General features: G+C 38.0%; 9 protein-coding genes, 2 long non-coding RNA genes and 5 other non-coding genes across 25 annotated transcripts; 8 read left to right on the top strand and 8 right to left on the bottom strand.

Moving 5' to 3' along the window:
• Window positions 1-746: 746 nt before the first annotated feature.
• On the top strand, window positions 747-26,166 carry LOC107224461 (multiple epidermal growth factor-like domains protein 8). 4 transcript variants are annotated; one of them, XM_046732956.1, is made up of 26 exons: window positions 747-1,320; window positions 1,583-1,866; window positions 2,630-2,793; window positions 4,769-5,043; window positions 5,362-5,546; window positions 5,967-6,306; window positions 6,419-6,669; window positions 6,782-7,015; window positions 7,150-7,434; window positions 7,811-7,948; window positions 8,048-8,307; window positions 8,692-9,309; window positions 9,583-11,139; window positions 11,528-12,868; window positions 13,527-13,951; window positions 14,064-14,398; window positions 14,484-14,698; window positions 14,863-15,142; window positions 15,680-15,914; window positions 16,491-16,517; window positions 16,639-16,954; window positions 17,053-17,228; window positions 17,474-17,727; window positions 18,030-18,065; window positions 18,229-18,416; window positions 19,874-26,166. In XM_046732956.1, the coding sequence occupies exons 2-26, from the start codon at window positions 1,662-1,664 to the stop codon at window positions 20,732-20,734; spliced, it is 9,201 nt and encodes a 3,066-aa protein (XP_046588912.1). In that variant the 5' UTR covers window positions 747-1,320; window positions 1,583-1,661; the 3' UTR covers window positions 20,735-26,166. The 4 variants fall into 4 exon arrangements, with proteins under 4 accessions (XP_046588912.1, XP_046588913.1, XP_015520009.2 ...); XM_046732957.1 differs by lacking the exon at window positions 16,491-16,517; XM_015664523.2 differs by lacking the exon at window positions 18,030-18,065 and having other exon boundaries at window positions 748-1,320.
• A 1,109-nt stretch (window positions 26,167-27,275) lies between these two features.
• On the bottom strand, window positions 27,276-29,064 carry LOC107224456. The gene is made up of 2 exons (XR_006903092.1): window positions 28,932-29,064; window positions 27,276-27,557 (listed from the first exon to the last, which is right to left on the bottom strand). It is a non-coding gene; the product is annotated as an uncharacterized LOC107224456 (long non-coding RNA).
• Window positions 29,065-43,771: 14,707 nt separating this feature from the next.
• On the top strand, window positions 43,772-54,673 carry LOC107224458 (aromatic-L-amino-acid decarboxylase). Of its 2 annotated transcripts, none has more exons than XM_046732966.1 (11): window positions 43,772-43,910; window positions 48,378-48,473; window positions 49,430-49,550; window positions 49,646-49,759; window positions 49,856-49,975; window positions 50,053-50,182; window positions 50,897-51,045; window positions 51,213-51,324; window positions 51,413-51,621; window positions 51,683-51,883; window positions 52,567-54,673. In XM_046732966.1, the coding sequence occupies exons 2-11, from the start codon at window positions 48,394-48,396 to the stop codon at window positions 52,771-52,773; spliced, it is 1,443 nt and encodes a 480-aa protein (XP_046588922.1). In that variant the 5' UTR covers window positions 43,772-43,910; window positions 48,378-48,393; the 3' UTR covers window positions 52,774-54,673. The 2 variants fall into 2 exon arrangements, with proteins under 2 accessions (XP_046588922.1, XP_015520006.2); XM_015664520.2 differs by having other exon boundaries at window positions 43,786-43,906; window positions 48,379-48,473.
• Window positions 54,674-54,882: 209 nt separating this feature from the next.
• On the bottom strand, window positions 54,883-57,145 carry LOC107224457 (spermine oxidase). Its single transcript, XM_015664519.2, has 7 exons — window positions 57,101-57,145; window positions 56,636-56,860; window positions 56,209-56,559; window positions 55,619-56,136; window positions 55,282-55,560; window positions 55,060-55,192; window positions 54,883-54,966 (listed from the first exon to the last, which is right to left on the bottom strand). Exons 2-7 carry the CDS (start codon window positions 56,761-56,763, stop codon window positions 54,909-54,911), a joined length of 1,467 nt encoding a protein of 488 aa, XP_015520005.1. The 5' UTR covers window positions 56,764-56,860; window positions 57,101-57,145; the 3' UTR covers window positions 54,883-54,908.
• Window positions 57,146-61,726: 4,581 nt separating this feature from the next.
• LOC124293156 lies at window positions 61,727-63,627 on the top strand. Its single transcript, XR_006903090.1, has 3 exons — window positions 61,727-62,176; window positions 62,828-62,927; window positions 63,577-63,627. It is a non-coding gene; the product is annotated as an uncharacterized LOC124293156 (long non-coding RNA).
• Window positions 63,628-78,629: 15,002 nt separating this feature from the next.
• LOC107228230 (LIM/homeobox protein Lhx4) lies at window positions 78,630-211,360 on the bottom strand. Of its 5 annotated transcripts, none has more exons than XM_046731027.1 (10): window positions 211,259-211,360; window positions 189,914-190,015; window positions 159,087-159,525; window positions 149,245-149,298; window positions 89,805-89,979; window positions 88,542-88,744; window positions 87,735-87,927; window positions 85,978-86,144; window positions 82,423-82,638; window positions 78,630-81,403 (listed from the first exon to the last, which is right to left on the bottom strand). In XM_046731027.1, exons 3-10 carry the CDS (start codon window positions 159,340-159,342, stop codon window positions 81,234-81,236), a joined length of 1,434 nt encoding a protein of 477 aa, XP_046586983.1. In that variant the 5' UTR covers window positions 159,343-159,525; window positions 189,914-190,015; window positions 211,259-211,360; the 3' UTR covers window positions 78,630-81,233. The 5 variants fall into 5 exon arrangements, with proteins under 5 accessions (XP_046586983.1, XP_046586981.1, XP_046586982.1 ...); XM_046731025.1 differs by lacking the exon at window positions 211,259-211,360 and adding an exon at window positions 190,844-190,953 and having other exon boundaries at window positions 88,542-88,753; XM_046731026.1 differs by lacking the exons at window positions 189,914-190,015; window positions 211,259-211,360 and having other exon boundaries at window positions 88,542-88,753; window positions 159,087-160,681.
• On the top strand, window positions 99,789-103,400 carry LOC107225919 (uncharacterized MFS-type transporter C09D4.1-like). 2 transcript variants are annotated; one of them, XM_046731030.1, is made up of 7 exons: window positions 99,789-99,955; window positions 100,092-100,275; window positions 100,384-100,703; window positions 101,327-101,538; window positions 101,615-101,718; window positions 102,374-102,484; window positions 102,582-103,400. In XM_046731030.1, the coding sequence occupies exons 2-7, from the start codon at window positions 100,103-100,105 to the stop codon at window positions 102,874-102,876; spliced, it is 1,215 nt and encodes a 404-aa protein (XP_046586986.1). In that variant the 5' UTR covers window positions 99,789-99,955; window positions 100,092-100,102; the 3' UTR covers window positions 102,877-103,400. The 2 variants fall into 2 exon arrangements, with proteins under 2 accessions (XP_046586986.1, XP_046586985.1); XM_046731029.1 differs by having other exon boundaries at window positions 100,384-100,853.
• Window positions 105,318-109,446, top strand: LOC107225921 (uncharacterized MFS-type transporter C09D4.1). The gene is made up of 6 exons (XM_015666547.2): window positions 105,318-106,712; window positions 106,822-107,291; window positions 107,465-107,679; window positions 107,759-107,862; window positions 108,680-108,790; window positions 108,886-109,446. Exons 1-6 carry the CDS (start codon window positions 106,444-106,446, stop codon window positions 109,232-109,234), a joined length of 1,518 nt encoding a protein of 505 aa, XP_015522033.2. The 5' UTR covers window positions 105,318-106,443; the 3' UTR covers window positions 109,235-109,446.
• On the top strand, window positions 186,510-186,581 carry Trnac-gca. The gene has a single exon. It is a non-coding gene; the product is annotated as a tRNA-Cys (tRNA).
• Window positions 200,106-200,179, bottom strand: Trnat-agu. The gene has a single exon. It is a non-coding gene; the product is annotated as a tRNA-Thr (tRNA).
• Trnaa-agc lies at window positions 201,493-201,565 on the bottom strand. The gene has a single exon. It is a non-coding gene; the product is annotated as a tRNA-Ala (tRNA).
• On the top strand, window positions 210,531-220,159 carry LOC107222836 (aromatic-L-amino-acid decarboxylase). The gene is made up of 9 exons (XM_015662354.2): window positions 210,531-210,677; window positions 211,453-211,671; window positions 213,651-213,884; window positions 215,987-216,116; window positions 217,326-217,586; window positions 218,317-218,434; window positions 218,984-219,074; window positions 219,181-219,381; window positions 219,634-220,159. The coding sequence occupies exons 2-9, from the start codon at window positions 211,471-211,473 to the stop codon at window positions 219,964-219,966; spliced, it is 1,569 nt and encodes a 522-aa protein (XP_015517840.2). The 5' UTR covers window positions 210,531-210,677; window positions 211,453-211,470; the 3' UTR covers window positions 219,967-220,159.
• On the bottom strand, window positions 214,168-214,239 carry Trnap-cgg. The gene has a single exon. It is a non-coding gene; the product is annotated as a tRNA-Pro (tRNA).
• Window positions 214,609-214,680, bottom strand: Trnap-agg. Its single transcript has one exon. It is a non-coding gene; the product is annotated as a tRNA-Pro (tRNA).
• A 2,288-nt stretch (window positions 220,160-222,447) lies between the features above and the next one.
• On the top strand, window positions 222,448-227,312 carry LOC107222839 (aromatic-L-amino-acid decarboxylase). The gene is made up of 8 exons (XM_015662357.2): window positions 222,448-223,012; window positions 223,783-224,016; window positions 224,274-224,403; window positions 224,656-224,916; window positions 225,292-225,409; window positions 225,492-225,582; window positions 225,843-226,043; window positions 226,147-227,312. Exons 1-8 carry the CDS (start codon window positions 222,812-222,814, stop codon window positions 226,465-226,467), a joined length of 1,557 nt encoding a protein of 518 aa, XP_015517843.1. The 5' UTR covers window positions 222,448-222,811; the 3' UTR covers window positions 226,468-227,312.
• On the bottom strand, window positions 227,039-235,223 carry LOC107222846 (peptide methionine sulfoxide reductase). The gene is made up of 5 exons (XM_015662366.2): window positions 235,055-235,223; window positions 233,462-233,622; window positions 231,902-232,022; window positions 229,492-229,628; window positions 227,039-228,091 (listed from the first exon to the last, which is right to left on the bottom strand). The coding sequence occupies exons 2-5, from the start codon at window positions 233,617-233,619 to the stop codon at window positions 227,854-227,856; spliced, it is 654 nt and encodes a 217-aa protein (XP_015517852.2). The 5' UTR covers window positions 233,620-233,622; window positions 235,055-235,223; the 3' UTR covers window positions 227,039-227,853.
• Between the last annotated feature and the right edge of the window lie 3,445 nt (window positions 235,224-238,668).

Raw genomic sequence — 238,668 nt, 5'->3', positions numbered from 1 at the left:
CTTGCGTTAGCGTTTGCGTTGACTATATATCCTCAGTCAACGTATTTGTGGCATCATCGACCGATAAAATCCAGCGTAAAAGATAAGCTATCTAATTCTATTTCATAATACTATAATGTATATAACGAATAACTATTTCACAAATAATATTTATACTAATTTAATAAACGAATAATAAATATGATACTGCAATGAATAAATAGAAATAAATATTTAACAAATAACGTGTAACGAAGAATAACATACTTTTTACGCTGGATTTCGAATATTAAATACTAGTATTCTGATTAGGGAGCTTAAGGGCGCAGGAGAAATTGCAGTATTCTGTTACGCCGTATCAATTTTAATTGGAATCCAATAAGACGAGTCGGTAAGTGCAGGGTAATAGAATTACCCCCGGACCATAGACTACAGAGATAGACTGCGCGGTCTGTACATCGAGCTGAAACCACAATTAGAAAGAGGAGCGACAGCTGAAGCCGGACCTTTCTGCTGCACCATCGAAAGAGTGGGGAGCAGCCACTTGGCGAAGAATACACTTATATAAGTCATGTGTTTCCCCCTCCAAGTCATGATTATAGTGAGAAGTCCAGCTCCAGCCGTTGCTCACTCTTTCTAATTACGGCTTCAGCTTGGTGCACAGCATGGACAAAAGAATACTATCTATTTCTATAAGTCTATGACTGTGAATTAGCAGCAGCGCCCCAACAAGCTGCGGCCACAGTCTGAAATTGCAAGACCGTGGGTCAGTATAAGTATACACCTAATACACCACGGGGCAGCAGATCAGCAACAGAAGTAGTGGGATGCTCCCACTCCGAGAATTGACTGAGTGAGAATCGAGAGAGAGCCCGTAAAAACATTCAAGGTGTCAGTGGATGTCAGTTGTGTAAAGAGGAGTGAGCCATCGCTTGAGGCTATACAGCGTGTATTTACAAGTTACAAATTGTAGCCAAACGACGAATTAAGTGATCGTGACTTTCGCCGATTCAGTTTCATAACCACTAGTGGTTTGAGCAATTTTTCGAAATAAACACAAGGCGGAGCGGGAAAAATACCAAGGCAAAACTGCTCTTGTTCGATCCCCCCAAAAACAACCGAGTAAGCTGTTTGCCACGAGCCTTGATAATGATTCCATTTCACGGTACTGGTATTAATTAACCAAGAACCAACTCGACCGCTCGCTCGCTTGCTTGGCTGGCTCGAGATGGGAAGAAATACCTGTTAACCTTGGCGCCAGTAACTGGACGAGGAATCGCTATCCCTCTTCTACGCCCGATCGCCTATGTATACGTTCTGCGTATCAACAAAATTACACAGGTACGTAAGTATTCCACGCTCCTAACTCGTTCGCAATAACTTGCCGCAACAATCGGAATAAAACTAGCCTAACTTGCGGTATATTCACGGTCAGACGAAGTGATCTACACTTTACTTCAAGTGAAAATCACCTTTCATACATACGTTACACTTTTACCTCTCACCTTCTGCTTCTTCTGCTTTCCTTCCTCCCATGCTTTACTTCTCGACATTACTATTATTCTCATTCTCTATTTTTTATCTCTTGCATCCTCTCCGACAGGAAGAAAGCGACGATTGAGATCTGGTCAGTTTACAATGCCCATTATCTTTACTATCGACATCTGCACCTATGAGCCGTGATGTGGTGGACTAAGGTTATCGGAATATGGCTGGCGACATGGGGTTGCCTCTTTCGAGGCATCAATTTAGCACCCCAGGCGAGTAAGAAGCAAGTTCCGTGCGACAAAACTCGTAAAGTCTTCACAGACTCGTGGGGCATCATTACCGATGGTCCTACAGGCTCCAACTACACACAGGATTCGCACTGCGAGTGGTTGATCAAGGGTAATAAAGATGCTGAAAAATAGTGTGTAATCGCTACTTAAGAAGTTGAAGAACACAGGTCAATTGCTGAAATTTTGGGAATTTTGACGGATCTCTGATCAAAAAAACATCCAGAATTTGTAACATTCTCAAAGAATCAATGTCCTCTTGCTAAGAGTCATTCTTTGTTCTCTACTAATGCTGCTTCATTATTGACCGCCCACTAAGCTCACTAGACCTAATTTGGGTCACTTTTTTTTGTAAGAGGTCGCTGTAAGTCACGTGTCATCTATAGCTCAATTTCTTGTGTTTCTCTCATCATGAAATTATTAAATCATATTTCTCTCGGCAGATGTCTAAAAATATTTGTAGGGATAAAAATATTGTTAATATTTAAAGAAAAGTTTCATGCTTCAATGTTTAGCCACACCGGTCCTCTAGTTTCTACTGATGTAGCAATAAATAATTCTTATTGCAGAATCTTTGGAAGACTTCAGAGTTGAAGTTCTTGAATATTTTCCATAAGTTGTATAGTATGTTCATTATGTACTGAGAAGAATGAAATTTAATGTGGTTTCAAGAAAAAGTGAAAAAATCAGAGATTCAATTTTCATTCAGTATAGTGGATTTTGTCATACACATCTATACTCAAATCCTTGTACAATTAGATATGCTAAATTGGTAGTGATTTTTTAAACCCAAGCAAGTATTCTGTGAACCATGATAAAAATGATGTGTAACAGATAAGCATTTCATATTTAATTTAATTCTGTTTATTATGCAGCTGACAACAGTCGCCAGTTTATTACGCTCATCTTCAGAACAATGGAAACAGAATGCAGTTACGATTACGTCTTCGTTTATGACGGGGATTCATTTAGGTCTCCCTTACTAGGCAGCTTCAGTGGCAAAACTGGGCCTCAAAACGTCACTTCATCCTCTGGCTACGTAAGTTAATCACCATTCGTTTAGTACTACTATAATTTTCTTCGCACGTCAATGAGTCAGTTTTTTAAAAACTGATCATTTCAAAACTGACAATCACAAGACAAATAAACACGTCAACTTGTTTTTGTAAAATTGTCTGTCGTCTTGAGTGAAGAAACAAAGAAACAAAAATACATACTTTGTTATATACATTCTTTTGTATCCGCTCAATTCGAAAACATCATCACTTTGCTACATCTTTCTATATTCATTTGTACATTGAAATATTTCACCTCCCTATTCCGCATTGACAATGAGGTGGTTTTGATGTGAAGATTCAGCGTCATTGCTTCTGTTCTGCTGTATTTTTGCATTTTTTTAATCCTTGCTTATCTACTTGCGTTCAGCTTAATTATCTTGCTTCTCACTCTGTTCCCAATTATGTACTGTTGTAGTTTTGCTCGCTATTAGTTTTTGTTTCATCGTATTGTACTATTGTCTATACTGTTATCAGAATGAATTTGTTCTAAATTACCTATTGAAATAGTTTTAAATAACAAATGCAGAAAAAACTATTTTTCACTAAAAAACCCGACTCGTTGAAGTTTAATGGGCAAAACCAAACATTTCACAAAGTTACTAGCATGATTTGATCGCAATGTAGAAAATTCTGTTACTTCACTAAATGTATCTGATTATAACTGTGCGAAACTCGTCTAGATTAATTATGCAAATTTACCGTTATTCAAACTTGATGTGATCCTTGGTTCTGATTAAGTTTACGATGAAAGATATACGATAGTAATAAATACTGTGATTACGTATCATCCGATCGGATATCTGAAGTTATCTACAGGTGGGAAAATGAAATTGATGATGAAATCTTGAGATTGTTTGAATGAAAAACAGTACGAAGTTACAGAACTAACACCTTTCCCAATATTTCGACTACTTTGTAACTATTGAAAATGTGCATCTGAAAATAATGGCAGACGATGATCATGCGCCACTATTTTATCTCAAAAATGAATGCTATAGAATAGAAACTGCATTTTTTTTAAATCCTACAAGTAGACATATAGGTAGAAAATCCAATTTTTTTAAAAACATATTGCCACACTTTAGGAAAGCATTCGCCTGGTGTTGTTACATTTAAACATTTGGTAATTTGGTCCTAACACTTTTCATTGTTTTTACAAATTAAATTCAATAGTGATAATACTAATGCTACCAATGACTGCAATCATTGCTAATAATTGTGACTCAAAAAGCGTCAGCTACTCTACTACTATTGTTATAGACTACTTTACTAGATACTACCTTATCAGCTCAAGTTGACAGATGAAAATTTTGTGTAATCTTTGATATCGTAATGTTATTTTTCAATCGGTTTTTATTATAGTCTCATCGAACAGGAATGAAATTTTAATGAACTTACAGCGTTAACAGATCCTCCTTTAGTCGCTTCAGACAATGATGTGCTAATGTATTGAGAAACTTATCAAATATAATACAATTAGATACTGAGCTTATGGAAAATGGATGGAAAAATTTTGCTCTGTTGCCTGAGGCCTATTCTTAATAATAAATGTTTTCTCTCTGTTATTATTTTGTTTTTCATGGGCAAACCATTGCAAGTAATCATTTTATACCAAACCAATTTAGTAAAAATTCGCTCTGCTATTAATACGATTATCTTCGAAATAAAATGAGATTTTTTTTTTAGTCTTAGAACTGGTTTTTATATCGCACTATACATACATACATGTTTAACATCCGATTAGTATTCTAATGGTAAACCGAACAGACTAAGTTCTGAAACATTCATTCAAAAATGAATTCTGCTGTGAGTTTTTCACATTGAAAGTAATTAATCCTGCACAAGTTTTACATACCTTTTTAGAACAAACCAATCAATTGTAAGCAACTAAAATCTCAGATTGATAATGAAGTAAATGAATTTAACTAAATTTTAGGAAAAACCTTTCGATTGCAGATGCTGATATTATTGTACAGCGACACTAACTATGTGCTCAATGGATTTCAAGCAGAATTCTCAGTCACAAATTGCCCAAACAATTGCACAGGCCATGGAGTGTGCCTACAGAACACATGCGTTTGTGAAAGCGAATGGGGAGGTAAGGACTGTTCGAGAGCTCTCTGCCCAGACAAATGTGGAGGTGGTGTATGCAAAAGAGGAAGATGCCTCTGTCACAGTGGATACTCAGGACAATCCTGCTCACTGGACAGAAGAGATGCAGTCGGCAATAGGTACGTTTTATTATCTTCATGTCGTAATGTCTCTGTTTTATTTCCCCAACTCCATGTTCATCTCGTGATGCATAACTAATTTCATTTCGTTCATAAAAATTACTACAATAATTTAGAAATGACATATTTGCACAGGAAAACTTCTTCAGATCTGGGAATTTTCAATATTGAATCTTCCAACAATGCGGTCACAAGATATATTTTCAAGGAGGTCTAAATAAGAATGGTTTTTATTGAGTTTAGTAAGATTTTGAATCGATGAAAGAAACTCATATTTCTTTGCCCCTGGTTACCGTTGTTTTGCTATCTGTATTTCAGATGGCATTGGCTGTCACATTCTGAAGGCGGTATGACTCCTCGTGCAGCTCATACTGCTGTTTATGTCAATGAGACGGATGCTCTTTACGTCTTTGGGGGGTATGATCTGAATCACATACTTGGAAATTTGGAAGTATATCGGTTTTCTAACAGCCAATGGGAGGACGAATATGGAGTGGTCCTTGGTGAGTCGGAACTCCTCTTGAAACTTGCCGCTAAAAAACTTATATAAGTGATGACGATAGCATAACAGTGCTTCTTATGTCTTACTTTACATTTTTTCCAATCATTCTTTGTAATTCATGTTGTTTCAATTCTAAAATCCATTATTGAATTTAGTAAGTGTGCTGTAAACTCAATCATACACAATTCAATTCAAACATAGAATAAAAGAGAGATTATATATTTTTTTTGACCAGCATCTTTTTACCAAACATCATAGAGGGTGTGTGTGTGGAATAAATTTTCTCCAGCCCCCTTTTGGTGCCCTGTCCCGCTAAAGTCGTTTATGCAGTCTTAAAATTTTACACTTTAACTTAGTGTGAGATCCGAAAAATGTAATAATCATTTTTAGTAAACGAGAACACACCTTGCTTGCTCAACAGAAGGAGCATCGTCGCCTGATTATCTTGATCCAATGCTGATAACAAGCGAGCTAGAGAAAGCCGGCCCTGGTGGTGAAGAGCGATTCGGCCTACGTCCGACATCGTTTTTTAGAAATCTTCTCTATAGTATCAAAGATAACAGCACATTTAGTTTGAGGCACAGAGCAACTGTTGAGGCTGGCCAACATGGATGGAGAGAGCTAAGAAATACCCCTGAACATCGAGAACGAGAGAGGAAAGAGCAGGAGGCAAGGGAAAAGGAACTCAGGGAGAGACGAGAGAGAAATGAAAGGAACGAAAAACTGAGGCGAAAGCATCTCACCCGGCGCCCGAGACCACGGTATTTGATTTTAAAACAATATGACTGATTTTCATCTGAATTTGGTTGCATGTTCATTTTTTGTTTTTTTATGATTTGTTGATCTTATTTCAAAATTTGTGCATTTGACAAGATATACCAGATTTGCTGAACTCGACGAAGACTCAGATGAGCCTGCCCCAAAGACTGATGATGATATGTCAAATTGGGAAGATAAAATATCCGCAAGTAATCCATTGGACGAAAATCCTTACATTCAGGAAATTATTGAGCCCAAGTTCACGACTGAATCTACAATAGTTAAAGAAGATTGTACGACGCAGAATCTTGACGAGCTACCAAAACCCACTTCGAGATATGGTCATGCTGCTTGCAGATACGAAGGTTGGTAATTTATTGAATATTTTTTAACTGTAATCACTCTTTAATTCAAGCAGCAAAGAATTAAGGTTTGCAATACGAATTGAACTGATGAAGTTTTCTTGTTTATTCTCAGGTGGCTTTGTCATATATGGCGGTAAAGTTGAAGATGGTTCACTTTCTAATGAACTTTGGCATTACGATGTTGTAAAACGAACTTGGACTCTGCGTGCCAAAAACTCACCATTTTATCCTCCTCGATTGACAAGACATTCCTTAACTCTAGTCAACGATGAGATATATTTATTCGGGGGAAGTACAATTGATGGAGAATTCTCATCGAATCTTTATAAAATTAGCCTAAATTTGTGTAAGTAATTGGAATGAAATCAATTCAACAATAGTTTATTTATAACTTGCAATCAAAGTAACAACGATTTTACAAGATTCAATATCTTAAATTTACAATATAAATATTCTACTTGTCTATTCCTACATTTTTAGCTGACGAGACCGCATCGGAAAGGTGGAGAGAAGTGCGTCCCAGGGGTGGCAAGGAGTTGGATGTTCGTGTTGTAGCACATAGTACAGTTTACCATCAACCCACAAATTCTCTTCTGATCTACGGTGGTGTTGTCGCGAGTGTGGCTCGTTTCAGCAAACTTTCCGACAGGATGTTCGTTTTTCAACTTGACAGAAAGGTCTGGTCGGAGATCCATTATCCAAGAGCTCCTCTGAGGGATACATATGTGCCACGGGAACGTGCTTTCCACACAAGCACTATCATAGGTAATCGTTTATCAATTTAGTCATGTTCAACAATTTGATTGAGGTAACAGGACTGGAATCATCTTTTTTTTTTTTTAGGGAATATTACACTGATAATAGAGTATCAAAAAATTCGTTATTCTTCTAAATTCTTATTCGATTCGAACGTTAATTTTTTATTTTATTTTTCTCATCTGAAGGAAAATGGCTTCTAGTAATTCATAACGTGAATCTTGTAGCATACGAAATAGCGTAAATAAAACACTAGCAATAGAGTTTATACTGATCATAATTTGGATCTGGCTTATTGGATCCTGGTTCTCGTGACTAAAAATTGACGAAGCCATTCAAAGAAGAAAACATTTCAAAAACAGTAATTGTTGATTTAAACCTTCAGGAAATTACCTGGTCGTATTTGGTGGATACTCTCATAGGCATAACAAGGAGGAAATTTGCTACGGCAATCAGATGTACCTTTACCATCTTGGCTGTCACGCTTGGGTTAGTCACGACATATTAGGACAGAGCGATAAATGTAAGTGGAAATTGATGTGCAAATCAATTAATTTCTTCAACTGTATTTATACAAACTGAACTATTTAACCTTTCCTATTTTTTTTCTATTCCATTGCAGCAGATTCATCTCCCCACTCTCAATATCCCAAACAACAGGGAGTCTTCGCTCATGCCGCGGATGTGAGGAATGGAAATACGTTGCTCCTTGTCGGCGGTTATCATGGCAATGTAAACGCAGACCTCCTTGCTTATACTTTGCCACCGATGCTGGCTCCCAGAGATGGCGATTATATTGAACCAGAACAAATTTGCTCAAGGCATAAACGCCTTGCAGATTGCGCGGCTAATCCTGAATGTGGTTGGTGCTCCGCTGACGAGGTTGGTTATCATAATGTTTTATGTTTAAGTATACAGTTGTGTGGGAGCTGTGTGTTTAGATTGACCGAAAAAGTTTGCTTTTACTCCACAAATCTTTGATTGAGGTTTCAAAATTTGATCGTTTCAAGATCGTATTTTCCACTATGCAAGAAATTTTTCATAAATGCTTTAATCTAGCTGCTGATGTTCAAGTTCGAATGATTTTGTGGCGTCTAGCTATCAGGGAAATTGTGCAATTGAGAAAAATCACAAAATCTTATTAATTGAGAAAAAAAAACAGAAATAGCTAGAGTACCTTGAATATCAAGCTCACTGAACTATATAAGGACTATATGAAGCTTTTCTAATTGTGAATTAACAATAAAATTAACGAAATATTTTCAGACTTGCTACGGTCGAACTGTTGGTAGTAACTGCACCACAAATTTACAAACGACGAGATGTCCCGGCATTTGTCCAGCGTTGGGAGATTGTCATTCGTGTCTAATTCATGGACAGCCAGGTGGTCGTTGGGGAACAAGCGCAAGGGGTGGAACTTCAGTTTCTAACAAATTGAATCTCGGTACGTGTACATGGTGCGTTCAGAACGCAAGATGCCACCACAAGGATGACAATTATGGTGTGTGCGGTCTGCGGGAAGACACAGCATCTCAGATACCCGGATGGTGGGGTTCAAAGGGGACGGAAATTGCGAAGGTCGAGGAGTGCAGAGAACTGGATCGACGTCCTGGACTAACATTTCTCAAGTATAAACCACCGGTTAATTTTAGCCAGCCTGATTCTGTAGCTATCGTCAATGCGACTACCGTCGACTTTAACGTACCGTCAATGCAAGGGGCCAAAACAGAGTCTGGTCTTGGTGGAGAAATGATCGCTAGACTGCTTGGCTTCCTCAGACCACCTCAATCTGTCTGGGAAAGCACCGCCGAACATCTAAAGATTTGCGTAAGCTATAATAGTGCAACTCTTCACGTATCGCACAGCGACGACGCTCGAGAGTTGGTGAGTTTGTTATGAAGATTATCAAATTTTTGCTCTGCAAATGTCAATATCTTAAGAATTTACAAAAATTAAAGTGAGGTAGTTTGAGATTTTTCATTGAAGCTACTAAAATTAGTCATTTTTTTTGGAAGTTATCATCAAAAGCCACTTCTTAAGAAATATCACAACTTAATAGTTTTTTACATTACTGATCATTTAAAAAAATTTCACCAACTTCTTTATTCGTACCTTAACTTGTGAGTAAAACACTTTGTTTTTTCCCTATTCCTCAAGGCTTTAGTTGCTAATCTGACTGCCGAGGCATCTCAGTGCATACCCACAAACTGGCCAGACGGAAACCCAACGATGTTGCTACCAGGTCGTTATCTCCTAGACTTTGAGTCAAGACGTATGGTAACGACGAACTATGCTTATGCCAGTAAAATGGAAATAACGCACAACAAACGCAACGAGAATCCAAAAGTGTTCACCTTTGAATACCTCGAACCGTTCCAAAACGGCTCCTGTCATCAGTACCATAACTGTCTTCACTGTCTAACAGATTCGTCTTGTGGGTGGTGCGAAATAACGAACAAGTGCATGTCTAGATCATCGAACGAGACTGAAAACTGCGCAGCTAACGTTGAGTGGGACGACGATGGACAGCCAATAAGCGAATGGCACTACCTCACTATAACACCTTCAACCTGTGCCAATTGCTCTAATTACATTTCATGTGAATCGTGTGTTGGAAGCAATCTGTGCGAGTGGTGGACCGAGGAAGCTAAATGCGCAAGAATTGGCCGTCTACCTAATGCTGTCGCTAGCGTTGATCGCTGCCCTGTACCGTGTAGGCAGAGGTCCAGTTGTACCCAATGCCTCGACGAAAGAGGACGATGCGTTTGGTGCGAGGCCACACAAGAGTGTTTTTCATTCTCAGTTTACACATCTGAGTATCAGTTTGGTCTCTGCAGAGAGTGGATGGACCAGGCCGGCTTGATGGGAATAACTTCAAGGTCGAGTTCAACACTGACTGGTATTGATCAGTGCAAGAGCTGCGGGCGACACGCAAACTGCTCGAGTTGTCTTCATTCCCTGAGCTGTGGCTGGTGCTACAGCTTGGAAAATCCTATCACAGGAGTCTGTGTTCAAGGTGATTTCAATCAACCCCATGTAAATTGCAGCGCAGCCATTAATGCCAGACAAAACTCTACTCTAAATCCCGAGAACGCTGGATGGGCCTACGCCCAATGCCCGGATGTCGATGAGTGCGATCTCGGCCTTCACGATTGTCACCCTAACGCCGCCTGTACAAACACCCATGGGAGTTTCAGTTGCCAGTGTAAGAGAGGCTTCAATGGAGACGGACGGGAAAACTGCACCAAAACTTGTTACGAAAAATGTGTTAACGGATACTGCAGTGAAGCACCCGATTATAAGTGCGAGTGTAATTTGGGATGGACTGGACCAGACTGTAGGACCAACTGTGGATGCTATAATCATTCCACTTGCGTTCAGGGTCCTGGTGTTTGCGACGAGTGCCAAAATTGGACGACTGGAAAATACTGCGAAGAGTGCAAGGCTGGGAGCTTTGGAAATGCTACCACAAGCTTGGGGTGTAGCAAGTGCAATTGCAACGAACATGGCGATAAGGATAGTGGCGTTTGCGACCGACAGACTGGGATTTGCTTCTGCAGGGATAACACCAAAGGAAATAATTGTGAATTATGTGAAATGGGGTACTATGGGGATCCGAGGAACGGAGGAATGTGCTATTACGGCTGCATGGCCAGGGGTATGCTAGGTGGTGAAACTGCCGGAAGACAGGGACTGGGAAGCAGACACTCGCAGGTATGAGAATTAACTTTATAATAAACTGAAAAAAGCTGGGAAATTTTATAGATTTTAATTGAGGGTGTCTAGCATCAGAGAATTTTTGGAGAACCGGTAAATGTCAGGGAACTTGATATGCCATTGATTCTTAGACACCCAGCTGTCTATTGTCTTTAATAATGACGTTATACTTTACTGTATACTTAGAACGTTATATGAAAAATCACTACCTGGCAACCGTACGATTATTTATTAATATAACGTTCTAGATTTGATTTTGTAAGGTAGTTGATAATTCTTGGGGAAAAACAATTATTTTCATACAATATAAAACCTAGTAACAAAATTTTGTTGACTGAGATTGTTACTGTATATTCTGTATTGCAATGTGCAATCCTATTCTCAGGTAGCTCTTTTGGAAACGCAACAAGGAGGACCACCGACCAGAGAATGTCTCTGGATAGTGAGCCCAGCATCCGGACTTTCTCCTGACACGATGACGCCAAGTATACAAAGTGTTATACAATTTACGCTTCATGACGATATCGATATAAGCTGCCAGGAAAACAGTGTATACGTTTATGATGGTCTTCCTGATTTTGTGTCCACCACAACTAGCCACCAGAGTCAACTCCTTGGCGTTTATTGCACAGAGAGTACCAACTACCCTGTGACTGTTGAAGCGAAATCAGGATTTCTAACTGTGCACTATAAGCAGCTCGACGACGTTGAAGGTTTCAACGCAAGCTACGTCGTTATGACTTGTAACAATTGCCCTGACAATCGAGAGTGCAGAAATGGTAACTGCTTGTGCAAAACTGGATTCGTTGGTATAAATTGCGACATTGAACTCTGTCCAAACAATTGTACTGCGTTGAAGAAACAAGGCATATGCGATAAGAGCTATGGTCATTGTGCATGTACCTCTGGATATGGGGGTCGCGATTGTTCGGTCAAAATAAAGGAAAACCAATTGGTTTTTACGGAGTTATTTAACTCGGAATACCTTGCTGACAATCTTGATCATCTTCGAAAAACTTTGCCCAGATTTGGCCATAGTCTCGTCGCCGATCGCAGAGGAAGCCTTTGGATGTTTGGTGGTTATTCTCTCAGTAACGGACCCCTCAATGATATCAGACTGTTTGATACGAAAAACAATACTTGGATGCCGGTTACCGTTGAGTCAACATCCGAGGCGTCGATGCCTCAAGGACGATACTTCCATGCCGCGGAAATAGTTCACAGTAGACAGCAGATTTACGTCTATGGTGGTCTTTCGGTGAAGGAGGAGGGTGTGCAAGGATTGTCTAACAACACGCTAGATGACTTTTGGAAATTTAGTCTGCAAAATCAGAGATGGAGTCATATTTCTCAGGATGCTTCTAAAAAAGAACCACCTCCATTGGCTGGACACACTTTGACCCTTAGGAGAGATGGAGAATCGGAAAGTCTGATACTTGTTGGTGGATTTAGCCCGAAATATGGATATCTTGAGACCGTTTGGGAGTTTAATTTGGAGTCTGAGACATGGGACACTATTAATACTACTGGAAATGGTCCGTTGGGTGTTTACGGGCATTCGACTGTTTATCATGCAAGATCCGAGAGTTTTTACGTGTTCGGAGGATATACCTATTCCATAAACAGAACCTTCATCTCCAACAAACTTTACGCGTTAAATTACAAAACACGGGTTTGGTCTGTGCTTCCTCCATTCATTGATGAACTAACTGATGGGAGTAGCTTGGTAAGCCACCCATAATTTGTTTAATACTTTATTTACGGTGAGAAACTTCACCGTTTACTGTAAATAGTGGTGTTCAATGGTCATAGAAAATTTGAAGATAGCGAAGTTACAGGGAATTTCATATGATTTTTAGAATTTTTCCATTTTTATCCATTACACAGTTATAAATTTCCAAGTAATGTGCACCGCCAAATTCAAATTATGAAACGTTTCATTCCACTATTATATATTTGCAACTAATTCATACCAATTTTAAGTTTCATAAAATATGTCAAAATTAACTCAAAAAATGTTGCATTACCATAAGCAAGGAATATCCATGCTAACTTGACAATGTTTTGGAATAAGATATACTCAAAAATTCTACTGGGATTTTGCAATTAGTAAATAACAGTTTATTTTGCGGGCAACATTTTCCGTAATTGTTTCAGTATATTAAAATTCTTATTTTCGCTTGCAGAATAATGTCTTTCGAACAGTAGAATATGCAATTATTATTCACAGACAGTTCATTAATTGCATTGCAGAGAATTGGTGAATCGTGAGAAATTGAGCCACTGAATTTTACAGCTAATTCTAATGAAGAACTATAAAATCTTGACTAAATTGGGGATATCTGAAAACGAAGTATGTGATGTCTGTATTTCTAACTTTTCAGCCACAAGCTCGTTTTCTTCACTCTGCGGTTACAACGGATGAGTATATGGTAATTTTTGGAGGTCGTCAGTATCCACGTAATACGACAGATTCGTTAATAGCCTACAAATATTCGTGCAATCTATGGATACGCTTGATAACTACAGACATGGAGATCATAGGAACACCACCACCTCCTGCTTATGCTCACGCAATGACGCATGCAGACCCAGAAACTAACGCTATCTACGTCGTAGGAGGATTTGACGGTGGAATTAAAAGTCACGTAACGCTGATAAACATACCTGAAGATCTTTGCAGTCTTTGGACAGATAAACCAACCTGTCGAAAATATTTTGGATGCTCATTCTGCGCCGTCACCACTCTATCAGGGACAAATGCGACTTACTGTTTCTCTAATGAAAATCTTGACAATAAAGAAGACAAGTTAGTATAATTAAATGGAATGTGATTTAAGGGCTTTCTTATGCCTTTTCATATGGTTAAATGTGATAAATACATTAGAAATAGAGTAACGATCTCTATTATTTCTTCTTAGGTGCGACGTTAACGTCACACAGGCACAGCGGTCTAATGGATTATTCTGTAACGCGGACTGGATGGCGTCAAGGACGTGTGCGAATTTTAAAACTTGTACCGAGTGTTTGGCGCAGTGGCCTTATTTCAAAGGAGATGAGCCTGTCTGTAAATGGTGTAAAAATTGTCCACATGGAAAGTGCATACCAGCAGAAAAGGAATGCAATGATCAGAAAAAGTGTAATCTCTCCGTAAGCGATGTCAATCAATGCGGAGAGAGGCAATGTCCGGCTAGTGATTGTGAGAAGTGTAAAAGCCTTGGGAACTGTGTCTGGACCAGACAAGTATTAAAAACTTGTAAGCAGTTTCAAAAATCTCGAGTTCTTCGATTTACAAACTTCTTCAACGTTCTTCTATTGACATATTTTATTTGCTTTCACAGTTGAGCTCGGCATCAAAGTGTCCGCAGAACCTGTGTATGACTGGAATTGCGTCGCTGAAGATATATTCAACAGATCCAGCATAAAAATGAAAAATACTCCGCAGGATCAGTGTGACAGCCGATGCAGTGATCATAAGGATTGTAAGAACTGTCTTAAGGGCACAGGAGCTGAAGGTGGATGGAGCGAATGTCGATGGTCAACACAGCTAAACGAGGTAAAGATATAGTGATTATGATTCGAGTTTTGTATCCACGTATAATTAATCGAGTATATGATAATGGATATTGCATTGTGATGCAGACTCTGAAAAAAGATATAGGTACCTATTTATTATTTTATACACCTAATTTGCGAGAACAATTCTTTCCCTTTTCCTAGTGCATCTCGCCTTCGTATCAACCTCTTTATTGTGCTGGAGGTGTGTGCGGTTTGGTGCTTCGAGGGGCAGATTCTGATCACTGTCCCGAGCCGTGTGAAACTTTTAAGCAATGCAGTACCTGTTTGAAACATGCGCACTGCGGATGGTGCTCACTTGATTCCCAAAACATAACAGGGCAAGGAATATGTACCGAGGGATCCCTTGAAGCCCCTGCGGAACATCCAGCTGGTGGAACCTGTGAGATGTTATACGACCAGTTATATGCAACGCCGGAGACACGTGCGTAAACATTATTTTCTTGTACATCTTGAAATTTTTCAATGCACTCACGCGTGTGATGAATATACCACGATTTATAAGTGTTTGCAAATTGGATCTGGTTAAGAGGGGTGTAAAACAAGTAGACGTTGAAAAAGTGGATGAATTTTGGGAGTTTATATCCTCAAAATCAATTATTCAATTCCACAGGGGTTTGGTCTGTTCAAAAGTATGGCGATCACCGTCCAAAATTATTGACATTATTCTCAATAACAATGTTTCCTATGAATTGATTCTAATTCGAAAAATATGTGAATGAAATTTGATCTACATACTTTTGAATAGAATAATTGCTTGTCGAGGTATGAATTCTCAATATTCACCCACTTTGTCACTCGTTTACTTGTATATACCCCTTTGAGAAAAATTGGACTTACTTATCTTTGACTTGAGGGTCAAGAAATTTTTTTAAAACATCTGGCAGGCATGATATAGCATTTGAAATTAAGAGATTTGGTTTATTTTTCTTCTTGTTTTGATTTTGTGATTCATTTGTAGCTACTACACCAGCTTCTGTACCGCAACTATCTGATTCTACTGAAGAAAAAGACAATGCAACAATGCCTATACCAGCCATAGTTATTCCTCCGAAATTTTCATGGCACTATGTGAGCTGCCCTCCAGAAAACGAGTGCAACAATGGTCATCACACCTGCTCACCACAAAGCGAACAGTGCGTCGATATGGAAGAGGGATTCAAATGCATCTGTGGTTCTGGATACAAGTCTGAAAAGTACGAGTTCACTTGTTTGAATTAAAGTATATTTATACAATCGGGAATATCATTATCTGGTACTAGTCCTGTTAGGATCAACACCTTTCAATCGCTGAATTTTACTCTCTCCGTACACTTGCTGGTGCCCAGTTGACTTTTTCATCAACTATGCAAATGTGGTTCAAGATAAACTTGACTGAAAATTGAAAAACTTTTCTTTTGAAACTCTAGGAAATTTTCACTTGCTTACTTATTGTACATCCTGCAAAACTCAGTCATGTTTTTAAAGTGATTCTTATTTGGGAGTCGGAAAATTTTTCTTTATGATGTCCCCCAAATCTGTTCTATATTATTGAAAAAAAATCTGCGTAAAGTTTTATATGTTTTCCCATAGGTGTAGCGGCTTGAAATTTTACACAGATTTTTTTTTAATGATTTCAAACAGTTTTGAGGGACTTCGTAAAAAAAAAAAAAAAAAAAATTCCAAGCTCCACATAAGGACCACCCTAATGTTTTCTCAATTTTATCCCTGAGTTTATAATCATGTGAATTTGAGAACATCATAACATTTATTATTATTTGTCTTCTTTGCAGCACCACAGCTGTCAATGAGTTTGGAAGGTTTGTGAACTACTTGATAATTTAAAAAACACACTATTTTTCGTCGATCAAATTACCTACAAGTAAATTTCTTAATTTGCCAAAAAGTCTCACACATTTCATTCTTGTAACTTTCTTTTAGGAGTATCTGCGTTCCTGTTTGTTCGCAAGGTTGTGTCCGAGGCACGTGCATTGAGCCCGATGTCTGTCGTTGCGATTTTGGCTATGTGGGTGCAAACTGTTCTATTCAGTGTCAGTGCAACGGTCACAGCAACTGTGCTGGACCCGATAAACTGGATGTGTGTCTGGAGTGCCACAACAACACAATGGGTCCCCAGTGCGAGAAATGCTTACCACTGTTTGTCGGCAATCCGGCGGACAACGGGCAGTGTGTACCCTGCTTGGATTACTGCAGTGGGCATACTCACGTCTGTATCAACGAAAGCATGATTGTAACCGTAAGTAATGTTTGTCCACAGCCGTGCATTTACTCATTCGAAAATTTCTGTTCTCTGATGAAACTAGTAGAGTTACATAGCGTTTTCCTTTCATTCAGGATCCGAGTGAGGTAGGAAAAATGTCTCCGGAAATGTTGATGGAGAAATTAGTTGAGGGACCGATAGCTAATGCGAGATGTGTCGAGTGCAAGAATAACACAAAAGGAGATAAGTGTGCGGAATGCATCAGTGGGAATTTTAGGGGTACCGAAGACCTTAGAGACGTTTGCAGACCGTAAGTTGAAGCAAATATGGTTTCATTTATACAAATATTATGTTTGTTAGACTCTCAATTGTATAATACCATACTAATTGTATAGCTCTTGTTTAATCTATGACTCTTTCAAATTCACTTTTTAAGTATATTCTAGCCAAATCTTTGTATTTTTGTGGCGTTCTTTTCTAGACTTGAATTAACTAGACGGAATTATTTGATTCATTCATACAAGATTCCTAAAATTTTGCTTTTTTTTCCCATAGCTGTGAGTGTCACGGTCATGGAGATACGTGCGATGCAGTGACAGGTGAGAAATGTAATTGTGGCAACAATACAGAGAGTGAGCAGAACTGCGCGAGTGGTCCGATAAAAGCAGCTAATACTGGAGCCACCCCCTGCTGGATGGTTCAGTGCAGTAAGTGTCGGGAAAATTATGCTGGAACACCGACGATGGGTCACCAATGTTACAAGACCGTTACTGTCGACAACAAGATGTGCTTCGATTCGAAATTAATAGGTGAGTTGCATAGCGTGAATTTTGCATCAAAGAAATATTTTGGACTGCGTTGTGTTTTTGTGATGATATCAGGTTGTTACAACTTTTAAAAAATATGTAACGATTGATTTCTACCACGAATTAATGCAGTATTGTTTTCACTGAATATCAACGATCATGGAAATATTAATAAATATCTCTGACTTTTCGAAATTTTGCGGACTACATTTCTGAATTCAAGTTTTGAAAGATAAGCGTGATCGTTGGATCAGTGAATTACATTTAGCGGTGGTATATATTTTCATAAATGATTATTCTTGTTGACTTGCACCATGCTTTTATGTCCGGAGGATCACATGGTTTGTACGACTGTTTGTACTCCTCTTATTACGTTATGTCTCCGTTAATTCAAATATTCCTCCACATAGTGACATTGAAGTACATAATAATATATGAATATGACTGAAAATCGATTAAAAAAGCGGCAAGCATTTCTGCTAAAACTTTTTGCCATTATTTCAGATGAGTGCAAAGTCAAACCCAAACCGCTGAACCCAGGACAAACTGTATTCTACATGGTTCAGCCAAGGTTCATGAATGTTGATATCCGAGTTATGGTTGATGTCACTCAAGGTGCACTAGACCTCTTTCTTAGTCCCAGAGACGACTCTTTTGTTGTCAGTTTGAACAGCTCTACGGGATATCAGGACGTAAGTTTTATTCAGACATAACATATCTAGAAATATGAAAAATGAGCGCAGAAAAATGAGCATAGACTTAGGAGGTTTTCAAGATTACAGTATAACTTAAAATATCGACTCATGAAGTTTGATCAACACTTCGAAATATGAAATTGGTATAATGTCGATATTTTTCAAAATACTATTTCTAACAAATAATTATGTACGAAAATTTACAACATCTGTACAGTCATCTGCAGTAGTTATTTAAGATAAAACTTGAAACTATACGTTGTTTAAACGCTTGCAAAATAATATTGACAGAAGATTTATTTCTAAGATCAAGTTCAACTTTGAGACAATGAATGCTTTTTACAACTCTGATCAAATTTGAGTCAAGTGTAAGATAATTCATTCAGTATATCTACCTGTCAATAACACAAAACTTCGACATTTATTACTTCATCTTGTTAATGAAGCAGTTTTCTGAGTTCATATATTCATATACTGATTTTTACAAACATATCCAAGTATCGCGAAAGTATTCATACAGGCAAATCACGAGGATTCTATAAAACTATTACACAGCCTCACAGGGGCTTTGAATCATTTTATTGAATCACTTTGGTTATCTGAGGTTTCAATAGGCGATGTAGTTTAACCAGTTTAACCAGCCAAGGCAGTTAACCTGTTTAATTAGTCAATGCCTAGATCAGTTAACCGGTTAATTGATTTCCATATAGATCAATTTTCAGGCAATTAAATCTTTAGACCACCATAGATGGTTAACTGATTTTGACCAGTGAATTGGTTAAGCCATTGACTAATTAACCAGATTAACTATAACGACCGGTCAAGTCCATTAAATTGTACGGCCCTATCTTCACACAAGTGCGTATAAATAGTATATTATGTAACAATGGAACAAAGTCAAAGATTATTCCCGCAGGTGGGTTGGGAAGGCAGTAATCACCTAAGGGAACAATCGACATTTATTCCTGTTTTACGTGTAGGACTCTATTTCCGACTCAACTTTGGCCAACATTACTGACTTGAAAAAAAGTAAAGAGAAAATCTAAAAAACGCATACAAGTTTATGGATGTAGGTCGGCGGGAGTCAGAGCGTGGGCGCGGGTTTAGGGCTGTGGGGGAGAAGCTGTCCGTTCGCCAATAATATACTTTTTAAAAATAAAAGAAAATTTCTAAATTCAAGGAAGTACAATAAAAATAATTGTTTCACATTCATTCTATATTAGCAACATCAACAATTCATATAATAATTAATCAATTGATATTTACTTTTTTTACTGTAACGAAAAAAATTAGAAACTTGTTTAAATTTTTTGTGAAAGCTTCAAAATGACAAGCGCTACAAAGGAAATAATATGCCACTTGTGGCCCACTTTTCATGTGAAATAAATGAACATTATGGTTGAAACAGGAATAAACCAATCAAATAACAGGCTTGATAATTTTTTTTTGCTCAGGTCGAGCTGGATAGTCGGTTCAAAGTACGCAATGACTATCACGACGACTGGTTAGATAATCACCCTTACAACAGGATGCGGAGGGTTGAATTCCACCCTCAAGAATCCTCGTCTTCTCAGTCGAACGGTACAACAACAACGGAAAGTAACTGGAACTCAGCGGCTCAGTACATTGTAATGGAACGTTACGCAGAGGGTCTGGCAACCTTTGTGACGGTAGAACAGCGTAACACTTTCCTAGTGATAAGAAACCTGACGAACAGACTGGTTCTCACATTGCCACAGGACAGGCACGAGCTTGGCCAGACAAAATTCCATATAGCACTTCGTGCCATAGACGCTCCGAGCCCAGAAATAAACGGCAGAGCCGCTTACGGCATGATTTTCTTCAGGCAGGACCAGCTTCATATCGACCTTTTTGTATTTTTCTCGGTATTTTTCTCCTGTTTCTTCCTTTTCCTAGCAGCGTGTGTAGTTGCTTGGAAGACAAAGCAGGCAGCAGATATCAGGCGCGCTCGGAGACGACACGTGGTCGAGATGCTGCACATGGCTAAACGCCCGTTTGCTTCCGCCACTATTTTATATGACAGGGACGGCTGCAGCGGTCTTAGTCCCAGCTCTCCTCTTAGGAAAGGACGGCGTAGTAAACAGATGAACTTTCACAGTGACGTCAGACCTGTCGCTGTTGAACCTACAGACGACGGGGTTGCCGCTGTCGCGACTGTTTTTATTCGCCTACCTGGAGGACGACAGGCACCCGTTAAACTTGCTCTGGGTAGTTCTCTCATTTTATTGGCACGTGTTCATCCTGTTAATGGGAGAGCGTTTTTGAGACGCAGGAATAGCCATGCGCCAAATTAATTATAAATTTTACACAAAGTCCATATGACTATTATTATTGTCATTATTATTACTATCGTCGCTACAATTTTTCTTGTCTCTCTTTATCAGTTATCATTGCGTCCGTATGTTTTTATCATTATTAATATTATTATCGGTATTAGTATTATTTATACAATTTCAATGATATGCAGCTAAACTTTTATTTTGAAATTGCTACTACATATTCATTTACAATCGACAAATATAATTTGGGTTGTTGAAATAAGTTTTTTTCGGTATATATGGTGCGACTAAATTTTGCTAAAGAAGAAAGTTTGAAAAAAAAATAATCTTTCTTTTTTCTGATATAATTCTGATTGTTACAAAGAATACTCATGTCGCGCCATCACCTGTTAAATGTTATTTAATTTTTGTCATTGTTATTATTATTATTATTTTGTTTCGTTTCTGTGTTGAAAAATTGTCTTTCAAATGCATGGAAGCCTAGTTTTCACAATAGGCTCTGCTATACTTTTTTACAGTTCGATGAAAGTTCTCTGTTTGAATTCACTTGTTCAAATTTTTGTCCCTAAATTTGCTTTGATTCGAATGTAAATACTTTCTTGAAACATTTTAATTGTAGATATGAAATTTTTTAAACATAAAATGAAACAGTCGTTGGTATGTGGATTATGCGCGGGTTACAGCTCACTTTAAAAAAAATTTGACCCGTGTATAATATTATGTAGTATTTTAATATATTCGATTTTATTTTTCAATAATAGGTAATATGTGTTGCTATATTTAAAGTCACACGACACTTTGTGATTTGTAGCAATAAGTTAGGCCACAATTATTTTTTTTTTTTCTTTTGTTCTTATTTTCCGTCTTTTTAACGGCTATTGCCAATTATTATAATATACAAATATACATAAATAATTATACAATATTTTTACAATCGAATTTAGACATTCCTAGGCAATATTCCGACCGTAATATAGGTACACAAATCCTATATAGAATAACAACTATTTTACAACACTCTATTTTGGGTAATTATGGTTTCTTCGATACGATTAATATTATATTATTTTATATTATGATTAATATCATGATATTCCTTGTTATTTTTGATTTTCGTTTCTCTAATAATGACAATGCCGTCTCGTGGAGGGGACTGTACGTTTGTACATATATACAACAATCTGTAATTATGTATTAATCGCTAAAAAATTATACTAAAAATTAGTATTAAGTCTATCTATACATGTAAGTATGTGTATAGGTATATTATAATAGAGTAAGAGGTGTAAATGGTGAGGTAAAATCTATATGAGAATAAGTCTTGATATGCTAATTCACATACAAATACAGGCGTGCGCACACACAAATATACAGGGTGTGCCATTTTAATCAAACATGTCGAGTATCACAAAAAATAAGCTGGTTACAAAAACAAGACAGATCAAAGTTCTATGGTTTTAAAAAGGGCAAAAGATTATTGTTCCATGTTTACCTTGAATCAGAAAACTTAAAAAGCGTCATCCCGTCACTCCAGTCTTTGATTGAGACATTGTTAAAAAAATTAAAGTTTGATCTTCTCCCGATGTGTGTTACAGTTTTTACAAAAAGGAAACGCCAATTACTTCTTTCTCAGAAAAAAAATAAAAAAAAATTTGTTGGCTGGCCAACGATGCCATAATATATCCCCTTAAAATCATGAAACTTTTTTATGAAACGTAGTTTTCAAGGCGACGAAGTTTTTTTTTTTTTTTCTTTTTAATTGGATGATTTATATATGAAGCATTTTATGCCAAATCGCCGTGTTTCGAACGTCACCTTCAATTTGGATACAACTTCATCAGGTGATAATAGCACTGTCAAAAGACTACTGGTTTTTTATTTTCACGTACGATTGTCTTAGAGTTCCGAATATTCACACCTGTTGATGATTTGGATTTTATTTTTTCAAACCATTGAACGATTCTAAAAAAAAAACAACGTCTTCTGTAGTTTTCCTTGCATCCTGTGCAAATGTGGGTCTTTTTCTGTCGCGGCATCTTTGGCACGTTGAGAAAACGGCTGTTTAAAAAAAAAATACATCGATTTGAATTTTTGAAAAGTCTAGAAAAATTTGACAGGCTTTCGAGCATCGCGAAGAAAGTTTTAATACCAAAAATAAATTAAGAAGTTCATTTATTTAGAAATTGAAAAACCCGAAGTTTTTAAAACTCCCACTTTTCACGTACTTCAAGTAGGAGACATGTTTTGCAATTGAAAAAAAAAAACCGGGGGCGTTTTGAAAGGACAACAAAACTCTGCGATTTAGCATGGAATGACCTATATACGTATACGTTTATATTTCCCCGAGATTTTTGTGCTTAGTGGAAAAGACATTGATCGGAATTTTTTTTTTTATAACGATCTTTATTGACTGCGTACATTATCATTGTTTATTACCCCGTTCAAGGGGAAAAATTGTTTCGTGTTCCAATGACATCAAATAGTTCTATATATAGCAGATTCTGTATAATGGAAACGAGTAGATTCGAGCTCAGACGGCTAGGCGATGAAGAGATAAGAGAGTAAATACAAAGCAAAAAATTTTTGAAATTTTATTGAAATGTGACAAATAGAGGTAATATTGCTGTTATAGTAAAAAAACAAAAAAAAAAAAACAAAAACAGAACTCAGCGTAGATAATCGTGACTCGTGTTTTATGGAGAGAAAAAGAGAAAAATATCTTCACTGTACTATAGTGGAATACCTGTATACATATATGTCGTATACAATATTATATTATTTACATGTAACATAATATAAGATAAATGTAATATATATGAGCCGAAACTTGGAATGGTGACACGAGATTGTAACTCATGGTTAACGTTTGATTTATAACTCCAGGGATATGTCGTGCCCGATGAGAGTATATCAGGCATAAATAATGTTCTTTTTAAAAAGCTGAAATTTTTTTTGGACAAAAATTGATACACACGAAATTTTGCAAATAACTCGAAGGGGTCCAAAGAATTCCATTAAAACACGAAATTTAGAAAAGAATGTCGTTAATTGTACCGGAAAACGGGTGGATTTAAAAATTCACAGTGAGTATACTTTCGTCGGGTACTATTTGTCCCTGAAATTACAAATCAATGCTTGACAGTTCGAAATTTTGAATACTAGATGACATTGTTCAAATATTTATCAGATCTGATGACTGAGGAAATCGAAAGATAGCAAAATCGTCTTTCTATATCTCTCTTCTCTTTAGCTCTCTTTGTCTCTAGATCATGAGAAAACTTCAAAATGTAGATATATAGTTTGGTAAATCGTACAGCGTTTAAAATGATATATTGCTGTAAGAAAACGAGTACACAAAACATGAAAAAGAAGATGCAAAGTACAGAAAATTAATATACGAAAGATACGTTGTTACGGTCGGTTAAGTTACTTTCTTACAAATTAAGGCTGCTATACTGAAAACAGGGAAATGCGTGTTCGTCGATACTACAGCATATAAAATGCGTAAATATACGCACCTATATACATGCGTTGGGCACTCTAGTGGAATTCATTTGACCACTTATATCTATTTATGCTAATTTTCTATATTTTCCTTACAACTAATTTTTAATAGTAAAGAAATGACCGAAATCAGCATCAAAGAATGAAAAAATTAGGATATTTTTCTGTCATTCAAGTTGTGCAAAACTTACGTGAGATTTAAATTTCTTTTCACCTCAAATACCTCGGAAAGTGGCGACAAGTAAAAGTAGGAAAAGTCGAAAGATATACTCATTCATATGGCGTTCGTACCTTTTTCGGTCAAAGTCAAACTTCAATAATTTGATAGATTGATGATGAATTCGAAATAACGATGCATCATTGTTGTCAAAATAATTATGAAAGATCACATCAAGAATCATAATAGAAAATAAAAAAGAAGCTCAAATTTTGGATTTGCTCATGCCAAGCTAACGTATTTTCATGTCTTCCAAAAAAAGATCGGTGACAATCGTCGTACAAAGTCGTACAAAAGCCATTCGGTTGGAAAAAGTTGGTGAAGACGTTGACAAATTTCGTATCTAAAATCTCTCGTTTGCACAAGTGCCGTTTCATCTATTGTAAAGCAGAGAAAATTAATGAAATCAATGCCACGGGTTAATCAGAGTACATAGAATAGAGTGTTCCATCCGCATGTATGTATTTCGTACAAAGATTTATGCGTATAATGTTCATTCTGCAAAAGTACGAACGAGGACCTGGTAATTGTTATACTATGTTCAATATATTATTATACTTTGGACGAAAGTAAGAAAAAAACAAAACAAGAAGCGAAAAAACGAGGAATCCGTCTATTTTAATTTATCTTATATTTTATCTCATTCTGCTTACGGTATTATACAAATAGTATAAGGTATTTAGGTATTTCATTTTGTATTATAACACTTACCTTTTGGATCCTGCACCTTCGGAGACTCAAACCGTGACTCTTTGTTACCTAAAATACTCAATTGGGTTAGTAATAATGATAACAATAATAATAATAACAATAATATTAACAGTAACAGTAACAATAATGATACAATAATCATAATATTAATAAAAAATACGTGCTACAATGTAGATATGCATATAATGACACAATCAATTTTTCCATTGTACAAATATATGGATGTTATGTTATTGTTATTATTTTTTTCTTTTTTTTTTTGTATTTTGTAAATATTGTAATATTGTGTAGTACAATGTGCACAGCAACAATAATTCTAAACGCATCTATCCCGTAGCGAAGTTTGCAGAAGGTTCGCGATGGTAATTGATGTGTTGTTGCAAAGTTGGAGTTAAGGGATCGTATAGCTGAGTAATGTTTATTGGGAATATCATGTTACTTTGCGATATTTTAATGATAAATAATAATCGCCAATCCGAAGCATAAAAATTTGAAATGTTTGGAGGCGTTGAGTTTTTTTTTCTCGGAAAAAAACAAAAAAAAAAAAAAAAAAAAAACTTCGTTCTCAAACTGTTTACTAAATTTTTAAAAATCTTGCGAGACTTTGAGAAAGAGTAAAAATCGTAATTTTGAATTACACAAATTCGTGTAAAATTCTGATTGCGAAGGAGTGAAGGAAAAAAATTGAACGTTGGTTTAAGAGAACTTGCAAATCACATAGAATTGGATTCTTTTTTACTGGCCGTTTTGAAAATTATGGTAATTACCAGCATAGGACCCTTTAACGCAACAAGTAACAAAAGTAGCTCAGATGCAGATAATATAATATGTAATGTACATGTACGTATTCGTATATGTCGCTGTAACTAAGGTTGTGAAATGTTAAATCTCATTTAAAAAAAAAAAAAAAAGAGTCATACGAGCTAAGGTGACGAGGGTCATGCGTGCGTAATTACTAAAGTGTATCGTGTCTGAATTCCGAGATCTGTTAATAAACGAGTATGAGATTGCCGAATTTCCGGTTGGTCAATATTGTTTCCCTGTAAAGTAATTGCGGAGTTGCATGAAAACGGCATATCAAGTGTACAAATACACTTTTCACGTAATACGGGAATATCCGTCAAAGTGCCTTTAAACTTTTTTATATCTATGAAACATCTGACAGCAGGTTTCTAAGTAAGACGTGTCATGAAATAAATATGTTTACTATAGTAACTCGAAAAAAACGTTTTTTCTCCAACTAGCTCAAACTCAATTTTGCGACCTCTTAGCATTTTCTTTCCGGGTCAGAAACGATGCATGGTGTTGTTTGGGGTCGTAAACTTGAGTTTGAGCTGGTGGTAAACGATAAAAAAAAAACCGTTTTTTTCGAGTCACCCTAATATTTACACTTCTTGTCCTGACAATTTGATGAGGTATAAATAAGTACAGCTTATTCGATTAATATCCTGGAATTTCTCGCTCCATGACATTTATCGAAAATATTGCAAACCTGCGATGCAGTCGTATTTCAATGAATTTTTAAACTGGCAATGAGATAAAAGTTGGTCTACTCCAACCGATTGAAATTCCCCTTTTATCAAGTTTTCACATTGTTGCGTAGTTATAATTATTCAAGTTTTTATTACACTCTATACGCTCTAAGAATGTGTCCAATGACAATATAATGTAGATATAGACAAACATATATTTACAATATAAACTGTACAGTTGTGATGATATGGTTTAAAGAATGTATGCACGAGTATTTTACAATTTACAAATTATACACTTTTTGTTATCTGAATGTGGTACAATAGTATGTGCGAAAAAATGCTTGACAAATAAACTATAAAGATTTGTTCCGGTTTCGCATTTCTGGTCGATTTCCGGCAGAGATACAGGCGCGAAAAATTCATTCCAATTCAGAGATACGGATGTGTTGTTTAAAAATTAGCAAAATACGTAGTTCTTATCGGATTAATTAAAATTTCGACGAACCATGTCTCGCAAACGACGTTAAATTTTCAAATTCGGTGAAACGAGCAGCAATTTGAATTCAGTATCGCGTTAGTCTTTTGAAAACCCAATGAAAAACATAATTATAAAAATAAAGAATCGAAATAGGCAAGAAAACTTATTTAAAAAAATCGCCAAGTATTATACTTCCGCGCCTTTGCTCTCGACACTGACTGGGACATGATTGAATCGCGTTGAAATCGACTTAATGGTATTTGAAAATGCATTGTTTTTCGCTGGAACATCATTCGGCTTCAACGGCTGTTTCGACTTTTACACCTAACACAATTCGACCTACATCGACACCCTTTTCTGTTGCAGCGTAGTCTCTTTCTTGGCAATTCGCTTTGTATCCTCGAGAGAAGCTGATTTTTGACATGCTTGAAGAATTCCGAGTAACCGCATTCTCTGTTAATAATATAATAAATGATCTGATAAATTCATGTTGGAGATCTTCTACATATACGTTCGAGTAAGCGTCTGAAAAACTGGATGAAATTTGAGAATTTATAACTAGTGAAACAATTATTTAATTCCATCGGAATTTGTTTTATTCAAAAATATGTAAATTTATAGTTTTTACACATTAGAGATAATTGCCAGAAAGCATTGTTTGCGTCAATAACGTTAACCATTTCACTAGGTAATGTATTTGTTGTAATCCAAGAGTTGTAAGTCTTGGTTGAAAAATTTAATTTCAGTTTCAAACGGTCACCATTTTGCTAAATACAAAACAGACAAAATTACGATTCTTGATGATGAGTGTAAACTTTTCAAAAATACTGTCTCCAAATTTTAAATAAATCAGTTTAGCCGTTTTTGAGAGTTTGCGGACTCTGGAAATTCTGTCAACGAGTGAAATGATTGACTAATTTTAATAATGAAAAATATTTAAACGAAGCTCGATCTTATACATATTTTTGAATGAAAGAAAGACCTCATTTGAATTGAATAATTGATTATTGAGGTACGAATTCTTGAAATTATCTCACTTTTTCGGCTGCCTGCACGGGGCATTGACATGCGATTGACTATTTTTCATTTCGATCATTTATTTTTATATTTCAATAGCAATTAAAAATAATACCTGTGATTTTTTTCAGATTTTTATCTCAATCTAATCTCGAGGCATGAATTTTTCAACAACTTCAACCTTGAAAACTTTAAATGCTTACAACTTACCGATGAAAAGAGATATTGGTAAAAATAAGTAGAAGTAGAAAATATGTTGTTTTTTTTTCTAAAAAAGCGAGATCCTCGATTTTCTTGCAAAAAATTAATGTTATTCCAGAGCCAAAGCTCGAATTTACAAGACTAGGATTATCAATATTTCAATGTTAAAAACTGAGACTTAAGGCCCATAGGTAATCGCATGTAATTAAAATTTTACACTACCAAAAATTCTTCATTCATGCCAAAAGTGCTCGAGTAACCTACAATCTACAAGATCTCATTCATCTATACAAACTATTAAAATCCAAATAATTGTCAACACGTAACATTATGTGCCTTAAACCCCAGTTATCAACCTTTAAATACTGCAGGTAAAAGTGAAAAAAATTGGAGTCACGTGTCGATTTTCGTCTTGAAAATTCGGGGTTCGTTTCTAGAATAAGATAAATTTTTTAAAAGAAAATCGAAGATGTCGCTCTTCAAAAATGAACTTATCTTCTACTTATACTCACTTTTATTAACACCTCTTTTTATCACTGAGTTGACAAGCATTTTACGAAGAAGCAGAAGAAAGATAGGAGGGGGAGGAGGACATGGAGGAAAACTCACGAGTATATGGCAAAGTCTACAGATCTTGTGACGTGAAGAGCGAGGAAGAAGAAGCCGAGTGCAAAACTGTAGCTGAGCAATGCCACAAGACATTTGTTGTTCACGATGATATCTCCCCATTCATTGAATCCGGTGAGATGAAGCGTCTGCAGGACAGAGGTAAAAAGCTTCCTTCATTACCGTCGGAATAACGGAGAAAATTGTGATCTCTTAGCGCGTACCTGACACAAGACTTTCGGTATGGTCGTGACGATCAATATGTCCAGCGGTGTCCATATACAGGCTATCGAAAATTCCAGGAGAAAAGATGTGACCAAAAACTGAAGCGTATTTCAAAATTACAATCCGGAATACAAGAGGTCTAATTCTTATAACACCGATTAACGCGATTTTTGTGCCTGAGTAACGCATAGTTTGATCTCGTTTTCTTTACATCAGAATTAAAAAAGATCGTTGTTGTTTGTGTGACGAGAGTAGTAATATTTTGAAGTTTAATGAGAGATAGCCGTGTATAGCCACGAATTTAACCAATTTCCGGCAACCGTTTTCTTAAAGTAGTCCAAAACTTTTCAACCGTCGGACAAGTTTATTCTTGACAAATTTATACAAAATCCACGACCTCGAGTTAACGGTTAAAAGTTTGCAGTCTGTGTCACATTTACATATTAAATTTATCCTTTTTCACTATTAACTGTATTAGCATAATATTTATACCTTCTGATCGCAACAACAAATGTAAACATCAAGAAAATACCAATTGTAACACAGGCACAAGAAAGGAAATTTGAATTTATCGACCGGTGCGTCGATGGAAGAATTTAAAAACGGTTACATCTGGGCAAATTTTGGCAACCGGTACTCTGCCTATACTAGGCCCATAAAAAGTCATGTTAGCGATCCGGTAACTACTTTATCGGTTGAGATAGTGTAACACGCAATACTATAAGACACACAAAACCCCATTAGAGTAACCGTCTTTAATGGTCTTCGGTTAACGACCGGTGTAGGATGTAACGAATACGAAGAACCCTTAGGATTCAAAAAGGGAAGGGAAATTGGTCGTTGCTCACTTCGTAAAAGAACAACACCACGGGTTTTGGCTGTTTGAATGACTGTGGAAACAGATTGAACCTCAGTATTGTTGTGTAGACTCCGGCAGCAAATATGAACGAAGTGACCGGTGGACCGGACATGAGAGGCTCTCCGTCCTCGTCCTCCATGGAATTTGCAAAGCAGGTTTGAAATATGGACACTCCAACGGTGTTCAGGAGCAGCGACCAGACGGTCCAGATAAGTTTCGCCATTTCAAACGGGCTCCGGGTGATGAAGACTAAGTGATTTCAAAATCGCCGTATTCCGATCATAATAGCAACTTTTTGACGGTCCAAACACCCCGCCGAAAATTTTAAACACGAGGCAACCTCCTATTGAATAATAAAGAAATCGTTGCGTTCAGCTTATGTTTCAATGTGAATCGATCGCACAGCAATCGATTTGCATCATCACGCGAACTGAACTTTGAGGCCAATTGATGTTTTTCGATATAAAATTTTTATTTTTTCATCGACTACTCCGTTGACAGATCGAAACATGATGAAACCGAGGTTTTGTAATACAGCCGAAAAGTTCGCGGAGTTAAATTTCATGAAAGGAATTTCACTCGAACATGGATAAAACGAATGATTCAACCACGGATTATAATAAAATTCAGAATGTTCGATAAAATTGTGGAAAATTGTAGATTTTTGGTACATTTTTGAAAGGACATAGGTAATTGAAATACGAAGATAACTGTGGCTAAAACGCATCGTTGTTTAATTTTTTTAAGGTGAAATTCGTATTGTCTTTCATTCTATTTAGTGAATGGATTTTTCACGAAGTGCCTCAAAACTGTTTTCAATAATGATAATATATTTTCTAATATATTATTTCGCTAATTATAACCCATCACCTATTTGTGATGAACTCAGGAGCTGCAGAGAAAAAAAACATGTCTTGCGTGATGTACCGAGAATTAATTTTAAGGGAACGTTGCATTGCAGGGTTCGCATAGATCAACTGTTGCGAAAATTTAATGCTTGTTCAACAATAAATTGACGTTAAAGCCTTATCTAACTAAAAAAGTAGAGTAAACCTCAGAAACTAATATGATAGGATTTGGCAGCCAAATGAGCAAGTTTTGAAAGAAAAATTAGAATAAAAAAAGTTTCTGGAAAACAAAAAATTTGAGATGTTTTTTTTTTTTTAAACAGACATACGAACTGAGCAAAACATAATCGTTCATTTAGAAAAAGTAATAAGGAGGAAAAAGTATTGTATGTTTGTCGGTTAGACATGAATTTTGATTCGCATAAAAAACGATCCATTTAAGACCCGTGGTCGGTTTAAATTCGTTTCTTAATCTTGCCGTTACATTTGAAATACCAAATCCGTTACGATTATGAATTTAATTATTAAAAGCAGACAGACTTTGAATGATTCTCAGAGTTCCATATGCTCTGAACATATTAGGTTTAATCTAGCAGCGATTATACAGAAAACGGAAAGTAAAACTTGTCACCATTGAAGAAAATCATCAATTTCCTTATTTGTTTGCATCTTTCGTCAAACTGAGAGAAATTTTTAGTTCCGGTTACCGCTCACTGCTTAATTTTTTACCACAATCGAAAAATATAGTTCTAGATACAAAATGAAAAATAGTTTTGTAGCTGTTGTCTAGTATCTTTTACCATTCTTTCTAATTATAATCACTGTTACTATATTTTGATGTAACTGTAGCGGAAGTTTAATGCTTGTGCAACAATAAATTGACGTTAAAGCCTTGTTTAACTAAAAAAGTAGAGTAAACCTCAGAAACTGATTTTGCGTTGCAATTACCAAAAAATGATCGACCATAGCGCAAAATGGTTAGGCGTACCTCGTTTTTCCTAATTCCAACAATATTGAAACAGTTTTTTTAACGATACCTGTTTTACTGAATTTTTCTAGCTACTGTAACAAATGAAATTTTCTTTAGTGTAGTGATTACCCCCTAATCGTGAACAAAACAAAAGAAACGATAGTTTCTCATCGTAAGATGATTACTAACTGCACTCGATTGACACCAGTAACATCGTGTATTCTTATTTCAAACGCAGCAAAAGAAATGATCACTCGAAATCATAGACGTACACTCATATACATCTCCAATACATATACGTTTTATTCGTAGACAATATCACGAGTAATTATCATTATCATAATTATATACATACACAATGTGATACGGCCAATTTGAGAAACAAAAATCATTCGCGCAATACGTATAACGGACGACGAATGATTCGACAAATACAAGATCGTTTCTTTTTTTCAATAACAATCAACGGTGGATTTGAACGACGTGAGGATCGATGGCCGGATCTTCGATAAAAATTAAAAGCACTAAGCCAACTATTTCCCAACGCTTTCTCTCCTCGCTTCGTAATAGTGCCGCTCAGTGACGACGGGACTTTCGAAGCAGATTCTTTTGGTCCCCGACGCAGGCGGGAAACTGCACAGATAATGGTTCAGGGAAGAGCGACGGTGTTGGTGATCAGGGCGGTCCGTGTCGGAGCGCCGGGATCGTGGCTTAGAAGCTGTTCACTACTTGGCCCAGGCCTCAAGGATCCCGTCCAGGGACTCGGTGGCGTCGAGCATCCAGACGAAGGACAGAACAGCCATGCAGAATGTCATGTGGATCACCGCCGAATCCTTGGCCATGTAGTAGGCCCAATTTGCGACGAAAGAGTAACGGCCAAGACCCACGTAAGAGTTCATCCACAGCAGCTGAGGGGCAACACGGTTTTTTTTTTTACGATATAATCGAGGACTAAAACTCGAGGAAGATGGTTGGCTAAGAATCGATATCTCTTGTTACATAATTTTGCTACGAGATAATCGTACGTCGAGTTTTTATTCAATTATTGTACTTGTGAACTTGGAAGATCTTTTTGAAAAAGTAAAACTATAACGTATTGGAATCATGTATATATATATATATATTTAAAAAAAAAAAAAAAACAACAACTGACGAGTTGACGCCCCATTTCAAATCGCTGCAAAATTGTCAAAAATATATCTAGATTCGTTCGATTTCACTTTACGTTTTCCTCATCTCAAAATTAATAAAACAGATTTGCTTTATATTCAGTACCTAATTTAATATCGCCATTTATTTATCATAATCAGTATCGCTGCAATGTTGTAAAATTAGATATTTAACGATGTCAACATCATAAAAAAAATGTGTTTCGGATGAGTTTTGTTCCGATTTGAATCGGAAATAGTCTTCTGAAGATAAAATGAGCGGTTGTAGAGTGAAATCGAACGAATCGATTTGATTTTCAACCATTTCTAAGCAATAAATACTCTATACCCGAATTTTTTGTGATAAAATTAATACAGTTTTCATTTTTGTCCATCCAGCCAGCGCTCAATTAAGATCGCGTTGCTCACCCATTTACTCGACTCCTGGGTAAGACAGCAGATCACGTGGATCAGCGGGATCCAAATAGCCCGAGTAGCCAGATTTGTTATCAGCGCGGAGACCAGCATCTAGGGGAATACAAGTAAACATTATCATGGTTCTGATCCGATGGATTTGATTATCACACGGCAAGTAAAAGCACACTGGCACGCAAACAAAATTTTCCACACAGTAATTCATTCAAGTGTGTAACGCGTTCATACGTAATGCGTCACAAATTGTGTGTTTGAGTACTTGAAAAATCATGAATTTTGCCACGCTTAAGTTTTTACTGTTTTACTTGTCCTGACCATATCTACATTAAATTATTTCAACCGTTCGGACTACATGCTAATTTTAAGGCTCAAATTTCCATTAAAACCTATAATAGTAGATAATCGAATATCTTTCTCAAATTTATCCAACTCTGATTACATTTGCCGAATGAACAAAACAAATTTCTCAAATAAAAATTTGCGTATTGGACTCTAAGATTGATTGAAATTTGTTGAATCCAATTTTTCCGAGCAACGATTCCCATTACAAGAGTTCATTCGTTTCAAATCATAGGTTGCGAGAAGAACGTTTCGTCAGCGTCAAATAACCTTTACGGATGGTTTTTCAGTATACATATTTTTTTCAATTCTCCTGAAAATCATTTTAATTCAAGCTTTGGAGAATAATTATTGCACGTTTAACGCAATAAAAATAAGTTAATCTATCATCACGTTCAAGTTAGAAAACGTGTGAATTTGAGACGAATGATTGTAAGGCTAAGGTTTGACTACGAAACATTCGTATCGGCGGCATAAAAATGCTGCAACGTTTACTTGTCGCAGGGTTACGCAGATATATTCTCTCTCACCATATAGGTGAAGAAACCAAAATTTGTCAGCTAGGTACCGTAACAAAATTCAATGTCTTTTCTCGAATCCTGAGCAAGGTCCATGATGTGAAAGCAGACAGACATGTCTCTACATACGAATCTTATAAAACGTGGCTCACTTCGTAGACGAACATCAGCTGACAGGGCGGCTCCTTGAGCGACCTGGGCCAAAGTTTGTATTCCGCAACGAGGCACAAAACGGAGAAGATGAACAAAATCGAAGCGTAGGAGGGATCGAACGGGGCGTTCTCTTCGTCCGTGCACAAACCGATGACACATATCTGTCTGATGTGAGTGTACATCCCCGTAGCCACGACGGCAATCCAATGAGGATTCAGATGCTCCAACGCGTCTTTAACCGTGTCCATGATCATTTATCGGTTACTAAAAATCGGAAGATCGGCACAGCTTAGAGCACCAAACGTAAGACCGCGTCTTGCGGTGACAACCGGACGATTTTTCCGGAAGCTTGAATATCAAGAAACCGTCTCGAAAGCCGCTTGGCTCACGATTATTTCCACTGACCTGAAAAATTTCTGGTGGGGGGTGTACCGATGCATTAATTATCCAAATAACCCCACGAATATGGAAACGATTACGTAAATTTGAAGGGAGGACATGCCGTGAAACAATCTACGAAAACACTGAACGTCGATATATGGATCTTCACTTATTATCACCACGGATCCAGGTTCCGTCGTCTCATCCGATATCGAATCTCAGGGCAAGCATATTTCTTCGGAAGATTGACAACTTCTTCGAGGACAAGGTCTGCGTGCTTTATTGGGAGACATTGGTAAGGAAAAAGGGTTCGTGCAGAAGAGTCGGATATACACAGCAACTCACACACTCCACCCTTAATGCCTGTATCGCGCTAATTGTCAGTCACCGGCTAATGGAAATTTCTTGTTCGTTTCCCGTTAAGTACCATGCTCTCGCTCCCTGCCAAATTATTTGCCGATAAAACATGTCATGGTGGTTTCAGGAAGGCGACTGGTCGACTTGGCTCCGACTTGGAAGGAGAATAAAATCCTGTAAATATTCCGTCAGCTCTTCAACGTGGTTTAAGACGAATATAAAAGTCCTGTCTGAAATCCCTTAACATCACGCCGTCAGAGTACCACCATCGTTCATTCCCACCCTTCCGAGCGATAAAAAGAGCGGTTGCTGGGTGCGAAGAGACGGGCGATAGATCGGACCGTTGTCTGGTCGTGATACATAATGCATTACATTTGCCGATGAGTTGTTATAGCTTTGGTCTCTCGACCTTCCAGGCGGTAGAAAGAAAACGGGGTTACTTTGGAAACTCTGGAAACTCAAATGTAATTTCGTGGTATTTTCTTCATTCTCGATTGTTGTTGGAAGTCGAAGTCACCAATTGTCAATTTGGCAGACAGTCACCCCCTCCAACCGTAACCGGTAAAATTGAAACAGAGACAAGTCTCGCACTGTCCTCATCCGGCAAACAAATCTGTAACCATGACTTGGTGAAATACTTGACAACTTCCATAGGGATCGCCTATCCAACGGGATGGGACGTAATTCAAAGTCCTGGGGGTTTATCCACTGTAGACAAAGGAGTCAGTGGTCCGCGAATGTACAGGAAATTAACCAGCAAATCTCTTTCTCGTCCCACTGGAGTAAGTCTGATCTGCAAAATGAGGTCGGAGATCAGACACGGATCGACACACCCTTATATATATATTAGGGTGAGCCAATAAAATTAACCTAACGAATCTATGGTCTCAAAAGGACCTATTGACTGAGAAAATAATTCTTCCGTCTCGAAAAATTTTTACCTCAATTTCAAAAGGTGTCGCTGGTCATTTGAAATTTCCCACTTAAACGACACGCAAAAAAATTTACCAAGCATATTCTTACAGGGCATTAAATTTTGTAGAAAAAGACTTTGGAGTTGATTCTTTAGACTCCAAATTCGTATACTTACGAGCCGTGAAAGTCGAAGAAAAGCGGACAGTTTTTTTTTTCTTTCGGTTGGCTATTTATCGAACCAAGTGCGGATTTGCTTTTGAGAACGATTTGAAAAATCGTTTTCCAGCATCACTTGCAATGCTCAAAAAAAAAAAAAAACAACCGACGAGAGATTTGATTGCAGCACTGACGTCGTGCACTTTCTACCTCGAGATGGGGCAAGCGAATTTCTCGATGCTGAGACCGCGTGACACGCATTCGGAAAAGATTGAACACCGAGGTCCAAGAAATACTGTATAAAGTTGAAATAAAGTGCCAGAAGCTAAAGTAGCCGATTATCCGAAGGCGCGCGTACCGGTAGCCATGGAGACGGCACAGAGAGCGAAGCAGAGACTTTTCCATCCCCCATGACGCCCACCCCCATGGAGGTGCCCCTGGCAATTCCGCCGGCTCTCGAGCGTCTCCTTGGACAAAGTCACGGAAATAGAATGGGAAAAATCTTTTCTCTCCGCATCAGCGAGCCAGGAAAGTGCCGACGGGATTTCTCGACTTCTTTAGAGGCCGCGAGCCTTGCCAGGGTGGAATAATTTTCCATTCATTAGATTCTCCGAGGGCGAAACATTCGTGAGCGACGAACGACCAACGTGGAACACAAGGATGGTGTTTAGATTTGGTAATGTTACGTCGTGCAACCGATTAATTGGTAACAGCTAACTTCGGTTCTCCGTTGACGTCAGAGAATGCTGATCAAAGAACAGCTGGCATCGTTGCATACGAGATAAAAAACCCCGAAAAATCTGCGGGAATTCCCTCGTGGCTCAGACAATTATTACTCATCGTAAGCTGCATTGCAACTACTCAGTCACTCGTCAAAAAACAATTATCTAATGTGTTTTGTGAATCGCTGATGATAACTGTGCACAGAAAATAACGATACACGGAGGGAAATGAATTCTTGAACCAACGAAATAGATTTTGTGGAGAATATAGATATTCGTCGTAAATATCAGCAAACTAGTACTATAATCACCCTAATAATCGATACTAATATTACTAAAATACTATTATTGCTATGGAAGTAGCTTCAGAGATGAGAAATCAGATACGGATAATGCTGGAGAAATTTGTCATCAGACCTGTTGCAAAGGAAGAAAGTCCAATACCAAGGTTTGAGGCATCGAAATTGATATTGACGATGAATAAACAAAAACTAGTGATACATTTTCAGTTTGTACTTCTACATGTACAACAATAAGCTTTCGGGTGTAGCCCATTAAATATCGGATAAATCACACAAAATTTTGAGTCAACAGAATTATAAATGTTATCATTCGAAGAATACGGTTTGCGCGCTTGAATAACTCTAATGTTCAGTCAATGGAAAAGATTTTTGTTACAACAAATTTCATTGCCCGTTAAAACCATTCAACTATCGACTCAACAACACACGAATTGAACCAAGCTCCAAAAAGGGTGACTATGGGTACTTAGAGCCATTTGGGCGGCATATATTTATCTTTATCTACGACTGACTAAAAATTTGAAAATCATTGGGAATTCAAAATGGTGGTAAAAATTCAAGAAATGATTTGATTCGTGCGAAACTTGGCACCTGGGGGTTCTTGAGAACGAACATTACGCAGCGAAGGTAGAAAATAAAATTTTCCAAACAGCGGACTAATTAACAGGTGACTATTTCACATTTCTGAATTTTCATATCATATTCTTAATTACCGATCTCAGAAACCTCCAAGTATGTTTTATTCAAATCAAATAACTTCTCACATTTTCTTTCGTATGGGTATACTATTTTTGTACTATTTTCATACGGGTTTACTAACTGCAAAAATAAAATACAGACCGTTCATAACTTGTTGGGCTTACTGTTAGACGTTGCGGTGTACGAGAAAACGAAATTTTCACAAAAAATACTCAAGCGTTAATATATGTGTCCATGCAGTGCAGTCATTGAACAATTAGCTGGGTGCTGATTTATATTTGAACGTACCTGTGATGGACAGAATAATCCTACCGGTACAGAATTGTCATTGCGATTGATAATAGAAACTGAAAGTTTTTTTACGCCTGTGATATAATTGTCTTTCGCTGGCCTGATTATTGGTCAAGGTTATCTCTTCTAGTCCTTTCCGATATAAATATAATCCTATAATATCAGGCGACGGACTTTTATATTGACGATTGAATGTCGTCGATTTAATGCGGTTCTAATTTATTAGGTCTTGGTTAAACGATCTAACTGCAATTAGTATGTGTATATTATTATTGTAGAATAAGGTGGAATAAGGTTGTGAAACCGATTGCTTAGGCAGTTTTTTATCGTTAGAAAAATATCTCTTCCAATGTAAAAATTTAAGAGATTATTATTTTTATTTTATTTATTAGACGGCATTGCTGGTCTTACGGGCTTCTCATCGGAAGCAAGGATTCAAAAAGGGTAAACACAACATCTACACATTAGAGTCTCCTTATACATCGTGCATGCAGAGAAGAAACTTCTTACTCGTAAAAATTTAAGCTTTTTGAAATTCTGTAACTGCAGATGATGGATGCAGAGTAAATGGAAGAATTAATGTTTTTCAGCACTCTGTGTCAGTTTCGGTGTAATATTTCGGCCTGTCGGATGAAATTTCTTTTGTTTTGGACTCAGTTCATTATCGTTGATTTTTTTTCACTAAAATTAGATTTTCTTCTTTAGGCCGATATTAAATTCTACCGTTTCAGAAAAAATTTTATCTTGATCAATTTTACCAGTCTCTTCAATCCGACTCATAGAGCTTGGATTCTCTATCAATCAGATGCTGTTCAATCAATTCTAAACATTCTCGCCAATCATGGATAGAATTTAGAACATTACGATAAGATCAATTTTTCGTTCCGGTTACCGCTCGGTCCTTAACCATGTTCATTTTTTACCACAATCGAAAAATATTATTCTAGGTACAAAATGAAAATCAGTTTTCTAGCTGTTACCGGAAAGTCTATTACCCGTTACTATTCTTTCTCATTAATGCTTGTGCAACAATAAATTGACGTTAAAGCCTTGTTTAGCTAAAAACGTAGAGTAAACCTCAGAAACTGATTTTGCGTTGCAATAACCAAAAATGATCGACGATAGCGCAAAATGTTTACGCGTACCTCGTTTTTCGTAATTCAAACAATATTCAAACAGCTTTTTTAATGATACTTGTTTTACTGAATTTTTCTAGTTACTGTATAATAACGTGGAACGAGTGATAATCGCAATTGCAATATTTTCAAAACAAAAGTTAAATTGACGGGATGGATTTAGATAACGAACCCCAGTATCGTCTCTTAAACTCAATTTTCATTACATCGATCACAAATCGCGCCCTCTTCTCTCGAACAATGAGGGACACGATACGGCAATCCGAGTTCTACTTGACTCCCTAATTGCGCTTGACTTGGCGTTCAATGGGCTTCTTGATTTCCTTGATTCCTCTCAGACTCGAGAATCTGTGGACTCGAAACACTCGGAGATCAAAATCTCCGTTTCATAAAAATGAAGTAATCGATGAGCTACAGAAAATACATAATTTAATCGCGGTATTGAATTTTGATCAGAATCTAGTCTTGAGTACGAGTGTAATTTGCAAATTCGTAACTAGTTGATTTTTAATCTCAATTCAATATCTCTTCTGCTTGTACGTCAATTATTCGCAAATTGAGAAGATTTACGCACTGCATGAATAATTCTTACGTATATCGCGTAGCGATTTCGGAGATCACACGATCGTATCAATTTTAATACCCAGAAAAACGTGCGTCTCAGGCCCGAAATTAAATCGCTTACGCAACACACCCGTAGATCCATTATAATGGCTTATTAACGAAGCCGCGTAATGAAAGTTTGGAATGCCCCATTTTTCCAAGGACCCTATATAGCTACGGGTAAACCGATTGAGCCGAACAGATCTCATCTACTATTAACACCTTGACCACGTATAATGCGTAAAATGTATCGTAGTTGCAGAAACAAGGTGACGTGTTTCACACACCTTCGCCACCGATGTCCGTAAAACGATCTTATCGATTCGGTGCTCGCGTTGCACACTGAAAATAAATTCTAGTCGCGATCACTGCGCAGTCCTTGACTATTTTAGTTTTTCACTATGAACGGAAAATATAATTCTTGCTAGAAAATGAAAATTAGTTTTCTTACTATGTGCAGAAAGTTTATTCTAGTAAGTGTGATGGTTTTTTTGATTATGGTCGGTTGAACGGTATTTCTTGGTAACTGTTGCTACAGTCATAAATTGGTGATGAACTTATCAAGTTAATAATATATCGTGCATTAAAAATGAGATTTAATTCATATTCCTCTCAGATCGTTATTTATTTATTTGGAGGCAAGTTTATTCGGTGATGATTCACGTCAAAACTCATCTTGATAATTACCTTTGTTCATTCGTTCGCACAACACATACGTAAACAAATACTTATCAACTATTAACGAAACTTCTAACTGTTAAATACATATCTCGATGTATAGAGAATTCTTTTACATCGAAATTAATACAATTAAATCGAGGACTTATCTCTGATCAAGATGATTCGTCGTCGAGTCGGCTACGTTCTATTTACATCTAATTGTAAGACTCCCAACGGAGCTCGTCGTTAATTGAATTCAATATAAAACTGACGAATACAAGAAAAATGGTATTGCAGAAATTTTTTACATTGCTTGGCCAAGCGTGACAGCCACAGACTTTACCTTAGAAACGTTTGATGATCGACTCACTAGCTGACCGTAATTCTTGCTCAATTAAGCTTCTTCTTCTCTCTTACATGTGTGTGAACACATTCGTATTTACCCTTGAAAATTGATGTGGTCGAAAAAAAAAGATGTATTAAACAAAGAGATTCAACGTTGTAATAATCAGAAAATTTACTACTGACAGCTATAGTCGTATTAAATAGTCATAATTTGCATCACATTTCCTCAGAATTACAACAACATTTAAAAATTTTATTGTAACGATACCCGTGTTACTAGAATTTTCTAACAACTACAACAAGTCAAATCGTTGCATCTCGATTTCGGTTTGAGGATCCCCCATCGTGCCAACCGGCTTGCGAACGTTCCAGATCCTCCTTATCCCACGGGAGGGAAGACTTGCCATGGTCGTTTAACTCGATTAACTCAATCCCGGATCTTCCTTGGAAGTCGTAACGAGGTTTACCCGAGTAGCGAGGCCCTTCCAACAACCTCCAACGTCGTGCAATCTCAACTTTCTGTTCACTTGCCTATGGAAGATAACACGGTGTTCGTAATCAACGTAGATCGACAATGCACTGAGAAAAATGTCATTTGTTACAGTAACTAGAAAAATTGAGTAAAACAGGTATCGTTAAAAAAACTGTTTGAATATTGTTGGAATTACGAAAAACGAGGTACGCCTAACCATTTTGCGCTATCGTCGATCCATTTTTGATAATTGCAACGCAAAATCAGTTTGTTCGGTCTACTATACTTTTTTAGTTAAACAAGGCTTTAACGTCAATTTATTGTTGCACAAGCATTAAACTTTCCCAACAGTTACAAGAAAATATAGTAACAGTGATTATAATTAGAAAGAATGATAATAGTTACTAGACAACAGCTACAAAACTATTTTTCATTTTGTATCTAGAACTATATTTTTCTATGGTGGTAAAAAATTAAGCAGTGAGCGGTAACCGGAACTAAAAATTTCTCTCAGTGTGACGAAAGATGCAAACAAATAAGGAAATTGATAATTTTCTTCAATCGTGATAAGTTTTACTTTCTGTTTTCTGTATAATCGCTGCTAGATTAAACCTAACATGTTCGGAGCATATGGAACTCTTAGAATCATTCAAAGTCTGTCTGCTTTTAATAATTAAATTCATAATCGAAACGGATTTGGTATTTCAAATGTAACGGAAAGATTAAGAAACGAATTTAAACCGACCATGGGTCTTAAATGGATCGTTTTTTATGCGAATCAAAATTTATGTCTAACCGAAAAACATACAATACTTTTTCCTCCTTATTACTTTTTCTAAATGAACGATTATGTTTTGCTCAGTTCGTATGTTTGTTTAAAAAAAAAAAAAACATCGCAAATTTTTTGTTTTCCAGAAACTTTTTTTATTCTAATTTTTCTTTCAAAACTAGCTCATTCGGCTGCCAAATCCTATCATATTAGTTTCAGATTTTTCACTCAGTCGGTTTCAAGATCATCGTGGAAATTTGTCGGACAGACTGACAGATTCTTTCCTTTTCATGGCGATGGAATAAAAAGCGGGAACGTTTTTTCATCATTTCTTATCACCAAAATGCTCAACTGTAAGAATTATTAATTATATGCATTTTTCGCGACCAAACCTAACAAAAATTTCAATACCTTGTTGTATCAAAAAACTTTTAGGATGCATATTAGAAGAATATTCCCAAAAGTCAAATACATAACGATAACAATTCTTATACGTCTAAGCAATAATATTTTTCAACATAATCTTGGTCTATAGTTACTGTAAATTTAACCGTCTTTGAAATCCAAATTTTATGAAAATATCATTATTCTTGAATTTGATTCAGGTTCCCTTTCATTCCGGCTCACGAGTGTCGAAACGAAATTAATTTAACGGGCGATGCGAAAGTAAAGCAGCAGAAAAGGAGGAAAAGGTTGGTAAAAGGGGCAGAAGAAATCTTGTTAAGACTATAACATCGCTCTTGACGAAGGTAATCATCGTCGATGGTCACGGCTGTACATGAGAGAGGAGCTTGAACTGAGCTTCAACTTTTAACGAGATCCACCATCCAAGGGTTGAATTTATGAAGATGGTGAAAAATAGAAAAATACAGTGCCAATGATATTTTCTCTGCAACTGAGAGCAGATCGAAAAATTAAAACTACCCAGCAGTTTTTAATTAAAAAAAAAATAATAACGTAACAATATCTCTGAAATATTTATGATCCAGTATTGAAATGCAGCATGTAGACACCGGACAATACACGCACTTTATATGGCAGTGTCAGCGTTCCTAACATCTTGTTAGTGCTATCGTAAATGTCAGGCATGACATAAATTTTTACGAAACATTGTAGCAAATATGACAGGGTCGGTAACTGTACGTTTTATGCGATGGGATTCTAGAAAATGTTTGCGGGACTGTTTAAGAATATATTATTTCATAATTGGTGTAAAAATACATATACTCGGAATGCGCATGTGTATAAATTACAAACGTTGAATTATAGCTACGTACAAACTACATCGGGACGTCGGAAAATATGTTACAACGGATAATAATTACGTACCTGAAACATCGGTGAAATAATTCTGTGACATAAAAATTATACATCGCGTAATTTGGTTTTAGGAGAAAGAACCTTCTGCAATAGGTAACGATATTCGTAATTTTCAACTGTCTTCGCTTATCGCAACTAAATGCGAAAAATCCGCTATGTAACTGCTGTTGGACACGCGCAAGGGCGGGGGCGTAGTAGAGGGGATACATAAAGGTGGCGGACCGATAGATTCGCGATAGTAGCTCGCTGGCTGTCGTCCGAATAACACGTTCCAACGACGATCTCTGACAGTTGCGGAAAACGTGCTTGAAGAACGGCACCGTAATTCGCAGATAGCTACGCGTATTAGCCAGAGGTAAGTTCAGACCTTTAATTACGGACATGCGACTGCTGCACATGTCGAATTAATTATACGCATGAATACATTGCACGGCTTGCTTACGTTCACTCGCAAGTTTCGTTACGTACCTGTATATACAGTCCTAATTATTATTATTATTATTATTATTTTTTTTTTTTTACATCTTCCTTATCGCAAACTGAGAGAAATTTTTAATTCCGGTTACCGGTCGGTCCTTAAACTATTTTCATTTTTTTACCGGAATCGAAAAATCTAATTCTAGGTACGAAATGAAAATTAGATTTATTAGTCTGTGCAGTTCGATGAGATATCACGGATGTTTTGTTCTTCCATTGTCTTATTCTCCTTTAAGTTTTCTTTTTTTTTTTTTCCCCCACGTGCGAGGCAGGTCAGGTTGTGGATTCCACTACTAGCTCATCCCGAACTTGTTTATATTTATTTAACTGAATCAGTTTCACTTTCAATTCAGCATTTCTCGTCGTCTGTAAGGAACCGTATATGTCGAGTACTTGTCATTGAAAGTACAATGCCTCGCTCATAGTGCGTATAGATACACAGTTGACGAGCGGGTTTACTCTGAACATGAGCCAGCCTTTGAACTGACCATTTACAAAATCGTTTTGAACCGAAATAATAACGAATAATGATGATAATAATAATAATATCGAAATGGTGACGTTAAATTCGCGATCAGCGATCCAAAAAGCGTTACATGTACCATTTTTTTATAAAAATACAAATGTTTTTGTTTTTTCTCAGTACATTGAACACGCCAAATTTAAATAAAAATTTTTCGAATCTGACTTTGGAATCGTGATCAGAGATCTTAAAACCTTGTGGTTCCAATTTTCATTCAAATCCGTTTATCCATTTTCTAGGTATCGTCATTTTTATTTTATTTCTCAGAACTTTGTTATCTAAATAATTTACAAAGTACTGAACCGATCAAAGCCAAAAAACCGATCAGTTCGTTACATCTGAAAATGGTCGGGAGGTGATTCTCTAAACATTGAAACGTCGAGATCTAGTGGAAACTCATCTTTTCAGTTTCGAGGCGTTGACAATAACTTCTGCCTTTCTCTGAAAGCAGAAAAACGGGAAGTTGAAAACAGACGTGTAAACAACAATCCGTATAAAAGTTTACAATGCGTTTACGGTATGCGGGATTAGGCAACGCGTGTTCAAGAACAATCGTTTTGCAATTGTGAAAAAAGGGAAAAAGCTGCGGCATTCCTAACGCTTATTGCACACAGTGCCTTGATTCTGACAAGATACGTATCGTAGAAAGCTGATCGTACATATGCAATGTACAACTCAATTATAACAAAAGTGAGAATTTTTTTTATAGATGCTACGTATCGTACTCAATAGCGAAAAAAAAAATATAATTTTTTTTGAATCATTGTCTTCGTAATTTCGTATATGACTAATTGCCCAGATGCAATGTTAAAACGTATAACATACTTAAGCGAGATAAAATATCGATGCAATTCTTTTTTCGTATGTCTTACTACTACACGAACTCTACGTTTTTTAAGCCTGAATACGGCGAAGGACAAAAGTGTTCGTACAGTGGATGAATTTAAATAAAATAAGGAACAATTTTTTTAAAGTAAATTATTTATTCAAACTTGTGCTGTTTTATTTCATTTGTTATCTTATGTTGCGTATCTGACATTAAAACAAATCGCCGTTGTGGCAAGGACAAAAGCATTTATGCGCTATGCGTACTTTTGCATACTGTATGTACTTTACTATACTATAATGTACGAATAGTTTGTCCCACACTGTAGGTAGAGAATGAGAATAAGAATTTGAAATTTTACGTTGTATTTAATTTGAAATATTTTACGATTTAATACAAAACGTCACGAAATTTTCTACGCTATTCCTGGAAAAATATTTTATTCGTCGAAACTCTTGACGTCAAATGCCAGTTAATTCACAGCTGCAGGAAAACAGTAAACGATGAAATCAAGAATCTCAACGTCAGCGACTCAATGAATCGCAGTAATTATTCCAAGAAGGATAAACGAGTTTCGAGCCGAAGTACATTTACGTTCATTGTTTCTGAAAAAGTGTTAATGAAATTCACTAGATATTAACCAGGTGAAAGTCAAAACGATTGTAAATGATAAAGTTAGGATCAAGGTACAATTATTTACACTGTAATTTGCGAAGAAATTGAGGTTTCGTGACTGTTGCGAGTCATTGTTGCTAAAATACGCAAATCTTTCTGTGCTTTATGAAAGTTAAGAAAACATTTCGAGCGAATTTTCTAAGATTAAACTAAAAAATGTTCAGCCGTAATCATATAGAGATGTCAACTTATCCGCATGCAGAGCCTGCTCAATGCTTTGTTTATAATCATGATGTATTCCCGACGTCTCGGACCCATTTACTGACGTCATACCTCTGTCTGGATTTCCCGGTTTCGATGAACCGGTGCTACAGCAACGTGCATTCGAGCTCTCGACTATCGAGTCGATGCGGTTTTACCCGGTCTCGCGGATCTCTGGGTTTACCTGAAAATCCCCTGGCGTCAAAAGTCAGGGCCGACGAACTTTTACTCCTTCCAGCGAATTTTGGGACGGAGCCCGTTTCATTCTTCGAATAACTCGTGCGGGATATAGGATAATATTTTTGGTTTTTGTCGCCGCGTCGGGCACGCATTGTTAAATTTTTATCCAGTAATGTGTAAGGCTGTGAAAATTAGAATTCCGGAAGACCTGAACATCGGAAAGGCTTTGGAAAATAGTACGCAACAGTGATAGCAATTGTTTTTTTCTAAATGTTTCTAGTTTTTACGCCTGGGGTTGACCTTACGAATTTGAAAAGTTCCGAGAGCGCCTAATTCCGGATTTTTTGCTGGTGAAACTTGAAGCAGAGAAATCAAACTTTTACGAAACACCAAAGTTTCTAATGCTCGGAAACCCGACGGCTTAAAATTTCGATAGAGCCATAATTCGTAAAATTAAACTTTCGATAGATTAGATTTCGGAATATTAAAACATACTCACACAGCGTAGTTTACGCATCGAGCGGGTGTAGAAAGTTTGAAAAATTGAAAATCAGAATTACCAGGATTCCGAACGTAAAGATATCAAAAATCCAAAACAAAGAAGGATCGAAGTGGTGGAAATTTCACCAAGCCAGAAATTCACAGAACAGAAAATCTTTGATTATTCGGAATTTCGATGTTCAGATTTTTTAAATTTCTCATTTTGGCATTCTTCAGAACTTTGAGCATCGGGTTTCGGACTGTTTGAAACATTGATGTTTTTTTAAAGTTTGATTTCTTTACCGTAAGTTTCGCCACCAAAAAATTTGGAATACGGTGTTTTTGGGACTTTTCAAATTCGGGATTTCAATCTCTCCCCCAGTTTTTATACTCAAGTTTGAGTGATGTGCAAGGTAAAAGCATATCGTAGTTTTTAAAATCGTAGAGTCTAAAGTGTACAAATTACTTCATACGTTTTGAGACTTGTGTTAAATTCTTGTTTCAAAACATCAGTGAAAAAATTTTATTCCTACTCCAGACGACATGAGAAAATTTTTGATTTCGAATCAAATTGAACGAATTCTATTTATAATCTTGACTGAAGTTTCGAGTGAATCAATTCACTTTCATTTATACCGACACCCATGGACGCAATTTTATTGATAAAAATGGTTCCGGTGGAGATACCGAGTTGCCTTTATACAAACGAGTTACAATAAGGTCAAGTACGAGAATTTTTGATTGCAACATAGCCTGGACTCCGACCTCCAAAACCAAACCTCAGGTTTAGAACGTTGGCTGAAGGCGAGAAGTGCATCTCGCAATGATTTAATAGAGCAGGCAATTTATCGTCATTGAGACTCGAGAGGCAAATGTTACGACACTGTCACACGACCAGTGACTTGGCGGCTTTGCTAATTCGTCGTTCTGTGGATTCTATGATACACCGATTTGATTTGGCGCGAGCGATAGTTAATTTGAATCATTGAAAACCTTGATTTCACCAGAATTACGATAATTTTTCATTTCATTTTTATTCTTATTAATGTTTTTTGCATTATAACGGGTGTGATCACGGAGAAAAAAAATAGGGAACAGCCCAATGCAGAAAAATAACACAGACGCTCTTGTGAGAAAAAAGTGAAATTCTGATTTTGAGCATTTTCTCCTTTGTAGAAAAAATCGATTTTATTAACGTACATTTTACAGCAATCGAATCGTATTTTTTAATGAGGAATCTGTCCTTCACAAAAGTTGGGTCAAGGTATTTTTTTTTAATCGGAATATTATCTTACAATAAAATTTACACCAGTCTACTTTTAAATGCTTGAAATTTGTTTCAATCGAAATTTATCTTCTCTCTGCTTAAAATACACCTGAGGCCTCAACTATCCAGTCAAGGAATTGAAATTGAAACATCTCCTTTTCAAGTCTGTAAAAAAAAACTTATTGTTTCTCTTACAGAAAAAAAAACAGCACAATGGATCCGAACGGGTTTAAAGATTTTGCCGGTGAAATGGCAAATTTTATTACCAACTACCTGGAGAACATCAGAGAAAGGTAAATTGAGGTGACTGAAGAACGAAATGATTGGGACGAATGAAAAAAAAATTAGCATAAATTGCGGCTTGTGAGACAAGTGATTTCAAAATGAAATATCGACAGACTGAAGGAAATAGGGAAAAACTGGGAAAAACTTGGAGTAAATTACCTCTATCTTTGGGTGACACATGTGCCTTGATGTAATCCAAAATAAAAACTAGTTTCATAAAACGTTACTTGTTACGTGTCAGTCACGGCAGAAATCCTGCCGCAATATAACGTAAGCATAGCAGCCTGTACACTCGGTCTTGAGGAGTGGAGAAAGGAGATTTCCGATTAACTCAACCTTGGCAACCTGCTATCGGTACTTGGGCTGCTTTCGCGAGGTATTGCCCACCGTCATTTTGCACGCTCCAATTACCATTGGGCGTTGCTTCATTGTTAATCATCTCAAAATCGCTTTTATCATTCCCCATTATTAAGAGTTACGATAATTGAGCGTGAGAGCTGAATAGCGTAAAACGGAACCCACTGTCAAATCCTCGGTCAAATCACTGTTTTGAGAAAATTTGATGACAAGAAATCAGAAACGTTGCTAAATCAATCACGAACATACGTCGTACCAAAGTTTGAAGCTAAATTGTCAAACCGAAGCATCGAAGAAGCTCCTAACTTTCGATAATTTCACACAATGCTTCGATATTGTGCTAACGATATCGCCTTTTGATTGCAACCTTGGTTTTAGTCTTGATGAAATACGTTTGATACTAGTTTCGTAACCAAGTGATATAGTAATGATTCATAGAAACGTTTACACTCGTGGAAATTGTTATTTTATGATACTTAGGATTGCAGGGATTGAGTCTATTTTTTTAATAACAATGATTACATCCAGCTGCATAAGCATTTACTAGAACGATAACACTAAATTAATAACAACAGTGCTCATCTGATTGATAACCATTCTCTTTTAGGCGAGTCTTGCCGATTGTTGAACCTGGGTACATGAAGCCACTCCTACCCACCGAAGCTCCTCAATCACCAGAAAATTGGGAAGACGTGATGACCGATATCGAGAGAGTCATCATGCCCGGAGTACGTTTGACGTCTTAAGAACAACGAAGGTTTTCCGTTATCCTCAATCATTTCTGAGGAGAGTATACTTATTTCTCTTTTTTCCTTTCGACCAGATAACGCACTGGCAGAGTCCGAAATTCCACGCGTACTTTCCAACGGCTCAATCGTACCCAGCGATAGTTGCCGACATGTTGAGCGGTGCGATTGCTTGCATCGGTTTCACATGGGTAATCAGAAAACCAGTGTTTTTCTTTTTTTTTTTTATCTTTCCCGTCCAAAGACGTTCGACCAGTTCGTAATTCCAAATTTGAATTCGTTCACAGATCGCGAGTCCAGCGTGCACCGAGTTGGAAGTGATCATGCTCGACTGGCTGGGTAAGATGCTGGATCTTCCATCTGCGTTCTTGTCCTCCAGCGGAGGAAAAGGTGGTGGCGTTATTCAGGTGAGTACTCTACGGTCCGAAATCACCTTGTGTTAAGTTGTTATAAACATCGTGACGAATTTCATGGTCGCTAACAGGGAACTGCTAGTGAAGCCACGCTGGTGGCCCTCCTCGGGGCAAAAGCCAAAATGATCAACCGAGTGAAGGAAGAGCACCCGGAGTGGACTGCGAACGAGATAGTGGGAAAACTGGTCGCCTATGCATCGTGTAAGTCGTACAATTAGATAAAATAAGACACAAGCACTCGTGGAAACGAACTGAAAAATGTTTGCCAAAAACATAGTCCATAATTTGAAGATCGTGCTATTTAAACGTCCAATTTCCCTTTACACGCACAAGTATTGGAGTGGACTTTTCTACACGAAATACGTGAGGAGTACATTTGAGAGTAAAATTTCTCTCGATGTCCGTCAAACTCATGGCTCCTGGGCGTAACGACTTTATCTTCGGCCGTCAGTGGCATAATTTAGCATTGAATCAGTGCGCCGGAGTGGGTTCATTGTTCCGGCCTTTGACGACGCTAAGTAAGCGCCGTCCTTCCTCTGAAACGAGGGAATCGAGGAGGTTGAGAGATACGGGGGTGGGTAGTTTTCGCGAGCACTCCATCGCCAGCACTTTGTCACCATGGTAACGCGTAATAACCACTCAATTCCACCCAGCACACTTGCGACCGACCCTCGATGAGGACAATTGACATTGGTGTACAGGTCCTTCACACAAGCGTCCTGAATGTATATGTTGTATGTAAAGTACCTCGTCTATAAGGACGTGAAATGTGCTTGAATGAGAAAGCTTTCAGTAAACGGTGACGTTTATCGAGGACGTTTCTTTTCCCATTGTTGTAATAATCCCTTGAGAATCCTCTTAATTTGTGAAAAATTACAGAGACTGGTGATTGATTTTTCATTCCGGTTTGCGCAGGTCAGGCTCACAGCTCTGTTGAACGCGCTGGTATACTAGGAGGAGTTCAATTCAGGCTTCTCGATGTTGACCAGAAGTACAAACTGAGGGGCGATACTCTGGCTGATGCCATTCGTGAGGACAGAGAAAAAGGACTGATTCCATTTTACGTAAGTGTTCTGCGATTACTCCGCAATTAGGGTCGTGCGATGAGTTTTTCAGAACTTAGTGTATACGATTACCATGGAGTAACTCAGGGTTCTTTGGAGAAGTATGACTACCAATACTCGCTTGATTTCAACCTCATTGCCACTACCTAACATGTGAATACGTGCAGGTCGTAGCTACTCTGGGAACCACTTGCTCCTGCGCCTTTGACAACCTTGAGGAAATAGGAGCAGTTTCGAACCGTGAGCAGGTCTGGCTGCACGTTGATGCCGCCTACGCAGGTGAGCGTCCGATCTTCTCCTATCTTTGCTCTACGCCTCTGAAACAGGTGTTTCTGATCTGAACGTACGGGATTGCCGATTGTTTCAGGGTCTGCTTTCATCTGCCCCGAGTTCCGGTACCTGATGAAAGGCGTCGAGAGGGCGGATTCGTTCAACTTCAATCCCCACAAGTGGATGTTGATAAACTTCGACTGCTCAGCTATGTGGCTCAAGGACCCGAGCCACGTCGTTAACGCTTTCAACGTAGACCCACTTTACCTGAAGCACGATGCTCATGGCTCACTCCCAGATTACCGAGTAAGCAGTAAAATTCCTGAGTCCGTGTCTCGATTGTTAATTTCCTTTTCATTCTCATTAGCACTGGCAAATTCCCCTCGGGCGCAGATTCCGCGCTCTCAAGCTGTGGTTTGTTCTTCGATTGTACGGCGTGCAGAATCTGCAGAAGTACATTCGTTCCCACGTTGCTCAAGCCCATGAATTCGAGGCTCTGGTTTTAGAGGATCCTCGCTTCGAAGTTGTCGCAGAAGTCGTAGTCGGTCTCGTTTGCTTCAGACTCAAGGTAAGCTGGCCGGTTACAAACCGAGAAAGACAATCTGTATGTTTAATCTCTGGTTAGATCTGCCGCGCTGTTTCGACAATCTCATTATACTATCAATAGCGTGAAATATATTTTATGGAATCTCGGAGCAGGAGCCAAGAACGCTCGTGAAAGTCAGATTCAAACGGCCTTGTGCTAGTTGTCTCTAGACTCTTACGATTAGCCGACTCTCGGACATTGATAGTCTCCTGCTGATTAGTCATTCCAACTATAAATCAATAATAATGCTTCGGATAACAGATATCTGTTACAGCGATATTTACATCATACACAGCTTCGCATCTCTCGGGGTTAGAATGTAGTCTTGACCTTTGCTATCTTTTAATTCGGAAAGTGCACTAGAATAGCAGGCTGGCAATGCCAAATCAACTACCGATTAGACTTAATGCAATGTTATTATTTTTCCGTCACACCCACAATCGGGTGCAATCACGACCTGACACCAGAAAATTATCAATTTTAGCATTATTTACTAGTTCTTGTATTAGGAACGATTTTTCGAATTCTCAGTTGTCAAGGTGAAAAATTTCGTGACACACACCGATACGCTGGCAAGTAATTCTAATCAGAAACCTGCTCCATGATTTCAACGTCTCTTGATCAAGGACCCTATCTATTTCATTTCTCCATTGTCTAATCGGCAGGGTTCAAATGACGTTAACGAGGCTTTACTGAAGCGGATCAACGGTGCTGGTAACATCCATCTGGTACCATCGAAGATAAGCGACGTTTACTTCCTACGATTCGCAGTCTGCTCCCGCTTCAGCGAAAGCTCCGACATCCAGAGTTCGTGGAAGGAAATAAAGTTACGCGCTGAAGAAGTTCTCGCCGAGCAACCAAATTCCAAGTGATGGCGGGCTCAAATCGTGCGCAGTTGCAGGGCGCTCATCCCACCCACGAGCTGCAATCAATCCTAGTTTATTTGTTAAAACGAAATATGAAAATGTTTAAATATTTATCAAGGTGCATTTGAACGCTGACCTCAACCGTCAGTGATTGTTAATTACGGTCAGGATTGCCAATCAATGGGGGTATTCTTCCTTGGCGTTCAGCTGCACTACTATTCCTCATTCTTCATGTTATTAGGGTACGTACTTGTGAATCTGCGATATTAGTTCCATTGCAGTGCGCGTCTCGCTTATACCGTTAATTTTTATCCGTTGCAGTAGAGTTTGATGAGTAGCTCGTATGTGTATAATGATTTTCAAGTGTTTGTGGAATCGTTCAACTCCCTGATCCCACTAGAATATGTGTGTGTCGAAACGTATTAGAAGCAGTTGCACAGTTTGTCACTAGAATACCACGCCCACCACTATATATAAATATATAATTGTTAATAGGTGTATGATAAATGTTTTAAAAATGATAAAGTGGTGTGTGCGTGCGCGTGGCTCAGGTATAATCCAACTGTGTATTTCTCACAAGGTTATTCCTCTCTCAAAGCCCAGATACATACCAAGTATTACCACTCGAACGAGCGACTTTTGAACTGGAAGAAATGTTAGTGTTATTGAGACGCGGAAATTAGAGGGAAAGTGACCGTGTGAAATCGGACTTTGGGATTCTGGCAGTCACTTGATCTTATCGTCGTGATTGGCGAGGTAAGATTCGACAATCCCAAAGCTCCATGATTATATACACTCCCAAATTACTTGTATTATTGATGTTGACTGTTATACTGTGCGATCACATAGATTGGATTGTCTAGTGCAGAGATTATTTAAATTTAAGATGTGAGAACCACCCTAGAATTTCAGTGTTCGGTCTATGTTTTTGGTGTATTCTTATGATATGATACGAGAATATTGAATGACCGTTATAGTATTGGTAGATCATGGCAACTTAGGTGTAGTCTTCTGATATAATTGTTATGACTGATCACATTGAGCTGAAAGACTTTACTTAATTTTCAAACGACTCGTGTACTGTTGAGAACTATTGTAAAACTGTCCAAAACTATAATAATTTTGGTCATGAAACAATGATTTTCTTCCCCATTGGGGAAATGGAGTCTTCAAGTTACTTTGATCGGTCATGACGGAATCTGGAGAACGCGGCTCTAAATAGGTGACTCGTCGATCGGAACTGCAGCCTGGACAATAAATAGAGAGCTTTAGAGATCTCTGAATGAAGATATTATGGAGATTCCGAGTTTTGAGTAGCCTGATCACTTTATGAAAAATACGGGTCCAATAATACAATTTCAGAAAAAGACGGGACAACGGGACCAAGGGAATTAAAAGAGGGGAGGCGTGACCGTCACTTACCAGCTATTGTATTTCACGCCATCATTAAATTTTAATATGTAGTGGCGATTGGCTGTGCGTATTAAATCGCTTGGAAAATGCAGATGTGATTTAACCGTTAAAATATACAAGAGTTTACGAAATTGAACCAAGGATCAGAGCTTTGCTTTGTCATTGGTCGTTAACACAGTTTACGCGTACAGTTTTCTGTTGGTATGTACATCGACATTGTTTTATCTATAATGTTACATGCTTATGATACCTTGTTCCGTCACATGGCGTGTACAGTATTTTACCAGCCGTGATTCAATTGAATTATTTAATGATAATATAATATTCGTTATTATTGTGTTAGTCTATGATTTAAATTCAAGCCTGATCACCCTCGTCCTTTCGCTCCATAAATACAAGTCTAATAAGAATTTTGATGGACTGTGAAAGTGGTTAGGGTTGGCTATCGAATGAAGATCACAGTAAGAAATAAAACTAACCCACAAGTTTCTTATTTTTGTTTCTTATCATTTAATTTCGATTCACACTATTTATAACGCGGACAAAAATGACACGTTCATTTTACATATGGTGAGGACTTTATCGTATTCTCTTTGAGGGTCCTCACTGTCGACTTTCGAGCGATTCGGAACAATACAATGACTCGTACTATTGATACAACTTTTTGCCCTTCCTGTTGCAAGGTTTATTACTTGACATTATCTTCCAGCTATAGAGTGTGTCAAAGGTCACGGACAGGTCTGTTTGCAAGATGTGTCTTTCACTGTTCCCGGTGGGCCACCGTACCTGTAACAAGGCAAGGAGTTGTAAAATCCATTGACGTTGATCTCCCGATACCCCAATCCCGAATACTACTTATCGCCGATATCGTAATCGCACTTCTTTGTCAGCTGGATAACGCGCTCTGCTTCCCTGATTCCACTGAGTCGAGCACCGTGTACCGTGCTGTAGTGTCCAGGTATCGTTGCCTCCCCGGCGAAGAGCAGAATGGGTGGAACCGGTTCGCAAGGACCTGTACAGTATTCAGTCAGCGTAAATTGGCAAGGGTGGTTGGACCTGGTCGATGACTTTGCATCGTTTTCTCTCGCAGCTTTTGCGCACCTGGCAATGGACTGGCCAAGTCACATTGGTGACCCACGGTGCTTTCGACCGCCATGTAACTGTATGAACCAGCGAAGTACTGGTCCATGCACCACTTGCTGCGGAGTAAGTTTGCCGGGTATGGCAAGGTGGGGTCGCCCGTAAATTGTCGCAAAACTCGAGTGATGGACTCGACGACCTCTTCGTCGGAACAGAGCTCCATGTCGGAAGCTTCCCTACCGCAAACCCAGGCGCACAGCACGTGCTGCGAACTGGCGAGTTCCTCAACGTTACAGACACCTGTACATGATGAAATTTTGTGAAAGAGTCCGGTCAAAAGAAAAAAGGAAGGAACTACCTTTAACCCAGTCACAACGTTCGGAAAGCTCGTCTGCAGACCAAGCTAACCTGATTCCACCTTCATGCCAGGCCCAGAAAGGACGGGCGTACTCAAGAAATATTTTGTTAACGTGCCCATAGCCAAGTTTAGAAATGGCTTCAACTTTCTCGGCGGGTAGTGCAGGGCAGAACAGTTTGTCATGCTGGTTTTTCAAGACGCCGAGAGAAACGGTCACGATTACGTAATCCGCCGGGAACTCGTCGCCGTCGCAACACTTAACGACTGCTCTTGGCGAAGAGTTGCCAACGGTACCCCATCGGACGCAGCTGACGGGCTTACAGTACCTCAACGAGCAACTGGGTAGATCCCTGAGGAGCGGCGCTAAGACACCGACGTAGCCAAGAGGTACCCTGACGTTTCCACCGGGTATTTCGATGTAGCTACCAAACTGGTCAGCCGAAATGAGGGAGAGATCGTCGCCGCATCGACAACGAACACAGTTGGTCATGCCGTACATTACTCGCGCGGCATCGTACCTGAAGAATAACGACAAGAAAAAATACGAAGGAGATGGTACGGAACCGAGTAAGACATTTTAGTTTAATCACCGTTGTTCTTCCGGGAAATTGTGGAGCTCTTGTTGGATCCTCACGCCCATGAAGTTCAAGAGATTTCCATGAGTGCGTCCGCAACCCAGGGAGAAGAGGGTCGCCGCCTGTTGTTCGATGTGTCTGAAGGTGTGATATGCCGTGATACTGACCGGCAAGTCTATCGCGCGACCGTCGCTCGTGCAGAAGAGTCCTCTACTTGGATCTGGTCTGGAGAGCGGCGGCTTCAACAGCCCTTCTTGTGCCGCCAAAGTGAATACCGGATTTGCAACGCATCCACCCTCGATCCAGGTAGCCCCCATTTCTGCCACGACGTCACCGAGCCAACAGGAATGAATTCGGCCACCTGGTCTAGAACCAACATATTACTCCGGCCCCGAGGGAAATGAGACTCGAGAAATCAACGATCAGTTATCGCTTGACTCACCGATCCGTGGCTTCAAGTATCGTGAAATTCTGCATCCCGCACTGGACTAGCCGATGTGCTGCGGAAAGGCCGGCCATACCTCCGCCGATTATCACTACCGTTGGTTCCGGTTTGCTCGGATCCAACATGCACGGATCTAGCTGGCAGGATTCGAACTTTGACGCTTTGACACATGGCGGTACGTCCTTGTCCGACCGCCCCTTTTGTTTGTCAAGTGAAAATAGTCTGCAAATGAAAAGTGACATGGTTTGGTTAGGTACATGATCATTTGCAATCAAGCGAACAATTGTACATGGTTTCTAGTTTATATGTGTAGGTCTGCGAGAACGAAGAGGATACACGTCTAGACATCGGCAGATCACTACTATTAATCGTCTAGTAGTCAAATTGAGTTGTTGCGGTGACATATGAGCAGTGCAGTGTGAGAGTCTTCTTGGTTGGATTAGTGTTTCGATTGTATCTTACCTTGCGAGAATCCTTCGAAATCTACAGCGTGGGATCCGTGCCTTTGTCAGGAGCATCTCATTGGATGAGGTTCGACTGAACTGGTGAATTTTTCATTTGTACAATTTTTTGGTTGAGACCGATCACGGTGTGTGAAACGTAAGGTTCTTGTTGTAGAAACGTTGCCAAGAGAACATGTCGAACTAGTGAAACAACCTCAATCTCTCTGACATCTTCTGTTCATTCAACATCAACGCCTACTTTTGAGAGTTGAACTTAATAGAGCCTGCTGCACATCATCTGAACTCTGGACATTCATGTCATGAAGAAAAAGAATTCGTTCCGCAGTTATCGAAATATCAGTCAGTTTCAAAACGCTGTAAGAGTTGAAAGAAAACTTTGCGTTGAAGCAAAAATTGAGTCATTCTGCGATAGAAACTTACATAGTGGATAGGTATTTATAGAACCTGGCTGTAAAATTCGAACGAAGTCACATGGCAAAGTCCGAAGGATCAATCATAAGTTTCAAGTTTGTTATGTTGCATTAGGTTCATCCTATTTCATGCCAACCCAACATACACAGGTTTGAAAATTAATTATTACGATTTGAAAAACCTAACTGTAGGCGATTGGAGAGTCGAATATTCGTGAGTGGTTGCGGGTAAAAAATATTTCCACATCGTACGGTTAGCATATTGGGCGCCTGGTCATAGGCAACTTAGCTCACAGGCTGGTAATGCAGGTCTGCATCAGCCCGCGAGCAGGAATTCCATAGGCAGGATACCATAGTGTTTCCGCATAAATCCATGGTATGTTCGGTTGCCTGCCGTGGAGGAGCACAAATGCCGCTAATACAGACACACCGAGTTATCGGTAGGTAAAGCGTTTACAGGTTTCGCAAGTGAGAAGGAACTGCCCGAAATGCCAAATTGTCTGTAGTTCACTCGTAAGAACCTTAAACGTGTTACCTACCGACTTGTCTACCGATAACTCGGTGAGTCTCTATTAACGGTATTTGCTCCTCAGTTTTGACATAGATGCTGTTTGAATTTGTACGTCAAAGTATACATGAATTTGCTATAGATATATGTATTCCTGTGCTTCCCTCGTTGTTTCCTCTTCATCGTCTTCGGTGTTGTCCAGTATTTCATTCGCTATTTCCACTCCGACAGATAGGTAGTATTCGTTGAAGGCGTTTGATGTACGTTCTTAATTTGTTTCAATTTCTTGTTGGCCTACGAATTTTATCCTAATTTTATTTGTCTCCGCTTTTTTTATTTCGTCAATTTTGTTCTCTCTAATGACTTTCCATATTCGCTTTTGATCGTTTCCTGCTGCCTTTCATTTTTGGTTTTGTCTCTTAACTTTATAAGAGCTTTGCGGTACCTTCTGTATTCTATTTTCGCATCTCCATTGAACGGCTCACTTTTTGTGGTCATCATTTTCATATCTTACAAAGGCCATATCTGTGTTTCTGTTTAATCAGAACCCCGACATGGTATCTCAGAATATTTAAACTTCAATGCAAAAAACATAACGTAAGCTCTGCCTCTACCGAAGTAACGTATTCACTCAATTTTCTGTAACATGCCTGTAGTTTGACGGTTTACGATATAGTAAATTCAAACAAGGAAACGACTAGCACATTAGCATCGGCGATAGATTACAGGGGGTAGGTAGATTACACATTATACCAAATTTTGTAAATACAACATACGTTCCAAATCCTGGCATTCGGTCACTGTGTCAGTCTACCAACTAACGTTGTAATCTATCTAACAAGAGCGAAACCTCTCGTACGTCGTCTCTTTGAGAGCTGCATGTTACGCGAGGAAAACTTCGGTGAGTAGATTTGATTACGTGCTTATCGTGAATGTTAATTTTGCTTGTACAATGGAATCTGTTATATTGATCAAAATAGATTTAACGTCATGTTTTTCGAATTTACGTTACGTAAATTTTGGAGCTCTACGTAGTTTCGTCATTCAACACTCGAGCTGCAGGCAATCACTCAGCCGTCGTACCACACAAAATGGCCTGGGAGACACGCACTTGAAACCGAGATTAGGTGAACATAAATTACTAAGCAACGACACAATTAATATCGTACGTATCCATTCAAATTGATGAAGTTACAGTACCTTTAAATCCATTTGAAAAATCGGTACTGTGGCAATTTATTTTGTACACAAGGTTAATTAGCATTGATAGGCATGGATTCATCACACTGCAGACAATTGAGATGATTCGTAATTTTATTCAAATAGAATATGACCAATACTGGATTACCACGTGCGACATGAGCAGTATGTCGTCAATGAGAATTATCGATTGGCGGTACTCATATTTGTACAAAAAATTATCCTGAGCCGCCATTTTGAAAGGAAAATAAAAAAATTACTTTTGTACTCTGGGAAGCTTCAATAAAGTCGTGTTAAAGTTTGAGAACAATAAAATTATTTTATCACCTTTGAAAATATTTTTAAAAAATGACGGATTTTGAGGCTTTCACATGGACTTCCCCCCTTAATCGATTTGTCTCGCAAAATTACGTCGGAATAGTGCCAGAAAGAATTTATTATAGGACTTTTCAAAACCGCGAAAATTTTTGCCAAAAATGCAAAGGGGTTAGCCTTACTTTTTTTTCATTCTCGGAGCCGAAAATTTTTTGTTTCAGATTCGATTTGAATGACCCTCTTCTTACTAATCGGACCCCCAGGAACTCAGAAAATGCACCAAAAAAAGCGTCGGACCAACAGCAGAAAACTTACGAAGGAAATCTTTCGTTTTTCAGCTGTAACTCTTAATCCGTTGATCGCCGCGTAATAGGACTGCGCCCAATCGATTCCTTTCGCAAAATTACGTCGATATACCGCGCCAAAGAATTTATTTCAGCACTTCTCTCAGATCAGATTCACATTTAGATTTAGATTCATTCGGAACATCATTCTTGCATTGTACATGTACGTTGTATTCCACTATTTCGATATTATTGACAGTTCTCTATACCTGAGCATCTACCTGCTTGTGTGAATGAAATTTTTTTTTTTTCTTTTACAAAAATTTCATTTCAATGGCAATTAATAGGTCAAGTTCTTACGTCTGCGGCGCTGACGAGCCGGCGCTTTTTAGACCGGTGGTGCGCAGATCGGCAGATCGACGCGGACTAGCGAGCAGACAAATCGCCTTTTCAATCCGACAGCTATCTGAGCTATCTACGAATAGTCATGTATACACAAAACGTAAAAGAAAATTATTCACGCTCACCTCAACCTTAACAATAGTATTCTCTGAAGGCGTTTGCTAAACCTTCTTCATTTGTTTCGATTTCTTGTTAGCCTGCATGTCTAATCTTAATTTTGTTTGTTTCCTCTTTTTTTCTTTGTTCAATCTTATTCTCTCTAATGACTTTCCATATCCGCTTTTTATAATTTCCTGCCGCTTCTATTTGTTTCTTGTAATATTCATTTTTTCTTTTGTCTATTACCTTCATAAGAGCTTTGCGGTATTCTCTGTATTCCGTTTGCGCGGCTTCATTAAACGGCTCACTAATCACTTTTTTGGCGAGCTTATTTCTGTGTCGAATTGATCCGCCGAGGCTTTTTGTCACCCACGGTTTCAGTTTAATAATTTTATTTTCATTCCTTGTTATTATTTCTTTGGCGTTGCTTTTTCGACCGCTTTCTGCAGAGTGCTAACCAAGTTTTTGGTAGCTTTCTCTACATCCTTTCCGTTCAGCACCTACCCTCCCATCTTTCATTTTGTGTTGTTTCTGTTACTTTGTTGTAATTGATTTGATACACGTGTATTGTCCTTTTCCGGCCCATTTTTGTTTTTCCGATATGTAGTATAATTGTATAGTGATCTGTAATTTTCGTTTTTAGAACAGATGCGGATACGTTGTTTAGAGTTCTTTTTTTAACGAAAATGTGATCAATGCACGAACTTGTATTTTCTGTTTCCCTTGTCGTTGTTGTGATAGCTGCTACGTATGTAGGTATTCAATAACATTAGTATTCATAATTATTCCAAGAACTTTTCATTTGCTCTCTCGATCTTGATTTTCGTGGTCATAGAATCGAAACGCTGTATTGGCTAGTCGCAAGTGAAGTATCTACGTTGGGTAGAGAAGCAGAAATGTTTTTTGAAAAGTGTTCGTATGGAAAAATATTCAGAGTAACTGTAATACATCACGGATGCGTTAATTTTGATCGAGATGAAACAGATGCTCCGTATATAAGACAATATTTAATGCAGTGTCCTGATTTAAACACCTGAAAAGGTGTGTGTCGGCGATTTTTTTTTCTTTGATAGAGAGAGATAGAACGAAGCTTCTTAATACTTCGAGTGTATTTTAACACACATTTGAAAGGTACGAGCAAAAGTTTTTATCATCCAACTGTCGCAGAACGGCAGCGTTATTAGCCGACCCGTTCACTGAAGAATATATCTTCAGTCAACGGCTGACCATCGATGGGCCTAGCCGATTGAGTCTGGAATCGGCAAGGAAGATAAGGTGCGTATTTCTTGTCCGAAATGTAAGAACTAAAATCATTATACATCATATCTTATCATCATACGTCATACATCATACATCATATATAGTATTGAAGTTCGAAACCAAAGTTTGGATATTCGGATGTTCAGAAAGTGACGTCACCCAAAATTTTTTTTCTCTTGACGTCTTCAATCTATAGTGATCAGCTAGCCGAATTCCTCAGTCTGGAGACAACCGCGCGGTAGAGAGGACGTACGAGAATCGCGCTCCGCAGATTTCGAGTACCGGGTTCTCTATCTCCTGGATTCTGCGCTCCGGGTCCGTTTCGTGGTGCAACTCGAGTTCCAGGAGAAGCGCGCGGTAGTTTCCATGCTCCAGGTCGGCTACCTGGTGAAACTCGACTTTTAGGACAAGCGCTACGTAGTTCTGGCTGTTCAGGTTCTTGACCTGGTGACTTTTGACCTTCCGGACTAATTTTCAAGTTTACAAGTTTGATTATTGAAAACGTCATGTTTTGTACAATCAAACCAAAATGCGTGTTTCAGATAACACTTTGAATCGGAAAAAACCGAACGACCAGGATCAACAAATTGCAATTGGTGAGTGGTTGGCATAGTATAAATAGAAATACATGACAATAACGTCGTTCGATTAGAGCTAAGATTGCTGTACGTAGTGTTTCAAATTTGTCAGCACTTAGCTGATTGTTCTGTGGTATTTTTTAACGAAATTTCTTGTCATAAAATCACAATACGTTATACTTACATGCATCTGTAAACGTCATTTGTAGTATTATATAGAAAAAATCTTACGAGCAGATTCGGTTTACGTCACATGCACAAAGACGGTGTTCATTCTGTATACTGTGAAGCCAATACCAGAATTTTTTGGGGAGTCATCGTATCCCAGTCTCCCCTACAACTGTGTTATGTGTTAAAACACTGACAACGAGTAAGCGAGCGCACGAGCAGAAAAATCAGTTACACTAGGCATCCGACCACGAGCGAGCTTTAGCGAGCGAGTGTTTTAAAACTTGTTATTTTTAATTCGCGCAACATTCTATTATCGATGTACCAAAATAACGCAAAAGGCAGTGATCTCGTGTTAATTGTCGAGCTCAAAGGTGAAACTTCACGATTTTTTTCTTCTGAACGAATATGAATGTGATTTAACGTATTTTATGAGTTTCTTAGTTCATCGATGATGAAAATATATGTCAATTTGAAGTAATTTTAGTTTTTACGTTTCAGACAAAAATTACGCACTCCATCTTTCCGGCCAATTCGAGATTCCAGCGACGAGGTGCTTCAATGACCAACTAATGACTTCCCCATTTTGCGACAATTGATGGTAAATAAATTTTTCTTGTACTGTCCAAATGTAAATTGAACTACACACGAAATTTTAAAGAGCTTCGTTAGTTATCTCCCTATGAAAAAAATAGCCGACAATCAACGTCTCGCTTGGAACTTATCGTATACGATTGATTAGAAAAAAAAAATATATGTACTTTGACCGATTTTTCATACGGCGGCATTTGAAGAATCCGGTTTCTTCTTTGAACCGACATGAAAGATAGTTTTTCTCCATTATCTGATTTCATTATTGACCTTTTTTCGGTGTTACTTGAAATTTAGCTATATAATTATTGATTGCTTTCAGCTTTTAACCATTTGTATGCTATAATAGTACAAAATAAATAATTGTAATCAACTATTTTCGTGTCAACCAATAACAAAAAGCTATGTTACTATTTGTGCACGGTGAGCATAACATTTTTATAATATTTGATTTCAATTGTAATTATGTTGTATCTGAAATTTTTCAAACTTGTCTCACTTACATTAAATTATTTCAATTCATTTTTCGCGCAAGCACATGTTCAGTAGCTTCAAATGCGCTAATAAAATTGATTATATTATTAATTAATTAATTATATTGATCCTTGAACAATGTTTTTGATGTGTTCTTATACTAAAAACATTCGTTACTATTCAAGGTATAACCCGAGGTAGTTCGCGGTGGTTGCGGGTGATCGAGGTGGGCGAGGAGGAGGACGAGGATGACGAGGACTTGTACACTGTGAGTATAACATTTTTATTATATTCATTAGAGTAGGAGTAGGATCAGGAGTAGGAGTAGTGGGAGTTGAAGTAGAAGTGGTAGAAGTCGGAGTAGGAATAGGAGTAGTCGTAGTAGTAGGAGTTGGAGTAGAGTAGGAGTAGAAGTAGATGTATGCGGGGAGGGGCGGGGAGGGGATATTATCATATCAAGTTATCAGTAATAAGCAATTGCGGGTAAAATATTAGCTTACTTTTGTAAGTATTTATGAATATAGCCTCTACGAATATTCATTGTTGGTATATAAGGTCTGGCAACGTACCTACTGTCTGTAAGAGATGTTGAAGATTTTCAACACAATTATGTTTCAGTTCTGTGCCCCACCTAGTGATCCACTAGTACATATCCTCCGACGTGACATCGCTCCGCTACGTATGAAGAAGAAAAGATTTATTAGGATGCAAATTGCTCCTCTCTTCTTGCCATTGTGCTTTCAGCCATTGTTGTGCTGTGTGTTTAAAATTTAGGACAGTATATAATATAGAATAACAGGTACAGCTACGAATACAGCACTACAATAAATCTTATAGAAATGAGCTCTCATTGAGATTTATCTGTATTTATAACTCGACGCGAGAAGGCAAAAATCAATGTAATGCCGTCTGTAAGGTAATTGGACTCGTATTTGCACTACGAGAACTCGTTGGGCATTTTGCGGTGATATTTGAAAAATTGTCGAACAAGAAATTAAATAACTATAAAAATGGATAAAAAATATTATTTCTAATAGTGAATGTAGCTAATACAGCTTTAACCGTATATTGATTATGTTAATGATCTATTGTGACAAGATCGGAATTAGATAAGCTCTCTAAATACTCTTTTCTAGTTTATTAATTTATATCATGTATATGTAAATGTATATTTCTTCAGTTTGTACAATCACTGCACTAGGATTACCCTTGCCATGTTTTATGGTGCGCTTGTGTAATTTGTATATTATTAACCTTACGTTTTGCTCCATTTGCGACAAGTTGTGAGTGTTTATAATTTCTTGGCAATTATTTATGTACATGTATGTGTATATATGTATACGTATACTTATGCATGTGTATATATTTATATACATTATTATTACTATACACTATTAAAACTAGACTTTTACAATAAACACAGAGGTCTTAGTATATTCACATACGGATTTCTGTGTATAGGTATACTTGAACTAAAATATCCTTATCTCTAACACGGAGTTCTTCGTAATTCGCATTTGTTCTTGTAACCCAATGTCCTACATACAATGGCAAAAATCGAAATCCAACTTAACTGAGTCTCAAAGCCCAGTTGACACAAAAGCAGCTATTTGATAGAAATTATAGTTTATAGTTTACACAGCCCATTGCATGATATTTCATTATAAATACATATGTTTCAATGTATTTAGGAATAATTTATCAAATATACAGAGGTCATGTGCAAATAATAAATGAATTCGACCGCAGTTTGATGTATTCATTAGAGCTTTAACAATAAATTCAAGCTTTGTTACTTCTTTTATTTTATTATGGATAATCAAAAACATTTCCGACTATTCGTGCTGTGGAAGCATGGGGATTGAACCAAATGTAGCAAAAGATTAGAAACAGTGTATGTAGAATACGGGTATTTTTCTAATAATGCAAACACGTGCCGCTAGCTTAGTTTTGACATATCTAGAATACCACGCCTTGCGAATTAGCTTTCCAGACAGAGATGAATGATGAATTTTAAGGACTGCATTATCGTTGTTGAATACTCTATGCTTCATGGGAAAAGAAAATCTGTAACGATAAAATTGATGCACCGAATCATCGTCGACTTTAACTTTTGAAATGTCCTACCATTTTCGAACACCTCCAACCATCCTATTTACCTATATTACTAGATTAGCTATGATATGAAAAGAGAAGTATTATTCATTTCGAAATGGGATTTTATTCGACGCGCGCTCGATGTATTCCATAACATTAGTATTCATAATTATTCCAACAACTTTTCATTTGCTCTCTCGATCTTGAATTTTCATAGGCATAGAATCGAAACGCTGTTTTAGCTGGTCGCAAGTGAAGCATCTGCGTTGGGTGGAGGAGCAGAATTGTTTTTCGAAAAGTATTCGGATGGAAAAAAATTCAGAGTAACTGTAATACATCACGGATGCGCTAATTTTGAACGAGATGAAATGGATGCTTCGTATATGAGACAGTATTTAACGCTGCGTAGTGGTTTAAAGACCTAGAAAGGTGATAGGGAGAGAAAGAACGACGCTTCTTAACACTTCGAGTGTATTTTAACACACATTTGAAAGATACGAGCGAAATTTTTCATCATCCAACTGTCGCAGAACGGCAGCGTTATTAGCCGACCCGTTCACTGAAGAATATATCTGCAGTCAACGGCTGACCATCGAAGGGACTGGTCGCTTGAGTCTGGAATCGGCAGGAGAGATAGAGTGTGTATTTCTTGTATGAAACGTGAAGACTAAAATCATTATACATCATATCATAACATCATACATCATACATCATACATCATACATCATACATCGTACATCGTACATCATACATCATACATCATCATACGTAGTACTACAGTTCGAAACCAAAGTTTGAATTTTCGGATGTTCGGTAAGTGACGTCACCAATCTAAAATCGGCTAGCCGAGTTCCTCAGTCGGGTAACAACCGCGCAGTAGAGCGGACGGATGAGAGTCGCGCTCCGCAAATTTCGAGTACCGGGTTCTCAACCTCACGGATCCCGCGCTTCGGGCCGCTACGTATTTCGAGTACCGGGTTCTCAACCTCCCGGATCCCGCGCTTCGGGTCCGCTACGCGGTGAAGCTCGACTGCCAGTAGAAGCGCTCCGTGGTTCCTGGTTCATGTTTACAATAAATTATTTCAATTCGTTTTTCGCGCAAGCCGAAATTCAGTAGCTGTCAGTCCGCTGATAAAATTTCTCGACTTCCAGGATAAGCGCTCCGTGGTTCCTGGTTCATGTTTACAATAAATTATTTCAATTCGTTTTTCGCGCAAGCCGAAATTCAGTAGCTGTCAGTCGGCTAATAAAATTTCTCGACTTCCAGGATAAGCGCTCCGTGGTTCCTGGTTCATGTTTACAATAAATTATTTCAATTCGTTTTTCGCGCAAGCCGAAATTCAGTAGCTGTCAGTCGGCTAATAAAATTTCTCGACTTCCAGGATAAGCGCTCCGTGGTTCCTGGTTCATGTTTACAATAAATTATTTCAATTCGTTTTTCGCGCAAGCCGAAATTCAGTAGCTGTCAGTCGGCTAATAAAATTTCTCGACTTCCAGGATAAGCGCTCCGTGGTTCCTGGTTCATGTTTACAATAAATTATTTCAATTCGTTTTTCGCGCAAGCCGAAATTCAGTAGCTGTCAGTCCGCTGATAAAATTTCTCGACTTCCAGGATAAGCGCTCCGTGGTTCCTGGTTCATGTTTACAATAAATTATTTCAATTCGTTTTTCGCGCAAGCCGAAATTCAGTAGCTGTCAGTCGGCTAATAAAATTTCTCGACTTCCAGGATAAGCGCTCCGTGGTTCCTGGTTCATGTTTACAATAAATTATTTCAATTCGTTTTTCGCGCAAGCCGAAATTCAGTAGCTGTCAGTCGGCTAATAAAATTTCTCGACTTCCAGGATAAGCGCTCCGTGGTTCCTGGTTCATGTTTACAATAAATTATTTCAATTCGTTTTTCGCGCAAGCCGAAATTCAGTAGCTGTCAGTCCGCTAATAAAATTTCTATAACTTTATAATTTTCTCATAATCTTTTTGGTAGAATATGTAGATGAAAAAATTATATTAAACCTCACACATTATTTTTGATTTGTTCTCATGCTGAAAATATTTATTAGTATTCGAGGTATAACTCGAGGTGGTTGGCGGTGGTCGTTGGAGGTCGTCGCGGGTGGTTGCGGGTAACCTCGGTGATTCAGGAGGAGGAGGACGAGGATGTGTGCTGGGTGAGTAAAACACTTTTATAACATTTGATGGCAATTGTAATTATATTTCATCTGAAATATTACAAACTCGTCGCGTTTACAATAAATTATTTCAATTCATTTTTCGTGCAAGCACATATTCAGTGGCTATGAATAATCTTGTACAATTTATTATATTATTAATTAATTAATTAGTATTCTCATAATATTTAATGGCAATTGTAATTATATTTCATCTGGAATATTACAAACTTGTCACGTTTACAATAAATTATTTCAATTCATCTTTCGTGCAAGCACATATTCAGTGTCTATGAATAATCTTGTACAATTTATTATATTATTAATTAATTAATTGGTATTCTCATAATATTTAATGGCAATTGTAATTATATTTCATCTGGAATATTACAAACTTGTCACGTTTACAATAAATTATTTCAATTCGTTTTTCGTGCAAGCACATATTCAGTAGCTATAAATAATCTTGTACAATTTATTATGTTTTCAATTAATTAATTAGTATTCTCATAATATTTAATGGCAATTGTAATTATATTTCATCTGGAATATTACAAACTTGTCACGTTTACAATAAATTATTTCAATTCATTTTTCGTGCAAGCACATATTCAGTAGCTATGAATAATCTTGTACAATTTATTATATTATTAATTAATTAATTAGTATTCTTATAATATTTAATGGCAATTGTAATTATATTTCATCTGAAATATTACGAACTAGTCACGTTTACAATAAATTATTTCAATTCATTTTTCGAGCAAGCACATATTCAGTAGCTATGAATAATCTTATACAATTCATTATATTATTAATTAATTAACTAATTACATTAATCCTTACACAATATTTTTGATGTGTTCCTATACTAAAAATATTCATCACTATTCCAGGTATAACCCGAGGTGGTCGGAGGTGGACGAGCAGGAGGACGAGCTGGACGAGGTGGACGAAGAGGAGGACGAGCTGGACCAGGAGGAGGCGGGGTGGGTCGGGGGAGAGGGAAGGAGTGGCGGGGAAGGGGGGAGAGGTGGGCGGGGAAGGGGGAAGGGAAGGGCAGGGAAGGGAAGGGAAGGGGTCGGGTGGGGTGGGGAGGGGAAGGGGGCGGGGAGGGGGAGGCGGGTGGGCGGGAGGGCGGGAGGGCGGGAGGGCGGGAGGGCGGGAGGGCGGGAGGGAGGGAGGGAGGGAGGGAGGGAGGGAGGGAGGGAGGGAGGGAGGGCTGGGAGAGTGTAGAGGACGGATGCCGGTCAGAGCCCATTTAAGTTAATAAAACAGAACACACCCCCCCCCCGGCCTCCCTCCCTCCCTCCCTCCCTCCCGCCCTCCCGCCCTCCCGCCCTCCCTCCCGCCCTCCCGCCCTCCCGCCCTCCCGCCCTCCCGCCCTCCCGCCCACCCGCCTCCCCCTCCCCGCCCCCTTCCCCTCCCCACCCCACCCGACCCCTTCCCTTCCCTTCCCTGCCCTTCCCTTCCCCCTTCCCCGCCCACCTCTCCCCCCTTCCCCGCCACTCCTTCCCTCTCCCGCGACCCACCCCGCCTCCTCCTGGTCCAGCTCGTCCTCCTCTTCGTCCACCTCGTCCAGCTCGTCCTCCTGCTCGTCCACCTCCGACCACCTCGGGTTATACCTGGAATAGTGATGAATATTTTTAGTATGGGAACACGTCAAAAATATTGTGTAAGGATTAATGTAATTAGTTAATTAATTAATAATATAATGAATTGTATAAGATTATTCATAGCTACTGAATATGTGCTTGCTCGAAAAATGAATTGAAATAATTTATTGTAAACGTGACAAGTTTGTAATATTCCAGATGAAATATAATTACAATTGCCATTAAATATTATAAGAATACTAATTAATTAATTAATAATATAATAAATTGTACAAGATTATTCATAGCTACTGAATATGTGCTTGCACGAAAAATGAATTGAAATAATTTATTGTAAACGTGACAAGTTTGTAATATTCCAGATGAAATATAATTACAATTGCCATTAAATATTATGAGAATACTAATTAATTAATTGAAAACATAATAAATTGTACAAGATTATTTATAGCTACTGAATATGTGCTTGCACGAAAAACGAATTGAAATAATTTATTGTAAACGTGACAAGTTTGTAATATTCCAGATGAAATATAATTACAATTGCCATTAAATATTATGAGAATACCAATTAATTAATTAATAATATAATAAATTGTACAAGATTATTCATAGACACTGAATATGTGCTTGCACGAAAGATGAATTGAAATAATTTATTGTAAACGTGACAAGTTTGTAATATTCCAGATGAAATATAATTACAATTGCCATTAAATATTATGAGAATACTAATTAATTAATTAATAATATAATAAATTGTACAAGATTATTCATAGCCACTGAATATGTGCTTGCACGAAAAATGAATTGAAATAATTTATTGTAAACGCGACGAGTTTGTAATATTTCAGATGAAATATAATTACAATTGCCATCAAATGTTATAAAAGTGTTTTACTCACCCAGCACACATCCTCGTCCTCCTCCTCCTGAATCACCGAGGTTACCCGCAACCACCCGCGACGACCTCCAACGACCACCGCCAACCACCTCGAGTTATACCTCGAATACTAATAAATATTTTCAGCATGAGAACAAATCAAAAATAATGTGTGAGGTTTAATATAATTTTTTCATCTACATATTCTACCAAAAAGATTATGAGAAAATTATAAAGTTATAGAAATTTTATTAGCGGACTGACAGCTACTGAATTTCGGCTTGCGCGAAAAACGAATTGAAATAATTTATTGTAAACATGAACCAGGAACCACGGAGCGCTTATCCTGGAAGTCGAGAAATTTTATTAGCCGACTGACAGCTACTGAATTTCGGCTTGCGCGAAAAACGAATTGAAATAATTTATTGTAAACATGAACCAGGAACCACGGAGCGCTTATCCTGGAAGTCGAGAAATTTTATTAGCGGACTGACAGCTACTGAATTTCGGCTTGCGCGAAAAACGAATTGAAATAATTTATTGTAAACATGAACCAGGAACCACGGAGCGCTTATCCTGGAAGTCGAGAAATTTTATTAGCCGACTGACAGCTACTGAATTTCGGCTTGCGCGAAAAACGAATTGAAATAATTTATTGTAAACATGAACCAGGAACCACGGAGCGCTTATCCTGGAAGTCGAGAAATTTTATTAGCCGACTGACAGCTACTGAATTTCGGCTTGCGCGAAAAACGAATTGAAATAATTTATTGTAAACATGAACCAGGAACCACGGAGCGCTTATCCTGGAAGTCGAGAAATTTTATTAGCCGACTGACAGCTACTGAATTTCGGCTTGCGCGAAAAACGAATTGAAATAATTTATTGTAAACATGAACCAGGAACCACGGAGCGCTTATCCTGGAAGTCGAGAAATTTTATTAGCGGACTGACAGCTACTGAATTTCGGCTTGCGCGAAAAACGAATTGAAATAATTTATTGTAAACATGAACCAGGAACCACGGAGCGCTTATCCTGGAAGTCGAGAAATTTTATCAGCGGACTGACAGCTACTGAATTTCGGCTTGCGCGAAAAACGAATTGAAATAATTTATTGTAAACATGAACCAGGAACCACGGAGCGCTTATCCTGGAAGTCGAGAAATTTTATTAGCCGACTGACAGCTACTGAATTTCGGCTTGCGCGAAAAACGAATTGAAATAATTTATTGTAAACATGAACCAGGAACCACGGAGCGCTTATCCTGGAAGTCGAGAAATTTTATTAGCCGACTGACAGCTACTGAATTTCGGCTTGCGCGAAAGACGAATTGAAATAATTTATTGTAAACATGAACCAGGAACCACGGAGCGCTTATCCTGGAAGTCGAGAAATTTTATTAGCGGACTGACAGCTACTGAATTTCGGCTTGCGCGAAAAACGAATTGAAATAATTTATTGTAAACATGAACCAGGAACCACGGAGCGCTTATCCTGGAAGTCGAGAAATTTTATCAGCGGACTGACAGCTACTGAATTTCGGCTTGCGCGAAAAACGAATTGAAATAATTTATTGTAAACATGAACCAGGAACCACGGAGCGCTTCTACTGGCAGTCGAGCTTCACCGCGTAGCGGACCCGAAGCGCGGGATCCGGGAGGTTGAGAACCCGGTACTCGAAATACGTAGCGGCCCGAAGCGCGGGATCCGTGAGGTTGAGAACCCGGTACTCGAAATTTGCGGAGCGCGACTCTCATCCGTCCGCTCTACTGCGCGGTTGTTACCCGACTGAGGAACTCGGCTAGCCGATTTTAGATTGGTGACGTCACTTACCGAACATCCGAAAATTCAAACTTTGGTTTCGAACTGTAATACTACGTATGATGATGTATGATGTATGATGTACGATGTACGATGTATGATGTATGATGTATGATGTATGATGTATGATGTTATGATATGATGTATAATGATTTTAGTCTTCACGTTTCATACAAGAAATACACACTCTATCTCTCCTGCCGATTCCAGACTCAAGCGACCAGTCCCTTCGATGGTCAGCCGTTGACTGCAGATATATTCTTCAGTGAACGGGTCGGCTAATAACGCTGCCGTTCTGCGACAGTTGGATGATGAAAAATTTCGCTCGTATCTTTCAAATGTGTGTTAAAATACACTCGAAGTGTTAAGAAGCGTCGTTCTTTCTCTCCCTATCACCTTTCTAGGTCTTTAAACCACTACGCAGCGTTAAATACTGTCTCATATACGAAGCATCCATTTCATCTCGTTCAAAATTAGCGCATCCGTGATGTATTACAGTTACTCTGAATTTTTTTCCATCCGAATACTTTTCGAAAAACAATTCTGCTCCTCCACCCAACGCAGATGCTTCACTTGCGACCAGCTAAAACAGCGTTTCGATTCTATGCCTATGAAAATTCAAGATCGAGAGAGCAAATGAAAAGTTGTTGGAATAATTATGAATACTAATGTTATGGAATACATCGAGCGCGCGTCGAATAAAATCCCATTTCGAAATGAATAATACTTCTCTTTTCATATCATAGCTAATCTAGTAATATAGGTAAATAGGATGGTTGGAGGTGTTCGAAAATGGTAGGACATTTCAAAAGTTAAAGTCGACGATGATTCGGTGCATCAATTTTATCGTTACAGATTTTCTTTTCCCATGAAGCATAGAGTATTCAACAACGATAATGCAGTCCTTAAAATTCATCATTCATCTCTGTCTGGAAAGCTAATTCGCAAGGCGTGGTATTCTAGATATGTCAAAACTAAGCTAGCGGCACGTGTTTGCATTATTAGAAAAATACCCGTATTCTACATACACTGTTTCTAATCTTTTGCTACATTTGGTTCAATCCCCATGCTTCCACAGCACGAATAGTCGGAAATGTTTTTGATTATCCATAATAAAATAAAAGAAGTAACAAAGCTTGAATTTATTGTTAAAGCTCTAATGAATACATCAAACTGCGGTCGAATTCATTTATTATTTGCACATGACCTCTGTATATTTGATAAATTATTCCTAAATACATTGAAACATATGTATTTATAATGAAATATCATGCAATGGGCTGTGTAAACTATAAACTATAATTTCTATCAAATAGCTGCTTTTGTGTCAACTGGGCTTTGAGACTCAGTTAAGTTGGATTTCGATTTTTGCCATTGTATGTAGGACATTGGGTTACAAGAACAAATGCGAATTACGAAGAACTCCGTGTTAGAGATAAGGATATTTTAGTTCAAGTATACCTATACACAGAAATCCGTATGTGAATATACTAAGACCTCTGTGTTTATTGTAAAAGTCTAGTTTTAATAGTGTATAGTAATAATAATGTATATAAATATATACACATGCATAAGTATACGTATACATATATACACATACATGTACATAAATAATTGCCAAGAAATTATAAACACTCACAACTTGTCGCAAATGGAGCAAAACGTAAGGTTAATAATATACAAATTACACAAGCGCACCATAAAACATGGCAAGGGTAATCCTAGTGCAGTGATTGTACAAACTGAAGAAATATACATTTACATATACATGATATAAATTAATAAACTAGAAAAGAGTATTTAGAGAGCTTATCTAATTCCGATCTTGTCACAATAGATCATTAACATAATCAATATACGGTTAAAGCTGTATTAGCTACATTCACTATTAGAAATAATATTTTTTATCCATTTTTATAGTTATTTAATTTCTTGTTCGACAATTTTTCAAATATCACCGCAAAATGCCCAACGAGTTCTCGTAGTGCAAATACGAGTCCAATTACCTTACAGACGGCATTACATTGATTTTTGCCTTCTCGCGTCGAGTTATAAATACAGATAAATCTCAATGAGAGCTCATTTCTATAAGATTTATTGTAGTGCTGTATTCGTAGCTGTACCTGTTATTCTATATTATATACTGTCCTAAATTTTAAACACACAGCACAACAATGGCTGAAAGCACAATGGCAAGAAGAGAGGAGCAATTTGCATCCTAATAAATCTTTTCTTCTTCATACGTAGCGGAGCGATGTCACGTCGGAGGATATGTACTAGTGGATCACTAGGTGGGGCACAGAACTGAAACATAATTGTGTTGAAAATCTTCAACATCTCTTACAGACAGTAGGTACGTTGCCAGACCTTATATACCAACAATGAATATTCGTAGAGGCTATATTCATAAATACTTACAAAAGTAAGCTAATATTTTACCCGCAATTGCTTATTACTGATAACTTGATATGATAATATCCCCTCCCCGCCCCTCCCCGCATACATCTACTTCTACTCCTACTCTACTCCAACTCCTACTACTACGACTACTCCTATTCCTACTCCGACTTCTACCACTTCTACTTCAACTCCCACTACTCCTACTCCTGATCCTACTCCTACTCTAATGAATATAATAAAAATGTTATACTCACAGTGTACAAGTCCTCGTCATCCTCGTCCTCCTCCTCGCCCACCTCGATCACCCGCAACCACCGCGAACTACCTCGGGTTATACCTTGAATAGTAACGAATGTTTTTAGTATAAGAACACATCAAAAACATTGTTCAAGGATCAATATAATTAATTAATTAATTAATAATATAATCAATTTTATTAGCGCATTTGAAGCTACTGAACATGTGCTTGCGCGAAAAATGAATTGAAATAATTTAATGTAAGCGTGACTAGTTTGAAATATTTTAGATAAAATATAATTACAATTGCCATCATATATTATAAAAGTGTTTTACTCACCGAGCACAAATCCTCGTCCCCCTCCTCCTGAATCGCCTTGATTACCCGCAACCACCTCCAACGACCACCGCCAACCACCTCGAGTTATACCTCGAATACTAATAAATGTTTTCAGCATGAGAACAAATCAAAAATAATGTGTAAGGTTCAATATAATTTTTTTATTGACACATTCTACCAAAAAAATTATGAGAAGATTATAAAGTTATAGAAATTTTATTAGCGCACTCACAGCTACTGAATTTGGGCTTGCGCGAAAAACGAATTGAAATAATTTATTGTAAACATGAACCAGGAACCACGGAGCGCTTGTCCTGGAAGTCGAGTTTCACCGCGTAGCGGACCCGAAGCGCGGGATCCGGGAGGTTGAGAACCCGCTACTCGAAATCTGCGGAGCGCGACTCTCATCCGTCCGCTCTACTGCGCGGTTGTTTCCAGACTGAGGAATTCGGCTAGCTGATTTGAGATTGGTGACGTCACTTTCTGAACATCCGACATCCAAACTTTGGTTTCGACCTTTCATAATACGTATGATGATGTATGATGTATAATGATTTTAGTTTTCACGTTTCATGCAAGAAATACACACTTCATCTCTCCTGCCGATTCCAAACTCAAGCGACCAGTCCCTTCGATGGTCAGCCGTTGACTGCAGATATATTCTTCAGTGAACGGGTCGGCGAATAACGCTGCCGTTCTGCGACAGTTGGATGATGAAAAATTTCGCTCGTATCTTTCAAATGTGTGTTAAAATACACTCGAAGTGTTAAGAAGCGTCGTTCTTTCTCTTCCTATCACCTTTCTACGTCTTTGAATCACTACGCAGCGTTAAATACTGTCTCATATACGAAGCATCCATTCCATCTCGTTCAAAATCAGCGCATCCGTGATGTATTACAGTTACTCTGATTCTTCTTCCATCCGAATACTTTTCGAAAAACAATTCTGCTCCTCCACCCAACGCAGATACTTCACTTGCGACCAGCTGAAACAGCGTTTCGATTCGATGCCTATGAAAATTCAAGATCGAGAGAGCAAATGAAAAGTTGTTGGAATAATTATGAATATTCATGTTGCAGAATACATGGAGGAGCAGGGTGGCGAAGAGGACGAAGCTAGTCCGAGGTCGTCGGAGGTGGTTGAAGGTGTTCGGAAATGGTAGGTGGCGATAGGCGCAGGTAGTAGGTGGCAGGGGGTGGTTGTAGCTGTTCGTAAATGGTAAAAGGTGTTACGGGTGGTAGGTGATTTTCAGAAATTGTCGGAAGTGGTAGGAGGTGGTTGGAGGGGGTAGGAAGTGTTTGGCGCTGGTTGGAAGTGCTCGGCGGTGGTCGAGGAGGACGATGACGACGATGATGACAAGGTCGGGGCGGAGGAGGAGGAGAACGGCGCCGAGGTTGACGAGGAGGCCAACGGCGCGAGGAGGTGGGAGGAGGTGGTTGACGGTGGACGCTTTTACGCGTCTTCTCACGGGGATGATCGAGCTGATCGACATTTCTAAGTCGCAGTCGACTAGTCTCACGTACTCACTTTGTACTGACTCAATCTCAAGCTTTCATACCGACACTACTTTGGCTGCTACGAATGTCGGTGCGAGCTCGTTAGGTAGAGTCGATAGAGCTGAACCCTACTACGCTCCCAGGCCCACCTGGGTCCTTTTGCCCGCCGAAAACTGGTTACTAAAATTTACCTAGGGGCATCCGTCTTCATATTCTTCAGTCAACGGTAAGCATAAGGAATTACCATTATATCTTTCTTGACTACCTTTGACCTGTTAGTTTAATACACAACGTAAAGCTTCTAATATAAAAGAATCATATAAACATAAACCTAATGCAATATGTGACAGCAATTTGCTAAACCTTGACCTGCTGAGTGCGCAGCCACCACGCGCAGCTCGCCTTTACCGACCGAGACCCTCAACCAGAAAGCGGACGCTTTAATTCCCAGTTTTCAACGAGTTCCATGAAATTTCTGTTAAATCGAGTAGCAGCAGGTAAGGCTTTACTGTTTACTGTTTACAGTGAACTCGATGCACATATGTATAGTGGCAAAAGCAAGGTGGGGATTTTTTGACTCTTCGGTTTTTTCGCAATTCAATATTTTGTCCTTCGTAATATTAGCCATTCTCACAAAAAATGTCGATATAAATTTATTTATACATTTTCGCTTTCTCAATTTTTATTCCTCTAAAAGTCATCTTTTCGTATTTATGATCTATCTACGTTTTTAACTGTCGGTAGTTTGACTTTCGGGATTTCGTCCCGTCGACTTTTAGTCTTTCGCATTTTTGTACCCCACTCTGCTATTCCATATCTCGAGTACCAGTAGTAAGCACATCACGACTGGCCAAGACCCGGTATTGAACTTCTGTTTGCCGACGCTAAGCCCGCGTTGTTCCATGTTTCCAGCATCAGTACTAGTAAAACCACCATCGCCTGCCTTAGTATCGAGAGCCAGATGCCGTAATTCAAAGCTGCGCTAATAGAAATGCGAATGATAGAATTACATTGTGTTTTACATTAGTAAAAATAAAAATAAATTAAAAACAGTATAATTATTTGATTAAATTTCAAGTCAAAATGCATTTGAAATTATCATCTCCAGCTGGGTAAACTACTACTGTAGTGAAATACAGAATGACGCAAAATGACCTTCGCTTCAGTAATTATGGGACCGGTATTTATTTTTAGAATTAGTTGCTTTGTGAAAGTACACCGAGCGATTTTTTTGCTCACATGCATTTGACCAAAAACGATCCCCAGTGTGATACAAATACGAAAACTTTAAACAACAGAAACTTTTTGCTTCCAAAACATGATAAGTATATTTGAGTACATATTATACTGGTTATAACAAAATGATATTCTCTGTTTGTAACTGATTTTTGATAAAATTTCTATTTACAAAGCATTACAATATCCGTAAGAGGTCAGCGGTGTTCCGCTTCGTCGGTCAAGGGTCAGATTAGTACCGGTAGCGAAAGCATAAACTATATTTTGATTTTCACGAACCATGAAATAGACTATTGGTCTGAAAAACAATACTAGTTTCGCGATGGCCAGCAATATTGGCTGGTTAACGTTAGGTAGGACATATCGGCCCAGTGTCGATCAACGATACTGGGACAGAAATATGGGCCGCAGTTCGTAACATCGACAGCAATAGAAGCCCTGTACCGACAATAAGTCAATCTTAAAACTTTTCATGGGTCGTAGTACGGCATAAGCTTATTTACGAAAATTGTTTGTATAGTTATGAAGCTCGAATTATTCTGGTTTGCGTGACGTGTACACTAGATGCAACCTGACGTAAAATGTCAATTACCAAGTAGAATAAGGAAGTTTTCAAGTTTGGTTCCGAGAAACATCACGGTATTTCAATTTCTTGTTAAATTACACTTCATTGTTTTTTATTTGTTTCTTTATTTTGTGATTCAGTTTAATCAAATTAAAATGAATCTATTTTAATACGGTTCAATCTTTTTTCGTCTCTTGCGTGTTTCTCAAGATTTTGTTCAATTTCAAAACGCTATCATTTCGACTCAATATTGTAGAAAAAATGAAGCCGCAAACTATCGTATGGGATATTGAAAGTCCTGACTCCTGTATGCTGCAGACATATACATATTAATAAGACGAAAAGGAGGGTCAATAATAATGCTAACCTATCGGAGGAATTGATTATGATCAATTTTATTATCACGTGATGACTAGATAATAATATAAATATCCGCAATAACTGGTTATGAATGAATTTTTGGAAAACCACGCAAAATGCCGCATGGATCTGTCCTTGAATAATTATAGTGAACGCCACAAGTCATCCGACATTCTAATATTATACACTGCGCGATTGGGACGAGTCAATGGCTTTGATTCGAGTATAATATGTATATAATATATTATATAATTGAATGTACAAGATTATCGCTATCGCTATATCGCATACATACTCGGCCAATATATAATTATCACTAGATCCTCGCGACTTAGGGACACATAATCTGACGTGTTCGTCTATGATCAATTTTGAGTATCAACAAAAGGACGAAAATTTTCCCTTACACTTATTAGGATCCAAGATATCGGGTGATATTACCATATATAATTATAAAATACTTTTCCATTGAATTCTTCGCCCCGCATAAACTGAATGTAACAAAACAGAGGCTTAGCAACTTGCACGAGATTTCCTATGCTTTCACATTTGTGTGATTTTCGTCTGATACGATCAGCTGATCGCTAGCATGGGCGCCATATTGCGTACGGCCGCGCCCGTATTTTGGATCCCAATATTGATCGGGTCAATTTTTTGAGAAAAATACCGCTGCAGCTCGGAATTAACCGTATTTCTCTGCTCATTACTGTGAAGTTGTTTTTCAACGTGTAATATGGACAATTAAGACACCCAGATTAGTGGTTACGCGACTCGATGCGTTTTGTACGCGATCGCAACGGTCCTGATTCCACCGCAATTCTTTGACCAAAACATTTTTCCGGGCACATATATATATAAAGCTCTTCGGCAACGGACAATGAGTCGACAAATTTCTTTTCTTTCGTTTGGTTTTTCTTTTTTTAATATAAATTTGATAAAATTTTACACAAAAACTGTGTTGCACGTATACGCAAATTGTAATACATATGTCATGGCGATGGTAGTAATGTATCATAAAGTAATGGTTGTATGTGATTATTGAATATTATTATTAGTTATATTATGAATGTATATGAATCAGCTGAGCAAACGCAGCGGAGTTACAAGGGACAGACGCAATAATTTTTGTACGTTGCGGAAGGCTTGTAATTATTATACTATACATATATGTTATATGTACACAACTTATAGACGAGGAGACTTCCAGTGCGGGTATAATATGTTATAGGTACATGATGATTTTTTTAAACTCTGATAGCTAAAAGCATACATGTACAATAAAATCTAATCTGACGTATTTACAATACTTTATGTTTTATTCCCATATAGCGTTACAGAAGCGTGGTAGAAGACAAAAGTACCGCATCGATTGACGAGGAGCATCGTGCTCAGATATACTTCCAGTGTCAGGTATAACAAAACAATTTTCTGGTCAAACTTTAAGAGCGGTATAAAACTTCAAGTATAATTCAACGCTGATTAGCGAGCTGTGTCTGTACAAGTGTTACACAAAAGTAAAAAAAAAGAAATTTATCCGAACAATATTTACCGGTCGCTTACTTATCCGAAAATCGATTTCTCCTAATTTCCGGGTAAACTCGATATTTGATCAACTGAATTTTGTGCCAATTGCATGTGTTTTCAATAATTCTATTTCCCTACTGCGGAAATATCGAGAGAAACATGAAATGAAAATCTCAACGTAATTATTATTGAAAGAGTAAAATCATCTCCGACCTTAAACTTCGACACTTACAAGCTATTGGCTATTCGATTCAGCGTTCTCTGATTTTTCGATTCTCGTTATTATTCACAGAGGCTTGTTGACGTAACTTTATTTCATATTGGTTGCAGTAGGATCGATAAATTATCCATCGTGATTAAGATGGGAGCACGCTGTTCCTGTATACAGACTACATACCTAAAATTGTTTTTAACGGTACGACACAATAATTAATCTATACCTACCCTAGCTACCAAATATTAAATCTATAAGATATTATTATATCGTAACGTGAAACAAAGAACTTGTATATATATATATGTGTGTGTGTGTGTGCGTGTGTGTGTGTGTGTGTGTGTTTGTTTAATATAAATCTATGTTAATAGCAATGTTATATTTATAGTAGTGTCACGTGTAATTATACATGTATAGCATGTACGCAATATATGTAACGACTATAATAAGAATAAATAATAGTTTAATGGTAGTCAACATGAAGTGTGATGATGAGTTTGTTCTTTTATTGTTGTCCTTTCTTTTCTCTTATCATTCTTTTCTGTCAACGCCGGTCTTACCTTTGACCATGCACGATCGAACGTTGGGAAACAACACGTGGTCACACAGTTTTTTTGGAAGTTGATCGAGGGTAGGAAGAGGGTGGGGGTGGATTGAATTCGTACAAGATATAAAATCAAAACAGAATAAGTGAACATGTTAAAAATAGAGGATAAGAAAATTGGAAAATAAAATTCCGTGTATTGTTTGACAAATCTTTGACGGTTTTTGTTTTTTTTTTTGCCAAAGTTGTTCCCAAGTATCGCGTGATTGCTGTAGCTGATATCAATCGATCTTCGCGGTTCATCAGGCAATTTTTACGGGGGTCGCGACGAATTTGGGGGGTTATGTGGCGTAGTGAGGATGATGGTGAGGGTGCGCCGGTGTCTCTCCAAGCCATGAGTCTGGCGATGGGGGGAAGTCGGGGTATCCTACGCCTCCTCCACCCCCGCCACCCCCACTCGACTCGTTGCTCAAGTCCGACGCTGGTCCTGGTACCATACCGCCGGGTCCTCCTGAGGGATCAGTTTTCTCATTACAACCATGTTCAACGATGCAGTGATATTATATCGCCGACTTCTCACAATCAGTCAAATTCCAAGCGATAAGGCATAAGAATCGTCATTTTTTTCGGCTCATTTTCACGATTGGCGTGGAAAACTTTTTAAAAAACCTACAGCTATCTTATTTCCCCCAATGAGAGAGAATATTAATGAAATAACATTCTTGTTATGTAATAAAAACGAATCCGAGCAAATTCGATGACGAAAAAGAGACAAATAATTTGAAAGAAAGATTTGTAATTAGAACGTTCGAACTGTGGATTGAATTCTAGTGGTTATATAAGTTGACAAAAATATTAGAAATAGAGCAAAAACCATAGAGGTTTATCACTTGGAACGTTCCAATTGTAAAGCTTAATTAAATTCTTAAATTTGCATTGATTGTTGTGGAACTAAAATATCATGGAAAATCTTTGTCAGATATGCTCCAATTTTTCGGATATTGAATTGATCGTTTTATTTATAAATATTCCTTAGTTTGAAAAAATTGACTGTTTTCGCATCAGCTGTTGTGAGAAATTTCGAACAAAATTATACGAAAATGAATTGAGATAAATCGGGTATATTCAAGAAGTTCAAAAATTCTGAATTTAGTTGCATGTGATATTAAACTGATTCAGTCAAGGAAAATATATTGATATATTTTTTTGTTTTATATACATATATATATATATATATATATTTATTATGTTAATATCGTTCTATATTATGTACTCGTGATTATTTTGAAAAATTCTCCGATGAAACTAGAATATACATGTATCAATTTTTTTGTTTAGATAATTATTTGAATAGTCAAAAGTTGCACGTTGTGAGAAACCGTTCAGACTTAAACTAAAAATCTCGCTTTGGGAAAATCTCCGGACGGTATAAACTAGTTTTCAACCATGGTTTCAAAAAAGAAAAAAACGATAAATTTTCTGCTGATTTGAAAGAGTCCAATGAGTGTAATATAGTATAACGATAATTACCGAGGGTGGTGTAGACGGACAACCCCGAGTCGGGTGGATAAGGAAACTGTGGTGGCAACGAGGGTGATCTCGATGCCGAGAGGTACGGCGGTGTCGTGCCGCCAAGATATCCTCGAGGTGGTCCACCGCCTCCTCCACCCCCACCACCCCCTGGACTCGCACCCTCGCCGTCCATACCCATGTTGACGACTGTTCCGTAGCTGTCGTTGCTCAAATCTGTCGAAAAAATTGAGAAGGAAAAGTGTAAGCATCGATTTAGAGTGAAACAGATTCATCTACTAATTATCCAACAGTTGTAAGCGTTTTGTTTCAAGGAACTACGAACTTCGAAAACACTAAGAGAAGAATGTAAAAAAATAAAAAACAAAAACTCCATAGCCGACTAAATCGAATTTTTGTTCGAAAACCACGGTTATCTGCAGATAAAATCATTTAATTGGTATTTCCAATTTTGATAAAAGTATAACGAGTATCAATTACATCTGCAATATTACACATCGATGAGCGGTGCTTGAGGTCTATGTGCTTGATTATAAGTTTATTTATATACTATCTGTAAACGCGTGTTCCGCAATTAATTCATCGATCGTAACTGTATAAAAATGTGAATTGACACGTATGATAAACGGAGCCTGCGATGCGTTCAATTACTACTGTTGACAATAATAATTGATAAGGTATGTCGGTCGACGTGCTCAGGCGGGAGCCTGTAATAATTCATAATTAATCATCTGTTTTTTCTACGGTTTTTTTGTTCCATACTTTTATTTCCAGCCCTACCCCCCATAGATGTATCTGTTATAGGCATATGGGGGTAGTCGCCACACGTTACGCTGCAGATATAAAACACGAGTTAGCTCACGTCACAATCATCTGTCCCGATCGTGGGGTAGATATACCGACTGTACCGACTCCGATCGAGGGTAGATCAAAGCCCCGAGCCTCCCCGAATAATTACCATTTAGTCCACATCCCATCTCCGATCCTCGCTCTCACTATCTATCTGTCTTTTCATCTTATCAGTCAAGTTTTCTAATACGCTGGAACGCTTCAGAGTTTTGGTGAAAAATAGTTGAAAAAGACGCAATCATCGAAATATTCTATGTCGAACTGAAATGCGATGTTGAAGAACACGCTTAATTTCAGGAAAAAAAAATTAGTAATGGAACAACCGATCCGATATTCACAATATATTGCACTTGTCACTTTTTACGTGAAAAATAAAACATTTTCGAGTATATTCCGTAATTTTCCGAGTGCCATTATGAAAATGGGTTTATAATTAAATCGGTACTGATATTCCAGGGATACAACATATACACGGAAAATTCGAGATCCTTGGAAATTTTTCACACGGTAAACCAAAAACCATTAATTAAAAATATACAAGACTGAAAAAGTCTAAAATGTTGATTTTCACAGTTTCTTAACATCGGCTTCAAAACGAATTTCATATTCGGAGAGATCAGCCGTTTTTTTAAATAAAAGACACCGTACGTCATATTTTTTCTGACAAAAGGAAGTGAGAAGACAAATGTTCAATTTGAAAACATGATGAAATCGATCAATGCGTTTGTCGAAAACGGTAAGTCCACAAGACCTAAAAATGTGAAAATTTTTATGTCGCATTGTATTCTATACCGTGACCAGATTTAAGTCAGATCAAAGTTGCGACCGTGAAAAACTGGCCGAAAATTAGTTTTTTTATTTTTTTTTTTTTTCACAAGGGGCGTGACAGCGATACGTTGACGCCCTTTGCAACAGCTTGTTATCGATCATCATCGCGTGCGTAAAATTTTCCACGAGGATGAGTAGTCAGCGTAGGCTTGCGCGGCAGGATTTTAGGCGGAAAAAAGGTCTATGAACAAGTGCAGTTATAGGCACAGTTATTAGCTATAAGAAAAAATACGAGATAACAAAGAATCGTACAGTTTCTGCCTGTCAGTAGTAATAAATCACAGTTTTCGTGTAACGCTCGGCACGTATAACAGGACAGGAGACTCCAACCCCCTGCCGATAATGACCTGGTTCACCTCTTCGTCCGGTTATGCTATATAATGCCCTCCATATGTCGAGAGGAGTCACACTAGAACGACTTTGCACGGCCGACCCGCAACGTGCTTCTATCTTGATGGCAGGGTGACGATGATAGGGGGAAAAAGTTGTGGCGATATAAATAGATCACGGACAAAAGTTCGTAAAAAAAATTAAACTCCAAGTATGATCAAATCGTTTTGTTCAGACAGCTTATTATGAACTTGAATTATAATAATTCTTACTATTAATAACTAATTGTGAGATAAAAATTTTATAACAGCTTTCTGTGGAGAAATATTTTTTGTGCTCGTTTTTCTGTCGAAAATTCATTCGGAACGAAATGCGCTGGTATATTTAGTTAAACCGAACGAACGGATGAATTTTTTGCACTGTTCAAGTTGGCGGTTTTCAGTCAGATTTTTTCAACATTTTTTTCTATTCTGCGATTTGAAATCCTTATTTAGTTTCTTTTTCTTCGGTGACGCTGAATTTTTGTCAAAATTCTACGCAGGCATATCTAATTATGCTTATTTCTAATACATGTATATTACTCGACTCTAGAAAAAGCTTGACATTGTTGTTCACGAGACAAGATTTTTCACTCGTTTCGAAAAGCCTAAACTTTACTAAAAATCAGATTCTTATTTTGCGCTGAAATATTTCACCGAATAACAAAACCAAGTATGCCTATTTTTATAACCGTGACACATAATCTCACATTTTCATAACTTATACTTGACCATTTAAAGTGAAAAAAACAGTTGGCAAAATATATCACAAAATTCTAAAAATATCTCAATCAATTGACATGGATTATAGTCTGCTTCGAGATTTCTCTTACACTGAGAAAAATTTCAGTAAACAATTCAGTAAAACAGGTATCGTTAAAAAAACTGTTTGAATATAGTTGGGATTATATTATAGACAGTTACAAGAAAATAGAGAAACAGTGATGATAATGAGAAAGAATAGTAATAACGGATACTAGACTTTCCGGTAACAGCTAGAAAACTAATTTTCATTTTGTACCTACAACTATATTTTTCGATTGTGGTAAAAAATGGAAATAGTTAAGTACCGAGCTGTAACCGAAACTAAAAATTTCTCTCAGTGTAGGATGTTGATATCAGATGGAATCCCGAACGATCGTAGCGGCGAGTGCAAGAATAATCCAGGAATAATTAATAGGGAAGAATACGGCACGTGCTGCGAAATGGCACTTCCGCCCGGCGTAACGGCGCAGGTAAAATATCAGCAGAATCGCGTGTTTCCTAATCTGCGGCCTGAAATCTGGGGCTCGCATTGCCGACAGTTAGCGGTAGTCGTTTCTTAAATATTTTATCAGCTTGTGTAACCGCGAAAGATATCAGCTGCTGTGCAAGGATTGGTTCCTTAATTCCGTGACGTGTGACGAACTTCCCGATTTTTAAAGCCAATGACCTTGAACTTTGAAACCTGTCCATTCTTCACCCTCGCCATTATTCTTCTCATTAACTGAAACGGACATGCGCAACTCACCGTGGTGACTGAAACTCGAGTCCAGATCCACTTTCAGCTCGTCTTTGTCCAAGAGCTTTTCGTGCCGAGGCGAATGTCCGCCTCCGCTGCCGCCCTTCATGCTCCGGAAATACTGCGACCAACGAGTCCTTCCCGCGTCCTTTTTCAATCTCTTCTCCTTCGCTCTTCTGCGACAGCGGAAAGAAAATTTCAGTTTAGATTTTGAGGAAATGTAAACATTTTTTAACGCGCATGTTCATTACGATCTTTGAGATGCAGACAAGTTATGCAGACAAGTTGGATAACCTGACAAATTCAGGCACTGGAACTTTGGATGGAAATTTTACATGGAATGTCAAATTATTGTTGATGTTCACGTAAACGAATAACTTCTGCCACGTGGAGCAACAAAGAAGAATATCTCAAGTTTCATTTTGAAATTTTCGTGAAAGCTTCAAAACTTTTTTTCTTACGTTCAATACTGTACCGTAGGTAATATAATATTGCTTTCGATCGTTTGATATCTGAGAAATCTATATTTTTTTAAGTATCCGACTTTAAAATTCCAAGAAATTAGAGTAATCGGAATTAGAGTAATATCGCACAGTTTAAAAATAACGTCGTGTTGAACAGATTTTCAAATCAACCATTTCAACTAACTAAATAAAAAATTTTTTCTAAAATTTGGGATATCGATTCGAAGTTTACTCTAAAATTTGCTTCCTAATTCTTCAGAAAGTTCGATGAATTCGGAATTCCTTGAGTCCAAGAAAAAATTAGGAAGTCCCAGAATAGTGAAATAGAATATCAATAAATATTGATACGACAGTAAAAAAAAAAAATGATATTTTTCGAGGGAACTTGTAAATGGTGAAGCAGACATAAAAGACACTATGTGTTGAGCATTTTAAAAATGCTCTCTGATAGTAAATATTCTTAGAACCTGTGCAAACTTGGATAATTCAGAATTTTCAGTCAAATTGTCGAAGAAAAATTTCGTCCGAGGTTCAACGCCCGAAAAAGCTTCGAGAAACTCCAATGTCTAAACAAAATCGCACGTACTGAGGTGTGGCCACATTTTGCGAGTTTTAAAGCCGCTTCAGACCAGAAATCTGGCTTATGATTACTCGGGGTATAAATTGCGGTGAAAATAGATTTTGATCGTTCATCTGTGGCGCGTCGGAGCCTGGAGCTGGAGTATCTGGACCCTCATCCGAGCCGCGGGGCTTCGGAAGCCTTTGGCAGTTGGTGGTGAACCCCTTTGGACCGACCGAATACCATCAAGTTCAGAAGCGATATTAACGAGTGAGGCTACGAGTCCAAAGCACTTTTTACACAGCGAAATTTTTCACTCGTGTCGATTGAAGTGGTCTATCAATTCATGGCTGGATGATATTTAAAATGGTTTTGTTTTAATTTACGTATTTAAAGTACAAAATTGAATCCAAAGGCATTTTATGACGTTTTGAAATTTTAGATTCGACTTCCCGGGACTTTACTTCATTTTCAGCTTAAAGAGGGTAATTATTTAGCAATGGATCAATTCTAGCATCTTCGGATGAAGCGGTGACTTGATATTCATATTGACTGAATTGTGCGTAAAGACTGTAAAAATTTTCTTTCGAAGCGATCCAAGGAAGACTGGATATTCAAAACTCCAATTTACGGTTATTGAAAAACTGTTCTTAGAACACGACACTTGTTTCCATGTAGACATTTTTTAAGGTATTTCCCATTTCACACATCAAATGCAATTCAAAGCAGTCTCTGAAACCAACCTGTTCTGGAACCAGACTTGAACGACGCGCATGTCCAGCCCTGTGTCTTGCGAAAGCTGTTCTCTCACGTGCCGCGCAGGTTTTGGACTGTTGTTGTACGCCAATTTCAGCGTTTCCAATTGCTTCGCTGTTATCGTCGTCCTAGGCCGCTTGTTTGGCTGATCGCCGTCTATGCTACCGCCGTCAGCCAACTCTGAAATTCCATTTCAGTTGATGTAAATTTCTGATGATGTGTATACTGCTACAGTAACACGTGACCTTAATATCAGATAAATGATTTCACCGGTTTTCATCTTCATGACGGTTTTTCATGATAAACTCCAGAAGAAATTCACCATGATAAAGTTATACCGTGTCCATTTTTGCACTTTCGCAAAATATTTACACGTTCCCCCTTTTTTTGCATAATTTTATTCAGAAAACTTTCACGTTATTTTAGTTTTTGTCTGTAATTTCCTAAAATGTGTGAATATCACGAGTGGAAGATTTTAAAAATTACAGACTTTGGGAGAACTGCAGAAAAATCGTGAGGTTCTTCGGAACATACAAAAATTGATTCTGAAACTCGAAATAATTGACAATATTATACTCATGCGACTTTTCTTTGCTAATTCGGCTTAATACGCAGATCTTCAATGTCTGTGTAAAATTTATACTGAAATTTTCAGTAAACTTTACATCAATATTCAACATTCAATGAGTACTTGAAATCAAATGATTGGAAATTTTTTTTTTCAGCTTTGCATGCAAAATTCTTGCAGGGATAGAAGGTTCATTCTTGAAGGATAAAAGTTGGGTATTACTGACCTTTGGCCTTGGCCTGTTCGTAGTCGGGTTTGCAGACCAATTTCCTATCCTCCATGAGATAGAACTCGTCACCGGTGTCCAGTTGCCGCGAGCAAAGGGCGCATGAGAAGCAGGTGAGGTGGTACACAAGCTCTTGTGCCCTGCGTACAACCTGGGATGGTGCCAAGCCCTGCCCGCAGCCAGCACACTTCGTTCCGAAGCGCCTGCCACACCAACAACACACAACACCTTCACATTACATTCGTACATGTCATTTGCTTGGATCGGTATGACCGAATTTGTTAATTAATAAAAAATTTTCGGCATTTTCTCACCACTTTCAAAACCATACATGCATTATCCGTAGGTGTATTCGTTCGATTATTCCTCAAATTTCTGCTCTTCGGTTAATCTCGTGAGTTTGAAGTTAGTAAATGTGGAAAGAAAAATAACCAAGAGTGATGTAATGTTGAAGGGTGGAACGGAGTCACCCTGACACTTGTGCGTGCGCAGTGTACAAGGTATCACGTTGTAGATAAAAAAAAACAAAAAAAAAAAAAAAAAATGCTGAGGTGACGGAGGTTGGGGTTGGGGAGGGATGGAGGGATCCTTAGCTCGAGGTATCGCAGAAGAAATATGGCGTCTAGCTTCCCCGGGAAGAAGGAATGGCGGGTGGGGATGTATGGGTGCAATCATGCCACAATCGATACCGCGTAGCCGCTGAGGGATTTTCCATGGAAGAGTGAAAGAGAGTCAATTTTTTTTCCCGCAATGTCTGTGTGTAAAACAGACTTGATGCGTTCCGATGTACTTAAGGCTTCGTTAAGAAAGACAAGGACATCTTATCTATTATATATGACATACTTGTGTAGGAAACTCTCGTATTTCATAACGTTTACACCAACTATTATCTTTTTGTTAATGCTTTTGGTGCTACTCTTCTCCTATACCATACTTCCGTAACATTTTCAACATCTTATCATGTAGGTACTCGTTTCTTCTTCGTCTTGCGTGTTGCGACGGTAATTTTCTGCCATGTATGGTCAGAGGAGTAGAAACGAACACATGGCAAAGTGCCTGGAACCGGCTGTTCAAGGAATCGACCAACCTCGGCATTTAATCTCATGCGACTTGATTTTTTATTCTTCCGCCCGTTGGAGAGGAAACAAAAAAGTTTCTGGTAGCGATGGAAAAAGCGACAGAGCGGTATTTAAGGTGTAGGAAATGTTGGTGGGTACTTTGGAGCTTGCGACTTATTTAAGGCGAGTATGAGTTGATGCTTACTTGAAGAAGTCATCTTTGCAGAATACGTGACCATTCCTAGCGAAGCATTTGTCGGTCAGACGTGCCCCGCAGTCGCGACAGGTGAGACAACGAGCGTGCCAACACCTCTCGAGCACCCTCAGGATGTACCTGTCCAAAATGGCTTCCTGACAACCACCGCACTTCGGTATGGATGCTGAAACAGAAACCAGAAAAACTGTGTTTACTGGAAAGGTTGCGGCTTTGGTGACTCGACAAACACCTTCCGATGCTTCATGTATCCGGACCACCAAATTTTCAATTCTGATCAACAAAGGTCTTGGTTCAAACGCGTATTATTAACGCACAAGTTTCCTGACAAAGAAAAAGTCGATGTATTGTAACAACATGACTGTTTTTTTCTTTCAGTTTCGATTTCGGTAACCTTGAATTTTCATCAATTATACCGTGAGTATGAGGGTGTAGAAAAATTACTTAATTATAAATTCGATATCGATCGCAAATTACTTTAACGCGGGGGGTGATGAGTAAAATTGTGTTGTAGAGCAGAAAGAGTGTGAATTGAAAAATGGGCACAATACAGATTCGGTAGAGTTGGAATCATTTTTTGTGATAACATTTTTCGTACCATTCAAAAACAAAACCGAGACTGTGATCACGTTTTTCGAATCTTACGGTTTATTTATTGGAAAAACAACGATTATTTAAAAAAATACATCATAACCAAGGTAGTAAGTATAAGAAATCATCACGGAATTTGGTAATGCCTTTGAGGCTACTAGAAATAAATACAAATTTGAATCGAATGCTGAAAGTTGTCGGAACTTACTTTTGTTAATATTCCTTTTCACTAATACAGAGGATTTCAATCTTGTGAGGGTACTCGATAATTATGTAAAACAGACAGTACGAAGATTCTTATCAAGATTAAACAGATTTGCAGAGTTTTTATTTTTATTCCATCCGTTGTTTCCAATTAGCGTTCTCATTTGACAGCTCCAATTGTTCAAGCATTGAAAATTGTTAGTCAGAAAATAAAAATTTCTTTTATCAAGATTTCACTGGATTGTCAAACTAAACGTGACGCTGTTCGAAAAGAGAGATTTTCGTTAATTAAAAATTGGTCATCAGTTTCGCAATGAAATCTACGGAGAACTATTCCAAAAATTTCACATGCAAATCACTGTGCCATCTCGCTTTGCACAGCGTTATACATCCCGTTGTACACTTTCGACTTACAGAGAAAAACGTCGGGCAGATTCGGCAGTTTTAATTCGGCTCCGGGTAGTTCAAGGGGGTGAACGTTCCTCGCGTTGTTGGCATTATGATGATGTGATTCAGGGCTGCTCTGAGGCGGCGTCAAAACCTCCCCTCGACCCGGATACATTCCCTCAAGGGTGACAATTTCACATCCCAACATACTGATGCATCCCGTTTTGGGTTGCATTAAATAAATCGAAACCACACAATTTAACCCCACAAAAATATCGGGCAGATTACAAATTTTAAAAGCTCAACGACTCAACCACTCATTAACGCCGTACCACTTCAGTGTTCGCACAGCGTCATCGATAACGTTCCATTATTTTTACTTTTTTTTCTTTCTCCCCCACGCAGATAATACGTTACAAAAATCGTACGAACCACTTCTCAGAAGGTGAATTTCGCTTTAATGAAAATAATCAGCGATATTTCATCTACGGACGAGGGGGTGACTATTTCTAAGTATTCTTTTCAATTACTCCACTTTTTCACCAAACACACCGAAATCGGATTCTCCTCCCGTCACTTCGGGCTTACCGTCGCTGCGGAAGGAGGAGGACCGAACTTCATTGTTGCTCAACGACGGTCCCACAAGAAGTTGATGGAGCGACGTTCACCGTTCGACTGAAGAGGCGAGGGTGGATTGTGCGCACGTGTTGTCGGAGGGTTGGTGGGGGGTTGGCTACGCCCATCCACCCACAGCCCACGTTTCATTGGTCGAAGGGACCGCCGCCCTTAGCATGGCGCGGCTAAAACACCCCCATCCCCATCAACCCCCCGTATTTACACACTCGGACAAAAAGTCCTCCTTGCAGAGTACGAGGGGGGGAGGGGGGGGGTGAAGATGCGTGGGTGGATGGCGAGGGGGAAAGGGCGAACGATGATGCCTCGTTGAATACGGTTTCGTGACAACGCCAAGGGTCGTTCAGGCGCTGCCAATGGGGTTCGTGTATTCCTTCGCGTTCAAGGTGGGCTTGTTCTATTAGAGATGAACCGAGGCCTGGCTCTCGGCCTTTGGATTCCTGCAGCGCGGCGTCTAATCAGAAGTTCAAACCCTCCGTTATCACTTAGGGAAAGATTGACCCTCAGTCTAATTTCAGGGTTAAATTTCAGCAAGGAATTATCAATGTTCAAAACGAAACTTTTAGTTCTGTGATCCTTCTTTCTCCATTTGTTTATTTATTTGTTTGTTTTTTTTTGTTCGCTCTGTAAAGTCATCAACTTGAAAAACTTCGAATTTATCGAACATCTCGCACTTTTGTCATCGATTTTCGGTGATGCCGATTGGCCTCCTGGCCTGTTGAACGTGACGTCACGTTCACCGGGTGAACTGCTTTGTTTGTCATGATTTCTCGATCAACGATTTAACAGGTTAACAGGTCGAGAAATTTTTTTTAATGTCAACAACAAAGATCGTACGTTGGTTGGGATATAAATTTGTATCGCTTGTTTGAACATCGTGTTAATTTGCATGAGAAGATATATGTACATAACGGGTAAATATAACAGACTCGACAACGAAGTGTCCGTTTCACTGTATGATTTGCATTTTGAACAGTAACAGATAGAAAAATTAGCAGTATACTTTCAACATATTTTTTGAATTTGAGCTGAAGTTAAACAGCATACGACATTTGTGTACATTGCCTCGTTACTGAGTTACAAAATTTATAATGAAAGTAATATTATTTTCGCGTGTCAATTAATTGGAAAATGACGTTTAGGAACCACTAAATATTGACATTAGGGGCTCAAATTTTCACAGGCATCTTATTTACTCTTCATACAACTCTTAAAGGTGTGACTTTGAAACAAAAAATAGTCGATTTTCTTAATTACCTGAATGAAGAGCCGACCGAATCAGGCTTGCGAAAAATCAATCTGAGCGAGTGAATTCTTACAGAATAGAATTGGTTCGGAATTATTCTTTAATTCAATATACAGGTAATCTATAATTCATGATTTATTTAAATCAATCTCACAGTGGTTTATGAAACAACTCGATTAATCTAGATGTTTACGTTTTAATCGAATTTTTAATACTTGGATAGGTTTTTAATAATTATAGAGAGAGTTATCTGTGTTCTGCTCTCGATTTCAACCGAAGTTGAATATCAAGGAGAAGCGTCCTAATCAAGTTTAATATAAATCATTGGAAGCAAACAAATTGAATCGTCATACGAGACTTTCATTATAATTCGCGAACCATTTCCATATTATGTGTATAAAATCGTATATTTTTTTTCAGATACTCCGGAGAATATATTTTAAAGGTTGATCTGCTGCCTACATTCATACGAATACTGAGTACGAGTTGAATAATTATAATTTCACAGATCTAGTTTGAAAAATTCCGTTACGTAGATATTTCACAGTTGCATTCTTGCACACGTACATAAAACACTGAAATATATTACAGATAATTCTTATGATGACAAATTTACGTGTGACGATCACAAAGTGAGGAAATATACCGGAAGATAATAGAAATGCGTTACTTCACTTACACTTTTCTGTTCCTGATGAGGAAAAAAAAATTTCTTTTTGACTCGAAGTCTCAGAAATTGAACATTTCCGTTGTTTGTAAATAATCTGGAATCGAAAACTTCAATTCGAACAAGAAACTTTAATTCGAAGGAACAAAACCTAAAATTTGCGGAAAACTCGTACATTAGATCACAATAACCGAAAAAATTTTCTTCTTTTTCAAGAATCGTTTAGTCTATTTATGTATCTTTATTTCTTCTCGGTTCACCATAAGCATCTCATAAACTGCGTCCACGATCATGCGTAACGAGTCTAAAGGTTGTTGGCTTTTATTCGTGTGAACTTATCTATGTATCCCCGAAAATAAACACATAGGCGAGAATGAAATTCTAGCTTCTTGGCGGATCGGGTTCGGATTTCTCGGTGAGTTCCCAACGTGTGGCGTTGGTCTGAAGTGGAAAGGCAAGTGGCGAGGGTTTCCTGGAGGAGAGTAACAGTTACCTATGCCTGAGTACTTTTACAACGATTAGGAGAAATTCGTACACCTTGTAGCGTGGTGTCGCAAAGCGTTAAGCGTTGATTTAATGCAGTGCAGATGGTGGGATTTGCACTCTCATGTGGTTACATTCTTCGACATAAGGAAAGAATCTTTTGGACTGAGTATAAAAAGTCCCGCGTAGAATATTTATCAAATTATTATAGTTACAAGCTACGAGTATCTCTTGAAAAGTAAAAAAAATAAAAAGGACTTGAATTACGAACCAAAGCTTGGATACCGATGAAAATCTATCAGGTTCGTCTGATTTCACTGTACGTTGAGTAGGTATACATACTAAAACTTTAAAGTGAAGAAAGTCGATAAAAAATGGTTTGATAATTGATTTCATTGCCTTTTTTTCAGCACAGACATCATTTTAACAACTTCTCACAATCAGCAGCTGTACTCAATAAAAACGCATCTTAGATCGAACAGAAGAATTGCCGCGTAATTGACCAATCGATTTTTTTCGTACATGTAATTTCTGGTAGTTTCAGCAGCATGTTTAGTAAATTCCAAATACTGTAGAGTAAAAGTATAGTAAATTTATTAATGTAACAAATTTACCACAACATTTTAATAAATTCAAAATACACTTTTGTGTTTTTCTAAGCAAGAAGCAAAATTACGAAAATTTATTGCAAATTTAATGAGAATGCTGAGTAATTCGCTTTCAAACACCAAATTTTTACTTCTGCTAGAATTTCGTACAGTAAATGTGAAACAAATTTACGAACATTTTTAACAGTGTACACATGCGCGGAGTACGGAAAGTACCACTTCTTAGTCTTAGGAGTTAAAAGTGGTCTTTTCTGCACCGCGCGCATGCGCAGTCGCGAACAAATCTGACATTACGCGATCCTAACCTCAATTTCGTGAAAAAACGCGTAACATACTCTTGTCACACAAAGAATCTCGTGCAACAAGGAGGCAACGGGTTTTTCACCTCGCGTATTTGCAATATTAGTTTTCGGCTCACCTACGTCTCGTATTGCAAATTTGCGCTCGCCCCGAAAAGACAAAGTTTACTCCATTTTCACACAATATACGATACTATTGGACGCATATAATACAGAGGGATCAGAGAACGACTGTTCCAACATAAATGGGGAAAAGTCCACCTCGGCGCAAATTGGGTTCAGGTAATCATCACGGCATTAAATCTTTCTGGTATTTTCAGTCTCATACGGCGCGTTTATGGAGGTATAAGGGTGCGGCATTGGAGGTATTATACCCAAGCGCAGGTACTCCGAGTTGCACAGAAGAAAGGGACAATTGTGCCGCACCTACCTCGGGAAGGAAAGCTCATTATTCACTAGCGCTCACCTGCAGGACCTCCAATTCGACCTGCCTTGTCCCTTCTTATCGTTCCTTCCAAATATCGATCGCAGTGGGAGGTAAATTTGACTCAGGCTTAGGGTAAGACTGCTCGTATTCTCACATTTTGGGCTTAGATACTAGATACTTTTACTACTAGTGGTAAAATGTTAGACAGACGAAGTATGAACACTTTATTGCCCGCGAATTTCTAAAGAGACCCGTTAGTGGAACTCTAAACTCTTCTGATAAACACGAAATTTCAACTATCTCCAATAAGGTTTGACCGACCAAGTTTTTTTTCATAACTGTTTAAATTTGATGTATTCGATAAGCTTCAAGATGTTAGTTCGAATCATGTCAGAAATTAGTAATAGTGTTCACCGATAAGATCCTTGCGTAACGCGTCATTTCCTCTCATCAAAGCTTCAAGCAATTCTACGACCTTCAACCGGTAGAGTATGAAGAACAAAAGTTGACACCTCATTTGAAATCTAATGGTTTCAACTAGCAAACTATGTTACTTTTCTGCAAAAAGGTCAAATAATGACGAAAAACACTAGAAATAATTTAGAAATTTGATTTTTTTGTATCATACGACTCTTTTCAATTAAGCATTCGCATGAATATTGTCAATTGTAACTAATTGGCTTGATTAGACGATTAATCTTCAGATTTCAAATGGGATGTCAACTATTTTTCCCTACACAATAGTTTGAAAATCACTCACGTATCACCAAACTTTAATTTCATACGTCCATTTGGTTTTTCATTATTTTACCAGTTTCTTTCTCGCCTCATAGAATCGTCATGCTCCAAGATTCGCGTTTCGAGACTTCAGCGCCAAACAATACGATGCGAGAAGTGCAAGTAAAATGAATCCATGCTTGAAAAGAATTAATGTGATTATCGGCTTTTATATGTATATAGTCACTTTCTCCTATTCTATCTAAATCGATCAAAAAAGTACAAGAATTCCCAAATCAAAGTCATATAAAAGATTATGTTTATCGAATGAATTAGCTCGAGTATCAGAACATAAACCTTTTGAGTAATTTAGTGAAGAGTATAATAGATTTCATTTATCATTGCTAAAACATATGATTCGGTCAGTAAAAATGTAGAAAATATGTTATTCAAATAACGAAACTTCATTCACATCAGATATACCGATTATTAAATCCCTGTCTTATTTAATTAGTTATTCTCATCGTTAAAAATATATTTGTACATTATTTTTAACGAATGAAAAATTACCTGTCTCAAATGAATAGTCAAATACGGATTCATATCCGCGTAACATCGTTCTTCTGGATACATTATATCCCCGGTTTGAAGTATGTACTTTAGATATCCTCTTCGTTTCTTTGGAAGCAATAATTTTTTTAATCAATTTTGCTCAATTGTCTCAAAACGTGAGCCGCGAGTGACAGTTTTTTTTAATATTTTGAAAAGAGGTGCGCTGGGTTGAAAAAAATCGTGAGATGAAAGCGGTGGGGATATTTGAGTTCGTTTCGCGGGGATTTCCCTTTGCCGTCATACCCTTCCCGAGTTTTGCGCGTCGTCGGCAAGTCGCGCACACACACACACAAGAGTGTGTGAGGGATGTAAATGAATTTCTAAGCTCCCCCGCGGGAGACCCAGGGTTTCTTCGCGGCTTCTATGCCGTGTAGGAAGGAAAGCTGCAGGGAGCGGGAATGGAGGAGGAAGAGTAGCTTTGGAGAAAATTAAGGGTGGAGCGTCGAAGGGAGCGGAAGAATTGGCGCTGAGATAAGGGTGCACCATTTTATAATCCCGCCCTTGCCCTCTTTTCTCGCTGGCCAAGGTGTATTGGTTGTGTGGATGCGTGTAACGGAGCATTCGGCAACATCGGGAATGAATTTTCATCCCTTTGAAGAAAGTGCGGAATAATATTGATACGACTATTGAGAATATGAGTTTTCGGTAATTTGTTATTCTTGATTTTGACCTCGCTAAAGAATGGATCAAAAACATTTTCGAAAAATACTAATTTAAACTAATAAAATGAAATTTTCTACAAATAAGATACTCTGTTTCAATTCATTGTATTTGATATAATTGTAAGTATTCGTAAGCTTTCTTCGACCTGTTTTTATATTATTTGGAGTGAAACGAGCAATCCGAAAAATGCTCCGACTTTCGTTTTATTTATTTTCAGCAGTGTGAATTTTTCAATACGAGGGTTTCAACGGACAGACTTGTTTTGAAATGGCTAAACTCAATACTTCCGATTCTCGAAAAATCAATTTGTAGGATTTACCGATAAAGACAAAAATTTTTTTGATCAAACAAATTGAACATTTGTATTCACCATCGGTAGAATATATTAAAAAAAAAAAACACGGTATATGTTAAACTGTATAATACGACGAAGGAGCGATAACTCCTAGAAAAAGACTGCGATCCCAGATGAATGGATTACACTCATCAAACTAGACCAAGCTAACTAAGAGCAAACTCTTTTAAATTTTACAACTGTTATTTCGTTCTAATTATCATTATCACTATTAATATGTTAGTCAGCACAGTTGGTGAAAAAAAGAGGGCAAAAACTGACTTGAATCTTGGTCTCTGAAAAAGACGCCACCTGCCAATATTGACATGACCAAGTTAATAAAAAGCATGTTTCACAGTGAAGACTATATTTAAGGGGGGCATGTTAGTATAGTTGCACTGAATTAGGGTAAAAATTTATGAATTTTTTTTTTTCAACCACGCTATTTTTTTTCACAAATAGTTCTCATTATTGTTTAGTACAATACTTAATATACAATGTATACTTTTTTAAGGTGAAATTATTGAAAACTCGAAGCTGTAGTCATGTTTTTCTGTGGCCAAGAAATGTCGGAGGTTGTAAGTTATCTAAAACGTGAAATTCATTTTTTCCAAAAAGACAATAGTCAATGTTGTACCTGACGATCTCACTCTCTATCGAATAACTATTGTTTACCAAATTAATGTTACTTGAAATCGCAAGTATTTGAAATATTGTAATAGGTTATGTTACGATCGAAGCTCATACTTGCTATTAAATATAATAAAATTAATCCGCGCGTATTCGCCACTATTTAAAGTGCAGGTAAGCTGAAATATTTTCATCAGGATCCAAAGGTAAGCAAGGTTACTCGGATCGAAATTATCCGGAAAATCAATCCAAGGGCATAAAGCGGGTATTGTTCATGGGCGTACGTGTATAATACGGACGATTTATCGGCTCGCCGATATATCCTGCGTACCATGTGCGTTAAGAAGGTTTTTGTACACATGCAAAGCGCGTTGATGGTCACATCTGTTACTCACCGAGGGTACAGCGACGTCAGGTGGAAAATTTTACATTCTCCATGGTGAGTTAGCCCCACGGTATAATAACATGGCAAAGCCGAACTCAGGCGTTCAATGAAATCAATAGGTCGTTTCATTGCTGATTTGGAACATCGATCAAATCGTATTCAACTGAACGGTAAAGGCGACAACTGCTCCTCTGATATTTTGCGGAAAAATAAAATAAACGTGGAAGAAATTAATATTCGTACAAGATATGAGGAGTCCAGTCGACTCGAAAGTACTTTTTCCTTCATTTGTAACTCATAAACTTCGAGAAGTTCGATGGTAAATAAATTTGAAGCAGTTATTACATGCATTTTTATTTACACAGTCTGCAAAATCATTGCTGATCTCGTTTATAATCGCCCGAGGTGAAAATTTTTAGTAGCCTCAGCGTTGGTCAAAATAAATATCGTCATTTTCAAAAGTAATTGAACATTATGGAGTAGACACATTTTAACACAATTCAGAATTCGTTTCAGAGCGTTTGTGTACAGTTTCCTCGTAACCGAAATAAGACTTGGTCCATAAAAATTGGACGAATCATACAATTATGGCAATAAAATAATACAGCAATAAGACACACGTGATCTTTCTGAAGTTGCGAACAACTTTTCTCGTTTGACTTCACAGATTTTCGATTCTTTCTATGTTAGGAGCAAACACTGTTAGATTAAAATCAAACTCTATCAGCTCAAGTTTCTGCTTTCCAAAGCTTGATTTAGATTTTTGACACTTCTTTCGTTTGATCCATTTCATTATCCATATGCTGTACGTCTCCTAAAATTATTATTAATTTGAGCTTGAACGTAGAAAATTTTACAAAATGGTTTTGGGCATATATATTCTGCACATACAACTACGAGCACGTCGGATGGTGTAACAGTCCATATTTTGTCAACGTTGTGTTAAAATAATTTGTAATGTGTCCGAATATCCGCTTGATATATGATTTATTGAAGTGTGTTACACGCAGCAATATGTTTGTACAGTTTGTAAAGTTTCTCTACGCAGCTTTCCACCTTGCCCCATCATGTGTGTACCCAGCATGTGCGAATTCTGCTTTAACAGTCAGCGAAACTATGAAACTGGATTGTCAAGTGCCTGGGTGGAAACAATTTCATTCCAGTTTAAGTGTCGGTTCAAACGTGTCGATCATTTTTTATCAAATAATACAATTTGATCATTCGGACTTTTCTATTTTTTTTTAAATTGCCATCAGGTGGGCATTTTGCACTTTGTGAGATTTGTTGTTTGGTCCTCTGGACATTCAAATCCCTGTTCATTTTGGTTCAAAGATTGACTTTTCTCAACATTATTTTTCTGGTAATCGGTTACCTGTAATTTATTACTCATAGACAATTCCAAAATGGAATTTGGAGATGTTGAAGAAGCCAAAGACACTCCGGAACCTGTCCAGAATACTTTGGAGGTGAAAGTGTTCAAGAGGCGTTGGCTCCAACTTGCGCTATTTATCCTGTACAGTGTGAACACCTATATTCATATGTATCAGTACACAATCATCAGCAATATAATATGCAGGTAAGACCTAAGTGCTTGTATCCTTGCTGACAGTTACAGAAATTCGAATACATCCAACCAGTTGAGTTTTTCATGATTCATTATTTACAAAACTACGTTATTCTACAGGTATTACAACGTTTCCTCTCTGGCCGTTGCCTGGACCACAATAATTTCTCAGGTGGTCTATTTGGTTCTGGTAATTCCATGCTCGTATCTGATCAATGTCATTGGTCTGAGATGGTCGATTCTAGCGGGAGCGACGGTAACGTGTCTCGGAACATGGATAAAAGTTTTTTCAGTATCTCCGGATCGTTTCGCCGTGACTTTAATCGGCCAAACTATAATTTTTGTCTCAAAACCGTTTATCCAACCTCTGCCGGGATTGTTGGCTGCCCATTGGTTCGGCCCAAAACAAACCGCCTTTGCGTCTACCATGGCTACTTGTGGTACGATAATTGGGATATCCCTTGGCTACACAGTAATACCGATGATTGTCAAAAACCATGAAAAAATTGAGAAAATCGGCCAAGATTTGTCGGTGTTGTTCTGGTCGGTCGCCGTATCTTCTACTGTCGTTTGCGTGGCCTTGATGTTTCGTGAGTCGATTGAGTATCATTTGAAGAGGTGCCCTGGTCGATTTCGACGTTGACGTACATGTTTCCAAATATCAAAGGCCACGTATCTTAAACACGAAAGATATTGACGTCAGCATTCCAAGACATTTTCATTTGACGCAAGAACAAAGGAATTGCATGGATTCTCCGAAATAGGAATAGTACATTCGTGGAATTTGTGCCATTTCTTTATTTCTGCGTCAATTGAAAATAGGTTGGAATGTTTTTGTTCGGAATGACCCATAGAATCGGTCTGTCCAACTCTTTTCCATGTTTGGAGATATATGCGACAACATCGACTAGGGCATTCCCTTAAGTATTATCTTACACCTTATACTGACCTTAGTTGTAATACTTATTTCCAAGTGTACCCGTCAACTGTTACTAGATTTATGCGTTGACACTTCCATTTTTAACACAAGGGGAAACTAGTTCTTTTTTTTTTTCTCCTGCAGTTATTAAGGACAAACCACGTGTACCACCGAGCGCTGCTAAGTCGCTTCAGATAGCAGGTGGCAAAGGTAAAACTAAAGATTATTTACCAATAATCAGAAGAATATTGAGCAACAGGGATTACTTGTTACTGTTCAACTCGGTCGGTACAGTGTTCGGTGTCCAGAGCGCGATATTAACTATGCTGAATCCGCTTTACCTACAACACTTCAAGGTAATAGGTTTAATGCTACATGTAATTTCAATGGTAGGGACTTGTTCGATTCTGTCTTTTTGGTATTTCGTTTCAGAATAGCGAAAAAGACGCTGGAATGCTGGGTTCGTTACTCGTCATCGCAGGAGCCATTAGTTCGATAACTGCTGCTCTTATTGTCGACAAGAGTAAGAAATTCAGGTAATATATTGAAAGAATGTCGGACCTCCGTCATTTTACAATTCTTAATTTATCTGAGTAACGAAATCTCGTCAAACTTTGGCAAATAAGAGGGCTCATGATTTATGCGTGTCGGCCGAAAGAGTTTGCAAACGTCGTGATAAAATACAACAAATATCTGATCCAGTTGTGGCTGCGTAGCAAAGCGTCAAATTAAGTGATAACTAGCTTGAAATATTTTAGCGTTGATGTAAATTTTTCGAACTTTCTTTCGTTAACCCAAAACTATAATCGTAAGCCCACACATTTCCCTAAGGTTTAAACAGTTTCCGTTACTGGGAAAGGAAAGAATTGTGAAATATGTAGGGCTTTTTTTAATCAAACTTGGAACCAAACTGACTATTTTAATTCAACAAAAGTTCCATGTCAGAACTCACGTTTTTGCGCTGCGTCCTCATGCAAGATGTCATTTGTTAAACAGAACGATTCCAAAAGAAAATCCTAACCTGAAACTGTTCGATTCCAAAAATCCGAATATAATTCAGTCTCTTGTGGGCTGGTGCAAATTTCGCAAAAATTTGAGAACTGACCATTGTAAATATTATCAGTATATTTACTAAATACGACCATTCTACTCGGAGTCATGACCGAAAATCAGGTGATAAAATGATTACAGAGAGATTGCAATTTCCTTCTGCGTCCTTTCCGTCCTTGCGGAAATTCTATTCGCTGTGAGTTTCTTCGCTGAAATCAAATGGATGGTATTCGTCACCGGTATTTTGCTCTGGTAATTGAAGAAATGCAAGGCAATTAATTACAAAATCTGTGTAATGCGTTTGAAGAGCGAGTTAGAGTATAACGTGATCAATCGATTTACATTTCAGGAGTTTTTTGAGCGGCTACATAACAGTGAACTACGAATTGAACATGGAACTAACTTATCCAGAACCCGAAAATATTTGCTCAGGTTTACTGTTCGTGTCGATAAGCATTTACACTTCCCTGTTGATTTTGATTTTAGATAGGTTGATGAAAGCCTACGGAGACAAAGCGGTGCACGCGTTATGCACACTACTGTTCATCCTCGCCACGTTTTTGACTTGCGTTAATAAAAGCGAACTTCGTCGCCAGAAGGCTGCTGAACGTGCCCTGAAATACAAGGCTGTCCCTCAAAAGTAAATGTGAAAATTTCATCCCTAGGAGGGCAGCCTATTTCACGGACTGACTCAGGAAATCGGACAAGTCATTTGTCAGAACTGGAGAGTATCTATAATCATGAAATATCAGGATGAGATTGATGTTTCGCAAAGTATTTTTGAGGATAAAGAATAACATCGGGCATTGAATACTTTGTAATATTCTTTTCTCGAGAAAATAATATATACGCTTTACACACGTTAAATTGAAACCAAAAAATCGATCACATCTTGGGGATAAAAGTAAAAATTTATGGCTGCTACATTTATTATACGTATAGCGTATTAAGTGTACACCTTGATGATAAACTAATTATGACACAGTGCAAGAGAATCATCTGGAGATTGTTCTGCGGTGATAAATTAGATTTATAGAACACTTTTATATGGTTCAAGCATTTTTTTTTGTCTGCCTTTTGTACGTAATGTAACCGCCTCTGCGACAGAACAAAGAAAAAAAAAATGTGCATCGTAGTAGTAAAAAATGCTGTATTTTGTACTCCACCGTATAATAAAACTTGTAAGCCATACTTTTGTCATATAAATTATCGCGCACCATGCAGGAAAAGTCTTTTTCGTCACGTGTATTCGCTGTATTCGTTTTTGGCCTGCACACACGATCTCCTACAGTTCATATTGCAAACTTACGATCGAGTCGAAAGACCCACTTTGCCTCCTTGATGTAAAATGTACGATTTCCGACACCTGTTAGGAAAGTTTAATTTACAAAAGCTGTAGAGCGTGCTTAAGGCACTCTATTTTTGTACAGCTCGATGAGACAACGTTGGCGCATGCGCACAATTCAGATGCCACATTTTACACCCGCTAGGGATTTCTTCAGCGCATGCGCACTTCCGAACAACTCGATCTTACGCACTGTATCACCGAGAGTGAGTCACGCAACCCCAATTTTACTCGCTGTCGGTGGAGCCTTCGGTGTTTTTTAAAATACACGTTCCTGTACAGGCATTGAAAAAATAACGTGTGTTATAAGACAAATAGTCGTGTGACGATAATACGCAATTTTAAAAGTGTGCGCTAAACTTAATTGACCCATGATGATAGCTGATGTTGAATATTTGCGTCACACAGTCAGCTTGATTTAGGCGTCATAAATCAGGCGGGAGAAAAGGCCGAGAATACGAAACACTCGTCGAGAAGTTGCCTGATTATGCAGACAAATTTCATTCCTCGTGTCAATGCAAAATTTGATACGTTATTTCTATAATTTCAAACTAATTTCCACGCTAATCTACGAAAACAAACATTCCACGTGAGGAACGGTCTGATGAGACGCACATCGAAAAGAAAATTATTAGTGGATCTTACATGGATAACGGAACCTGTTGGGTCAAACTACAAGTAGGTACATGGATAAGTTATAAAATTGTTAATTTAATAACGAAAAACTGATGAGAATGACTAGAAATTGACATAAAAAAAAAAAAATAAAAAAAAAAAGCAATTGATACAAAGAAATTAATTAACTAATAGGACGTATTTTACTTTGTGTATGATTGTGCGAATGAATGTATGAGTGTGTAATTTTAAATATTATGAAATAAACGATGGATGTCCATATATTTAAATATGATCAAACAGGTAAAAAAGTAAAATTTAATTGAATGAATAATTAAAAGATTTCTATCGTTATTTATATTTTATTTATTTAATTCAATGTCGGAGTTAATTCTCGTATCCATCAATGTTCTTGTTTTTGTATACCTGTCCATTTTATTATGTTTACTGACTCAAATTCTTAACCTTCCCCGTGCACACATCTGTCTCTATCTCATTCGTCCGTATATTTATATGTAAAATAAGAAGAAAAAAAAAAAAACCACAAATATTTACAGTCAATGTCTAAGCTGGCTGATTAAAGAATTCACCTTGGCTCCTGTTGTATTTATGTTAGCCAGTTAAACAGCTCAGCGATACTGAATCAAATACGTCAATGTTGGTGAAAAAATTATAAATATTTGCTGTGCAATCGATCATATAAATGAAGATATTAAGTGTCTCGAAAGATTTTTGTCTCAAGATTTTAAATCAACCCGGCCATTTCTTGCTTGTCCGTTTGAGAAATTAAGTGTTATTCAGAGTATCTGGCCCAATCGGACAAATTGCCATCACTTATTCAGTGTTTTGCTAATTCTATCCCCGATTGAATTCGATTTCGGGCCGCTTTCGTGGTTAAACTATTAAAGACAGATAGGTGACGTTATCGACTTCCACGTTGGAAGATCTTGTGCTCTGTGAGATTTGTTCGGTGCATTTTTTTTTCCATGCGTGGCCGTTTTCACAACGTTCGCCCGCCAAGTAACCGCGTTACGAACAAATGCCCATTTTGCGGTGTATTTTTCTTTTCAAAAATATACCATGCTATTATTTCAACGACTGTGATCCTTATTGTGTATATCTCGAGAGTGAACTGCGAAAAATTTGTGTTACCAACAAACGTGGTATAATAAACTCGAAAGGTCCACTAACCTTTGGCTGCTTCATCACCCAGCTCGATTCAGATCGTTATGTTTTTCAATATGTAATTTCGAATGTCGGTCCTATACCAAAGCATTGAGTGTCACCCCGCTGCTTGAGCATATATCCATCCGCATCACGCCAAGCTCGGACATGAGCATGTACCTGCCTTCCACTACGACAACAGTAAAAAGCGATGACCCGGTTGCATACCACCACCGACTTACCCGTCTTAATTTGCTTTGTTGGACATTTAAGAACCATATTTCAGCTATTGTATTTTCTTTATATTTTATTTCGGTATATTTCTGAATTAAGGTATCGATTAAATGAATCGGGATTGTGATACTGTGAGTGAATTGAAGTCCTGGCTACGAACCTTGCCCTTGCTAGTGCACAAGGGTTAATAAGGCACTTCAACAGAGCGAGGAACCCAAAATAGGTACTTTTGCAAGCCGCTTGGAAGATGCTCGTCAGCATCGTGACTCAGCGATGCTAGAATGCAACCATCTGCATGTAAACACACAGGTCGGAAATTCCGAGCATATTTATCTCATTGTTGGAGAATCTTGTTATTACACCCATGTGTAGGTGTGGGGATTTTGCATTTCAGCCCAGTCCACCTTCGCACTGAGTGAGAAAAATATGCAACGTCCGTAATTAAGTTTGCACAATTTTTTATCTATCCTGAACTAGGGAATTCCGTTTGACCTTTGAAGAACCGGTTATAGCCTTAGTGGTTGCCTATTTAATTATCTCTCGTCATGAATCTAAACTGTTTGGTGTAGAAAGTCCAGTAGATGGTAATCTCGTGATCGAGTGATTTCTGTGCCCACCTTATCTCAAGAGTTCATCAGTGATCGATTAAAATACGCTGAGTAAGAAGAAGTGAACAGGAAAAACTGTAAACCGAGGGAGTGAAAATTTAAATACTCGACTAGTCGCTGAAATGAAACGTGATCTGATGCACTGATGCAATCAAACCTGAACTTTAGATCACTCAGTTCACTTGGTGGATTGAACAGTTCTTTTTACATCGAAGACTCGAAAGCAACCGTATTTAACCGTCAAAATGGTGATTTCAAAGAGTGTAAACGATACAGACACAGAAGAATTGAATTCGAAGGGATTAAATTTCGTGCTTAAAACGTCTTTTCCGAAGTTTGAAACGGAATTTCAACACATGGCAGGAGCCGAACAGATTTCAAAACATATTCAGAACGTTTTGGAGGTGAAAGTGTTCAAGAAGCGTTGGCTCCAGCTTGCGCTATTCTTTCTTTACAGTGCGAGCATTCATATTCATGTGTATCAATACACGATCATCAGCAATATAATATGCAAGTAAGATTAAACCGCTACGACGGTTTTCACCTACAGATTATACCCACGCGTGTACAACATCAAGAGTTCCTCGTCATTTATCGTTAAAAAAAACTTTTTACGATTCCAGATACTACAACGTCTCTACACTGGCCGTTGAATGGACTTCGATTATTTTCATGGTGATGTACTTAATTCTGATAATTCCATGCTCGTATTTGATCAATCGCATTGGTCTGAGATGGTCGATTCTAACGGGAGCGACGGTAACGTGTCTCGGAGCATGGATAAAAGTTTTTTCAGTATCTCCGGATCGTTTCGTCGTGACTTTAATCGGCCAAGCGATAATCGCTGTGTCGCAACCGTTCACCCAGCCTCTTCCGGGATTATTGACAGCCCGTTGGTTCGGCCCGGAACAAACCGCCCTTGCGACTACCATCGCTTGCTGCGGTATCACTGTTGGACTTTCCGTTAGCCACTCGATGACTCCGATGATAGTTCAAAATCGTGACGGAATCGACGAAATCGGGCAAGATTTGTCGATCCTTTTCTGGTCTTCCGCTGCATCCTCTACCGTCATTGGCGTGGCTTTGTTGTTTCGTGAGTTGATTAAGTATAACCCGAATATTGTTTTACATTCCACTCACGACAATTACGGCACTTCAAGTTGCTATATTTCATTCCAGGTGTAAAAACTGCGACTAGGCTTATCCGTTGACGTTGACACTTTTCGGCCCATCGTTATGGATCTAATGGTTACTTTTTAATTACAGTTTTTCGAGACGGGCCACGTTTACCGCCGAGCGCTTCCAGGGCGCTTCAAATAGTAAATGGTGATGCTGCTAAAACGGAAGATTACTTACCGTCGATTAAAAGAATATTGAGTAACAAGAATTACTTAGTACTGTGGAACTCTGACGGCATAATTATGAGTGTTCTGAATGCAATAACTGCAATGCTGAATCCGCTTTATCTAGCTCACTTCAGTGTAAGTAAAGCTCGGTGCGATGTATGATATCAATTTTATGGACTTGTTTCATCCTGACATTCGGTCAATTTCATTTCAGAATTGTGAAAAGGAAGTTGGAAAGCTAGGGTTTTCGATTGTCATCACGGGAACCGTTGGTTCGCTAACCGTTGCCCTTGTTCTTGACAGGATTAAGAAATTCAGGTAATGTCAACCAGTTGAAACCTTAGCGACTTGAGTTGTTCGTTTAAATTGTGTTTGAAATCACAAGAGAACGCCCACTTGGCAGTTTCAATTCAACGTATTATAACACGAGCACAAAATGTGTGATATATAATTGGAAAGAAGCTCATTGCTAATTGTATTCATCTATACATAAAATTCGAGTTTTGGTTCATAGTAACATGTTTCTCACGACAAATATTATTCAATCATAATGAAACATTGATCGTTGCAATCAAATTTTTCTCCTAACTACAACATCAAAATACATACCACGTATTTGGAATTTCATATTTTTGTAATTGAGTTTCGCGTTACTTTTGCACAGACGATCATATGTTAAAAGTAGAACGAGCTGAATATTTCTATCAATATTGTGAAAAAGTAAAAATCTTGCATCAAATAACACATTTCGTAAGTGAATTATATGGTCCGTTACAAAACATGAATTCGTTCTGCCTGTTTGTGAAATTGAGTGTTGTTTTGAATAATTCGCGATAAAATAATTTATGCATGGTAGAGGTCAGCGCTTCATAACTTTCAAGTGTTTACCATCAATTACTGTCATCTTTTCGAATGCAATTGTGAATATAAATACGCTTTAATTTATGCTTTGAAGACTTGTTCTGTATGACTTGTAGCCCCGGTCTCGCCTGTTGAAGTACCCAACAGCCTATATCAAGCCATTCAATAATCGATTGCCAGAAACGCCATTATGCGGTCATGGCTAGTACAAGGATGCCAACCTGTTTTTTCTGTTTATCCACTAGTCAATTATACTGTTATAAACTGTTTACAGAGAGATCGCGTTTTCCTTGTGCAGTCTCTCTATCTTGGGGGAAATTCTGTTCGCTGTGAGCTTGTTCGTTGAAATCAAATGGATGGTATTCGTCTCCGGTATAATGCTTGGGTAATTAAAAATGTGCAATGCAGTTGATTACGAAATTAGTGTCATGTATTTGAAGAGCATTGTGTTATAATCTGACGAATTGTTCAAACTTACAGGGGTATATTGGTCAGCTATACAACGATGGACTACGAATTGAGCGCTGAAGCAACGTATCCGGAACCAGAACATATCGCCACGGGGCTGCTGTTCGTATCAGTAAACGTTTACAGTCCCCTGGTAATTCTGATAGCCGGAAGTTTGATGGAAGTATACGGAGACAAAGCGGCACACGCGTGTTTCATATCGCTGCTCATTCTCGGTACGATTTTAACTGGTGTTAATAAGAGCGAACTTCGTCGCCAGAAGGCTGCTGAATGTGTTGTGAACTACAAGACTGTCCCTCAAAAAGTATTTACCCAGCCTTCTCAGACTTTCGACGAAACAGTGTGGAATTTTGATCCCTGAAAGAGAAGCTCGTTTCACGGATTGGGAATTGAATCAGTTATTTGTAACAGCTGGAGAGAACTCGGAATTATGATTATCGGGATTCGGTTGTATGTTTTTCATAGTTAACGGAAGTGCAATGATAAGAACGCATCCAAGACTACTGTGGCACGCAACGCCATATCATCAACTCGTATACCTTTGGGAAAAAATAACCAATTATATACCAATGATATATGCATTTCTTCATTTTTCGGTAACCAACAATAAGATAACCATGGTTTCTCCTGGTTTTTCAATATGCATAAGATATTCATCACGTTTTCACACTTGATTATTCATCCGGATTCAGTTTGTTTAGATTAATTTCCTTTAGTGAGAAAAATTGTACAAATTCCTTAACCTCAGGTAGGATATATTGGATCCACCTACCTCATTGTCTATCATCTTTGGCCCAGTTCTACCAACAACTATTACGAGATTGAAATTTGTGATGTTAATGTATTGTTGACTTTATTTCTGCATGGTGTGTGCATTAAAGGGACGAGGCGAAACATTCTGTTTCTGATACATGAAGATGGGGTTCCATTTCGACATTTCAAACGTTTACAGACCAACGATCAGTCAGAGACTGAGCAGATGACCAGCTCAAAATATAATATATATGTACATGGCGGTAGAAAAGATCGGCGAACACAGTGAATATACATAAAGAATGAGTGGATGCATACAGGGGATCTTTGTTGAAAGGGTCTCCAACTCTCTTCCTGCGCCAATACACGCGCAACTTTCACCCGAGCTCAGCAGGCCGAGCCAAATACTGCCAACTTGACAAAAATGTCGGCCCGCTCGTAATTTTATCTAAGTAATAGAATCTCTTCAAACTCCGCCAAATAAAAGGGCTTAGCATTGTGCACATTAGTCGACTAGGAAAAATTCAGAAAAGTGGTTATAAAATACGAAAGATATCTGAATCGGTTGCGATAGTGTGGCATAACCCTAAATCCATGGGAAACTAGCCGGGAATACTTGAGTGTTAACACCAACTCTCCGAAGTTTGACTTGGTTAGTCCACAACAAGATGCCACCCACTCTTGTGTCAGTCTCCTCCAAAAAATAATGCCTTCTGTTTTAATGTATCGACTAGTATACATATACAAATTTCCACAAGTCAGTCACGGCGGCAATACGAATAATATTCCGAATTTTACCCGGCAGGGATTTCAAAGACGAATGTTCACTTTCGGATAACTCAATTTTGCGCACTGTATTACTGAGAGTGAGTTACGTAACCTCAATTTAACGCGCTTTCTCGGAAACTTCGGTGTGTTTAAAAGACACTTTTCTCAACAGGTCTTGTAAAAATAGCGTGTGTTACACTTACGAATAGTCGATATCCGACCCGTCTGATTATAGCGCTCGCCTTGGCTGATTTTGCACTTACGTGAGACAGTCAAATACCTCAGCGATATTTAGGACCCGAAATTCGAACAATTCTATACTTCGTGAAAAAATTTGGATCATGTTCAGGACGAATATTCAACAATGAACACACTTGTTGTAACTGGAGCTTTGTACATTAAGAAACAAACAATGAAACTGCCAAAGACGTCCATTTTTCATGCCACGGATTCCTCGAGCACGAACGCTGCAAGAACGTTAGGAATATAGCAGAAACGGTATACAACTTATTTTGCAGATCAGCAAAATTTCACTTACGAAAGTCAGTAAGAGCACCTATCTATATATCTTCAATAGTTTGTAGAATAAATTCTAAGTAAGTCAATGTTAATGGAAAAAATCCAAAATACTTACCGTGCTATAGGTCATGTAAATAAAGATAATTTATGCCTCAGAAGATTTTTGTCTCAAGATTTTTAATCAAACCATCCATTTCTTACTCGTCTGTTTGATAAATTGTTATTTATTTTTAGTACAACTGTCGCAATCGAAAAAAATTCAATCACTTCGTTATCGAATGTACTGAAAATTCGATCACCGGACGTAAGCAATGCGTTTTTCGGATTTGTTTTGGGCCGCTCTTGTGATCAAAGTATTATAAAGATAGATCGGTGCCATCACCGACTTCCGCGTTGAAAGATTTTGTGCTCCACGAGATTCGTTCTCCCGGGACATGTTCTTGTTCGATAATTTCATCAGCTCGCGGGTTAGCGACGAGCGTTTCGCGCCTGAACCTTGATCAGAAGCCGCTCGTCGTCACCTCACCGATTACTGTGCTACCCGCGAGTTCCTTCCTCGGCAATTTGCGGGATAAAAAAGTGAATTCATGGCCAAGCGCTTTGAAACTGAACGAACCAAACTGATGCTAGACGAGTCGGCCGCACGCAGATATGCTGAATTGATTTCGTTTCAATGCCACTTGGCACTCGCCGATCCTGCGTTTCGAAATTACGTTCTTGGTGCTCAAAGTTCGGATCCACACTGCCTCAACCCCCTTTCTGAAGCTCCCCTCTACTTACATTTCGCGATATTTCTCCATCTTTCGTAAGATGGCGCTAGACAGATTTGACAACAAGGGATTATCTTTCCTTAGTTGTACGGTATAAATTGATATTTATCGATGACGACTCGGATTTAATTATACAAAGCAAATCACGCAAATTCATTAATGAATCCATTCATTCTGGGTTCGCGGCAGCTCACACTGTGAACTACACGTTTGTTATTAACAAGCCTCTAGTTCCATTGCCGAAGGTGGAAGGTGATCCACTTAAAATGACGAACTCGCAGCCTGGTTCAGCAATGCAATGTTACGTCGAGTGTAGACAGAACGCGATTGGCCAATGACCTCCTGCCAAAACAGGGTTCCACCGCGACATGCTGATCGAATCGATCTGAAGAAAACCAAGAATGTCTAAAAGCCAGCCAATATTTACGAGGCAATAGATAGTAAACCCGTGATTGACTCATTTTGACGACTGCTCTTATGACAAGAGTTTAGCAGTGATAAATACGCTGAGTAGGAAGAAGTGAACGTGAAAAAATGTGAACGGACCCAGTAGAAATTTGCATACTCGGCTATGCACCGAAATAGAACCTGATCTGATGCACTGACGCAATCGAACTGAACTTGAACTCGTTCAGTTCAGGTGGTGAATTAAACAGTTCTTTTTAGATTAAAGACTCGAAAGTAACCGTATAAAAACGTCAATATTCTGAAGTTAAAGAGTGGCAAAAATGCAGATGCAGTAAAACCGAATTTGAGTGGACTAAACTCCGTGCTTAAAGCATTTGTTCTGAAGTCTGGAGATATTGAGGAAGCCAAAGAAAGTTCGGAACCTGCCCGAAATACTTTGGAGGCGAAAGTGTTTAAGACGCGTTGGTTTCAATTCGCGCTATTCGTTCTTTAAAGTGCTAACATCCATATTCATCAGTACCAATACACGATCGTCAGCTATATGATATGCAAGTAAGATTAAAATCGCTCCGATGATTCTCACCTGCAGATTATATCCACGCGTATCCAACAGCCACAGTTCCTCGTCCTTTATCATCAATGAAACTTTTTACGATTCCAGGTACTACAATGTCTCCTCGCTGACCGTTTAATCGACTTTATTTAATTTTCATGGTGATGTACTTCATTCTGCTAATTCCATGCTCGTATTTGATCAATCGCATTGGTCTGAGATGGTCGATTCTAGCGGGAGCGACGGTAACGTGTCTCGGAGCATGGATAAAAGTTTTTTCAGTATCTCCGGATCGTTTCGTCGTGACTTTAATCGGCCAAGCGATAATCGCTGTGTCACAACCGTTCATCCAGCCTCTTCCGGGATTATTGACTGCCCGTTGGTTCGGCCCGAAACAAACCGCCCTTGCGACTACCATCGCTTGCTGCGGTATCACTGTTGGATTTTCCGTTAGCCACTCGATGACTCCGATGACAGTTCAAAATCGTGAGGAAATCGACGCAATCGGGCAAGATTTGTCGATCCTTTTCTGGTCTTCCGCTGCATCCTCTACCGCCATTGGCGTGGCTTTGTTTTTTCGTGAGTTGATTAAGTATAACCCGAATATTGTTTTACATTCCACTCACGACAATTATGGCACTTCAAGTTGCTATATTTCATTCGAGGTGTACAAACTGCGACTAGGCTTATCCGTTGACGTTGACACGTTCCGGCCCATCGATATGGATCTAATTGTTACTTATTAATTACAGTTTTTCGAGACGGGCCACGTTTACCGCCGAGCGCTTCCAGGGCGCTTCAAATAGTAAATAGTGAAGCTGCTAAAACGGAAGATTACTTACCGTCGATTAAAAGAATATTGAGTAACAATAGAATTTTTTAAACCTCTATTATTTGCGAATACACGACAAGTGTTATGCAAAAAGGAATTTGACAGAGTTGAATAAAATTTAGGATAAAAATCACGTATCCGTCGGGGATACGACATATGCTTCGAAACTCTATTGTTTTTTTTTTTTCCTACGATATCTCACCCGGTATTTTTCAAGACATCGAAATTTTTTCCATATACTATTTTTCTTCGGTCTGTTTTATCGGAACATCCATAAAATCGGTGTTGGCCAAATTGTTGGTATATTCTACAGTCTTACTATGTTTATTACTTTTTTTTATTCATGAATTGAATAGTCTCTCTTTTTCACCGCGTTTTCGACGACCTATAAAAGATCATAGACAATGAACAGTGTAATCAGCGTTACACGCACCACATACACTTTGTAATTCACCTAAGCTCTGCGATTTCTCGCTATATCTACTCGGCGTCGTGCTAAAAAATAAACAACAAAGCCCTTTTCTCAATTCTTCCCAATTTTCACATTTGGGAAGCGAGCGTTTCTTCGTATATACGCGTTTCATCGTGCAGAAGGTTCTACTTGGCTGAACGGGATTCGGCTCTGAGATCCGAGGGGTGCTGATGGGATACTTCTATCGGGCGACAACACGCCCACGGTGACTAGAGTCGTCGTAAAAAGCGTCGCTGCGGGGGGCGGCGGGGAGATCTGCAGCAATAATGGAATGGCTGTATGGGGGATCGCTATGGGGGCAACGCTGTACCGAGTTACCGAGACTGGGGGCGCCCCCATAACGACAAATTATGATACTTGGTTTTTTTTCTTTTTTTTTTTTTTATCACGCCGTCTCTTCGCCCGCGTTAGCAACCTGAGAACGATATCCTCTGACTGCTCGTGCGACGTAATTATAGGTATATATACTACAACGAGAGAAATTTTTATCTCCGGTTACCGCTCGTCCTTGACTGTTTTCATTTTTTACCATAATCGACAAAATATAGTTCTAGGTAGAAAATGAAAATCAATTTTGTAGATGTTACCGGAAAGTCTAGTATCCGGAACTATTCTTTCTAATTATAATCACTGTTACTATATTTTCTTGCAACTGTTGCGAAAATTTAATGCTTGTGCAACGATAAATTGACGTTAAAGCCTTGTTTAGCTAAAAAAGTAGAGTAAACCTCACAAACTGATTTTGCGTTGCAATTAGCAAAAAATGATCGACGATAGAGCAAAATGGTTACGCGTACCTCGTTTCTTGTAATTCCAACAACATTCAAACAGTTTTTTCAACGATACCTGTTTTACGGAATTTTTTTAGTTACCATAATAAACGGAATTTTTCACAATGTACGTATATACCAACATGTTATACCTGTTATACCTAATAGAACTTTAAATTCGTTTTTTTTGTTTTTGCAATTTTTTTCTCAGATTGAAAAAAATGTCGAAATAATTTGTTTCGATGTACTGTATGGTAAAAGTGTTTTCACGAAAAATGTTTCCTTTTGGTAACCCTGATGATTATATGGATCAAAGCTTATTTTAGGCCGATCACAAGTATAGCTGTTAATTATATCCCGATGAATATTATTTGTAATTACGTGACCGGTAAGTTTGATTCCAGAGTTTATTTAACTTGATGTAAACCTCTAATAGATGTTTATTTTATGATCGAAGACAAGAAATATCGTTTCCCTTTATGGGGTGTATTTAGTTTCAATTTCTTAGATCTGGGAGTAAGTTATAACGCACACTTCGACAGATTCGCCATAATCTGTATAAAATATCTATCATTGGAATTCCAAATTTTCTAATTATATATTATCATTCTACTCCAAAGTATATAATACGAGAATCGCTTTGACGAAACTGTGGGATCAATCAAAATAATCATCGATTACCAACAACGGATCAATACGAGTACACACGTATAAACAATGACTTGAGGGTGCGTCTTGACCGAAAACCACATGACGTGCGATAATCCGTATTCGTGCCAAATGTCGCCCTTTAGCGAAAGGGAAGCTGCAGTGAATTTTTATCGCTCTGGATGACAAATAGCCTCGATCTGAGCTAACCATATGCGTAAACGGGAGTAGCTAAATGCGCACTGCGCTATATTCATACGTCCATTTGAATTCTGGGTATTAGGGACATGCATAAATATAAACGCACGTCTGATATATTTGCATAACGAATTCGGCAAAGCTATTACAGCCATTCTCATTTTTTCGCAGTGGTTCGATGTGCAACAGAAATTGTGAACGCACGATTTTTTAGTCTTATTTTGATTTGAACTTCACTACTTCAAGCTACGAAAATTCACCAACCAGTTTCAGACGGTGACATCAGGCGTAATACTCCCGTACAAGGTGTCGCATCATTCATCGTAAGACGCGGTCGCGAAGCGCAAACAATAAAAACCGGTCCTCATAAAACGTAAGTATCTTTTGCAATATTACATTCAACTGTATAAGATCATAGTCTGTATCTTTATTAATAAATGGTTCGATGATTTTGAATATTTGAATAACGTATCGTGGTCAAAATATGTTTTACTTTGTTTCACTTACATACAGTGAGAGAAATTTTTAGTTTCGGTTACAGCTTAGTCTCTGAATATTTTCATTTTTTATCACAATCGAAAAATGCAGTTCTAGGTAAAAAATAAAAATTAGTTTTGCAGCTGTTAACAGCTGATTTTTTTTTAAAATTTGCGTTTTTCTCGCAATGTGTGAATAATTCTACAAAATAAAGAGCGGCAATCGATTTGTCAGAAATTTTCACCCCTATTTCATATACTTGACTGTTATTTAATATGCAATATATTTCGAAAAAATCGAGAGAGTTAGTTAATGCTTTTTTATAAGAATTTTAAGTCCAATTGCTGCGTTCATGCGATTATTGGTCTCAAATACTAAACATATTACGTGTAACTTTGTTTATTTAAGTATGTTGAAGCTGTAGGCCTTATTTTTCTGCCATATTAAAATAAGGCCTACTGGCAAGGTTTTAAAAAATGTTTAATTTTATTTTTGTTCACGGTACAAGTTACCATTATTCATATATATTTTATAGAAAATGTACTTAAATAATGATTATCATTAATACCCGTTAATTAAATTGGATATTTTTCAGATTATTTCAAATACCCCTTACATAGATCTTATTATCCGCAAGCACCTTATTATGTTATTGCCACATCATTATTCGTCACGTCTAATAACTTGAAAAATTCTGATATGTGATTATTATAACGCTGAGTAAAAGGAGCTGAGGTATAAAATTCAGGGCAGGTAGCTAAAGGCGGTGAAAATTAGAATTTGAAATCTTTTCCAGCAGGGCAGGAATCCGGTAATCTAGGATCACCTGACAATTAGACGAGCGTAACGAACCCGTTGACACCAGTTCAATGCCGTGAGAATTTGCTTAAGTAAACCCGTTAAAGTATTTTAAGTGCAGCGAATCATTTCACCGGCATTTTTATTTACAATCAACACTTTATCAACTACCGCTGCTGTTTAATCCGTTGATCCGGACATAAATCTGATTAGCGAATCAGGATAGTTGTTACATCTCAGCACCCGGCATGAGAAAAAGACTGCGTAGATATTTACGAGTCAATGCGAAGTAATGATGAAATTATAATTTAAACCAACGAGTGAACGAATCGATATAAACCCGTATAAACCAGTGAGAATAACGATCGATGATTAACAGGTGTATGAAATTTTTCCAAAACTGGTAAAACTTAACGATCCTTTATTCTGTGGTGCGCAGAGTCAAGTGTTTCGCTCAGAAACTCGACTCGCACGTGAATTGGAGTGAACGAATCACGTTATGCACGAACGAATAAATGACACCAACTGAAATCGTGGATGAAAAAGCATCGAAAGATATCAATACGAACGAATTCTAGCGTGCATTTTACGCGGACACAAGAATAACGAGGATCGGCAGCAGTTGTGCCGTGTAATTTGTACGTGTGCGTTGAAGGGCAAGGACGCATCTGCAGGGTGACGGAAGGCGGTATAAGATCGGGCAAAATATAACGACAATAAAAATAATAACAATAATAGCATTAATAGTCTGATATAATATAATATAATAAAAAGTGGAGAGAGAAATTGTGCAAACAAGTATAAAATTCGCAGCACAACGTGTCCACAGAGGTGAGTAATACGTGTGTTCAGTTTAGGATGGGGTCGCGAATGGCTGGAGAAGATCATTCACGTTTCGTTCATCCATACGTACATGCATCCGCAGCGTATGAATACATTCATGGTCGTATAAAGTGTTTTTCTCTGCCCGGGGACTGTGCGCGTCGGAAAAGGAACGAGGAACCAGCCTAGGGACGACGAGGGGTGCCTGCATGCCGCCCTTTGTTAGGGCTGCGTTCACGGAGCAAGTGACACCGGCTCAACCAGATTGGCGTCGATAAAACCTAATAACGGGATGCACCCGGGTCAATAAAGCGCGACGATCCGGCCGACTGGCTCCACGTGAAAGTGCGATTGTTTGTATTGGAAGAAGACGACGGTGAAAACAGTCCTCAACTTTCATTTTATGTTTAAGGTAAGCCATTGGAAACGTTATCGTGACCATAAAAATGGTCAAAACTGGCATATCTTGGGTCGGTAAGAACTTAAATTGAGGATGAGGCCTCACTTAACCAAGCCTCTTTGTGCACTTCTGAGGTTTTAATGCAAGACGCTGTCAAGAACTAGTCCGTGCAATGTTACTCGAATTATAGTTGACCCAGAACTGAAGAATGCGTCGTGGTTTGTAAGCGCGATAGCTTGAGCTTGAGTTGGAAACGAGTTGGAATCCGATCTTGATATAGACGTTTTATAAGTATGCGAGTATATTGCAGCTTCGAAACGATTCTAGTGATCTGCGTCGATTCCAGGAAAGTCAGTTAATTAATGTGGCAATTGACGATAATAGTGGAAAAAAACGTAAAAGACGGAAGTTTTACGCGATGAAAATCGTGCTAGGTATCTAGATATGAATGTCGCTTTGCGTGGAGGCGAAGTGCTATGAACCAATCATACAAGTGACGTAGTAATGCAATGGCGATAGTATTTTGCAGATAAAATATGTACCGACTGTGGAAGATCGAACCATGTGATGACTGATAACACACTATCCGTCATAACAGAACTGACACTACGATCTGACTAAGCAATATAGATGACCGATCTGACAGTTGACATTGAGTAAAGCCCATTTCTCAATGAACAAAGGCAAACGAAACAGGGAATCAGGCGTGAGAAATGAGAATCATTTGAGAATTCCAAAACACTACAGCGATCGAAATGAATCAACGTGATGAATTTTAAAATAAAAACCCGGCAGTGACAAGTAAGGAATAAGGTCATCTGTTCCAACTGACGGACATTCACGGGTATCAGTGACAGTGTGTCACTATAAAAGCAGTTGTTTTGATCTTCTCGTAGTGTCACAAAATACTTGTCGACACTGTAAAATTCGTTCACTGTTCGATTACTGACATTTCTTCTCACCCAGTCCGTCAATCTCAAACAATGATTGAATGTAGCGATATTTCGCTGATCCCACTATCATCGCTGGTGGTTTTAGTTACTATTCACCGATGATTAGCATAAAAAGAAGTGTTGAGAAGATCTTATAATTTACGTTTCCATTCCATACATTCGTCGGACGTTAGTATCATCGGAACAACATCATCAATAATGATCGAGTATCTTCTCAGTGGAGTTGGCTACACTCGGCAAATAATCCGTATTACATCGTCGCAATGGAACATTATCTGGTGGTCCATTAGCCGGCGGTTAGCCTGCACATGAGAGCAACCATCCTTCATCCCGGGATACGAGGGTCCCCCGCAAACCTTTCCTGATCCTACTGTTTCGTACCGCTTAGAGCACCTGCCCTGGTACCTATAATACGACAGGTCGAGTCCTTTAATGTTGTGCCCCAAAATGGCACACACGCGTTTTCGAGCAGGTCAAGAAAGTGTTTCGAAAGTATTGGCGATACGATATCCGACATGACTATAACGCAGGTCACTTATGAAATTCACTTTCATGAACCGCAATAGTCAATATGTTGGCTTATTATATTAACGGAAGTAATAATCGTGAGACGGTTAACAGCCGAATTTAATCATCGTTCAAAGAACCTAATTAACATGTAAACATAACGTCGATCCGTTTACTTTGCGTAAGTATCCACTTATTCCATTCGCTGTATTCGATTCCACCGCAGGATCGTCACCGCGTTGATAAGGTGGCATTGATAAACGAGACAATAGAAATGTAGGACGTGTATAGCTTCTCGAATACTTATCGCGAATTATCAAAGACTTGTTTAACCAACGAGAACTGCTCTCGAACACTATGCTCCATGTGTTATGTAATGTATACATGCGGACATGTATCTATTTAGACATAAATAAGTATAGGTGAGCGAACACGTCACTGGAACCACTATACTGAGAGCGCTTAGCGAGTACATTAAGGAAATTGCGACGAGACCAAAGCCACGCGTGCCTAGGGGTGGTTTAGATGGGTTCACCCTGCACTGACATTTAGGGCATCGGGCATTAGCAACGTGCTGGAATAATTTTTTTCTCACTTCGCGAGGCGAGAAAAATGAGAACGCCACACCGTAATTGCCCATCATTGACGGTATCGGACTAAAGCAAGCTCAACGTCGAAGTGTTCGAGAGAATTCAAATTCTTTTTTTTTGAAATATGATTGACCGAGCAAAGACAATGACGCATGAAATTCCAGTTTAATCCAATCACTGGGAATTAGTATACATTCACAGCTCTATATTAGAGTGATCGTGAAATGCGAATAACTTCATAATAATTGTAGAAAAGAAATCTTGACTGAAAGTGTTTTGAATATTTAATAACAAATAGACTTTCATAAGTTTTTTAAACAATTGACGTTTTCTGTTTCATAGAATTACTTCGTTTTGTCATAATTTCTGAAGGGCATAAAACCGACTGATAAAATTTCACGTTTAGACTTTTGGGGCGCTGCAGATTTCACGCCTTTTTATCGTTTTTTTTCACACGTATGGACGCGGGCGAGTTTTGATTGTTAATTTCAACGAACTCGGCAGATCGAGCTCGATTCTAATCACGGTCTGGTGCAGAGCGAGTACCTTCGTTATACGTCAAAAATATTAATTCCTCCAAGCCCCCAGCTCGTTGAACGAACTACTTCCGGTTCCAAGTAACTCTTGCCGGAAATCAGAGGCCATGAGTTCACCGCCGACTTGTTCCGATTCGATGATTTAACAAATTGCGGGAACACTTGGGTCGAAATAAAGCCTGTCATGCAAATAGTAGTATTTATTAGTTAATGGATCGAAAATGTATGAAATAAAGTTGTTCGAGAAGTCTACATGTGATCGTTTAAGAACGAAGTGTACACGAACCGTGAACATTAAATAAATACAGTATAACTATACTTTGAGATTTCTAAAAATATTTTCGTATAATGAATGATGAAATTTGATATTTTCAATTTGAAGATCAAGATCGGAATGAAACGAATTTTTACTTACAAGTGAATGATCAGCCAATATTCAGTAATTTTATTTCAAGCTTGAAAATAAATTTGTATCGTTCGTTTACTCCAAGATGGTTCAGTATAGAGTTGATCAATTTTGAAAAAGCAGTATTTGGCCAAAATCCGAAGTGTTACAAGTACTCAAAAATTTGACATTCGTTTACCAGAAAGTAACGTTCTGCCAATTGATTCGACAATCATGTGAAGTACAAATCTGTTACTGACGAAGTGTGTCAAGTGTATTAAATCTTATCGGCATATAAATCAGCCGAGCTTCCGCTTGATTGGCAAATTTGGTCGGCGATCAAAGATTGCGTCTCGCAATGGAATATTATACATACATACGTCAGAACAGCCGATATCATGAACAAAGAGTTACATTTATCGAAATTCATCAACACCTTGGATACATTGTTCTATCCTTCAAAACTATTTCCGTAACATCTTAAAATATTTCTGATCCAATTTGGAAGATGGGTGTTAACTGTTCACGATAATACACAGAAGTGACTATTAAACGATTTTGCTTAGTGCTATATCAGTGGTGAAAAAACCCTAAAAACTACAGCGAAAAATGTACAAAAAAAAAAAAACATGAAACAGTCTTTTTATTTTCTGATCTTTCAATGCTTCATCGACCAATTGCGTCTACCGCACAACTCAGGTATAACAAATGATTTTAAATACATGTAATTCTGATGCAAGCTGATAAAGATTTCGACCGCACATCCGTCATCATGCCGACAAGCACCAGCTGGCTACGATTATACCAGTGACGCTTATTACATATCCTACTACGATTTTGTGAGCAGGTATATAATACAAGATCAAATCGTCGATCAGCTTCGTCTATATATACGACGACGATAACAATCTTTTTTTTTATCGGAGAACAGATTTGAGCTGTACAGTGCGAAGAGAAATATATTTTTCCACGTTCAATTCTTGGGATCCTCGCTATTCCTTCGATTAAATTCTGAGTTGAAATAGTTATTCTACTTTTTCAAAGATACACCGTCCACACAATGAAAATTTAACGCTATCCCATAAAGGGTTTATAGTATCTGTTTTCTACTGTAGATAAATGTTTAAAATATTTGAGCACCTGCCGAAAACAAGCAAGATTTACACGAATTTAGATCTGGATCAATAATATTTGTAGAAAATTTACAAGAAATTATAAAACTTACCTACATTAGACTGGGCCAAAAAAATTGACTATTTTTTTTTTTGAAAAATATATTGAGAATATCATTCAGTATGGCAAAAAAAAAATTTCATGAAATTTTAAGCCCTTAATATTAACATTAAGAGGTCTATCATCGCTATTTTTGATTTTTAGTAATAATTTGATGTTTTACGTCAGAACTGTCGAAATATTGAAGTGAAAAAATTTATGTTCACTTATCCCTTTATAAAATTAAATTCCCTACAAAAAAGGTCTGATTATAGATTTTTGTAAGACAAGCCGTTTCCGAGTAATTAAGCTTAATATATTGATATAATTTCTCGATTAATTCTCGAGAAATTCTCGAGAAATTATATCAATTTATTAAGTTTAATTACTCGGAAACGGCTTGTCTGACAAAAATCTATAATCAGACCTTTTTTGTAGGGAATTTAATTTTATAAAGGAATAAGTAAACATAAATTTTTTCACTTCAATATTTCGACAGTTCTGACGTAAAACATCAAATTATTACTAAAAATCAAAAATAGCGATGATAGACCTCTTAAAGTTAATATTAAGGGCTTAAAATTTCATGAAATTTTTTTTTTGCCATACTGAATGATATTCTCAATATATTTTTCAAAAAAAAAATAGTCAATTTTTTTGGCCCAGTCTAACCTACATGCAAATACGTATCTACTCACATAAACTTGAATTAACACAAGGAAATTGGGCATTTTTATCGGATCGTGTAAAATTTCACACGAAATACACCAAACTTTTAACAAGAAAGAAATGATTATCTTACACTAAATTCACACTTAAAGAGAATTCGATTCGAATTCAAGAACAGTTGTTCAAATCCGTTAAATTTTTACGTTCCCGTACAATCGAACAAATTATTTCTCTTCATTGAAGATAATTGAATCGGTTTCCTCTTTCGGCAATACAATTCATTAACGAACAAGCATCTAAACAAATTATTTGTTTCTTAAAATAAAAAAATTCACTCGTTAAAAGAAAAAAATCCCATTTTTTTTTTCAGTCTGCGACACGAAACTGAATTTTGATTTTGTACAAGCAATTAACAAAAAAAAAAATTGCCAACTACGGCGAGAACTCTCCTTTCTTTTTCTTTTTTTTTTTTTTTTTTTTTTAGGAAATTGGCGCCGTGTCCGTCTGTCCATTATTTAGCCGCACCCACCGAAGCAGCGGGTGGTTTTATAGTCGGTCAGTCTTCGACCGGCAGATGCTCTACATTCTTTTTCCCCTTACTCATACCGCACGACGACGTGGCTGGCCGGCCAGTGTTTTCAGCTGCTGAATTAGAGAGAGTTCTTAATTTGTATCAGGGCATTCGGGGCTCGGGGTGCAGAACGAAAAGATTCGGGCGAGGGTTACGCGGCGTGTTCTGAACTCATTATCCTTTCCACCTTCGATTTTTACGCTCATTTCTCGGTTTCGGGTCGATTCATTGATAGTTGGAATTTGGGAAAAAATCGCGTAACTTGTAGTACTGATGTGACGCGCAGCAGTCAAAGATACTTCCGCTTTCGGGTCCCGCTTTGACGAACCCATAAATTCGTACACAACATTTCTTGGCTCAACAAACTTTTAAGTATTAAATTCAGCTTTTGAGTCTTTTCAACGGGCGTTCGTAAAAAAAAATCTTGGTATACCCGCAACGATCCTTGTGAGCTAGTCAGTCTCGTAATTATACAAAACCTCTAGTATTGAAGATTACAAGTTTTAAAATTAATAGATTCTGTAACATAAATTAGTTTACAGTTATTGGTATTTTCCAATTTGAAAACGGTTAATATATTTTTGCTGATGTATTTTTTTGTCTCATGTTTAGATACAGAAAATCATATTAAATTATACCTGTACAAAATGAAAATCATCTAAAAGGTACGAAATAATTTGGCAAGATGTAAAGCATCGAGCATTTCCGAATGTAAATATATTCGAAAATCCGATGGATTGCAATTAATCTATCCAGCATAGCAAAATCCCGAGATTCTTGCAAATTATCAAATTTTTTTATAACCGAGTTTCAATTTTCAAAGATCAAAAATCAGCCAACTTGAGAAATTAAAATCCGAGAAAAGTCGAACATTGATTACCGTGAATCTGAGTGAAAATGTTATTCAAACTGAATATTCAAATAGACGTTACGATGAATCAAAAACACCGCCAAACTAAATTATCCCTAATAATAATAATTAGCTTCACTTTTGAGCCTCACATCTTCCCTGCCGTGATTCGTCCCATTCCTTTTTTACCCTAAATAGCTTCTTGACAAACCCGCAGATCCATTTCTTCAATGTCCGGACAGCTGTTGAAGAAACCCGAAGATCCCGGTGACCCGTTGACCGGTGGAAATCGGTCAGGATCGGTTGCACAGCGAAGGGCAGATCACGGGATAACCGCTAAAAAGCGGCACGCGCCGTCGGGCAGCTGCTCCGTGAAGCCTCTTCAAGAAGGAGACCCGACACACCAGAGTTGTTTGCACAAGTGCTCACTTTTCTGGGGTCAAGTTACCCCACCAACCCCAAGTCGAGCCAGAGCCGTCTCAACTCAGCAAGTGTTCGTATTATGCCTATTTTTTCGGTCTCGTTATTTAACCGGAAGTCAAGCGTCCGTTCGGTGAGGCAGAATTTAACGTTAGTGATAAAAAGAATGTTCTGTAACCGTCTGTTTATATTTCCATTAGATACCTTGTTTTCAATCCCTGCACGTGAAATCCCGGAGAGAAATTAACAAGAACTAGCTTTAAAACCGTCACTTGCTGCGGTGTTTTACCAGATGACACGAGATTTACTAGACACTTCACGTCCTAGCTGATTGAGGATTGTTCAAAGGGTAATAAGTGTTAATCGATACATTATCACGCATATGTGCAAATACACGATTCAAGATGTGCCTGTGCGCTCACTAAGATCATTAACTCAGTTGAGTAAGCTGCTATAAAGTTGGGATGCCTAGTACAGCTGATTTTTGTGCCCGTTGGGATGAAGCTTTACTGTCATTAGTTTAGCGTACATTCGTAGGACGTTAAAACATAACTCACTACCTGATAATTCTGCTCGTATGTATCGTAATATACTGTAACAAAGGATGAAATCACCCGTTTTACCTCCCTTTCAACTGATCTAGTAGTCATCACAGATAAAAGACATGTAAGACTTTATATGTCACAAAATGAATAAGGTTGCTGCGTCAACCGATAGTATTGTAAAAACAGCCTTGTTTCGGACGTTAAACTGAAAACACTTACTTGCCATTAAAGCATTTTCTTTAATATTCAACTTCCGCCTTTGATTGCTTCGCTAATCAAGCTCACGAATCCGTATTTATTTCGTGACGTTCGCCAAAACGTTACAATACACACACAATAATTTATATAGTGAATCTCGACGTCCAGTCGATAACATTGTTAGTAGATATTGAATGTACAGCAACAATTTCAACAAAACGTAACTACGAAGCGCCAGTCCTGGAGGTCGAAATCCACAAGGTAAAAGATCTGGACATCCAAAACTACGGAGCGCGAGCCCTGGAGGGCGAGATCCACCAGGTAGAGGATCTGGAGCGCAGGAATCACGGGAAATTACTCGTGAAAGTTAAAAATCACCAGGTCAAGGACCTGGACAGCCAGAACTACGGAGCGCTTGTCCTGGAAGTCGTGTTTCACCAGGTAGTGGACCTGGAACACAGGGATCCAGGAGCTGGAGAACCTGGTACTCGAAATCCGCGGAGTGCGATTCTCGTACGTCCGCTCTACTGCGCGGTTGTTTCCGGACTGAGGAATTCGGCTAGCTGATTTTCGTCGTCGACGATTACCATAGATCGATGACGTCAAGTGAGAAGAAATGTTGGGTGACGTCACTTTCTGAACAACCGAACATCCAAACTTTGGCTTCGAACTTTAATACTATGTATGATGATCAGACTAGTGTATGTGACTTGTTGACGTGTACACGTTAGAGAACTCTGTATGTGGCTGTCAATGTGTGTATCTCAGTACCCATATTATTTTTAGCCAATTTGAACGGACCCAGCCGTCCATTAAACGATATGAAAGACTCATATCAAATTTGTCGTGAGAAAAATTTTCTAGAGAGAATGCAATTTCGAAAATATTCCGGTGAGTTGAAAAATTAACCACGGAGCCAGGAATCGAAACTGGTGTCTAGAGATGTTTTGCCGGAGCCTTACTCCACTAGACCACCTAGCCGTCCTAGGACGTATCTCTAGACACCAGGTTCGATTCCTGGCTCCGTCGTTAATTTTTCAACTCACCTGATAATTTTCGACATTGCAGTCTCTCTATGTATGATTAGTAAAATTTGTTTTAGCGTTCTTTTTGTATCTCTTATAATCCCATATTTATCCAATTTTTTTTCTGTCGATCTTATCGCAAATAATATTTCATATTTTGTTGAAATATTGTAATTTTTTGCATCCTACGAAATTTCCTTTTTACCGTTTTTATATTCGTATTTATGCATTGTTAACGTAACGAGCGATATTTTATGAAGATCTCAAATTATTCTTATTCAGGGATGTTGCGAATTTATTTTCATCCTTGTTGTCTTGTTTTTTTTTTTTTATCCGGGTAAACTGTTATAACGTATTTGTTTTCTATGTCATTTAACGTTACAAACTCACAGTTGAATGGAAATCTAAGACCCGTGGAATAGCCAATTTTTTTTCTTTTACTTGATTGAATAGCACACGCAAAAATTATCCAATTGAATATTTCACTGGGTTAGAAAATTAATACGAAACGCATAAACTTTTTCCATTGTAACGAATGTTAAAAATATCTGAAGCTACAAAAAAATATATTTCAACAAAGCTTGTGAACTTTTTCGTAACTTTGCGCAATGGATCTTATTATTTTAAATAAATAAATAATTTTGAACAACCATAAATTCTGAAAATATTTCGTTTACAACGAACTCAAGTTCAATAACCGTAGAAAAATTGTATTCAATCGGTTCGTACTGAACGAAATCTCGCTCTGAGTAAATATTAGCGAATAAGAAGTTATATATATGAACACAGTTTCCGAAAACATTCGCACGCAAGAAAAAATACATCAATACTAAATATTTTCGCGTCTAACTTAATCTTGAAGTTGTGTAAATACTAGGCTCCTAGAAAAAAATTATTCGCGAATATCCGCTTCTCCGTTCGCCGTTTTCACTTATAAGCGCAGCTCGGTTTTTCGCCGGGAAATCTTCTTCAACCTGCCGGGAAATCAATTCTCACGTTATCCCAACGCTGGTCCCAAGGGCCAAGGTAGCATAGACCATGGGAAAACGGCGGGGACCATCGAGCCCAAGAGTATCCAGTGTCCCGAAGCATATTGCAGTTTCGTCCTGCGGGGATTCCCGCGTGAGAAGTCGAGGGTCCGGGAGTCTGGGACCTTCTGCGGGACTCCGGGTAGCGGCTAACCGGCGTATGCAAGTGTTGCCGGCTGCATTGTGTTGCCGTTGTCGTCCACGGTTTGCTGCACTTGCCTCGTTGATGACACCCTTGGGCCCGATGGTCTGGTTCGGGTCGGTTGATGGAAGGCATGTAAACGTCGAGCGGGAAGGAGTGCTAAATTATGTGAGATTGCTGCGTTTCGTCAAGTTCAACATTCGTTTTTGTAGTGTACGGAGCCTTTATCGTCACCAGCCCAAAAAAAAGCTTTCCTTGAGTACGAAACGATTGGGAACTTGATACTTGTACGAAATCTTGTTATTCTAATTGAATGAAATTGTCTCGTTTACGGGATGTAGATTATTTCATTTGTTTATTTTCGGATACGAGCTTTTTATTTCGGAAATGTCCTGACGTTTTTTTTTTTTTCCGTGCATTCTGAAGTGGAGTTAAACTGTCGCACTTTTTGAAATTTTTGTAATTTTGAAATTATGTACAATTATTGACCTGCTATCGTGTGTAGAATGTGCACAAAGGAAATAGAAATTACTGCTGGTATTTACTGTTGTTTAAAGATTACTAAACACTAGGTAATCGGACTATTTTCGGCATGGTAATATTCACTGGCAGATCAGTGACAACAAATCGTAATGATTTCATTGTGTTTAAACGATTTCAAATGATTTTAAGTGATTTCAAGTGACATCAAGCGATTTTTAAGTGACTGCCTTCCAAAGTAGGTTGCGATTTCAACAAGTGAATGCCTCCTCGACTTTCGGTACATCAAAGCTTAAAATTTGACTGTAAATCCATGAACTTTTTTACGAAATTCCTGATTATCGAATCATTTGAAAATTATTGTTGCAGAGTTACAAGTAATTTAGATTTTTTCGGACATTGTAAAAAAGTGTAAACTTCGATTTGTGTCATGAAGCCTTAAATTTCTGAGGTTCTAACAAAAACTACAGTAAAACATTTTCAATTACGGACTCATTAAACTCGCCTCAGAAAATATTTGGTATCTACTATTGCGTCAAAAAGTTTCAACTCAATTAAAAACGACGAAGTCGTGGGTTGCAAAAATGAGTAGCTGGTTGCATAATAGCCTCCCTTTCAGGTGCTAAACAGTAATACGTAGCATTCAAGCCCCCCGTTTGTTGTTGGTTTGGGAGAATCAAATAGTCCGAACCACTTCCGATGCGTGATTTGATGGGTGACACGTGGATTACGAGCACGCGTCAGAAAACCTTCCCAATTTCTAGGTTATTTGCTTGCAATCAGCACCACTTCGTCGCTAATAATGACTAATGCAACATGTATCCGATATAATATTATGGTGCAACAGTTGTTCCGGAAAATCGCAATTCGTCAGGATTCAAAGTGATCGACGCGTGGAAAACGAAAGATTAACACTTTCAACATAACCTGCGTTATTTATGCAGATTCAAATTTTGGAAGTTTTGCGATCACATTCGAAAATACAGCGATATTCGTAATCCTTGAAAACCGAATGTCGTTAAACTATTTTCTTATCCATTTGCGTTTCCAATATTCAATCTGCTACTTTTTATTTTTCAATTTCACCTGAAATTTGAGAAGAAAGCTCTTAAAACCTGAACTAGAATGTCGCAAAGGCTTCGATAATCGCCGAAAATAGTGACATTCTACTCTGTCGGTAAAGGCTGACCGTAACATCTCCTTAAGACTCGGTCTGAGTGTGTAGCAACGCGACTATTGATTCGCTACTTCATTAGAAAGAATTTTTGAGGATGACGTTTCAATTTTGAATGGCTACAATAACTGTAAGATTATTTATGTTCATCCTCTGTATACTGTGATTGTTGTTGTTGTTGTTGTTGTTTATGTTTTCCAATACAGAAAAGACGTTTTGTGTCAAGAGTAAAAATACTTTTCCAGTTTCGATGTGTAAAAAAATTCGATACTCGTTATCCCGAAGAGTTGAGCTGAATTTTATTAAAAATGTATTGCCACTTGAATCAGATGTAGTGAAATAAACGAATTTGTGTCGACTTTACTACTTATGCAGATTTCAGAGAGTATAAACATCGTAAGCTTATGTATAATGCATGTAACAAAGTGTTGAACCAATTTTTATTCAGTGTTTCTGTTTTTATTTTTCCTACTTTTTTTTTCACGCTGACAAAGATCTGTACTCAAAGTTTGAAGAGAAAAAAAAAAAAAAAATGTATCGCGTCTTCAATTTTGATATGTATACAGTGCATGACATATAAATATGCCTATAGATACGTGAAGCTCTTTCGCTGTCTCTCTCTCTCTCTCTCTATCTCTCCCGCGTTTACGCGTGGCTCTTCGCATGCGACCACCCGCCGGGTAAATTCTGTTCTACAGCCGAGTTCGCGTAGCCCTGATTTCCCTAGGGAACCGAACCAGGAGCACGCCACAGAGGCCAACCCGCGTCTTCGGGGGCCGACTGACCTCATCCTCTACATCGACTGGCATCGACGGAGGTCGCAAGCCTCGATCCTTCGCAATTAGGTACCGATTTTATCCAACCTATTTACCTACGTACATGCGTTTGTGTCGTTGTATCGTCAGTTGTGCAGGTACAGATAATTTGACAAGTTGCAGTGCACCATCACGAGTAATTAAATGTAATTGACTGCACGCTGCAACCTAACTTATATATATGTATTATATATAGATACTGACGATTAATATCGAGAAACCTTCAATTCTGTCGCATCTATGAAAAAGATGCATCACAAATTATACAGAAATTTTACTTAAAATATTAATGATTTAACTGATCTTTTTATCATGTGCGATAATTCGCGGATGTATAAATCGGATCGAAAGGAGGTGAAAACGTTTACAAAACTGTAATTGTGAAAGTCTTAGGAAACTGAACACCGGAATATACATCCGTGACATTATTTGATTTCATCGGGACATTTGAGCAATGAGCGCCAAATTTTTCGTATTATTATCAAGTTGACCAATTCACAAGGAGACGATTGGAAGATACTCTCCTTGTCAGTTGCGGCTGAAGGCTAGCTGCCAAAATTCGAAGTCACTTTAAAGTTGTGCTCAAGTGAAAACTTGAGGTAGCCAAAGTGTGACGGACTTACATTCAAGTTGTTATAACCCCGAAACGATTTCGCGTATTAACAATACCCAGCAGAGCCCGAAGGAGTTGGTTAGCCTGTCTAGACCCAAGCAGCCAAAAACCTGGCGCATGCGCACTTGGGTGTGTAGTTTCCTGACGCTGTCATGGTATAATAACTCGTAACTACGACGCAGAACTGTCAATGATCTAAAGAAGGATCAGAACATTCCGGTCTTTTAGGATGAAAATAAAACGATTACCGTGCTTTTTTCAATGTAATGATTTTTAAATAAACTCTAGATTAAGCTTTGTACAATTTTAGAGCCAAGATTTCAAGCGTGTATCAATCGAAAGATCAATAAATCGATCAACAGTCAGTACTGCACGGGAAAATGAAAGAAACCAATTGACAACTATGCGGTCTCGTTTGATTGATTTTATTTATGAGAGGAACCTCTGAACTAAGATATATGACCGTTTCTGTATACAGATTCCAATGCCGACATTTTATCCATTTCACAGTTCGGACACAAGCCCTTTTTTCGGGATGAGGATATCTCCCAAGTATCGATATGCGGCCGTTTCTGAGTACAGATCCCAATACCGACGTCTTACCGACATTTCAGCCGCTTCACAGCTCGGACTCAAACCCTTTTTTCAGGCTTGGGGAATATCTTCACCCTGAAGCGGCTAAAATGTCGGTAAAGCGTCGGTATTGGAACCTGTACGCAGAAACGGCCATATATCACTACTGAATTATGCACGCCTAATGCGATTATTCGACTAATTGGCAATTGCACGCCGGTTTACGATAACCGGTACGCGTGTCACCGCCGGTATAGAACACGGGCATACATATTTACACTAGTTTAAGCTTGCCTCGACCCATCTGAAGGTTCGTGCGTGCGTGCGTACGTGCGTGCGTATGTTACCGGGGGCTTGACGAGGGTCACTCGAAGTCGAGGGCGCGCACGCGGCCGTCGACAATCCGATGATACGACACTGAATTCTATTTGTTCACGCGCTCTACGACCAACGTTCAGGATTACCGGGGAATTATCGAGTTATCCTCACGTCTGACATCAGCAAAGAGAACCATACCGACTTTCTAGTGCGCGGAACGTTAATTCGTTTAATTATTTGTTTCATTTTTCTACATATCACCAAAATGATCGTTTTCACATAATCGACAGCATGCTCACGGTACGAATGCTTACACGTAGGGAAGAAATGATTCCATGGATCAGCAAAGACATTATAAACGGTATAATTTTGCGGTAACAAACAATTTTGTTACCTGAATTAAAATATCGTCAAACAAAAACAAATAAAAAAATTGCAAAATTTAAGTTGGGAACTACTTTTTGACGGGGTTTCTTGACTTAGAAATCTGATATCGATTTTTTCAAACTTTGATTTACTATCAGCGATGCGGAGAATCTCCCGAGAGGAAATTTCGGGCGACTGGTTATTCTGATTTGTTGTTATGTTCCTGAATTTCGAACCATGGTATTATATCGGGTTTTTTTTTTATACAATTTTTCTTCAACAAAACTATACGTCACATTTTTTTTAATATACAAAAAAAGCTCAGCTAATTGGACGAAGATCGTAACAATGACAATATGCAGCGCAATCAGAGCAAAAATAGCACAAAAATTACAATAATCTTCGTTTCGGAAATCGTGAGTGTTAATTCCACGGGTATAAATCGACAACGATCGATAGGTAAAAGCAAATCTTTCCTATCTCGAAATCTTTTTCAATTACTGAAGCAGTTCTGCACCACGAGGCGTTCAGGATTCAGGGTAGGATGGGGGCGTGGGATGCGGGGATAAAACGGGGTTGTTCGCCGTGGGATTCCGATCCTCTCGGGAGTGCGGAGATCCCGCTGATTAGGACGGCTCGAAAAATAAGGGATGGCGACGTTTCTTTAATCCTGCCGACTCACCGAGTGCCAATAAATGCGTCTAGAAAGTGTAGCAAAACTGTGATTTTCATGGTATATCATTTTTTTTTACATCACAAAGAGAGAAGTTTATAGTTGTGGTTGGTGTACAGTCCCAAGCGACTTTCTATTTCTACGCTAACCGCAAAATATTATCATGGGAACGAAATGATAATGAATTTTATAGCTGTAACTACGACATCTAGTTTGTTACTATTTTTCTGGATGACGCTAACTTGTACTATATTTTGTTGCAATCATTGCCATGTTTGTTTAAAAAATTGATGTTGAAGTATTACGAATTATTGAAAAAATGTAGCTAACTAAACAAATAGTCTGAATGCTACAAAAACCAGAAAATTTATTATTGACGGTTATAATCGCACTAAATAGTTACTTGTATCAAATATACTCGTGATCCAAACAATATTTAAATTGTTTATGTAACAATACTCAGCCTACTCAAATTTTCAAGCACGTATAATGACCGAATCTTCTTATGATTATTCATTGAAAATCGTTTTAAACATTTCTTAAGAACCTTGGAATGTAATTGCGGAACTGCAGAACCGAGAGTCACCCTCGACTCGCGCCCCTCGTTTGTACGCACAACTTCCCGTTGGACTCGAAGCTCCGGACCATTGGACACTTGCATTGACAGTCGCGTGCGCAGCATCCGTCAACGTCAGACAATCGACGATCGAATGAACAACCGTTGTACCGAAAAAACGGAAGGACCTGCTGCTGATCCTCGTTTTTTTTATGGATGAATGCCGCGTGACTTGTCTTTGCTGAGTGTAACTCGGTAATGAAAAAAAGAAACTTTTGACCACCAAAGTGAAAGGTTACAGTCATGCACCGATCTCCGTCCAAAATCTGCTACGAAGTGTTTTACAATTTAGGATGGCAAAGCGCGATTTGGGTTATGCATATTTTTCATTTTTTTACCCAAGCTTTTCTAACATTAAGTGTAAATAATAAAAAGTATAGAATGAAGTTTATTTGGAATACTTCTGTACTCGGTAAATATATTGGGAAAATGTAAAAACTCTGTTAACAGAAACAAGTTCCACCCTGAAAATTCTTCGCTTAAAGACTCTGATATTTTGAAATTCCATGGAACAAAGGGGCTGAAGAATCTTGAGAAACTCCCGGCTGTACGGAAGCACGCGGTATAATTCGCGGGCTGATAGTAATTAATTCAGGAGCTATTTTGCCCCGAGATGAGTAAACAGTGTACTAAAAAGCAAACTTTATTCAATTATCAAAGATCGTAAAACTTGCATAATCTACAAATAGCCCTGAACCGCCCTTGCGGGTCTTCGGCTCCCCTCTTCTCGTGAGAGCGTATCATTAATGATAATCAACTGCCGGGTGTATTAATACAGCACCGTATAATATGGGTTTAATGCTACCCTTGTACCCGAATCGGGGTAGACCACCTGTACACAGCTCATCCCCAATCCTCCCTTGCATTGCGTACTTTGCTCTCTTTGGAATATGTTCAGTTCCTTAATTTTTTCTTTCCTTCCTGACGGAAGTTGGTTGGCCGAAAATCAATACGTTTTATTAATTTTATTGCGAGATAGTTGATACACGGTAAGCATTAATTAAATTATTATATTCGTAAGGTAAGAAAATCTCTGAAACCACAAAAATATGAACTGCTGGATTAATCAGCAAATGCTTAGACATCGATGATTTATTTCACAGCTCTTGGGAATTGTTAAAAATCTAGTTGATTCGTTCGATTTCATTTTACGTCGGCTTATTTTATTCAAAAAAATATTTTTCACCAATCGTTAGTCGCTGAAACATCCAGATGTTCAATCTTACAATATTTTATGGATATTGATGACGATGAAAAATTAATGTTTATATTCACTTTGAATACTGAAAAAAATGAATAATCTCCTGGAAGAAATGTACTACATTTTTAACAATTTCGAAGTGAATTCAAATAAAGCATTAATATCTAACAATAAGCTTTTCTCTGTCAATCCATTATTTTTTATTTTTCATACTTTGAAAGAAATCTTCACAGCGTAGAACATAATAATTTGGTAAATGCTCAATGTAGGACTGTCTCGTTTCGTAAAACTAATAAAAAGTACTGACTTTTGGAGAACCATTCTCTTTTACCGTCTTTCAAGTTGTTATCAAACAGTGAGAGGAATCTGAGATGAAGAATTCCTCAATTTCATTTCCTTTTTTTTTTTTTTTTGTCACCATCGTTAGAAAAAAACGCACATTTTTGAATCGGTTGAAGCGTTACTAAAGTTATCATCAAACTCAATGATTGAGATCACTGAGATCTTTGTAGAGCCGTTACAGTGCGATTATCGAAGCATTATAATGACTTTGATTCCTGTACCACGACAATGTGAATTTCCCATTTAATGAGCGAATGGCGATCTCTTGAGAGCTTATTTATAAAATGCTAGGCATAAATCATACACGTCATAGGGGGGCATTAGAATAATTACACGTGAGTACCATCGCATGCTCGCTATCAACCGTCACTCGATCATCACGCACCCATCGTATAATTTCACACGTTATACTTATACTCGCAATATATGATACGATAAGACATGAAGATTACCGTTGATCTGTGCGGCGATGATATTTTTATTATTATTCTCAATATATCTTGTGTATTAGTGAAAATGTATAACAATTGCAAAGTGATTCGAGGAGAAATATTCTCGTTGAATATAAATAGAGAAGTGCCATCGCGGTTAGTTTGTAGGTATGTGGAAAAAAAAAATAAAAAAAACTGGTTACCCTTTATAGTTTGAAGATTTCTATAATCCAATGGCATCGGATTACGTTACTGCAACCTCAAACCACGTCGTTCCTCAGAGACCAATTAGATGGCAATTTGGAACAATGAGTCAAATCGACTTACCCATGGTTGTTAGTGATCTTACTAATTTGAAAGATTTTTTTTAACCTTTAATGATTGGTTATTAATGAAATTGTGTGTATACAACCTTCAGGTTACCTTCACATTATACATATACAAATAGAATAATTTCTTGTGGTATCAATTTAATTTGTCAATGTTTACGATCAGACGAGTTACTTTGACTACTCAAGTACTCGAAAAATATTTATAATTAGTTTTCTCATTTCGGTGGTATGAGCGACTACGATCAAGAAATTTTAGACGCCTGGACGCATGAATTCATAAAGCTAAAAACTTTTTTCTGCGTACAAAATCAACGTTATTTCATGCCATTGGCAAAATTCAAATTATCGCCTTAAAATGCCTATTTTCGTTCATTCTTTCCACCTTTTAATTTTTCGGTAGTGCAACCACTGTTGCTGACGCAAATAACTTTTTTGCCAACGACTTTATTCGGTGACGTGAAGAATTAATTTGCCGAAATAATTGAATAACCCTCGAAGTGTCAGGCCAAGATTCAAACACGAGTGAAATAATCTAACCTAACTCCAGAGGTCAGTGAATAAGTCAGTACTTAGAATCTTTGCGTTAAATTCTAGACAAAAAAATCATCAACCACGAGCAAATCATGGCACGTTTGCTGATGCGCGTACAAAAGTATGAGAATTTGTCTTCAAAGTATGCAATTACGTAAAATGTAAAAAGTTAAGGCGATCAAGGAGAGTTGATTTATCGTGATCGTCGACGAAAGCTGAATGAGGGCGTTGAAGGTAGATGAAAACGCGAAAACTGAACGAAAGACAAAGGCATGCAAAGGCAGAAGCAAAGGCATGGGCAGAAGCAATTTTATCCGATACCATCTGCCCCCGCGAAGGGCTGATTTTAACCTACGAAAGTCAACCACCCACCCCATTCTGCAGCGTCGAGCTATGGCTGCTTCTAATCAGGGGATGCGTGTACCTATTAGAGGTTTAGGGGTTGTGGCACAATGGGTGCGCGAGTGCATGAGTGCGTGGGTGTAGACCATGCCATGCCCCGGGAGAGGGGAACCGACGCGCAACCCACGAAGGGTGACTTTTACTGGAAGCCTGGAGGTCACCGAGCCCGTCACTTGTCACATCCGGTTCCATTCGGCACGGGGACTCGGGGAGACTGCAAACGCGCCAGATCCTCCGCCTGGTGCACGTCTGTTTTTCACGTTTCCTCTTCCTTCTTTGTTCAATTTTCATTCAAGTCAGAACGACGTCACTGGACCGATTGTGAAGTCATTTGGAATCCCAGTTATGGCTGTGGACGGACTCGTCCGTTCATACTTGCATCACCGTGTTGGAATCAGTTGACTGACACTTTTCCATTGACATTGGCACGGTCTCACATTTGATTTTACATTCCCGAATGATCGCGAGATCATTGTGATCTGTTCATTCGTTGACTTCCAAACGTGGAGAACTAGTCAGAGTTCAATTTACAGGAAAAGAGTTTCCGATCATTTTTCATAATCAACCGAATGAGGTACAATTCATTGTGTTTTGCAGTTTGTCACAGAGATGCAGTTTTAACCTTCCGCTTTAAAATTCCCCAAGGTGTTTATGACACCACGATAGCCGTGTATTCCATCGATCGCTAAATCCTTATGGATCTCGAGCCACATCATCGGAGGTGGAGTGATCAGTCCTAATTCCTCACGAGTTCCATCACCGCAGGCCACTGCTCTGGATAATTACAGGATGATCATTACCGCGGTGGGATCGAAGAAGAGCAATGGCCCAAACGACCCCAGATCCAAGTATTTCTTTTTTCCTCTTCTTTCCTCTTTCGTCCCCTTTTCTCGACCCTTGGCTGGCGCGGGTCGTAACTCGTGAGTGTACGTGTGATATCCCGGAGCAACCCACCGACTGCATGTAGGCAGACCAAGTTGGAAGCCATAATACGGAAAAGCAGTCCATATATCCCACTGCAGGCTACGTTAAAGGACGTAATGTTGGCCGCATGAATCACCGGAATTAGGTACCCTACCCGACCATGGGTGCCAGACTATGCGACGACGTGGCAGATGCACGATTTTCGAGATAGCGAAGTGCTCCTCCTCATCCTGGTGCTACACGTACCTACCTACGTATCCTGATGGTAGGTATAATTCGTAGGTGCTTAAGCCGATGCAGACGTAAGCGCTAGAGAGTAATATTTTCGTTGAAATGATACTTGAAGTCAACACTTTCAAGATGCTCTGTTTTCAACACAACAGTTTCACGGTAGGAATCAATGTCTTACGTTTACGGTATCGTGGTGTTCTCTCTTCTTGCCTCAAAAATACATCAGCTGCAAATCATTAAGCACTTCGTTTCCAAGACGGCTGAACTCAAGCTAGCGTGGAACCTGATCAATTGAGAATTCTCTGGAAACTGACGGTTTTTTTTTTCAAAACTATGTGACGTAATTATTATGAAGTAGCTGGTACATTCCGTGTATGGGCGATACACAGTAAAAGTAAAAAGTGGCAGTCGAGCTCGGGTTCGTGTTGATAAAACAGATGGCATATTTCGGTAAACTAAACGGAATTGATCCATTCGAGATGTTGGTGAATTTAGATTGAAATTATGTGAAACTGGGAAAAAAATTTCTAATTCTTTGGAAACGAATTAATTTCATTTTGGGATGTTAAAGTTTGGAATTAATCAAGCCTTTTTGGTAAACTAGAACAGTTCGAGTACCTATTTGATACTTTGAACATTCATCTTGTTGACATTACACACAAACGTCCTCGAAAATGTCGAGGTGAAAACAAAGCCAAACAAAAAATATATCTCGTCTAGTACTTGCCATAGTGCATGTAATAATTCAATAAGTTCATGTAATTATCATTCAAAGTTTTCCTAGACTATTTTTTGACAATTTTAAATCAATTCGCAGCCAAGTTATACATTTATCGACAATCTAACGGGTATTCTTGAATAAATACTTCGCATATAGTCGACGGTCGACTCTGATTACTCGACTTCATTTTTCACCAAATATGAATCTATGTATTGCTTGGACGGTCACACGTCATCGGGAACAGTTGAAATTGTGCTAGGCAAGTCTTCGTGAATTCGCATATTATTCGGAGGGGGGATCTTGAGGTTTAAGGGCTGGAAAAAGCTGGGCGTATTCATACAGCGAGGTAAAGAACCGCCGATCCCCAGAGATCAGAACGTGGATTGCGGTGCCGTATGCAAGCGTGTGTAGCGTCATGCGTGTGCAAACACTTCTTTCGCATACCTAGATCCGCGTATTTGCACAATAAGAACGTCCGCTGTTTACGCAAGCACGGGCAAACCAACGGCGGTATTATTTGATCGCATTATTTCACCGCCTGAATTTAAACACGCCCTGTACTTGTAGTGTTTGCCTACCAAAAACAGAATCCAGCCTCTGATCTCTCCTGATAGAAGTATGAAAGGATGAAATCTTTGAAGGCAAGGCTAGCTTAGGTTGGGTTACACTAAACTTATTCCGCTTCTGTTTGCACAGAAATGATGATGTGCCGCAATCCGCGGAGTATCGTTTTAAATATTCTTCAAATTTTTATGATTTCTCATTGCAGAAAATTATATCCGCTTTAACTCGGATGCACGTTCTATGTTACTTGTCGATTCTATTAATCCTGCAACGGTAACGTCATTTATTTATTTTTTTTGTTTGGACATTTCAGCAAGAGGTGGGGGGTCGAAAAAACGCCCCAATCTTGTAAATTCCATCTCTCAGGTACATCGTATCGTTAAGGGTGCCATAGAGTCTCATATTCTTCGTTTTTTAATAAAGAATCGCGTTGGCGATAAAACATTTTGTGTAAGTTTCAAAAAAGTCGTTCTCGTGCGGCGAGAAATTTTAATTCGCGTAAGGTTTTTTTTTCACAACCCCCCTCCCTCCCTCCACCCTCACCCCACTGCGTTACCAACGTATTTCGTAGCACTTTATGTTGAAATTATTTTGCCGCTGTGATTACGTGGCAAAAGAGTAAAGAGAATTCGCGAACATGCGATGATGTGAAAAAGAACAAAAAAAAAAAATCAGAAATCTCCCTTGCATATTTTTGTATGAAAATTTCGCTGTTTTCTCCTTCGTAGCGATTGCAGATTCGGATAAGCAGGTGATCGATAAAAAATTACGCCTGCGTGTACGTAGTTACGCTGTCATGCCGCTACGCGAAGAACCCGCAAAATAAACTCATTTATTAACCACATTAGGCAGGCGAATACGAGCCTAACCAAACATTGACTATAGTCCAACCAGTTCATTTTGAGGCCCCTGTATATATGCATACATCTGTACGTATGCGTACGAATAATATGTGTAAGGTTGCGATGCGTATGTGTTTGTGTGTGTGTGTGCGTGTGTGTGTGTGTGTAGGAAGTCTGCCCAGCGTTCGCCATCTGGTCGTAACGGGGATAGCTGGGGTTTGGCTTCGCCACTAGCTGCTCGAAGGGTTAGTGAAAGTTGGAATGAAAACAGGGGTGTTTATCGGAGGGGACTAGGGCTATTAGCGATGGGATAAGTTTTTCTATTGTACTGATTTACGCGCATATAGGACGAGGTTTGCTGATCACGACGTTCGTTCTGTACGAATAACCGCGATGAAACGCCACGTTTTACCCGGGCATTGAAATTCTTCGGAGAACCTTTTACCGACAATTACGGCTTATGAATAACGATTTAGGAGATATTGTAATATCGTATGTTATAGTGTGTATTGTAATAGCGTATATGGAAATCGCATACGAATCGAAATTTTAATACCTCATCGTGTAACTGTAATTGGTAGAATTACCTGTAAACAAATAATTAAAGTCCACATTGAACTTGGGGTTGAAATGTTTTCCAGTGTCTCAAAAGTATTGATGAAAGTTTATTTAGTGAAAACAGTTGACGGAAAAAGTCACGATTTTCATTCTCCAAGAAGTCGAGAATGTTGAAAATCGTGTTACTGAACTAATCGGTTCTTCCAAATAATATCAAATAATACTGCGACACTAATATAATAAATTAAAAAAACATTGTGCATATGATATTGAAAGTATTTACGGTTAATAATTACAGGAAATATTTATCCTGCATTCTGGATGAAGCCATCTTTACGCACCTCTAATTACCGTTGATTATTATGACCTGAGTTATGATTTTCTCGGTATTCCATCTCGCATCTCCTTCTTTACCATCGTCGCGCTTCCCTCTAGCGATATTCTACAAATGGGATAGCTGGAAGCCCGACAAATTTCTGTGCCGTTGTGTAAGTAACTTTGTTGGAAAACTAGATGTGATAAATTCATAAATTTCCTTTTTTTGCATGCTTTGGGAAGGTTGTCAAGAAATTGTGTTGATTCGATTTGATATTACGTGTTACGTATTGACGAATAAGGAGTGTCAAGGTTATTACCGACTGAAACTAGAATCTAAAAATTGAACTTTGACAATCCCAGACCATCCGCAATTTAGGTGTTCTATGTTATATGTACTGTTTTTGTAACCTCAAGAGTTAAGAGTCGTGTTTTTCCTTCACTTCAAATGTTACTATCCGTAAGTAGAAAGTAGAAATTTCTTGTCATGGTAAGCCCTTTTCGTAAAAATAATTTGGATGCCAGCATGCTTTTTCTTTGATTTGTGGTGAAAAATACCACAATGAGAGAAATTTTTAGTTCCGGCTACCGCTCAGTCCTCAACTATTTTCATTTTTTACCACAATCGAAAAATATAGTTCTAGGTAGAAAATAAAAACTAGTTTTGTAGCTGTTACCAGAAAGTCTTGTATCCGTTACTATTCTAGCTCATTACGATCACTGTTACTATATTTTCTTGCAACTGTTGCGAAAATTTAACGCTTGTGCAACAATAAATTGACGTTAAAGCCTTATTTAACTAAAAGAGCCTCTTACGAAAAGTAACACGTTTCAAATTTCTTACAAAAACTAACATGTTGTGGTTTTTACCGCAAAAACTAGCACGTTTCGATGTTCACCGTGAAAGCTAACATGTTTTATTACAAATTAGTAAGAGTGTAATATTGCTGTATATAAAAATCCAAAAATACTGATTTAGTCATCTCCAATATGATAGAATAGTTGTTACAGTTTCGTAGAAATATTACGCACAGTTTAGGTAAGGGCTGCTTGATATAAATATAATAAGACCAATTGATATTAATATTTATAAAAAATCCGGAACAAATTTAAAAATTCTGTAAAGAACGTATAAAAAAGCATTTATTTCTTTAAGATCTGCATCGACAACACAATTTCGAGGATATCTGTAAATTTATTTTGACGCGAAAAAACGCACTTCTGCATCTGCATATTGACTTTCATTTCGACCACCGCACACCGCACAAATCTTCAGAAAATCCGTATCGCACTAATCGAGACGTGATAGTTTTCGTAGCTATAACTGAAACGGGCTAGTTTTCGTGATTAAAGCGAAAACATGCAACATTTTTTAAGAGGCATCGAAATACTCGAACTGATTATAAACGCAAATACGTCAATTTTGGAGAAAATATTTCGAAAACAGCTAAAGAATGACATTAAAAATTTCCTTTCTACATTCTGCGTGTTATTCGTCTCGAAATAAGTACGAAAAATGTAAACCTCGTCCGATAAAAGTAGCAAAATTTCATCGTTTTAGTAATCACCCAATTTGACTAAACGCAACGCGTTTAAGTATCCCAAATCCACGTTATACTAGCTCAAAACACAGATCATTCTAAATTCAGAGAGTTCATTCAGAAGTTCGACACATTTTAATTAATTTTAACAAATGAACAAGCAAAAACGTGTCAGTGTCGCCCCGACGATTCCCACTCCACAAAACGACCTCCATCAACGCGTCCAATCCTCGACTACAAATTCATTTTGCAATGTCGTGCACCGTTGGAAGTGCAGGAGGACAGTCTTCACTCCTCATCGACGGGTGACGCGTGTCGTTCCAGCGCCTCGTGCCCGACAGGATGTCACGGTTTTGTCGCACTTAGCGCCTCTGAATAGAAATGGAGCCTCGTTCCCGTGCACCGGCACTGCCCACCACTGATACAGTAAAAGGAAAGGCGTTACTTGAACAGGATCAGGGTAGAAGTGCGGCGAAAACAGAACGCCTTGTAGCCGTAGTTCATGGGAAACAACTTTTCAACTCTTCACCGTTGTGTTGATGGGATTGTTTTTTTTTTTTGTTTTTTTTTTCAACAGGAGTAGATTACTGATGTTTGGAGAATGAGAGAGAACAAGGTTCCTCTCGACCTGTTGAGAGAGGACCTGATCCGTGACAAGGGTCATGGCCGTTGGCCGATTTCCATTGTGGGGAAAATGGCGGGCCCCAATTTTATAACCATTCGCGCGAGACGCATTTACGCGAGCCCCGCAGTTTTCCAGCTCTTTATGCGGGAGTGCCCGTGACACAATGGGAACGCTCCCAATGAACTGGTTTTCATTCGGACTTCCATACATTTCTGCGCTCTATGGTCTCCGGGATCGCTGTCACTTATATATTACACCACGTCACGCATCGACTAACGCTTCTATGGAAAATCTATGACCCAGTTCCCATGCGGTACTTACGCGCTTAATCACCCGCTCAGCTCTGTTTACACGCATCCTGTTCACCGCCTTTTCAAATTTTAGGAAAGTCATGTACACCCACTGGCTCGTTCAAACGTTCATTCTCGCACTCTCGTTTCAAGTAACTGCGAGCTTTTCGCTGGCACACTGAACAGCGAGTGATAACTTTTTGATGCCGGTATTTCGTTCTTCTGTATTTATACTCGGAATACCGTATTTCCACGAGGTGTAAACGTTTTAGCCCACACACCTAGCTCAAGTACTCCAAGACCTCAAAGAACTTTGTGAGTTGTATAAAGAGACTCTGAAAAACTTTAAACAGCTTCACCGTACTCCGAAAGACTTTGAATAATCTCACGTTACTTCATGTTGGTACATGGATCCAATGTTATATGAACCAGGAACTAGTTGTTGAGAAACGGCGAATCATTTCGAATGACTTCAAATGTCAAAGTGACCTGAGACCAATTTTAAAGTGCAGGTTAACGGTGTCGATATTTCATATTTGTCACTCCCAGTTACATCAATGTCACTATGTTAGAAATCACATGCATAGACCTTGCATCTAATGTCTGCTCTGAAATAAGGAATCATCGTAAGTTAACCTAAAGATAATCAACGTCGTTTGCAGACACTAATTGGAAGCATTTCTATAATAAAAGAAATCTGTTGAGATAATAACAACGCAACATTGCATTGGTCCGGAGTTGATATCGATTTGATGTATAAGGATTCCTCAAACTCACTTGGGTTCCCATGAAGTAGTTTTAAGTTTTTGAGACTGTAGCGGTGAAAAAGTAGCTCATTCGTAATTCAAAAGTAAAAAACAAAGGGCAGAAATTACTGTGCGAACACTGTAGTCGAGTTTTTGGATGATTGCAGAAAGTACACTTGGCATAACTTCAGCTTAGCTTTAGCACACCATACACAAAGAAAAAATACCTCTGGCGAGAAGGTATATATATAACAATGCACACCTGAGTTGAAAATTGACTGTAAAAGCGTGTAGCGTTTGATATCGATAAAGTAAAACGGCTTTCGCGGGATCCATTTTAAAAATTACCGGACGCGATTGTTCGGTAATAGCCGAAGAATCGATAAACCCCGAGGCTACGCAGCACCAACCGCCGTAAACACCTCGGCTCCATTAGGATAATGAACCGATCGGTTCCCCGTTTCGCCGATGGCGTCTGTGTCTTCGTTCCTGTTGCCGTTCGAGAAGGACGAAGTTGATCAGGCGAGATCGATCGGTTCGCAGGATGCGTTGGAGAGGCGGCAATCTGCGGGGACTGCGAAGATTGAAAACAGCACCGAAAGCAGCTGAGCCTCTGTACCTTGGTACAAAACGCTCTTTCATGTTCGGCTTCCCGGCGGACAATACTCGCGCTCTTGGGGCACACACACCCTCGTCAAAGGCAGTGCGGACTCCAGGCATAGGAGACGCACCATGCACACGACCCATGTGGTGCCAGGAGGAGCGAGCACCAGTTGTTGGGCCACACTCTGGGGCCACGTGTCAGCCACGCGAGCCACGTGGGCCACGTGTATCCTCTGACGAACGAATTGTTCATTCCCTGGATGAGGAAGGCCCCGAGGAAGACGTGACAAACTACCTACACCCTCGATCATCGGCCACGTTGTAAATTATTCGAATCTTTAAGGGTTCGAGAATCGGGATTTGAAACAGGTTACACGGAGGGAAAGGATTATTTTGGTCAAGTGATGTTCGTTTGAGTAAATTTAATTCTATGGTCAAATGCGTTGAACATAATACTTGAGTAATTCAACGATATTCTTTTGTTGGACGAAATAGTTTTTGATATAGACCGAATTAAGCCTTTAGCTGCATTCGTCCTGGACCACTTTCAGTGCGCTGTGAGCGCATTTATCTATAGGTGCACATATGTTGATACGCGTAAGCGTTCGAGTCGAACGCACCCTTAGAATGATCGTGTTGGCTATCAATTTATTCAAGATAACACGGCGTAAATTCCTGGCAATAATGTGAATTTTTTATGAAGAAAATGTGTGATTGGAAGGACTAATAGTTTTTATTGAACGCACCGTAATCGTTTTGTTTCAATAATATGAAATTTTTGTATCAAAACAAATTGAGCTTGTTTTAATTCATATTCTGTTGAGTCAAGAGATCAATGGTTTAAACAGGTAATGAACTTTGTTGACATAAAAATTTTTAACATTTACTGAACATTGGACTTATTTATGTGCACAAAATGTATTCTTCGAACGATATCATTAATAATTTTCTGTTGATTTAAAATTATGTGGTATTTACCCGATATTTAACGGGCTACACCCGAAAATTTATTGATGCATATCTAAAGTATAAATTGAACTTGTGTCACTACGGTTTGTTTATATTCCGCCAACATCAATTTCAATGATTCGAAACTTGGTAATATGATTTCTTCGTGTGTAATAGGCCTGATGACAAATTTATCTTACGGTATCGGTATCTAACTTCATAGACGACACCCCGGTTTTATAAATATCTCTGAAGCTATTTCTGTGGCGAGAGAGTTCACCACCTAGTGGCCGTTTATAGTACTATTATACCGACATTTACGATGAATATATTCTGAAGGTCCAAAAAATGCATTATTTTTTTTTCCAAAATTTATATTTTGGAGTGAAATCTGAAACTTTTGGGGTAGGATAAAAATGTCGAAAATAGTGTTTCTTGAAAGTACTTGAGGACTACCTGAAATGAATTTCATATTTAGAAACATCAGATTTTTTTTACGCAAATACACATTGAATTACTTTTGATCCGACGACAGCAAGACCTAATAATTCGAAGATAAAAGTTGTATTGAATTGAAAAACGTGTTGAAATTAATCGACGTGTTTCTCCTAAACGGTAAGGCCTGAAGGTCTGAAAATTACAGCATTTTCGAATCTTGCTCTACACTACTGTGTATACAAATTGCATGAAGATAAAAATTATGACCCTGAAAAGTTGGATGATAGTTGATGGATCAGCCCATATACGCAAAGTACTTCATTGTACGAATTAAAATGTAAACAAAATTATTTTTCAACTCTGAAATTTTTGTTCAGCTAGGGCAGCAATTTTTCTTCAATATTTTCATCATTCGATCTTCATCAGACGAACTATTGCAGTTTTAGTTATTATAAATTTTGTATCACCTGTTTGTGCATACTGTTAGATATAGAAGCCTGTATTAAGTTTTTCATTTTCCCTGTTCCATAGCTTTGGATATTGTTGAAATTTATCCCAACAGTGAAATTTTTTTGAACCTTACAAAATGAATCTCACTTCTATAAGTATCGAGTAATATCATAGTTTCAATCAAACGGACAATGAGACGTAATGTTTTGCTCTGTAAAAATGCACATTTTTTTTGAAAAACCATCTTGATACAGGTAGTTGTAAGTATCATCGATTCGCGAATATGAAATTTTCAAAAGATTCGTTTATTAAGAATTCTAATATCATGTAATCGTTTACAAGAACATCGGATTGAAAAGGGCGTCATTTTACAAACGAGTGTATTCAAAAAAGGCCCGCATCTCTCGAGCGAGGTAAAAATAGGCCCTTGTGAAAACGAGTCTCTAACGGGGACTCTGAATGTGTGTAAAAGAGGATGAGGAGGGCCATTAGCTGTTTGAGCGTAGTCCGCTGGAGTACCTAATACGCTTTGACAAACAACTTGAAAGTAACTTTTGCCCGGTTGTCAGAGAGAGGTGCAATGCCGGGACAATCGCTTTGATTGTATAAATCCCGTCAGAGTGGTTCGTCGACAGCAGAAAGAGAGAGAGAGAAAGAGAGCGAAAGAGAGAGAGAGAGAGAAAGAGAGAGAGAGAGATGCCTGTATAGTTGTTGCACAGGGCTCAACTTGGACGGCATATGGGTTGCTGCTACCGGAACATATAATGCACCACCTCGACTTACACTTTGAGGACCTCTCAACGCCCTGAATAGACCCAGAGCACATCAATGACCCCTATGATCTAGTCATGGATACGCCGTTTGAACAACTCCGCTATCACATGTTCCCTGCTTCTCGTTTTGGACAAGGCCTTGCTTCTGTCGCTGGATTAACCAGTTCGCCATAAACACTTTCGACTAGCGCACCGTGAACCTATTGTATGTTGGTATGAATCCGTTCTGATCTTTAAAAGGGAATGATCACCTTTTCACGTTATCATTTTTGAGTTATAAAATTTGAGTAGTGTAGCGGGTAGTGTAATCAAAAGATTGAGAAGGATTATACTGTTGATGCATACTAACTTTGTCTTCGTTTTAAGTTTTGAAATTTTGAAAAAGTGTATGTAATTGTTTAACGTTGCGCTCATTATAATTGGAAAGTTTTTCAAGAGTACGTTTCATACGATAATTTTAAAACTGGTACCATTTTGATTGAATTTAGGGCACATTTTATTCTAATACGTATGTTTTGTAAGACCCAAACTTTGTGAATTTTTGAAATTAAAGTCGTTCGACAACATTCGGTAACATTACAAAAAATTTTACGGAAAAAAGGAAGCGGTAGAATTTTTAGTTTTAATGACAACTACTAGGGTGCAGTTGGGTAAAATATTTATGGTTTCTCGTTTCCAATAATTGACAGAGGCGATATAATGACGTGAAAGTTTCAGGCTAATCGGGAATTCTGTTACCTGCTGAAGTTATCGTAACTAGTAACTAATATGGACTGTTATTTAAATTTCGAAGCTTAAGCTAAATGTAAAATTAGCATCTTTAAACCATTTCATCGCTGGTTGTTTGCGAACCTTCCCGTATCAATAGTAGCCATCAAAATATAACTTAAAAATCAAGCATGAAGGGTGACCACCCCTTCTAAAATCGTACTAACAGTACGATTTTGGCATTGAAAAACTCAAGATTGAGTGATCGAAAAATAAAATATACTCCGGGTCTTTCATTCTGGCTGTTCGAGGTATTCAGTGAAGAAGTCAGAAGGTGTTCGGCCATATGCCGGTAAGTTTATTACGTCAAGGTTTAACCGCCACTTAAACGTCCCAGATCAGGTTGCAAGGGGCGAATGAATCGGCTCAATTCCAAGCCGCGCAGCTACAGGGGTTGCGCAAAATCGACTCGGGGTAAATTGTCTCAGCCACGATACGACGGAGCCCGCAAAATAGTATATTGTGTACCAAGGGCGTAAAGCGGGCTTTTTTAAACCGAATACTGCGACCTCGCAAAGCTAAAAAGCCCACTTAGCCCTTTTTGTTCACAATTTTAATCACATTATAGGTGCATAAGCATATCTTATCAATAGTTGATATTGATAATTTTCTTGAAAATATTGAAAAATATTTTAGCGAGTGTTTTAAATGTTTTTTTTTTTTTTTATTTATCCTCCGTAGCCGGTCTAAAACGGTTGCTTGATCCCGCTTGATGGGTAAAAAAACGTGAAAATCGTGCACTGCGACCACATTTCTTTTCGCGACTGACTCCTCGATTCTGTCGATAACACAGGTATCTTCTAACCCAATGCGAGCGATCTTACGCTCTTCTGCGTCGAGTTTTTTATGCCCAATACACTGGGACACGTAAGTCGCGTCTGTGGCGAATCGTATTACCTGCTTACTCGTAATAGCGCTGTAGGTGCCAGAGGTCGAAGTTGAGTTAGGTGAAAAGTTTTACGATCGCGCAGCTCGTAGCCGCGCATACTATGAGGATTGGATAACCTCTTGAGGAGGATAAAGTGCGCCGAAGACGAGAGCCGATCGACGGGCTGCTGTTCCGAGGTGCAACTCCACGCCTGCATTCATCGCTCGTGATTTTCTTCGCTCTATAAATACGCTACACTTTCTGCATTCAAAATCCACAAAGCACCAACGAAAACGATCTTTAAAGGTCAAAAATCCTCTCGGGGATCTTAGTGACCGACGAAGTGCCAATGTTATAGGAAAAGTAGAACGAAAAAAAAAAAAAAACTTAAAGAAGAAAAAGTAAAAGCACCATTTTAAAAATTCACCCTCAATAACGCATTGAAACAATGAAATAAATGAAAAATAAAATAAAACTCACTTTGCTCCTTGACCAGACAACAATGGCTTTTGGTAGTTTCGGATCGTTTATTCTCTAAAACAAAAGGAAAATATCGAAATTAAAATAAATAAAAGAAAATTCTGAATCGGACCGAAATGTGGTTTTAAGGTGGATGAAAATGTGTGGGTAAATGATGAACAGAATTAATAAACTTTTAACAACTTCTTTCAATTGTCAACTAATTTATGACGCGATACGTTCGAGTCGGTCATTATATTTCGTCTCAAGGTCGGATTTTTACCGTGTAACCTAAATCTACATGTTAAGTGATTTGCTTTTTGGGGGTTCAAACTTGTAAGCGACCTGACTGAATTGTTTTGTTAGTACTGGGAAATGGTGAGCCGAATTTCAATTTTACCAATCCATCTGCCGTTGAACAACTGCTTCTGAATATTCTGAAATGCTGCGTAAATGTACTGTGTAATTTATCAAGTGAGCGTGAACTGAATGCGGGAAACGATAGATATTGAAATAAACTGTTTCTGAAGTTTATATTTTAGATTGAAAAGAAGCTTGTCTTATTCTCTCAAATCCCAACATGTCAAATAACATAAATCATGAGCTTTAGTCATCGAAAAATAGCGACGAAAAAAAAAATAAATAAATAAATAAAAGAACAATGATTTGTAAATGACGAATCGCATATTTCAGATAAAAATTAGCAGATAAAATTTTCAAATCTTGAATCAAGCCTTTTCGAGTCATTGTTTACCTTTAAGAAGTAAAGATTTTCTTCGTGACTTGACTCTCTGCGTAAAGGAAACGACGTCAAGTTCGGTTTAGTTTACACGCACGTGCGATTAACGTTTCCGAGTGTAACCGCTGATAAGATTACTGGTTTAGTTCCAGTTTCACACGATTTCAATTGAAAGAAATGTTGATCATAAACAACTAGCAGAATTCATGAACTCGTTGGTAAATTTTGTGTAAAACTTTCCATCTTTTTTCTTTCAATTTGCGCGTAAAACGTTATACACGAAAAAAATTCAACGAAATTTTTGGACTCGACGTCACCGCTATATTTGCATATTGCGCGAATTGCATTTTTGTCGATAAGATATATTGCGCTTTTATAAGCACTGCTCGGCTTTGCTTCGCTTTGACCTTCTCTGCGGCAAATCAGAAAAATTTACCACACGAGCTTTTTCACTGCCGTCGTTAAACTTTAGCAGCTCCAGAATCTTATCTTCCAGCTACAAGATTCTGTTTACAAACACAGAGTGAAAAGTTCAGGCGAATGGTCAAGGTCTCGGTGGCGAACCGTGAACTGATTAAATCCGACGAAATGTTCGGTTTTTGATTCGCGAATAAAATATTCCGTAAATTTTTATATTCGAAAAACATAAAAACCACAGAGAGAAAGTAGGTTTGATTGAAATTTACTTAGATAATTCTCTCACGCGATATAATTATCGTCATCGGTGAAAATTTCTCGTATTTCAACGGTTTCGTCGATGGTGCAAAAAAATTATTTTGAGGTACTGTAAAAAATTGATACCAGGGTGAGACAATTTCTAAGAATAAAGGTCGTAGTCGGAGTGGCCAAACGATGATATCTATGATTTTTCGCCACATCAAGTCGGCTGAATGACAGACTGACTCGATTGCCAGTTCGCTTGGGTTTCACAGTTCAACAATTTATAATTGCCGAATATAAGTCTTGGTTATCTCCCGCCCACGGAACGATACGGGAGTAATCAGAAATTTATTGGATTTTTTCAGCACAGATAAACAGAATTTATACTTCTTAAAGTAATTCCCCATCGACGATTATCAGAAATTTAAAAATCTTGCATCATTAAATTTTATATTCCGTTACGTTTTTAAATTCAGTATTTAGAGAATTGAAATACAACAAATCTATGAAACTTACGGGAAAATTGCCATATTCAAAATTATCATTTTACCGTCAGTGATTTTTTACACAGCATTCTTCCACAATAATTGAACTTCTCGAATGTACCAACGATTTTTTTGGAATTTAACGATTAATCTCATTTGATTGGCTAGAAAAAAAAAGATAAAAAGAAACGTAGTTGTCAATATATACGTTTAACAGCTCTTCGAGGTATTGAAATTACGTTAGTGTTTGTTGTCTGTCCTTTAAAAACCAATGAGTAATAATAAATCGAATAGTAGCAAGGTCAGTTAGCCGGCTAATAATTTTTTTTTTTTCGTCGTATCTTGAAATAACGAGATTATAAGGTGATTAAATTTTTTTACGAATAACGTGTTTTTGGAACCTCTAAGGATTAAAAAGAATTCGAAACCCTGAAACGTTCATTCAACGATGATTATACAAAGATTTAACGTTATTCACGACTCAGCCAGAATAATTACGATTATTATTAATTAACACGTGACTAATTTAGAAATGAACCACTCCACAATAAATGCACCAAGATCGTAGAATGGAAGAAAGTTTCTAAAAACTAGGCAAAAGTTCACATGCCACATCGGTTATAGAGCGACGTACCTCTGTTCTCCGAAAAATTTCTACTTTGCCATGATGTTATTCTCATTGTTCAAACGCAGTTTAGTTCCCATCAAGGAGTCCTTAATCCCTGATTTTCGTCGACGAGGGGCTTTGCCTCCGGGGGCAGCGTACGCGCAACAGAAACACAGCCGATTAGATGCGTTCGGAAAGTACCCGGAGGCGGTGTGCACGTGTCCAGGTTGACGGGGCGCAAGTCGAGTGTGGGCACGAGTGCCAGTTCGACGGTCTAGATCCACGTCAAAATGCATACTCCGATACTCCGCCCCTGGCGAACCGAGTTTTCCCACGTCGAGAGCCGGGGAACCACTTGGAACCTTCGTAATATAGACGCTCTCCGACACCGCAAACCTCCGAACGAACATGTACACAATGGTAGATACTGAGTTGTCCTGGTCCTGTACCCACATCACTTCGGTGTTGCCCTTTCAGATTACCTTCCCTAATACGGATGTCACCTTACCGCGCATTCGGTAGTCGGACAATCGGATCAGTAAACTGTTTCGGCTTTAAAAGTCTGTCAGGCATTTAGTTTCAGTAGATAGAAATTGACGAAATAGAAAAATGAAAGAACGAATCGTTGCTTCAAAGTCACTTGGTTTGAGACAGTTTTGCTTGGACAGACCATCGGATGGATATTTGATTAGTCCAGTTACGAGTACATGTACCTATTTCGTTGTTGGAAAGATTTAAGGTTGAAACAATTTCGAAGAAGTTGATATACACTTTTTCATGTCTTCAAGATGGTTTACCGTAAGCTACTTCATGATATCGAGTTTCGAACACGTATAAGCTCACAAAAATCATTCGGTCCAGTCCAAAATAGTATTCGGTTATATCGCGTCACCTTTCAGTTTTCCTTTCGATTCATATTCCATGTATGCCCGAATTCACCTCAAAAAGACAGCGATGACCGTGGACTTTAACGGAGGTTTCCATACCGTGAAAAAAAGAGTTTCGGACAAATATGAAAAATTCTCACGTGTATCCGATGCGTCGCATCCAGAAGAACATTCGTTAAAACAGTCTCGTCGATCATGTCTCAAGCTCTATCTGTCACGGCAGAGTGCAAACGGACGGTGGGGTTCAGGGGCTCTAGAAATGTGGTGTTATAAAAAATGCCAAGCTCCCACGAAAAAGGAAGCACGGAGAAAAAAGAACAGGCTGAATGGAAACAAACTCTCATATGACCAACGTGCCAGCCGACCAGGCCACGCTGCTTCTACATGGTAACTCGATCCACCACGGCGCGTGCCGCTGTGGCCACTGGGGTTTCCGCCCCTGAACCCGCAAGGGCCTTCCCCGTTTATGCAGTTAGTGCAACTACTATGTATACGTGTTATGCTCCACCGGCGGTACCATGGGGTTCTTTATGCAAGGGCGTTTTGCTACTGTTTTCAAAACATTATACATGTACGGACATATTTAGTTCCCGCCCCGGTTTCTCATGACAAGGGATATGCGAGTCTGGCTCGGTGATACAATTCAATTAATCTACATCAGCTAAAGATCCGAATCCGATCGAGAACAGAGATCTCCGGACAACCTTTAATGACTGACATTACGCTCGTCCTATCGCGTAGATCATGATTGTGAATTCTATAAACGAACGTTTCGAAACCAAAGGTTGTCTATAATACTTTCGAATATTTCTCTATTTGCAATTGTATAAAGCGTATATCCTAGAACTAAATTGCGCTGTACGTGCATATGAGTAACGCGTTTTGATATTAATTTAATTCCCTTAAGGTACAATGGATGATTGGGAGTCTATGTTGATCTTTTCCTCAGAGTACCAGGTGGAAAGAACAGGGATTACACTCGGCTTGGTGAAAGCTTTCTTGGCGAATCACCCATTTTTTGGATAAACATGATCGGTTCATGTAACCGGAAAACTTGACTTAACCAAACTCGTCTCGAGACGAGAAAACTTTACTCGAAAATTGATGGACCAAGAAAACACTTCGTCCAACGATGGTGATTTCAATAGACTTCAATTTCAATTGGGTTTACCGAGTTTGTATTCAAAAGCTAAGGAGTTATTATGTTGCATCGGATGATTTTCAAGTGACATCTAAAACTACGGGACGGTTCAAAATGTAACATTTCTGGTAACATTCGATGTAAAATTTATTCTACAACTAGGTTCGTGAATCATTTCGTAAAATTAACCATTCGATTTTTTTCCGTGTGAACCGGCTAGTTGTTAAATTTCTCATTTTGACACAGTAATGGGATATTCATTGAAAACTACTTGAATTGTAAAAAAAAACAATACCTGATGCAATATTTACTTATCATATTCAATATCTTCATTTGACTATTATTTCTCCTTCGAGTAGTATCGCGAACCATAATTGAGCTAACGTCGAATTTGGATTCAACAAGTCAAGCACTCAGAGAAATCAAAGGTGATTAAAGTTGCAGAAGCCTCTCGGACGGCAAAATATAGACTAGAAAAAAATGTAAGTCAGCTCATGATCGTCGTCAGTTAGTCTGTCCGCGTGTTCTTTTTCCTCAATATAATATTTGCGCAAAGTTTATCCGATGGAGCTGCAAGGCTTCTCAAGAAGGGTGAAGTGATATATTTCTAGCCGCAACTGCACAACTGATTCTCCATCGAGTCTTTCTACTTTATCAAACGCCAATAACGAACGTCCAACTGGTTCACAGCCGCGATGCTTCAGGAGGGATGCGGTTATTGAGGGAGAACAGAATCGTGAGTATCATCGGCTTGGGAGGAGGACCACGTCTCGGAGGAATCAGCTGGATGAGTACCAAGTTTTACTCACCCACCTTTAGTCCAATCGCCCGATGACCGGTGGAAAAATTGATCAAGCCGGCATTGTTCTTCAACTCTCATTCCTTTTTACCAATTGACGGTATCAGTTTTTCACCTCTCTCGGATTCAACGCGCGGAGAGTACCAGGGGATGAATAAAATGGCGCTTGGGTTAGCCGGAGCCGAAGGGGGGAACGAAGAATAGTCTATCTCCCTATTCTGTTGGTGGGTTCGCATACCTATACACGGATACTGGCTGAGGAGAAGAAAGCACGGGAGGCGGAGCTGGAACGAATAACAAGATCGAGAACTAGACCCTTGTCTCAGAGGAGCCTGCAAAAACCTTTGGGAGGAAAAGGATGAGGGAAATTTTCTATACTTCATCTCCATATTTCACGGAAAACAAATTCTGGCTAGATAAGTCAGGTTAGGTTGCCTTGCGTTTTGTTTTACTGATCCTAAGGCTCAAATTACGTGTACGCGGTACGCGAAACGAGATCATGGATTCAAAGTAGAATAAATCGAAAAATGTTGGTCTGGCCAAGTGTTCCAAGAAATCGCACCGTCAAGATCAGCGAAATAATTGATTAAACCGATTCCCAAACATCGTGTATTAGTTATTCAACAAGAGGTCCTTTTTTCCGTCCATGTCATAAATGAAGCTAAAAATTGCTGAAAAAAAAAAAAACAACAAAAAACTCCGTGAGATCGATTGAAGTCTGAAGGCATGGAAATCGAAACAACCACAAGTCCGATCTTTAGTTACGATCAGAAGTAGGCAGCGGTTCGTCAGCTGCGCCGTGAATCGCCTGCTCGTATTTTCTTGTTGGTTCTTCGATCTTCGAAACTGGTATGTGGGGTACATTCGTCCGGAACCACGTCATATCGACGACACGCACTATCTGGCCTACCTACACCTACTCGAGTCATCGCGTCGCACCCGAAGCAATATAGCGTATTGATTGCCAGTCGGCTAGCCCTCCGAACACATTACATGATTAAACTCACCCCCGCTGCCGCAGGGCGGCGGTGAACCAGCCGGACGGATGGACGGCCTTGCAGCACTTACCTTATTAAAATATCCGTGCGCACCTAGCTCCAATTCCAACTCCGACTGTACAGTAGTTAGGTACAAGATAAAACTACCCTGCCCACTCGAGCTTGGAATTGGCTTCACCTCTGCAGAGGAACCTCGAAGCAACTGACCGTAGTCATCGTCTCGGAACTTTAACCCAATGATTTAGTGACCTATTGTGTATGTGGAGACCGAAAAGCTTGTTAGACCAATCGGGTCATTTGGCGGAAGCGAACTCTGCGACTAACGGATGTAGGTTTTGCGCCACCTGACTGCCCGCCAAAACATGACGGACGTAACCTCTGATCAGCTTCAGTGACCGGCAAAATCTGAACTCTGAATATTTATTTGAATCAATGATGAAGTTCGAATCGACCTCAAGATCAGACGGGTGATTCAAAGAGAAAATTTGAAAAAAGCTAATACCTTGAGATTACTCTGTGCTAAAACGCACCGAAGAATTTCAAGTCGACGATAGTAATTAAGTGATGGTTTCGTTTGTTTTTAACCTTTAGACAACCTGGCTCCAAAGGAGCTGGCAGGTAACACAAAAATTTCAAGGGAAAAATGCAAAATTTCCCCATCACTTTCTTGATCAAAAAGGAGAAAGTTTTTGATTATTCTTGACCCATAAACTTTTGCTTTCGAAAGAAATATGGTTCGAATCTCAAAGCGGATTAAAGGAGTTTGTCTATTCAATGAAACTTCTTGAGATTGCATATGGAGAAAATACGGTGAACTCGGTACAAGGAGCAAAGAATTTGGTGAATCCAAAATCGACTGAAATATTTAGTCGTTTGCAAGAAATCGTTTTCAGTGAGAGTTTTGTAAACATCGAATTGTCACGGACTTTACCACCATAGAAAGTTGAAAACATACCTTGGTAATGAATAGTGCGATAACATAAGTAATAATCGCAATCACCGAAGTAAAACGAAAAGAAAAATAGCCATGAGGTAGAAATAAATAAAAAGGAGTGAACTTTCAACTGAGAATCACGACCTGCCTTAAACCATCCGCAAAGGATTTTACGAACTGCAGCGACAAGGGCGCATTCTCTATTGCGAATTCCAGCAGCATCGTGCTTTCCGCACGAAAGGTAGTTGTCAGTTGTCCGTTATTTTCGTGATTAAATGTAGCAGAAAATGAGATACGAGGAGTGCCGCTGAGTCGTCAGAATTTAGAATGAAGTACAAGAATTTTAGTGTAGAACGTAACTAGGTAGATGCGCGGTGCAGTATTAAGCGGGTTGGAATTCGGGCGGACCAAACGACCCCTGCATATTTGAAACGCGCCCAACCTTGTTCCATTCTCTGAGATTGAGCCGAGATCCACGGGCGAACCTGGCGCGGAGATTAATAAGTAAGAAGCCTTCTCCAGCCTCCAGGTAACGAGAGGAGGAGGCCGCCACGACGTGGGCTATACTACGGCGATCACACCGAGACGTGAGAACTCGGCATTCCGGGCTGCCGTAGCGTATATTATTCAGGAGCCAGCTACAATCTGTTGCGTGCATTCTATTGCAGCGGAACAAGCCGTGAGTAGATTTTCCAATCTTCATGCCGAGATAAATATACCTATTTTGTGTTGTGGGCGGAGTGTTAAAAACCCTGAGAGAATCGTTGGATTTCTCTGACAAGTATAATTTGGAAAGTCCTGAATAAAAAGTGAGGTCCAAGTTCATTTCATGGATTGTACTGAACTGGTGAACTCTACACTGAGGAAAATTTCATTTGTTACGGTAACTAGAAAAATTCAGTAAAACATGTGTCGTTAAAAATAACTGTTTGAATATTGTTGGAATTAGGAAAAACGAGGTACGCCTAACCATTTTGCGTAAAAAATGAAAATAGTTAAGGACTTAGCGGTAACCGAAACTAAAAATTTCTCTCAGCGTACTGAATTCATGTCTATACGTTCTGGATTAATTCCAGCTTATTCGAAGCAATGACTTCCCAGCAACTGATAAGCTACTAAAAATAATTGATTTTGTTTTGTGAAAATTCGTAGGTGAGCGAGTGCATTCTTACTCCAAATTTCCATGGATTTTAATCAGAACCGTTATGTGCTACAAATGTGTGAACCAGATGAACTGATTGCAATTCGAAATGGAGTCACTTTGTGGTTTCCATCGAATACAGTATAATTTATCACTCTCCTTTACATGGCAATGATCTTTGGAAATTTAACAACCATCCGTATGGAGCTACGCTTAGCAGCACTGCATGTCCGTCAGAACTTTGAAAGCACCGAAACGAAACGTTGAAATGTAATTTTGTGCGGATTCGCCGATGATTAGTCGCAGTTTATATTATGGAAAAGCTCGGAGAGTATAAAAATTTCCAAGTTCTCAATAAAGATTACATTTTATTCGGATTCCAGGGGTAAAATGTGGATCAACTGTTTAAATTGTAACAGTATTTGTGTCCCAACGAAGTGCTGTAAGACTTGATAATGGCTGTCTTTTTTCCCTGTCCGTCTATTCTACGGCCTCTATTGTCCATCGTCTCCTCAGAATGAAAAACAATTAATGACGTGTACCAGAATGCCATAGATATTTACTGTGATGGTAGTTTTTAATGTCTCGTAGCACTTTGAGCGCGCATTATTTTTAGCAAGTCGGCATTTGTATTGGGCATAAGTGAGTGTTGGCTACTCGCTTAAACCGACAAACGAATTCTCAAGACGCCAATGATCGTAGCTGATTTTATTAACTTATCAGACACAAGCGCGCATCCGGTCAACTGATATTACACTCATCCTAGAACACGTATTCGACATCTGATTATTGGCATACGGTATAAAATAACTATGCTCACGATCGTCACATGTACAGTTTTGAAATTGTTCCTATTCTCTTTGAGCATCTTGTGCTAAAAATTGAAGATCACATGGTGGTCTACAGCAGTTCATCATTGATCAATCTGCCAATAAAATATTTTTTTAAATGATCAACCAAATGGTCCGATAGTACGTGAGAGACGACACTTTTCGTAATATGTACCTAGTTATTTTATAATTCTCGTTTCTGGGTATCTGAAATGTACGAGCGACAAGTTGCTACAACATATTGTACACACAACCGTCGCGTTATAAATTGAACGGAATAGCCGCGGCGTCGGTGGCGAGTTACTTAGTGGCAAGTGTTATCTAATCGATTTCTCTGATCAAGAAGGCTTATCAAATAAAATAGCCACGGTAGTCGTGATCGTCGGAGCACCAACCTGAACCGATAAGCATCAAAAGACGATAGTGGCATCGAGAGGTTGAGCTTTCTTCCACCTTATCTCGAGAGGCTCGAACGGGAATACCCTTGCGCACTTGAGACGTAACATAACATACTTACGTTATGAGAACGGAACTTCTTATCACCGTCACTATCATAGATTTCCTGTCCAACCGTTAGGCGCGTTCGCGACGTTTGGTTCATAACCTAGATAAAACCGCCAGAGAAACCCGGGTGTTTCCTACCTTCGAGACTCTTGTTCCTAGCCAGAAGCGCCAGCAGGACGTCGGGGTTCGGTGGCGCGTCATTGAGGTCGTTAGCTTCGTGGTGAACCGTCGGCTGCAGGGTAGATCCGATCGGAGCAACGCTGCTCAGTGGTGGCCTCGGCATCATCGGCACTTGGCCCGAACCTAGGACCGGAAGCTGAAGGCCACCGACGACGGGGTGAAGCGGTGCGTGGCTAACGGTGCCTTGTGGGACCTGCTGGACCGCCGCGGACATCGAGAGGTCGACACCGCCAAGGAGGACCGGCCTGCAACCACCGCTTCCAACGCTGCTTGGCACCGCCGGGAGGATTCCGCCGCCTCCCGGCAGCGGGGCGTACGGCAGGTACAGCTCCAGTCTAGACGATGATCTTCCCGCAGAATCCGAACGGTCGGAAGGTCTTGGAGGATGCTCCGAATCCTGTGAGGGTGACCGGTGGTCAATGGTGTGATTCTCTGGTTTGCCGACGCGATAAGATCGCCGAGAAAAGAAGTTCCCTGGGGGCGGTGATGATGGCTTTGGTTTCAGTTATTCCGGGTACCGACAGTTGGGGGTTTGATGTCATCGATGAACTCGGAAACTAACGACGCGGTAATATTAGACTTGGTAATAAAATCGAGGTACTGTTCACACGCTTCACGGTCGTTTTCCTGCACTCGATAGCGAGGAAAGCAACGTTCTCTCAGTCTCGTATAATCCAGCGGCAGATTTCGACCCTCTGCACTTTGATAGAACACTACGCAGTCCAGTGCATCGTCTAGCGCAGGAATCGGATCGCAGGCTTTTGCGAAGACTGTCACCAAGCGTATGACGATACGATCCCGAGGACCGATTCCACTCAGGCAACGAGACTCCGGGTCAACCGTGACCTCCGTGAACCGAGGAATTTTTTCTTCAAAATGAGGAGGAGGATGGGTTTTAACCAGTCGATGTACCTAGCAACCGAGGACGCGATCACCCGGATAGTAGATGTAATTGTCAAAGTGTTCGTGGGGTGGCGGATGGTTGGCAGGGGTCGACGCGCCGAAGACTAGAACCCGGAAGTACCAGTCAGGGAGAGTCGATACCAGGATGGAGAACATTGTTCCTGAGGTTTTCAAAGCTCGGCGAAATCTGTCCTGCAAGTTCCGAACATGACGGGCGGATGTGGACGGGTTTATTACGGTGTTTCTGATACGCTGCACTGGGGAAACGACACTGGAAACCAGTAGCACTTCACGCACGAAGCACACCTCGCCCTGAAACAGGGTCGCGTCCGAGCGGGCTGAGAGCCGGCCACACACTCGAATCTGGTCAGCGGCGACGACGATCCGGAGGTTCGAGAGCGGGCCGCTTATCGCCGGGCGAGCGATCGGGGCTTTATCTCGACCATGACCTTGGGCACCGCGTTCCGCTCCAACTTTCGAGGCCTCTTCTGCTCCCGGAGAAGCGGCTCGTGATCGTATCCGATTCAAAGGACTGACCGACGCGCGATTCGATTACCGGATGTTCGGCTCTCGAGGACGGACACTGGAGGCCCGTTCAGGATGGACCTGGGGCGTTGCGGGGCGTCGCGACGCGGCCGAGTGGGTGTGGAGTTATGGAACCCCGGTTACGGCGATCCCGCCGACTCGGAACACCCGCTCATCGAGCACAACCATCCAAAGCCGAGTTCCACGTACCACGTGACACGCCTGCGCCAAGACGCGGCGCTTCGCGGAGCTTGCAGCGCCCATCGCGGCGGCAACGCCGCAAGCGGCCGCCATATGCCCGATTCTCTATCTGCACGATCAAAAATCCTACGAGCTACTTGCGCCTGTAAAACGAGCTCGCGACAAGCTTTTATCAACGTGCGTACACCGCGTCTTTATGAACTTTTGCTGGTTCTTTTAGGAAAAAAGTATGCCGTTAGAATATGCGAATTGCGTGAAACTGGATACATCGAGACTTACTACCACTATTTTTATCATTGTTGCTCGTTTCGCGTGCTTGGGCTCGGACGTTGAATTATCGTTGGATTATCGATGACGGCAGCTGAGATCAATTAATCAGATGGATGATCCTACAGTTTATAGAATTACGTATTATGATAGGCTGGCGGCTTATGTAGACTGAGATTGACGTTTGGAATAAGAGAAAAAATAATTTCGTTATAAGCTTAGTTTTTTTAATTCAACACAGCAAGATGAAGCTGTGCGTATACAAACTTGACCACACTAAATCTATTTTTTCAACCTGTAGTATCTGCTTGTGTATAATATGTTTAAAAAAAATCAGTGGACTTCACTTTCACAAAACTTTTGCGATTATCATTTGTAAGAGAAATGAAAAAATACAAAATCATTATTTTAAAGTACTCTCATACATTCCCCAAATACGAAAATCAAACATTTTTCCATAAAACTGTCCTATTTTTATTCCACCTTTAAAAACTTCTTTACAAAAATCAATCACTAACGATGCGGAAAATTCGATATACTGGAAATTACGTGTTCAAACTAAACGAAACATGTTTGTGGTTATTTTTTTTTTTTCTTAATTTTATCCCAGATCTGTTATTGTTGCGCAAATTGTCCGCTGTGGATTTTGTTGAATCACAAGTCATTCTTGTATAAACTCATTATTAATTGTTTAAAATGATTTCACGATCTTTCATTGCTGCAGCACTGTTGTGCGTTAATGTAAGGGTGAAAAATCACTGGATGGATACATCGATACAATGGCGCTAAGCAATTGAAGTTAAATAGACAGTTTTATTCGAAATTCCGTTTTTCAAATATTTAACAGTCACTAACAGTAATTCAATGAAATATGGTGTATCCTGCGTTCAGTTCTCACAGAATTGAAACCGATAAAAGTAATTTGAACTTGTTGAAACTATAAACAATCAATTGACAAAAATGTTTCATTCAACTGCACCGACACACATTCAATACTGCACATATCCGACGAATCAGGGTATAAAACATATCGGATTATTATTGGGTCACTAACACTACAATCATTTTCTCTTGAGACTGTGGGTAAAAACAAAAAAAAAATCGACGCGGAGAGTATCCGAGAGGCAATATAAACTCACACAATGACTGCAAACGAATAAAGAACAGAGAGTTCTTTACGATTCGGCGACGATATTAATTAGGTTTATTTCTTGGATACTTCTTCCTCGTGCATTTAAACAAGAGATCAAAGTTGAAGAAAATTCACTCGACTTTTGCACCACGTTCGTCTTCCAATTTCCAATAAAATACACTAGCCTCCGAAAATTTCGGACGAAAAACATGACGCTCAATCAAGACCGATGCCCCAGACGTTGCAAAAGGGCGCGGAGGGATCTCGCTGCTGAGGGACGAATAAAAGAGGGACATATTTTTATTGTAGGTAGGTGAATCACGGCGAGTTCGCCCCCGTCCCCGAACGGGGGATGGGTCTATATACCTATATAAAGTACGGGCAGTGGATGCACTCAACTAAATTAAAGCGGTCGGCTGCCACCGCCGCCCTCACCGGAGGCAGGCAATGCGATGTGGCCGGCTCAGCGCTTACTTACTATGCATACGTTGTTCGGCTGCAGTTGCGGGGGCGGAGGGTGGAATCTAGGTATCTACGTTTGCATGCATACGTGCAACGTGGAACAACCTGTTTCGCGGGAAATGTCGTTCGCGATATGCGTCGGTCCGAGCGACACCCCGGACGTGTCATATTTATAATCCTCGGAAATTTTAGCCGCGAGGACGGGTGTTTTCAACCCCTTTAATATGGAAGGAAGGAAGGAAGGAAGGATGCCGCAACGCGACGCCGAGAAAACTGGTCGTAAATATATGGCTGCAACACCGAAGGAAATTTCTTGTTTTCATTGATTGCCTTCACTGAGAAACATTTCATTTGTTACGGCAAATAGGAAAATTCGGTAAAAAAGGTATCGTAAAAAAACTGTTTGAATATTGTTGGCATTACGAAAAACGAGGTAGGCGTATAAACATTTTGCGCTATTGTCGATCCTTTTTTGGTTATTGCTACGCAAAATCAGTTTCTGAGGTTTACTCTACTTTTTTAGTTAAACAAGGCCTTAACGTCAATTCATTGTTGCACAAGCATTAAATATTCGCAACATTCACAAGAAAATATAGAAACAGTGAACGTAATGAGAAAGAATAGCAACGGATGCTAGACTTTTTGGTAACAGCTAGAAAACTAATTTTCATCTTCTACCTAGAACTATATTTTTCGATTGCGGTAAAAAAAGAAAATAGTTAAGGACCGAGCGGAAACCGGAACTGAAAATTTCTCTCAGTGTTGAATGAAAAATATTGCAGCTATAGATAGGAAATTAGAAAGAGTTTTGTAACTGTAATCAAAAAATCTGATATGTCTTATGTGTATTATTGTTTTCTTATTATGGCAATTGCTGGCTTTGTTCAACCGAAGAAAAAAATACTAAACTAAATAGGCACATTTAATGTAGCGGTCATGAAGAAATGTACCTACTTATTACCGACGACTCTAGTCACACTGAACTCTGTTACTTGTGTCTCATTTTCTTTAAATTCGAACAATATTTAAAACCGTTATTGTTGAAATACCCACTTAGCGATAATTTGTTGAGAAAAATCTTTAGATAATGAAGAGTTTGGTAAACAATCGCCATTTCTGCAGATTCTTTTGAAATCTTTTCTCAGGTCCGTTAATTCATTTCTTCGCGAGTCTACAAATATTATAACTCATAAGATCATCTGACTACCATACGAAATTACGACGAGAGACAGGTTTAACTAAAAATAAATCTTTGTGTATACTATTTGCCTCAAAATTTACAACTCTTGGGTATTAATGAGAATTCCAGTTTTATGGATGAGAAAATCATACTTCTGTGCAACTTTGAACCTAAAAAAAATCACATACGTTCAAGCGATAACAAGCATTTGAAAAACAACAAATATCACTGTCCTGATAACGAATATAATCACTTTTCTCATACCCAATGACGAAAAAGTTACTTGCCAATTTTTTTTCTGCCAAATAATATCAATCGAGAGTACGTTTTACAAATCGTTAAAGAGATGGCTGATTAACCGAAATTCGTTTTGCCTAACTATCACTAAAAATGTCCCCCGGGATAATCTGTACAGTTATAAGTAATTGTGGAGCGGGGGTTGGAAAACGAAGCAGTAAGAAGGCAGCTAAACACGTATCATACCGTGCGAATCGTCGAATCTTGCGTGAATGGCGAGGCTCGTGGATTTGCAAATTTGCGCGCGTTCGCGCTGGCAGCGAGTGGGGAAACAAGAGGGGGGAGAGATAAAAAGAGATAAGGAAAAGGGCGCGGGCGAGGGTGAGCGAGGAGGGAGGGAAGGAGACGAGCATCAAAAGCTTCCCCGAGGTGAGAATATCGAACGGGGCTCTGCAGGCAGAGGCGGAGTCAACCGGTTGCCATAGAAACGTGACACTCTCGAAGCCGCCGACCGGGCTTTGGGGCTTCGGGGCTTTTTGGCTTAAAAGCCTCCCGAGCTCTGCCTGCCTAACCAAACCGCCGCGCCAGCCGATCCTGGATATTCCCAACTTTTGTTCTTTATAGATCGGCGGAGATCGCTCAACGATCGATGGCCTTCCGATACGTATGAATATCAGACTGTTTCGTATTGGGGAAATGGTTTATTTTTTTTTTTCTTTCTATTTTTGTTGGAACAAATTCCAAGCGTTACTTTTTACCTGACTGAAAATCCTCCCGTTGTAGAGGATATTAAAGCTCAAGTCTGATTGTAAGAGGTGTTTCACAGTACGTGACTCTTTTCCATTAAAAATATGTGGTGTAAAAAGTATATTCGTTCCACTTTGTTTGCGAACTTTTTACAAATAATTGTCAAGTACGATTTTCTAAGACCTGATTGCTGGTTGTCCCAACCTAAAACAAAGCTATCATCATTTTTTCATATAATTTTATACTTTGGAAGATTCCACGAATAAACTAGAATAAGTATGTTTTTTCTTACATAATATGTCATTTAAATGTGTAAAGTTTACGTGTCACGAGGCATCTCTCAAATTGTTGTAAAACGTAAAAACCTAATACTCACGTTCAGACCTCGTTTCAGTAAAGAAAAAAATAAATACATTTCCCTTATTTGACAAAGTGTAATCATTTATACGCCAGATCCACCATGTTAGATTGTAACCAATTTTTTTCGTTTTCTTTTCCCACGATTTTCTTTCTTCCTTAAATATCAAGGAGATTCCGAGACGATTTGGAACCAGCTACGAAAGATATTCTCTATTCATAAAAAAAAAAAAAAACATATCTAAAAATATAATTTTAAATATATTTTACAAATCTTAACCTTTATACGGCACGTTTATCTGGCATAAAATTCCTGACACCTTGGGTTCGTCGAAGACCTCAAATAAAAAAAAAATGCTTACAGTAACGCAGCAATTTAATATATTTACTTCAATATTTTTGATAAAGAAAAATCAAGATAAAAAAATGTCGCAACAATGATTCCTAATCTTGAGGTAGTAAAAAAAATTAACTCACACTTTCAAACTTTCGAGTGAAAAAAATCTGGATAAAAAATCCCCTCACGTCACAAACGTCCCTGCGTCCCAAGGCGCAAGTTAAGGGTTAAAATTGCTGTTTTTGGCATCAATTAAATTACATAATATCCACGAGCAAACCTGTGCAACGTAACTCGGCTCATGTGGTGGAGACAGTAGGTGCTGGGTATAAATTGAACGTGGTTTATAGGTACACCTCGACTGGCGGTTGGATGAAGGGAAGATCTAGGGGTGGTTCGGTGTGGCGTGGGACCAGACCGGGGATGACATATGCAAAACTCAGCCACCGCTGTATTTTACTCGGTGCAATTCTCCTGAATTTACGGCGAAGTTCCGCTGCCTGTGCCGCCTGTACCGTTTTCCCACTTCCCATGTTTCGTCCTTTTTTTTTTTTTTTTTTGTTTTTTTCCTTATTTTGTATTTTTTTTTCTTCTTTCTTTCTTTTTTATTCCGCTCTCTTTTTGCTTTTCGCTACTCTCCCGCTTCCCCATCTTCGCTTTCCACTTTTCACTCGGTTATGGTTATATGTAGAGAAAATTTCACTGCAGGGTATATCATTTATACACATTCCTATTTCCTCGCTGCATGTAACAGACTGCCTCTCGAAATTACACGAAGCATCGTAGAATAATGTTGGCGACTGTGCAGAGTGTGTGATTATTTTAACATTCACGTTTAATTTCATTTTTACATTCAGTTATACAGATTAGATATAATTGATATTTCAAATCAAATGGCTCCCGATCATCGTTAGATTATTATCGATCGTCTGTACATGCTTCGCAATTTTTTCTTTCAGTTAATGAGAAATGAAATGAAATTCACAGGCAACGAAAAAAAAAAAAAAGTGAAGCAGAATAAAAATACTCCTAGATTGGAAAATGAAACTCGAAAATAATTTTGCAGTAAAATCTAAGATGATAAAATTTAAGCCTTTTCGAATTTAGCAAGAATTCGTCTACAGAAAGTGCGTGAATAGACGGAGGAAAATTATTTACCCGTTGTGAAGAAAATTGTAAAATGATCGATACAAAGAAAAAAGAAATCGCGTTATTCAAAAAATTTCAGAGTCATCGCTGTGTTCTGAAAGCTCGCTATTCGGATCACGAAAATCATTCAAATGCGAAAATCTCTGCGAACTGTAGTGAAATCGTTCGAATGCAGGTACGGTTCCAAGTTGTCGAAAAAAAAAAACAAAGCTTTGAAAAAATCCTTAACCGCCTGCACGCGACGATTATCTGATTACGGTCGAATTAGCGCAACGATGATATTGCGTGATAAAATAGCGTATATCAATAATGACAATATTCGTAATTACGAAGTTGCGTGGAGGTAAAAGTAAACACGAACCAGGCGAAATAAATACCGTCAGAAAACGGAAGAAAGAGACTTCCTTTCGAGGAGCTGCAACCACGGAATATTTGCCTCCAGAGCCTCCGGCCACGACTTTAATCTCGACTTTGTTGAGTCCAGACCGCTGAAGGAACATTTCGCGAGTCTGTTTGAAAAGCAGATTATCGTTAGATTAATCGCAAATACGGCCTTTGCGGTTTTTCAAGATCCAAAGACATTCGCGCTCTCATCACATGCATTATGCACGTGTGGATATGCAGCATTACGAGCAAGTCGTTTCTCAAATTAACAGCCACATCAATACGTAAATCCGCCAATCTTTTTTCCGCCTTCTCATTTCAATTTTTAGAAATCATCTTCCCTCAACAATGAACAAAAAAAAATAAAAAACGCGCGTACTTTTCATGTTTCGTAAAAATCTGTGCAAAATTGAAATCCTGTAAAAAGAAAAATCGTTGCAAAGTTATCTGGATTTATTTGCAACGTTAATTCCTTGCGCATTCCATACTCTTGAAATTTTTCGTCCCTTTTCCCCGGCATTCTGTTAAATTCTTCCACTTTAGAGAGATTTCATTGTAATGGGCAAAATTACCATCTTGCGGCCAGCTTCTCAAGGTCAAAATTTTGATTTAACCGCAATTTGAATATTCTATAGTTTAACCTGTGATACGAACACCTTTCAGTTTCTGATCCTTTAAATCCTAACACCAAAGAGAAGCAATTAGCTTCAATTTTCAACAACTCAGAACAAATTATCTTCAAAAAACGATACTCGAAAGTAAACAGAGTGAACGAAAACGAAAGAATGCTCGATCTAAATCAATATCTGTTAAGTGTGAGTTTAAAAATTGCAGCAAAAAAAAAAAATGTGCACAGCTAAAAATATTGATAAAAAGTTAAAAAAATAAGAAATGTGATTCTATTAATCAAGAAACGGAGTCTCAAGATCTTCGTCATGATTCACAAGCACCATGTCAGGAGATTACAATCAAATTAAAAACATTAAACACTAGATTATTTATGATCGATGCAATAATTTAATACACTTCTAGCATACTTTCCGAACAGTTGTAGCAGTAATCGTGGAAGCACACTAGCTGGAATCAAACCCTTCACCACTGCCACGCTTTTGACTGTTTCTTGTGTACGCGCAATTCATATTAAAATGAAAGTTTTTTTAAACCGCTAATCATACTAACATTAGTTTATAATAAATAGTTGAGAGAATATTCAGACACTAACTTATATTTTCAATATGTTTATTTTCTGATACGTTATGAGTTGCTTCGAAAAATTACGACATCTTTCCCTACTTAATGTGTAATATTTTCTATGCAAAAAAGTCTGATCTTGGCAATATAATATAAAATCCATTTTGAGATGGATACGCGGGAACTGCCAAGAAACACGTTTTTCGGCATTTCTAGTCGTATATATTGCGAAGGGCCATAGAATAAATCGTTTTCATTTTTATCTGTAAAAAAGCAGAGATTTTGGAATGAATCCTGAAATTTTTAGGGCTGGGTTAAAATGGGATCACAATTAAATGGGTACAAAAATATTCCAGGAATCACGCAAACTTTTTCAATAGTTACGTAAATTACGTATCCCCGGAATATTTGTCGCGGTTTAATTATGATCCCGTTTTCATTCGACTTGCAAAACTTCAGGATACACTTCGAAATATTTATTTTTTCACATAAGTGAAAAAAAAACAATTTATTCGCATACATGGCACAAGATTAGAGATGGAAAAAAAAAGTTTGTCTGGTAGCTCCTGAAAATTTTCCTTCAAGGGTTTCACATTCGTAAAAATTAAATCTGTGACAAAAAAAAAAGTCACACGAGGTCATATTTTTTTCAACGATTAAGAAGAATTTGAAAAAATGTGATTAGAAATGAAAAATTCGAAGGTATAGGTTCAAGTTAAGAACGGGATGAAAAGCGATCAACTGCCTAAAAATTGGAGGCCTTCTAAATACTGAAGTAGAGTATAATACACGCCCAAATTGCAGTCAGATCAAATCTTCGACCCTGAATACCAAGGTCGAAAGTTGATGAATCGTCTAATTTCAATCCAGTATCAATGATCCGAGGACCTTTTCATGAAAAACGTTGTGCATAAATTTATAAATGAAATCTCACCGTATAGTTTTCAAAATCGGTGAGAGACACAAGAAGACAAAGACACAAACAGTATGAAATAATTCGAATGTAATTCCATGTGGACAATTTTGATAACTTCGACTATGGACGTAAGCATTAAATTTTTTCTGAGTTACATGAGAAGCAGACCGCGACGTGTTCTTGCGTTTTCACTAGCTAGGAGGAAGACATCGTTTGAATGTTTAACACGCGTAATTAAATTAGCACAATTACGTATTCCGCACCGGAGCAGCCTGCCGCATGGAGGGTTTTATCGCCCTTATATATTTCCCGCAGTCCCCCATGCTTTTACAAATTTTTAAACCCAGGTCCTGAGTTCAGCTGCTTTAACCTTGCAGAGGTTATATCCTGGAAAAGTTTCAGACAACAATTGGCAGTTAATCGCACGCCTAGGTAAAAAAAATGCCTTTCGCGTAAAAATTTCAAGAAGAACTTAGCTTGTAATTTTTTATTTTTTTTTTTTTATCGTTTGCCCTTTACTGCGCTATCGGTACGATAATAATTGATGCCTGAAGTATCGGTGGAAAAACAACGGCGCATTTTTAAGACGAAGAACGAAGGAAGACAAAAGTTTAGTCAAACTTTTTGGGGAGATTTCAGTCGGCGGATAAACTGCGTCAATTCCATTTCCGGATTTCACCCTCGTTTTTTCCGACAACTTAATCTTACGTGAAAAAAAGGAACGGCCGGATATCCAAACTGTTCGAAGATTTCGCTGACCCAAGAAATCCAAGAGAACTTTTCGACAAGCGAAAGAAAACTTGTTTATAGAGTGAAATCGAGCCGTCTTTTCTGCCCGTATGCGTATACTAGGGTGGTCCTTATTCGGGGTGTTTACGAAATTCCATGCGGACAAGCCGGAAAAAGTTTGAAAAACAAAACAAAAAGAAAATTACGCGCAACCTGGAGACTGTAGGTCAATTCAGAGTGAATTTTTCAATGTAATTTAAGTAGGAACTCGAGCTCACTGTATTATTAGTTTTTTTTTTCCTACATTAAAAACACTTCGAAAAATCCGAAATTTGGTACGAGTTTTCCCTGTAGTCATAAGTAGTTGAAAAAAAATTGGCCACTTTCCAGCGATAGAAGTTTCGACATCCCAACACGTCAAAGCTGTGTTTCAAAGTCGAAAATTTCAATTTAACGAAATAAATGGATTAATATACATAAAAATAAAAATTTATTACATTAAAAATATAAACATAAAAGATCTAGTTATCAAAAATTCTAGCTACTACAATCATACCGGGTTGTTCGAAATGACATGAAAATTTACTAGTCAATCGCAAACATCATGTATGCTGTTTACCATTAAATTTGTTAATCAAAGCGACTGATAATCAAAGTGTTTTGCCTGTCTGAATTTTTCTTCTATTTTGCTCCGATAGAAATTTCTAGTTGTGGTAACTGCGTAGTCGTTGACTGTGTTCATTTTTTATCATCAACACAAAATACATTTTCGAGTACAAAATGAAAATAATCATTCTACTTGTAACCAGAACATCTCCTATGTGTTGCTACGTACTGTTCACGATTACATATTTTCTTACAAATATTGCAATAACTTATGAAAGGTATGCCATACTAGATTTCGAAGTGAACTATCTCTGCACCGAGAGAAATTTTTAGTTCCGGTTACCGCTCAGTCCTTAACTATTTTCATTTTTAACCACAATCGAAAAATATAGTTCTATGTACAAAATGAAAATTAGTTTTCTATCTGTTACCGGAAAGTCTGGTATCCGTTACTATTCTTTCTCATTACGATCACTGTCGCTATATTTTCTCGTAACTGTTGCGAAAATTTAATGCTTGTGCAACAATAAATTGACGTTAAAGCCTTGTTTAACTAAAAATGTAGAGTAAATCTCAGAAACTGATTTTGCGTTGCAATTACCATAAAAAAGGATCGACAATAGCGCAAAATGATTAGGCGTACGTCGTTTTTCGTAATTCCAACAATATTCAAACAGTTTTCTTTAACGATACCGGTTTTACCGAATTTTTCTAGTTACCGTAACATTCTTCTCAGTGTGAATATCCAAGTCCAAGTCCAAATATTAAAAATAATGAAAAACAAAGAGTACGAAATGATCCTTTATTCATCAATCATACCCATGACTCGCAGGTACGCGAATCCTTATTAATACCCTTGTACAAGTAACGTTCCATCCGAGCTAGATAAACAACGCGTTAATACACCAGTTAAGCTCAACGAGCGGAAGGGCTCAGACCTCGACTGGTCGAGACCGCAGTCGAAGGCGATCCCCGTTTCATCGAATCTATTATGCCCTTGATATTCCGCCAGTTAACCCCCCGCCTCTCGATGCAACCCTCTTTTAGCAACCCAGTCAGCCAGCGATCTAATTCAATTGACACCCTAATAGCTCGCCTTCACCCGTAGAGTCTACGCCTGTTATCCCTCGCTCCGAAGCACAGGGAGGAAACCGGAATCCTGCAGATCCATCCTAGATGCAACGAGGGGGGAAACAATTGAATTTCACGGGGATGGGGCACGCGCGTTTAACCATCTAATTGGTTTGTTTATCCTTTCCAATTTCTTCGCTTCTTCAACCGAACGACCAGCAACTGCTATCGAACCGGAAGTTGCCGTTCAAAGTTTCCTGATCGATTTTATTCCCTGCAGCGTTGCGTTCTTCGAGCTTCGAAAAGTTTTTTAAAACAAAAACGTGGTGAAACAAAGAATCAGATTCCAGAGGGTCTCGATTGAGTTTTTAAAAAGCTCTATTTCAAACGTGAAGATCTTACGGTTGTAACAATTTCAAAGAAATGATACATTGTTCAAATGTTTATCAACGAAAAACCCATAATGCTTGTCCGAAATGAATTCTCCGTAGATCGTTTTATTTGGATGTTTCTTAATAATGGAGAATTTATTGATTTGTTACATGTTTATCATCTGTAAATTTTAACGATTTTATATATCGTTTTTTTTTAACAGTCGACTAGCTCAAACACAAATCTGTCCCGGACGATTTTCATATATTTATTCGTTAGTAAAGTAAGCTATTGTTCGTCATAATCAACAAATTACGTAGATGGAGTTTCCGGTACAAAAAAATAGTTTAATAATACAATTTCTCTGCTTTTTTTAATAACAGAGCTTACTTATCATTGAGATTTCCATTATATTTAACTTGATAAAGTTTACTAACCTTTGCTTGGTAACTTTTTGACTCGACAAATCTTTCAGCTGACTTCACGTCCCGTACATCCTTAAGCAATTGTTCGATCATATCAAATTCTACCACTTGAATTAAGCAAATAAAACGCAGCAAAGTGTTCGAACGCGTTTTCCCAAATCTATGAAATCAAAAAGTGATACTCAAGCCAAACAATCCGACAATTTTTCAGTAATAATTTATTCCTCGAAAACGAAAGAAGAGGAATAAATTTCATACTCACTAAAACGTTGAAGCGATACTGAGATTGAAAATAGCTTTTATCGATTCAATTTTCGCCATAGAGTTTTCACTTTGCTGCTATTTTTTCAAAGTCTGCTTTTATACATAACTGTAACAATACAGTTAGCTAATTCTTGTTCCAACGAGTACACGCATATTAAAGTAACAAAAGATTTACATCAGAAAATTGTGAGAAATATTGTTCTTCTTTCAAAATCGTATGCATGTTTTATTGAATAAAATAATTCGTAAATTTTTGAAAACTCCGTTCTCCGAACATTCATTTACCAGGCTGTAAGGCCTGGAAAATCTGTTGGAAATTTCATCAATTTCAAAATTGACTTGACATTTTTTGCAATTTACTAAACAGGATAAATTCTCATCTGCAATATCGGAGAAGCGTACGGAGTTCGCAGGGTGCGCAACGGGACGCCTGCACCATCCGTATTAGCACCAGGGCTGGTCATAATTCACAATCACCAGCTACCGTCGCCTATGAATTATGTAGTAGTTTAGCCCCTGTTTAGAATTTTGCTGTATAGGGTTCTAGGCACCTACTTTGCCGGGCTTTGCGCCCCAGCGTTTCGAATCATCCCCAAGCGCCGTCCTATGTTTCATTCAAAATCATGGTGAAAAAACAGAATTGGAATTTTTCGTAAAGGAAGTGCTTCAAAAGATCGGAATAAACGACAAATTTGTCGTTATGTAACCACGGTGCGAGTCATTACTCACTCAGTAATGTATTTTCCGAATATTTTTAACGATAAACGTATTTTTCCTTGTAATACAATAATATAAAGAATTCGGATAGACAATTTATCAATCGTTAAAAGTTCAAATTTCCCACAAGCTGATCTAGAGAAATTGATTTTTCTTTTGTAATCGAAATTCATGCATAACAAGTTAAAAAATGACACGACCAACAACACATAAAAGCTATCAATTGTTTTTCTTTGACTAATTAAATAAACTTTGAAACAGTGCCTAAACCATGATTATATACAAGGAATAGTACGTTTTTTATTCTCTAAACTCTTGTCACGCGGCAACGTTTTTTCCAGTAATGTCAACAATTCGCAACTACAAAATAAAGACAAAAATTACGATCTTCTTTTATTCCAAGTAGGTTGGTATTCATCATCACTCGTAACTTTCGAATCCTGAACTTAAATTACACAACTATCCTATAACGCGTGTAACTAATCGTAAACTCAGTAACATGCAGCTCGAAAGAAATAAGAACACAAAGCATAGAATAAAACCATCACATGAATTACGAATTCGATAAATAAAATCTCCAGTTTTCGCTAGATATGAGATCAATTTCCTGCTGACGCGTGTAAAAAAGTAAGTGAAAGGAAAAAAATTGTGAATCCATATGAAATGCGTCCATGCATATATGTATGCATTGTGTATACGTGTATCAATAATATTTTCGCCGCCCTTATTTGTCGAGTCTTCGGTCGACCAAAGAGCATAGCCATAGCCAAAGAGCAAACACTCGCTTCACCACCGTATACATGCACATATAACAAGCAGAAGCGCAAAGCACGAGGCTCTAGACTAGGTGCGGGACATAACCTAACCTCACCCTAACCTAACCAGCAGACACGGACGTATTTCATTATTTCAAACACCGGCATGAGCTTGTACGTATGTGCCGAGGCATTATACTACACTCGCAATGCATTATGGAGCTTGACGGGGTAGCCAAGCTTGCATTCTGTCAGACCGCAGAGCTCGGTGCAGCTTTCTGTTTACCATCCCCGTTCACAGTATTCCAGTGACGCGGGTAACAGGTTACGTTACGTTAGGTTAGGTTAGGTTAGGTTAGGTTAGGTTAGGTTGGGCTGCAACCCGCTCGAGTCACTCGTCAATGTTGGTCGCGTCAAATTATCCCACTAGTAACTGACCGCACCAAATCGGACCCACCAAATAATTATCATTTCGTTATACGTATAAAAGTTCTCGTTTGAAGGGATGCTGCAGTCAGTTATTACCGACCGAGAACGCTTCCATTTATTTCGAGTATTATGAGAGAGTATAATAATACCGTTGACCCGTAAAAGTCACAGCTAGTACAAATCTGTGTCATTTCATGACCAATTTTTTTTTCGATATTTTTATTCGGCATTATGGTATGCAAATTTGGGCCGTCTGCGACATTTTTACATCAATGATGCGTAGACGTTGATAATTGTGAAAGCAAGTGTCATCTCACTCAGTCGGTAAGATCTTACTTCAGCATCCTCTTAATTTGGGTTTTTTTTTTTTTTCAACCGTGTATTCATAAAATCATGCAACAGTTACGATAGTTTCATCAACGCATCGAGCATACGTTCTTATGTATCTTTATCGAGGCGCGGAATGCGTCGTCACAGTTCCTTACAAGGTATCGTATGGATCTGATTTTTTTTTCATCAAAGTTGTGTGAAAAAAGCAGAGTGTTCTACCAGAAAATCACGGTTTCATCTATCCAACCGTCGAAATCATCGTGGTACTGATGTAAAATTATCATTGTAATGCACGCATGGCGATTACAATTGTTTATGGAAAAGAGTTTCATTTCAAGTGGGGAACGACCCTGAATTCGCTGATACCCCGATATACGCGATCGAATACAGGACCATGCTTCATAAATCGATAGTCAATGCTGCTGCACTGAACTCCCGGTTGACCAATTGACTTATTAGTCCGAGGTAAAACAACGCTGTTGGTGCCACCGGAACCCCGCTGGACCAGTTTGCGCCCCTTGAGCCTGCTTCGAACCCCTCGATGTGGCTTTAGGAACCCCTGCGGTTTAACGATCAAATTTTTCACTCGACACGTACGTCCCTGCATCTACGAGACGAATTTTTAATCAATCCGAAGATGAAACTTTCCGCTACCAGTGACGTTAAGTACACACGAAGCGCGGTTTGCAAAGAAAATCTGCGTTCTCGGAATAAATCCACCAAAAAATCGTCTCACTGAGCATGCCAAGAGAGAGGGGAAGAGAAAGGGATCGAGGTGGAAGAAGAATGGGGGAGACGTTTCGAACCATGTGTAGAACGTGGGCCATGTGGGCCTTAGTCACGGCGGCATATGGCAGAGTCATGAAGCCACTAGGTGGTCCCTGTAGTCAATTATTACGCTACCTGTCCATGGCGTGTCTCTGTATTATACACGTACTCATCGGTACTATCCGCACGATGATTTGTATGATTATTACACAATCCAGACATAAATATTGAAGTGGTCTCTACATCTAATCCGGTCTCTTCATTCTCACCTACCAGACACAGCAGAACTGCGTCTACTGCGAAAGTTCCGAAACAAAGGAGAAGTACCTACAAGAGAAGGGTCTAAAAGCTGAGAATGAATTTAGTGAAATCGAATCCACTTGAGGAAATACGTTTTCAGGATTAATATCGTCATTTTATAGTCAAGTAATACTGATTGGTCTTTGTTTCAAATCAATCGCGTGTTGTGTATTTTTTTTCATCGTTGAAAATGTGTCGATTTTCATTGGATTATATCTTGTCTTTGTTAGTAAATGAATACTTTACAAATAACTTGATATGAAATTGTTCTTCAGCTTATTAGTTACAAACAGTGCTGCGTGATTTGTAAATAATCCGTTGTCAAATAAAATAAGCCTTGATCTACCAAAATTGAAGGGAAAAAAAATCGCGTATCTCAATTTTTCCTAATGTGAAGGTGAAATGGTCTAAAAATAAAGTTCGAATCAATTCAACTTCAATTTCACGTTATCAACCCTGACTCGATAATTTGTTCATTGCGTCAATATTTTTAATTCACTATTATTATCGCCTCGCTTGGAAAAAGATGACGAACGGAAAAAACGCAAATGCAACCTGTAAGAATTGCAACCGTGGACAAGTTTTGCCCGAAATAGAAACGTTCCCGGTCGACAAGGGAGTCCCCCGGAACGTCTATGGAGAATCCGTAACTTATGGAGCAATTAATCAACACAAGCAGAATCCCCGACAATGGGGCCCCTCTTTAGTCAATAAATAAATCATACCCCATGGAAAAGCCTCTGCACTGCCTGTAACTTCCCCTCGTATATGTACTGTAGTGGTCCTCGATAAGTGAAAACTCTGTCTGGCATGAGGTTTTTGCTCACGATGGATCGAAGGAACAGTGAAATCGTTTATATACTTTACCCAAATTCGAAAATACTGCAAGAAATCCAAGTTTAACACGAAAAGTCCTCGGAAAGCTGCGTAAATGGTGTGAAAGTTTACCTTTCAAGGATCCGGTGACTATTATTATATTTTTGTACTTGCCAGTTTGCTGGAAGATATTTTTTCGATCCTATTATTCATGAATCCCGGCACACTGAGAAAAATTTTTAGTTACGTTTACCGCTCAGTCCTTAACTATTTTCATTTTTTACCACAATCGAAAAACATAGCCATTTTGGATTTCTAGTGTAAGCGAATGCCTCAGACCAAAGATCAGACGTTTATCGGTAAGTTTTCGATAATACTCTCTTTTTCGGTCTTTGATATTTAAAGATCACGAAACGTGAAGAGGTTTAAAAATTAGCGCAATTAATTTTTTGCCTAAACCCAACACTTTTCCCTCGACGTGACCGTTGAAAAGGAAAAATAAAAATATGACATATACTTAAAATACCCTTGGGTTTTTTGAGACTCGACCCAAACTTTCTCCTTAAATATCTCCGGCACTAGTGTTTCGCAACAGTAAGTATATTTTATTTTTTCCGTTTCTTCGGGTATTTTCAAACCTTTATCAATAATCTAAAGGTTTTTTTGAGTTACTTATTATAAATACGGCGTCACTTATGAACCCATTCTCCGAAGTATAAGGTACGGCAGAAAGGAGCGCCAAGAAATTAAGTTATTATTTACGTGAACCAGAGACTCAAAATTTTGATGAGGCTTCTGAGGACGAAGAGGACGAACAGGAATTTGAAGAGCATATTTCCGACATTCAGGATGCCGATGAAGATTACCCAGTTTTCAAATGTTTAAATAAACATACTTTTGTAAGCTGCAGTAAATGAAACTACATTTTTCTGAAAGGTCATTTTCTGAACTTTAAAACCCTACAGTATTACTACTTGGTACTTATTTACTGCGGATATAAATTTTTTATTTTTTTTTTTTTTGCTAATTCTTCTGTGAATTCCGATTATTATTGCAAAAGTCTAGATATATTTCACTCTAAAAACGATTGCGACGAACATGCAGTAGAAGCTCTGAGGAGAGTATCCATGAATTTTTTCACATTTTTAAAAAGCCTGTGACGTAAAGAAAAACAGGACAGGAAATAAAAGCGGTAAAAAACTTGTTCCGTGAAGGGTTGAAAAGCAAAAGGGGTAGAGTCAAAGTCGCTGCCCGGTAGGTGTGGATCACTCACGATTTGTATTACGATAATTCATTTGCCAACAACACGATATATACCAATTGCAAGCGATCCTTTGTCGCATTGATATGTCAACTAGGCGTGACGGACCTTACCGGGAAGCATCGGACTCCACTGAATGCTGATATTTTGCGTTGTGTTTATATATCGCAGCATTATTAAAATTGCAACTCTCGAGAAAAGCGATCATTCTCATAGCCACCTGGCGTTCTCAGATGAAACTAACGTCCGCCCAGCGGCAACCTCCTCGTATAACGTCAGAGACGGACTGAGTTACCTATAGATAAGCACAAGTCCGTGCTCGTTGAACACTGATTGTGAGCGAGTCATCAATTTTTTTTCTTCATAATATCAAACCGAAAATATGTTCCAAATAATGAAAACAGAATGCTGTCAAAGTTTGAGCTCTTATTATTAATATTTATAGGTGCATCGTCGCGATTTTCTATTTATAAAATGCGAAATTTTTATTTTAAACTTTAGAATTTTATAATTTTTCAACGCATGACTGTACTGATAAGATCAGAACGTATTTGTGTAAGGAATTAAACGATCCACAAAAAAGGTATCTTATTATTTTATGGTAAATCTGCTTTTCCGAAAGTTATTTAAGGTCCCTTGTTGACCTTGACCCCTTTAATGTATCCCAATTGTTGCTATAAAATTTTTAAATCGTGAACTTTTCCGAAACAATCAGGTCGGAATCAAGTTCGTGCAACTTTTGACTCAGTTGAATACAGTCAATTTGATTGGGCAAATAATTAAGGGCGTTGCCTAGCCGGAAAGCGCGGGCTACTACGAGAGAGAGAGAGTAAAGAAACAAGTGAGACGGAGCAGCCGAGCTGTCGCCGGAGTGGGGCGGGTGACGCGATTAGCCTCCACCACCACTCACGGGCATTCGGTTTCAAATACTTTTAAACAGCCCAGTATGCCGCGCTCGGCACGACGCAGCACCTGATGAATAATAGAAAAAAAAAGTAGACTCCTTTCAGATTCCACTTGAAAAATTTACTAGTAATACAGAATTTAATAAGGAACCCGAAACTATTTTTTTTATAATTAGAAAACTTGTCATTAATGAGGTAAATATCGTCAAACATTTGAATTGTTTATAAAAATTGGGATTTTCAATAATGTTCAACATTGCATTTTTTTTATAAAAGCTTATTCGTTCACCTTCCGAATGCACTGTAAATGATGTCTTTACGTCGAATAGAACCGGATATATGCGAGCTCCTTTTGCATCAAAATTGAATGATTGTCTCGTAACTTTCGAAAACAAACGTAATTCGGACGAACACCAAAATGCGTGTCGATTCTTTGTACCTTTATTTCGTGTGAAAAAAAGTATGAATAGATTGAAAAAATACGAGGTCATTTTTTGATTCACGTGACGTAGAATTCCGTATACGTATGTTGATATAGATATACATTCTTAATATTTGAACGAAAATTATATACACCGGCGTCCGTATTTCTACGCAATGCGATCACGTGACTGGCAATAGTCTAATAGCCGGTATTCATAGCCAGGTTCGATTTGCAGGACTGTCTTGAGTCAGCTCAAAGCATAGCTTGATCGGCTGAGAGCTGTTCCTAATACAGTCTCGAAAATAATACGTAACTATTTATGAATACCGGCCAGACGTCGTCACAGGTCATTTTAAATTGAAAATTGCAAGAATAACTGTTAGCAAATTCATGATATAACAACGAAAATATCATCAATCTCCCAGGTCTCACCACGTGGAGGTCGCTATCAAACAGAGACCCACCTAACCCGTCCGTACCTCCCAACCATGATCGGGTTTGCACCAAACAAATTCAAAATGATAAAAAATAATATAAAATGGTAAAAGTAAAATTAAACTCGTTTAAACTTGATAAACATAATCACGAAATCTGTATGAGAAGGATCTCATAGAAATTAAATTGAAACAGTATAAGTGAAACATGACAGTAATCTTGATAAAGAAAATTGATATAACAAAGCATCGAGCATTGTATACATTATATGGCTAAATAAATTCTATAGAAAGCGCAAACTATGGAAAGTAGTACGTCACGAGTGCAGGTCACAGATAGTAATGAAAAAATAGGCTATAGAATATTTACATAATATATAGGTATACACGCAGTTTGGTGAGACTGCAGAAAGTATTCTTGGAATGAATAATCAGATATATAATTATAACGATATGACTAGCAAATTTTTGGCACAGTAATACACATAACTAACTAAACATAAATCACAGAAATATTGCACGTAAGCTATACACAAAGCTATTATATTTATGTACATATGTACATATATTTATATTACAGTTCTTTGTCGTCTGTCGGTCGTGAATTTACTGTTTCTTACGCGCGGCCTTTTCTGGGCTTCGATGATTTGAGGGGGTTCGCGGATTGAGAGTTGTCGGGCGCGTCTTGAATCTACGATCTCGGGTAACAAACAAAAGCGAAAGAAATCTGCTAATTTATTCTCCATTTTTTCGGTCCAGAATTTATCGTCACGTTTTATTTTATCAAAAATCAATCCCTTTGGCGTCCAAACTATAAAATAGCACCACTTCCTATTCGTAATATGTAGAAGACCTCGGACCTGATACATGTAATTATGAGAAAGCTTTAACTTGGCTTTTCCACCGATTATTTTTGTCTCAATATTAATTCTGTATCCCAAAAATTTATCGAGCGAGCGTAGCGAGCGAGCAAAATTTTTAAATGATCAAGCGAAATACCACAAAAAGTACTGATATCCCCAAAAAGCATTTCTGGTGCAAAAACCTTTCGCCGAGTACATTAATGTGACAGCCATCCACAAAACAGCCACCTACAAAACTGTCATCAAATCAAATACTACTGCCAAGTATAATTTAGTTAGAAACTAATGATGATTTTGATATACTATAACTAATGATGACAAAAAAAAAATTGAAAAAAGAAAAATTTTTTTATTGAAAAAAAAAATTGGAGTACGTGGTACATGGCGGGCCTTTTTAAAACAAGCACAAGAAAATACAAGTCGAGCTATATCAATGTTGTAATGGCAATATAAACATGGGCCCGCCAAGTACCACGTACTCCAATTTTTTTTTTTTTTTTTTATCAAAATTTTTGTTTTTTTTTCTTTGAATTTCAATTTTGATTTCAATTTTTTTTTTTTGTCATCATTAGTTATAGTATATCAAAATCATCATTAGTTTCTAAATAAATTATACTTGGCAGGAGTATCTGATTTGATGACAGTTTTGTAGGTGGCTCTTTTGTAGGTAATGTATACATGTATGATTACCCCAGAATTACGACAAGTTTATTTCTAAAAACAAAACGCGCGTATTTTAGTGGCCTAATACGTACGCGCCGTATTTACTTCGTATGGAAAATTCTGACAGATACCTTGTCATTTTACCTTGGATACTTAGGTAGTCACAATAAGTGATGAGAATATTCCTTATGATCGACAAAGTGTAAACACTAATACAAATTGCCGAATAGTGATTTCGATCATTTAACCTGAACACGCAACAAATTGATGACATATTTTAGCGACTAATGCAAACCGGGCTAGTACCACACGTCGCAATGCATTCTAGTTTATATTTTCGTATGTATAAAAGACTTGAGAATGAATTTATACTGCTATTATGAACAGCAATATCGGCTCTTGAAAGTACCTTCTTACAATTAGATTAAAGCCTTGCGATTGTTCGTACTCAAGTGTTTGAATCTCGAAGTCGGAGAGGATGCGACATTAATCATGTGAATAATTCGCTTTACCTAATTTTTTCCTGAAATTTGCCAAAATCTTTATGCCGGGTCGTTTCTCCTTCTTCAAAGACAGGTTCCTTCTCTTCTTAGCCATCGCGGGAATAAATACTGACTCCAAATAGTAAAAAACACGGTAGAAAAACACAAGCAAAAATAAAAGCGCGGAACAGTATCCACGTGCCGAGCGACGAGGATTCGAAGGAGGTGGTGGTGCTAGTAGCCGCCCGCCTTTTGCTGTTTCATGCTTCGTGATTTTCCTTCGTTTTTCCTCATTTGTGAAGATAATTAGGTTCTTAGGGAATCATTTTGAAGATAAAGAATAGATCTGTGTCGCCTGTTTTGCCGAATTTCGAACAAAAATTCACTGTCCGCTGTATCTCACTTCAAAGATAACGTACTTTCAAGTACGTTTTTCGCAAATCCGAAAGCGAAATCGAAAATTCAGCAAAACAGGCGACACAGATCCATTCTTTATCTTCAAAATGACCCCCTAAGAACCTGATTATCTTCAAAAATGCGGAAATGAGAAGGAAAATCGTGAGACTCTGTTCGCGCGCGCTCTTCGAGGCATAGGCAACGCCCTTAAGGTATTTAATAAACTATTATATTCTCTTCTAGGAGCAAAATAGTTACAGTAATTTGTTTTGAATTGAAAAAACTGGAGAAATATTGAACATTATATAAGAAAAATTTAGCAATTTTTAGAGACTTGTAAAACTGTTTGAAAAAGAACACGATGCATTTAAAATATGCAAAAATATTTCAGTTCCTTTGTTAAAAAATACCGTGTCTGTATGAGAAAAACTCACCAATTTCTCTGCTAATATTGTCGATTTTTTACGCCTAATCTCAATCCAAATTTCTACATAAAATTCGTACTCTCATTGAACCTTCGTGATTATTGGCGTAAAATTAATCCCGTGAATTAATCTCGCAATTGATAAATTCGAATACCGTACAACATCGGTGTCTTCCCCTCGTATTTGCACGGATTTCTATTATCCGACCGTAAAGAGATCCTTGGGGGTAATTCCATACGGCTGATAGTCGGCGACGTAAGTGACACCTGCGGTCGTGCAGGCAAACGCTAAGACCATAAGCCCCACTAAATATTCGGTAAATCCGTGAACGAAGTCTCGACACTCCACCGTCGATGCATAGCGCCAACTGGCTTCTGGCCAAATGAAATGTATATCCATTGTAAACCCCTAACCCCGACCACTAATACTCACACTTGCGTTACACGACGCGTACTTAACGCGCCAGTTCCGTCTCTACGTGATAAAAGTTCAACGGTTGGAAGTTGCCCGCTTAATTTTGTTTTTCTACTTTGCTAATTCTTTCCAGAAAGCCTAACATCATCCTCCGCAAAGGCCTAAAGGATGCGGGAGTTGTCCAGAAGCTTTAAAAGTTTGCCAGAAGACATTCGCGGTACGCTGGGAAAAATTTCATTTGTTATTGCAACGCAAAATCAGTTTCTGAAGTTTTGAGGTTTAATCTAGTTTTTTAGTTGAACAAGGCTTTAACGTCAATTTATTCTTGCACAAGCATTAAATTTTCGCAACAGTTACAAGAAAATATGGCAACAGTGATCGTAGTGAGAAAGAATAGTAACGGATACTAGAGTTTCCGGTAACAGTTAAAAAACTGATTTTCATTTCCTACCTGGAACTATATTTTTCGATTGGGGTAAAAAATGAAAATAGTTAAGGACGCTCAGTCCGCTCGGGTAACCGGAACTAAAAATTTCTCTCAGTGTAGTCGTTTTGAGAACGCAAATATAATTCTCGCAGCATTGTTGAGTTTTTGGTACACGATCAAATGCTTGTTATCGTTTTCTCAGGTGAAAATAGAAAACGAAACATTTCCGTACATTCGTCATCCTCTTTTCATCTCGACAAAATCCTGAACATGTACCGACTATCCACGATCCGCGACTTCTTGACAGACCCTGACTTCTTGTTGGGGTGAAACTGATTAGCACCGAATCCATTGCGTACGGGGCGACTCATGCGAAGTCACGAATAATACGTGCAAGCAAATACGCAGTTTATACTAACGCGTCGTGTGTTGGGTTGGGGCTGCGCCAGATGGGGATTTCCGGTAATCCGCCATTATCGTTAGCGATGATATACCATGATCACAGCGATCAGTTTAACCATGCCATAAAAGCGCTGCAGGTCGATTCGAGAGTGATCGTCACCTCCCAGTGAGGACTTAGCAAAAAGCTTTCCAAGTTTGCAGGTGTTCCGTATGAATAGAAACGATGAATGTTTAAGCGAGGGTCAGTGAAATTCTCACCGAACTTGATGAGAAAATGGGAAAGTATTGCATGTAGGCAAATGTTCCCGAAGTCTCGGATACAGATAAACATATCATTTTCATTCATTTTCAAACTATATTCGATTCAGAATAATTGCCGAAACTTTTCTTTCCATATAGTAATATTTCGTTTTCAACGTAATTCTGATCGTGAGTACCAGTTAGCCGTTTCATCATCATCTTTATTGCAGAAACAAGTATCACAGTCATTGGTTAATGATAATTCCTCTACTGGAATTGTAATGCTCAACTTCGACTACATAAGAGCCATTTTCAATCATTCGATCACGGAATGTAGAGTGAAATATTTTCAAACATTCACGGTTTTTTGTGCTCTAATCAATCGCGAATCTGTTGACACAACAGTTTTCTATCGACAATTGTGCCTAGAGATGGTTAATCCGGTTAAGTTAGACCTTAGGTCTCTCACTTTTGTCTGATACAATCTATAACCAAAAGACGAAAAAAGCGTCTGTACCAGTTTTCTTCGCCTGTGTGTGATCGATTATAAATGCTAATATAACAAAAGCGGATGTATTAATGAAACGAATGTTTTAACCCTTTGTGGTACAGCGTTTCATGTAAGAGACACCTTTTTCAATGGGTTGTTCAAGATTTACATTCATATTTTGAGTGACTGAACTTCCAAGATGTCAATGTTGAGGTTTTAAGATGGATTATGATAATTGCGCGAATATAGTGAGCGCTATAAATAGAAAATGTGTTGAAAGTGCATGTTTATACAGAATAAATGTAATCGTAGGAAAGTTATGGGAACTAGAAAGGTTGAACTCGGCAATTTTGTGTTTTTCCGGTCGCTGAAAACGAATCCGATGTAAAAATTTGAAAATTCAATATAAAGGACCCAACATGGCGGACTGAAAATATAAGAATTGATCCGATCAGCTCGAAATTTGTTACTTGGGGAAGGGGGGGGGGGGGGGGGTTTCGGGATCACTGACAACGAAATTTTAAGCCATTCCGATCACTTTCACATTCTCAGTCCGCTGTATTAGATCCGCCATCTTGAATTTTTGAAAATTTCGAAAAACATACGCCTAAAAAAGTTGATTCAATAGCATCTCCTAGTTATTTCCATATATTTGCATACGGAAACCGAGATGCGATGATTCGAAGCTCCGAAGGGCGGGCAAGGCGAGCGGGGCGAATCTCTTCGGTTGATGAGGGCTGGGCTGGCACAATACGTGGATTACACATCGAACCATGACTACCACGGAGCAGTCGGTAATGCCCGTTGTTGGGCACTATAGCCCCGAGAATTTTCTTCTTTTATACGCTGAAAGGTTTCTTTTACAGTGCGAAAGAGAGAAGAGAGAAGAATCGTTCGAACGAGGTAGCTCTTCGTCTACCGACGTCATTGATGCACACCGCCTGCTTACCCTGCTACACAATACACACGCGAGTACATATATTGCCGTAAACAGGGCGGATTTTTTTCAAGACTCTCTTGTTGTGCATGTACAAAAGACGAGATATTAAAATGTGCTTTCGCTCCTTACGCGCATTACGCTTATACCAGACAGTCTATTTTCACTATCTGCTTTTATGCGTTTCTGAAAAAACTACACTGAGACAAATTTCTCGTTGAAGTTAGTGTACAGTATTTGGATATTTTAATTTTCCGATTTTGTTCTCACGAAAATGCAGTCCTGGGTAGAAAATGATTATGAGTTTTGTTTTGTAGTTAGAAATCTAGTATGCGGTATTGCTATTTTTGATTATGGCCATTCGTACTATATTTTCTTCTAACTATTGCGAGGATCTGATGTTCGTACGACATAAATTGTTTGTCTGATTGTCTCCCAAGCCCGCTAAAGGTAACCACGTGCGATTTCCAATATACGTTGCACTGCCATCAAACATGAGTACCGCCCACTTTAAGTTTCATTAAACTTAAATCTGCACTAAATATGAGTGTGACCCATAGTGTTCAAATCTCCGATGCAACCTATAAATCCAACATATTTATGGGTGTTTAAATTTTACTTCGCAAGATCATCTGATTTATCTCACTGTGTCTCACTTTATTCGAAAACAGCGTGCAAAAATGGAAAGGAAATAAGAACGATGAAAAATTGGTAGGTTTGTAAAATCACCATCTCGTACAGTTAACAGCCAAAGTGTTCGCGAAGATTTTTTAGCCGACAAATTTCATAGGTCTAAACATTTCTGCGGAGTCTTTTGGTTCCAGAGTTGTCTGCAGTCAATTTTCGAGCCGACGCGACACGAAGAGTTTCGATAACGACCGGGCTAAAGACCAGCGCTAACTTCACTCTCGTTATGCGTCTGACAACGAGTGGGTGCAGTAACGACATCCATAACCAGAGGAGCTATCTGACTGGATCAACGACGTCAGAAAATGCGTGGGCATTGAGTGTGAGTCAAAGACGGGTCATTCTCTCAACATCCTCAATTGGGGGTATAGCTCAGTGGTAGAGCATTCGACTGCAGATCGAGAGGTCCCCGGTTCAAACCCGGGTGCCCCCTAATTTATTTTTCGTCAAATAACTTGTGAATAAGCCCGGGCACTCTTAGATTCTTCATTTTTATTCTCATGAAACAGCGTTGGCGCCAAATTAATATCGAGAAACACACGTCAGTGTGAGCGCGGTTGCATATCATCAGGCTTAAGGCGAGTCACGATTAGGGAACGCATCGAGCTTGTATAATGTACATATTTTTGTCCGAAGCTCGCGCAATGAAAATATAATTTATTGTCAACTAGAAAGATCACGTCAAATAATAAATCTCGGGAAAAATTATTAAAGGTAACTTGGTGCAATTTTGTATATAATGTCCAGCTGAAATACAATATTAACACGAACTTCAACGAATGAAATATCTTGGCACATATCGCGATTACCTTATATAATCAATTTTTCCAATCAAATCATCACGTTACTGAGAAAACAAATTTTCTTTCAGATTCAATCACGCGAAATTTAATGTTATTTAATTTATTGGAAATTCATGCGAATGAAATTGGTATGTGTCTTACGATAACTTTGAACAATTTGGATAAAAAGTTGTTTTTCGTTTCATTTTTTGTAGAGCTGGTGTTATACACGTTTCGATCGAAGTTATTTCTCTATCCGCAATATCGTTATCGACTTTCAAGTTTTTTAATAATTCTACACATCTCAAATAACGCTTGTCTGTTTTCCACAAGTCAGGATTGATATTAAAAATAGAAAAATGTAATTGATTTTCAATAAATTAATTAACATGTGGTTTTGAAAAGTCTAAAATAGCATTTTTTTTTCTCTTGATAATAATACGACGATTTGATTATTACTTTAGGCCTCACGAATGTACGATTTTTTTAAAAAATCGCACCATCTCACTCTATTTAGAAGTTTTCAGAGATCAGTTTTTTCGCGCGGTCTTTAGGATACCGAAACATATGCCCATTACATGACAGGAGTTCGAAAACAAACGAACCGAACAAAAAAAAATTGAACATCCTAACATGTCCAATCTAGTACCAAAATTACTGAAATCAAAAAAAAAAAAAAAAAACAAGTCGGAAACTGAAAGATAAAACCAAAGTTGATGCATTTATATTTTATCGATAGGATATTCCTTTTTATCCAACAATAAAAATTAAAAACTGGAAATTGAATTAAAAAAAGAGTTCAGTTGATAATACGTTGTTGAAAAAATCACATATTGTTGTTCCATTTGCAAAACATAATTCTTCCGTTGAGCCAATTTTGAATTTAAACCTTCGTCTCATTTGTACCTAAATTTTTTCATTTCATTCGACTTCACGCCCCCGGTACGTCTTTGATTCAAAAATTTTTTTTATACCTTTCATCGTCCTTCTCGGTGAGGAATAAGTCCGAATATTTCACAGAAGTATTTTTTTAGACGCAGAAAAGTAGCCTTACGTATTCAAGAATTTGGGCGAATGGCTCCTTGCAGTTTCTGCCGCGGCGGCTCGGCACGTTGGAATATATGAGGCAAAAAAAAACAAGAAATGAAAAAAAAGGGAAAGTAATAATTCCCAAGCAGTCCTTGCTGCCTTCCACTCGGGTCGCGAGTTAATCCATCAACCGAGGCCAGCACCCCACGGAAACTCGCGCGAAATATGGAGCAAAACACAACTTCCACCCCCGTACCTAACTCTCTGCTGCATCAGCTCCGTAACTGCAGAATGACATTGACGCCATGCTGCCTGAAACTGGTCCGAAAATACTGCTTTGTGATGCACACAATTCGTGCGTGGTATTTTGCAAAAAATTTAATGATTTTTGTGCCTTTCGTCTTTTATAAAGTACGGTTGAATATCGAGACCCAGGAAAATTATAGGGGTTTATTTTCGCGAAAAGCATCAAGTTGTTTTTTTACGGTAGGACATGAGAGTGTTGATTGTTAATAACCTTTATGGTTATTCTTAGATGTTGTAGATTATTCCTCTCGAACTGTATTATTTTTTTCCCCAAACGAATGAGTGATGTTATTTTTTTTTAATAATAATGAATGTCATATATTGTATAATATGACTTCTTTGTTTTTATTGCGGAGGCAAGAATACGAAATTCTCTGAAAATGTTAAGATAAAACTGTGTAACTAATAACTTACCCCAAGGCCGTATTTTTGTACACAAAACCGAGGCTAGATGTTGCAGTCTGTTTTGATGTGGATTTTTTTAAAATTAGTTTACACAAAAAATACGTCGTTTTCACTAATGAATTTGCATCATCCGACAAGTTCCAATTGGTTCCAGTTTATACCGATACTTTTCTTTCGAGGTAGGGGTGAAAACGCATAAAAATCAAAATCGATGTAAAAGGATCACGGTATCTAATTTTAAAAGTCGCCAAAATCCATTGCATTGAATTTGAAATGTAAAAAATTTTGAAATCATATAAAACAGATTCTGGCTTCTATTTTCTAATCTTTCTACATTCCTCCTGCCACCCGGAAATATTAATTTTCCAAATGGTTTCTCAGGTATTCGCTTCAGATCTTTAAGTAAAATAGTCACTTTGACCGCGTCAAACTGGACTCCAAAACCTTATGTTCTGTTTATATTCTATCCTTTAATGACTACGCTGTATCTCGCTCAACTTGACACAAAACTCTGTGAGATTTTCAATTTGACGCAAAAAAATTGGCCGAACCAATGAAAAACTTATATCGCAAATTCTCTAGTATTCACCCTCTCAGATTAAGTTGAACAACAATGGCAGTTCTGGAAAACACCAATGCATTGGCAGTATTGTCATTTGAAACGATCAGCAAAATGATTTCCGGAAACCATGGCGATTCCATTTTTTTTTCTATTCATTCTCATTTATTTATTTAATTTTTTTCATTTTCCACTCTTTGGTTTTCAGCATAGAAAAACTTCAACTGATACATGATCATTTATACCAAAAGTTTGAAAGAACGATTAATTGATTTTCAATCACTGACGATCGTTAATGACAATAAAGGCCATACAAATTTTGATGTAAAATTAAAATTTGATTAAGAAAATTTGCAAATTCTACCGCATGTACCAAAATCATGCTTCAATAGAGGTTTTTTTCGATGAGTGAAAACTCGAGCGAAAAAAGTTTCCCACTTCCGAATTGAAGTAAGTTAATATCAAGTACCTGTCGTACAAGTTTATATGAAATATTTTTCCGCAAATTTCAAGAATTCATTCAAATTCACCACAAGTAGAAAAATCGAAAACTTTCGGAAAAATTCCATATCATACCGACGTAAGTTCCGTATCAGTGTACAGATATCAACATCATGCGTTATACATCCGCACGACTGTATGAAAATAATATATCAATGTATGGCTGCGAGTTTAATAACTTACGCGCTATACGTTGCTGTATTGGAATTGCGAACGCGGCAATTCCTCCCTTCGCTTCCTGCTATCCTCCGATTCCCTGTCCTCATCCTCCTAGCCACCATGGCCCTGTAACGTTTTTAATAACAATTAAGTATGAAATAAAAGAGACCAACAAGAAAAATGCACAAGATAATTCAAGACAGTGTCAAGAAAAGCAGATTATTCGTTCGTTCATTCAACTTTCATTTGTTATAGTAACTAGAAAAATTCAGTAAAACAGACACAGTTAAAAAAAACTGTTTGAATATTTTTGGAATTACGAAAAACGAGGTACGCTTAACCATTTTGCGCTATTGTCGATACTTTTTTGGTAATTGCAACGTAAAATCAGTTTCCGAGGTTTACTCTACTTTTTTAGTTAAATAAGGCTTTAACGTAAATTTATTGTTGCACGAGCATTAAACTTTCGCAACAGTTGCAAGAAAATCTAGTTACAGTGATCGTAACGAGAAAGAATAGTAACGGATGCTAGACTTTCCGGTAACAGTTAGAAAACTAATTTTCATTTTCTACCTAGAAATATATTTTTCGATTGCGGTAAAAAATGAAAATAGTTAAGGACCGAGCGGTAACCGGAACTAAAAATTTCTCTCAGTGTATCAAGTTTATCATATAACATAAAATGAATCCTTTCTACTCGTTTCAAGTCAACAAACTTGGCTTGATAGTTCTAAATATCAAATATAAATGGACAGCGCAGTGTGTATGAATAAAAGTATAATTAAAGTTTAAAAAAAAACTGACAAGCATTGTAAATAGAGAAATATATGTAAAATAAAGCAATGACAAGGAATAATATTATTATGTGTTATTTAGACCGTTTAAAATGATTTTTCATTCTCTTTCCTTTTTCTTTATATTAAGCGTTGAACTAAATGACTGTTGATTGATTACCTGATGAGGATTTTCTCATTAAAGTACACTTTCGGTATTCACATTACACTTTCGGAATTTACAGTCTCGCACAGATTTAAATTGGACCGTCTCCTTCAAGTGTTGTGAGCCTACTGCCTCACTAATCCGCTCGGAACTTCTCACTATTTATTTTGAATCGAATACATCGTCACAGCCTCTGATCCTGATTGGTAAATAACTCTGACTTTGTCGTTTGTCTAGACACGAATCGTGTTTTCGGCCGACGAAATATCAGCCCAAAATTGGTAAACAGTTTTTCGTCCCTTGTATTTATAAGTCATTCCATGTCAAACGGAACACATTGCAGGTGAAATATGAATCGACAATTTTAAATTCTAAAATTAATCGTCGACGGCGAAGTAGGTTCGAAAAATTCAACCAACGAAATTTACAGCCGAGTAGTAATAAACAAAAAACGTCACGTGACATTAATTTGAAGGGTACTTCACGATGTTTTGGATAACTTTTTGTTTATTTAATTATCGTTATCATCTTTGAAAATGATTGATTTGGGGAAAATTCGTCAACACCCTAAATATGAGACGTCCTACTTAGCATATACCGGCCGCCTAGTTTGAAACGGAGACGATTATTAATTTGTCAGAATCGGAAAAAAGGTTTCCAGCGATTTTCTTCACGATCGCGTGAAAAATCTAAAAATAGTTTCCCATTTCTCGTTGTTACCTTGTATTTATAACAATGCTCGTTATATCTGTCATACTTCTCCACTCCAGATAAAAACGTTTGTAAGTTGATTCATCTATTGTAAAATGTGCATTTTTTTTTTTAACCTTAGAAAATCTGAACTTTCTCCAAACACTTCTGTTCTGTCTAAGGATCAAAATAGAGCAAATATTCTTTCCAAAATTGACTAAACAATTATAAAAAACGTATTCACGTACTTAATTAATTGCTGCAAAATTAGAGCATTTTGCTTGAACGAATAACAGCATTAATTTACGTATATTCTCAAAATCTTCTTCTACACAAACTGACAATAATTCTATTACACTACTCATTACTTTTACCTTTGCTAATTATTTTCAACAATTAATATTCGGTTAATAAACTGGTTCACTGAAATGAAAGAGAAATATTCAGACATGCGTTAGGTTGTAACGAGCAAGTTTTGCGCTACATATCACTAAACTCTACTGAATTCATGATTGCTCTGCTATGAGAATTTAAGCATTGAAACAAGAGCAGCACTATTTAATTATTTGAACTTACTATTTGTACTTGCAATTAGTTATTTTCATTACAGTGGACAGTTAAACGTCCAAATTTATAGCTGTAGTAGCTTTTCAATTTTCGTTAGTCGTACGAATGAAAATAAAAAAAAATTATCAGCAGGTGAAAAATGCTCGTACAACTACGATATACGTATCTTTAATGAGGAGTTCCTAATCATCAAAATATTATTCAAACTGCAACAGTTCCTATTAGTAATAGCAATCCTAGTAGTATTTTACCGTTCCCAATGACGTTTCCACGGAGAAGGTGTCCGACATTATAAGAATAAATATAAGTAAAAAATAGTTTTGATTTAATTTCTCAGACAACATTTTTAGCTGCTTCGTTGTTGGTTCCTTGCTTTTGAAAAGTTTGCTAACCATAATAACGGACCGTAACAACCTACAACACCACATTCATCAACGAAGTCATGTTTTTGTAAATTTTTGTGGGTTTATACCCACCAGTTTTTAATTCTTCAATAATAACAGGATATAGGTATTGGAAAATGTCATCATGACGTCAGAGCCTGGTTCTCGGCGCCATTTTATCACCACACAACCTCAGTTTTTAATTTTAATGAAGGCAAATTGTAATTTTTGGGGTTTTAATTTACCCATTTTACATAAATTAATTAATTTTCAAGCGGGAAACATGCACATCAAAAAATCAGAAGACTATCGAATCAACAAAAATATCATTTCGGTGAAATAATGTTCATTTCGTAGAAACAATGATTCATTTATTGCAAGCGCCTATGCGATGGTATCGAGAGTTCTTGAAGTCAATTTCAAGTGTCCGCTTTCAATTTTCAACTACACGTGATTGTTTAAAACTGAGAAAAGTGATATTTCATTCTATCAGTCAATAACTTGAATTAATTGTGGCAAATACAGCAGCTCAAGAACTCTTCCTTGGTTCCACTCAAACATATCTTCATTTACTTGGATGGAGTTTTTTTTTTTTTTGTTTGAAGTAGCTATACGTATGATCCGATGAAAAAAATAATTTTCTCAAACGAATATCGCAACCTGTCTTGTGAAACATATTCTTGTTTCAACATATCACACATTTCTTTGAACATAGTTATCATTGATTATGTCGGACAAACATCACATTGAGCCAAATATACCATCTGGCAATATCGTTGATATTTCAGCAAGCGTAGGATTATTATTTCCAATCTCTCGGTACTTTCGAACCGACGTGTTCAGCGATTAAGGTACTATTCTTTCACGAACTAAATGAAATTTGTTGATTCAAGCGAAGTTTTTGTTCCAAAATGAAATAACTATGTACTTGTTTGAAATGCATCGAACTCGAAAGCATACAGCATACGAATTAATGCATCAATATTTTCGTTTCAACTAAAAAGTCGTTGCCCTTAGCGAGAAGTTGTTCGAAGCAAATAAACTGGAAGTCATAAAAAAAAAAAAAAAAAAAAATAGTTGTTTGGTTCGATAAATTTTTTTTTCAACGTACACATATCACGTCCACGCATCCAAGTCCATATGACAAAACGGACAATTTGTGCTACAATGTAGGGATCGTCAATTCCAGAGGCTTGTGCTCGAAGTACACAAGGAAGTATTTACTACGCGAATATCGGGAAGAATCGCCGCATTCGAGCGTATGTGCTGCGTAGCAGTAAGCAGACGTGGGTTACACTCGTATGGCATACGGGACATGCACGTACGTACGTAACGTGTAGACGTATAACATCGCCGCCCTACCCCTGCAACTCCTGCAACCCCTGCAACCCCTGCATAGCGTCACTCGCCCACATATATCAGAGCTATACGAGCTCTCGTGAAAGTAAACTACCCGGCATAACGTCAACTTGGTTGAATTCACCGCCAGCTAGCGTCCGAAAATTAAATTTCCACATGAGGCATTACGGTTATTCTTTCTGTCCTCGAACCGACGATGCATGATATCTAATATCCACGTTAAGGGCTCGCAATTGAATATTTGAATGAAATTTTTTTATTTCATACTCTTGGAGATTGGAATAAAAAAAAATACTTTGGACGTATTTTTTATTTTTTCGATCGAATCAAAATTGCCATTAATATAACAGATCGAAAACTATAACATTGCGACGTCACCGATGTCGAGATATATCTATATATATTGAAATCAGTGAAATTCAATCACCTGTAACGTGAAAAAATTATCATTTTTAACGAAAAACAAAAAATACGTCCTCGTTATTTTCGCTTGCACTGCATTACGCACCCCTAAAAATGGAAAAAAATATTTCGTTCAAATACTCGATTGCATGTATGTGCATTGTGCATAAGTCCAGGCCTTATTTCTTTTATCCGTGTTTCATGTTACGTAATTCTTTTTTCATTTTTTCCCACTTGTGTGTCATTATCTGAATTTTTTATTCCCAGTGTCTCGTAAACATGAGTTTAAATAACTACGATCACAATCATACGTTCTTGTTTGATTACCGAAGAACGGTATTATTTATACCTGAAAGCTTGATCTCTGTTGTTCTCTATACTTTTCACACCTCAAAGCATGTGTTCGGTTTGAATTTTCCTAGGCGTAGGTACCCGATTCGAATACGCTTCGAGTCGAAGATTTTGGTAAAAAAAAAGAAAAAAAAAAAAAGAACCGTGTCGCGTAACACGACCAGCTTTTTTTCGTTCTGCAACAACAGAGATCCTTTCAACAGAAAAATCCTGGGCCTTTGCTTACCTGCCGAGGTTGGGATCAATATAGGGGATGACATAGCGAGAGCTCATCTTTAAGCGCCACCCCTAAAAGCGCGGACCAATCGAATCCCTCGCCACCCCAAACAGCCGGCCAATCCCGACTGCGCATTGATTTTTTGCGCCCTTTTTTTCCGAAAGCGAATTTCACGAGGATATAAAATAATGGAGTGGTTTGCCACGATGGCGCGACTGGTGCAGCAACCGCTTCCTCTTCGAGTCCAGACCAAGCTCCGTTTCCAAATTCGCGGGCTTTTACCCCGTTTTACATGCGCACCTTTTGCCCGATTCTTTTGTTGACTGGCGTTATTCTGTCACGTGTGGAATTATGTAGCGTTTTTTTACTTCATGCCTGAAATCAATCCGTCGTACACGTGCGACAACATGCGACGTATCCACATAAATATGGATGCTCGCAATCAGTGATCAGTGATTGGACTCATGAGCTCGTAACCTTGCGTTTTGTGCGAAGCGGATTCGAGCAAAATACTCCCTTTCACTGCGATGACGTGCACTCGAAGCTATTGTATTCCACGATACGTAATTCTCTTACATAACCCAGCGTTGATCACGCCGCTTTGTTATTTTTTCTTAAAAATTGTATTCATCGATTGACCATAAGAGGATCTGTATCTAGAGTTATTAAATTATGCCATTTCGTTTGAAGCTAAACGTGGTCTATACTGAAAACGTTCTCAATTTTTTATCCAATAGCTATTTAAACTAATTCATGATAATAATCGAACGTTTATACGATTTTGAAAAAATATTTCTTCGACAGCGTCGGTCTCAGAATTCTGAGTTACGTGGCATATTCTGATTGACCAATTTATTTGGTGGCATTTAAATGATCGAATGTCCTTGAGTGCGTACGTACGTCACGCGTCTCCGACTAATAAAACTGCAATGAAGCGCAACTGCATACTTCTTGATTGTCAATTCATCGCTATGAAGATATGCTTCTAGATTTTTTACATCTCGCTATTCTACTATTCACCTGAGCATTATGTCCCAGTTGATTTGAAAAAATTTCCCGAAATTTACGGGCGTCATCCATCGTAACCAAGCAACTGTTCGTGTAATAACGATTTGATTTCGACACAAGACGCACTACGTTACATTAAATTAATCATTATGTGCGATTGATTAGCTGTGAATATCATTTATTCATGTATGTACAATAATGAATGTACAAATTTATACACTAGTCGCAGGCGCTGCTGTAGCGTGACCGATTCATTTGGTCGATAAGAAGGAACATTAACCGTATTGAAAAATGAGTAAAAAAGAAACTGATGACGAAGGAAAAAATATTGATGATGCTAAGTTGAACGACTAAGGCATGACTCGTGTTTTGTTGCTACTTGAACGAAATAGAGTTGTTTCAAGATTTTATTTTGTGTCATTGTTGGAAGATTATGAGAAAGTTCTAGTTCTAGTTCTAGTACCAGAGCATATCTTACAAAGATATGGGTGTAACAAAGTAACAGTGAAATTAATTTGCATACAACTTTTAGAATTTTCGACACAAACGAAAATGAAAAATCTGACCAAATCACTTCCAAGTCTCCTACTTTATGCACGTATGAAAAGCAGACAATTTTTCCTTCAAACTTCCCTATTGCATCTGCGGTAAGTTCGAGCCTGGGCTCATCGAGTAACCGTATTCTCTGACGATGAGTTCTTGCGGCATCCGCGTCGGCCAGTAGGAAAGAAATCTTCTTTACCGACCGGATCGAGCCGCGTTATTCGGCCGTTAAACGAACATTGATAGGTATTCAGATATTTCTGTCAAACAAGGTGATGAACTTTGTATTAAATAACATGCACTGAGAGAAATTTCTATTTCCGGTTACCGCTCAGTCTTTAACTATTTTCGTATAATTTTTTAGCGGGAGTATGTCAATTATATTTCGTCAAAAACTTCCCTATACGATATTCATGTGGTAAATCATAAAATGATTTTAAAAAAATTCAGCACGCAATTTATTACATGATTTAACTTGTAAATTCGACAAAATATATAAGAAATCACATAATAAATTTTAAAAACCACGAATTATCAGTTATACTAGATAAGAAATCATATGGTTCACTACGTAGTTGACCACTTATATAGTTCAATATAATATTTGACTATAGAATTTTTGACCTAGTATAACTGATTCGTGCTTTTGTAATTTTAAATTATGTTATTTCTTACATACTTTAACGAATTTGCACATGAACATTTTAAGTAGAGTTTCTATACGGAAGTTGAACAATTATCCTGCGACTCGTGTCATGGATTATTATTACGACCGCATTATGCACACCGCAGGCGGTCGGTCGAATTTCGATAAGCAATCAAACTAGTCTTGATAATTGTAAGATGAACCGATCAGTTGATCATCGTGTATTCCAGTGGTAATAAATCGAACGTGCGCGTAATTGACTGAGAATATTGCATCTGCATAGATAAAGATCTCTTTTATCTCTGATGCACGCGTGACGCAAATCGATACGTGAAGCGTGTGACAACGCAAAGATGCAGCGAAAAAGGTATACAATCAGCGATACACGCCAGCTCGAAGTGATATCGTTGCAATCACTTGATAGAGCAGATCAGTTTGTACTTCCGTTATTCTGACTGTTTCTTCAAATTCAAAGAGCATATCTGTTCGTACTTCGGTTATTCGGACCGTTTCTTCATAACCTTTTTGCAGATAGTCGGCGCTTGTAATACGACAGTTCTCAATCCTGTTCGATTCTATAAAAAGTATTTATTTCCGAACAATTTAGGGTATACCTGGGTCTCCCTCTCTTTCTGTTGCGAGCCTCCCCTTTAATCAAGTGTACATGTAGCGATATTTCCAAAATAGATTAGGTTCGTAAATGAATGGAGAATTGTTGGACCAGAAAGAAATAGGATCTAGGTTTCATAAATCGCAGGCTGATAAATAATAAATATCAAATCTCATTCAATACAAAAGGAAATTGAGGATTTAATTATATGATCTTTTAATTTATTAGAGCCCCGGATTCTGTAATATTAAATATCTCACAATTCTGTAATTTTACCTGTGTTTCTTTGATCAAATAAACGGAGATTACATAGAAACTCCAAAGGTTGTTACCTCTAACCCAGTTCTATCAGTGCAAGTATTTCTAACACCACATGTTAATGAATGAGAAATTTGAATTAGGCCCGAGGAAATGATTCCAAACGCCCTGAGATTTTTCTCTGATCTCCGGTTAAAATATCTACTGCTTTTCGCAACTGGCACCCAACCGTGCAAGAAGAACATGATCTGGCCGAAGCGTTTCAGGTTTTTATAAATATTCTAATCTTCTGCGACTTCTGCATGCGAAAATAAAGTTCGAAATAAGTGTGTCCGCTTACAGATCCTGAAATACTGATACGAGAGACAAAATCGCACCATGTGCTAATGAAAAAATTCAGAGAATCTAAACGTCGCGGGGATGTGACGTTTAGCAAGGGAGGCTTCGAAAGAGAACGAATTACGATGCGGGAAAAGAGTCTGCGAAGCGATCCGTGTGATTGGCTTCGGTTTTATTGTAACTACCGCATTCGAGGTTCGCGATTGCTGCGCCTTCGCCGGACTCAATATTGACCACGAGGACAGTCCTGAGACCGTAAATTTCAGCGAATAGGTCATACTTTCCGAGGGTTTCGTTTAACCGGTGATATACCGATGATACGGATACCGCTACCCGATTGTGACGGAATACGTACGACCTGTTCGAGACCAATCGAAGGGTCCAGAGTCATAGACTGTGCGGTCGGAATAGATGAAGGAAGAAATACACAGAGAGAAGCTTCTGCTGTATAGAATATACCGGGGCAATCTCTTGAAACTTGAAAATCAACCGCGCATGCGCCAATTAATTAAATCTCATTGGTCGGCGAAATCTTCCCGCAGCGATATTCTTGTCTGCGATGCAGGCGGGCCAACGTAAGCAAAATGTGTACGTTTGAATTTTCAAAGAGCACAAGCTTCAAATTCCGATCGTTCATCGAAGAATCAACTTTCCGACCCAGCAACAAATGCTTCCCAAACCTTTCCGAGTTACTGTCTCAATTATATGAGGAGTCTAACCTCGAAAATTCGTCTCAACTACATCGCCGCCAGAAAGAGTTTGACAACTGAAACTCGGGATGGCCAGCCTGCGCGAACAGCCGATAAAACTCGCGCATGCGCGGTTGATTTTCTAAATCCAGAAATTGTGCCAGGTACACTGACAACTCGAATGGCCTGGCATGTTGAACTGAAATTTGTCACATAAAATATGAAACATGCTTCAATCACACCTTCATAATAACTACAGATTCAAGTGACACGATAACTTTTTGAGTTGAATTAAATTAAATTAATTCTTCTAAGTGAGCTGAATTTTTTTATTTATAATTAATGTCTGAATTCGGATGAAATTCTTTATTCCAACTTAATTCACTTCAATTCGAGAATTTGATTTCATTTTTTTTCTCGATATGTTGCAATAATTTAAGTGAGTTTCAAATACTTTCCCAATCGTTCTTTCGTATTTCCCGTCAATTTAATTTAACTTTTTAATTTTAATTTAATTTTGCTTTCAGCACAAAGAAATAATTCTGGCACGAATCCAAATTAATTCAAATCGATTTCACTTAAGTTTCCACAATTAATTTATTTCTCACTAAATTCTCGTTATTTAAGCCAATTTTAAATAGTTCATTTAATTTTCGTTAACTCAGGTGAATTATATGCAATCTACAATCTTATTGACACATCGATTTAGATAATTATTTCCTCCTTGATATTTATACCCAATTTACTCCGACAACGCTGCCGTAACGTTCCCTTTTTGAACCTAGGTTACATTAACTAATAACATACATAGTAAGAATTATTGACAATAATCATTCTCGTAATAATTATTATTGGTTACGAGTATCGATTTTTAACTAATTTTAGTTTTGATAAGACCAATATGTTCCATCGGAAACTCGATTGGAACGCGTGTACATATTTCTGCATGACTGGATTTACAAAAACGCGAACTCCGATAGTCGGTTCGACGATGCGTAAGTTGAGTAAATATACAGGTGCTCCAAACCTCGAATCAGGTATAATTGTCAGCCCTATCTCTGTACTCTTGCTTTCATGCCGAAGCAGATAAGAATATAAATAGCTTTGATCAGCTGCATTTTCACCGGGGATGGAACGTCGATTTCAAGAAGTAATTCCAAAGAAATGAAAAAAAAAAAAAAATTTTGATCCCGACTAGACGTTTCGTCGAGGAAGAGGCCCCGGGGGGATTCGAACCCCCGATCTCCTGTTTACTAGACAGGCGCTTTAACCAACTAAGCCACGGCGCCGTTGATGATGACTCACAAAGTTTTATACATGTCTCAAAGTTTGATTTACTTGAGCAGCAATGAGCACCCATATTTTAACGAAAGTAAAATAATTCTACTGCACGGCAGTTCGTTATCGGGTGCGGGTAAAAAATCAGAATGATCAGAATTTCGAACATAAATATATCGAAAACTCACAATCACGAAAGAACAAAGTGGTGAATCTTTATTAAGCCAGAAATAATGAAAATGGAATATAAAAGTATCGAAATTTGAAGTTATAGAATTTAGATTACACAACTGGTGAAAATTCCGAAAGGCCATTAGCAGAATGACGCAAATGCGATTGCTCACGAACGCAAATAAATAACATTCAAATTTACATTCTTTCAACAAAATTCTCTCGTAGATTAATGATTTGCGCATCCGCATCTCATTTATTAGACGGCATTGCTGGTCTTACGGGCTTCTCGTCGGAAGCAAGGATTCAAAAAGGGTAAACATAACATCTACACACTACAGTCTCCTTATACATCGTGCATGCAGAGAAGAAACTTCTTACTCACGCAAATAAATAACCTTCGTATGGATCGTAACGTAGAATTTTCGTCTATTCGAATTCACAAATGCGAAGAATGAAGAATCAGAACGGTTAAAACTCCGAGTAGTAATCTCATAAAAGGCTCGTAATATAGAATTGCAGTATATCAGAACCGTCAGAATGAAGAATCGCAATATATGAGAAGAGTCGATAACTCATATCATATTAGAAGCCAAGAAATATAAGTTTATGATAATATAAGTTTAATGACATAAAAATATCGAAGAATTTGTTTGATTCTGTATATAAAACATTTTACAAGTCAAAATAGATTATTTGGATAGACTCGGAATGTGAAATTCTGTCGATAAAAGCCATCTATACTGTTATTTTCGGAATCCTTATCTTTCCGAATTGTACGATTCTGAATAATGACCCTTCTACATTCTGGATATCTGTTTTCCGCCGTTTCTAGACGATCAAGTTCTAACTTTTATTTCTATAATATTTGGACATTTGATAATATGAGATTTTCTACAAATTCATTCTCAGGAATATTGACTCTATACGTTATTAAATTCTGCTTCTGAATTCTCGGATTAACATTTTCTGAAGTAAGTGGGTTCGGATAACAGAGCCCTCTGCTAAATACATTTTAGGTAAACTGCAGCTTTTCATCGGGCACCATCCGGTACTTAAAATTTCTGATAGAATCTGTTCTCTCACATTTGTTATTCGAGCTTATTAAAAATGATGAATATGAGAAAAAACATTAAAATTTCAAACGTTGGATTGGAGGCGCCGGGTATCGATCCCGGTACCTCTCGCATGCTAAGCGAGCGCTCTACCATCTGAGCTACGCCCCCGATAACAGATTAACTGACAATTGAGAAAATCCGGTCAATCATTCCTCCGCAGTGATTCTTTGCATTGTGCCGTTGGGTCTTTGATTACGGTTGTTATCAATTTGCCTTAGAAATAAAGAGGAAAAATGATCCTATATTGTAAAGGATGTTGGAAAACGACGGATTCGATTTTTCGTACCTGCTCCGTCTGTTTCTATTAGTGAAAATTATACCGACTTGTTAGGGTATTTATCCTCGATTTACGGATCACGAAAAAACAACATACGTTCTTGTGACAATATTACAAATTTTACTGTGTAACAGAAATTTTAAACTAGGTATTTACAAGCCGGAACGTTTAGCATTTTCGACAGTAAGCATTGCGTCGTTTAAATTTCTCACGAAAATTCTCTATCGTTTTAGGATCTATCTTGAAACGAAACTTCGCTAAGAAAGCATGCAAAACTGAATACCAAAACTAGACAATACGAAATACCTGTCTCTGAACACGATTGTTTTTTTTCCATTTACTGCAGATTTAATAATAATTTTGAACGTGATTTTCGAATTTTTTTTCTCAACTTTCAAAACAAGTTTCACTATTAGCAACACGTCTTCCCCAAGGGTTATTTCAAGTAATAAATATGGGTATAAGTTAGAAGTACATATTTCACGCAGCGATGCGTAATGTAATCTAATACTCTGCACTGACAATGAGAAAAGAGTCTTGTTTATAGTGAACACGATTTATTTACTGTTAACAAATCGTATATTTTAATGTGGTGAAATAATTATTTAGCTATAGATACGAAATCGCGGATTTGTATTATATACTTCTTTGTGTGAAATGAAGATTAGTTAATAGTTAATAAGTCATCAGTTTCTTTAGAAACAGTATCCTGTTATATAAAACAATCGAACACAATGTTCAACTACTTAAATATCGGTAACGAATGAAGATTTGTTAACAGTTAATCAATCGTCTACTTTATCGAAAGTCGTATTTAGTGACGTCAAAGTACATACTCGTTGCCTCGTTACCGTACTACGGATATAGCCGCTGTCACTTTTTCCAAACCGAGTCACTCTGGAACGGTCGAAAAGCTCACGTCGTTCTTGGCGCACGAAGATCACGTAGCGTGCGTTTGAATGGAATCGGTGATACGAACGTCCGAATTTCCTCGTGCGAGTAGGAAATAAATCTTACATCGCACGCACCTAACTTCAAACGTAACTTCGCGTATCCAGATCAGGAATTCATGAACAAAAACACACCGCACTGACAATTAAACGCTGGAAGAAGCTCGGATAAGTCCGCAGATTGTAATATCAGTTCCGTAACGTTATTGTCGCACTGTCGGACTGGCTTTTATTATATATCAACCGCTCGGCCTGCGAATTGCGTGCAAAATGTAAAGAACGTGCTTGGAACGTGCGATCGGTGAGCTTACGAGCTTCGAATCCTCAAACAAGATTTTTTAACTGTTATAAATTGTCATGTGGGATAACACGGTGTGAAATTTCTTACAATTATTGCTAATTTTTTAGTAAGAGAAAAACAAAATTTCAATCAATTCTCGCTTTATCTGCCACAATTTTAGACTGAGAAGTTAATATTCTATTTGCTGCAAGTACAACAAAATTTCGATCGCAGTTGAAACAGCACACATATTTATTTCACGTTAATAAGTTTTGTAACAGTTAAGAAATGGGTCCTGAAAATAGTCAACGAAATATATTTATTCATTATATCAAGACTCTTAGCCTCAACATACTTTAATTTCATTGTTTACAATTTATTATTTAAAAACTTAATACGCACCTCATGCCACCCGTTACGATTTATTTAATCATTTGCTGATACGTTGCTTTTCATAATCGAAGTACAATATTCGCTAATTTTAATCGACCTGCACCCAATTAACATAAACCTTACAATGCTTATCGGAAAGGCATCTCATCAAAGTCTCGCAAGTCGTTCCACAGAAGTTTGAAATCTCTTCCGATGATGATTTTTTCAGAAACTATTGCAAGATACTCGTCGGAAATTCTTTGTAAGAATAACGTGTCCTTTTGAAAATTGCATTGTATGTAAAGAAAAATTCGTCTTCCCAAGTAATAATAATATAATATAAGTAGAGGATTGCGGCAAAGAATAAAACCGTTCTCATTTCACGTTCGTCCCAACGAAGTATAGACTAATTGTACAACAATTTCATACCGAAGGTAACACTGTGAGCTAAGAAAAATAAGTACATCTCTAGAAAGGAGTCTAGTAACAAGAGGCATGCACAAGTCCACCGACCGTGACAATCGCCACGTTCACGGTCACCGTTTTTCATCGGCCATGAGTTGTACATGCTTGCCGTAATAATCCGTGTTCGCGTAATAGATGAAAGAAAAAATATTTAGCAAACGAAGTAAAGTAAATTGAGAGGAAAAAATTATTCGACAAAAAGAAGTAATACGAAAGTACAAAGAAGAGAAGGATAAAAAAAACAACAGACACAAAGGAAGCAAAAATTGACTGACTTTCAACGACACGATTTCGTGGCTCTACTTCCGAATCAAAAACATTTGAAATCTTTCCGGATGCATTAAATTTCGGCATTTTGGTGTTATTATAATTCTTTTTTATCCGTCTTGATAATTAAAGAGAGAAAAGTATACAAATGTTGACTGCTTTGTTTCATTAAGAATCTCGAGATTCGATTAGCGACAGTGTAGACATCAAATAATTGCTGACATCTTTTCTTTAAGGAAATATGTTTGCGTATTTAGCAGGATATATGACGAGCTATTTATTGTATGACTTCTTTTACAACCGATTGTTGTGTATTGAAAATGGGAAAATCGATAAATTTTCGCAGTTTAAAAGTAGCAGGTAGATCCGAACGAATGCTTGGATATTATTCGTTGATACTACGTCCCAACTTTGGTAGCGAGAAAACATTGGCAATCATCTTTTTTGGCATTTTTCCTGATTTCACGGTGACGATTGACGATAAGTATTTCATCAAAACGTAATTACGGTACTTGTCAGCTTTTTTTACATCTCAGATGTTTTTCATTCGGATTTCACTACTCTTTGCAAGTATCCGACAGCAATAATACTGTATCGTATTACCAATCATTTACGATAGATGCAATCTACCGGTTAAACAATGTAAAGCGTCTTACGACGCGTTCTGATTTACTTCAAAATCAATAGGAGGCAAGATTTCAATGACGTTAACTCCTCTTTCAAATTTCAACTCATCTCGTGCAACCGTTCGTCACTTATTGAGGTCTGAAACCAAGTGGCGAAGAAGAAGAAGAAGAAGAAGAAGAAGTAGAAGTTTTATTCAAATATTCTCAAACTGTAATATAGAATTACAATGACGAGTATCCTTTTTTATTCAAGCCGGGGAGTCTGTGATTAGATGTAATTCGTGTGATTGTAATATCAATGTTATTTGAACTTCCGATTCTGCCGGAAATAAATCGATTCTCAATTTTCCACCGACGAACATATACTTTTTCCTCCTTATTACGTTTTATCAACAAACGGTCATGTTTTCCCAGTTTATAAATTTGTTTATTGAAAAATTTATGAATCGTTTGTCTTTCAGAAATGTTTTTTTTTAATTGGTTTTTTTTTTAATCTTTAACTTCTCTTCGAAAACTTTTTCATCTAGCCGTCATCTTCCAACAGTTTCAGTTTTTTCCCTGGACCGTTTTTGAGATCATGGCGGAAGTATGTCGGTCAGACCAACAGACTCTTCCCTTACAATTGTGATGAAAAGTATCGCTGAAAACTATTTCTCGGGCTTTTTTACACTGGAAATGTATTATTTTCGTTTACGTTCCTGTACTTATTTCAGTCGCGCCTCCGCGAATCGTCCGATTTTACCACTAGTCGTCAATACTGCGTATACAATTGTGAGTGTAATATGCATGAAACTTGAATCAATCGAGAAAATCAGTTGATTAACAACGCGTGGTTAATCGCTTTTGCTTGGACTATTACGTTGACAAAGGTACAAGCTTAGGTGTAATTGATTGACAAAGTGTCGAGCAGTCCTTGACTCTATAAAACCTCGACAGTGGCAATGTACGTTAACCTTTCCTGCAGCTCTCGGTGGCCGATAAATTCTGCAAACTATGCCATTACGAATGGTAAGGCCGTCATGCAAGAACGAAGAATATAAGAACGAATCCTACAGACTAACCCAACCTAATATCCAGTGGCCGCGTCATGTTTTAATCATGACCCGCTTTCGAGGAATCTGTTACCGATAGAATTTACCACTTTCAAAGACTTGCAAACGATTATTAGTGGCCAGTTGCACGTGGTTAATACACCTTTAAGTACGTACGGACGAAACGGGGACTTCCGAATCGTAATTTCCGAATGTGATCAGATATTTGCGAAATTGTCAGAAGCGCCGGAAGCTCGAGTCAGTGACGAGGAAGGGCCTTGACTGTAAAGTAAAAGTTTGTTCGCCACATGTACGGAAATTATAGGTGAAACTGAGACGGCGGTATAATTATTATTGAATTTTCTTCTGGGATCGTAGTGTCGATATGATGAAGAACGGTTTTTGTACCTTAGGTAGTGCCTTTAGTCACTGACGTCAGGAAATTGAATTAACTGAAATTGATTTAACCGAGTTAGAATTAAAATGATGTTCAGAGAATTTATTAATTAAAAAAAAAAATAAAATAAAATAAGTAAAGACCGATATGAATGATGGCTTTTATTTAATGATCAACGATCAATGACAGCCTGTACATGGAAATCAACAAATGGTCATCGTTTGTCTTGAAGTTTTCATTAAATCCTTGGTCTAATCTCGTTGTTTGGAAAATTTTAATTTTCAGCAAAGAATTCTCTGCCCCGATCTTCTCCTTTTTACAAAAATTTACGTTATCAAGGAGCGAATAGTCTGCTGACTGATAAACTCAGCAGAAAATGAAGGTGTAACATGCCTGGTGATTAGTGATTCACGATAATTAACGAGTGAACAGCATTTTTTATTAATATTGTAACGCGCGCCGCGAAATTCCGTATAATGCTAATGATCCCATCGCAATGTTGCACGCTTACGACCGTTAGCTATAAATTTGAGCCTGTAAGAAAATGAAAGTAAGCTTAATGATCATCCTCGTATGAAAGTGTATTTGTAATGCGATTGCATTATTTTGTATATTTGTACGTACAGTAACGTCAAAAGTTTCGAAACAACTTTTCAAATTAAGAATCGGGATAAAAAGCTGTAGATATCTTGGCAGAAAAAAAAAAAAAAAATTCAATGAACGATCTAGGTCGCAATTGGAAGTGAAATGAGCTAGATTTTTTTATGAGGTTTTCGGTGCTTACTGGATGGTGTTGAATATAGTTGCTGTTTTTTCGATTTTTTCTGTTTTTTCGCGATTTTTGTACTTTTGTAAAGTGGAAAATGAAAAATCTCCCTGCCGAGAAAAAACAACCATGTTCAATATCACACAGTGAGCGCAAAGAGAGTCGTAAAGTATTTAAAAACAATCATACCAAACCCTTTTTCACGCTCATGTATTAGACTCGAATCAATCGTTTACGCCTTTTTTTTTGGTAGAGAATTTAAATTTTTCTCCTGATCGAAAATTCGAAATGTGATCCTGAATTTCCGGACGGTATTGCATTATATCTGACAAACATATTATCGAAATCCACAAAATCAATGTGAGTAAAGTATCTATTTTGTTAGCCCCATCAATTTAATTACGATTTTACGGGTAAATAGTAGATTATGTTACGAAAATTGATTGGCTCCCTGTTACGTTAGAATTATAGCACATATTTTTTAAAAAATCGTGCCATTCTTCTTCTAATTTCTAGTGCTTTTCTTGTGAGTTCAAAAAAGTAAGAATAACGGTTTGTCGTGTGAAAAAACAAAATCAGGATTCTGAAAAAAATATCAAATCTAATGTTGAACGTTAAAAAACCGTAGAAAATTCACTTCAAAATACAAAAAGTCGTTTTTCATTGTATCAGGCCTATTTTACCCCAATTTGATACTGCCATTTTTAACGTCAATATGTTCTTGGTTTTCATTCCAAAAAAAAAAATATATATACATACACGAGCTTCGTTCCTGATAGCAAAACTGTATTTAAAGTAATTAAAACAGATTTAATTTAAATCGTTTCCAATTATTATGATTTGCCCCAATCGGGCGCGAAGTTCATACCCTATAATAGCAGTTGAATCAGATTGGATCGGTTTCTACGTGAACAGTGTTCAAAAGTAGATGGCACATTCATAGTCAACTTTTATAATTATTTTTAATTGTGTCACTGCCGAACTTGGACAAAAGTGACATTTTATTGAAGCAACGCACCATTCTTCGCGAATATAGGTATACGTCAAATAAATTCTAATCGGACCGAATTGGATTCTGACAATTTATATGTGGCAATTTAATCATTAGAATCAGAAGTTCTTTATTGGTTACCAATTGGATTAAATACGTTTAATCTGAAACTGATTTATTATCAGAATTAATTAAAATCACAATATTCGCGTTCCAATTACTTTCAATGTCGAGTAAATTTCGTAAAGTACTCGAATGGGTTCTATTTAAAAAAATTCAATGCAATGTGGATAAATTTCGAAATGGCAGAACCTCTGACAAAATTATTATGCAAGCGATGTGAATTTTATGTTAATAGAGTTGAAATTGACTGCATTAGAACTACGCCGTTTGACGTAATGAAACTTGACTGCTGCTTTTAGCTTCCAAAGTTTCTGTCACCTTTTCAAATTCGCTATTACTTTCTACGCAGGTACGACTTCGTTCGTTTAATATTTTTCTCGATATCACGGGAGGTGAAAATCAATAATAATATCAAGAGATCTCAGTAATTAAAACTCTGATATACGTCTATTATAATTGAAAAAAAAAAACATTTTATGTATTACTCACGACATGTTCTTTATAAGTGGCTTTTAATTAACGTAATTTTAAATTCTGAGCATGGCCTTTTCAAATATTTGTAACAGACCCGTCTACCAATGACCCGATACAATTTTTCAAGAAGATAGCTTCAACAATATATTCATTCAAATTCGAAGTCGAAATTCACCGCCTTCGTGATTTTGTGCCACATATCGATGAGCCATTCTAGCCTCTACACGAGATATGAGAAATAATTAGATTCGTAAAAATCAACTTACAATGCAGAGCAGGGAAGAGAAATATTAATTGCATTGTAAAAGTAATGTCGGAAAAAAACACGGCTAATCGTAGTTGACTTATGAATTGATCTTTCTAATCGGTTTTCGAAACGCATTACGAGCAGACCTCGTGACTTTAGTCAGTTTATGATTAAAAGTTCATTAGCTGACAATTAACTTATTATTGTAAATTCTCGATGTCCACCTTGTCGTAAATGAAATTACCTTACGTTCTGAAAATCGAAAATTCTGGAAGGAAATTTATTTTTAAAACTGCACTTTTTGTACTTCAAAACGAACTTTTTCGTTTTCTCGACGTTCAGCATCAAAATCGACGATTTCCTTAGAACGCTGAGAGTGTTTTTACACAAGAATCACTATCGCTGATAGTTTTCTTCATGTACTAGAGGAGGATTAAAAATTATAAAATGAATGGAGGGGTCAATAAAATTTGAAAGAATCTGGAGTCGTTCGTTGTAATATTCACACATTGTCAAAATTGCAAAAGAGACGGTCACATATTGCTAAACTTTTTACATTATTTGAGAAGGCGTGACACAACATTCAATTTATCGATGGTTTTCTAAGCGGTATCAGTTCTCTTTTCGTTTTTCATTAAAATTGCCATATCAAGGTCTGACGCGCCTGCTGCCTCGGCCAAAAGCCAAGAGAGAACCAAATGGCTGCCAAATTATTTGCTGTGTGTAAAAAGACAATTTTTTCTTCTGAACTTGGCGGTATTGCTTCCGTCACATTCACGGAAATCTCACTCCTAGGTCAGTGTAACGAATATACGGAGTTTTGAGCACGATTATTCGCATGCTGCTTCATTATGCACCTTTTTCATCGCATTCTTCTCCTCATTTTAATCCGTGGGATGATCAATTTTCCCATTATTAGTAGGATTTTCATTAATTTACACTGAGAGAAATTTTTAGTTGCAATTACCGCTCAGTCCTCAACTATTTTCATTTTTTACCACAATCGAAAAATATAGTTCTAGGTAGAAGATGAAACTTAGTTTTCTAGCTGTTACCAAAAAGTCCAATATCCGTTACTATTCTTTCTCATTACGCTCGCTGTTACTATATTTTCTTGCAACTGTTGCGAAAATTTAATGCTCGTGCAACAGTAAATTGACGTTAAAGCCTTATTTAACTAAAAACGTAGAGTAAACCTCAAAAACTGATTTTGCGTTGCAATTACCAAAAACGGATCGACGATAGCGCAAAATTGTTACGCGTACCTCGTTTTTCGTAATTCCAACAATATTGAAACAGTTTTTTTAACGATATCTGTTTCACTGAATTTTTCTAGTTACGATAACAAATGAAATTTTTCTCAGTGTGCGTCGTACTCGTTCTCGGCGATCCTGCTTGGGATAAACTAACAATAAGTTTGATACGATAAACTGTAACCCGTATGACTGACAAGGTGAATCGTTGCAGCCGTAGTGCGAAAATCGTTGGATAATACCCTGCACGGTGTAACAAGGTGAGTACGGCGGTGTTTATTGGATTATTTAACGCAAGCTTATGACACCGCGGTGCGGAAAAAAAGTATTGGCGAACATTTACAATGTTCCGCTTCGGTTCTGCCAAGGCCATTAGCAGTTGTAGCGCATTCAAGCAATAAAATGAAAATAAGATTGTAAATAAAAAATCGCTGCCGCAAGTAATGGACGAATAGATAAACGGCTTGGGAAGCCATCTTGAATCGTAGATCGTTGGAAAAGTATCCCACTCAACTTTGCCTCGAAGCAAATGTGTATATAAAGGGGAGATCTGCTGCGGCGAACCGTACATTAACTAACCGTGCTCCATGTAAACACTTCCAAGACGCTAGGTATTTTATGCAATTATATGATCGTTAAATATCCGAAATTCCTTCTTCTTCTGTGATCTGTCATATACGAAAGCCGGAGTTTCCTTGTCGGTAAGTGTTGCGCAACCTTTGACATTAAATCTATGAATGAATCAATTTTGGTATGGGACGAATATAAACTTTTGGTCCAAGTAAATAGTAAGATTATTGAAGTTAAATAGGTGAAGAGATTTTTAAGCACGTTGCGATTATTTTTCAAAACTTCGTTTGGTAAAAATAAAGAGAATAAATCTGCGAGTTGGATGAAAATTCAGATCTTATGAAATTCATTTTGGGTTTCAACGTATATTGATCATCGAAAACATGGAAACACGACAATTCTTCTGTAAAGATTTTAGCTCTTTTGTAATAAAATTCTTAATCTGCTTTTCATCTTATTTTTACGGTGCATTCCTATTTAGAAAATTAATAATATTGAAATGTAGGTGTATAGTGTTTTTCAAGAAAAATTTTGTGATTGTAAAAATTTCACAAATGCCTTTTCTAACAAGTTACAAATTTATTGAATTGAAATTTCATTTTATTCGATTAATTTGAGGCTAACTTACAATAAGTACGAAGCCGCCTTGTATACAAACACTGTTCATTTGTTTACCTTTGTGTAATTATAAACGATTGAGTATAATACGTACCAAATATCAATGAACGAAGATGAAAAAATTATTTTCTTTTCTTCGATTAATTAATTCCACATCACCAACTCAGTATTTTCGGTTTTATTCCAAGGTCACTGACTCAGCAACCAGTCTAGCAATCTGAAAAATATTTTCGAAAAAACCATTCACATTAAGCCTTACCAGAATAAAGATTTTCAAGTGATTTTCAGGTACACGGATAATTTAAAATGGACGCCAAAGAGTTCTGCGAGTTTGGAAAGGCAACTCTCGCGTACATAGCAGATTACACGGAGAATTTACGGGACAGAAATGTCCTCCCGAGTGTTAAGCCAGGTTACCTGAACGAACTTCTCCCGCGGGAAGCACCGATAAAGGGGGAATCCTGGAAAGAAGTCCTGAAAGACGTGGAGAGAGTCATAATGCCCGGAGTAAGTGGTACAAATTATTTCGAAAAAATATATACAGTGAACCAATTTTTTCATTGACAATCGAAACGGTTAAGTCTGGCCCAAGGGTTGTTCAAACAAAAAAATAGGGATTCCCATTCAACCTTACAATGCAGTTAGTTTTTGTACTAATTTCATATTTTTTTTTTTATCCTGTTTTTTAGTAAAAAAAATTGAATTATTACATCCCACTCATTCCACTCATTTGGTCGATTACAACTATGACGGATTTATCTCCAAATATCGAAGTCAACGGATCTCAATGCAAGAAAGGCTTAATAGTCCCATTCTATACACAGTTTTGAACAAAAACACTCCAATTCATTTTTATTTGATGGAGAAATAAATAAATGTCATGAATTCGACGAATTTATTACAGCGGTTTTATAGAATCTGTGCCATTTCTTTACTTCTGTATCAAATGAAAATGCCTTTGAAAGTTTTTGTTCATAACTGTCTATAGAATTGGGCTGTCAAGCGCTTTTTCGAGTTTTAGATAGGTGGACTTTGATATTTGGAAATATATAGGTCAACGTCGAAATCGATCAGGGCACCCTCTTAAGTCCATTCAATCTACACGGATATGGACGTAATAAAAGCACTCTATTTACTTTCGGTGCATCAAAACATTGTTTATATTACGCGAGCATGTCTTACGCGTTTCTTCGAAGCGTGTTTTCGGTACACAAAGTACAAGTTTCTATGAAGGTAGAATGAGTCTGCGAATGCGCATACGCGGAGTACGGAAAAGATAATTTTTTAACTCCTAGAAGTATTTTCTACACTGCGCGCATGCGCTGTCGCGAAGAATTCTCAAATTACGCAACCCTAAGCTTAATATCGTGCTTCATGAAAAAACGCGTAACTTACTCTTGTCGTATAAAGAATCGTGAACGACAAGGAGGCAACGGTCTTTTCACCCCGCATATTTACAATCTTCGTCATCGGTTCACCTGCGACTCATATAATATTGCAAACTTACGCTCGGCCCAAAAAGACGGAATGTTTCGTGACCACTTGCGTCGCTCGCCGTTGTTATAAAGAAGTCACAACGAAAATAAGAGTACAAAACCTTTGCATTGCAAAGTTCAGTGTGAATCAACATTTGTTTTGTCAATAGAATTTTTGACAGATTCAACCAAACCAAGTAAAAATAATGAAGATAGGAAAGAAAATTCAACTCTCAAAACGATTCGTTAAAAAATCCAAGAAAATTCACACCAACTACTTTCAAGTAGTCGTACCGAAAGCTGGTCAATTATGAGGTTGATATCCAAGAGGATTCGAGAAAGAGTGCAGGTGCAACTTTTTTTCGTGCTTACGTACCGGGGCAATCTCTTGAAACTTGAAAATCAACCGCGCATGCGCCAATTAATTAAATCTCATTGGTCGGCGAAATCTTCCCGCAGCGATATTCTTGTCTGCGATGCAGGCGGGCCAACGTAAGCAAAATGTGTACGTTTGAATTTTCAAAGAGCACAAGCATTAAATTCCGATCGTTGATTGAAGAATCAACTTTCCGACCCAGCAACAAATGCTTCCCAAACCTTTCCGAGTCACTGTCTCAATTATATGAGGAGTCTAACCTCGAAAATTCTTATCAACTACATCGCCGCCAGAAACAGTTTCACAACTGAAACTCGGGACGGCTAGTCTGCGCGAACAGCCGATAAGACTCGCGCATGCGCAGTTGATTTTCAAGTTTCAAGACATCGTCCCGGTAGTCCGAGTGTCAAACTAAAATCGAAATTCTGATAAAGTATAACTACCGACACGGGTTCAACACGATTTTAGTTATCCTTTTAACCGATTACGAGTGTATCTGTACGATTATATAAAATCGGAGTACATATTTCCATGGATGAGAATATTTATAAGGCGTTGTTTATTTCACGCAGTTTGCTTGCCGTTGCATTACCCTAATTAAGTTAAATATTAATCACTCCGTCGTGTCGAAACAGGTGTCGCACTGGAATTCACCTCATTTTCACGCCTACTTTCCGACGGGAAATTCTTATCCGGCAATAATCGGAGAGATCGTGAGTGCCGGTATTGGTTGTATCGGTTTTTCGTGGATGTCATCGCCCGCCTGTACCGAACTTGAAGTTATCACGATGAACTGGCTTGGAAAGATGCTAAATTTGCCAGAGGAATTCTTAAACTGTAGCGAAGGTCCGGGTGGAGGAGTCATACAGGTAAGTTATATTGATACAATTATCGATCTTTGTTTCACACGATTCCTATACATTATGTTTTTCAAAATAGTCCGTCAAAAAAGACGAAGAAAAAGATTGAAACAATCTACCATAATATATGTGCATTCGTTGAGAAAATTATCTGCAAGCTCCGTTAAAAGAATATTCTCGAGGTGTTCTAACGAACTTTTTAGATTGTCAATTAATAATGAGAGACCCAAACAAACCAAAAAAAGTAAATAAAATCACGGATAAGTGATAAAAAAAAAAAAATGTATGTTGAGGGCTCGTCCGGGATTTGAACCCGGGACCTCTCGCACCCGAAGCGAGAATCATACCCCTAGACCAACGAGCCGATGTACTCTCAACAATAAATAATATTATATATGACTTTGTAATTGAAATGAAGTCTCGTTTTGTTTCCATTTTTTACAAATTTGGTTTCGGGTGATGAATGATTTATCACGCGAATCAACAATTATTGGCTGATACAGTGTACAAGGTATAACTTCTCAATGTTTGAAATTGCTCGGCTGACAATATCCGTGCTAACACGCATACAGTACGCGATAGCAGTATGAAAAAAGAAAGCGGGAACTTTCCCTTGAGCCTGGAAAAATGAGCGGATTTTTGTAATTACTAAGAAAATTTTCGTTGAATGCTTAAAATACCAAAGCCGTATAAGAATTTTGGTGATATTCAAATTGCGTAAAAAAAAAAAGTTGGGCTCGTCCGGGATTTGAACCCGGGACCTCTCGCACCCTAAGCGAGAATCATACCCCTAGACCAACGAGCCACGACGGAATTGACGAAAATGTATTAATCAAATCGCACGCAATGTCGATTGACCAATCAAAGATTAATTAATTAAGCGGTAGACGTACAGTCGAGTCAAAAAATTTTTCGGTTCAAAAAATTATAAAGCCAAGATTCGAGGTCAACAAATAAACAGAGTTCCGTCGATTTATATCAATCTAATATTTTTTTTACAGTTAAGCTAAATACTTATCGAAATCGTTCATTACCAAATTTATGCAAACTGTATTCTCCTGTACATTTATTCAACAAGAATATTAGAGATATAGTCCACGGAATTTTTTCGAAGAATAAATCATATTTAAATCGTGATAAAATTCTGTGCTATATATAACGTCAATTATATTCTCACATTCAGACGAAGTTAGTGATATATGAATATATAATATTTTCGTAATAGGCATCGGTTTGCCACTTATAGCATACAACAGCTTTACGCAAGTTATTTTTATCAGTTATTAATCAATTCTCGAACCCAAATTTAAATTGAATATGACAGATTTTGTCATCATGAAAATAAAATACCGATATTTCATTTAGGCGTTGTCTTTTGGCTCTTTTTTTTTATATCCATCCTTTCAATGTTATCGAAGTACTATATTTTAACGATTGCAAACTTATCTCGCAATCTTTCAACCAAATCTTAATATATGCTTCGATAATAAATTTTTGACCGGACTGTGCGCCCGACGTATTCTAAATAATTCGCAATAATAACACTCCTAATCGTACCATTCGGTATTCGAAATGGAAGACGGTGTAATTGTGTGACGCTGAAGTTATACTGTAGTACATACATATATAATACACATATATTATTACATATACATGTATTTACGCATATATTTTAGGCACACTGCATATTCGCGTTGATTTGACTGTAGATATATATTCAACACTTTCTCAACGACGGACCGGTTTTCAATAATACATCGGTTTATTTGAGGTAATAAGGTGGCTCATATTTCCGAGCTGTCGTAATTTCTCAGCCTTCTTGCACCATCTCAGTTCGGTCTGATGATATTTACTTAAAATTTACAGCGATTTATAATTTTTTCATAGATTAGATCGCTTGAAATCATAGCCTCATCCGATCGATTTATTTTGAGTAAAGTCCATCGTGATCGGTTCCGTCGGTAATTGATTCACGCTTCCTGCAATATCCAACCTGAAGACGCACATCTAATTGGTCACATAATTCACCAATACAACGTATTTTGTCAATTGTCAAACGCTAGGGAATCGTTTTATACTTTACTTCAAGTTTTTTTTTCCGTATATTTCAGGGTTCAGCTAGCGAAGCGACGCTTATCTGCCTCTTGGCTGCAAAAGAGCGATCGACTAGAAGGCTGAAGGAAGAGCATCCGGATTGGAACGATGCTACCATAAAGAGTAAATTGGTGGCTTACGCTTCTGGTGAGCGAACTGAGTCAATTTTACAGAGATTTTTGTTACCAACGCGGATTGATCGAGGCCTCCTCACCACTGATTGCTAACGATCTAACTGCGACTAGTGCTAATTTCACGACTAACCTTCCGAGGCATTGTACTAGTCGGTAAAGTAGGGCTTAGATCATCAGACCCGGTTATCTTGCAACACTGGGGAAACTTTCATTTGTTATAATTGATGGAAAATTCAAGTGTAACGAGTACCGTTATGAAGATAATGACACCGGGAGAAATTTTGAGCTGCGGTTACTACACACTCCTAAACTATTTTCACTTTCCACGACAACTGAAAATATAGTACTGGGTAGATATTGAAAATTATTTTTGTAGCTGTAACTAGAAAATCTAGTCACAGTGACTGTTTTCTCGATTACGATCACTGTTACTATATTTTCTTGTAACCGTTGCGATAATTTGATTTTGATAAAACAATAAATTGGTGTCAAGGCCTGATTTAACGAAACAACTACAGTAAACCAAACAAATTTTTCGTCGCAGTTAACGGATGATATAGTATTAATGACTGTAATCACACAAAATACTTACTTGTACCTTATTTTCTTGTAATTTCAACGATATTCAAACAGTTGTTGTACCGATATCCATTTTACTAAAATTTTGTAGTTACATATAACAAATGAAATTCTTCACAATGCAAGAAAATGTTGTACGAATCACTGTTTTATACGATTATAGTTGTGAATATTCCATTCCTTGGTTATTGCAACGGTAAATCTGTCTTTTTGATTGAATGCATTTCGCCTTAGCATCACTTCCCTGTCGTAACAAAAACAATATTTTCGCAATAGTTACAAAAAAATATAGTGCAAGTGACCATGATGACAAAAAAAAAAAAAAAAAACAGTAAAACTAGTTAGATTTTCTGATTACAGCTCTGGTTTAAATTTTCTATCCAGAATTATATTTTCCAGCTATCGTATAAAATAAAAATATAAGGACTGTACAGTAGTCACAAGTACAAATTTTTCTTGGTGACTTTACTGAGAACATAAGATGCCCAATCAGATGCCGGAGAAAATTATATATCGTTGAATTTCTGGAGAAGTTTCATGATAAAAAACGGAAAATAATCGTTCCTTGATTTACTATCCGTGCGAGCAATTCCTGGCTACTCACTTATTTTGAAAGTGACTGTGAAGGATTTCTAACCAACAGATCAGTCAAACTCGTCAGTGGAGAAAGCAGGACTACTTGGCTCGATGACTATGAGGCTTTTACCGGCTGACGAAAAATGCCGTCTTAGAGGATCAACCCTTCTCGAAGCGATGCGGAAGGACGAGGAGGCCGGACTCGTTCCCTGCTACGTCGTCGCCACCCTGGGGACCACAGGAACTTGTGCATACGACTGTCTCGACGAGCTTGGGCCGATCTGTAACGAAAATAATGTCTGGCTCCATGTGGACGCCGCATACGCCGGTAAATTGGCATTGTTGATCAGAGAAATATCCCTGAATGACTTGGGAAATGGATTGGAATCTAACAAAACTCCCATGGAATTAATTCTACGCGACAATATAGTAAAAAAAAAAAAAAAAAAAAAAAAAAAAAAAACGTTTCAAATTGAACTAGAATTGAACTTCCCGGAAACATGTATCAGTAAAACATATGTCGGTTGTGTTGGAAAATCTTTAAAAAAATTTTCATTTTTGACATTTAGGTTGACTTGGATTACAGATTAAAACTCGACGATTCACTTGATAAATTTTCAGAGACTTTTATTACTCGCAATATTCTTTGGATGAATATTTTCTTATCGACGGATAAAAGAACGTGGGAAAAAAGTCTGATGCAACTTTCGCGAAACTTACGATAAGAATTATTAAATTCACGAGTATTTTAATGACATAATATTGAGGACCTGCAGCTTTCGAGTAATATGCCGTTTCACTTCGTCACGTGTATTAAGAGCCCCGAGACGGTGAACGGCGAGTTACGAACCGAGCGAGCTTGTTTTGGTAGAAAATCAAATCCACTCCATCTATGCGGATAATTTATTCATCCACGTAACTGTTATTCGATATACGTAAGTCTCGAGAGTGAAATCTCCGATTCACGCCGCAGTTAGCGAAAGAGAAAGAGAGTTGAAAAAAGGGGGAAAGAAGCAGATAGGAAACCGGAAAGTAACGACCGAACGTTTCCCTTTCAGGCGCCGCTTTAGCCTGCCCTGAATTTCGACACCTTATGCCCGGAATAAAATTCGCGGACTCGTTCAGCTTTAACCCTCACAAATGGATGCTGGTGAACTTTGACTGTTCTGCACTATGGTAGGTAAAACGAATTAGGAAACTAATAGTCACTCACTAATCGCAGACATGTGGTGCAAGAAAGACTCGAACTGCACGTATTAAAACTCGTAACAGTTTGTTGAAATTAACATTTAAGAAATGGTTATACGTACACACGTCTCTCCAAAATTCCCCGTGAACCTTGTTCATAAATAATATTTCGAGTTTACATCACCATTTTCACATTCAACTTTTCTGGGTTAACTACTCGCCTTTGTACACATGTTGCAACATTCGCACTAGGCTTCGGACTTGAATTTCTCCAAAGTATTTGGCAATTTGCAAATACTCGAATAGGTTGAGGCACGTAGTGCAAACTGCGCTGATAATACGAGTTACTGAAGATTAAAACACACACTGTTACGATATAAAACTGCGGTACCGTGAAACGACGGTAAAAACACTTGAAAAAAAAAAAAAAAACGCGAAATCGTTCTTACGCCCAAGTCTTGAACTTTCTTTCACGACGGCGAGTGGGACGTGCAAAGATTGACTCTGAAAAGACATGACACTGTGCTTGTTTCCCAGGGTGAAAAACTCAAGGTATCTGATCGACGCCGCGAATGTCGACAGAGTTTACCTCGCTCATGGCCACGAGGACAAAGCACCGGATTACAGAGTAAGCTGAATGATAAGACTCGAGTAACAGAGAAAGTCGAAATGAAACAATCCACTGTAGGAAAAGCCGGATCTAAAATTTAACTGAAAATCGTACTACTTTTCAGCACTGGCAGATTCCTCTGGGTCGCAGGTTCCGCTCCCTGAAGCTGTGGTTCGTCATGAGGATTTACGGAGTCGAAGGGATTCAGAAATACATTCGTGGATCGGTAAAACTGGCTCGTTACTTTGAGAACCTCGTTCGATATGACAATAGGTTCGAAATAGTCGCGGATGTGACATTGGGACTCGTTTGCTTCAGAATTAAGGTAAGCTACGCGTAAGATCCGGTTTGCGCTGACCCTGTCCTTCGTCGATTTATTTTCGTAGCAATTTCGTAACCACAGCAGAATGTTTTTGAAAAAACATGCCTCGTGAAAGGTAGTTTTAGAATCTGAAAGCTTACTTGCCGACACGTGATTAATTACATTTTGTACCATTTCTGAACTAGTTGTAAGGTCAAAGTTTGTGGGATTAATTTCCTCGCATTAAGCTCTCCGCTTTTCGTTATCTATTTTTAGGGTGACAATTCCTTGACCAATGAGCTTCTCGAGCGTTTGACAGCGCGGAGGCAGATCTACGTAATACCAGCAACATACATGGGGAAAACGATCGTGCGTTTTGTGGTTTGCAGCCAGAATTGCGAAGAGAAAGATGTGGAGTTTGCCTGGAATGAAATTACAACACAAACGACGGAAATTTTTAAATCGCAAATCGAAGCGTCGGCAGTACTCGAAGACCGATCGATAGAGATCCGCACAATTATCACAGAAAAACCCTTGGAAAACTTGACGGACAAGCTACTAGATCTTGAAATTACGAGTACCGTGAAAAATTCGCCAACTATTTCGTAAGATCGCGAGAAGAACGTCACATTGAACGATGTGTTAGTTTTACTGTAGAAAATTTTATTGGATTCTTGTCTCGTTTGTATATCCTTTCATGAAATTGTATGAACTCAAAGTTTCGCCCGTGCACCAATAACTGATCATATGAAATGTAATTCATTTCGTCATTGTTAGTAATAAAATGATTTATTTTAAAACACATCATTCTTTGATAACACATGGGGATGAGTGCTCCGTTGATTTTTTTTAAATTAACCATGCTCTGTTATCAATCATTATCATCAACCTGCGCTATTCGCCTGTGTACGAAAAACGTAAGTTCCGATTCATGCTTGGTATTTGCCATTGAAATTAGTCATCGTGATAACGAGGAGGCAGTGTCGTGATTCTAATAACATTCCTATTCAGTAACACCTGCTGATAAACTAATACAACACCTGTTAATAAAAATACGAAACAAACAAGAAAAATCTAAAATTGGTACGTGGAACTCTGTGAGCAAATTGGTATCTATCAGAATTGATCAGGCACTTACAGACACAAAGAATCCGTAAACATTACGATAATTGCACAGATGCTAAGCGGGACAACAATAATGCCAACGAAGAAAAATGTCTTGGATCAATTTCGTTCATTGATGGCCTGTCACCAAACATCAAAAAGATACTAATGAAAGAAAGCATTAACGTTTCGTATAAAATTACCAATACTTTAAACAGTATATTTGCGTCATTATAATCGAAAACTACCACTTTGGAACAAACCAACATTGCATATAAAATTGAATGTAAAGACTGTGACAAGCATCGCAAAACACGAGTAGCAGATCAGAAATATGATTTAAAAACTCGCGATCCTGATAGATCTGCTCTGGCTCAGCATTCATTGATCGAAGGGCACAGTTTCAAATTTAAAAAAGTAAAAATAATTGACAAAGAAATCAACTGGCATAAAAGGCTTGTCAAGGAAATGATACGTGTATCTGAAAACAATACACTCAACGAAAGAACTGACATACAAAACCTGAATCACCTCTATTCGGACATCATCTAAACCGTCAATAGAATTTGGCATAGACTGCAGTGCAAACGATTAGGCCAGTGCACAAATAAATATGTAAACAGGCACTTGACTTTCAAATATTGTTGTTAAATTGACTATTCAGAGAACAGTTCGGATAATATATTTAGGTTGGAATTCACTTCCTCCTCGTAAACCATGCAATGAACATCGTAAGCGTTAAGGAATGTCGATTAACGTAGGTGTTAAAAAATGATCTTCCATAGTAGTTTAAACAATAAGATAAAAATATAAAGATTGGTATTTATGTATACTATGAAATAAGAACACAGTTAAAAGTATTTACATGCAACAGAGATAAAATATTGGCTCGTTGTGTAATGTTCTTAACGTGACTATTAGTGAGAAAGTGTAAGTCATGTAAGAAATGGTTTTTATTTGTATTAAAGAAACCTGACGATGGTAGGCGGGGCCTGTTGAAACGTCGTACGGAAAATAAAATTGAACGCTAAATGTGCATCGGTCCATCCTTGACCTTCGTCCAACTAATTCAAATCTTCATAATATTCTCCATGGTCACGAACATCATCTCATGGTACTCTTTGGTGTATATCAAACGGCTCGTATCACTGACAATGAGAAAGGACAACCGTCTTCCCCGCGCCTCGGAGAGAAGAAAAAAGAGAATAAATCATGTGGAATGACACCTCGTATGTCATTTAACGAGTTCTCTCCCAAAATACAAATGTAACCATGGATAATGATTTCGGAGGTCGAAGAAAACTTTACTTCCATTGCTGATATTTGATCAGGGAAGTTGTCAAGTATTACTTCGACATCCTTAAACGCCCTTGATGAAGTTACGTAATAAGGGCCTCGATTCATCTACGTCGGTACTTATTTAGTCCGTTACCATTTTGAGAAAGTTTATACGATGCATAGAAAATTTTTCGCATCACACGATATCAGTAAAAATCAATCATACACGTCTCCCTATGGTGTTACCAGAATACTTGTCTCTTCATAGACAGCTCGCTTCTAGACGCGGTCTGTGGGACATTGGATCTCAAAAGAAGGTTCATCACACATCGAACATAGATTTGTTTAAAATACGTTGCTCTCGTCTATTAAGCATGAAAAACTAGCATCGTGATCTGTTAGGAATCGTTCGGAGAGGGAGGATTGACGGTGAAAATATTGAGAAAACGAATGAAAAATAAATGGAAAAGAAAATATAACGTGAAAGAAACATGGTGCCCCTTTCACCGCGGATTATTTAGGGCAGTGCGTCGAAATTCGTTGTGAGAAAAGTTGGTTCGAGACGGAAGGTGGAAGGTAAGAAGCGAGGATATTGCACAACGAGTAATTTACTCGGGTAGTAATCAGCAGAAGTGGGAGAAGCGGATCTGGTTCCGTGAGTTTTTGCAAAGTTATGTTAAATTTTAGAGAAAGCTTAAATAGGAGAGTGCGAAGTTGCGCGCGACACTCGAAGAGGTAATCCTGCACCGATCGTCGCGTGACTGTGGAGAGTTCTTGGTTGAGTGAAAGTTTCGCCGAGGAAGGCTTCCTCGAGAGGGCAGGAACACTTGGTCACCAGTTCCTCGGTCCAACGTTTCTCGACAGGTTCATTCAGCCGCCGACAAATTCCCGTTTTTTAAATAATGAACGCGCCTCTTTCGACCAGTGAAGTGCACCACGGTTTGCCTAATTGACACGTCAGTTTCTGGATAACAAGTTGACAAGATCGAAGAAGTGAAGCGCGAAGCGTACCAAAACCTGATAAAAAATATCGCTCAACCGTCACGCTCGCCTATCCCTCGTACCGCTAGTCATGGACACCGACGAATTTCGGGAGTTTGGTAAAGCGGCGGTTGACTATCTCGCCGACTACACGGATACCCTTAGGGAACGTCCGGTTATCCCCAACGTGGAACCGGGATATCTGGGTCGCTTGATTCCCGACGAGGCACCGGAGAAGCCAGAATCGTGGCAAGAAGTCCTGGGAGACGTCGAGCGCGTCATCATGCCAGGTGTAAGTTGACGGAAGACTCTCTCCTTTGCTTTGCACATCGCTTACTTAATCGGTTCGCGACTTTCGTCAGACAGAATTTATCTGTAATACCGAGTACGGTGAACGAAAATGAAACTTTCACCTCCGGCGGCAGCGTCGTAATTGTGGAAAGTCTTTCTCCAACGTATTTCGGCCTACTTTGGATCTTACATCACCAACCGAGCCGACATGTTAATCGAAATTATTCATCATGTCACGCTGTTGTAATATTTTGATAAGATTGAAGCTAAAACACGTTTCCTTCAAAAAATTCTTCGTAATAACTTTCGATTGGCGCGTGATGCGACGGAAGTAAACCCTTGAATGGGCGGTGAAGTCTGTAATTGTTTCGAATTGTTTGACAGACATTCTACAGAATGAGAGAATAAAATCGATACACAAGCACGTTGAGGGAAAGATATCTGCATTTTTGTTTCTAAATAGTCGAAACATCTCCCCAAGATTAAGGAATACTGGACTTCCCTGTTCTTGTATTCTCACTCCAGTCGAAGTCATTTCGATAGTTGTTTCGGCACTATCCAATTGCATAAGAACCCCAAGACGATTTGCAAAACTCTGATACATTGAAAAAGAGATTTTCAATCACACTTCAAATAAATTTTCTCAGAAACACGCTCCGAAAAAACAGGAACAGTCAGGGCTGCATGATGAGGCTGAAAATTATTCCACCGTTGTTGGAAACTATGATTGACGTTAACCGATCAGTAAATGATTTTACAACTTCTATACAGATGACACATTGGAACTCGCCCCAATTTCACGGCTACTTTCCGTCGGCGGTCTCGTATCCTTCTGTCGTAGCAGAAATGCTTAGTGCCGGAATAGGCTGCTTAGGATTTTCCTGGATGACTTCTCCGGTATGCACGGAGTTGGAAGTGACCATGATGAACTGGCTCGGAAAGATGTTGGGCCTGCCCGAGCAATTTCTGAACTGCACAAAGGGTCCAGGTGGTGGTGTAATTCAGGTCAGTTACACATCCTCTTTTTACTACTGATCCATAAACCGAGTAAACGCAAAGAGAATACTTTAAGACAAAGTTTTTAACGTATGACTGGCAGGGAACCGAGGAATGATATTTTGCCTCTTCGAGATTTTGGCGATCCTTCTTTCCAAAAATCATGAGGGTTCTTTTCGTTAAAATTACCAAAAAAGTAGTTCTTATTAATTAGAGTCCGCGTGTTTTTACCTCGATCGTGGTGTTCAACATAGTTTATATTCCAGTCCTCGGCAAGTGTTGCCACTTTTGTCGGTCTTTTGGCAGCCAAAGAACGAACCACGCGTCGTATGATGAAACTCCATCCGGATTGGAGCGAAGCAGACATCAAAGCCAAGCTAATCGCTTACACTTCCGGTGAGTAGTGAAACTTACGATTAAAAACACGTTTGGTAAATATATGTTCGGATCAATTATCAATACATATGGTTTGCATGTGTCAAGAGAAATTGATATTTCAAATTTTTTTTTTAAGTTTAAGACTGACTTTAAGAGTCAAGATATTACATTTTGTACATAACACGAAACAATCAATCTACGGACGAAAAACCGCTGATTAGAAATCCGTATAGAATCAGTTCTGACGTCGGATTATTACCTCAAACACAGATCAGGCCAACTCGTCCGTTGAGAAGGCCGGACTCTTGGGTTCAATGCCAATGAGACATTTGCCATCGGACGAGCATTGCCGTCTACGAGGATCCACCCTCCTAGAAGCAATCGAAAAGGACGAAAGGGAGGGTCTGATACCTTGTTACGTCGTTGCCACTCTCGGGACCACCGGCACTTGTGCTCACGACTGCTTGGAAGAGCTCGGACCGATTTGCAACGACAAAAATGTTTGGCTTCACGTCGACGCCGCCTACGCAGGTAAGCACGCGTTGACTTGCAGTTGGTTCAATGGTTACAACCTTCAAGTCAGGGTGTTACATTCACGGAAAGAGTTGGTAAATTGGAAAACTCCAACACCTAGCTGAATTTGAAAAATGTTAAATTTACTCTTGGTGTAATAGAACATGGTTGGAAAGCATCACAAGAAGAGTAACAGTATAATATATTTTGAGACAATTCTACTTCTACGTACGTGAATGATTTTCACAGATTTTCGATGGATTGTGTTTTAAACTTCTTCATTTTACCACTTTCGTTTTCAAGCTTTGCGACAGATCTGTAAAATTTATACCCATATATAATACGTGATATAATGTATTGTTATATTTTTCTACTTTTCACGCGATGTTTCAGGCGCTGCTTTCGTATGCCCTGAATTCAGGCATCTGATGTCGGGTGTCGAATTTGCCGATTCTTTTGACTTCAATCCGCACAAGTGGTTGCTGGTCAACTTCGACTGCTCAGCAATGTGGTGAGCATCAAATTTACAAAGTGTAAATTTAATTAAATCTGATCAGCGTCAAGTTCACGTCGAATCTATTCGTCAATTTCAGGGTGAAGGACTCCAGATACTTAGTGGAGGCCTTCAACGTTGACAGAATCTATCTTGCACACGAGAAAGAAGGACAACAGCCTGACTACAGAGTAGGTTTATTTTTCTTCATTTCTTAAATATGTTCCATCGATTTATGAAAAAGAATATGGAACCGCGTTAGTGTCGTTTGATTAGTAGAATTTGGTTTTACTGTTTCTGGGTGTACATCACAGCCAAAACGACCTATTACGTTGAGGCGCAACAGTGAAATTCGGACACTTCCATATTCCACGATTGGTTGCTTTCACTACTGCCCAATTTCGTCCTTAATGAGAACGGTATTTAATGGGGTTTTCCTCTGTTCCTTCAGCACTGGCAAATTCCCCTGGGTCGCAGATTTCGTGCTCTTAAGCTCTGGTTCGTGATGAGAATGTACGGAGTTCAGGGTCTGCAAAACTATATCCGTCACACTGTAAATCTCGCAAAGCAATTCGAGGGATACATTAGGAACGACGATCGTTTTGAGATAGTAACCGAAGTTACAATGGCTCTGGTTTGCTTCCGAATGAAGGTAAGTTACTTCCTTTCTCCACTGAAGTCACATAGAACAGACTATTCCTCATTCTCATCTCACTTTATTCACTCTTTTATATCTTAAATTTTGTTCCAATCAGGGAGACAATTCAAACACCCGCGAACTTCTGGATAAGCTATTAGCGCGCAGGAAGATTTACGTGATCGCGGCAACTTACAGAGAGAAATTGTTCATCCGTTTCGTGGTGTGCAGTAGTCTCTGTGAGGCCAGAGACATGGAATTTGCTTGGAAAGAAGTCAGCGAACGGGCGACCGAGATATTAAATCCGGTTCCGCAGCAAGACGTCGCCGTAATGAGTGCGATCGAATCCAGCAAGGAACCTGCCACGAACATCGCCACAATGATTAAGGACTTGAAGATAGAGCACGGCCTGAAGGAAAAAGCACCGAAGATCTCTTGAACTCGTCGCGATTCACAAAATACTGATGTTTCTTCTATTATTATCAAGTATTATTTAGTTTGTTTTTTTTTTTTTTGATTTTTTTTTTTTTAAATTTAAAACAGGGGTTCAGTGTCGGTTGACTATCGTCCAGATCATACAATTTTCCTTTTCTAGACAGGTATTAAACCACGACTTGTCAGTCACAAACTAGGCAATTACACAGCGAGGTGCACACATTACTGCAATCAGCTGCACAGATCCGCAGAATTATCCACGTTACCATCTTCGCTCGTAACTCTATGGAATTCCACTGATACAGAATCTCCAAGTATCGTTGATTAATTTATTGTGAAAAGTTTTTTTTTTTGTTTTTAACAAGTTAATAGAATTGTTACCAAAGATTTGCCTTGTATTTTCTCCCCAACTCCAAACTCTATTCCTAGCTGAGATATTCTTTATCAATTCTCATTATATTTTCTCACTCAAATTGATGGTCGTACGTTTTTATAGTTTTCGTTATACAACGGTCACCGTGCCGAGATATGCAAAGGTTAAGGAACCTGTAATTTACGGTTAAAAGTGAAGAAGATGAGTGTAATTATTTTATTACTCTGATTGTAGATTATAGATTTAATATAAATAATTGTTATTAGCGTTAAATTGCATACGGATCACTTACAAAAATATTTTTATATATAATGTATTTACGGAAACAGCACAATTCTATAAACCGAACATCATTGAAGTTTAACTCAGAATAAGAAGTTCATTATTACCGGCTGGTTTTAATCAAAACTCTGTCATCTCATCAACCTTACAATAATTCTTCAGTCCACGACTAACTTTCCGTTAATCTGGAAACATCCTATCACAAAAATAATTATAAAGCAATTGGACAAAAGAAGAATGTAAATACTGGTTTGTAAACATCGATTTTTGCAGAATTGATCGACAGTTCGCAGTATACGAATATATATATATATATATAAATATATCATATATATGAAAAATAAACTATGGAGCAACAAATTATCAGATTCATCTGTCAACGTTAAAACGCCATTGAAATGGGCAATCTATTTTCTCGCAACAGTGAAACACCCGCATGACACAAAAAATTTTTGCAAGTCATTCGTCAGAGAAATCCGGGAGAATTTTTTGATCACACAAATTTGTCTAAATTTCTCTGTCAAAGTTTCAGCGACAATATCGTTAGATGTTCCATTTTTCCTGATAGTACTTCTGCAATTTTCTATCCATACAACGAATGGGATTCTCAAGCTGTTTTACTTGTACTACTTATTACTAATGGAATTATGATTTCGTTGCCGTTAAACTTAGTGTTACAATTTGTTTTTTTTTTTTTTTTCCCCCCCCTCCTAATTCGCCGACCGTATAAATATCCTAACAATACAACCCGTTGCCCTGATTCTCGACGACGTATTTTCGCACGTACTCGGTTGTTTCTTCATTCAGACCCAAAGATGGAAGTTCCTGTTCGAATTGACCGACGCTTGCCGCACCGGCCAGATAACCGTTCAGCTTTGCCGCCAGTGTTGATCCCAAGAGTTCCTCGCTTGTTTTCAGCCGTAATTTTTCCACGAGCCAGGGATGGGCCTGGAGCCGGTACTTTTGATGGTATCTAATCAAATAAATTGATCATGAAGATATTCTTGTATTTTTATTTTTTTTTTGTTAGGATAAAGTATATTGAATTATTTGATTGATGTTTGTGTCTGAAGATTAATATGCTAAATTATTGTCGGAGAAAAATTGAATTTGCTTCTGATTTCAGAGAGTTTCGATCTTTGAGCATGTAAAGCAAAAAAACGTGTTCAAAAAACCTTCGGTAATATTATTTACTCCATTGATAGTGTATTATGTAATAAAAATCGAACTGACGAAATTCGAATAACACAAGCTACATCCTATAAATATCACTATTTTGTCCGCATATTTGACAATTTTTATACCCAAATTGTTATAAATGTAATAAAATAGACGTGATTGTAATGTATCTCAATCTTCAAATGTCTTCGTCCGATCATTCTGAAGTCTTCGCCAATTACCGCTACTCTCAACCAGAGAACACAGGTTTGTCCTCCAACTGTTTTATTGACCACTTTTTTATATTATTTACATTAACATTTAATGATTTTAATATTTTCGATAAGATTTTTCCAATCTAGCTATTTATTGTGATTAATCAATTACAAAAAAAAAACAAGTGAGGCATCGGGGAATCGAACTCAAAACTTTCAATTCTTCCATGTACAGTGTATATAACAAAAGTTGATATCTATATTATCTCGGTGTTCTATGAAATATAACACAGATATATGTATAATACGGGTTAGCGTGTTATCAAGACATATTGCATAACGGCACACAATCCCAACTCGTATTAAATACACATTAGACGTGGATAAGGGTCAGCGGGTCGTTATTGACCTTATTAACAACCTCGAGGAGCAGCTGGAATCAATTCATCGACCCAACACTTTCAAGCAGTTCTTTATACGTCGCGTGCATTCTATATTCTTACATTAGACGGCAGTTTTAAACGTGCGTGTGAACACTTGACGTTGATTGATAAAACTTTCGATTACTATTCCCCCGGCAGAAGAAATTAAGTAGTTTCATTGATCTTTCTTTCAACTCAAATGCCATGCAACTAAGTTTTTTAACTCTTGAAGAAATTCCCGTTTCGACGTTTCGTTTTTTCATTTATCACAGTCTGGTTTAGTTGTTCAACATGCTCTTCCGAATATTTTATTTTACTTTTGTCTGTTCGTCGATTTATCCTGTTTTTCATGTTTATCGTATTTACAAGTTCAGTCGGGCGTTAGTGGAGCTTTCATTTTTAATTACTGGAAATCTAATTACTCGTTGTCTAATAATAAACACTAAACCATTATTTTTATTACTCCAATATTTTTTAAGATTCTATACGACTGTAAATTTTTCGGACCAATAAATTTATAGCAAAAAAAAAAAAACAAAGGAGCAATTAATCGTTTCAGTTATATAGAATTAACTCACTTTTCTGCTGGGTAAAATCGCTCGAATCTCTTTATTTCCGTAATGAGTGGTTCCCCGCGTTTACGCTGCTCTTTCTCTCTGGACTGTTCCGCTGTTAATCGGTCCTCCTCGTCGTGCCATAAGACAAGAGACATATACTGAAAATTACGTACAGTTAATTTATGCCAATTATAATTAGGTTCGTGTAATATTTAATAAAGAACGACGATGAATAAAAATCTCTCTGTCTCCCTTCACTTTCTTTGTAACGGTAACTTATCGCAAGCCATTTTGAAATTCTAAGCCTAATAATTCGTTCCCAGACCTTACGCAAAATGACAAATTGTCAATAGTACCAAATGACATCCACTATCCGTTGCAGTTCCAAACGTAGACGTTCGTCTGGTTCTAACGTCTATTTTTTATGGATTCAGCAAATTCTTTACATTTTCAGTGTGAATTCTAAGAACTAAGTGCTGATACAGAAGTGCAACGATCGTTAAAAAAAAAAAAATAAAAAATACTTTTTTGGCTATAAAATGTTCAACGTTATAGTGAATATCTGGGTTATCCGCTTTAACAGAATAGTTTTCCACAATGTTTCCAATTTCTCTAGCACAGTGAATATTTATATATCCTCTTGTTCGTGCAGCCTCGTGATCCAATTGATTTTGAATGCGTAAAATGTATTTTATACAACTGTTCATTGTCCTAACAGCGACTTGGGATATTATGCCGCAAGTTAGATCTGATAGAGCAGTTTGACCCTGGATTGCAAACCATTTACACGACGCCATCGCTGGGCTTTTGCAACTATTCCAAGTTATAAGCAATCAAATCCAAGGTCTTCGGTGGAAGGTCAGAAAAAAAATCACGTTTTGGCATCATACCGACGGCCAAAATACCACGAAATTCAAATCATCTGATGTTAGCATTGCATGTTGAGTCGAATTGCTTGAATGGTAACCGCTACCAACATCTGCAGTAAACTAATCTAATCAACTGATCGGCTGATAACTCAAATCGTATCTGCAATTCATTACTAAAATACAGTAAATCTTGTGACAAGGTATATGAGGAATTTCTTTGTTGCTGCAGTCATTAGTAATAACGAATACATCGAAAGAAACTTTTGAAACGGATTAAACAATGAACTATGCCACGGTGTTGTGTCAAAAAAATCTGTAATTACAATGGAAAATTAATGATGAGTAAACCAGTTCGGAGCCTGGTTTTAAAATCGTTATTTTCCTTTTAGTGCGAAGGCATTACATGTGGGATATCCCAACTCATTTCAACTATATTTATAAATAAAAGCTCGTAGTGCCACCGAAAAAATATTATATTTCTTTGAATATTAGCTCTTAATTGTAAAAACTTACAAAGATATGAAAAGATGATGAATATTAGACTTTTGTTGGGCACAAAAACGATGCAGTTCATTATTAGAAATTTTATCAGATACGACGTGTTAGAAGAATTTGAAATATGGTCAACGACTCTACACGACATGTTATATATCTACAACAGTTTGCTAATAACGGCTGATCGTCGTATTTTCCAATACGCTAAATTTTTTATTTCTCCATAAACTTAACAAATTAGCATTCTCCTACCCAACGAAAACTAATTGAAGAATCAAACGATCCACGTTCAAGACGGAAAATGTTGATAATCGCGCATAAACTTAACGGTTACCACAAGTGAGGTGAAGACATGGCGGAAATAATGGTGATGTACCTACTTATATTTGATGATACGAATACCGCACGGGAAAACGTGATGACACACTAGGAAATGCGGATTCCTAAGAATGACGTAAACCCAAGTCAATGAAGTTCCAATTGAGTCATTGCTTTCTCGAAATCTGTTTTCGATAACATCAGACAATCGGATTGCGTTAAGTTAGGTTTTAGTCTCGTCTATTTATCTAGAACAGAGCTGATATTGAAACTACAGATCTTCAGATCAGAGACAGTTTTTAATCTTATTCGGTGACAGGTTATAATTATTAAACTAAACTCAAGACAACGACTGATTAAAATTGAAAAAAAGAAAAAATAGAAAAATGAAAGATATCACCGTGCTGGGTTCAAACTCGTATGCTAAACCGTGAACGACACAAGTAATTATTATCGATATCGTAACTACTTTCTGGTATACAGCATTTAGATAAAGAATGAAGAACAAGAAGAAAAATATTGCATATTTGTTTTATCAGCGAAGAATCTCCTCAGAGCCGTAAATAAAATCGATTGAAACGAAAAGAGGAAGAGAAGGAGAAAGAGAAGAAGTCAGTCAACAACGTGGAATCTGTCTCTATACCAGTTTTTATATGTATAGAGAGACCTTGATGACGTACGAGGTTACTTGGAGTCTGCGAATATACAGACGTATAAATAAAAATTATGTAAACATTTTTATCTCTTACCTGACGCTTTATTCTCGTCGTCAATCCGTACTCGTGGTTGTTCCAAAATAAATTGAGCAGTTCCTGGTAACCGATCACCTCAGGATTGTAGTCGATGTCGATAACCTCGGTGTGGTCGCCACTGAAGGTATGAAAAAGTATAAAAAGGTAAGAAAATGCGCGGTAATAACACAGCAACGGAATTTTAAAACGGGTTGCATCGTGTTTCACCGGTTCAAAATTGCTGCAATTATGCTTGCTTCTCCGACTGAGGAATGTTTTGCAACACAAAATAAAAAGTAATCTACCAAAACCGGGCGAGAAAGAAACTTGAAGAAAATAAAAGCGATAATTCTACTGGATACAAGTGAACAATCAAGTGCCAAAATTTCGATCTGGCTATAATGTTTAAAACTTTGAAACTCGATCAGTCACCGTTACGGATAAACTAGTAGATTCATTTTTAAGGTCAAGAGCAAATAATTTTAGTCTCGTATTTATACCGTTGCAATAGCGTTTTGGAATAAGCATGGAGATGAGTGATATTTGTGCATAAAACGACACTCATCCAGAATATGATATGCGCTCTTTCGAGAATCGACAAAATATACCTCAAAATTGCATTTAAAAAAAAAAAAAAAATTAAACATGTAACATGTAATCATTGAAGATTTAATGCTCAAACTTTTATTGTTTCGCGAAAGACATCGGTGTTAAAACATGTTTTATCTTTAAACTAGAAACATCCGATTACCAATGCGCAGGCCGAACGAGACTAAATCACGTTTATTCCCGACTCAACCATAGAGTTAACTTTTTTGACTTCAAAACCGGTGCGAAAGTGGCATATTTTTCTCTAAGACGCATTTGCGGGACATATGAGGTCAACCTAAAAGTCCCAATTTTCAAATAAATATTGCGACCAGAGGTGAGTCGGAATAAAGTCCTATATGTAACACAGGAATAAAAGTCGACTTTATTCCCTTGTTACATAATGTACTATTATGAGTGACCGTTTTCCCGCCTCTACTCTGTGTCATTCGCTAAGAAAGTTTTCGTTTTTTACAGTGACTAAACAGGTATCGTTGAAAAAAAACTGTTTGAATATTGTTGGAATTACGAAAATCGAAGTACACGTAACCATTTTGCGCGATTGTCGATACTTTTTTGGCAATTGCAACGCAAAATCAGTTTGTGAGGTTTACTCTACTTTTTTAGTTAAACAAGGCTTTAACGTCAATTTATTGTTGCACAAGCATTAAGTTTTCGCAACAGTTACATGAAAATATAGTAACAGTGATCGTAATGAGAAAGAACAGTAACGGATACTAGACTTTCCGATAACAGCCAGAAAACTAATCTTCATTTCGTACCTAGAACTATATTTTTCGATTGTGGTTAAAAATGAAAATAGTTGAGGACTATGACTGAGCGGTAACCGGAACTGAAAATTTCTCTCAGTATTGCATTCCGGAGCTGTTTATATTACATATCATCGAAATATGTAATATCTAACCCATTTCCTCGAATTTTCTTTGTTTACAGTCTCATAGGTGAGTGAGTAATAAGTAGATGATTTACAGGTTCCTATAGGTAGGAGAGTCCAACGTCCCACCGGCGTATCCAACCCTGGTTCTCAGGACGCCTGGCGTCGCCCCGAAGAGCGCATCACACGCCCAGAAGCAGCCCATACCGAAGGTGGCCCTCTTGGTGACAAGTTTTTCTATTTGGCCTGGCATCGTCTACAGAAAAAGAATACATGACCATTTTTGTCTCGAAATTTAGAGTGACAAGCAACGAGTTGAAAGGCCGGAACTCGTAAGCTAAGGTACTGATCGATGATCGTAAAACTCAGTAAGCTGATTGCGCAAAGGCACGTAATCTTAGCATCTTGCAAATTTAGTCTCATCTGGTGAGAAAAACTTCAACAGAAGTAGAATTTATCAATCGAAAACGCTAATGTCTCACTAGACTAAAGTTCGTAAGGTTCATTTGTTAAACGGTAAATTACAGCTGAAATTAATCAACATGAAACATAATCATACTGTGACTATAATCACTTTGCACAAACAACTGTTGGTTCCAAAATAGTGAATTTCATTCAATGTTTTGTTACATTATCGTTACGAAGTTCAACTTCGTAATGTTTTTGTGCGGTGTTAGCAAGAAGCGTGGAACATCCAGTGGCAAATTCAAAACTATTCGTTTACGAACGTTTTTCATTTTTCTCTGTTTCTATTGATAACCTTCATGGAAAATATGTATCAGCTAACAACACACGATTAATGAAAAATTGTTTCTGCTCGTCACCGGCAACAATACAGCTAAAATGTTTAACAAAGAACCACTCCGGCCAGTGATTAAATTCGATTTGCAGAATTGAATTATCGTCAAGTAAATTGATCATATTTTTTACTCAGTTTGAAGAATGAAAAACCTGAAATTTGCATTTCACAACAGAAATCTTCAACCAACCACCGATGCCGCAATATCTGGATTTATCGAAACACCAAATTGTATGAGCTAATTTCAACACAAATTATAAGTTTTCACTCCAACAAAACGGTGGCGTGAGCTTCCAAGTTAATCGGTAGTCTGTTTTGAATTGTTAACGTCCCTCATAAAATGAAAACCGCTTATCATATCGTATGAAGCAAATAAATTTGTATTAATTTGATACTAAGAAAAGTTTTCTCCAAACTCCCGAACAATTGACATTAGACCAACGATCAACTAATTGAAACCTATAATAGCGTCACATCATATTATGTACTTCAGTAATAATCGCTTGTTTGTTAAATGATGATCAATAAATTGAAACCGATTCCAAAAAAACCTAACCATTTGTTTGTACAATATATATTTTCCGGCAAGTCCAGAAAAGAAAATAGATATTTTCAAAAACAATTTCAACGCTAATGATCAATGAGCAAATGCAGTCCCCCGTATAAATAACCGCAGGAAAGATTCTAACGGTCACAATAACGACAGGGTCCAGCGATGAACATGTTAAATTAGATTGAACCAAATAACCGTGAATTAAAATCTATTGATCAATGCACAATTCCACATCTCAAGGGCACCGCGATAGACACTAAACGTTTCACCTCTAGTTTAAGGGCGAAAAGTGACAGTGAGAAACGTTGATCCGTGAGTGGAACTTCAGTGTCTTACCTGATCGAATTGCTGCAGTTACACACAAATTCGCGTCGGACGGGCGATTCTCCAATTTTTGCAGGTGCCAAAAAGAAGGCCAACGCGTTCGGTAATGGGAGCGAAGCGGATCGTGTCTGCAAGACACAGGAGTTCGCCACTCGCGCACGAGAATGCCGCGTGGTGAGCCGCAAGTCTGCTCATCGAGCCTGTGTTCTCGATTCCTGCGCACTGCGCACTGCGCAACTCGTACACTGCGCAACTCGTGTACTGCGCAACTCGCGGTCTGCGTCGGAATCGCGGACACAAGAATTTGCCATCGCGTTGCTTCGAGCCCGCCAGGCTTCGCGTCACGTTGATGAGCAGAGAAACGCTTGATTTAATTTACCGCGTCATGTCATGAAGTTTGTTTGTGTGTAACCTGGAACCTTGTGTCAGTGGAATTTTTTTCTTTTGGTTTAGTCGCACGTTACGTCACAGAAACTGACATCGTAACGAATATAAATTCCCGTCGAAGACCTTGAACATACTTTTACGCTTACTTCAATGCATCAAGAGTCAAGTCCAGTGTTTGCAGCATGACATTGATAGTATCAAATTATTCAAGAACCTTTGCGAAGTGTTCGACTAAACCGATTAGACAAACTTTACTACACGCCGCGCTTAGAAAAGAACGTTCGTATTGATGCGCAGCTGGATGCCGATAGTTTGGGGTGATCCGATATTGAATACTTTATTACAAAACCTGTCGGATTTTATTTGTCGAAAATGCTTGAGTATTGGTTGACTCCGAGCTGTCCGCATCAATCGCCGATAAAAAGATGAGACGCATAGAATCTGAACGGGGTTAAATCAAATTTGAATTTAGAAATTTGTCATGCATCAACTTTACGTAACCTCGATTTTTTAATTTCGTATTCGGATCTATGTATTAGGCATTGCATATAGAATTGCGCCAACTCCGGGTATTTTCATATTGGTCAAGCTTGGGCTTTGATTACAGTTAAAATAAAATAATGCAATTGGAAACAATTTTGTGAAAAATAAAGAAACCATTTTACCAAAAAGAGAGTATTAAAGACAAAATAGTTTAATCACACATGATGGTACTTCCCGTTAATGAATTGATTTCTAATTTGATGAAAAGTACCGCGGAAAACTACATTTTTAGGCCTCGTTTACTACTAGAATTAAGAAAGTCGTCTTTTGCGATAGCAGTATTTGTTTTCGATCGAAATTGAAATTTATACTCATTCACCATGAGTTGCCAAAAACCATGCTGGCTTTTGAAAACCGAGAATATCGAAAGAATAAAACCATTTGAATTTCAGGAGTGGTGTATATAGACCAAAGTCGCGCAACTATTAATAATAAGAGTCGTAACAATAGCCTTCCGTTCGGAGGATAACCTTTTCCAAGGTCATTTGATCGTTCAACTGGCAAGCAACTTCAAATTTTCTATCATCATCGCCAATGACCTTACGAAAATGAAGACGCTTTGCAGTCTGAGGATGAAAAATAAAGAAATACTTTACAGATACATATTTCTTAATAGAAATATCAGATTGTAAATTATCTGAACGGCTGTTGAAGGAAAGATTGATATTACTGAACGTTGTTGTTGTAGATCCGGTTAATTTAAATATAAACTAGATAAAATTTATCGGATTACCTGAGAATCCGAAACGGATCCGTTAAAGTTGATCACAATTATTGATTGAGCCGCGTGATTGGATCTAATTTTGATGACATTAGCAATTCGGAGGTGAAAATAGTGGTAGAGGACAATAAACGTGACGCAGTCATCATTCATTGAATAATAATCGTTGCGGCTAAAGTAAATTGTATAAATAATATTTAATGAAGATGAATCGGGCCCGCATCATTATTGAAAATATAATCATACTCTGTCAACGAGGAAGTTATGTATATTAACACAATATTTATTAATCATTCAAGAACTTGAACAGTTAGCGTTTTTAGCTAGCTAGACACAGCTCAGGAATGAGCGAGTAGAATCCGGTAATAATCATAATTGACAAAGCGTGTTTCTATAAATAGTGTAATAACCTCGACATTGGCCTATTTTTTGAGAAAAAAAATAACCATTCGGGAATAGATTCTTGGCAACCAAGTAATAAGTGACAATGTATCGTAGAAACGCTCGCTTGACGTCTGTATAAATAATTTTTAAATTGTATTAGCGATTTTCTTTCTTATCTTTCAACGCCACTCTCTCCGCATGACAAAAAATAAATTCGGAACGTCGTCAGGCATAACTGAATTGTATTCTCATGCCGAATTTAATGCAAATCTTTATCACTATAAGCAATATTGTATGTTTAATTTTTATTGAATTTTGACTTACAACAATATAATAAGTGGAGTACCTCATAGCTTAGGTATTATGTATTTATATTACACATTTAACAGGTATTCAATACTTATCATTAGTCATTTATAGTAAGTAAATCGAGTTTGTTGTAGTTATTCTTAAAAATTTGCAAACTGCAGTCTGCAGAAACAATTTAAATTATTTTTGTTAAGTCAACATCGAGGGCTGAGAACCAAAACTGCGTGACTCGCTGTTTTTTGAATACGCGATATAATTAATACATATACTTGTTATAATTTACAATTAATAAAATTGTGATCTAGCAATAAATATATCAATGTTACCAAAAATTTAAGTCGTATCTACAGGGTGTCTGAAAAGTTCCGGGACGGTTGAACAATTTTAAAACTTCGAGTCGTAGAAAAAATTACGAGTACCAAGGTAATATGTAGAATTGTTTCTCGACTATCAGGTCGTGACCTTGAACTTGGCCTTGACAACGACATTCAAGGTCAAACCAATTTTTGTAAATGCGACGCCATGTTTTTGACCCCGGAAATGAAAATAGCGAAAAATTTAACGGTCCGACACGATCTTGGATACTTCAAATTTTGTTATCCCATTTTAAAAAATCGGTTTAATCTTGGAAGTTACTTTGAACGTCATTGTCAAGGTCAAATCTAAGATCACGACCGAATATATAGCGTGGGAAAAATCCTACAATTTTAGTTCCCAACGATTTTTCTACGACTCGAAGTTATGGAGTTATTCAGCCGTCCCGAAACTTTTCGGATAACCTGCATAAAGAATTCACTCACGCATAAAAATAGCTTCTATTGATCAGAATCGAACAAGCAATGTAAATTTTTCCATGAAAATGACAGAATAATCTAACATATGTACGTAGTTGTTACTATAATAAAGTCTGCATTTGAAATTTAACGTTTTTAACTTCATTTTCCTGTACCAGGCGCTTTTCTTTAAGCTATATGTAATTGGATTAGCTCAAATCAAACTTTCGAAACCTTTGTTTTATCATATTTTTATTTCACGATTCAATTTTACGACCCGACTGTACGTTATAAACATCTTTAATGCATTGATGTGAGTTGTAAATGGGCATAATGTAGGAAGTATTGTCTGAGATTTTATAGAGAATATCTTAGTCGAAAAATAATTCATGAAGTTTACACACTCGTCTGTTCTAATACGTTGCGTTGTATAAGTCATGAGACGTCTGTGAGTGAAAATCAAGTAAGGATTTCGCAAAAAAAGTACAGATATCTTCGTACATCTGATG

The sequence above is a fragment of the Neodiprion lecontei genome, chromosome 2 (assembly GCF_021901455.1).
Source record: "Neodiprion lecontei isolate iyNeoLeco1 chromosome 2, iyNeoLeco1.1, whole genome shotgun sequence".
NCBI lineage: Eukaryota > Metazoa > Arthropoda > Insecta > Hymenoptera > Diprionidae > Neodiprion > Neodiprion lecontei.
Note: the sequence above shows the minus strand (reverse complement) of the source record. Positions and strands in the feature narration are given on the sequence as shown.

Coding starts and splice junctions, on each gene's coding strand:
- LOC107224458 (XM_046732966.1), top strand. CDS start 48,394: ATGGATCCGAACGGGTTTAAAGATTTTGCCGGTGAAATGGCAAATTTT. Junction 48,474..49,429: donor CTGGAGAACATCAGAGAAAG/GTAAATTGAGGT, acceptor ATTCTCTTTTAG/GCGAGTCTTGCCGATTGTTG. Junction 51,622..51,682: donor GCTCACTCCCAGATTACCGA/GTAAGCAGTAAA, acceptor CATTCTCATTAG/CACTGGCAAATTCCCCTCGG.
- LOC107224457 (XM_015664519.2), bottom strand. CDS start 56,763: ATGTTGGATCCGAGCAAACCGGAACCAACGGTAGTGATAATCGGCGGA. Junction 56,560..56,635: donor ATACTTGAAGCCACGGATCG/GTGAGTCAAGCG, acceptor TGTTGGTTCTAG/ACCAGGTGGCCGAATTCATT. Junction 54,967..55,059: donor GTTATCCAGCTGACAAAGAA/GTGCGATTACGA, acceptor GCCTTGTTACAG/GTACGGTGGCCCACCGGGAA.
- LOC107222839 (XM_015662357.2), top strand. CDS start 222,812: ATGGACACCGACGAATTTCGGGAGTTTGGTAAAGCGGCGGTTGACTAT. Junction 225,583..225,842: donor GACAACAGCCTGACTACAGA/GTAGGTTTATTT, acceptor CTGTTCCTTCAG/CACTGGCAAATTCCCCTGGG. Junction 226,044..226,146: donor TGGTTTGCTTCCGAATGAAG/GTAAGTTACTTC, acceptor TGTTCCAATCAG/GGAGACAATTCAAACACCCG.
- LOC107225921 (XM_015666547.2), top strand. CDS start 106,444: ATGGTGATTTCAAAGAGTGTAAACGATACAGACACAGAAGAATTGAAT. Junction 106,713..106,821: donor ATCAGCAATATAATATGCAA/GTAAGATTAAAC, acceptor TTACGATTCCAG/ATACTACAACGTCTCTACAC. Junction 107,680..107,758: donor TTTATCTAGCTCACTTCAGT/GTAAGTAAAGCT, acceptor ATTTCATTTCAG/AATTGTGAAAAGGAAGTTGG.
- LOC107222836 (XM_015662354.2), top strand. CDS start 211,471: ATGGACGCCAAAGAGTTCTGCGAGTTTGGAAAGGCAACTCTCGCGTAC. Junction 211,672..213,650: donor AGAGAGTCATAATGCCCGGA/GTAAGTGGTACA, acceptor GTGTCGAAACAG/GTGTCGCACTGGAATTCACC. Junction 219,382..219,633: donor TCGTTTGCTTCAGAATTAAG/GTAAGCTACGCG, acceptor ATCTATTTTTAG/GGTGACAATTCCTTGACCAA.
- LOC107224461 (XM_046732956.1), top strand. CDS start 1,662: ATGTGGTGGACTAAGGTTATCGGAATATGGCTGGCGACATGGGGTTGC. Junction 11,140..11,527: donor TGGGAAGCAGACACTCGCAG/GTATGAGAATTA, acceptor TCCTATTCTCAG/GTAGCTCTTTTGGAAACGCA. Junction 16,955..17,052: donor ACGAAAGCATGATTGTAACC/GTAAGTAATGTT, acceptor CCTTTCATTCAG/GATCCGAGTGAGGTAGGAAA.
- LOC107228230 (XM_046731025.1), bottom strand. CDS start 159,342: ATGTCCGCGGCGGTCCAGCAGGTCCCACAAGGCACCGTTAGCCACGCA. Junction 149,299..159,086: donor TAGGAACAAGAGTCTCGAAG/GTAGGAAACACC, acceptor CTTTTGTTTTAG/AGAATAAACGATCCGAAACT. Junction 82,639..85,977: donor CTCGAGTTTCAGTCACCACG/GTGAGTTGCGCA, acceptor TTTTTTCGACAG/ATTTGAGCAACGACAGCTAC.
- LOC107225919 (XM_046731029.1), top strand. CDS start 100,103: ATGGAATTTGGAGATGTTGAAGAAGCCAAAGACACTCCGGAACCTGTC. Junction 101,539..101,614: donor TTTACCTACAACACTTCAAG/GTAATAGGTTTA, acceptor ATTTCGTTTCAG/AATAGCGAAAAAGACGCTGG. Junction 102,485..102,581: donor GTCACCGGTATTTTGCTCTG/GTAATTGAAGAA, acceptor TTTACATTTCAG/GAGTTTTTTGAGCGGCTACA.
- LOC107222846 (XM_015662366.2), bottom strand. CDS start 233,619: ATGCCAGGCCAAATAGAAAAACTTGTCACCAAGAGGGCCACCTTCGGT. Junction 229,629..231,901: donor CGACGAGAATAAAGCGTCAG/GTAAGAGATAAA, acceptor CGTAATTTTCAG/TATATGTCTCTTGTCTTATG. Junction 228,092..229,491: donor CGATTTTACCCAGCAGAAAA/GTGAGTTAATTC, acceptor TTATTTGATTAG/ATACCATCAAAAGTACCGGC.